Genomic DNA, 220,741 nt, shown 5'->3' with positions numbered 1-220,741 from the left:
CAAACTGCAGCTGATTTTCACAAGGTGCAACTAAAACTCACATCTTGTGCTTGGAAATGCACAATTTTATTGGTGTAACTTGTTTGAATATATATGTAAATCATCTAGAGAAGAAATGATGGTGCTGTGACTTGGAAATACTAAGCTTTGTTTTGCCTTGGAGGGATTCAGATTTTTTTGTTTTACAAGATGTAGCATATCTTCTATGAAAGTATAATCTCATATGATCTTGAGTCATGACTGAATTAGTTAGGTATTTCCAATAAAGTTGTTTTTTTATGAAAACTGCAGAAGTTATCTGTGCTGTATGTATTTAGCCCTGCATCTCTACCAGTGGGTTTAATGATAATAGGTTGCTGAATAATGCTAAGACCTTGCAGTTCATCAGCAGCTTAGTGTAAGGTATCCCTGTGTACACTCTTGAATTACAGTAATTACTCTTGAATTGTAATAAATACAGGGTAAAAGTATTTATGTGGATGCTTATCAGAGAGCAGATGAGGTGCTGTAAGTTCTCCTTTCACCTAGCAGTAACCAGTTCTTGTCCCTGAGAGTTAAATTAGTTGCAGTAAATTTTCAAGAATCAAAAATGAATGGCTGTGGACAAATCCAGGGATAAGATGGAGAAAGATGATTGCAGTGAGGAAAGTTTTATCCTGGAGCCCCAGGGCTTTTATACGAGAACTGTTGAAGAGCTGAGCAGTTAGGTAAGAGTTACATCTCTGAGGAGACAAAGTGGAGGAAACCTCAAGCAGGCCTGAAATCTGCACCACATTTACGTGAGATGATATGAGTTTGAGATTGTGCTTTCCTAATCCTTTCCTCTGCATTTGTCTGCAGGTAAGCTTATAAACATTACTTCCTGGGACGAGGATGCTCTTCTGCTGTGTGTCTCTGGTCAGCCTGCGCAGACAGATATCAGTAGTGATGACTAGGGCCATGTGGATCCAAAGAGTGAAGGGATTTGTTGGAAAAAAAAAAGGACATAGACGTTCAGTCTAGAGGGGAGTACATGTAGGAATTACTCTCTGAAATACTCAAGTGCAGGCATTTAGAATCCTTTGGATCTTCTACCTAAGGTTTTCCCCACGACTGCTATCTCATTGTGAGATCCATCAGCAGAAGCATCAGGTCTGACGCTTGAAATGATTGTCCTCATGAAGACCAGTCCTGGTGCAGTCTAGTCCTGGATGAAAATACGTAGCTAAATAGTAAACCTTTATTTTTAAATTGGATGACATTGTAACGGGGTTTTTTCCTCAGAGTTTGATCTCTTCTAGAAACCTTTTTGCTAACACATAGCAAGTCTGTTATTATCAATATTGGGCAAGGCACTCAAAGAGATTGGATTGTAATTGAGCAAGGCCATATCTGTATGTTTAATCAGAAGGATGTACAAAACAGTATCAACAAACCACAGCCATCTCCTTGCTCATAAAAGGTGCAGTTTTCCAGAATTTACAGAACTGCCAGCAATCCAATCAGAAATCACTGAAGTAAATGATGATAGCTATTTTTCCTCTTCTGTATCGTGTCCTGGGTAAAAGCAATTTGTGTTTCCCACTGTTTTAACTGGCACTCAAGTCACAAGAAACCCAGTCACAACTACACTACAGCTAGAGCCCTCTCAACTTGTAGCCACTCAAATAATGAGGCAAATGATCGAAATGGAGAAGACCTGTTCCATACTGGACAGCAACAGTCAGAACTGATGGTCATGATTGTTTTTCGCAACACAGTGGGGGTTTATTTACCTTGTTTGGGATGAGGGGAGGTTGCAAAATAATACAACTGGAAAGGCAAGAATTACTAGCTAGCCTAATTAGTAAACTAGCTGCCTTATGGAACGGCAGTAGAGACGAACCTTGAATTCTAGTTCTATGACTATAGCCATGGCTATTAACTTCTCTGTTAATGGACCAGCTACTGAACCTACTTTACTCCTACATAAGCTGCTGAGGTGCTGGCAGTGAAGAGTTCGCTTTACATCTGTAGCAAGAAATCTTGCACTGCTGAATCTGGATATAGTTGTGGAAGAAAATCAAGCAAATAGTTTAGACTGCTTCTCTCTGCTGGGCAATGTAATACTGAGGGATCTGCTGAACTTTTAGCTGGTGTTTGTTCATAAATCGGCAAAGGAGGTGCACAACCACAAAGGAGTCACTTTTAAAATTAGGTGAGTGGCAGCTGTTTCCCTTCATGATTCCTTAATGTCTGCTTTGACAGTGAACAAAATATAAATTGCAGGAATTAGAAAAAAATATAAGTTTTTTAAAGTATGGTTTCCTAGTTCTTCAACTCATTGCATACCCATCCAAGCTGCTAATGCTCTCATGCCTAAACCTCCTTCTAACGTTCCTACAAAATGACTGATTTACTACTGAATTAAGGTTGGACTCCAGCCTACCCTGTGAAAGTGAGTTTGCTTCATACAAATGACTATTTCTCAAAAACCGCTAACTTTGCCTGCCTCTTACAGTTTTTATATGATTTCCTGTATGTAGATGTCTTTTTCCAAATACCAAAACAATGATGAAATTGTCTTTTCCTTCTTGAAAGGGAAAGAAACAATATTAAACAATGTCAACTTTTTTTTATTTTAAGAGTGCTTGGCTGTGACTAGGACTTGTCATGTCTGTTTTCATAATATTTTCTGTTTTTTCAACTTTCTGTATGGCTGGCATCATCTTAACCCTGGCAGAAAGTTTGTGTCCTTATGTGTACATTTTAGAGTTCACTTCATGGGTTGGGTTTCTTGGGGGGTGGGGCAAAAAGGGGGTTCTTTTTCCACCACTCTGTGATGGAGTGAGTTTAAACTGCGTAACAGCGTTTAAGGGGGAAGAAAAAAATGAAAAAAAGATAAAAAGTTCTGGATTAGAAACAAGGAAGCATTTTATCCTAGAGAAATTTCTTGAGCTGCTAATAATGGCAGAGGACCTCCAGCCAGGTTTTGTTTGAGCAGGGATTAGAGAGGCAGAAGCAGCTAAGTGGGCTTCACTCGGGAAGGGCTATGTGTAACTTCTGTGAGTCCTACTAGGTGACTTTTGGTTTGTGAAGCCTGCCCTCAAGGGGCTGGTTTATTTGGATTTAATGACTCATGTAGGCTTGTGGATCAGCTTTATTTTCTTTAGTGAACCAAATGATGCTGTTTGATCCAGCAAAATGAAAGGGAATGCTTCAAGTATGCTTCTACGTTTTAGAAATCCAAGGATTGATTGAGTCACATAAAGAGGGACAGGAAACGTGAGTGCTTTGACTATGTTGCAAAGATAACTGTTCTGTGTGTCCTCCTGCAATGACTATAAGATGACCCTATTGATACCTGGGGGCTCACATAATGTGCTTCAGGGATGGCTGAATCCCATCATTTTCTAACAGTTCATCTTCAGGGAATCACTTTTTTTATCCCCACTTACATGTTTGCTTTTCCCAGACATTGGAAAAAAATGGTCTTGACTTCAAAACTTATGAGTAGGGGTTGAGGCAAAAGCACATGTTGCTACTGTTCTTCTCCCCTGTTGCCACTCTGCAAAGGATCTCTCTGTTCCTCTTTGTTTTCTTGCATAAACACATCTCCTCACTGCCACCACTCTTCTGCTGGCCTTCCCCTGCACTGTGCTCATTCTTACCTGATTTGATCTCTTCACATACACAGTTGATGAAAGAGTCATCTTTATCCAGCAGCTCTATAAATCATTAAGTAGGCTTAGATTTACATATAAAACAGCATGAAAGATGGTAAGTTAAGAGAATGTGATGAACTTGTTCAACACAAGTCATAAGGCTTCCTCTACGTACATAAAAATAAAGAAATTAGCAGAAGGTTTTGGCATTCCTAACTGATGGGCATTCAATGGAATCTTGCATAATCATCCTGAGGTGCTGGAAGTTAAGTGCAAGAAGAAAGATGTTGCAGAAAATAAAATGTAATGCAAAGATTTGTATTCAGCAGGGAAAATCAGAGACAGGAAAGGGAAGAGAAAGCTTTTGGGATTTGCCCTAATCTGAACTTCTTTGACTTATATGTGACATGGTTTGAGTAACTTCTATTCCTGAATTCACATTACACATATAGCAGATAAGCATCAGGTCTAGTGTGGGTGCAAACATGGACTCCATACCGGAAGATCTATGCAAAGAGGGAAGCTCTAGTATCTGCAAACTATTTCGAGAGAAATGTTCCTTAATGAGGACAGTCTCTGACAGTTTGCTTCTTATAGATGTCACTCTCTTTTCTACTATAGGTGTGGAGCTTCATTATTTTGTTTTTAATAAGATAGCAGTACAGGACAAACAAATAGTTTTCATTTAAGTGTCTTGAAGATATATGCTGCAGTTTGTCCAGGAAGAAATATTAGCCTAAGTTGGCAAGGGACTAACATGCTGCTCTTTCAACTGATGCCCACAAACTGGGAACTACATATTAAAAACTCTGGACAGAATTTGCTTGTTCTCAAGTTTCTACTGAAGGTCTAGCTGCTAGAATTGTACGAAAATTTCAGAAGTCAAGCTTTAAAAGTTCTTATCCTATACTTATTTTTTAAGTTAATCCTGGAAAGTGTGGACTGCTTATACCTGATGCAGTAATGTCTATACAAAAGGACAAGAGCATTCACAAAACAGAACCACAGCAACTAGGAGGGCAGAAAGATTACTGATCCCACCTCTGCCAACACACCAGATTAACTTGCTGCTTTGGGTTTAAATTTATGGGTGGCGAGAGAGGGGCTGGAGGTTGGACATCCCTTGCATGTATTTTTTGTAAATAAAACTGCTTCCTCTGCAAAAGATGCATGCCTCCTTGACCTGCTTTTTTCCTCTGATTTTGTAACCTGTGTTTGTTGGCAGGAAAATGATGATATTTGTAGCTCCATAATAAAATTTCAAACATAGTGTGTCACAAATACATAAATGAAGTTTTATCAGTGGTTTAGTTTCATGTTCAATAATGACAGTGCAAATCTCCACATTGTTAACACAGATCTGATATGGGTGGAGTACCGTGTGTTTGAACTGCTGCCATTGGTTTCCTGGAGACTGAGAGTGGCATTCATGTGCTAGTTACGTGCAGTGTACAACCTGAAGACTTTCTTTAATTCCATATGGACATATTTGGATATTGTTATTTTAATATTTTAAGGAAGTGGAGCTCCTGGAGAATAAGGTCCAGTCAGTTTTCAAGTACTAGGTTGTCAGCATGGTACGATCCAGCTCACTTCAAGACAGAGTTTTAAGGAAAATCAAATGCCTTTCACATAGGTAGCCCAGTACAAAAAAAAAACCCCTGGTGCTATGTCATTTAGCAAGGAGCACATAAAGGCTCATGGTAAGCATATTCAGATCATCTGAGATGTGAATCGGATTGCAGGTACCTGGATAAACATAATTTTGCTAAAATAATTGTCACAAAACTCCCACCCCAACAAAACTATACATGCCCTTCTGGTTACAGAATATGTTAGGTATTTGACTAAACAAAAACATGATGTGGGATACCACTGTCTTGTAAGTGTGCTGATTGGCCATTTTGTGTGTGTGTGAGATTTTCATCACCAGTTACAATTTCTTCTCCTGGGAGATGCTGCCAGAAAATGTCATAAGAAAAGAGGAAAAAATGTCACCTAGCAACCAAAGCTTTATGAAGAAAAGTTCCACACTGACCAGCAGAGACAGAGTGAGCTGGGGAGTTGGAAGGAGGCATGAGCAACAGTGAAAAGGCTGCTTGTCTGCTGCTCTGGCACTGATCTCAGCCCTGTTACGGTAGGTGCCCTGGGCACAAAGTTCTTCTCAAAGGAAGTTCGGAGTTCCTGTCAAACTGGCTTGCATAGAACTTGGCTTGCAAAATAGGACTTAGGGTTACTTTTTCCTGACTTTCAAATGTGGATTTGAAAACGATAAAATCTCAAATCATGATGGGGATCTACATTTTAATTTCATAACGGCAAAAAGTAAACTTGAGAGGAAAGGGCATTATCTCTCTTTCATCTATTTCATTTATCTCTTTTATCCTCTCCTACCACTAACAAATATGAGATTAGCGGATGTTTCTTCTATTATCTGGTAGAGCAGAGAGGAGCACTTATTTTTCAAGGTCTTTGAGAAATTAAGAGATTCGGAGTTAACTTGCCCCCTCTGGGTACTGTAAGGAAGCTAGGGAACAATAAGAGACAGACTTGTTTGGGGGGGGGGAACAAAACATCTTGGAAAATATTAATACACACAAATTAACACAACAGTGAACAAGATACTGTGCTTTATCAGAGCAAGGAATACAACGCTCTAAAACCAGGGTCACAGATTGTGGTTGAAAATTAGAGGATGATACTCCTGTCACTTCTGCAGCGCAGGCTTGCACATGGTCCATTTTACCTCCTGCCTGTGCTTGCATGACAGTATGGGTGGGTGTAATAGCGTGGAGAGGATGTGAGTAGGATTGATCTGGCATACTATGCATGCGAGGCACACACAACTGCTGCTGTTTTATTTCACCACTACACCAACAGAAACTGCCCTTATATAGACACTTCTGGCTAAGATTTTTACAGTCAGGGATACAATATACTTTATTATAATCGCATGCATTTCATAACCTGCAGATTTCATAACCGGTTAAGAGCGGCATAGCAGCATGGCAATTTTATTTCTTTATGGCTTCTTTTAGTTCCATGGTGGCCAGGGAAGCTGTATTTTTTGGATTTTTGCAGTCGTGTTTGAGCATTTGTCCGCCTCTTTCCCACTGCTACGTGCCTTGGTCAGTCTCTGCCTCCACACCCTCCTCCCCGAACTGACAGCAAACGCCGAGGGAGAAATCCTGAACTCCCGGGTTGCACCCCGATAACCGATCCCAGATCGCGAACTGGCAAAATGGTGCAGCATCACGGGGTGGCGCCCACCTCGCTGCGGGCTACCCACCCACCCTTCGCGGCCCCACCGACGGCGGGTCCAGCCCGGGCCGCCCGACCCCGGCCAAACCCGCAGCGGTCTCTCCAGATCGGGGTGCCGCTTCTCCCTTCGTGAAGTTGCCCCCCCCACCCCCGACCGTGGGGCTCGGTCCCGCCGCTCGCGGGGCTGCGGGCGGCTGCGCTCCCGGTGACCGCCTCTGCCGTCCAGGGCCAGCCTCCGGGCGGGCTCCCGGCCGGCGGCGAGCGCCCACTCGCCCCGGGCCAGGCGACTACCGGCCCCGCTCGGCTCGGCGGGGCTGGGGGGGAGCCGGGGGCGGTGCGACCCCCGCCCGGGGCGGCTCCCTGCGCCGCGGCGGCCGTGGCCGTGGCCGCCCCCCCCGCTCCGCCCCGCCCCGCCGCGCTCCGCCCTGCCGGCAGCTCCCGGCCCGCCCAGTCGGAGACGCCCCCACCGCCCCTCCGGGCTGGGGGAGCCCCCGCCGCAGCCGCCGCCGCTCCAGCCCGGCCCGGCCCGGCCCGGCGCGGCGGGGGGGGGGGAAGGGGGAGGGGGAGGAGAAGGAGGTAGGGGAGGGAAGGGAAGGGAAGGGAAGGAGAGAAGAGAAGAGGAGAAAAGAGGGAGGAAGGGAGGTGAGGAGCCGCTGCCGCCAGCCGCCTTGTCGCTCTGCTTTCTGCAGCCGGTGCGGAGGAGGGGGCACCCCCCGGCAGGCGTCCCGGTATGCTGAAAGTCACCATGCCCTCCTCCTCCTCCTCGTCCTCCTCTTCCTCGTCCTCCTCCGGCTCCTCGGCCGCCGGCCGCTCCGGATCTGCCGCGCCCGACTACTGGATCGACGGCTCCAACAAGGACACCCTGGCCCACTACTTCGAGCTGGAGTCCGAGCTGGGACGGTGAGGCGGCGCCGGGACGGGACGGGACGGGACGGGGTGGGGGGCGCGGCCGCCGCGGTGCCTCCCCGGCCGGGGCGGCGGGGCCGGGGCTGCCGGGGTTGGGTCTCCCCTCCCCGCCGGCACTGCGTCGCTGCGGCGAGGGCGGCAAAACTTTGGTTTGTGTGAACGGCAGCGGGAGAGCGTCCTGCTTTTCACGGCATGTAGGCTTTCGAAGGAAAATTACACCTCCCGGGAGCCACGCTGTGCAAATCCACCAAAGGAACGGTGATTCTCGGGAGAAGGCATCAACCCGTCTCGGTCAGCGCTGGTCCAGATGAGCAGCTTTACGTTTAGTCAGGTTACCTGTGTGTTTGCAGACTCCAGACCTAATACTGTATCAGCTGAATGGTAGGCATCACTTCGAAAGCACTAAAATGCCAGCTTATTCGCAGCCTCACTTCATACGAGACCTTTTATCATTATCACCGTTATCAGCACCTTTAGACCTCGCGCTGACAAAACTCCCACCCGAGACAGGAGTCTGTGAACAGGCCTCTGTCAGCAGAGTCTTTTCACTGGAGCGCAGTGCAGACAAGTGAGCTGGTACATGTTCATTCATGAATCCTGCACTACTGCCCTGATGCTTCTGCCTGGCAACTTTAAGGTCCCAAGTGTTCAGTTTTTTTAAAACTGAAGTCCAGTGTAAAACGCTGTTGCCCATATCTAATGTGCGATTTTTACTCTCTAAATACAGTTGTTGGTTTTATGTTGAATTTCTGGGTAGAAAATAACGTGTTAAAAAATAAAAAGTGGAAAATGACAGCTTTTTTAAGGGTTTACAGTAGATGACTTAAATCTGTAAGTCAGTAGGTAACAAATAACAATTGTTAATTTTGCCAATGATAGAGCATTGAAGTCCTGGATAACTGTGGGAAATTTGCAGGTAATAACATGGTTGCCTTGGTACAGTTTTTTTTCAGAAAGGGCATGCAATGAAAGTTATTGCTACAAGGCATACCTGTGCTTGCTGTACTGTAACTGATTGGGGCAGGAAAGGCTGTAGAAATACAATACAGTATCATTCTTGGCTTGCTGACTAGGTCTTAAGCATCTGCTGCTACCTCTTTACCACTATTGCTACTCATGCTAGCCAGATTTAAATAGGCATAGATTTATGTACGCTTACCACATTTATACTTGACTTCACTGTACACCTATGCAGAAACATAAAAATGTAAAGCAGGAAATATTGTTGTGTCAGTTTTGTGCCCAGAATTGACCAAAAAAAAGAAAAAAGTGTTTATTGCTGAATAACAACAGTTGATACCAACTCTGTCACCTGGATTAATACTGTTATGCATGGTCTGTCTAGAATTCTTTCGGCGTGTGTGGTACTGACTGTGGGCTTCATTTAAGAATAGTCTGCATTGGCGATACATCATGGGTTTATTGTATAGCTTGGGAAGGGGTTTTAAAAGGTGAACTCTCCTGTCTGAGGAAGAAAGAGTTGATGAAAGCTGAGGTGTAATGGGGTTTTCTACCTTGCAAGGTGAGACAGTAGGTGCTGAAACTCTTAACAAAAGGTTTGAATAAGTAAGACAGCCACACCCAACTAGTGTAGAGATGGGAGCCACTAAGTCTGCGCTGCTGTTGGGTAGAACTAGGAAATAAGATTTAAAACAAAAGCAGAAAGAAGACAGGAGATAAGAACCATCTTAATCAAAGACCATGAGGTAGGGAAGGGAGGGAGAACAACTCAGAGGGGTACATGGTCCGAGAGAAAATTGCGCTAACAGGTATGGCAGCGAGATCTCAGTCCTTAGGTCCCAAGGCTAGCTTTGAGATCCTTTCAGAGCCAGCATCTGAGTGCTGATGCTTATCTCGGACACCCTCTGACAGCCCAGGTGTATCTCAGCCAATCTATAAGGGAGATCCAACAATCGCTCTTGGTTCCTAAGTGTAATATGAAACTGTATTGTTTTCTCTTGGTAACCTTGTCTTCAACCTTTTAATTTTGGAGAAGATTTTGAGTACATCTACAAAAAAATATTCATTGCTTAGGTTAGTGATGGTGCAAGTATATCAGGCGAGGCTGAAAGATGTGGGTATGTGATCCCTTTAGATGCAGTATATCTAATATACTAAAATAACCAACAGGAGACACTATCCTAAAATACCTTTAACAAATACAGGGAGTGGAAGATGTCTTCTGTCAGACTGGAAAGACCTGCATTTGAAAGCCAGCTGTTGCCGAGTATGGGAGTTCCCATTTGGGACGAGTGCCCTTTCTGCAAAGTATGTCTGGCAAATCCCTAAGCCATTGTAGTCAGTAATTCTTGCTTGTATGACCAACTAAGGAGGCATGGGAGAAGAGGGGGAAGGTCCTGCTAGCAAGAAAAATAATAAATGCCTAAAAACTTGGGTAGGAGTAAACAGTCATCTTTCAACAGTAGAGTTCCACAGGGATCATCAGTTCAGGTGTCTGTGCTGCTCAACATGCTCATAAATGAAGGGGTTGAACAGTGATATTTGCTGGTCTTACTGAATTATTGAGGGTTTTAAAGGCAGCGCTGCCTATGAAGAACTGCAGAAAGACCTTGTTGGACTGACAGGGCATTTAAATGTTGGATGAAGTTCAGTTTAGATAAATAAAATGGGGGTGGAGGAGGAACCATTTGGTTGTTTTCTTTCTCTAGTAAATCCTATAGTGAGGTTAAGACAGAGATCTCTGGAGACATGTGTGGTGTGGATGGAACACCTGGTTAGAGGTGCTTGTTTGCTGTTCTCTTTGATGCAAGCTCTGCAGGGAATCTGACAAAGCAAGCAAGTCACAAATGAACTACAGGAGGAAAGGCCATTTCAGCGCAGTGTGTACTTAGGTGGTGGAACTCCTGGCCACTGGATACTGTGGATGATAAAAGCTTACATGGGTTTAACAGGCAACTAGGCAAGTTTACATTCAGGAAATCCATTAAGACTGATTAAACGTGAAGATACTAACTATTGAACTGTAAGTTGCTGAATGTTACGAGAATATTCTTTGAAGTGTTGATATAGTTTTGCTGTATTCTTGCATTCTTCTTGAGGCATCTGTGTTCGGCCATCATTAGAAACAGTATTCTGGGCTAAACCGGCTTTTATTCTGACTCAGGACAGCTGTTTTTATGTTCTACTGAAGGCCTGGCTAGTTTGCCTTCCTTTTAGTCCATTTCTGACAAGGGGGTTTGTGTTTACCACAGAACTGGAGTTCAGAATGCTGTAAAGATAAAATTTTGGTCTTTGTTTTATGAAAAGTATCTATATCTGTTCCTTCTCCGAAGGTTGCAACATTCGTCAGTTGTGGACATTGGAATTTTGTTCTGAGTTTTGTTCTGAGCTTGCATCTAAAAGCTTATTTTCCACACTCCCTTGGAAAAAGATTTTAATAATTTTAGGTTCTAAACTTGTATGTTCCTTAAAAACTAAAACCTTTCGTTAGCCTTATATAATCCATGCTGTATCTTTTGGTACAGAGTTTCTGAATTCACCATTAGTCTAAAAATGGTATTTGGGTTGAAAAGGAAATTAGGTAACAATTTTTTTGATACTCAGCAATATTACAAAAAAGGAATTTCTCTTTTTTGGAATTTTACTTATGGAATTTTACTTAGCATGCAATCTCTTGCCTGGCTGTGCCAAACTACATGACTATTTGAGTTGAAACCAGCTAATATTATTGTAGCCATATTGCAGATCTATTAAATGGTCAAGAGCAGCTAGAAGTATTTCCAACCAAATCCTTAGGGCTTTCTTTCAGTTTCAAAGGTTAAATAAAATAATAATTAAAAAAAACCCCAACAAACCAAACAAAAGTTACAGGCATTTTTTTGTGTGTAAGAATGATAAATCAAGATTTTCCAAGGTTGCCTTTTCCTTCATGAGCAGTCTTTCATGTCTTTCTTTGTGTGATCCTTGCTGAGGACCTAAAACTGAAAGGCACTCAGTACTTGCAACTTACCTTGAATTGACAGTGTGAGCTGAATCATAGGCGGTTTCTGTCCTTGAGCTCTTAGCACAGAGAGAGTTTAAATCTAACGTGTGGTCTGAACTCAAGATTTCAGTGTACAGAATGACGTCTTACTCTGTCAATCCTATTTATGAGTGCTGTCATAGTAGCATCTACTTTTGTAATAGCAGTAGTAGATGAAATCAGGTAAATCCTTTGTAAAAGCATAATTTTATAGAAATTAATTGCTTTTGCATTTGATGCTTTGAAGTTCAAACAGTTTTTGCTTTGAAAGTATGCCAATTATTTTCACTTCCATTCCTTCATTAAAAAAAAAAAGGGGGGGGGGCTTTTTCCTGTTCATCTCAAGAGTCATTTTTTATACAGGCTGTTTGCCATGTTTATTTTGAAAATCACTTGCTCATTTTGCTTTGGGGTGCATTTAAAGTAGGTCAGTCCCTCCTTCAGTAACACTTCTGCTTACTTGCTTGTGACTTTTAGTACTGGTCCTGAGGATTTTCCGAAGAGTTGCAGGCATGCTGCTGACAGCATGGGGTGCTAGCTGTCTGAATGTGAGCGTGGAGTGCTTAGCTGAACCAGGATGAGAATTATCTTTGAGCAGAAACTGCCTGTGTAGATTTGCCTGCTGTCCAGGTCACATCGTGCCACAAACTGCAACTTGCCTGTTGCCCTCACCTTCAGGCAAGCAGCAAGCATTTTCATGCAGTCAGTTCCTGCTGATAGGAAAGGCTGTCGAAGAGGTGGATCTGAGGCCTCATTTGGCACTGTTGTGGTGGGTACACTGGACCTTGCTTAGAGGTAGGAAGATAGGAGATATGGAGGGCATGGTGTCCTTTTGGTGCTGGCCAAGGTGGCAGGTGGATGTGGGGAATGGTTTTCATGCATTGCAACAGCCAGCATAGCCCTAGCTGAAGATTTTCACTTCCTTTTCCTCTTGAAGGGATTCTGTCCACCTCATCTTTCCCCTTGAAAAATGTCCTAAGCATTTGACCACAGGCTCTTCTATGTTTTGCTTTGCTCCTTCTACTGAAGCAGTGGTGTTGTGGAGAAGATAATCCAATGCTACATTGGCCAGAAAGAGGATGTCAGATTGTTGTTAAGCAAGACACTGCTCTATGAAGGGGGAAGTCAGTCCCTATCGAAATGCATGTTGGTCTACAGAGAGTCATAAATAAAAATTAATAGCAAGCAGCAAATGCTTTCTGTGGAAACTCTATAGCTTCTTAACCTTGTCTTCTGGATGAAATTCCTCACTTGGGTATCAGGAACCAGAACTTGCAATGTATAGCCTGGGTTTTGACAACTAAATTTCTTTACTTAGTGAAGGGAGAGTATTTTGTTCAGTTTTGTCTCGTTCAGTTCAAGAACTGGTTGATTCAGAATTAAAAACTTGGGTGTTGAAAAAGCAAGAAAAGAAAATTTCCTTTACCATTCTGTAAATAAAAAACCAATTGAGAGTAGACATATAGTTTCATTTGAGGCTCTCTAATTGTGGAGAGAAATGGGCCCTTAGGGTAGATGTCTTGAACCTTGCCATGGGAGATTGTTATTGACTCTGTTGTCCAAATGCCTATCTTAGGCACTAAGTTACTTGTCTAAACGTTACCTCTCTCCGCATGTTTTTTAGTCAGAAAAGAAGAAAGCTTTTTTGAGTATTTGTTGGCACAGTTGACATTCTATTCTTGTTAGAAAATGAGTTTTAAGTTTTACTTAAATCACTTTACAGTTGGGATTTGTGGCAAAACCATTGTTCTGCTGCAGCCAGGAGTTCTGCATTGAACTGCAAACTCAATGCCTGCTTCACTAGGTCTCAGAAAACATGATAAAATATGCATTTTTCACAATGGCTTATGTGTATATCTGCATCCTTTTAATACTGTGACTGAAGCATTGTTTCCGTCATGCCATGATGGAAGATGGGTTTGTTGATTCAATCAGACATGGACAATGTGTTTAGCTGTCAATGCTTGTGGACAGTCATGTCAGAGAAGCTAACACTATTGTAGCCTCCTTCTTTCAGGAATATGTTAATGCTTGTTTCTGTGGAAGAAACTGCCCTGCTACCTCTGTAAATAAACATATTACTTGTTTTTTAGTACAGTCAGTAATATCCAAGTCGTAACTGTATTATATAAAAAATAGTTTGAAACAAGCTTTTCTTCTTCTTCTAAATATGAACTTAAGCAGACTGCTGATAATGGCATGTATTTACATGTTTCCAATTACAAAAGCATTGAGATTTTATTTGTAATGTTGTATTGCACCATTCCTGTTTTTAAAAGGCCTTTTGTGGGTGCATCTACACTGAAGTTTTAATTTGGATTGGGAGTGACATTTGTGAAATGAATGTCCCAATTGTCCCCTCTCACTGTGCTTTGCTTTGCATCAAGGGGCGTCCTTGGAGCACACAGAGCAGACTGAATGTAGCTGAACCAGAAGCTGCAGTTCAGGAGTACTTAATCCACTCTAACCTTTTGGGAACAATAAATTCACAGGACTAGATCAGGGCTGATCTGACATAAAACTGGCAAAAAGTTTGTGTGTTGATATCAGCACATTGCCACCATCTGTAACGCTGGTGTGCTTCTACTGCACTACACTACTTGCTAATGCATGCCTAAATTATATGTCCTAGTGATACTGTATCTGAATCTATCTGTAGTTAATCTGCAAGTTGATTAATAGGATGCTGGTGATATCACGCATTCAACATAATGCATAGGTCAATGTCTGTCTGCTTGTTTTAATTAACTTGGAAGCTAAAGGGAATATATATTGTATAAATCAAAATTCAGAACTTAAAGTGGGCAGTGAAAGACCAGTTAGTTAGTCGTTGGAGAGTATTGCATTATCTCTGTACTTTTATTAGTCTGTGTACTCAATGTATTGTTCTGTCAATAAATTGAGCCGTTACCTTTTTTCAATAAAAGGAGTGCTGGAGCAGTTTTAAGTAGCTGGAATAAATAGATGATCATTATGTGTTATTTTCACAGCTTCCTTTACTTAAAAAAGAACTATTCATAATGAAAAATTATATTAGAGAATTGTTATTTCTTTATTTTCAAGTTATTTCTTCTGTCAACCGCTGTGTATTTTTGTCATTGGTTTTTATTATCTTTTTTAATTTAAAAAAAACCCTGTATTTCTAACAGGGAAAATGAATAGCTCTTGAATTAAGTAGTCTTAAGAATGCTGAAAAAGCTTTTTGCACATAGAGCTTTTAAGAGTTGAAAGTAATGGTATTTGTGTTAATACGAGAATTGTCATACTTGAAAAACATTGCAGTAATCTGCAAGGGGTTAGACATAACAAAGTCAATCTTTTAGCTTGTTACAGAGACAGTACATCTGAAATTGATGAAGTGTTTTCAAGTTCAGTTGAAACCATTTCCCTAAGCATAATTGTGTAATAAGCCTGTATGATTCTGGACAGAGGGCAGGTAAATTTACTAAAGCCATGTGGTATGAGAAGAAAATACATGTTCATTCCACTGTGTCTTTAGGTGTATGTCCAAGTGTGCATAGTGTTGTGTAAGGGATTGTAATGGACACAGTTTCATAGGCACAATTCTACCAGTAACAGACGTTTAAATGCTTGCTCACATAGTAAATACCCACATCTGAAAAGACCACCAATTAAGAATGGTGGTCACTGAAAAAATAGTGTTTGCAGTAGCATGTGCCCCATCTGTGGAAGTCCAAGTACTTGCGAGGAAGGACTAGCTGTCCTCTTCAGTCACTCAGATCAAAGAAGTTTTAACTTGCTGAATATTGTCTGAAAAGGTCAATCAGGAAATAAAATAGTCATCCCTTGCCCTAGTTTTGTTTATAGTCCAACAAGTTGAGCTGGCTTTATCAATCACAATACACCCAAATGATTCTTCTGTGGTCTTCTGCTAGCCAGAAGCTAGCTGGGCTTTGGGAAAGCGATTTTCTGACACCACACATTGTGTGGAAAAAAGTGCAAAGATTTGAATATTATTTTCATCCATGTATGTACAATGAACCATCGTCTATGTATGTACATATGAACCATTAGTAAGAGTTAAGACTGCATAAAAAGAAAGAACATGTACTCCCTTGTGCTTTCACAATGAAGCAGAATTTAAACATATAAACTTGCGTATTTGCTGTTGACTTCTTCGGTTAGGCATTCCTGCCATGCTTCCTCTCTTCACAATACGCAGACCTTTATTATCTGAACAATCACTAATTTCACAAGGGATATTCTTTTCACAGAACAGTGATGCTCATTCTGAGAAGTGACCAAATGTTCTGTGTATCTCCAAATGGTGACGCTGCTTTTTGTCCTTGGTTTTTCTATGTCTTTTTCAATATTTATGGTTTCCCTGTCTCCTCCATTTAAAAAAAAATGGGCAAGTATGACAGCTTTTACAACCCGTCATTGATACCTTGGAAATACTGTTACATTTTTTGTAAGTGATCCTTCATTTGGCCTTGCATTGTTAGTGTCCTCAGCCAGACAGTAACCACCAGAAAATGCATTTTAACTTACTGGTTACTGCTCTTAAAAACTAAACTCATCTCTAATTTATGAGGATTTTTTTTTTTCTTCCTTGTTATTTGGAGTCTGAGCTAGCAGCTCTGTGAAATCTGAGCTGGCAAATTATTAAGAATTTAATTTAGGAATTTTTGTGTTGTGGAAGCATGTTGTTTTCTTATTGTCAGCTTTGCCTTACTTTTGTGTCTCAGTGCTAAGAAAGGTCTTTCAGAGTGACTTCTCTTTTGGCAAAAGTGCACAGGTTGTGTTTCCCAGAGTCTCTCTGTGTTAGCATTTAAAAACAAGGCAAGAAAAGCATACTTCTTCCTTGTTCTCTACCAAGACTGCAGTTTGTTGCCTGTGATGCTTTCACAGCTCTTTCTGACCTAGGAAATAAGATTTCTTTTGGAAGCTAAATGCATGTTTTGTTGTGATAGGGTTAGGGAAGGTTCTGCTTGGAATGATATCTCTGTTTCCATGTGCTTCAGAGCAGCCCAAATGTGCTGTAACTGCTGAGGATTATACATCTTAAGGACAGATTGACATTTACCTTGAGTTTACCGGAGTGTGGAAGGTTGTGGTCATGCACATGGAAGCTTACTTCTTTTTTCCTGGTCAGTTGTGTTTTTTTTAAGATCTGTTAGCATGATACAATGGGAAGGATCATTGAGAATGAGCTATCCAAGTGTGGGGGTTTTGATCAACATATACATTATATGTGCTCAATTTCTTAGACTATGTAGTGTTTAAAACAGAAAGATGGAGTAGTGGTGATATAATACGGCACCAGTACACATTGCAAATGTATCTTTTGGTTATAGAATAAATGCAAAAATGGTGTGGTTACTGTCATAGGTTACTATCAGTTAAAACACACGGACTATTGGGGACCATCAATATTTGCATCTGTTGCCCCGAGAATAGATGGCTGAGGTGTTGTTGCTTTCCTTGTAAAGTAGTTCTAAGATAGGAGACTCTACAACAATATGACTTTGAAAGGGACTGTTCAATCTGTAGCAACCAAAGCTTTTGTCTCTTTGAATTTCATCTGCAGGGGATAACAGGAGAGAAATTATTTGGCATGAACCACCAAATTACATGGTTGGAACTGTATGCTAATTCTGACACAAATGAAGTAATCACCTGAACAACATAATGCTGTAGCTTATAAGTTGTCCTCCTTTCACATATGCAGTTATCTGCACTAGAACTCAAGAACCATAAAATGTAAAATAAAAGATAAGGAAAATGGGAGCCCCTTTGAGGAAAAAAAAAAATTATAAAACATGCTGCCCTTTGACAGTTCACTGTCTATTTATCATAGCTTTTTGGGGGGTGTAAAGCAGTGGTAAAAGCAAGTCCAAGATTTGTAAAGCACAGCCTCGAAAACAACAGCATTAAAATTTAAGCCCTTCAACAAATGTATAGTCTGTGCTCCGATACATACCTCGCTGTGAGCATCCATATGCCACAGACAAAATGCCAGAATTGCAACTTTACCTCAGAACTGATGTCATCTCCACAGTCCTTTTCCCCAAACTCTCCTCACTAGAAATATGTGATGCATCTCTCCTCTGGCCTCTCTCCCGGCATCATGAAAAAAAGCAGTTGCTTGGTTTTAAGGAAGGGGAATGATTGTAAACCAGGGTTTTCCCCCCCCTTTGCAATAATTTTTCCTTCTTGCAAATATTTGTATTTTCTTCTCAATTCAGATCATCATAAACACACCAATATTGTTACTTATTTTCAGTCTTTTGATCTTTAAAGCATATCCATGTCTGCCAGGTTCACTGCCTTTGGGAACTGATACTGCATCTTAAAATACTCAATTGATTGTGGTTTTATTCATGAAGATGACCCTGATTGCTCCAGACTTCGGCAGAACTGAATACTGCATGAACAAAAATGTTTTACATATGTCTTGATTTTATGTTTTCTTACGAGGCAGCATGGAATGATGTGACTGAGGGGTGGTCATTCAATCAGATCAGTCACCAGAAATTGTGAATTGGTTGTTGACGTTTGTTCATTTATTAAAAAAGATCAAACGCTGACATTCGGAGATAACAAATTCATGTAAAGAAATTGGGATTAGCTCAGAAATTAAATGCAGGAATTCCAATTTAATCTAAATAAATTACTTTCAATGAAAAAGTTTGCATTTATGAATGAATGGAAATGAAAAAGTATGCAAGATCTTAATGAATATCCATGGAATAAGAAGTCTGGTATTATCTTAAAGTACTTCTGAAATAATATTCATACTGATTATTCTTTAAATAATCCTTGTTCATGGAGGCACACTGCCAGTACCAGGGAATGTACTATGTGATTTCATTTTGTGTTTAGCTGTAAAAAAAAATACTGTGTTGAAAGGAGTGGACTTTCATACCCTTTCTGTGGAAGGCTGACCATAAATTGTGCAACTTTCAGTTGATAATGAGACCTTCTAGCTGCTTATATTCTTTGGAGATTAGTTGTTTGAATTTTATTCAAACTGGAGAAAGTACCTCTTTCAGTTTCTCCATATATGCAAGATGGTGTTTGCTGTTTCTGATTTATTAGGTGTCCTGCACCAGTCTAGCACTGTGGACCAATGAGAGTGTTTTAAGAACCTGCTGTGGGCCAGAAATTATTTCAATTCTTTTGGCATGCATTGATTTTTTTTAGTTTTGTTTTAATGTGGTGGTATTACATAGTTTTATACTTTTGCAGAGAAAATGGATGTCTTGGTAAGGCTTATAAGGCCTCAAGATAAAATCTGCCATGGATGAGTACTGATCCCCCCCCCTTGGCATGTTTTCTAGGTTAATGAACCACAATTCTGATCTGGAATACAGTGATTTACAGATATTTGTTTTCCTGATGGAAAAGATTTGCTTGTCAGCTTTCCATATTGTGCAATAATGATTTGCTAAAACTGAACTCAAAATCTGTTGAGATCTCTGACATCATAATCTAAGTTCAGAGACCTGTAAAATACATGTGCATGAATGTTTTACCTGCTAGCTTCATTGGATGCCCCCTCCCCGCCCCGCCTTGTGCTGTAGGTGCAGCAAGTGATCCATCTCTCTACATTCTTTTCAAACCCTTGTGATTTTCTGGCTGATTAGCTTAGTAAAATTAAAAGGGAAGGCCTGCAAAGTTGATTTTGTAACGGGAAGCAACACTTTATAGTGTAGATACTGATGATAATTTAGGAAATGACTAATGATTTTGTTTAGTCACTTTAGGTTTCAGGTGATCAGATGAAGAAACATAATAAAGGGGGGTGTTTTTCTCCCCCCCCCTCCTTTTTTTTTTTTTTTTTTTTTTTCTGGGATTCTGTGCAGCCTGATGGAAGCTGCAAATGCTTATGGAGTGCATTGTTCACTATGTACCACTCTGTTATCTAACTGGCAGGGGATTAACTTGAGCTGGAAGAGGAAGCCAGGTCTAGTCTTAGCAAAATACTGTTAGAACAGCAAGTAACTGGTATTATTGGAGCAACACTTCTGACACTAAAAAGGCAATAATAAATTCCTTTTGTTTGCTGCAGGGGAAAGGAAGGCTGGTAAATTTATTGCATCTGATTCTCCCTTCACAGCAATTTAATTCAAGAATATTTTAACTGCAAACAAGAACAAAATTTGGATTGGTAGGTAAAATTAATAGTCGATGAATGCTAAGTAAGATCAGTAATCAATTGCCAGATTGGGTCAATGTGTAATGGAAAATCTGCAATGAAAGAGATACCCTAAAATTCACTGGCATGTTTTCTGCTCTGACTCTCATAGAGATGAAACCCATCTCCATCTCTGTAATACCTCCATAATAAATATGCAGGTAAATTATTTTTTTAATTTAAATTCAAATCTCATCTCTATGCATAATTCATATCATAGGTGTTCAAAAGTAGGTGGAACAGGAATAAAACTGAGGAAGAAGGCAGTTTTATTCATTACTACAAAAACTTGCTGACAGAGTTGATTTGACTGGCAGTAGCATAAAGAGAATACTCTTCTATTTCCAGAGAATCATTCATTTCAAATGACAAAACAACCTTGGTCATCTCCTCCTCCACCTTCTCCTCCTCCTCTGCACAACAGTATCTTTTTGACCATTTGAATCTTCAGCTTGTCTAGTTACAAGACAATAGCCCATGTTACTGTAAAGTGATTTCAGCTGGTTTGATCTATACTAGTCTATTTTTATTGTTCTTCCACCATTTATGTATTAAAAAAAAAAAAAGAAACCAAGGTATTGTAACCTCTTCACGTTCTTTTTCTGCATGACTTTAGAAACGATGAAATGTTGTTTGTGATGGAAGCAATCATATTAGATGTATTTCCTTTGTAGATGACCGTCTAAATTGAGCTGGTGAAATTTATTCTTTAAATACGTAGCCCAACAAATCTTACTTTCTTTCCCCTGTCAGTCCCTATTTTGTGACCTGGTTATGTTTGCTATTTGTGAATGAATACAATACTTAGAGATAGCCTGTTTAAATAGTTTGCCGTGGTACTTCTTATGAACAATGTGTTTTAACTGTATTGAATATCTAGTAAGACCATTTTATTGTGTTTTTCCCTATTCACAGCTGAAACAGAATAATAATGATTAGCAAGATGCATTAGTCATCCACAACGGCATGTGGCCATTGGAAGACCATATTTCATGCTCGAGACTCATGTCTATTAAAGTTTGTTTTATCCACATATTCGTATCTTTACAATAGTGAATTGGCAGATTTGAGAAACTCCAGAATTTCCATCCCGTGATAAATTTCAGTATTTTGGCATTTGTTTTTGTTTTGAGTTAGAATGAGGAATTGAAGTATTGGCATGATGTGGATAAGGGACAGTTTCACAGCATGGAATTTTTCAACAATTTCAAATTAAAATTTACAAACACTTTCACGTTTTACGTTTTGTGTTAATTAAAGACATTCTTGACTCAAAGTAACCAGATTCCAAGAACAAACTATGTTTATCTCTTGTACCATGGTGCCGCATGAGAGTTTTGATTCAGGTCCCTCTTTTAACTGTTTTTACCTTCTGTCTTTAGTTCCTGCTTGGACTGTGTTTTGCATGTTACACCAAAAGTGGTGCAGCTTTCATATGATATATTTCCCTACTGAAACATAGGGAGATTGCAAAAGCTGTGTTTATCTGCTGACTCCAGTTAAAAAATTCTCAGACTTTTCTAATAAGAACAATAAACTTACTGAATGGGACGGGATCACATTTGCCTTTCTCACAGCTGCTGTCTTGGTAGTTTGTAGCTGTCCGGTTGGTTGTTGCCCAAACTATATCTTCAATTTTCCTTCTCTGTTTGCAATTGATGAGACTTGTGTTTTATAACAAAGTTCTTGTTATTTGTCTGTGTCCAGTCTGTAATGCATGACCTTGCAGTTAATACAGGTAAATTTTATCCCTTTTCTCTTGCTCCCGCTCCCCAGGTAGTAAGTACAGTTTTTCCTTTCTGATATTACAGCCCTCTCCTGTATTGGCAATGCCTCCCCACCTTTATCATCGGCAGACTGAATCAGTGTACTCCTAAGTTTATTCCAAAGTCAATAATTAAAATATTAAATAAAATATATAACAAACGAAAGGAATATTGCTCAAACCTGCATATCGGAAAAAAAATAGAAATGCTGAAGTAAACAGCAATGTGTTCCTGGCAAGCTTTTGATGAAGGTCAGATTGCATAGGCAAATTTCTTGAGAGGGAGAAGAAAAAAATCCTAAAAGCAAATCGTTTGTAACACTGTTCCCCTCTATACCATTATCCTACTCAAATTGAAACAAAACAAAAATCACAATTCTTGCAGCATTGCCCATACCAAGGGTGAATCTGTTCCTTTACATTCTTTTGGTGACTCCTTGCTCCTTTGGCTAAGGACGTCTAGGGCTTTTCTCACCTTCCTTCCCGCCAGCTCCTAGCACTTTCTTTAGAAAGTGCTCTCAATCGTCTTTATGCAAAGAGGAAGAAATGTTCTCCACTATATTTAATGGGTGCAAATTCAGAAGGTGCAAAACTGGGCATTCTACACTGATCTTCTTGTGATGAGTGCCAAACAGTATAATTGGTACGCTAGTCAGAAAACTGGCAGAAATCTTGATGTTTCAGGGGAATTGAGGGATTAGATTTCATTTCTACCACCATTCCATCTTCTTCCTCCCATTTTTGGAATGTGGAGTAAGTGCGGATAAATTTAATGATTCCTGAATGTAGAAGGACTCAGCTCCAGTAACTCTGTCAAACAAAAATGAAAAATAGCATGTTTCTAAATGACACTTTAAAATTATGTGGGTCTGTGAGTTATAGGACCTGATTTGTCCTCAGTTTTTATCCAGCCAGCATAATAATTGCAGTTGTGAAAAGTGACTCCAACAGTGGCATACAACGCTTGCCTTCATATGTATTATGAAAAATCCCATTTAAACTTATTTGTAAATTTTTCATTTGAAAATATATTGTGGAGGAATTAGGTTTCTTTAGTCCAACAGATGGTGCTGGGGGAAGGTGATGATAGTTCTCTAACAGCGAGCTACACCTGTGAGGTAGAATAATTCACTTAAATTTAAGGACGACTCCTGCATGCAAAGGAGGAGAGAAGTAACTTGACCATGATTACAACAAAAACTGTAATTTAGAAGAAAGTATCTAACCATCTAACCAGCCTTTTCAATATGAGCAGGAGAGACAAGAAATGTGCCTAAAATTGGTATGTGATAATTTTGTGAAAGAGACTGTACGACAGGGTTTCCCATATTACCAGGAGCTTTATTGTGTTTAAAGGAAACTTAAATTTGCCTTTCAGTAAGAATCAACTCTAATGATAACATGGATACATTTTCCATTCTGCTTGTGGAGACAACTTGTTTGGAAACATTAAGAATCTATTTTCAGAACTTTCAGCCATTTCAAAATCTCAAAAAATCATATCTGAAAAACCTGTTTTCTCTGAACTGACTAATGTAGGCATATATGTTTGCAACATAAATTTAAAATTAACAGGTCATCCTAAATTATTTGAGCCTTTATAGTGTAAGAATGTCTATGCTGGGTCAGATCAAAGGTCTGTTTAGGCCAATACCCTGTCTTCATCTGTAGTGAGAAGCACATACTTAGAAAGAAGTGTAAGAACAGGACAAACATCTATGGATACTTGCCCAGAGCAGTCCCTCAACTTTCAGAAATCTGAAGCCAAATCTGAAGCTTCAGTTCTGTTCCTCATATCAGAATAGTAATGTAGATTTGCATGCAGTGCTCAAGATGTAACACAGAATCACAGAATGGATGAAGTTGGCAGGGATCTCTTAAGATGATGTAGTTCAACCTTACTGCTTAAGCAGGGTCAGCTAGAGAAGGCTTCCCAGAACTGTGTCCAGTGGAGTTTTCAATATCTCCACAGATGGAGATATTCACACAGTGAATTTATTTAGGGGATAATGCTTAATACTTCTGCATGGTTGTTGGGGTTTGGGTTGCCTTTTTTTTTTTTTTTTTTACTAGAATTGGGCATGGAGTTGATGATTTGTGGAACTTTTGCTTAGATTTCAAGATTTCTTTGCTTGTCATAATAGGCCACTTAGTCTGTTCAATATATGAAATTAGGATTGCATTCGATATTCATAATTTTGTATTTATTCACATGGAATTTCATCTGCCGTTTAATACCTCGTCACTGAATCTCAGTAGAGTCCTCTTGCAGCTCTTCAGCTGGGCAGAAACTTACTATTTATGAAGAACTTTGATTATTAAAAAAACCCCAACCAACCATTGTCACCTCATTGCTCATCTCAGCTCCTGTACTGGCTTGCTGAGCAGCAGACACCAGCTCTGGTCCATCAATTGATGACCCCTGTGCACTGTGAAAACTAAGCACTTATTCCTTCCCTGTTTTGTATCTCTTAACCAACCACTGATTCATTGCCATCTTCTGTGGTTTCCTCAAGAACCTTTGGTGAGGGACCTCGTCAAAGAACTTTTGGAAATCCAAGTAATCTATCAAATCTCCTTTACTCAAATGCTTGCTGAATCTTCCAAAGAAGTTCTGTGGTTTTGAGACATGGCTTCCCTTTATAGAAGCCACATTGATTCTTTCCCAGGCTATCATATCCATATATCCACAGATCCTGTTCTTAGAGCTTTAAATTACTTCAGCAGTATAGAGCAAGCGTACAGTCCTCCAGTTCTCCAGATGTCTCTCATAACCATTTTTAAAAATTGTTGTCCCACTTGTTTATTTCCAGTCTAAAAAGGCTCAGTAAGTGGTGTACAAGAGGTTACATACCACCTTAATTTGAGCTATTTCATCCATGCGTTCAGGTTAACCCGTGCAGTGAGTCTTAACCGGTGCCCATAATGTGCTGTTGGTCATTTTATCTGTTTGTTCCATAATCTCTTCAGCCTCTTCTCTTGCTCTTCATTTTGGGAGGTTTGAAGACTTTTCCCCATTTATCCTCTGACTAAAGAAATGTTCTAGCATTGGAAAAACTTCAGTTTGTTCAACATCAGATTTATCACAGGCTGTTCAGTAGACACAAACTCTTTAGAGAATTAAAATTTTATAATCACAGTGCAGCCACTCTTCACTGTATTATGGCCATTCTGTGCTGCAGAATGCTGTAGAGATTGCCTTCAACACAGAGTATTTTTCATATGGTGAAAAACAGTAAGAGGTCGCTCTCCTGCCCCTCGAGGCAGATGCCTGTAAATAGTAGATCTGAGGGAAGAGTGAAGCAGAAGCAGATGACTCCTGTTCGTCTTTGTGAGATTTCATCCTACACCTTCCTTTTCCTATACTTTAGCACGGTTTGGGCAAGATGAAGGTCTTCCCATATTTTTACTGTTTTTTATGTCTGCCCACATGGTGTTAGCTACTTTAAGTCCAGCCAAGGAGAAAACTGTATGTCTGAAGATAAGCAAAAATTTTGTGAAATTATTCCACATCCTCATGCTGTGACTAATCAGTTCATTTGTCTTTTTGATGAACTGTGTGAGGGACAGAACAGTTTGGGAAGTTGAGGGATAGAAGTTGAATTCCTAGCTCAGAGGCAGATTGAGAAAATTTATTTGCTGTTATAGGCATAGTTTTTGGTATAGAAATGGTGAATGAAGATTACAAGTCTTGCATCAAATCTACTGTTTCCAGTGGTGCTGGAAATGATTCAGGCAACAGTTTGTTTGTATAGCTTGTCAGAGAAGTGCATGTGATAGAATGATTGGAAAAACTATTGTCATTATTGGACAGTGAAATTTGTGCCTGAATTACCTCCGTTTACCCTGACTAAGCTATATAAGGAGTGTTTCAGTATCTACTAATCAATAATTTGAATGCTAGCTCCTTGGCTTGTTAGTCCTTTCCATCAGCTTTCATTGTGTCAGAGTTCATCTATGACCTTACATTACAGTACCAGTTTTGCTGTAGAAAAAAATCAATGTTGTTTAACTGCTTGGAAGTAAAACAGGTGAGTGACAGAGTTGACTGAAACTAATTGTGCTTAGCACTGTCCCTAAAACAGTAAGAGTTGCTGTTGTGAACCCTGTAATTCATGTAGGTGCCTAAATGCATGCATGCGCACACACACGCAGGTGCGTGCAGGCACACCCTGGATGGATGAGAAGGTAATTTGCAAGTTTTTCACATGTAGTGACTTTTATGGTCCCTTGTGCTGTCAGATGAATGGGAACCAGCAGAGAGTGTGCACTGCTGAAAATGAAATGAATGATATGTATTTAGAAGCCTAATGTAAGGCTTATTTTTCTTTGGAAATATTTGTCCCGCCTTCTTTCAGTGATGGACAACATCGCATTCTGAATTTAGGTAAGAAGTCTCTCCAAAGAGTGTTGGAAGCTGTAGGTTGTAACAGTTCTTGAATCCCATTAGACATGGTAAATGGAGCATTTTAAGTTTTGCCTGCATAGAATCATAGAATCATTTTGGTTGGAAAAGACTCTTAAGATCATTGAGTCCAACAGTAAACCTAACACAAGACCACCACTAAACCATGTCCCTAAATGCCATGCTTACATGTCTTTTAAATACCTCCGGGGATGGTGACTCAACCACTTGCCTGGGCAGCCTGTTCCAGTTGCTTGATAATGCTTTCGGTAAAGAAAATTTTCCTAATACCCAATCTAAACCTCCTCTGGTGCAACTTGAGGCTGTTTCCTCTTGTCCTATCACTTGCTACTTGGGAGAAGAGACGGACACCCACCTCACTACAACCTCCTTTCAGGTAGTTGTAGAGAGCAATAAGGTCTCCCCTCAGCCTCCTTTTCTCCAGGCTAAACAACCCCAGTTCCCTCAGCTGCTCCTCATAACGCTTGTGCTCTACTAGACCCCCCATTAGCTTTGTTGCTCTCCTTTGGACATGCTCCAGTACCTCAGTGTCTTTCCTGTAGTGAGGGGCCCTCAACAGAAGACAGTATTCGAGATGTGGTCACACCGGGGCCGAGTACAGGGGACAATCACTTCCCTAGTCCTGCTGGTCACACTATTTCTGATACAGGCCATGGTGCTGTTGGCCTTCTTGGCCACCTGGGCACACTGCTGGCTCATATTCAGCCAGCTGTTGTCCAGCACCCCCAGGTCCTTTTCTGCCGGGCAGCTTTCCAGCCACTCTTCCCCAAGCCTGTAGCATTGCATGGGGTTGTTGTGACTGAAGCACAGGACCCGACACTTGGCCTTGTTGAACCTCATACAGTTGGCCTCGGCCCGTTGATCCAGCCTGTCCAGATCCCTCTGTAGAGCCTTCCTGCCTTCAGCCAGATCAACCCTCCCTCCCAGCTTGGTGTCGTCTGCAGACTTACTGAGGGTGCAATTGATCCCCTCGTCCAGATCACTAATAAAGATACTAAACAGAAGTGGCCCCAATACTGAGCCCTGGGGAATGCCACTTGTGACTGGCTGCCAACTGGATTTAACTCCATTCACCACCACTCTTTGGGCTTGTCCATCCAGCCAGTTTTTTATCTAGCGAAGAGTACGTCCATCCAAGCCATGAGCAGCCAGTTTTTCCAGGAGAATGCTGTGGGGAAATGGTGTCAAAGGCTTTACTAAACGGTGTCAAAGGCTTTACTAGGTAGATGACATCCGCAGCCTTTCCCTCATCCACTAAGCAGGTCATCTTGTCATAGAAGGAGATAAAGTTAGTCAACCAGGACCTACCTTTCATAAAGCCATGATGGGCCTGATCACCTGGTTGTTCCATACGTGCCACATGATGGCACTCAAGATGATCTGCTCCATAACCTTCCCCGGCACCGAGGTCAGGCTGACAGGCCTGTAGTTCCTCGGATCCTCCTTGTGACACCCACCTACAAGAAGGGCCAGATTTGCTAACCTCCAGCCAACTGGCACCTCCATGGCTAGCCAGAACTGCTGATAAATATTTGAAAGTGGCTTGGTGAGCACTTCTGCCAGCTCCCTCAGTATGCTGGGGTGGATCCCATCCGGCCCCATAGACTTGTGTGTGTCAAAAAGTGGTGTAGGAGGTTGCTAACCATTTCCCCTTGGATTATGAGAGCTTCATTCTGCTCCCTGTCCCTGTCTTGCAGCTCAGCAGGCTGGGTACCCGGAGATGACTCATCTGGTGCAAGTGCTCTTGACACTAGTCTGTGAGTGCAAGGGATGCTCAGCTTTCTTTTGTGCCTGATTAGATGAAGGATTCTGAAGGCATGTTGAGCTCCAACAGTTATGCACAGCAGCGTCTCAGGGACCGTGTGTGTTTCCCCATACCTGAGATGCTCCAGGCATCAGAAATTTCTGAGGCACTGTCAGCACCTCTGCTGGTGTTGCCTTCCTGTCCCATCTTGTACAGAGGTGCTCAGAAGAGATGCTTGGGATTGAATCCGCTCCTTCTTTCATGCCTGTGTTTTGCTGACTCCACATCTGTTCTCAGACTGTCAAACTTGAGCTAACAGCTGCAGTCCATAATTGCTAGTAAATGTCTAGTAGTAGCTACAGGTCGCTTGACAATTTCTTATCTTCCTCCAGCTAAACTCTCCTTTTGTGCATCTTCTTAGGGTCACACTTCTAATAACATGACAGAAGAAAAATCCTCCTTTTTTTCCCAGCTGCCACACTGCACTTCTGTGAGCAGTGCAGAGAGGAGAGCCACTGTGAGAATATTCTTCCTCACTTTTAAGTTTTTCAAAGAAAATGCAGAAGTCCATTATCCCTGATTTTGCCTTTTCCACAACCTTGCATTTTGTTAGAACTTTCTGCTGCTGGGAAGCAATACATTTTAATCTGATGCCTCGGTCATTCAGAAATGAACATTTTTATTCACTCCAAAAGAAGAGTTATTCATGTAAAATGAACTGACCTCAAAAATTTGAAGAGAAGACTGGAAAATGAAATGAACGTTATATAACTCAGAAACTGTTTATTGTATAGCATCAGACTTCATGGAGGGCTCTACCTTGAACTGGGAGTTGTGTCAGGATTTGCCCTGCCATGTACTTAAAGTGAGATAGTGATATGCCAGCCTGGCAATGACTTCAATTCAAACTCCACTGCAAAACACATGTTTTAAGTGTACCTTTCCTTCATATGATTCTCATGTGCCAGATGCTCTACTGAAGCTGTTTAAACTAGTCTTGAAAGACTAACATGAAGTATCAAAGTTGTTAGTTGGCCATGCAGATTTTTGCCTCTGGGTTTCATAGGACTGAACTCTGACAGGATTGGGATGACCAATATGATTGCTGTTCATTGATTTTTATTCCTCTCCCCCCAGGTATGAGCCAAATCTACCAGTGTAACAGTTATTTTCTGACTTTTAAGTCTGAAAAGCTATGAATAGGGGAGTACTCATTCATCCCCATAGAGTGCTCTTCAGGTCAGACTGTCACTACAATCATTATGAAACAAAGCTGATTTGTTTTACATTTAAAATACATTTAGCATAAAAGGTGATTTATTTTAAATGACAAAAGGGAACCTTTTATTATAAAACACATTTTTTGTTTGTATTTAAGTAATTTTGCCCATAATAGCATGTGCAAAGTTTGGTACACAGCAAAAATACCGTAAAATATGCTTTCACATAACGTAAACTTTCCTAAAATTTCCTAAAGTTCAGCTTTAAAAAGTGGCTTCAGCCTCTTCTTTTCCTTTCTCACCATCAGTCAGTGAAGTAAAGTGTTAGCTTGAAAGCTGTCTTCAATTCATTCAAATGATTGCTTGGTAGGCACAGTTGTTCTTGTTAAAAGCAGATACTTAAGTGGAATCAGAGTACTTGGAAAACAGACTTTTCTTGTCTGCCTGCTACTCTACAGTAAATTCATTGCTCACCACTTCAGCAAGTAAGAACTTTATTGCACCGTCTGCATGTTTAAATGATGATGATTCTTTCTGTGCATTGGTTCTATCATTCTCGTCCTCCTACTTAGCAGATTTCTTGTGGGGAAATGGTGGTTGTTTCTGCTACACAAAGCCATGCAAGTTATTTGGGAAGCCCAAATAATGATGATTCTGAAAACTATTTGGAGACCTGGCATGTACCCTCAGCATTTAGAAGTGCAAAGGTAGTTACAAGTGAAGATGCACAAGAAGGCTATTGTAATAATTTTAGGGAAGACAAAATGCATGTAAACTGCTGTGAAGCTCCCATTGTTTTGCCTTTGGCAAAGGGAAGGCACAGAGGTACCACCCTCCTGGAGCCTCTGAACAGCTGCATGGATACTTACCATTTACTGAAGTTCTTCCTGTTAATTTGCCACCACAATAGCTACCTTCTTAAGCTAAACTAAAGCGGTCATCGATGTGCCCATACATACGGTAGTCACGTCTTAGAGATACAAAGTTGCATGTATGAGGCCACACAAGAATTTGGTTTTGGGTTTGGGGTTTTTTTGTTTGTTTGTGTTTTGATATTTTTTTTCCAGTATGAAATATGATTTGAATGTTTGTTGCTTTTGTTTGTGGTCACAGTGGTTTTGAAGTAAAGAAATATATGATGTCATTGTATGGCACTAAGTGACATTAGATCTTCAGCTTATCTTTAGTACTGACCACTCATTGAAGGTTTTGAATGTAAAGTAAGTCAAAGGAAAAGATGCTTAGTGAAGACCCTGTAAGAAAGTATGATTTTTAAAAAAATTTTTTTTTAATATGCTAATCTGGCTTTAAGCTCTGAGAGTTGGATCAAAGTTAGGAGATCCAAAATTTTATCTAGCTAATTATCTAGTGCCTTGAGAATGTGCTTAGCTTCTCAAGCTATGTAGACCCCTACTGTTATCGCTAGGAAGAAGCGAATAGTAATTCATCCTGCCTGTGTTGCACACCTGTTTACAAATAGATGGGTCACCTTCTGAAAGTGTCCGTTAACTTTAGAGGATGCTTTGACAGCAGGATTAAACCAAATACCTTTGCACAGCTAACATTAAGAGATTCCTGTCTAAAGAAATTGCGCAGCACCTTTGCAAGAGCTGAGCTGTAAACTGCTTCCTGCTGGATGAGTTCATCTGCCTGGCTGTGGTGGGTATGTGACTGCAGTATTATGCATCCAAGAATATCAATAAAGCAAGTCAGGCCAACTCACCTGGCTTGTCACTGCAACTTAAGTAATATTATACGTAATAGGATAAAATACCTAAATTAGCTATTAGCATTGAAAATTAAGCATTGGCATCAAATCATTGAATAACACAGCATTCATAATGTTCTGGATGTAGATAGTGTGGACTATCTTGTAACCAGAGACAGATGGAGTTCTGTTTATAGAATGGCATTGTATAATTTAAATCTGACTGGAAGAGTCTTTCACTGGATCTGTTTTTAATGAGCTGTTTTGTTCTCTAATTATTTTTAATTAAATACAAGTTTTGTTGTTGTTTTTGGTTTTTTTAAATAGATCAAAAAAATTGTCTGCGGTAAGGGAAGAAGTGGGAGAGCTGCTTCAATAAAGTTAAGTGTGGGTGAAGCTGGAGATCTAAGCATTGCAGGTGATTACACTTCTGACAGAGTTTCTTAGGAACAGATTCTGAAGCCCAAATTAGAAAAATATAAAAATAGTGATGCATTAAAGAGATTGATTTTACAACAGAGAGTTTTTACCCAGTATTTTCTTAAGGCAGATCTGCAGTTAAACATATCTACTTCCAAACAGCACCCTGAAACATAATTGAAACCTGGAAATTTGACTACCTTCAGATTTGCAAAACTGTCTTTTTTACAGACTTGAATTTAAGAATGTATGTGGAATATTTCACAGCTTTGTTTATTCCAAATAGCTTGATTTGATAAGGATCAAATAGTTTCTCAGTCTTCGCGCTCATTTCTACAGACAAAAATATATTATCTTGAAAGTATCTTTCTGCTAATCGCTAACAGCAATTTCATTCCATCATTTCAAATATCTTGGGAAAGGAACTTTCAGAGAACAGTAGACCATCAGAAATATAGGCATGTATGGAATCTGTGCACACACACAAACGCACACACCTACCTTTTTTGTTGTTTTTCCATTAACTTTCAAAAAGATGAATAAATTTTCAGAGCCTTCTCAGTAAACATTTTTAAGCCTTTTGCAAAATGTATTCATTTTAGTTGTGATCAGGTGTTAGAATCTACAAGTTATTTTGTACATACAGATCCTTACAGAGATGACTCCTTATAACTGCTCTGTACAATCTCTAAAGATGTGAAAATACACAACAACCAGTGGCAAGGAGTAGGACAAGTCATTGGCTTAACTTGCAGTTAGGATGATTTAGATGAGCTATTGGGAAGGTGCAGGATAGATTTAATGAGATGGTCCAGGAATGCATTTGGCACATCTCTGTTGAGTGGTCTGTACCAATGGGGCTCTCTGTTGCTCGTCATCTCATCTTCTTCCTCTCCACTGCCTCCACACCTCTTAGCCTTTGTCTCCTTGGTCAATTCCCTAATACTTGGATTCCTCCCCATGCATGCTTCTGCTTGCCTTTATTGCTGCTCTCCTCTGTCTCTTTCCTTCAGCAAGGGGCTCAGGAGCTCTGGGGGACTGAGGAAGCTGCTTCTGCCCCTTTTTGGGTCTACTTTTTGTGACCCTGCAGCAGGGCTGGTCCCGGCGTGCAGCCAGCACTCATAACCCAAAGACAGCTGATTGGTTTGTCTTCCACTTTGAACCTCATCCAGGAGGGTGGTGTGCCTTGCCTCTTGGGAATGATTGGGCTTGATGTCTGTTTCAGGGAGATGAAATGAATAATGAGAATATACCATGAGAAATGGTATATATGCCATTGCAAATCTGGAGACCTTTTTTTTGACTCTGGAAACCACTTATGGGTTTCAATAATTTTAGTTTTCATTGAGGCTACAGTAGCTGCACAGGTGCATGGATAAACCTCTTGCAATCTGTTTTGCATAACTAAAATTTCAGTAATGTCGAGGATGAAAGGATCCTCTGCGCTGTTTAACAAGCTTCACAAGGTGGCTTTTAATGAGGTAGTCAGTGGAGGGTTTCTGTGGTCTAGGGATGTTTTGCATAGGTTGGCAAAGAGAGGTACTATCATTGCCTCTGTCAGCACCGTTCTGTGTGTCTAGCAGCTGCAGAGGCCTGAGTGCTTCACGTGCATGCATTCATTAAGATACGCTGAAGACCTTGCCTCACTTTCACCATTAACATACACCTTCTGAGAGAAAAAGGTATCTAGGCTTTTTTCTAAGGGACATGGTTTAGTGGTGGATTTGGCAGTGTTAGGTTTACAGTTGGACTCGATCTTAAGGGTCTTTTCCAATGTAAATGATTTTATGATTCTATGTATCAACTTTTTGTGTATATAATATTTGTTTAGTTTTCACAGCAAATAACTACATAGATCAGCCAAGGCTGGGACATTTTCAAGGCCCTTTAGTAAATCAGAGGCCTTAAAAGCAGTGAAAGTCCTGGTGTAGTTACTCTCATACTGACAAAAAAGCAACAGCTAGGTATAGAATGGTGGAGGCCAAATCTCTTATGCTGAAGCTGACCCTTGGAAGGTGACTTGATGAGAATCCAAGCTGTAAAACCTGGTTCTTTCAGAACTGAAAGAACTTGTTTCCCCAGAAAGCTAGTAGGAGCTCTACCAGCAAACGTGTGTCTGTCCATCTGTCTGTTCCCCCCCCCTCCTTTTTTTCTTTGAACTATTGGCTAACACTCCTAAGTATTAGGAGGACATTCTTGTCATCCAACACTGAGACATCTTCATGGCCCTCTAGCTGTGTTCCAGACCAAAAATTTAAAATTTTGCAAGGCTTTTTTTCTCACCCAACTACCAAATAAACTCTACTATGTCAAATGCAAGATATTTATGTCTCATTATGACAACCTAGAAAGTTTCCAGTCTGTTCCCTGCCTGCTTCTTAAAGTTCCATTACCAAAGACTTTTATGAGATCATCTGTGACTCTGCATTCCCAGTGTAGTTATGTGACCTGGTCTGTGTAAAATACAGTTTCTGAATGCTGTGCATTTGTCAGGAAGTGGAAGAAATCCGTTTCTGTAAGCTGTTGATCTTATCCCTTTGTCTGGTATGCTACAACAATAACTTACATGGTAAAAAAGACTGAAATAAGTTATTGATTTATTTTTGTGGTAATTACATTAGTTTGAATAATTCCTTTTGAGTGAAACTGCAACATATGGGCATGTTCTGGGGTAGAATATTGAAAGTCTGATACATCAGGAGTGCTTCATGCTACTGTACTCCTATGGCTGAAAAAGGTATTTAATTTTGTACTTCGGTGTGGTAATTCTCCCTGAAGTACTTCAGGCCTGTGAGATTGTGTGGGGTTTTTTTTTTTCCTTAGGGTAGCTTGCAGTGTGATATTTGAGACAGTGTTCATACAGGGCTTGTACTGATACCTGCAAGATTTTTGGATTTGAACGTGGCGTAACGGTCAGCAGCGTTCAGTCAGCGGCGAGGCCAGCGGAGGCGACGGTAAGTCGGCGGCTAAGCGCTAGATTGAGGCAGACAGGGAGGTTCCCGAGGCCCGGGAGCGCCGGGGAAGGGCGGAGGGACCCGGCCGGAGCCGGCGGCTTTCGCGGGAGAGGCTGACGCCGCGTGGGCGTTGCCAGGGGCAACCGCGGGAGATTTGAACGGCCCCGAGGCGCGCCGGCGACCAGGAGCGCGGCGACCAGGGCGTGGCGCGGCAGTTTGCGCGGGTAGGGCACAGCCCCCCCCTCTTCCCAGCTCGAGCAGGCTGCTCAAGTGGTGGGTGTCGGCCCGGAGGGAGACCCAGGTATGGTTGCCGCTCGGGGGAAAGCCATTGTTAGGAAAAATATGGCAACGCAGACAGAGGTCCCATGTAAACATGCAACTGTCCAGGTCTCTGGCTGCAGGGAGTGCCTGAGTCTGTCAGAAATGATGGAGGTCAGCAGGGACACCTCTTGTGTGAGGTGTGACCAGGTGAGTGATTTGCTCAGCCTGGTGGTAGAGCTGAAGGAGGAAGTGGAAAGGTTGAGGAGTATCAGGGAGTGTGAGAGAGAGGGAGATAGATTGGTGGGCCCACACCCTACCATCCGTGAGGCAGGGGCAGCAGATGGAGGCTCCGCAAGAAGCGGAGGTTCCCCTGCCCTCCTGCCACCAGGCAGGAGGGGACCTAAGAGATGGAGGGGAATGGATACAGGTCCCTGCTCGGGGAGGCAGGCGAATCCCCTCCCGGTCTCCCTCACCTTCCCAGTTGCCCCTACTCAACAGGTATGGGGCTCTGGAACTTGAGGACCAGGCCAGTGAAGATCAGGGTGAAGATGAAGCCCTATCTAGGGTGATGCCTAAGCCCAGTCGGGCAACCCCACGCATTCTCACATCCTCTGAAAAAAGAAAAAGGAGGGTAATTGTTGTAGGCGACTCCGTCTTAAGGGGGACAGAGGGCCCAATATGCAGACCTGACCCATCCCACAGGGAAGTCTGCTGCCTCCCTGGGGCCCGGGCAAAAGACATTACCAGGAAACTCCCTGGTCTGGTTCGGACCTCTGATTATTACCCATTGCTGGTTGTGCAGGTTGGCAGTGATGAGATTGCAGAGAGGAATCCAAAGGCAATCAAAAGGGAGATTTCAGGGCACTGGGACGATTAGTAGAAAGATCGGGAGCACAGGTAGTGTTTTCCTCAATCCCTTCAGTGGCAGGGAAATACACTGAAAGGAACAGGAAAACACACCTGGTCAATACGTGGCTCAGAGGCTGGTGCCATAGGTGGAATTTTGGGTTTTTTGATCATGGGGAGGCTTACACAGCACTGGGCTTGCTAGCGACAGATGGTGTCCAGCTGTCTCAAAGGGGTAAGAGAATCCTTGCTCATGAGATGGCAGGGCTCATAGAAAGGGCTTTAAACTAGGTTCGAAGGGGGCAAGGGATAAAACTAGGTGCACCAGAGATGAGCTTGGGGCAGCGTGCCGATGTTAGGGGTGGATTCGATGACCCAGCTCAAATGCATCTATACCAACGCACGCAGCATGGGCAATAAACAGGAGGAGCTGGAAGCCATTGTGCAGCAGGATAGATATGACTTAGTCGCCATCACAGAAACATGGTGGGATGACTCCCATGACTGGAGTGCTGCAATGGATGGCTACAAGCTCTTCAGAAGGGACAGGGAAGGTAGAAGAGGTAGTGGGGTGGCTCTTTATGTTAGGGAATGTTTTGACTGTTCAGAGCTACACGATTCTGATGACAAGGTGGAGTGCTTATGGGTGAGGGTGAGAGGGAAAGCCAATAAGACAGATATTGTGCTGGGAGTCTGTTATAGACCGCCCGACCAGGTTGAAGAGACGGATGAATCGTTCTACAAGCAGCTGGCAGTAGTCTCAGAATCGTGTGCCCTTGTCCTTGTGGGGGACTTTAACTTTCCAGACATCTGCTGGAAATACAACACAGCAGTGAGTAAACAATCTAGGAGGTTCCTGGAGTGTGTGGAAGATAACTTCTTGACACAGCTGGTGGGTGAGCCAACCAGGGGAGGAGCCTTGCTAGACCTGTTGTTTACGAACAGGGAAGGACTGGTGGGAGGTGTGATGGTCGGAGGCCGTCTTGGGCTTAGTGACCATGAAATGGTAGAATTTTCAATTCTTGGTGAGGCAAAGAAGGTGGTCAGCAAAACCACCACTATGGACTTCCGGAGGGCTAACTTTGGCCTCTTCAAGGCACTGGTTGAGAGAGTCCCTTGGGAGACAGTCCTGAAGGGCAAAGGGGTCCAGGAGGGATGGACATTCTTTAAAAAGCAAATCTTAATGGCTCAGGACCAGGCTATTCCCATGTGCTGCAAGTCAAACAGCCGAGGAAAATGACCGGCTTGGCTGAATGGGGAGCTTTTGCTAGGACTTAAGAAAAAAAGGAGAGTTTATAATCTCTGGAGGAAAGGGCGGGCAACTTGGGAGGAGTACAGGGATCTTGTTAGATCATACAGAGAGAAAATTAGAAAGGCGAAAGCTCAGCTAGAACTCAATCTGGCCACTATCGTAAGGGACAACAAAAAATGTTTTTACAAATATGTTAACAGTAAAAAGAATCCCAAGGAGAATATCCATCCTTTAATGGATACAGAAGGGAACGTAGCAACCAGTGATGAGGAAAAGGCCGAGGTACTTAATGCCTTCTTTGCCTCAGTCTTTAGTAGTGAGTCCAATCATCCTCAGGGTACTCCACCTCATGAGCTGGAAGGTAAGGATGAAGAGCATAACATACCCCCCTTAATCCAGGAGGAATTAGTTAGGGACCTGTTACGCCATCTGGACACTCAGAAATCTATGGGACCTGATGGGATCCATCCAAGAGTACTGAGGGAACTGGCAGAGGTCCTTGCCAAGCCACTCTCTATCATCTATCAGCGTTCCTGGTCAACAGGGGAGGTCCCAGAGGACTGGAGGCTTGCCAGTGTGACTCCCATTTATAAGAAGGGTCGGAGGGAGGATCCGGGGAACTACAGGCCTGTCAGCCTGACCTCGGTACCGGGAAAGATTATGGAACGGTTTGTCTTGAGAGCACTCACACGGCAGCTCCAGGATAAGAGGGGGATCAGGCCCAGTCAGCATGGGTTTACGAAAGGCAGGTCCTGCTTGACCAACCTGATCTCCTTCTATGACCAGGTGACCCGCCTAGTGGATGAGGGAAAGGCTGTGGATGTTGTCTACCTGGACTTCAGCAAGGCCTTTGACACTGTCTCTCATGGCGTACTCCTTGAGAAGCTGGCGTCTCATGGCCTGGATAAGTGCAGTATTCACTGGGTGAAAAACTGGCTGGATGGCCGAGCCCAGAGGGTAGTGGTGAATGGGGTGAAATCCGGTTGGCGGCGGGTCACGAGTGGCGTTCCCCAGGGCTCGGTGTTGGGGCCTGTTCTGTTTAATATCTTGATTGATGATTTGGATGAGGGGATCGAGTGCACCCTCAGCAAGTTTGCAGACGACACCAAGTTGGGAGGCAGGGTCGATCTGCTTGAGGGTAGGGAGGCTCTACAGGGAGATCTGGACAGGCTGGATCGATGGGCTGAGGCCAATCGTATGAAGTTCAACAAGGCCATGTGCCGGGTCCTGCACTTCGGTCACAGCAACCCCATGCAGCGCTACAGGCTTGGGGAAGAGTGGCTGGAAAGCTGCCTGGCAGAGAAAGGCCTGGGGGTGCTGGTTGACAGCCAGCTGATTATGAGCCAGCAGTGTGCCCAGGTGGCCAAGAAGGCCAATCGCATCCTAGCCTGTATCAGGAACAGTGTGGCCAGCAGGAACAGGGAGGTGGTTGTTCCCCTGTACTCGGCACTGGTGAGGCCGCACCTCGAGTACTGTGTTCAGTTTTGGGCCCCTCACTACAGGAAAGACATTGAGCTGCTGGAGCGTGTCCAGAGAAGGGCAACCAAGTTGGTGAGGGGCCTTGAGCACAAGTCTTATGAGGAGCGGCTGAGGGATCTGGGGTTGTTCAGTCTAGAAAAGAGGAAGCTGAGGGGAGACCTTATCGCTCTCTACAACTACCTGAAAGGGGGTTGTAGTGAGGTGGGTGTTGGTCTCTTCTGTCAGGTGTCTGGAGATAGGACAAGAGGAAATGGCCTCAAGTTGAGGCAAGGGAGATTTAGGTTAGATATTAGGAAAAATTTTTTTACTGAGAGGGTTGTCAACCATTGGAATGGGCTGCCTAGGGAAGTGGTTGAGTCACCATCCCTGGAGGTATTCAAAAAGCGAGTGGACAGGGTACTCCAGGGCATGGTTTAGGGGGCATGGTTAATGGTTGGACTTGATGATCTTGAAGGTCTTTTCCAACCGAAATGATTCTATGATTCTATGATTCTATGATTCTAAGATATTTATAGGTAGTTCTGAAATGCATAGTCCATTTCTGTCTGTTGTTTTTCATGCTATTATCTGGATTTCCTCCTAGTATTTGTGCTCCATTGTTGCAAGGAGAATATTTCCAGACGTTTCCATATGGTACTGCTTTGTATGATTGCTGTCTCTAACGTGGTGTTTGCATATACTCAGATCTTTATGACATTGTCCCTTAGCTCTTGAGCAGTCATTTTCTATGCATTGCTAACATCTGTTTATAGATACTTACAAACAAAAGCTAAAGCGATAACCAGATGGGCAACCAGGTCTGTTTGGAGGCAGGGTTTTTACAGAAGAAAAAGCATTTGGATTTTAGCAAAGAGAAATCATAATTGACTGTGTTGGAGCTACGCTATCTTACATCAATTGAGGACTATATCTTTTGCTGGCCAGTTCACTCCAGTGGGTCAAACTCTTCTGTGCTGTGGCTCCTGTGGCTCACGAGGTTGCTTATACAACAGCTGAAAGTGCGCCAGTGACCACAGCTGCGCTCTGTTCTTTAAAAACACAAACATCTGCATTCAGCTTTTCAGCTGGGCCTTACTTTAGACAGGGAGGAAAGATTTTCTTCTTAATTTTATTTCTTTAATTTCCTTTTCAGAATGAATTTCTGACACCATTAATAAACAATGTGCAGCAGTCGTCTTTGGTACCCTTACCAAATGCTTGCATAGAAAGAAGGAAAAGCATGTTGCTCTATGCCTGAAAGACTAACAAATCCAGTTTCTAAAGAATGGAGGGTAATGGAGGGCACTCCCGATGGCAGGACCAGCTCAGAGTGCACTAGCATACAGCATCAAGTGCCTCCCTGTACTAGCAGTAGTTTGCAGGAAACTGTTGAGACAGAGGTAAATTTCTCTCTAAATATGAAATAACAGAATACGTGTTCAGCTGTCTCCAGATTTGCCAGGATTCATCTCTGTATTGAAGAAGGCATGTGGGTGCAGAGAGAATGATTGTGTGACCTAGGTCCATGTAGAGAACAAAGGTTCACTTTGGCTCAGGAAGGTATTTGCATCTTTTAAAGTTTATTAGTTGGGGAGGGGTCTTCCTGACTAGTTTCTCTAGTTTATGAAGATCAGGTTTAATTCTTGTGTGCTCTCCAATGTACATTCCAGCTTTCTAGTGTCTGTGTTAAAAACCACAATATTTCTATCGTGCTAAACCACTTATGACCTGTCCATTAATGACCTCTTTTGTTCAGGTAATTCATGAAAACACTGAGCAGCATCAGACACAGGAGCGGACACAGGACTGATGACACATCTGTCCATTTGAACAAATTATAACTGTTTTTAACTCCCAAATCATTAATAACTGTTATTTCAATGTGTTTACCCAGTGTTTCACTGACCCTATACCATTTTCTCCTGGCCTGTCTCCCTGTATTATTTCTGAGAACGTCGTGCGAGACAATGTCGTAAGCTGCGTGGAAGTAAAAGTGTGTGACATCTGCTGCCTCTACCAGTAATGAGGCCTGTTACAGTGTAGGAGAAAATTTTCAGTTTGATAATGATTTGCTCTTGAAAAATAGAAGTTGGTTGCCAGTCATCTCCTCCTCATTCTCTGGTGCTGACAAATAGTTCTCCTAATTTCCCCTGCTCCTTGGTATTTCTCCAGGGTGTGAAGCTGTCTGGACTCTGTTTTCTTCTTGTATTCTTTTTTCTTTTAGAGACAGTGGCTGTTCGGCTTTCTTCTAGTCTTCTAATTCCTCGTGTATTTTCCTGAGTTATCAAATTTTACCACTTGTGGCTTTGATATTTTTTCAGATCACTCTTCTAATATTCTGGGATAAAACTTACGAAGGCCAGCAAATTCGTTAACATGTAATTTATCTAGGTACTCTTTGATATATTCTGTCCCCAGTTTTAAGCTGTTAGAAAGCTGTTACGATTCTTCTGCTCACCTGAACAGAGCTAACCCTTTAGTGGGAGAAAGGCATTAAACTTGTGCCTTGTAGAGGTTTTATGATTGGTTTTTTTTCCCTTTGGACCAAGTAGCTGACCAACACTGCTTTCAGTCTTCCTTGTATCTCCCCCTTGCCTTTGATACGACTGTCACTGTTTGCCCTTGTTTTTCAGAGATTGCTTGTGCAAGCCCTTGTTTTCTTTTGTAATCATCTTTAGTAATACGACCTATTTTATTTTGGGGGGTGTGGGGTGTGCTTGTTTGTTGTTTTGATTTTTTTTTTTTCTGTTTTGCTTTTTCTTCATTATGGTTGATGAAGAGTCCGATTTGCTACATTGGTCTTTTATAATACTTCCCCATCCCTGTGCAGCACTGGAATAGTTTACACTGCTGCTTGTAGCTGTGTTTTCTGTAAACTTTCCTAAATTCTCTTTTGCCTTACGTTTGCCTGCCTGAGATCTAACTTACTGGTTCCGAGTTTGACTTCAAAACAGCAAATCCAATATTCAGCTTGTTATCTATTATAGCCTGTACCACACAACTACATAATCATTTTCTGGTGATTTTTCAAAACAACATCATATTCAGCAGTGACCAAATGTAGGTTCTAGACAAACTGCTCTGTTTTTTAATTTTCTTTCTTTTTTAATTTTATTTATTCAGTTGCACTCCTCTTCCTTGAAGCTGCATGCTTAACCTCTTTGGTACAGCATTCATATCTGAAACATTGCATATCGTAGTATTTAAGTCAGATAGCATGTCTACATAGCAGTCAAAGTTTTTATAGTGAATGATCTGAGATATCATTCATATTTATCATTTGTATTTATCATTTGTATTTATCATTTTCAAGGGATAGTGAGGAACAGAAATAAAGCTGTTATCATGTCACGGGGAATGTCAGTGGTACAGCTGAGAATAGCCCTTGGGTTTTCAGACTTCTGGTTCTGATGTTTATTCCCAATGGGATCCTACTGCTCCACCTCTAAACACTTGAAACTATTAACACACACAAAGTTAGGCTATAGGAATTTGACTTCTTTTATTAAAATGCCATTGTTATTATTCATTGTAGTTTGCTGGTAAGGCAAAGATTCCTCGCACAGCTGAGGTATGTTGTGAATCTGTGGCTACTGCTGAAACGGCTTTTATTTAGTGATGTACCATCAGTACCTTCCCTTTGAAGCCGGAAAAACACTGATTGCTTTATAAATTTGGCCCTCCGTACAGTAGAACTCTCAACTGCAAATAGAGTAAATATTAGCTAATTGGATTAATTTAGTCAGTGGGAATGATTACTTTTGATTGAACTGTCTAGTGAAGAGTTACTATGGTTTTTTTCAGACTGAACAAATTGAAACTTTGTGGACACATTTATTCACAAATGGCAGAATATACCATTCACAAATATGGAGATTTCCCTCCATTCCTGAGCAGTGTGTCAGTAATTATGCTAGGTATCTTGTATACCTACACTCATTCAGATGAGTTTTCCAGATACGTTCAGGGAGCTAGTTTACATAAAAAGAAACTTAGATTATATAGCGACTATATATAAACATTAAAAAGTCAAACATGCTGTATCTTTTGCATAGAGTGTGCTGTTAGTTTTGTTCAATCTTAACACCCTTGTGTTTCTTTTCCACAAGATACCGGGTTCAATTGTACTCCTTGTCTGAATGAGGAGATGCATGGAGGCAGTATATTTCTGTGGGCCTGTTAAGAAAGTGATTTGTTAAGCAGTATAGACTAATAATTTACATTTCACCAAGAAGAATTCCAGGTCCTGTGAAATGTCACAAACTCCTAATAATTCACAAAACCATTTGTGTTTGATGTTTCATCTGTGACAGGTTGAAACCCAAGAGTGAAATGGTGATAGTATCTACATCCAATAGCAACCACATACTTCACAAGGAAAACCAAAACCCTGTAAAGTCTGAGTAGTCATAGCATTAGTTACATAAAATTTTTTATTTTACCAGATGCTTCTGAATACTAGATTTTTGGATCCTTATAAAACTGACAGTGCTTGTGTGTGTACTTCTGGTCTTTCTAAAAAATTATTTAACTTCTGCTCATTTAGCTAGCTCAAAATCAGTCCATTTCAAGGTTTGGGAGTCTTTTAAGTAGGCACCTCTATTCAGCTCTGTAGGAGATCTCATGTTAGAAAAGCCAAGTTCACACTTCTTAGAAGAGACACAACTATACCATTGCTGTTTTACAATAGTAAATAATGACTGTTATTATGAGTTCAAGTGCAAATTTACTGTGTCTTTCAGAATGTTCTTCAGTAATCTTGATTAAAAACTTGCTTACAGAATCACAGAATTGTTTAGGTTGGAAAAGACCTTTAACATCTTTTTTAAGGCTTTAATTTATGAATTGCTCTATTTTTTTTCCTAGATATTTGGGGGAGGGAAACAATAAAAAAAAGGTTTTAAAAAATCAGAAATTGACAAAAATACTATTCTATTGGCAATAATTTGATTATCTAGTTTGTATTTCTAGAGGTGGGGAAAATTCCAGATGGTAAAAAGGATTGCTGGTCTAAAAAGCAATATCCCTCAAAATATGATTTAATCCTTTTATGAGGGTTATGTTAGAAGCTTTTAATTTGGTTTCAGGTGGTGTTTCTGCCCTACACTGTGAATATAAGATTTAAATTTCTTGAACTTTTAATACAGCTTTTCCTGAGTCATTTTCCTGAGCCATTCTGCTTCCATGAATATAGAAACAAACTTCACTGTCTGTAATTCAGAGAAAGTTATCCTTTATTGAACTTTTTCTGCTCTAAATATTAAGTAAGAAAAAAAAAATTTTGTAAGAAATCTAGATGAGAGGAAAAATTCTTAACAAACCAGAAAAGGAGGGCTGTGTTACCTTCAGTTTTTAAAGGAAGAGACACTTCGGGGGGAACACTGTGAAACGCGTGTACAGGTGATCCTGAAGTGGTGCCGCAGCAGTGCAAGTGCTATGATATCTACAAAGTTTCCTTCCACATTCTGAAGTTGCTAATGCAGTGTTATTAGCATCTGAATGTTAAAGGACAAAGTTTTCCAATTTATACCACTGCTTTACAATAGCTATGTTTTTTTTCACAGAAAATGCTACACAAAAGAAGCACAGAGACCATGTTGACCTGTTCATTGTAGATTTATTGGTTGGCATGTTTCAGGCATTCAGGTTCCACCAAAAATTAATCCAACATAAGCTTCTGCTTATACTCACTTTTAAGAGCTGATTCTCTGTCCTGTGGATAATAGCATGTGACTGCAATATCTGTGCACATCCCGCAGTAACCTTTCTTTCTGCAAGGTGCTGCTGAACCTTTTAATTATTCAACTTTTACCTTCAGAAATATCTGGCTATAGGTGATATAAAGTGAACCCTAAGTGGTTCATAAGAGTAGGCTTCATTTTTAGTTGCATTATGGAGATCTGAGTAACTGTCTAAATCTGTTTTCAAACAGTGACCTCATATAGAGTAACCTTACTGTTTAGTTTCAGTTGCAATTTCATAAGCTAGTATCGTGTATTGTGAGGTAACTTCACTCAACCTATGTGTGTTTCTGTCCTTTACTCAAGAAATTGACTAATTTAGTTAGGAATGCAAGTAAGTAAATAATCACAGCTATGACAAGCTGTGAAAGTTGCTTTCTCCTCTTCCCCATTACCTGGTCTGTAGTGGCTGTTCCTATGGTGCAGCTGTGAGGCATGCATGGAATAAGTTCAGTGTAAAGCTAGCATCTGTTGTGGAGTCTTCTGCTGGCGTATATACAAGTAGAGGCTGTTAGTCCAACAGCAGTGTCACCTGAGATGAGAGAAAGGTATGATACGCAGTGAAAAACATTTAGGAATGTTGATAACAACACATTAGGTTTTTCATATGGTTCTGTTAAAGTATAGCATCAAGAAGATGAGATGTGCATTTTAAACATTTCAGTGTGAAGTGAAAGTGCTCATTCATTCAAATCATAAATGAATCTTGAGAGCAGTCACTGGGTGGCTGTCCAGTTTGTCAACACGAAGAGCAGACAGTTGCACAATCAAGATTACCTTGAAAGATTTATCAGGAGCACATATTCTTAAATATATAAATATTTCTATTGAACAGTGTTTGAAATAAATCTGTCACTTGAAGCTACAAAATTCTCTGCAATTACAACAGTCCTCTCAATGAGTGTCTGATTTTAACTGCAAGAAGGAGATATGTAGTCCTTTAATGTTAAAGTGCAGAAAAGGGCAAATAGAAACACTTCAGAAAGTACAGACAGCAAATAGGTAAATGAGTTAGTAAATGTCAAACGCCTACTCTCAGAATAATTTTTTTCTTTGGCCTGTTATACTGAACATATTTTTAGCAAGATTGTAAGTGTCCTCAGCTTGTACTTTCCTCATGATGTCTTGAAATGCTGACTGAGGTCCTAAAAATGCATGGAGCGGAGTAACCCCCAGATGGCAAAGGATTAATTAGGAATATGCTCTAGAGCCTAAGGCCGTTTATGTTCATGCTGTCAAAGTTGCCCAAATTTACTTTCAAAGAAATTATGAACTTAACCTGAAAAGGGATGGATCACAGGAAAGATATAGGGCTTTTTGAGGCTCTGGATGTTCCAGCAATACCAAGAAAACACTGCAGAAAATGCATCTCTTCCTTTTTTCTGATTAGTTGTATGGCTCTCATGGAACTTGTCCTAAATTAAGTGTTGGAGCAGACTCAAAACTCTTTATCTTCAAAATGGATCTTTTTTCTGCCTTTCTTTAAAACCCATTTTATTTATTAGAAGTTTATGTAAGTGTACTTATCTGCTCTAAATTTGCAACAAAAGGAAAAGCTTTCAGATTGATCATAGTTGTGAAAATTACTGGTTTGCTGTGAACCAATACTATTTACTTAAGGAAATTATGGAGATTTGGGGGATTTAAATGACAAAATAAGCTTATTTTTAAGAGTGAAAGGCTTTGCAGATAGGAGGGTAGTATAAAAATAGAGAACTGCAAGAAGAGAGAGCAAAAAGATGTGGTTCTGCTCTGAAAAGTGATACTGTGAATAGCATTGTTGAGTTTGTACAGACAGATAAAAATTCTTTTTGTATTTTGTTGGGTCCCAGATTAAATCCCCTGATTTTTATAAAAGATAATTTTTTTCTACTCCTTCTAATAGTGCTTGACCGATAATGATGATTCTTCAGTCTGAACTGAAGCCGCAACTTGTGAAGGCACTTGAGAACTGAAGTCAATGGTACTATGCTTATGATTAAAATTAAGCATGGTTTTAAAAGCTTTAATAAGTCAGGGTCATATAACACAGTGCAACTGAGGATATTCAGATAAAATAGTATGAGCTGACTCTCCCTTCTGTTCACTCTTGCATTGCAGAAGAAATGTGTCAAGATCTGCCACACTTTCTCTGAGTCCATAAAAGAAGCACGATTTCCAACGTCAGCACCTGGATATGTTGAGTAAAATGATTTTTTGCAAGATAAGTGGCCACAGCTGTCTGCTGTACATTTAATTTTTCTGTAAGGTGCTGCAATGATTTGTAGTATGTAGTGAATTAAGTCTGTCTTTCATAACAGTATACTACAGCATAGGTACTTGCATTTTACTGAGTGCAGATGCAGCTCACATGACTTTTGCACGACTCCTACAGATTACGGTGCTACTGAAGCAGCTCATAATGTAGTCATCTGATCAGATAGCGAAGTTGGTAAATTCCAGGCCTCTGCTGTGGGAAAAGGTACTTCCATGTAACTTAAAGCACACTTCATTTCAGAAGTGAGTTATTTTTAATTTCTAAGCAGCTTTGCATGGATATCATCTGGAGCTTTTCACCACAACTTGTGATTTTGCTTGAAATTTAACTGTTTGCTTCTATGCATTATTTTTTTTCCTAAGAAGAAAGACAATTTCAATGATTTATGAACTCAAATCCAAGATCTTTAAATAGGCAGGAAAATTAAAAAGTCAGAGTAACTGCAGATGTGTCTTCTGTCAGTAGCTGACAGAACAGCGGTTATTTTAGAAAGCTGCACGGAGGAGGGGTGGAGGCTGAGTAGCAGTAGAGGTCCAGAAAATGTGTGATCTGAAACACAGCAGCATTTAAATACCTGTCATTCAGAAACCTTATAACTCTACCAAATTTGGATACAGGATCAAAATAAACTGGTGAGGTTGCCTACGTTTTTCTTTTAATAAAAGGAGAGTGAGTAAGATGTGTTGATAACTGAAGTTAGGCAAAATCAGTTTTAGTGTTTTCAAAAGTAAGGCTCCCCTCCAAAAAAAGTGATGTCAGCAAATTGTATTTGAACCAAAGGGTGAGATTAGTCTTAGCTCTTTCTACAGCGTTGTGTGTTTATGTAACAGTGTAAATACATTTATGTAGCAGATCTGGAACAAATGTGTTCTGGACTCTCCAGATGCTTTTCCGAAGGGCATGGTTTTGAGCATAATGAAATTTGAGCATAAACTGGAGAAACAGAGATAGTGCATAATTATAGCTCTGTAAAACCCAGATCAGTAGTTGCTTGTCTGCAGCATCATTTTATAAACCAGTTATTGTCATTATCAGGATAAACCAGAATTGTCATTAAAATACACATTCATCACACAATCTTCACAAACTTCACTTACATCAACAAGAATTCCCCATCCAAAGTCAAAATAACACCATCACAACACCGACAAAAGTGGACAATTTACATACACTCCACCCCTTGTCCTTTCACCACAATTACAATAAAACCTGTAAAAATTATAAGCAGTTCCTGGTTGCAAACAACATTTACCCCGGAAAGATTTTTCTTACTATGTAGTGCAATGTCATTGAGTAACAACAGCTGCTTTGAAACAGCACAGCATCAGGGCACCCATATGCTATTACAAACGTGTTTGATCTACCAGCAAAGAACAGTGAGGACATAGCTAAATTATTTCCGTTTGACGTCACGGTTTCGTTAGGTCAGGCCTCCTGCCGTCGTCACCACGGCGGCGGCGGTCGGGCGGCGCTGACCAGGGTGCTGAGCGCGGCGGCACCCCCTGCCGCTGGCGGCGGGACTAACGCGAGTGGGGAGTGAAGAACGTGGGAACCTTACGCTGGAGCAGAAGAAGAGTCACAACTGTTGGTAGAGGAAAAAGAGGGAAAGGGCAGGTGTTTCCAATGGAGAAACTGAGAAAATAAAGATTGCCACATGGTTCCATTAGTTTCTTTTCCTTGTAAGTAAGGATGGCACTGCTATGCAGAAGAAGTCAGAATTAGAAAACTGTGAAAACTTTGTTAAACTTTTTTGGTAAATAACTTTAGTTACATTTAAACGGTCTTTTCATCAGGCTTATTACAGAATTGCTGTTATAATTCAACTATGACCTGCATGGCTACTTATGGCAGAAGAAGGTCGTGGGAGTTAGAGGTTGCAAACAGTCAGAGAAAAGGACGAAGAGCAAAGAATGACAGCTAGTCCGCTTCTGAAATGTGTCTAGTCTTGTGCTTGCTTTTAAGTGAGAGAACAATTTTTCCACAGTTTGCTCAAGTTAAATAGTAAAATGACATACCTGAGCACTTTTCTTCCCTGTCACTCTACAAACCTTTGAACTCTTATATGATGACCTGCTCTGTTTGTAAATCACAGGCAGTTTTCTTTATCCCTTTGCAACATCGGTGAGTGGCAAATATGTCAATGATAAACAAGTCTTTCTTGCCTTCAACAGAACAGCAATCATTTCTACCAGTGTCTTTCCCCTTCCAGCCTGAGAAAACCGGTTTTAAAATTTAAGCTTTTGTATGCTGTGCAGCATGTGGAGAAGTGCCATCTCATTGCATTCCTGAAATGCTAGATGGAAAAGACAGGTTTGAACATTTTGGAAGAACCTCCTCTAGCAATGTGTCTGCATTTGCCAAGCCTGCACTTAATTTATCCCGCATGAAAGACTTAGTAGTCAACATTATTTTTTGATATCCACCTTTGCAGCCATCCATCTGTGGTTTAAATCCTCCCCCTTTTAAGCTGCTGCAAGTTGCTGCTTTGTTTTATCCTAGAAGATGTGCATGATCGAGGCATTCTGCTCATCTTGCTTTACTGTTGGTAACGTAGCTATTAACAAATATCTCCTTTATGAAGTTAGAACACAATTTATTTCAATAAGCCGCAATGAATTACTCATTTTCTTTGGTTAAATTTTTGAGAACCAGAAGAATCTTCACGATGTTGTCAAAAGCAAAATCAGTTGCAGAAAGCTGATTGTTTCGTTAACCTTTCTACACCAGCTGGTTTTAGTTTTGGTATTGGTAGATTTAGTATGGTCTGGAGCCAGAAAGGATCCTTAGATCATCGGATGTTACCTCCCGCATAATCCAGACCATTACATGTCATGGAGGTACCCAGATTTTGAGCCCTGTGTTGAAGGCAGACCTTATTTTGTGGCAGGGGAATTCTCATATTCCCTTAAATGAACTGGCAAAACCCAGTTGATGGTATATGCTTCTATAAGATACTGACTTGTCAGAGTTCTAGTCATCACTGTTTCACCAGTTCACCAATTTCACCAGTGTTTGAAATTTGGGAATCACAGGTAGTAAGATCAAATTCTGTCCTCCTGGCTTTCGCTAAGTGATGTTGCTGAGATTAAATGCAGAGCAGGGCATTACTGGATAAGTGCAAAAGCAGCATAAGAAACTATTGTTTAATTAAAAGGTAGGTTACTGTTTTAGATGCATACTTATTTTCAATATACTATTTTGATAAAAACTCAATTTAATGTTCTATTAGAAAGATTTGCAAAATCCCACATTCTTCTTCATAAAAAAAATGATTTAACGTGCATTTGCAACAGATCATGCAAACATGCAAATTGAGTAGTTCTGCTTTTCATGGAAATAGTTGACAAAGACTTTGTAACTACCTAGAAAAGATGCTTGTGATATAATTAATGCCAGATTTTCTGGCGTTCCTTGTGTGAGTGCAAAATATAACTACTGATTTTTATATAAATCACAAATGGAACAGTCCCCATAGGAAAAAAAACAAACCAAAACAAAACAAAACCAACTTGGGCACACAAGTATCCAAGTCCGTAAATAAGATTCCTTGGATGATCAGCTTGCAGGTGAAATTATAAGGGTTTTATATACAAGCAGATGGACTGCAACGGAGTAGTATGACTTACGAATTTGTTCATCAAATGCAGAAAAGTGGCCATATGATATTCTCTGGCTTTGATACCTTGAAATAAAGTTTTGACTTGCAAAATTTTGTTTAGTCTAAAGTTTGGCTCTGAATTTGGAAAAATAAAAGTTAGGCTCAAAGCTCGGAGGTTGGAGCTTTCTTTTGTTGGGGTGAATAAGGGGGGTTTGGATGAACTTTCAGAGAAGCAGCAATGTTTGCAAAGCTCTGAGCTTCCCTGGAAGAATAGGTGGGAAGGCAGTCACTGAGCCAGAAATTGTTTATTTGCTTTTTGCTTTTCTGAAAAAGACGCACGATGCCCAAACAAGGCAGGGAGAAGAATTTCTGCATTGTTTTGCTTCTCTTCCTATAGCAGTACTGAAGCTGGAGAGAGAAGCTAGCTGGGAAATGCCTAAGCATTGCAGGAGCTACAGGACTATTGACATAAGGGTGGAAAGATGAAGAGTCAGAGCCTGAATGGGAAGAAACATTTGGAAGTGCAGAGAGTAAAATGCTGTTTTAAGGGATTTTTGTGGAACAAAGATGAGGTTTTGGGAACGTGCGAACATGCAAGACTATTGGGAAATTATACATCCTAGTAATTAATTAGTTAACAACTTTATCTGTTTTCATATATCCTGCTACACCCACTGTTAGATCCCACTGTTTAGGTGGCTGGTGCGAATGTTTTGAGAGATTTGACAAAAGCTAATCTCTGAAGCTCCAGACCCCTTGTCCTTTGGATCCAACAGCTGTTTTATTAGCAGGAAAGCAAAATAATAATCTTGGTTGGGAATAATTGTCATATAGACTTTTTAGTTTTTATTTAGGCGTACTGTCTTGTTCAATGCTGTCCTGGAGAAAAAGGAAAAAAAAAAAATCAACATTACTGCTTTGTGGAAGAATGGGTGCACCCTGTTCTACAGATAAATGTTAATCTATTAATTTAACTGGGGTCACATTTCACCCAAAATGTGCAACCAGAAGGTGATGAAAGAAATCCATTGTTTTATGAAAAGGAGAAGAGTAGCTAAGACCTGTCTAATCACACTCAGTCCAGCACAGGATCCTCCAAATCCACTCTCCATTTTTTTACAGTGGTTCCATAAGAATGGCCTTTTATCTTTTACCTTTCTCTAAAGTTTGTTTTTGAATAATCTCATCTACCGATGCAAACTCAGTTATCATTTTAGTGTTGAAAAATCAAAGATCAGACTCCTTACTCTGCATTACCTCCTGCCTCTATAGCTGACATTTCCGTATGATGCCAGGACATTGAAGCTGTTGGTCTTTTTTCTAGTTTTTATTCATTACTCCTTTCCTGATCACATCACATCATCCCCATCCCTCGGGCCTATATTCTACATAACTTTCTAACCCTTCTGAGGGTGGGTTTTTGGTTTTGGGGTTGGTTTGTTTAAGCACAGGATTTTCTATCTAGTCATACAGCTATCACTTTTATCTTAGTTATTTTAGTGTTGTTTTTTTGAACTTGACAGTGCAGTTTTGCCTTTCTTATTTCTACACAGAATGCTATTGTAATGGTTAAAGCAAAAGATCAAAAATGTGATCAAGTTACCCTTCTTTTTTGTCTGCTTTTGCTGGCTTTTTTGTCTGCTTTGTTGATCTTAGCTAGCAGGATGTCAGCTCATGCTTCTGATTGCCATGTGATGCCAGAATTCTTTGCCTGCTTGTTTGGCATCTAATCAGTAACCCTGGTGGTTTCCTATCTAAAATGAAATGATAAAAAAAATTCTAACATCTCTCTCAGTTCCTTTCTTCTGTGGTCAAATTGCTATTGCTCTGAGACTGGCCTCCAGTCATTTTATCATTCTTCCTCATGAGCTCTTCATTGCATTATGGTCTTATACACCTTCTTGTATCTCATAGTGTTTTGCATTGAGGAGGTGTCAATTCTTCTGGGATGTCGGTACGAAAGGCGTGGACACTCAAAGCTGATGAAGAATAGCAAAGATGGAAAAAGTGTTTGCTGTTTTACATCCCTTCTGATACTGGGTAGCCTGGTGTAGGCAGCATCAGGCAAGCAACTTCACATTGATTATGGTGTGCTGATCCTGTCTGTGGTGAGGTTCAACAGCTTCACTGTTCATCACATGTTTACAGCATACCAAGTAAGCTATGAGTGTTTTTATCTGTACGATACCAAACATGCTAGGTGGTACGTCAAGGTTCACTGAGAGCATTATGTTCTTACACATCTCCATGGGAACATACTCTTACAAGCAGTACATACAAGTCGCATTGCTGAAGTCAGTGCATATTAATGCCAGGGTATGTGCTAAGGTTATAGCAGTCACTTGTGCTTAACACACGGGTCTCCACAACCAAGGCTTATGGTTAAACTCTGCCTAGATTCAGTTTGAAATGACTATGTCCTCATTACAGTGTCTTCTGCAGTGGCCCACTACACATTGGCTGGGTAAATTCACCCCTTGTGGAGTAGGGACTGTCGAACTTCATATATGCAGTATGCGTTCAAAAGCTTTTAACCATGGCAGTGTAAGGCACTATGTATGTAGTAATACAAATAACAACACTCTTGTTGCTTTTAGGGTTAGAATGTATGGAAACAAATTACCTGTGTCACAACCTTTGACAAGACCCTCAGGACAGTAAGTGATGATAAAGTGAGGACAAAATCAACTACCCCTGAAGTTCATGGCACTATTGTAGCTTTTAGCGTATTTGGGGAAAGAAGTCTGAAAGAGGGGCTGCCAGCTGAGAAGGAGCATTTCAGATTGGCTTCTCAGCTGTGCAATTCTTCCTTCTAACTTCACACGCCATCTTGCATCTTAAATCTGAGGTCGGCTTGAGTGGGCTTGAGGTTAGAGACAAATTTTTCACATGTTCTTCTTAACTGTTAAGCAAAATATAGCAAGGCGTTCTTACACAAACAGTAGCAATGTGAGATGGCTTTGGAGCTCTTCTTTGTCCACTGGAGTCCTTACCTCTCTCCATTTTCACTCAGAGCTAACATTTGCAGAGCACTCACTGGAATAAAATCTACTTTCTTTCTCTAATGCTTATCTGATCGCAAACATTGCTGATGTCCAAATGTTCAGTTTCATCTGGCAGCAGCAGAGTCAATTACTGTTTCCAGATCCAATACACTGGGTACTGGAAGATTAAAAGCACCTTATCTTCAGAAATATATTTTTACACATCAAACTAAGTCCCATTTTGCCTTTTCCTAGCAGTAAAAATGGGAAAATCATCCTAGAGGTGTGAAATCCTTCAAGTACCCATAGCATCAACACTAAATGCTTCTTGCTTTTGCATATGCATATGATGCAGAGAGGAAATCTCAAAGTGTTGACAGAGAAATTTAATCTTCAAAGTTGTTTATGTCATTCTAAACCAGTTATTTACAGCACTTATGTGGCAGAAACTTTGTGATCTGAATGTCTGTGTATTGGGATCTGAACAAAAACTTTTATTGGCAAGCTAGGGCAGCAGTTGAGACAAAAAGAATTTGACTACGTTACCATCGTAGTTTGGGTTTAGTCCATGCCCCCATGAGTATTAATGTGGGACTCTGAAATTGAGGTGAGTTCTGTTTTTTCAAGTTTATTTTGCATCTGGGAGATCTCGTATGTGCTTCTCCCCTGAATGTTTATTTTATTCTTGCACACTGACAACTTGCAGTATCAGTTGCTCTACTCTTGATTAACACCTGTCTATGCATTCAAATAATTTGCATTTTTTCCATTTTAGGATACATATTGTTTCTTCTAATCTCCCTTCTGAGACTTATCAACTGCTAGGTTGACACAACTATTTCTGATGCCAGCACATTTGTATTTGCATAACCCTGAAAGAAAATCAAAGGAGTGTTACTGGTTTGTATTACAATCCAAAGTATATCTGACTTGTTTATTTCCTCAGTGTTTTTAATTATCTATTACTATCTCTGCGTGTGCAAATCTGTGATAGATGAATCAGAAATAAAACAATAAAATGTCAAGTATCTTCCTTCTCAGACAAACTCACTGGATAAAAATAGTCTTGAGGGAAAGTTAAGTTAAACCACATCCTGTTGGTGGGAAGTGTCATACCCTTGCCATTCTCATTTTTGTGACTACCTGATGATGTCATTTCCATAAAAGTTGCATTTTATGAAAATTGAAGTTGATTTTTGAGATTTTTTTTTTTGCTATGATGATTTTGCACACTGGCTGTTGTTGATTTTTTTTTTTTCTTTTTTTGTGCAGGCTGCCATGGTAGTTTGGATCCTTGCAAAATATTGCTGTTCACAGCTTTTGAAACTGTAGAACATGATAATTAACTCCATGGCTCTCTGTATTGTCTGGTTTCTGCTGCTTAAAACTATCAAGTTTTCCTGTGAATGCATCTCTTCTTTAAATACTGCATTGCAGTTTTGTGATCTGATGCAGTGCAGGTTGACACATGGTAGACTTAAATGTACAATGAGTTCATACAATCTTAATCCTGGCCAGGACCATGTTTTCTGTGCCTTGAGTGGTTGCTAAGCCAAATCTGTCTGATTACCAAAATATGTATTAACTTCCTGTTATACATTTGTTTCATGTCATCATGTGTCGTGCTTTAAGCCCAGCCGGCAACAAAGCACCATGAGGCTGTTCATGCACTCCTCGCCCCCAGGAGGAGAAAATACAACAAAAGGCTCATGGATTGAGGCAAGGACAGGGAGGGATCGCTCACCAATTGTCGTCATGGGCAAAAAACACTCTACTTGGGGGAAAAAAACCAAAATCAATTTGTTACTAATCAAATCAAAACAGGATAATGAGAAGTAAAAACAATTCTTAAAAGACTTTCCCCCACCCCTCCCTCCTTCCCGGCTCAAATCCACTCTGAATTTTCTCCACCTCTTCCCCCCAGCAGTGCAGGGGGATGGGGAATGGGGGTTGGGGTCAGTTCATCACACCTTGTCTCTACTGCTCCTTCCTCCTCAGGGGGAGGACTCCTCACTCTTCCCCTGCTCCACCGTGGGGTCCTTCCCAGGGGCTGCAGTCCTCCTCGAACTGCTCCAGCATGGGTCCTTTTCATGGGCTGCAGTCCTTCAGGCACAGGCTGCTCCAGCACGGGCTTTCCCATGGAGTCACGGCCATCTTCAGGGGCACCCACCTGCTCCGATGTGGGGTCCTCCCTGGGCTGCAGGTGGGCATCTGCTTCCCCACTCCCCTCCATGGGCTGGGGGGGGGACATAGCCTGCCGTCTCACCATAGGCTGCAGGGGCATCCCCTCCACCCCTGCTCCTCCTCCCCCTCCTTCTTCACTGACCTCGGTGTCTGCAGTGTCTCACACATTCCAATCTCCTCCCTCACTGCAGGTTTCCCTTCTTAAATCTGTTCTCCCAGAGGCACTGCCACCATTGCTGATGGGCTCGGCCTGGGCCAGAGGTGGGTCCAACTTGGAGCTGGGGAAGCTTCTAGCAGCTTCTCACAGGAGCCACCCCTGCAGCCCCCTCCTGTGCTACCAAAACCCCACCACACAAACCCAGTGCATCGTGTTAGAAGGTGTCAGCCAAAATGTATTGTCAGATCTACTCATGATTAAAAAGTATAGATAGATTTTTGAGAAAAAATAGAAAGATGTTTTGAACCTTTAAAATCCCATGGGTGATGTTAACTTGTGGAATATTGATATGCAATACACATGAAAGCATTTAGCATCTCCAAAAATCAGTTATTAATCATATTTTGTCCGTATACTATCATTAGTCACTGATAGATGTACAATCACATCTTTGTAAAACAAATATAGAGTTCTTTAAAGCTTTACAAAGTGGCTGGAAAGTAGTTGGTTTGAAGAACTGGCAATGTGGTATAAGTCTTCTAATGTTAACTTCTTAATTAAATCCTGCTGAGCTCTGGGAGTGTTTGAAAGTGCTAATCAGCTGCTGCTTTTGGTTGCATATTCTTCTGCTTTTTCAGTCTGTTGTCCCCCATGAGAGCTAAACTTCAATGGAAAACATTAAATAAATTAAAAATTAGGTTTGATGAATCAAAACTTCAGCTTAGGTGACATTACTTAACTTCATGGACTTCAATGAAGTGATAGCTGAGCCTCTGGCTTCAGAATGCCATGTTCTTACTCGTGGAGCCCTATTAAAAAAATGAACTCTTACTAAAAATTAATGTCAAAGACTACACAATCTAACCATTCCTTTTTCTCATTTGTGTTTCTTGTGATGATGCACATCAACCTGAAATTTAAGAAATCATCATTTATTGCCTACTCCCTAAATTTTAGAAAATGAAGAGAAGGATGCATCCTATCTGTCTCAGAGGCTACCCGATTTGCTCCTTGTTAAGTGTGTTGGATAGTTTTGATAAAAAACCTGACTGAAATTGATTTCTGATAATGATAGTAAGCTGGACTTGACTTTACTAGAAACTAAGTGTGAATAGGAGAGAGGCTATGAATTTGAAAGATGATCTATTTAAAAAGTAGATTCCTTCATTCAAACAGCCTCATAAAAGTTACTCCCTCCAAATCAGGAGCTCTGGTGCTATCTCACAGGAGCTGTCTAGGGAGTTTCTCTTTAAAAGTCAATTACCAGTCAAGAGCATTTTATAGCAGGTCTCCAGGCTAGAAAGTGATAAGAAAATATTGAGGAAGCAGAGGAAAGATTTTATAACATAACTCCACTTGCATCCAGAAAATATTGACTCCTTTGGACTGGAGTTTAGTGGTTCTACTGAGACAAATACAACAGACAAGAGTTTCATGAAGTTAAGAACATGCTAACAACTGTGGATCGCACAATTGCAGAGTGGCTGAAGCTGGCAGGGACCTCTGAAGATCATTAGTACTACCACTGTGCTCAAAGCAGGTGCAGCTACAGCAGGTAGCTGCTGCACCATGTCCAGATGGCTTTTGAGTATCTCCAAGGATGGAAACTCCAGTAACCTCTCTAGGCAACCTGTCCCTAGTGTTTGAGCAACTTCACAGTGATTTTTTTTTTTTTCCTTACATTTAAATGGTATTTTCTGTATTTCATGTTATATCAACTGCTTTTTGTCCTGTTACTGGGAAACACTGACAAGAGTCTGGGTCTGTCTTCTTTACTACCCTACTTCCACCCCAATCATGTATTCACATACGTTGATGAGATCCTCCTGAGCCGTCTCTTCTCCATGCTGAACAGTCCTGGCTCTCTCACCCTCTTTGAATGTCATACACTCCAATGCCTAAATCATCTTCTGGGCTGGACTAAGTCATCTTCTTTGCTGGACTCACACCAGTAAGTTCATGTCTTTGATAGGATGACAGAACTGGACCCAGCATTTCATATGTGTCTCACCAGCACTGAAAAGAGAGGATGTTCTACCTCCCTTGACCTGCTGGCAATACTCGTCCTAATACAGCCCAGGATGCCTGGACCCGCATGCCAACAGCCCTTATCCCCAAAGCCGTATTAGGCTTTGCATATCCCCCGGCAGTATTATTATCGGGGGTTTTTTTTAATTATGTTTATTTCTCACTCATATTTGAAGCAGTTCCCCTGTAGTTAAACTAATCTGCTGAACACCTGACTGAATCAGAATCCTTTACCTAGTTCTGTGTTATAGTTGGTAGTTTTCTTGGTCAAGATATATTGTCCAGGGCTGAGAGACTGTCACATTTGAGCAATTCAAGTTTGTAGAAATATGCTCTTTATGAGAATTTTAAAATTTTGTAAGATGGGAAGAAGACAAAAACATTGAAACAGCAAATTAAAACAGTCCCTATCTCTATTACGGAAAAATGAGGTCAAAGAATATTAATTTATAGTTGTTACTGATTCAGGGAATAAGTCATAACACGTTTGAGGGATACCTTATGGCGAGAGAATGCAATTGTTGCTGTTTGTTTTGCTTCAGCTGGTTGTGCCACACATATTTGTAAATTCAAGGAAATGTTTTGCCCAAACAAAAGTTGTCTGGTGTAGCCACAGCTTTTACCTAGTGGTGTAAGTGCACATGACATGTTACAGACTGAAAAACACATCTGAAATAAAGTAGGAATGCTATGTATGATTGAAACTACAATGACCACATGGAGGAATGAAGAAACTACCCGACCAATTAGCAAAACAGTAACAAGTAGGTATTAAAGCTGGTTCTGTCTTTCATTGCTTGGTGTTCTCAGTGGGAATATAGGAATGTTGCTTCCTAAGTGTCATTTAATCCAGTCTTGAATGTATCTTGCTTTCAAAATAGGGATGTGTCATGACACTACATTTCACAATGCATTTTAACAGTGACTTTAATACTGTCCTCAGTCAATAGCATTTTTTCACCCCCCAAATTAAATTTTTTTCTCTTGGCTACACAAGTTCGAAGAGCTGAACAGAATTCTGTAGGGTGTTCATGGTTTCCAATTGTAGTATTGCATATAAAATGTAGCCAGAGAGTTTAGAGGATGATATGTGCCTGTGGAACTCAGCATATCTGAACAGATTTATATTTTACATAAACATCAAGTCAGAATTTATATCTGAGCATGTCTGTATTGTATTTTGTTTGCAAGCTCTGTTAGCATCCAAGATGATTATATAAAGCTTAGGTATGTGTGAGAAATAAATGCTATGATTTCTTCTAGCAGTAAGAGAGATTCACTGTGTTTTTAAGGTCAGAAAGTGTCAATGTACTATTTGAATCTAGCCATCTGTGTAAGATAGGTCATGGAGTTTCACCAAGGCTTTCCTTTTTTTAATTCAATAACATGATGGAACTATGGAGTATCTCCTAGAAAGGTGGAAATAAAATATTCTGCAATGGAAATGGAATGGAGGAGAGGGGTTTCTTTGAAGTGGAATGAAAAATCTTACCTCAAGATAGGCTTTAGTCAAATTTCATGCTTGGATGGGAATATCTTATTTTGTCTTTCATGGGTGTAATTATTTACGTGGCTTTTACTTTACATTGATGTGTATAGCAGAAATCCAAGAACATTAACGCTGTACAAAATGGTATGTAACAAGGAAGACAGTCTCTGCTCCCCGGGAAACCCTCTGTCCACTGGAAAGACAGAACCCACAGGCACATAGATTAAGCAGGCAGAGTGTGGGTGGCTTGAGGCCATGAGCTCTGAATACAGGAAGTCAGCTGGGATCTCCCTAATGTGTTTCAGGAAAAAAAAACAACAAAGCAAACAGTTGTGGCTTGTGTAATCAATTTAAGAAGTTCTGTGTTTCTGCTGGTCAGCAATAGTCCTGCTCATATGTTTTCCTGTTGTGTTGCTGCTCTTTTTTGTTTTGGGGTTTTATAACTTGACCACCATAGACAAGGGAATCTGAAAATAATGTGTTTTGCTGCTTTTGTGAGATGGAAGACAGCATGCACAACAAAGGCCGTAGGTACTAAGGCAATAGGCATAAGGAAGTATTTTGTGAAACAAATAAATGTTAGAAGAAAGGAAGAACAGGAACAATAGTATAAAATGGATTTTATCATAAAGCCATTGCCCGTGCTCAGTTTTCACTTTCTGAGTTCTGTTTTTCCTTACTCATAGTAGTATATTATGAGCACTTCATTTCACTGAGCTCCTCTCGCCTTAGAACTGCAGGAGGAGCTGATGGAGAAAGGAGCAAAGGTGATAGACTCCAAGCCACATTTTTCATCTAACATGGTGGCTCATTTGGACAATTTAACTTAATGTTAAAATTCAGTTGCAAGGGACCTCTGACATATTATTCAGCAGCTTCAATTCTAAGTTAAAGGAAAGTCTCTTGCAACCCATTCTTATGTTCCATCTTTAAAAGAGTAAATGAGTAAATGTCACCATGGACTCTTTATTTCTAGAGCTATTAAAGTTAATAAGTGTGTGCTTACAGTTAACAGTTTGGGCTCACTTTTCCATATTCCCTCCTGAAAAGCATTTGTGTGATTGGAGATTTAGAATTGTCTCATCTTCTCCGGATCTTCCTGTAACATCAAGATAGAAGTTTTGACTTCCACAACTGAAGTGAAGCACCCAATCCTTTTTAACTTCAAATACAAGACTAATTTCCAAACCTGAATCTCAGTCTTTTGTGCATCAGCTGTCATCTGGAGCAATAAACTATATCATAAAAGAAGTGCTAAAACATTTGTTCTGGAAAACACTTCCTGTGTCTCAGTCCAATACTCTACCATTTTTTGCAGTCTCATTTTATAACCCTTTTCATATGTCAGTCCTGTTCCATTTTAAAATGGGGTCAGTTTTTTGTGCCATTTGTTTCTGTTAGAAGCTTGATCAAAACCTGATTCCTCTGGTGGTTAAATCTGCCTAATTTCTGACCTAAATGTAATTGCAGTCAGTTTATACACTTTGGATTTTGAACTAGACCCCAGATTGATCTCAGATGATTCTTTCTTACCCATGGTGTAGAAACTGAAAACTAGCCTTTGAAGATGGGTGAGTTGACATTGACTAGGTGCGAGGTGCCCACCAAGCTGCTCTATCTCTCTCCCTCCTCAACAGGATGTGGGGAAATAAAATAAGATGAAAAGCTTGTGGGTCAGGATGAGGACAGGGAGATCACTTACCAGTTACCATCACAAGCAAAAGAAACTTGACTTGGGGAAATTAATTTTATATATTGCCAATTAATAGCAGAGTATGATGGTGAACAAATCTAAAAAACACCTCCCACCAGCCCTCCCATCTTCCAAGGTTCAACTCAAAGGGTTGTGGTCAGTTCATCACATGTTGTCTCTGCTGCTTCTTCCTCCTCTCATTCTTCCCCTGCTCCAGTGTGGGTTCCTTCCCACAGGAGACAGTCCTCCACGAACTTCTCCAACACAAGCCCTTCCCATGAGCTACACTTCTTCACAAACTGCTCCAGTGTGGTTCCCTTCCGTGGGCTGAAGTCCTTCAGGCACATACTGCTCCAGCATCCAGACAGCGTCCGTGGGGTCACAAGTCCTGCCAGAAAACCTGGTCCAGCATGGGCTCCTCTCTCCACAGGGCCACAGGTCCTGCCAGGACCCTGCTCCAGCACGGGGTTCCCACGGGGTCACAGCCTCCTTCGGGAACCCACCTGCTCCAATGTGGGGTCCTCCCCGGGCTGCAGGTGGATATCTGCTCCACTGTGGACCTCCATGGGCTGCAGGGGGACAGGCTGCCTCACCATGGTCTTCCCCACGGGCTGCAGGGGAATCTCTGCTCTGGTGGCTGGAGCACCTCCTTCTTCACTGACCTTGAGCTTTGATTTCTCCTATTTTTGAAGAACCAGTCTTGCTGATGAGAATAGTTTCTGGGCAGGTGTTTCCTCCTGTAAGACAAAGTTAAAAAAAAAAAAAAGCCTTTAGCAAAACAAAAACAAACAAAAAAGAATATGACTATGTCTCAGTCACTTCTGTTTGGGTGCTGGAAAAACATAAGGTGCATGCAGAAATGTTTAGGACTTCAAAAATATAAAAACAGAGAGAGTAAGATGTGTTTAGCACATCAATAAAATATCTTGAAACTTTGTATTTGAAATGATGGATGATAAATGCCTTTTAATGACAGACATGCAATTAACACAGTATTTGTACATAAATAACTGCAGTCAAACTTTTAGGTTCTGAGAGTAAAGAGTCGCTATGGAAATACTGCAAAAATTAGTGCAAAAAAGCTATTATTGACATGACTGAAGCTAACATAATTGAAGGTATGCTTGTATTTCCAGTGAATGAGAGTTACTGTAAGGCACAGACCTTAGGCAACAGTAGAGGTCTATTTCTTCTTTGTTAGGCAGTACTATTTAAGGGAAAATAGCCTGAAAATAAATGGCAGCTTTCTACCAATGCCAAGATATTTAATTTTCTTTGTTACTGACTTAGAAAAAGCTTCCAGAATTGCAGAGTATATAGAAACAAAAGAAATATTTGACCTTCTCCTGAAGAGACAGCAGAACTCAGGCCACACCTAATGAGTTGCTGCACAGTTAGAATCAGTTGTAAGAAATGGAAGCAATCTAAATAAGGATTCACTCTACTTTTTATGAATATACTATGTTTGAAACAGAGTTAATGATTCGTATCAGTCACCAAATTAAAATATTAACTCCCTTTATTTCTTGTCTGCCTGATGGCATCAACATGAGATTGTAATAATAAATAGAGTTCAGTGAAAGATGAGAGAACCTCAAATATCTTTTGAAAAAAAAAGTTTTCTGTTGTACTGGAATGTAAATGATGCATTGGAAGGGTGGTCATTTTTATTACCCCCTTAGCATGATTAAAACATAGGTATTTATTTTGGAGTCTCAGGATCCTTGTGACTGAAGAATGATCAGAAACACATGCTTGGATTTAATTTAAAAATGCAGGGCCAAGTGCTGGATTCTCAATTTTCTTTCAATCTACACAGTGCAGAGAAAAATGGAAAATGTATGCCACATCTCCTAAATTCATTAATTTGTTGCTCACCATTTCAGAAACATTTTCCAATTATTTTGCAAATTCTTGTCTGAAGCAGATTCGTGGTGTGAGGTTGGGGAGTTCATCCATCCAAATTTTCATGGTGTTCTGCCAACCCACATAAGTCTCTGTCCCTGCTGGAATTTTCACCTAAAACCCCCGCCTGTCTGCCTGAGACACGCACAGAATTTAAAACATGGTAGATAAAAGGTTTCAGAGTCTAATCAGTCACCTAATGAGTGGTGAACAGCATTAATTAAAAAAATGCTTTCTGATGATCTGGTTCACTTCTGCTCTCAAATATAAGAGAATGGTTGTAAGAGAAACCCTTTGAAATGGCAGCTACTGTAATTCAAGTTAAATACCTTTTGTTGTCGTAATGAGAAAAACATGAATAAGACAATTGGGTACAATTGATTATCTTGTAGAACACTATTTGCTTTTAAAATGGACCCCAAAATGACAGGGAAAACAGTCTGACAGCTAACCTCTTCAGTCCTGATGATTTACTGAAGACAGAAACATGCATTTAAATGGCTAGGTGTCAAATTTGAAGAAGGCGGGAAGTATTTAGAGGATACCTGTTACAGATATAAGAAAGAAATATAACAAGGCTGCTTTCCTATATGGAAAGCAAACACAGGTATTCATATAAAAATTTCCCTAATCCATTAATTTCTTAAAAGGCTGATGTCTTGCCATCCTTTTATGTTTTATTGTCATGGTTATCATGAGGAATTTGGTAAGCAGCGAAAGTGTGCACTCTATGAAAATCTTTTCTGTAGCCTTTTTCACACATCAGTTTAATAACAAAAACTTCTTAAAAGAGTATTTGTTCCTAAGAGAAAGTGGTTTGGAAAATAGAAGGTTGGTAAAAATACAATGCTTTTTTCCTTGTAAGTAGTACGTGGAGAGAACTGAGGAGTTGACTCAAGTCTGTGAATTCACTTACAGAAAAGAATTAAGTGGCTGGCAAAATAATCCTGTGTCTATTCAGGCAACAAAGACTTACCCACAAGCAGAGTATAAAACCCCATATAAAACCCCAAATACTAGTGGTAGTATTTATTACTTGATTCATACGTACCTGATAAAGTGATGTGTGCACTGAAAGCATTTTAAAGAATTCTGGTATTTTTCTCCTTATCTAGCTTGGAGAAAAGGGTATGTTGCTCAAGTAGAAAGCTTTGTCTTGCAGCACTTCTGGGATAACTAGAGCTAAGGAAGTAAGATAGATTGTTTTTCAGAAAAAACCCACAGGTCATCTCCTTTTCCCAGAAACTGGTTACATGGAACTTAGGAGGTGTAACAAGAACATACTCCATGAATTACGCTGTATATGAATGCCTATTTTTGATCTATTGTAAATTGTAATACATGGTTGAGGAAGAGGTGGAGCAATTTTGAAGGTTTCTGTGCAACAGGTTGCAATTTCTGTTAGTATCTTAACAGACTAATTTTATACATGCAAATCTGTTCTTCTAAAACCAGATTAGGTTTATCTAGGTTTAGTTCTTGATGTTTAACAAACAATAATTTTCTGTCCTGCTTTTGAAATTGGGTATTTGTGCTCTTTATCAGCTTACTAGTATGTTGTGTTAACCTACAATGAACAAAGACTGTCAGGAATCTATTCAAATGGCTTGCTGATACAGCTTGATTTGTCCAGTAAATTTTAGCAGTTAAAGTGTTCCCAGTTAGCTGTAATCACAGGTATCTTAGAAGACATACTAGCAGTAAGGAGTTACGGCAAAATAATATGGAAGATCAAAGTGTGGTTTTGCAATTTTGTGCTTAAAGCTAAACATATGTTCTCTCTCTCTCTCTCTCTCTCTCTCTCTCTCTCTCAGTACAAGTGCTGGACACTCAGTATATTCCCCTCAGGTCATCCATTAATGAAATAACTGGAGATAGTGGATTCGTCGTGCTTTTGAGCAAGGTTATAATATCTTTGGTTTTGAAAACACAAGGGTAGGGGAAAACAATACAAACAGATAATTTTGCTATAAACATCATACTTGTCATCATGCTGCATTAATAAAGCAACTAGAAAGAGAAAATACTGGTCTTTTGTCACTTTGCAGTTGTCTATTCAGATAGTACTGGTGATGTGGTGTATGATTGTATAGGTATTTCAGATCTACTATTTCAAAATCACTTCCCATTTACTTAGGGGTTTTTTGAAGTATTTACCACATTGATTTTCTGGAATTTCTTTCCTTTTGGTTTTTTTTTCTTTCCTTTCTTCTAAAAAGTACGTTTTTTTCATGTCAGTGGTACATCACTTTACCCATTTGGTGCAGATGCTGGGTATTTAGAAATCAGCTATGATACTCTTGCTGTAGCCACTGTTCCCTTGTGTAATGAGCTTCTTGAACCAGCAGACTTTAAAAAAACCCCGTACATTTACTAGAATGTTACAATTTTTTATAACCCACAGAGTAAAAGGGGTAAGCAAGCTGGTACAGGTATCTCTTTTCAAATCCAGTGGTAGAAAAAGGTACAGTGTCCTTTACCTGTCACTGAGTTCTGGACAAGCTGTTCCTAGCACCATTCAATAAACCTTGTTAGCATGTGCAGTGTACATTTTACTGTTACAAATGGCAGAACCCTCACTAGACTTGTTGCTTACTGTGTTTCAGTCATGACACCCACAGTTGGCCTGCTAGGAAAGCGTGAAAGTACTTCCAAAAGTGCCTACCCAATTCAGTGATGAATGGACATCTTATTGCTAAACTAGTGTAATTTAATTAAACCACCCAGTGCTTTGTATATGCACTCCATAAAAACTGAGAGTTGTCATGCTTTATCCAGTTGTTTTGTAATGTCAGTGCCATTTTTCAAAATTCATGGCGATCAATAGTGAGTCTTCTATTGTAAAAATGAACTCAGTTGGTTTTTTTTCTTTAAAGTAACAAGATTTGAAGACTACATAGCTTTATTCCAGCCATTCCCTGTATAATCCCTGTTGTGCGCAGCCAGGATTTGTCTAGGACCATTAGATCCTCCTGTCCTCTCATCATGCCATGAGTAACTGATAGCTATGGTAAGATTTATTCGTTCATTACCATGGCAGAAAAGCTGTAGTTGATCAATAACAACAAAAGCAATAGTAAAAGCAGTTCCCTTGTTATTTAAATGTTAAGTGATAATGCTGCAAGTGTGCTTGAAACTAAATGATATGGATGGCATAAAAAGCTGATAATTACAGAATGACAGTAGGTAGGTAAAGACAGTGCAAGAGGGCAAAGTTTGCTTACTAAATCTACTCTTAGTAGTAGAAGATCAAGTTAAAATGGTTTATTTTATACTTACATTTATGTATGGGAGCACAATGGTTGTATAAAAGAGGATGGGCTTGAGGGGAAAGATTATAGGCAGCCTGTTAAAGGTAGATTGATATTGTTACTTTTTGCATTCTTCTTTAAAAGTTGGATTTTTTTCAGCTTACAGAATATGTTTATTTGTTTGCTTGTATATGAAGAGCAGGCAGATGTTCTTTAAGGTTGGTGATTTTTCGGGTTTGTTCAGGCATGTCTGATTTAAAGAAATTTGTTCACTTTATGTTAGCCACAGTAGTATCTGTCTGACCACGGACTGCTAGGTTGCACAACAGAGCTGTGTACAACTGGCACAGTCCTGTTTAGACCATATTTTAGTGAAGGTGTCATGAGTTATGCTCCCATGCAAGCGTGAAGTTTGATACTTTAGCTTGATGCAGGTGCCACACATGAAGTATTTTGTGTGGATTTTTTTTCCCTCGGTTGCTGAATGTGTAACATTTGAAATAGCTTTGGGTGTAACAAGCCTATAGCATTGTTTTTTCACACTTACCACTTTTGATGCTGCATTGAGCTTTAAAAAATTGGCTTCACAGTTAGTTCTGTTTTTCAAGTTTTGCATCTTCTCTAAGATATTAATGATTAAGCTAAGCTGGAAAAAAAAAAGAAAGAAGAAAGAAAGACTTAACTATTAGCTATTTTCAATTCACTTTATTCTTTCCTGTACTATTCTTCATTTTGTAAGCTTGAAAAGCAATACAGTTGTTGCCTTCAAACTTTGCTTGCCATTTTCTCTGTGGCTCTTGTTCTCTGCAGTACTTTTTTGTCATTGCATGTTCTGTTTCCCCAAACTCTAAACCCGTAAGCCTATCTACATACTATTTGCTGCTCCTTCTATTCCAAAGTCCTTTTTCTCGCTTCCATTCTTACTATCCAACTCTTCACTTGGCATGTCTCCTGGCCCACTCTGCACACTCCCAACCGCCTGCTCCTCTCACCACCTTGTCTTCGTTTGCCTGTCTTCTCTCTTCAGCATACTTCCCTTCTCGGCTTCCCTCAGCGTCACACTGCCTCTGCCTATCTTATCTCCAGATATATAGATAAATGTAGATACACATATACATGTCCTTCTCCATTTCCCCATCTGGGATGGCTTCTCTTTTTTTTCAAAGGTCTGACCTCCCTGTGTTCTTCCTTCTTCTGCTTTGAGTGGTGGTGTCCTATGGGGAGCTTCCCTGGTGCATGCCCCACCACACAAAGTAGCTGCTTTCTCAGCATGGTTTCATCACACACATTGGTCTGTGCTGGTTGGGACAGGTCATGGGGAGGCAGAGGATAGAGAGGTCCATGATTTTTTTGGTATTGGCTATGTCAAGAGAGTATCAAACACTGTTCCCTGATAGAGACGTGGAAAGCCTCTGGTTCATGAGGGAAAGGCATAATGGTGACGTTTCTGCTGCTGTTGAGAGTCTTCAGAAGAGACTGCTGTGATCTTCACTCACCAAGTCATTGATATATGGGCTGCAATACTTAGGAAGGGTGGAAGTAATTTCTCCTATATCACAGACAGTTACTATTATAGTTGCCTATATAAAGCTTCCTTGGTGATCAGAGTTTAAATAAATCACTTTCAGGGCATATTTCACCCGACCTGTTCCAAATGTCCTTAGAATGCAATGAATCATGTTCCAGAATTGCCCATTTCTCTCTGTTAACTGCACAAGGAATTTAGTTGATTATCTGGGAAGTAAATACCAACATTTGATCAGATGAGTTTTGCTCACTGGTTTTGTACAGACTCAGATGGAAAGAAGAAAATTGTATTGAGTCAGACAAGTAGTTTGATGGTTCAAAAAAGGTATTCAGATTCAGCATTTCTCTTAGCATCGCAGACTGTTACGCAAATGGGGAGATAAAACCGAGGTAGAGCAAGACTGTGCTAATGAGGCATCTGATGAGTCTGTTAATAAGGAAGAATTACTCAAAGTCCTGTGTGGTAACAAGAACTGATGTAAATATTGTGGGGAGTTAAAATTAGCCAGAGGAGTTTAATACTTAAAGTTTCAGCTCCCAGTCTTACTTTGCAATAGCACATCTTTCTGAATTCCCTTTAACTGACATTGTTTGCTTTTCACTCTTTTTTTCCTCTCTGAAGAGAACTAATTCACTGGGTGCACTTGAGAATCCTCCTCCAGGTTAGGCTGGAAGAAAATTTATCTGAAAAGAGCCCAGCTAACTTTGAGGCTATTCCGTTGACGCTTGTGAAGGTTTTAACTGGTCTGTCAGAATACATTGTGCTGATGGCTGACATCTTATGTGCCTTGGCCAAATTCTTCCCGATTGTATAACCTGTTCAATCCCTTTAACTCAATGAGAAGGTGAAGAGTCGGTTTGTTCTAAGACCAAGACGTGCTAGAGAGTAAAGGCTTTGAAAAATCAGTAGGACAGCCAATTTTGAAAGTGTTGCTGTATACTAAACTTTTTCCAGTGTTCAGTGAAAAGGTCTTTACATGGAAACCTTAGGCATTTTCATCATACCTCAGATCATGTTAACTGATGTAGTAGTTGAAGAAAGAACTAAAAGTTTGTCTGATTTTTTCAACAACAGTATATTTAATAAGAAATTACCTCTTCCTGCAAAGCTCTCCATTTTACCGTCCTGGCTAAAATAATATTACTTGTCTTACAATTACTGTATGGAATATGGTGTTCACTTTATTATATGCACATTACTTGAAATAACTATGGAGTCCTTTTTTTTTTTTTTTTTTTTTCCTTGTCTCATGCATAAATTTCTAAAATGGAACCAGAAAACCAGAAAAGCAATTTTCATTATAGTGCTGTGTAGCATTGCAGGAGTATTTGAATAAGTGGAAATAATTTCAAATTACTGCTGTGTACTGCCCATTTCCAGTACTGTGGAGTACAAAAATAACTTTGTATTCATTTGTAATAGCCCTTATAAAATTAAGTTTTTGAGGATAAATTGAAAAAAAAGCCCAACAAACCTCTAAAACAAAACTTCAAAAGCAACCCAAAGCAAAAAAAAAAAAAATTACTCCAGCCAAAAGAATGTGAGCCTGCTATAGACAACCGTGTTGTAATTAGCTGTATTTCTGCAGTTCCTGTAACTGAGGTGATTGTGCTTACAAATGGTCCATGTGACAGTGAACTTTCAGCAAGACCAAGAAGGTCCCCTTCGGAGATTGTTAATACAGCGGTAGCTGCAGGATGGGAACGTTGCCCCTCGTCATCGCTGGTGGCAGGGGCAGCATTGCAGTTCCAGTCCTTCCTTCAGCAGTAGGCTGCCTGCCATGGTCCCAGGCCTTCCCCACCCAGGCCAGCCCACTGGTACACTGCACAATCTCCTCTCCTCTTCTCTGCACTGGGAGTTGGCAGAGTGTGCTTCTGACGTAAGCTAACCCTCCTCTACAAATGCAGTCCCATAGGGCAGCTCTCCTGTCTCAGACTAATGGATGCATCTTTCTGATCATGGAGTAATGATATTACAAAGCCAGACTTCTTTTTTTAGTAATTTTCTTTCTTTTACTTTAGTAGAGGCAAGTGGCTTTCATTTATCACAGCCAGTGTTTTTCATTATTGGGCAAACTACACTGCTATAAACTATGCACCCAAACTAATTACCCATAAATCTTTGTTTATGGGTAATTACCCTTGACTCTTTGCAAACTAAATTCACGCTGATGGACAAACTATGAAGCTCTGACTTTCTACCATTACAGTTGATAGGAGCAGATTTGAAACTTAGGGGAATAATTCCACATCTCTAAATTCTAGTCAGGGAGATTAATAGAGCAAACTGGGAGAAAACAAGCTAACTCTTGATTTTTTAATGACACTGGCACTAGACCTTTCTGATAACTGTAGAAAATATATGAATGCTGTGTTCCTCCTTTAAGAACAAAATGTAATGCTCTTACAAAATTGCATAGGCCCTTGATGAGAGGAGGGGAGTGAAGGTGGAACTGGGGTGGTTAGTTGTGTGACATACTAAATGGGAAGTTTGCTGATTTGGGTTTATTTTTTCTTAATATTTACAAAGTTATGTTGATTAGTAGGTTAGCAATAGTTGTTAGTTTCAGCAGGAAGCTAAGCACATTTGTTGAGACATTGGAAATCAGAGTCTTTTCCAACGACAGTTTCCTTAAAAAATAAAATTAGAATGATGAAGTCTTTTCTGTCCTCTTTCACAATCTATGCTATTTCACAGAAATCAACAAGTGGGTCTAGAATTTCCCCATAACTGGGAATTACTTTTGCTGCCTATGTTATTGTAGTATGACTGCAATGAATGCATACATTCAAGTAAAACATGTATTAAGCCATAGTGTACTAATGTCGCGTAACTTCTGTAATTATTGTTACCAGTAACTGCATATAAAATACGTCATATGTGTGGCGAAATCATAATCTGAAGTACAAGCTTGGATCTCATTAAGGTCCTGAATAGCGTTAGCAGTGTTATCAAAGGTTGCTTACTCTGATCATTTATCTCTGTGATGGTACCTTTGAACAAGCAGCAAATACATCTGTTTTCAGATTTGAATGGTTGGGATTTCCTCTGTTTAGATTTTCATTTTTCCTGAAGCTAGGCGCAATAGCTATCTCTGTTACCTTGTAAATAGTAATGAGCATGCCATGCATTTTTCCCTCGTGCCATCCATGGCTTATTAAAACATTTGGTAGCTTGATACTGCCTGAGTATTGTCTGAATGCCTCCTAAGTTTTCTTTAAAGCTGTCTTCTGTTTGCCCAGTTTTCTTAATAGTAAAAAACTTACTTGCTAGGTTGAGTCAACTCTGAACAAGTAATCTCAAGAGCCAGTGTGGGCATGGTGTGCTTTTCACACGGAACAGCATCATGCCTGAGCGTGGGTGGGTGTTTAAGCCTCAGAGATCCTCTGTTCATCAAAGGACACATCAGCGTGGCTGTGCCATGGCCTCTGGTAGCATGATTTGCTGCCTGGTCCTGAGGGTAGCCTAGGTTTGGCAATCTGTTTCTCCTTTGAATTTCAAATACTGGGCAAATACAAGTGAAAGGTGGTGATATGATATGGCTGATAATTCTGTTTTACCTGCAAGAGAAATAATTTAACTGATTATAAACTGCATTCAGAGCAAACTCTTTTATGCATAACATATATTCTTTTACAATACTTTAATACTGTGGCATAAGGAAATTACCAGAGGTTGAGGAATTATCCATGAGGGGTTGTGAGACTGTAAGATGTTATCTGCTATGAAAAGGGACATTCCCCATCAGAAATTCATGTATGTTTACTAGGAGACAGTAGGCTGCAATAAACACCAATGTCCAGGAAGCCAAGCAGATTTCTAGAAATTATGACAATAGCAAAACACTATCACTAAACAAAGTGAAGGAAAGTTTTCTTTAGATTACCTTTTGGGGTGAATAATTCAGTATTTGAAAGTCCAAATGAAATAAGTAAAAAAAAATTGCACTTTGACTGGGAATATTGCACCTATTTCTACTTCCATAAGTAGTACTCTCCTGTTCTCTCACCCTCCTGTGGCCCACACTAGCATTTTTGTTCCCGTTGTAGTCTGGTGATGCAATGTAACATGCATTGCTTTCTCTTAAATGTAGGATGAAAGAATCTCTGGCTAAAAGTCATGCACTAGATTTTAAAGTGCTGCCTCCAGTCCTCGTGTGTTGGTGAGGTATTTTAATTTCCATGCTGCAGTGAAGAACAGGTTCGGCTCCTTGCAGTGTTCGGAGTTCACTGTTTTGTGCACTGCTCTTGACTGTACCTCTGTGAAGTGGATTCATTTGAATTCATGGACAGTGAACCATTGAGTGGAAGCTCAGCGAGTCATTAGTGGGTTCCCAAGCAGGGGCAATATGGTCTCAGACCAGTTCAACAAAGCGATAATGTCTGCCTCTGTACAAATAATACAGTTCATCTTCTCTCATGTGGCTGGCAAAAGGGATATTTGTAAATGTATGTCAGTTTTCCTGCTCATAAATGCACTGGAAATATGCTAATTCCATCTGTCCTGTTTCTTTCCTTTATTTTGAGAACAGAGGGAGGGTTTGCAATAAATAACAAGAATGTTGTTTGGAATTGCAATATACTGAACTATTTGCTGAGTGTAACTTTATAATATTTGCCCTGCACGCTTACCCCTTGAGAGCAATCCAGTGACCAAAACTAAGAGCTGTTTCATGACCCAAATGAATCAGCCAGAGAAATGTGGGTCTTCTGAGTCAGGGTGACCTTTTTAGGATTTCTTTCCCTTTCTCTCTATAGAGTTTCACCATATGGCCAGGCTATCTCAGCATCTCTGCAGCAGCAGCAGCATTTGATTTCTCTGCCTGTAGCTAGGCCCACCCTGCTGAAAGATTAGCAGATGGACTATGTCAGAAATTAGTGATTTTCACTGGAGGTGCAGTGCATGTATATTTAAATACCTTGGGTTTACCTTTCAAAAAGGCCAATATGCCACTTCTTAAGAAGTCGGTCTAACTTGACTTTCCTGAAGAACTCAAAGGAAAGAATAATACAGCACTTGGAAGTCAGTTATTCAGATAATCATGTCCCTGACACAGACTGGCCCAAAAATTGTATTTTAACAAGAAGGAGAGTTTTTGCCTTAGGGCAATAATTCAGGAAATCTACTTAATTTTCTATTATCACAGCCTGACACTGCAAAACAACCCCCACAGTAAGCTTAGGTCTTGCTGGAGCTATTTGTGAGGTCTATGATGAGGAGGTTTTTTTGACCTTTGATAAAAGCTAAGAGGTATCTGAACTACATGTCTCATTTCTTTTTCATTTCCCTCTTCTGTTTTTTTTTTTTTTTAAGGCCTTAGTAGTCTCATGTTAGAAGAGTGATGCCACTAAAGGAAGGTATCTTGCTTTTTACTTTTGGAGCAACAAAGGCATGAATTTAATACTCTAATTACTCATCTTCACAACTTTTACACTACAACACCATGTGATTAGGTCCTAATCCTACTCTGCTGCTGAAGGCAAATTTGCCCTGTAGATAAATTTTGCATTTATGCTGCTACAGAAAGGCTTACAAAAGACAAGGGCCTTCAAAAGTGCTCTAATTGGCTAAATACAGCCACAGAGGGAAATCCAGAGATGGTGGAGTAAATGTAGGATAGCAGCATGTTGTTCAGTTACCAGGCTTTTTTCCTAAGGGGACTGAGACAATGGCTTTGAGGAGTCCTATTCAGAAATAAGAATATAGATAAATGAAGCAGTTAATTTGAAATATATGACCTGAAACTCCTAAGTGAATTGCAATAGCCTGTAACTAGTTTCATGTAAGAATGTGAGTATATAACAGATAGAAACATTTCTCAGTAACTCCTGCTCTGGAGTGAATTTATTGCTTATGTATCTGAAAAATTAATAGATACAGCTGGACAGGTGTTACTTAGTTTTTCTATACCGTGGAATGCCAGTTCTGGTTGTTTAACATTAGGCTGCTTTGGGTGTGTTTTATTCTTTATCTAACTGACATATTTTTCCACATTGTGCAGCCATTGTCTACATGTACAACTGCATATCACCATGTCCCACTTCTGACCTAAACTATTTTTTCAGACCTGCATCAGATGTCCACAGTTGAAAGGCTATTGTAGAACTCAGCCAGTTTTCATTCTTTATATCCTACTTCAACTTTCTGCTGCCTTTGAAAGGAGACACAGAGGGTTTCTAACCTTCCCAAGCAGCAGCAGAATGCATTTGAGGCTGGCTGTCAACTCTGAAGAGTGCTAAACTTCTCTTTTACTGGGAAAAAGGTGTTCAAGAGTAGTGCTTGTATTGAAAACTTCTGTTTTCCTGTAATTACTAGAAAAACATCTTAGTGGTCCTTCTGATGGTTCTGTTTGCTCCTTTTAATTGCATAATATCTTTCCCCAGGAAAACAGAAAAACCTAGTTTTTTTGTCAGTGTTACTGGTTTCATTGTGGTATGGTGTTACCCAAGCTAGCTCTGAATCAGTTGTCTTCTTCCAGTATGGGTTTACTAGGGGAAGAAAGATGGGTACAGTGGGTTTAAACCCTCATTAACACCAGAGCATATATATTGTGCATGTTCCAGCGTCCCATGATAAAATCATAGCCACATGGCTGTGTGTGTAGTCCCTCCACCTCCCTCAAGTCATATTGAGGTTGTGTTCATCACTTTCTCTTGGTATGGCTAAACATTTTTAAGTACCTGAATTAGTTTGTAGATATACTCTGGTTTCCACCAGTCTGAACCACATTTTTTATATAAGCAGGGAAAGGATAGACATTTACGAGTAACCTAAAGCTGTAACATTTTTACTATGAGGCATTTTAGTTTACATTCTGGCTACCTAATTTACTAACTGACCCTAAACAGGTTTGGGAGAGTTGCTGACATAAATGGAGCACAGTCTTCCCAAAATATGGAGGTGCTTAGGTAGGAGCAATACGGATCATGGTAGTAAGTTACAGAACTGCTGATAGCTCCAGCAGGTAAATGGAAGAAGCAGAAGACTGCAGGAGGAGTGGGACAAAGCCTCCAGTGTCTTTGAGACTGTGGTCTGCATTGTGCACAATACTTTTTGCATCCTTGGGCATTTATAGAAAATATAGTATAAACTGCTCGCACTAAAGGGCGAGGGCTGCGTTTAGCCACGCTCATGAATATTTTGTCAGCCGTAACCACTTTGCTTTATTGTCAAGATAGGACATAGTCCTCCACAAATATCTGTGATCTCTGTGCTTGCAACAGTTTTTCAAGTTTGTCAGTGTATTCAGTGTTTAAAAAGCATTAGTGTTGTTTCATTAAAAATATTAGTGTCCTGACTGAATTCCCAAATTTGCCATTGCCAACAGGTTTATTATTAAGTCAGTGGGGGAAAAAAAATTGTATTTTCAAAGATTACAGATGGAGGCATAAGGAAAGAATCTATGAATGAAAACCTGGATAAACTTCTCAGCATTGTAGTGAATCTCAAAAAATTATACCTTTTTTTTTTCCAGGATGTATCAGATAATTTAAAATTATATTATACCTTGCCTTCCTTTTTGAAGCCAAAACTTTAGAGACCCTGACCTTACTGAAGTTCTTTATAGAATTGACATATGCTAAAACTTTGTGATATATCTTTTGCAAGATAAAAACATTATTAACTAGATATTTGCACTGCATATGAAAATATTGTAAATAAATAATTAAGCAATCAGTATGGATGGTCTATTGAGAACCATGAGTACTGTACATACTCTGTTGAATCTTCAGAAAAGAATTGTTGTTCAATTTTGGATGAGTTTTGGTAAATCAGACTCACAAAGTCCCAGCCCAGAAGCAGCATTTCGACATATGTAAAGCTGACTAAATTTGCAGAGTTTGACTTCAGTAGTTGGCAGCACATAAGATCTCATTAAGGGTATTTTCTCTTTAAACATCAAGAAAACAAAGCGTGGGAGGGGGTGGCAGGAGTAGTGATGCCTTTCACAGCTTGGTTCTTATTCAGAGGAAGATGCTCTGCATATGAATGCAATTCTTGATCGTCTGTCTGTGGGACTGAGTGTTGTGCAGCATGGCTGGTCAGCCCTCTGGAAGGACCTGCTTGTCTGACAACAGCTTCATGAAGATCTGTGGAGGTCTGTGTCAAAGCCTTCCTCCCTGCTTGCGCATCACAGCTCTTTTCACAGGTCTGGTGGCGTCAGGCTGTGGCTGATGCGGATGCTGAAACCTATGCCTGCAGAGGACATTTGGTGTACAGGGTGGGCACCAGGTATTTGCTTATATTGATAGCTAATTTTACGACTGTAACCCAATTAGTGCTTATATCCACATGAACCAGTGCACGGGCATAACTGACCACACTTTTTATTCCAAGCCTTTCTCTGAAAGTACATGGGGAACTTTTTTTTTAATATGTTTAAGAAATAAATCATGAATCTGTAAATCCTATACAGACTATGTTGCAAATACTGCTTAACTGTGATTCTGTTTTATATTCTAATAAAGGTTGGAAATGCCCATCTTAAGATGTGTCATTGGACTATGCTGTGCTTGAAGTTTCAGTACGATGGGGAGAACATGGAAGAATTAATTTATTTTTAAATCTGTAATACACCATTGTGCTGAATTCTTTACATACAGGAGTACAGACTGACATAGATTAGATTAGAATCATTAGTCTGGATTACAGAGCAGCTCTGACAGCTAAAAAGCCTCAGTCCTTTAAAAACTGAAATTGCAGTCGTTGAAAACTGCAGTCTTTCTCTAATACAGCCGATTAAACAGTGGCTTGGTCAGTGGCTGGTATAGGGAGCTTCAAGAAAAAATAAAAGATGTTCATGGACTAGAACATCTGGAATCTTCTCCTGGAAAACAGTAATTTCACTCTCATAACTACAGAAAAGAGCTCCCTCATCTCAAGCATTGAGTAGTGGTGACACTTTCTTGAAAATGTAATTGACTGTACATGTACTTGCTTGCATATGTGTGTCATTAGTTACTAGGATGGTCTGTGATCACCTTCCACGGGAATGGTTTCCATGACATTCTGGACATCCTGTTGAAGTTCCTGTATGTATAAATATCTGCATTGGGAGCTGTCAGATGATAGGAGGGTAAAAAATGGACTTTCACAAAAAGAAGAAACAACACGGAACAGAGGACACAGCAGTAGCTCTGGGAAGGGAGAAAGCTGAAGGTGCATCATTGATTAAATTTACCAAGAAAAAGACTTGAGAAATGTGCTGGGGGGAAGAGGAAAAAGAAGAAAAAGTTAAGGGCTTTACTTAATAGGGAAGACAAGCAAATAAAACATTGTGTAGAGACATCTGGGGTCTTTGTAAAAGGTTAACAGAATATTAAAGGCCCAGTTAGAGCGGAAGTGAGAATATTTAGGTAAGTCAGAGCGCAGATGTCAGTGGTGAGTTGATGATGTTCACCCCAGAACACTGAAGAAGCAAACTCTTGGGAGCAAAACCTGCATCTTCAGCTGTTATCCTTGAGAAGTGACTACAGGCAGGTGAGGTCCCAAAAGTCTAGAAAAAAGCAAAATACAGGTGAGTGAAAAAAGGGTGGAGGGTGATTGAGTCCATACATTGTAATTCAGTAGGGCTCACATCAATACCTGGAAAAATATTGAAACAATTTGTAAGAGCTTAGAAAGCGGTAAGAGAGACGCAGGCAACACTGGCATGGCTTGAGTCTGTGTGTGATTCAGTGAGTGCTTTTTGTTTGTTCTGGTGAGATTCCTGCAGGGTTGTTGTACTGGGTTTACATGGCAAGGTTTTGGTTAGCAGGGGGCTGCAGGGGTGGCTTCAGTGAGAAGACACCAGCAGCTCCTTCCATGTCAGACACATGGTTGCAGCTGGCTCCAAGGTGGACCCACCACTGGCCAAAGCTGAGCCCATCAGTGATGGTGGTGGTACCTCTGTGATAACATATTTCAGAAAGGGTAAAAAAACCTGCACAGCAGCAGTGTGAGAGAGAAGTGAGAACATTGTGAGAGAAACCCCTCTGCAGACCCCCAGGTCAGTGAAGAAGGGGGAGGTGGTGCTTCAGGTGTCAGAGCAGAGATTCCCCTGCAGCCCGTGGGGAAGACCATGGTGAGGCAGGCTGTCCCCCTGCAGCCCATGGAGGTCCACGGTGGAGCAGATATCCACCTGCAGCCTGTGGAGGACCCCACGCCGGAGCAGGTGGACATGCCCTGAAGGAAGATGTGACCCAGTGGAGGGTCCGCACTGGAGCAGGTGTCCTAGCAGGAGCTATGGCCCTGTGGAGAGGAGCTCACACTGGAGCAGTCCATTCCTGAACGACTGTACCCTGTGGAAAGGAACCATGCTGGAGCAGTTCATGAAGGCCTGTGTCCCCACGCTGGAGCAGGGGAAGAGTGTGAGGAGGAAGGAGCAGCAGAGACAAAGTGTAATGAACTGACTGCAACCCCCATTCTCCGTCCTCCTGCGCCACTTGGGGGGAGGAGTTAGACAAGTTGCGAATGAAGTCTGGGAAGATGGGAGCAGTGGGGGAAGGTGTTTTCAGTTTTGTTCTTATTTCTCACCATCCTACTCTGTTATTAACTGGCAATAATTAAAATTAATTTCCCCAAGTTGAGTTTGTTTTGCCCATGACAGGAATTGGTAAGAGATCTCCCTGTCCTTACCTTGACCCACGAGCTTTTCTATCATATTTTTCTTCCCCCTTGTCCTGTTGATGGAGAAGTAATAGAGCAGCTTGGTGGGCATCTGGAAGCCAGCCAAGGTCAACCCACTACAGTCGTGCATGGCAGTCTTGTAACCCTGAGAAGGAAGGTGTGGTGACCCCAGTCTCCTGCCCACTTTGTCCCTTGAGGAGGGTGGGAGGTGGTACCAAGGTGGGTGATAAGGAGTGCTCCAGGGCAGCTGCCTTCTCTTGGCAGGGATAGCTTAGGACTGATGCAGCACTGTTCTTGTGTGCATGTGGAGGAAATCCAACATTTAGGAAAGGGCTAGACCTACTTAGGTCTTTCCCAGCCACCAGAACCAAAGTCTGCCCAGCTAGAAAGGTCGGGCTTTATAGTTGTGGAAGTTCAGACCTGACTTGATAAGTCCCCCATGCTTGCAGTTTGCATTTGGTCATCAGACTTGTCAGGACTGCAAAACTTACCACTCTGACTGAAATAATGCCCCACTGACACAGCCTGCAGCGGAGTATATTGCCTTAATGCTATCTTCATTTTCTCAGGAAATCTGTTTTTCTGTTTTATGTATAGTATCAGTGTGATTCCTCCTGCAGCTTCCTCTTTCTACTGTAGCTTTTTTATTGCAATAAAATTACAACCAAGTGTAAGTCTTCAGGTTATTGTTATGATGATGGCAAATTAGTTTTTCTGACTGTTACAAAAATAGTAGAAATGACAGATTAAATGTGCTCCCTATTATGAAAAATCAGTTATTTCAGTTTATCTTTTTACTTCAAAAATATAGTATTTGTAATGGAGAATATATGTAAGTATGATCAGAATTCAGAAAACATTATAAAAAGTGTTCATTTAGGGAGCATTAGCAAAATATAATACACTCCTACAAACTCTTTTGCATTGCCTGGCTTTCAGTCTTACCTCTTATGATTAGAAATGGCTGTCTCACCTGGTTTAAAGAAGAAAATATACAAAGTAGCTAGAAAAAACCAAAGAACTTTTAAATCTGTGGTATATTTCAGTTTTGTTTGTTGTCTTGTAGTAAGAGATCCTGCGTTGGCACTGCACATAAACTTCTTGGCAAAAGCAACTTATTTCAGAGAAGCCGTTGCATAGGAATTCATAATTCGGCACAACACGAACCTCCAAGGAGAAAGCTGCGTAGCTTACCAAAATGAGGGCTATTCAGGATAAGCATGGGCACAAGAGCTTGCAGAATCCCAGGAATGACTTGGCCTAAATTAGCTGGTAAAGAATTTTGTTCAAAACTTGCTTTAGATATGCAGACACGAATAGCCATGAAATTTTCCCTTTCTGATTTAAAAAGGTTTCTTTTTTCTATACAGAGCAAGTTGCTAGTAGTCAAACTTTGTAACCCCCCTTCTACTTCCCTTCACTCCACTAGGAAAACCAAGAGTTATTATGGGATGTGTGAAGCTGTTCATACTGCTGCATGTCATTTAGTGCAAAGGCCGGTTTCCCTTCTGCACATGGAGATTGTCATTAAGAGCAGTAATCAATGATGTTGACACCTACTCAAAGTACAGACTGTTTAGAAGAACACTTCCTGATGAAGGACCGTGTCACTGGAGAAAAACAGGCAGGCAATTCTGCAATGGCCCAGGAAGGAAGGTCTTGCAACACATTTTTGAAGGTTTTTAAAAGTTTTTACTGCTCAGTGCTCTTTCTTCTCGCATGCACTCTTCATTAAGATTAAATAAACAATGTTTATTTTATATTAGTATCTCTTTAAGGGGGGGGGGGGAGTGCTGCTTATGAGATAATGGTTTAAATGGTGCTTAAAATAAAGCATGTGTATTTCCAGGGAAGCTATGTTCACTAAACTGTTTCAGTCGTCAGGCTTTGTGTGGTGCTTGGGGGGGGACGGTAACTGCGTGGCATGTCACATAGATGGAAAGCGCATGCACAGTGTCTGTGGCCGTGAGAATATGCCTGAGACTGCCAGTCCAAGGATTTGGGTCTGTGCCTTGCACAGGTAGTCTAAGCACCTGGTTTTGAAAATTTGCCCCAGTGTTTCCAAAGTTCAGTACCATGGACAAAAATCTGTATCCTGCTGGAAGCAGTAGGAGTTCACTCAGTCCACTCTTCTACCTCCTTTTCTTTACTCTCCCTATTTCATTGAGTTGCCTAAACGTGAGTAGGGTAGTACTCTCCTGTCCCTGAAAAGAGAAGAGCAATCTCAAAGGAAACTCTGTTCTAAATAAAATATTCAAAATCAGTTTCTGGATCTATTGGACTGCAAAAGCTTTGTGTCGAAAAATCAACCTGACACTACTACAAGTTCATTTTCAGCCAACTTTCAGCTGCAAGTTTTTTTCAGACTTGGTAGGAAAGAAATTGGTTTTCCTGTTAAGAACTCCCCTGCTGTTTTAGAAATACAGTTGTTCTTACATGCGGTCTAACCCAATTTTTTAAAGGGGCTAAAGGAAAAAGAAGAAAGAGTGAATGTATTTTCTATACATTTTTTCTTCTACAGTGCTGTATGAAGTGCTCTGATCTTCACCACATACCTGCATTTCAGCAGTCTTACTTGAAGCTTTGTTCAGGAACCAACTTTCTGAAAGTTGAGTTACACCAAGGAGAGCAATGTGCACACAGTAAAGCAGTAACCTCTAAAATTCAATGTAGTTCGAATTTTGCTTCCATGTTTTCAAATTAAGGTCTGAAATAATGATTCTTGCTCTTCTAGTATATCTGGGTCAGCTGTATTGTCCCATTCAACAAAAGGCAGGGGAGCCAAATTCATCAAAATGCTTTAAGATAGGCAGTGTTGGTGGTCTGTTTCTGGTCCACAATGTTTACCCACCAGCTAAACAGAAGTTTAAGAAGTAGTATTTGAGGTGGGGGAAATAATCTAATGTTAAGATGGATATTATAGAATGCACCTAATTTAACACCTAGCTGAATGCCCACTGTTTTAAAAGGCAGTAATGCCAAGTGTAATGAAGTGTTTAGACTCCTTGTAGGATAGAGGTCTTTTTCCCTAAATTTCCTGCAATACTTGAGGGAGGAGCCCCACTGGAAGCTAGTGAGAAGTACGCTGCTGCAGTCCCAGCAGGAATTACAGGAATAACACCTGAGGATAATAATAAGAAAAATTATCCAGAATACTCAACAAAGTCTGTATTGGGGGGGCCAAAAAGTTTTACACATACTTTTAAAATATTTTTAAAACATTTTTCAAATTTGTGTGGAAAACAACACACATGCAGAGATCAGTCACTGAATTTTAGTCTAATTTCACATATTAAGTTGTACTTTTAATACTTTAACTTTTTCATGCAATCTTTGGACTAGTGGCTGAGTGAGTTTATCATGTCGCTGAAGTATTTGTTTGTACTGCAGGCAAACTAGTTCTGTGCTAATACTGAGTTGCGTGTGTAGCAGCTGTGATACATTCCATGCACAGGACATCTTGAGGTTTCTCATGAGTTCGCATTGTCCTCGTTGTAGGCAGCATCACATGGAAGTGAGTGTTTTTATTATCCATTATGATAAGTCAAGATGTATACATTATTTTTAGGTTTTTTGTAAGGTCAAAACTGGATATAGAAACATATTTGTGTAGTAAAGCATACAGCATACATAATAAAGTGGTTTGGGGTTTTTTTGTTCTTTAGCATGTTCACAGTTATACATGGGTTTTTAAAAGTAAATCTTTAACAGAATCATTAAGCAGCTTTCCAGACAGAAACACATATGTCAGTAAAAGAGAATGACAACGTTTTCAACAATGTAGGAATTCTGATTTTTACTGTTCTCTAACTAACTTGGCCAACTATGTATTCCAAGAATGTGCTTTTTTTCATATTGTTCCAGCCAACTTTGAATAATTTATGTTTTGACTTCAGGCAGCTTGTTCTGGGCAAAGATGCAAAAAAGCAACAGCTGGATGCTCATTTAAGCCTAATTTTCTTTAGAAGTAAATAAGTTCACACTTACATACCCAAATATATATATTAAAATATTTCATATAAATATAAGTGTATGTATATATGCAAAGATAGATATGTATGTATGTATTCACCAACTACAAAGAGGGAGGAGCTGGCAGTTTCAATTCTAAACATGCCAACACAATATGGTGAGTAATCTTGTGGTTGGACACATCTGGAGCATGGGAGACTTAATTTCTGGTTTCTAGTCTGAACTGGGAATGGGTTGCTTGTCAATCACACACTGCAATGTACTTCTGCAAGTGATTATTGGCTGCTTGGGCTTAGGGTCATCTCAGTTTCTTCTGTTGAAACTGTTCATGCTGTAGGATTAAATATTCCCTAGCGTTGGTATCTGCTGCTTATCAAATAAGTGCCTTAACCATTGAGTAGAGGTGATCTCTCTCTATAGCACCAGTAATATTTATCATTCAGATGGAGTGGAACACCACCTGCAGAGGATGGGACATTGAGAAGCTCATGATCTGTCTATCTGGTCATAAATTTCATGCCTGTAGAAAGTGGCAGGTTGCCACAAGAATTTTTGGTTTCTGCATATTTGTGTTTTCTGACCAAATGTATCAGGGAAATGTTGGTACAAATTCAAGATGAGGTTCTGAGAGCCTGGTTGATGGCAGTCAAGGTTTGATGTTGAAAAAATTAAGGGCAAGAGGTTACAATTAGCAGCTCTCTGAGCTTTTCTGTTGCGCATGAGATTTTTGCAGATGAAGCTTCCCACTGCTTTTTGGTGATGAAAGTTTGAATCACTCCAATTATATTGGTGACCTTCCAAGTCATAGAGGCTCAGGAAAGCTGTATGTGCTGATTCAGCAGAAGGCTTGCTGAGCTGCAGCAGGAAGCCAAAATAAGCAAAGCAAAATGCAAAATAAGCAAAGTAAATCGTGCATTTACATTAAGACCCATAGGCTGCTTTCCCCGCTCATCCCCTCTCCTTTTTTTTTTTATTGGGAAGAAGCAAAGAGGTTCTGTTACCACCGAAGAGACAAGGAGTCCGGTCTGTACTAGTAATGGTTGTCTGCTAAGCTTTGCACCAGGTGTGGTGTAAGCAGGTTGCCATCCTATTCCTGAGTCCTGGTGCTTGTTTCTGGCATGGAAGAGGACGGCAGTGTTAGCTGTTTGCTCGGTGATCTCTTTCCTGGCTGGTGGGAACGTATCTGTCAGAGCCAGACATAGGCACATAAACCAAAAGAGAACCCTCTGAAAGCATTCCCAAATCTTGTGATACCTTGTCATCATTTTTTCCCCAAATTAAGACTCCAGGGATGTGCTGTCCAAAATCTTTACAACAGGAAATAATTTCTAAGCTAGCACCTCTGTGTGTTTTGAACGGTGACTAATGAGGCTGATGGCAAACTGCTCGCTGGACAAGCCTTAAACTCCTGTCTCTCCGGGCTGTCATATGTGTCTTTCGAGGATTATGCTGCCTTTCTTCTAGCTTTGGGTACAGTCAAATGAACTGTTAAAGGTGGTGCCGTGCAACCCCTGCTGGTGTAGCTGTCTGTCTCATCACTCAGCCAGTTCTGTAAAATTATCAGAGGTGTTCTAGTGGCTAGGTTTTTATTCCTGTGGAAGACTTTGCAGAGCCAGGTTACAAACTGGTAAAATAGACACTGACAATAGCATCACTAGAGACAGTGACTGCCCTCCATCACCACAGCAGCACCGAACACCTGGAGATGTGCACAGCAATGGTAATCTATTTATTTGGTTCATCAGCTGCACAGCTTATCTAATTGTGCCCTCAATCAAATAAAATAATTTCTAGGTTTGCTGCCTACCTAGTAAGAGCGTATGTAGACAAATGAGTTTAATGTTTATGTTGCACTCTGAATATGTGAAGCAGGGTACAAGAATGATTTGCAGTTTATGCAGTGACTTCCCCATTACAGTGCTGTAGTGAAATACTGGTGATATAAACTTTATCACAGCAGGTCCTTAAAATTTTATCTTTTAACATTTTTGGTTGTACTTAAAAGATGTGAGGGGTGTCTTAATGAGGTGGTGTATTTCTTTATTCTTGCTAAATAGAGCCTTTTGAGACTTGGCCAAGGAGAGGAGATCTAATTAAATTCATGTAATGATTCTGGGAGTCACTGAGGCTTGCAGTACTCCCACACATTTATCAATACACTGTTATGACAGACAAATCATTTTAGCATTTGAGACGAAGTGAAGATTACTTTATGTGTGTTTGATGCACAGAAGCCCTCAGATGATTGAGCTGCCTGACCCTTGCTGGAGGTGACCTTTCCTGATGAAGAGGTCTTTCTGAAATAAATCTTCTCAATCGAATGCCAGTTCTTGTGCTCACTCATATATCCATAAAAATATGGACATGCCTACTCAGAGCATTATCTAGCACCTGTGCCTGTGCTGAGGAGGGAGGAGTGCAGAGCATGCATAGCGATTTTGTACAGCAGTGCACCCAGAATGATAAACCTTGTATCATGGCTTTATTCATACAGTCAAACTTGGCTATAGCATTCCACTGCTTAAAAGAAATCTGCTTGTGTCATTGCAGCTTGTGGTTATCTCCTGTAGACATACTGAGATGGGTTTCTTCTGGTTCAGAGAGATCTGCAGTGCAATTTGGTGTGCAGTATATATGAAATCCTTCCACTGCAGAGTGGCTGTGTGCAGTTCTGCAATGTATGTTATTCGGGAAGTCATGTATGATAACGGGAGTCCCCGCTATAGCTTAAAAATCTGTAGCTATTCCAAAGTGCTGAGTCTTAGAGTGAGTGACAAATCTGAGGGCAGGAGGCTTCCAAAAATGCCTTAAATCCAGTGCAGACACATAGCACTTCAGTGCATCCATTTTGATGGGTGCTGGCACTGGGTTGCTCAGCAGGATCTAAAAGTAAATGTCATAGAATATAAAGGTATTTGAATTGTTTGTAACCATTATGCTTTTGCCAGAGGCTTTTCCCCTCTTTAGCTAATTCATAGAGTACAGGTCCCTTCCCTGATGGTAACAAGTAGAGCACAAGTAACCTCAGCCCCTGAGCCCATCTCTGGAGACTGTCTAGCCCAACCTCCCACTCAGAGAAGTGCCTTCCACCAGCAGAGCCATAATTTTATGTTATGAGTGCTCAGATTTAGCACATTCAAGTGAGTACGCCTTGAAGGCAACCAGAAGATGTAAGCCCAGTTCAGTTTTGCTATGAACAAGCCCCACCAGTTTCCACTGAATTAACCAAAAGTACTGCTTGTGCTATCTGGTGCCGAATTTGGCTGTTTGGGCAACTGGACAGGGAGCAGCACAATAACTGTCTCTTCTTTTCTGTCTCACTGCCCATTACTGCCATCAACAGTTAGTAAAAAGACCCAATGCAACTAACTGTTGCAAAGGTATTGCCTTAACAAAGACAAGGTATGTCATCACAGGTTTGGGGACAGATTACGTCCCTTGCTACCCAGTGGAAACCTCCAGGATGTGTCAGGAGCCAGAAAAGGTGTGACCAAGAGGCATCTAAAGCTCTTGCAAGTTCTGTTGGCTGAATAACCACCGAATTTCACTGGTTCAACAGAGAACAGTTTTTACACTGGTTTTTTTGGTTGCATCTGTAGGAAAAAAACAAGGTATTTTTGCCCAAACTGGGAGGAATAGAAAATGTAGTTTCAGCTAGGCAACTCTGTTTATTGACATATTCAAAGAGGCGTATGTACAACTATTCTTCCTTTTTTTTTTTTTTTAAATTTAGTGGGGCTACATCCATTGTCTACAGATGCAGGCAGAAAGGGACCCAGAAACCTTACGCCGTCAAAATGTTGAAGAAGACAGTAAGTCGTTCTATTTTATTTTGCTTTGGTTTGGGATATGTTTGGGATTTTCTCTGGGTTTTTTTCCATGCAGTTTCTTTGTGTGAGGGAAATGGGACCCCGCTAAGCTTGTATTTCCTGTGACTGAGCTTCTTCTTCTCCTCATCATTAAAACAGCTTTTAGAGGTAACAGTACTCTGTTAGGAATGCCTTATCCCCACAAATCTTGCTTGTACCTTCATCTGGTGTTGACTGTATAGACTTAGATTTGGGGAAAACTTTTAGACAAAAATGTCTTTTTCTTTCACTATGGGAAAGAAGCAGGTTCTGAATCATTTAAATGTTCTGTGATTTCATTTTGCTTTAATACATTGTTTTGCTCAAAAAATATCATTACATGATTTATCTTTTTCAGAAACTGATTAAAACACTGCCTCAAACTCAAGTAAAATTAAATACTTCACGGAGGTTTTTCCCCCCTATAAAATTGCAAGAGAACCAGTTGAGACATCACGTATTTTTAGAGCACCATAGATGTCACACTTCTACCACATTTATTTTTGTGTGTGTTACAAAATAGATGGTGGAAAGCATGAAGAGGGACTAGAGGAGAAATCCATTATTACTCTATCTAGTAATGGAGTGAGAGACTTCAAGCAGAAAGAGAGTGTGGGGGATAGGGTGGAGCAGTTCATGTTCCTAACAGGGGAAGAGAAATTTGAGAGGAAACAAGCAAGCTGTGAGGCATGGACATGTTTTTTATTCATGAGTGGGTTTGATTCCATTTATTCCAGTGTTAAATCATCCATTATTCCATAAAGTTCAGGAATGTTCACATGTAGCAACATAATGATGGGTGGGTAGGCGTAAACATGTCTAAATGCTGAATTAACTGGTGGTCTCTGTGCAAGACATAATGAGTGGGTTCCACATGAGTAAAGTGTTGGCATTAATTTGTCGTCTTTGAAAGTAAGGCAAAGTTTAAACTGGCACAGAAATTCAGTTGTGTGTGCTGCTTTTGAATTTGCATCTGGTGCATTGGAGGAAGCAGAGCATGTGGGGAGCTGGCATTGCTGCAGCCTACGCTCTGTCTTTCCTATGGAAATGCAGAGAACTTAATTTTTATCAGTTCTTTATGCCAACGATTCCCGTAATGTTTTAGGAGTATACCTTCTGATAATTCTAGTTCTGAAAAGCACTAGAAAGAATGTTATTGCTTAAAAGTATTTCTTTGCTCTTTTTTGGCCTTTGTGGAGATTAATTCATGTTCATAGTGGCCACATTAATACTAGCTCTATCTATTTGTATCTGAAACTATTCAATTTAGACTTTTGGCAGACATTGAAACACAGGTTTTTTTAAAAAGTGTAGGAAAAATGGCAAGCAAGTAGAATATAAGAATATGGTTATGTATGTAAATTGTTTGCACAGCAGCAATAGCTTGGCTTAATGCACTCTTGATTATATTAGCAGTGTGGTTAAGCAGTTCACGCAACTGAGTTGTTCCCAGTGTAATTAATACACTTTGGGATGTTTTGTTACGAGAACAAGTGATTCTGTTACACAACTGAGCTTATTTGTATAACTGAGAACATGGGAGGTGATACTGTAAGGATGTGCCACTGCTTGTGTCTGTGTGCCATGAGCTACTGTAGCTCTGTTCCAATTTGGAGACATAATTATTACCACAGAGACAGAACTAACTGTGTGTTACAGTGCCTCCACAGCAGGAGGCCTAATCTTTGCTCAGAGTGTCTTGGTGTAAAAATAACCAAGTGTGGGCCAAATCACATACCAAAATGTTGATTGGCTTAAGATTCCTGTTGGCTTTTTTTAAACAGTTAGAAAAAACAGATGGCAGTTCAATAGTGGAGGAGAAGTGATGGGAGAAAAAGAAGAACCTGTGACTGTTTGCTTTGATGCAAAGTCCCATTTCTTCAATTCCTTTTCTTAAGTGCACATAAGGGAGCTCTGAAGAGCACAGGAAATTAGAAGACAAAGGAAGATGGTGGAAAAGCAAATACTCCGTTTTTTCCATTCAAACTGACTGACTTTAAACACTGCACCAAACAAGAATAACTCTCTGAGGAAGAGTGTCTGTTAAAACAGGGTGAGGGTCAGGGAGGGGGTGGTCCAGCTTGTTTTGGAAGTGGTAACAAGTGATGTGTGATTAGGAGTCTGGTGACTGACTGGCAGCTCTGGATTTGTGAACGCTGATGACTACAGTACTGTAATGTGAAGTAAAGCATTAGAAGTGATTACTTTTGTCCCATGGGAACAGCCCAGATAAGAAACAAATGATCCTTTTGGATTGAAGTAGTGTGCTAGGAATAGACTGCAAGAAATATAAAATGCCTATCAGTGTTCTTTTCATTTAAATAATAAGATTAATTTTTCATTTTGCCTGACTAATGCATTCTCATTTGAGAGCAAATAAAATTTTGGGCAGGACATATCAGCCAGTGCTGAGAATACACATTTATGAAGAGATGTGAGTTCGTAGAAGATTCTTTAATTAATATTTCTTCACCATCTAGCTTAATAAAATAGTATTCTTAGATTATTTGCTTGGTTCTATTTGTTTTTTTTCTGATTGCTAGTAAGCCAACAAAGAGAAACAGGAGAAAATATGTTTATACAATCTTCTTTTGTCAAGAAAATGAAATAATTGGGGGGGGGTATTTAGAGGTTTAATCATTCTTAACCATTAATTAAAATTATACAGTTCCAAAAGGAGGAGAAAAATGCTTTTTTGATGGTTCAAAACTACTGAAACAGAATGCTTCAGTTCCCTCTTTTGTTTTGGTTTTGTCAAATTCAGCCCAAGTTTAGGAGTAGTTTTGAATCCTTTAAATTACACTTCTGGTGAATAAAATTTAGTTCAGAGAACACTTCTGGTTCTTACTCCTGAAGTGTCTGACTGTCAAAGTTAGGAAACTGACAGGCAAATTAGGACCATAACTTCCAGAGCAGCTAAAAGACAACTGTTAGAAGGGCTAAAGAAGTCCACAGAAAAATTGATGTATGTATTAGTGGGGAAAAAACTCTCACATAATGTACAAGAAATTAAATTTGGACTTGTTCTTAACAGATACAAAAAGAAATATGTTTATAAAACAACATCTATGGGACAGGTGAATAAGCATGCTAAATTATTGCCTTTGATTTGCTTATCCAACCTTTATGCTCAGTTCCTGAGCATAATTGAAATGTAGGATTGTATTATATACTCATTATTTGATTTTTGCTAGGTTTAGCAGATCTCTTAAATTCCATGCAGATAATAAATATAAAGGTTCGAATCATGTAACTGCAAATGTAAATTGCAAATGCAAACAATGTAAATGTAAATGCAATTTACAATGTAAATGTAAATGCAAACAACATATAGCATGTGGATCATATTGGAAGAACACAAGATTCCTGAAGGGAGCAAACATATTTATGTGCTGTTCGTGAAATGAAACTTCTCACCTGCAAACGTTTGCCTCCTTTTGGTGTGTTTTGAGAAAGATAGACAGCACATGAACTAGCGCCAGCCTGGAGATTGACTCAGTCTGGGCAGGTGAATGCCTTCCAAGAAATTAGATCCTCTGCCTTAAATTTCCTACCTGAGTCTGGACAAGTTGCTTTAAAAATAGTGAAGAGAACAGATGGCCTCTGTTCTGCGGTTTCTAAATTAAGGCACCAAGTGCCTGCCTACGTTATAGGTCTACCAAGTACTAACAACTGTAACTGAAGTAATTTGGGAGCTGCCATTGCAATAAAGCAACATGCTCTGTGGAAAGGAGAACAGGATGCTGAGCTGGGTTGTCTGGAGCCTAGGTCCTGGTGTATTCCCAATTCAGCCTGTGCTGCTGACTGAGGTATTTCTTTTTAGTTCAACTTTCTCATCCATAAAAATGACATAATACTTATTTGATTTGCTTCTCAGCAATGCTTTGAAGGATAGCCTGGTTAATATTCCTACATTTTAATTGATAGGCACTATCCTCTAAGAGTGATTAAGTATTATGAAATATTAGGCCCTCTGTGTCTCCATCAATGAGGCATGCAACTACAGAGACTGTTTTGGAGAATTCTCATTTTGATTTCATTTTTTTCATGTGTGGGCATCCTCCCTCACAGGGTTTGTGATGCTTAACTAATACTTCCTCAGTACTTTAATTAAAATCAGTATTTATGAAGCAGCATTCTTCTTGCAGACTGGCTGATGTTCAAAATCAGACAAACGTTCAGGCACATGAACTTTTTCTCAGATCAGAGACAGAGCAACAGTTTTCAAGCAACACATACGCTGGAAATAGTTGTGCTGGGATTCCTCTAATTGTTCTAATTGGTTAGACAATTTGAGAACAACAAATAGTTTGTCTGTGGAGCAGAGGGGAGTGTGAGCAAATGTAAAGGTAACAGGCTTCCCTCCTGGGTAAGTGGGATTGGATATCTAGAGTTAGGGCCTGAAGAAGATTATAATGTTCTATAAAGGCATATATATAAAGTCTCAGTTGCATTCATGTTTGCAGATATATGCATAGATATATATATATTTATACACACGCATGTATATTATATACACATATACACAAACATATATATACACACACTATAACATATGTATTATAAACTATATATATTTGCAACTATACAGAGAGTATAGTTGGCTGGATTTTTCATCTTGCAGTGAATTGGTGGCATTAAGTGGTAATCAAGAGGCTCATGCAGATGTTTGGTCTGTTTTCTTGGAGGGGTGCTGCTTTTGCTTGAGCCTTCCAAATTGATTGAGAAGGCAAGTGCCACGGCAGGGGGTGGGGACTGTGTATCACACTTGGAGGGAGTCAGAATTAGTAAATTGGTCTTTCATTGACTTTTGGAGAAAAAGATGTATGTTTGCAGCTATAAAATGAAAATTTCCATTTGCTGCCATGTGGCCTTACAGGATTTACAATTTGAGTGCCTCCTGCCTCCATATGCCTGTTTCTCTATAGACTTTATAATGAGACTCTCTCTCTCTCTCTCTCTCTCTCTCTCTCTCTCTCTCTCTCTCTCTCTCTCTCTCTCTCTCTCTCCTGTGGTGCAGTAATTGTCAGTACTCTTACTGGACTGACATCTGAGAGTGGTGAAGTTTAGCAGACATACCTGGTCCACAGAGAAAGCAAGAGCCTAACAATACTCCAATTTGTCTGAAGTGCTATGGCAGTATTCTTTTTTCTCCAGATGACGGATGTTTGGAATATATGTACCTATATATGTATATTTAAGGTCAATTTTTTTCTCACAAAGCTGGTATTAATTAACACATTGCATTAATGTGCAATGCAATGCTCTAATTTTTTTCAAATTTTTCAAAAAGGAAAAAGAATAGTGTCATATGTAAGTCTACATGAAAACAGTCAACTGCACATCAGTACTTACCGTTAAAAAGGTATGTCAACTAGCTCACACATTCTCTTCTGCTATTCATTCACACACACACACACATCACATATGCCATTGCTTGGTAATTGTTGGGAAATGGTAGTTTCTTAATTACCACTCCATCTGCAGTACTAGCTATTATATATGTAGATTACTTTATTTTTCCTGGTTAGCTCATTTTTGTCACCCATGTCATCATCTCATTCATGTGCATTTCACACTGTTACGTTTCTTCTGAAAGATGAAAAAAATATTTAAGTGAAAATTATTTTGAATAAAGAAATAAGGCAGTAAGGCTTTGAGTTTTCCACTGCTTATATCCAGTTTTCCCTCATACATACTGGCTGCCACAGTCTGACTCACTACCTTCCAAAAGAAAGAGCTTTTAAGTAAAAGTTAAGTCCATCAAATGCATAGTGTCTAAAGAAGAACAAGAAAGTTCAGTTTACATAAATGCCCTACAAAAGAAGAGAGAACTGAAAGATTTTTTTTTCCTGCAGTAAAATACCAATAGGTTTTTGCTTTAGATGCTATGAAATCAAACACCAGTTAGTCAAAGTGGAAATTTTACTGAAAAATAGCTTTGTAATATGCTGGTTTAGTCCTTGGAAAGCAAAAAGTGGTTTTTGTCTGTATTGATAGGACATCCTTTAGAAAAGGAAAAAATCCCATTCTGCAATTGAAAAAAGCCTGTCCTACATACATAAGGTTATTTAACATGTCATCTGCATTACAATGTATTGTATTATATCACATTGTAGGGCTGGTGATGTGTAAAAATCACTTAACATAGAACAATATTTTTTACCTGTCGCCATTTAGATTGAATTGCTGTGCTCTGCCTGAGTAAGTCATACCTTGGGTTAAGATTTTAAGAACAGAGAGTACGTATTACATTTCTTTTTTCCTTACTCTGTTTAATTTATAGGTAATTAGCTAACACTCATTTCTGGTATTCACAGCTTATTTTTCAGAAATACAAAGATGAGCTAATAAAAAGAGGAAAATATAAAGCTCAACTCATTGTTACACACTTCAAGGAAGCTCAACCTACTGTATACATTGTATTGTTGAACAAGTAGTTCTGAGAAACTAAATAATATCCCTTAGATGATTAATTCAGTAAAAAAAGAGAAACAAATGACACATGTTTAGCTTTGAATAACTTAACAGGAAGTTTCATGAAATGATCTGAGCCACACATTTTCTTCTAACAACCCATCCATGCAGATTTTTCTCCCTTCCTGCCTGCAGTGATTTGTCTTCTCCATGGCTTTAAGCAAGCCTAGAGGAGCTTTGTGTGTCGCGAGTGCACATAAATGTAGAGAGGCAAGACAGGGAATAAGAATGAAATGTGTTGCTGTGTGAGGATATATTTAATGCCTAAAGCAAAGACACAACCCTGCAAAAGGGCTGCGTGAAGGTGCAGAGGTAAATATTAGGCTATCCTGAGATTATAGTCCTTCTCTTTAGAAACCCTTCATTATTTACAGCCTGTTAAAGAAATCTGGAGACGTGCCTTTGATGGAGCTGTACTGCAGGGAAGACAGGGCTTCTCCATAGATGGGTGGTCTGTGAGGCTTGTGCTGGGGATCTCTGAAACTCTTCTCCCTCTGCACTTTAGGAAGTTGTTGTTTTTAAGAAATGTATGCTGTGATCCTGTCATCACAGTTGTGACAGTTACTCATTTGAGCGGAGAGAGATTGAGCTTATTCTATGCTGTCAAGCAAAGAATTAACAGAAAACTGTCTGCATGCAGAAAAAATGAAGAGGACAAAAGATGAGAAACCACAGTGTTTTCTCAGTAGTGGCAGTTCAGCTGTTGGAATAAAACAGGCACAATGTACAACTTAAAACATAGCATCCTGGGTTTATTTCTCTGGCCTGAAGCTGAGTTCTCTGTAGCCCCTTAGAGAGGCAAATGTGAGGTCTATAAGAGAGAGGCTTTATTTTATCAAGAACTCTGTAATCAGGATGTACTCACTTGACAGACTGGTTACCCTGGCATATTTCAAGATAAAATATATCCTCTTTGGCTGAGGTGGTCTCCTTTTGTCTTATGTCCTTTAAGAGAAAGACCAACCACATGTAGGGAGGAATGGAAAACCAAAGGTGGAAACTGACACAATAACTGTGTAAGTGGCACAGCCTTTGGGTTCCGGTTACAGAAGCTTCTTTGAGAAATCATGAAACCAGCATCACTGTCTGATGTCCATGAGATAACGTCACTGGGTCAGAGCATCTCTTAAGACTGGAACTAAGGTTCAGTACAACTTTCTAAGCTGAATATTGTGATGGCTGATGGCTGCAGGACTAGTGTGTGTGGGTGAGGATCATCCCAAATTTTTGCCAAACTAAACTTGCTCTCTGCTCGAATCACTTAGGAAGGGCTTCCTTCAGTGAAAAAAAACCCAAACCCAAAACAAAACCAAAAAAAACCCCCAAACCTGAATAAATAAAAAATAACTAAAAACATGTTTTCCTACAAATGTAAAAAAACCCACCCCACTTTCTTTGTTATTCCTCCCCCTTTGTTTTAAGCAGCCTTCAAATACTACTGTTTGTTTCCAGCAAGCTATTCCATTATACTTTGTATATATTGAATGAACAGATGTTTGAAACTCCAACTGGGCATGCTTTCAGTAGATATAGTTGAAAACAGCTGGAAACATTTCCATAAGTAATAAGAAATAGCATAAATAAGATGGTTTGATTTGTATTTCAGTCCTGTGGTATTCAAGTCACTTTCATTTACAGTTTTTTTGAGTGAATTCTGATTTCAAATTTATTTTAGAATTGCAAAGATTACATGATATATTAACTTCTGAGGACCTCTAAGCAGTACTCTCAGGAATATCAGCCTGCAGAAATTTAGATTCTGTCTGCAAGATACATAACACTCATATAGGTTTTAGCTCTTTATACACTGATAAAAGAATAGTGCTACAAGAAGAAATAGCATCATAATAATTGTAGGTTTCTAGATTGAGTAACAAATATAGTAGGTATAGGATTTGAATGTAATAATATGAGAAAATACAAAGTCAAAAGAACTCTGTGATGTGGCTTTCAAGAATTTGTGGGAAAAGTTCTAATTCCTGCAGATGAAGGCCCTAATTTCTACAACTGAGAAGCCAAAAATCTGTTAATCAGAATGCCAGGAAAATTATTCATTTCACCATTATAACTAATTTCAGTTATTCTTTTTGTGCCATTACTGTGTTACAACTGCAACACCGCAGTGAGAAAATATGTTAGCATTTCCATGTTTTATGGATGAGGGGCACATGAGGTACTAAGGCTAGGAGCTAGATCTGTAAAGTATTTGTATCCAGGCAATTAGTACCACACTTCATAACACATCAATAACTACCTCCTGCATACTTTACTTCACAGGTAAAATTTGCCTTCTCTTCTCCAGGCTAAACAGAGCCAGGTCACTCAGCCTTTCCTCATAGGAGGAACACTCCAGTCCCTTCATCATCTTGGTGGCCTTTCGTGGGATTCTCTCCAGTGTGTCCATGTCTCTCTTGTACTGGGGAGCCCAGCACTGGACACAGTACTCCAGGTGTGGCCTCACCAGCGCTGATCAGAGGGGACAGATCATTACCCTCAACTTGCTGGCAAGACTTCTTTTAAGGTAGCCCAGGATACAATTAGCCTTCTTTGCGGCAAGGACACATTACTGGTGCATGCTCAAACCTTGGTGTCCACAAGGATCCCCCTTCTGCCAAGCTGCTTTCCAGCTGGGCAGCCCCCCAGCATGTACTGGTGGCTGACGTTGTTCCTCCCCAGGTGCAGGACTTTGCACTTCTCCTTGTTGAATTTCATGAGGTTCCTGTCAGCCCATTTCTCCAACCTGTCCAGGTCCCTCTAGTGTATCAGCCCCTCCTCCCAGTTTGGTGTCATCAGCAAACTTGCTGAGAGTGCACTCTGCCCCATCATCCAGCTCCTTAATGAAGACGTTAAACAGGATTGGACCCAGTATTGACCCCTGTGGTACACCCCTCGTTACTGACCTCCAACTAGAATTCATGCCACTGATCACGACCCTCTGGGCCTGGTTTTTCAGCCACTTTACTGTCTGCTTATCCAGCCCATACTTTAACAGCTTGTCTATGGGGATCTTATGGGAGACAGTGTCAAAGACATTACTGAAGTCCAGCTAGACAATATCCACTGCTCTCCCCTCATCTATGAAGCCAGTCATTTCATCGTAGAAGTTTCTCAAGTTGGTCAAGCATGACTTGCCCTTGGTGAATACTCCTGATGCCTGACTTGTCCTTCATATGCCTGGAAATGGTTTCCAGGATTAGCTGCTCCATCACCCTCCCAGGGACTGAGGTGAGGCGGACCTGCCTGCAGTTCCCTGGGTGCTCCTTCTTGAAGACATGAGTGACATTTGCTTTCCTCCAGTCTTTGGGTACTCTTCCCAGTCACCATGATTGACCACAGATTATTGAGAGTGGCCTCACAGTGACATCTGCCAGCTCCCTCAGCACTTGTGGGTGCATCCCATCAGGGCCCATGAACTTATGTACGTTCAGTTTGATTGAGTCTTCCCTGACCTTATCTTCTTCCATGACGGGTACATCTTCCTTGCTCCAGCCTTTCCCCCTGGTCTCTGGAGCCTGGGATTCCTAAAAGCTGGTCTCCCTAGTAAAGACTGAGGTGAAGAAGGCATTCAGTATCTCAGCCTTTTCTACGTCCTCTGTCACCGGGTCCCTTGCCTCCTTCAGCAGCAGGCCCTGCCCTTCCTTTTGTCACCTGTCTACTTATAGAAGCCCTTCTTCTTGCCTTTGACATCCCTTGCCATATTCAATTCCATTTGGGCTTTAGCTTTCCTAAATTCATCCCTGGATGCTCGGACAATATTTCTGTATTCCTTCCAGGTTACCCATCCTTGCTTCCACCCTCTGTATGCTTCCTTTTTGTGTTTGAATTTGGCCAGGAGCTCCTTGTTTATCCACACAGGCCTCCTGGCATTTTTGCCTGACTTCCTACTTGCTGGGATGGTCTGCTCTTGAGATTGGAGGAGGTCATCCTTGAATATTACCAGCTTTCTAGACCCCCACTTCCTTCTAGGACCTTATCCCATGGGACTTTTCTAAGGAGATCTTTGAAGAGGCCGGAGTCTGCTCTCCAGAAGTCCAGGGTTGTCCTCTTGCTTTTCACTCTCCTCCCTGCCCTCAGGATCCTGAACTCCAGCATCTCATGGTCACTGCAACCAAGGCTGCCTTTGATCTTCACATCCCCAGTGAATCCCTCCTTGTTGGTGAGTACGAGGTCCAGCAGAGCATCTCTCCTGACTGGCTCCTCACTCACTTGGAGGATGAAGTTACTATGAATGCGCTCCAGATACCTCCTGGTTTGCTTGTGTCCTGCTCTGTTGTCCCTCCAGCACATAACAGGATGCTTGAAGTTCCCCATGAGGACCAGGTCCTGCAAATGTGATGCTGCTTCTGTCTGTAGAGTGCCCCATCCACTTGTTCTTCTTGATCAGGTGGCCTATAGCAGACACACACTATAATGTCGCCTTTTACATTGTGTGTTATGTCACCTAAGAACTTGTGTGTTATAAGCCAGGTCTTCTTCCTCCCATGTAGTGGATATGTGAAATGTGATTTAAAGAGAGACAGCTTTATTACCACTGAGCTTCATACAGAGCTTGTTCGTCCCAAAGTTTATGAAAGTATGGTCAGAGTATTGCAGTTGTAATAAGGACCTCAAAAAACTTAGGTTGAAGGTCCCAGATGATAGTTTCTTATCACTGAGTAGCTAGACCTTACCAAAAGCTGAAGTTGCCACAGATTTTACCTGCAGTAACATAAGAACCTACAGGGTCCTCAGGGGTTGCAGGTTTTTTTAAGTACAGAAAGTGCACCCCAAATCACACTTTATGCATCAGAAGTGGTTTTTAGGTCTGATTCTGTGTGATTTGCCAAATCTGCACATGAATTCAGTGGCCATAAAGGGAGACATAGATGAGTCTCCTGAAACTCAAATACTCACCTGTTCTGGTTCAAGTTTACATAGCTTACAATTGCCTCCTTTCAGCATCTCCTCCATTTACTCCTAAATTGTATGAAGCATCAGGGAACACAGGATCAAATATGGAAGGCAACCTATGGATCTTAGGTGCAGAATTCACAGGTTGGGGTGATCTGTTGGAGAGGGAAGCCACTGTATGTTCCTGCTGTTCTCAGCCTGCTCGGTCACTTGCCTTTTTTTTCCAGCACAGCTCATAGATCCTGGCAGAGGAGGCAAGTTAACGTGCTGTCATTAATGTAGTTGAGACATCCTCCATAGGGATTGGAGACATGTAGGGACAAAACCAGTCCTGTAAATTCTAATGTTATTTGTTGACACATAGTGCTAACAAGAAAGTCAGCTCACAGTTTCTAATCTATGAAGCAAGCTCTCTAAATTAGTTATAAGGCCTTGCTTTCACATGTCTGCCTACCTCTCTTAACTATCTCACCATCTCTACATGCTTCTCTATATCCTTTTCCAACTGTCCATTTTCAGTCCCTGAAGAGTTTCTGCAAGGAATTCTTTCTCTGCTTTCCTTTGAGGATCTACTGGTTTGCTGTGTTATTCAGATTATAAAGTATAGAACCTCTAAATTTTAGGCAGTTTTGGGGCATGGGGTCATTTATGTGGTTCTTCTAAGTGTAGAGTTACAGGTTCTGTGTACTATCAAGCAACACTGAAGTGACTTCAGGACCCCTCATTATCAGTGTTCGGGGCTGACCTACCAGAAAAATTGTTTAGCATCAGGAGATTACAAGTCTCCTAGTACGGGTGTCATTTAAGCAGCAGGTCAGAGATTCAGGGTGGATCATCAGAGAAAACATGCAAGACTTAATCTGCACCTGACATTGTCATGATTTCATCCCACCTGAAATATTTTGAACACAAGAGTCTAATTTGATCATTAGACTCACAGCTAGGCCTTCCCCAATCATCATCTATGTTACTGCTTACAAAATTGAATGGTACAGCATATAGTTGATTGTCGTGATTTAACCCCAGCCAGTAGCTCAGCCTTGTGCAGCTGCTCACTCACTGCCCCCAGTGAAATGGGGGAGAGAATTGGAAGGGTAACAGTGAGAAAACTTGTGGGCTGAGATAAAGACAGTTTAATAGGTAAATGCACAAGTGAAGCAAAACAAGGAATTCATTCAGCCCTTCCCATTGGCAGGCAGGTGTTCAGCCATCTCCAGGAAAGCAAGGCTCCATCACACCTAAGGGTTACTTGGGAAGACAAACACCATCACTCCGAACATCCACCCTTTCCTTCTTCCCGCGGCGTTATATGCTGAGCATGAACGTCATATGGTGTGGAATATCCCTGTGGTCAGTTGGGGTCAGCTGTCCCGGCCGTGTGCCCTCCCAACTTCTTGTGCACCCCCAGCCTGGGGCAGCATGAGAAGCAGGAAAGGCCCTGATGCTGCATAAGCACTGCTCAGCCATAGCTAAAACATCCCTGTGTTATCAACAATGTTTTCATTACAAATCCAAAACATAGCCCCCTACAAGTTACTATGAAGAAAATTAATTCTATCCCAGCCAAAACTAGGACATTGATCACATGGGATAATTTGATATCTGTGATGGAGATTACAATATTAATGGTAGCCCTGATGCATCAAACCTTCATTGGATAACAGTTGAAGGTTCACATGGATCTGTAAGTGTGAGTTGATTCAGAGAAGGACGGGTATGCTAGCTTACTATTTAAGTGCAATTTCTTAAATTGCAGCGAGCTTTGCACTTGGCTAATAAGATAAGTACACATGACGTATTCCAGATCTTTATCATGCAGCTGAGGACTCCTAAGAAATTCAAGTAGCTTTAAGACAAAATGTTGTACAGGATGATAGGAAATGTCCTATCACCTAACAGCTCTCAATTTCTAAGGGACTACTGTTACATGGCAATTTATTTATTCAGAAGGATGGTGTGAATGTGAAGCCTTTTACAGAATGCCAGATGTCTAAAACTGGTTACATCACTTAGAATAAAAGCTGAATTAATAATTTTCATTGAGAAGAGAGGAAAGTTTTGGATTTGTAACTGTATAGGTGAAAAGCAGGAATGGGCAAGTAAATGCCAAGTACAATTTTCTAAATCCTATAAATGTGACTATTTTGAACTAAAAAAAAAAAAATCTGCTTACCTTTTGATTTACACATTGTTCTTGCATCTTAAAAGCGTCCTCCTCCACCCAGCTTTGGGAACAGTGGCAATGGCACTAACACACTATAAATAGTGAATAGCTGAAAAGAGCAGTTCATGAATATCTAATAGCCTGGAATTTGTTGGCATAAACCGTTCAACAATTATCAAACATATTTACAGAAATCTGTGTATAAATGAGTCAAGAACAGAAATAACAACCAAATTAGTCAGATAGTTAGACCACAGCATATAATAAGGCCTGTTCTAATGAATGTATAACTTGTTTTGAACTCAGCCATAAAATGTATTATTGCAAATGACCAGTGCTGTGCTAGCTGTAAGTGCTTCTGGACCCATCCTTCACTGTTTGGTGATGCCACCAAGTTCATGTGGGTGAGCAATAGAACCCATTCACAAAGGCTTGTGTGTCTTTGGGGAATATTACCTACATGTGGTCAGCTTTACCACTGAAATCGTGTATTACAAGACGCAGGGCCTGTTAATCCGATATGTCAGCATGTGATTTACTGTGCTGAAGTCTATACAATCCCACACATCATCTCTATCCATCTGATGGTTTGCCTGCAAATGTACTGTGCTGTACATGTTCTGTACTATGAGATACAGAAATGTTGCTTCTCTGATGGAACAATTTACATTTAACAGATTAACAGTACTATCGTATGCAGATAGTGCATTTCTTTCATTTTTTGAAAGCATATGCTTGTACAAGCTCAGTTAATCAGTATTTGCAGCCAGCAGGTTTACATGTACAAGCAGAGTTTTGGGCACCTAACAGGACAAATGCAAGCACATTGATGTAACTTGCAGTAGTTCCATGCAAGCTTGTTCAGTCTGAAGAATATGCATCAATTGAAGGATTATAGCTGCAAACTGGAAGTGTGGACATGTGCACAGAAAACAGTTGCTCTAATAATGAATAGTTTATTTTCTTTGCATTAATAATACAAGTTTACTTATGGATGCTCAAAATAAAAATTCTCAGTAACCTACAGAGTGAAAACTCCCTGCTGAGTTTATGGAAGATACTGCAGGGCTGTGCAATTACAGCTGTGCTTTATTGTATTGTTTGATGTGTTCTTCAGGGACCTCATGTTCAGCTTGAATGGAGATAGAGCCAGAATAGTCTGCCAAGCTTAAAATACAAAAAAGATAATTTTGAACCTTTTTTTTTTTAAAAAAAAAAAAGGTAATATTAGGCCATTAGGACTACAAAGGTTACTCCCATACAAAGAGAAAGCTGCTGACCTTGCTGAGAAGGTCAAGCAATGTCCCAGTAAGAACAGCCCCTAAAACATCGGAGGAATTCTTTAATTGAGAAACTCTTAGTTTCAGTCAAAAAAAAGGTCATGCAAAGAATCAAATCACCTGAAGCAGGTGTTAAATAAATGCCCTAGCTGGAACAAATAAGTATCCTTTCCTTCAGAAGGGTCAGCTTTTTAAAATTCTCCTTTTACCTGCTGTCCACTGCCATGCTGGTTACTGAATTACACCAGAGTAACTCAGAGAGATAGACTGGGTCACATGTAAAGCATCTATTTTCATTTGTTCTGGGATTTTTCTGTCACACCACTTTTTGTATCCCCAAACATTATCACTTATGGTGAAGACTGACATCTGTATCTTGCATTGATACATAGACCGGCTCAGATGCACGATTTCAGTGGTACTACCCAGCTTTATACAGATGAAAAAGCACATTCAAAAGTCTTCTTTAGAGTGTTTTAATCTTGAAGTCTGGACTGAAAGACTTTCTAAGAAGATATTTTATGTATGAGCTGGGCAGAAACTGGAATTCCTGTTACCCAGGACATTCTGAAATTAAAACAAAACCTAAAACTGTATAGAAAATATGTACTTTGAATCTTCTTTTTGTGAAGGTTTATTTAAATTCAAGATTTAAATTCAAGATAATTTCTTTTTTCCTTGAAACGGTTCAAGAGAACCTGGGTAACCCTATGTGTAATTGTGACAATTGGGAACAGATCTTTCAGACTAACAGGGAATTGGCAGCTCTGCTTGTGGGTAGTCTATGTCTGTATAGGTTTTAATATTTCATCTTAACTGTAAGACAAAATAATGGCAAAGTTATAAATGGTAATTAGCAATTGACTCCATAAAATACAGAAATGGTTAGGCTGCAGAGCAGTTACTTTAGCTGAGACGAACATAAAAATTGTTTCTTGGAAGCACATTTCATGGGGTGTGGTTGGCAAGCCAATAATGATTTGCAGCATGCTCCTTGTAAGGGCAGAAAAATACATGCTCAAAGCCTGACCTACTGGTTCGATAAAGGATTCATTGCTCAAATTAGAGGTGTTCATATGAGTCAGTAAGTGGGATATTAACTAAGGAGCTCCGCAGGGCTGAGATGAACAGCCTCCCTGAGGTGGGCAGTGCTGTGAAGCTCCTTGAGAGCCTTTTGCATTGGCTGCTTCACACTGCTTGCTCAGGCATACTGTTGTTACCCAACCTGCATGGTGGTCACACCTGGCCAGATGTGCCCCTGCATGTCCACAGTGCCCTGGGAAAGGATGGCAGCAGAGACTGGACTTGCAGGATGAGGAATGTGCTCTGCTTCTTGCTCTCTGCTAAGTTTGAGGGGTCTGTACATCTGTTGGCCACCTGTTTTCAGGATGGCGTACCATACTGCAAGGCAGCAGCTGGATTAATCTGTTTACAGTGACAGTCCACTTTATCTTGTTTAATTTAATTCAGATAGAAGCAACACTTTTACATCTCAGGGGTTTGTAGCATCACTCCACCTCACCATCTCAGGGCGTGGAAACGTGGAAGAATCTCAGCTTTCATTAAGGATTTTTCCAGCCCCTTCCCTTGTCAAAATAGTCTGAAATTTATAAATCAGAAATAGACTGATTATAGACCTACAGCTACTTCACTGCATGACCATTATCAAATTTCAAAGACACAGTGTTTGTAGACACAAATCTATAAAATAGCTAAATGCCTAATGCTAGAGAAGTGAAATAACTGGAGAGACAAAATACTAGGAATAATGCAGGAATAATTAGCTTTTTTATGTAAATGATTTAATATAAATTAAGGGGATGGATAATTTCATTCACCCACCCTTGCAAATGCTGTTCTAACTTCCTGGGCCTTGGTTGTGTGAAATACTTTGTTAATGCTGTTAATCCTATGTCTGTCTGTCTGTAAACAGGACATATGATTGCAGTTTTGAGTGCACACAGTATGATACCATTTTTCTAGTGATCTTGGGTAACACCACAAAGCCATGCATCCGGCAGCAGTACAGATAGACATTTCAGTTCAGCACACGGCGTTCTTGGGCTGCCACTTGCTCCCAAGTTCAGATCGATGGATCTTTGCTGCTACAGGTACTTTATCTAGTTAGATTAAAGCCAGAATGCAGATGCTTACCTGTGCTACAGTCACAGCTCCTGGTTTGGTTACTAAAGTGTACTGTGGAGCACCACAAGCCACAGCACAAAGCAGGACTGTATTGCACCTACAAGCAGTTCTTGCAGATTTGCTGCGTTTATAGAGTTTCATGTGGATGTCTCCAAAGGTGAGCTGTGGAAACATATAGATGTGGGGTTTAATAATTACAGGCCATCTAGCAACTTTCTTTGATTTTTTTGGTCTATGGGCAGTGAAATCTTCATGCCAAGGGTCAGTGGTGAAGAACTGATAAATAACCATTTCAGGATTACTTGGCAAATGACTTCTCAAATTGATGCGGATGTACCACAGCAGAATGCTGCTTCATAGGCCTATCACAGCAAATGCCTCTTGATTGTTTGCAATTTAAAGTTTGCAAACAGAAAATACAGCTCAGTAAAATCGGACCGCTGTTAAAATCACCCAATCAGTCATTCGTATGACCTGGTACGGAATTAGTGTAAGTTTTTCACACAGAGAAAAGTAATCTTTTAAGTAGAAATCAGTTTATACTAATGAAAAGTTTGACCAAAAGTATACTCTAGTCCATTTAGCACAGATTAAAAGCAAAGAATAAAGGAAGCTTGTATAAGGATAATCGCTAAACTAGGGGAACCGGGAAACATCTGAAAGTTAACATTTGATTGTTTTTTCTCTTCACAAACAGACCAGTTCTACTGACCTTATTATTCTTGACTGTGATATACTCACAAAGGTCTCACTGACACTTCTTTGAGAAATGTTAATTTAAGCAAAGCTTAGATAAATTGTTACATGTTGTACTGCATATTTAAAATGCATCCAAAGAGGAGGAGACAAAAATAAACAGTTTTGCAGCCTCATTTTTGTCAGTTATTATATCTACACAAATCAGACCACTGTATTTGATCTAGCCAAACACACTTAATTTGCCCAAATATTTGTGGTAATAGGATATTTTAGTTAAATTATCTGAGTTTTAAAATTTGTTACTCTAGTAACATACACTATGGAGTGAAATGCCTGTCATCCTATCAAATAATATCTGTCAGGAATATAAGTAGTTAAATTGCTGATACTCCTGCCCAAACTAAAAATAGGCCAAGTTTGGCCCTGATATAAGTAGGTACATTTTGTTGGAAGGAGCTGAAAGAAGATAAGTGTTGATACAGCTCTATACTTAGTGTAGGGGAAGGTAAGAAAATAAAAGTGATAAAATAGGTTGTTTGTAATAAAATGCCATGACTACATATGCTGCTGCTTTTACTCTGGAACAATTTGAATCACTTATACATGCACTCTTTTGTTGTAAAATCTCTCCTGATAGCCATTTTCCAGGATGCTTATAAATATTTAACACTCCTGTGGCATATTTGCCATTGCTTGTTAGCATCTTGAATTTTTAGGTACCTTTTCCTCATACCACCACCTGAGGAAGTATTATGAAAGTCTACTGTTTTGTGTCAGGTCAGGAACTGGATCATAGAGGGACTCACCTACGGTTGCAGAGTAAACATCTAGGAAAGCAAGGACCTGAAACTGAGTCTCAGTTCACTTTTTCACTTCATTTGTTGCCACCTGCAAGAGGAGAGGAGGCCTTTATAGTTTCTCAGTTGTAACTACTCAGTGACAACAGGAAGCATCTTTAGAGTTTGTACAGCCTCTTCCATGTTTGTTGCCAGGCACACTTGATGCACAAACATTTTCAAAACTGCAGAAAACAAACTCTAGGTTGTTCAGTTTGTAGTGGTACTTTTGGATAAGGTAAATTGCTCTGTCTAAACACCTCTTCTGGGGAAATGACTGTCCATGCAATATTATACATTAATTTTTCTGATCCTGTCTGAGGTGCAAAGCGTATGAAAACAGTGCAAGTGTGTACTACTCGCTGAATCATCAACAGCCCCTTGCTACCCAGCAGTGAGCTTTCGAGCCCCTGACTGTGCATTTGTACTCACAAAAGTAACCCAGAGTTGAACAGCGGCACTGATGCCAAGGGGACATTGAAACCAAGTAAGACCACAGGCTGGTGTTCACAGCATTTTAGGAAAACTGCACAGGAGTCCATTCTTCAAACCTGCTGCTCAGTGTGTAGCAGGCAAGAGCAAAGAAACACTTGCATTCAGAGGAGAAGGCAATGAAGTTTATAAAGCCTGTGATGGTCACAGAGCTTAAAGTGTCCTGTGTTTGATCCCAGAGCAGGCATTTACCTGTGAAGATTTACTTATTGACTATGTTCTTTACCTCCAATTAGGTGTCCAGGTAATGGAATATGTCATTCCTCTTTGATTTTTTATTTCTGCTGCTTCTTGCATGCACTGAATCAGTACAAAGTAGTTTTTCCTTTCTTTCATTTTGCTTTCTGGCAGAGCCACTAAAGGAGGTTAAATGTTAATGAATTTCAAGAAGTCCCTAAGGGCTTTAGTTCTCCATTCATTTACACCACTGTCAGAGCACTGTGGCATTACTAACCTAGAATCATTCCTGATTGGCACAAGGGGAGAATCAAATTCTGCCTATCCTGTAGTTTTGAATGTGACTGATATTTAGATTTTGCTGTTGCTGGAAAAAACCAAAATATTGAGAAGTACATCTCTTCTTTCAGGTGATTAAAAAGGGGGATTGTTTTTTAAGCATGTGTCTTCCTCACTAAGAATTTGAAGGTAGTTTTATGTCCCTTTGAAAGGTTTATGTATTATGACCGTTCATTTCCCATATGATGTAAAAAAAACAAAACCAAAATGTGTTTGATGAAAAGCCTCCACTAAAATAACCCACACAAGCCCCCTCAAAATCTTCTGGTTGACGTCATTGGTGTCATCAGTTTGGAAACAGGTAGTGACTTAACCTGCTGACTCTCATTCATTTTGTAACCCCTGAGATGAAGAGTGCTGCAGAAGAAATATGTTTATAATTGTCATCAGTATAGGATTTCTCTAGGGTTTGTGAGAATATTTGCAAACCAGATGGTTTCTTCTTAAATGTATTAATTACCTTAGCAACATTAAAGCATGGATAATTTGCTTACGAGCATTTTCCTTTCTTGCTTGCTTAAGCATTCAAGTTCTGGGAGAGCTGCAGTTGTTTTTCTTGAGTGAAATACTCCCTAGGTCTGCATTTCTTGTGAGAAATGACAGGTGTCCCCCAACAGGACATAGGTTGTGCCTGGATTGTTAAAGACTGCAATTTGAGATGGGAAGGAAAGGGAAGGGCTAATCTTCTCAGAGGTTTAACCAAACAGATAAGTCTTTTGCGTTAATAGACCATTCTGTTATATATCTGAAGCAAGTTGAAGTTAAACTCTATGCCCTGTCTGTGGCTAGGGGTGTTTGATCTTTGCATCACTTTTTTGTTCTAAACAGTATGTTGCACTGCTTTGATGTGCACATCCTATGTGCAGAAACCTTTTTCCAGTACAGCTGCTGAACATCGTGTCACAAGGAAGCTATCCTGGCATAAACTGAACCAACATAAGTAGCGATAGATAAGGGCAGAACTTGAGTAAAAATAGGAATTTTAGCACCTTTTTCAGATGTCTTTCCTATATTCTACTTCTTGTGTGACTTACATGTACATTTGTAATCATTTTGCTAGATGCAGATGTTTTTCTGTTATAGTATGTCTCATGTTAAGGGAAGATTATTCCTTACAGTATATTTGACTTGTGTGTCTCACATCAACTTATTCTCCTAGGAGATCTAGAAATGCTGTTCATATATATTTTCCTGTGATGCAGCTAGAAGTTTCTATGGTGAACATAGAAATAAATTTTTCACTTTTTCCCTCCCCACTTTTAACCAGGTAGACAAGAAAATTGTCCGCACAGAAATTGGAGTTCTTCTTCGCCTTTCGCATCCAAACATTGTAAGTTTAGCCTTGTTCTTTCACTCACATTTGTTTCTTTAGTTTTTTAAAATTCTTTCTGTTCCTGAGAGATGGCTTTTGTGGTTCACCTATACAGACTTGGGAGAGTCCTGGGTTAAAGCTTTGGGTTCTTCTCATGAGCACATTAGCAGCTCGTTATGGAAGACTGTTCAACTATACTTACACTTTAAAATTAATTATTGATGTACTGACAGAGTTGAGTGAAAAACTGTGCAAAAGAAGTTCTGCAAATGAAAGGGGAAGTTGGTGTTGTCAATCCTTGGAGAGTGGGGAAGGTCTTACATTCAGTTACTCTGAAAGATTGGCAGATGGGTGTTGACAAGCACTAATGAAAGCAGCTTCTTAAACTCCTGTGTTACATAGAGGTTGCTGAGGTATAAGAAGCATGAAAATAACAAAAAAAAAAAAATAGAGAATGCAAAAGTTATAAAGCTAGCAAAAAAGTGGGGGGGAGAGAACATGCACCATAACTTGCTCAACTGCAAGGTAAATGGTGCACCAACTTCAGTTGGTACCATCCTCTGCTTTATTGACGATTGTCTGTTTCCTGCTGTTGGCCCTGTGATATGCTTAACAAGAAGACAAATAAGCAAAATTAATTCTTTTTGTTATCTTTTACCAGATAAAACTGAAGGAGATATTTGAGACCCCTACAGAAATCAGTCTTGTTCTGGAATTGGTCACAGGTGGAGAACTATTTGACAGGTAAGTTACCTGTATGCAGCTTGCTCAGTAACTTCCCCAAGGATGTTACAGTCCAAATTTCTTCTCTGCATAAAATCCTCATGTGAGTAATTACTGGAATTATTTCATCAGTATATGGTTTATTCACATGAGTAAATATCTGCAGGAATTGGCTTGAAAATGTGTTTGGAAATGTGATTGTCAAGAGGTTTTATTTGAAAGGGTGCATGAGTTGAAAATGGAGGAAATTGTCAGTAAATTCTGAAGAGCACACACTATTGAAGGAAGGTGCTCAGCAGGTGTATAGCATCAGCATGTGCTAGAGCAGACAAAAGGCAGGAAAAACTGCAAAATTGCATTGACAGGTCATCATGAAATATGGTAGGTGGCAATCAGCCTGCCAGGAGGATAGTGTTATATCAGATAAAAATTTAGTAAGCAGAGTAGCAAGAAAGAAATGGTGTTTGGTATTTATAAATGTATTTATAAAACCTCTGGTTTTGTAACAAAGGTTCTGCAAGACAACTATTGAGTTCTGAAGGTATTGCTTATAAGGCTGCACATGCTTGTGGTATAGGTCCATATGGATAAAGTGAAATAATTCTCTAATAGTGTTGGGGTGATATTTTACTGGTAGCGATTTGGTTTCTTAGAGCAAGAGAAGATACAAAAAGCATTTGATACTAGCTTGAGAATATCAATTAATTCACTGGTGTTGGTGATTTCCAACTCATGTAAGGACAGGTTATTTCATTTCATTCTTCTGTAATTAAAGTTTAGTATTTTAGAGGGCTGTTACACCAATATGCATCAAAGACTTAGTCTGAAAGTAACGTTGATTTGAGAAAAGAAAACTATACTTTTTTTTTGTGCCATGATCATAGCTACAACCTTGAGATAAACTATTTCTGAACAATAACAACAAAAGCAACTCCTCCTGTAACATCTTTAGTTCGACAGAAGAAAGGTCCATACTCTCTCAATACTCAGCCAAAGCAATCAGGAGAAATGTGCTGCAAGTTATAAAATCAGGAAGTGCCCAGTCCTGAGCTAGAAAGGATGCTGCATAAGACACCTTACCTTTCACATAGCCCTTTATATATCCCCGTGGTTTCAGATTGGGTGGTTTTCAGGAAGGCTGGATACTTTACAGAAGTCTTTGATGAGAAGAGTTTGCAAAGGGAAAACACAAATGTGCCAGCGAAATGGTTGGTTCCTGAACAGCAACCATTTGTGTAGTAGAAGAACTGAAGATAAAAGACTACATGGGATCCAGGATGGGAATTGCATTATTTGATGGAACTAGGATTTAATATTATGACATTTTGAACATTCTGTAATCTGTACTCAGCAGTGATTATGGGATTTGAGCTCTCAGACTGATCTTTCCCCAAAATTGTATGCTTAATCCAGTAGTTTGGCTAGGACAAGCTGTCTGGCATTGCCTGACAGGAAGCAAAGCCATTTACTCACTTACTAGAATCGCGGTGCCCCCTTGTGATGCTACAAATGAGCACTAACACTATGGAGGTCTGAATTCGGCATCCTCCTTTTCTCCGTATACAACAGAACTGGAAACTTTGGCAATACAGTCCTCTCTGATCTGTGATTTGGAAAAAACAACCAATGAAACAAAAACCACAGAAAGCTATTTTCAGCTGTTAAGCTAGCAGTAGGAGTATTACTTTACTCTTCAACCTTAAACCAAAAGTAATTTCATAGGAGTATGCAGCCAAGATGTTCTGCACTAGTCACTCCAATTAAGCATTAGCTGTCCCTTTCTTCTCTTTCAGCTGGGCTGAAGGATTAACACTTGCATTGTGCTGTACAATGGCTGCCCTCTGAGTTTTAGTGAGGGTAAATTTAGCTTTCTGTCTTAGGGCAGACTTTCCCTCTCATGCTTAATCTTTTCAACCCATACATCTTTTTATCATGCATGAAGGAAATGTCCTGACTTACAGAGAGGCCTTGTGCACTCTTTCCTCTGTGCTTGCATGACTCCTGTCCCAGGAGAAAGCAAAACGACCCTGGAAAATCTCCAGCTGAGCAGTGGGGTTGTGTCAGTTGTGGAGAGAGAAATGTGACCCTGTCTTGAGATCCACCCTATGGTTGTCCTCAAGACAAGACCCTGTACAGAGAGTGTGTGGGCAAGCAGGACCCCAGCGTGGTCAGGGACCACCCCAAGGGTTTGGAGGACCTTATGTGCTTGGTGCACAGCTACGTGCCTTTGTAAACGATCGTCCACACACAGGCAGCAAAGCAACTTTTGTACTCTGGAGGAGTTACTCTTATGCCTCTTTCAAATTAGCTGTCAGCAAATGATATGACTAGATCTGTTACACAAACGCTCTGCTCTCCTTACTGTAAACATCTTCATTGCTGTTACTGTTACTGCTAATTCTGGTAATATGCCAGTACTTTTTATATCAACTGTTTTATTGCTCTAGTTTTCTGCCATCCCAGATGCCTGTTCTTCTTTTGAATAGTATTTGAACTGCAGATGAGTAAGTACTGTCACATACACGTTCCCCTTATCATGATTTTATAAATACCCAAGATCCGATTAGTTTTCTAGAATCCTGTTAGCATTGTTGATGTGCTCCTGGTTTCATGCCACTCAAACATAAAAGTTCTGGGTAATAAAATTATTCACTTCACCATATTTAATATTTCTGTCAAATCATCCATGTTATTGCTAAAATGAGCTTTCATCATGACAATTTTTCAGTTGTGTTACCGAAAAGGAGATAAATTCAAACAAAAGTATCGGTTACAAATCTGAGTTAATACAGCTGAAATCAGGTTGGGTTTGGTTGTATTTTAAAAAAGAAATCTGTTTCCCAGACTCCACAAATCATTGTAGGTCATACCCTGACATATAATATTCCACCATCCCAAACACAACAAATATAACTCTACACTGAATTGGAGAGGTTTGTGTAAATTTGAGTATTTATTGCCAGTTTGCATGATGGTTTTTGCCAACTCAGTAAGTGAGCAGTGACAAAGAGCTTTTGAAGTTAAGACAGACCAATGGATGAACTGACCAAAACAAAGGGAGAACTGCAGTAGGTCTAAATTAACTGATATTCTAGTTCTTTCCAGATGCTGTGTCTCCAGCCCAGTGCTGCTGGCACATACGACTTTGACATTTGCTCGGCACTCCTCTTTCCCTCCTGCATGTTAAAACAGAAATGCATGGTTAAAGTGCATTTAAACCAGCAGCGTTTTGGCAGAGTCCCAAGGGATGACCCTCTGGTATGGCTCGTGAGTGTCCCAGCAGAGGTGTGCCCAACAGCATGCATCCGTGTTTCTCGTGCTGCCACAATACTGAGAGCAGGCTGCCGTCACACCAGTCCTCACCCAAAATCAGCACAGCTGTTCAAATCCGCAGCAGAGTGATCACTCTAACATTTGAACAGTCTTTAAAGGACTGTGTTTCCACTATACTTGTGGATAGGAAATTTCAGGACTGGGAGCAAAGTGGCAGGCAAAGGTCAGTAGGTCAGTTTTCATCCCTCTCTCGCATCTTCTTTCTCACCTTGTATTCTTATGAAGAGTGTTGCAGAACCATAGTTCAGATCATAGATGCATCTTTTTACATGAGGAGTTTCAGTGATGGAAAGACATAATGAAATTTGGCTTTATTAGGTTTTTGGATGACATCCTATTGTGCACACAGAATAAAGTAATAAAACTTATGTAGATACTTTTAAAAGGCAGATTTATAGTCAGAAAGCTTCTCTCCATTTCAGTTCTCCATTTAACAGGAGAAAGCTAGAGGCAGAGTTGGTGGAATTAACCCTCTAGATACTTTCAGATAGATGGGACTGGATTTGAGCTCAAATAAAAGGAATCAAATATTTTAATATGAATCGAAGATCACAGTGCATAAGAGTTTAAAGGCAGTGACCAGAAGGGAACGTAGAATGAATTGACACCACAAAAATTGATGTAGTTTTCCTGGAAAAAAAATAGACTCATCTCATTTATATAGGAAAGTTCTTTGTCAAACTAATTGCCTTTTTAACACATTTTTATTAATGATCAGTAAAACTTATGCTGTTCAAAGATTTGATTAGATAAGTAGCCAGTGGCCTCACTTTGTGAACCCCTTTGATTATTACCTCTTCAATTTCCTTTCTAGTTCTTCCCTTTTAGAGAAATGATGATTTTTCTTAAGATCGGTTCAGTTATATTTTTCTCTTGCCTCTTCCTTTTGTCCTCTGTTCCTTCATGGTTCTTCACTTAAATGTAATTTCTTGGTACTGTTAACTTTGATTTTCTTTTCTATCGCATGGTGTATTTCATCAGATTCTTGGTCACTTTGTTTATCTGGCTTTGCTTCTAACAATTAACCTCTATTGTTACAGGCAGTAATAGGTTTTGCAGCACAGTGAACTCTGATATGTCTTTTATGGGCTAACTTTTTTTGAAGTTGTTTTTTTCCATTCAGGTTTTATTCATATCTATTGCCTTTCAGCTGAATCACCAACGTATCACTTTTCCAAATATTAATTTCAGCAAAACCCATCAACTCTACTTTAACTTCATTTTAGTCAGAACACCTGCAGATTGATAAGAATAGATTTTGTTACTCTTCTTTCTTTTTTCAGCTTCGAATGATGATGTCAATCCATACGTTCTCCTTGTCTGTACTTTGGCATCTTTACCACAAACTTTCCTGTTTCTTCCTTCATCTTATTATTAAGTGCACCAAACATCATCTAAAAATACCCCTTATGGCTGACAGTCTCTTGACTCACTTTCATTTCAGAGTTCATATAATTTCCTCTGAAATATAGAGTCAAGCTGATACTATCTTCTTTTATGGAGTGTACATTAACAACAATATTAATTACTTGTTGTAAAGAACTTGCCTTTTTAAGAGATGTGGGAATGAATACCTCTTACGGACAAAATTTCTTGAAGCCTTCCCATGCTTCAGGCACACCTTCTTGTTTCTGCTGATGGAAATCAGTATTGCTAAGGGACATAAAAAAGAGTCAAGGAATTAATCAGTCACTAAAGTGGTGGTCTTTTATAAACTAGTGGCAGAGTAGCATCTTTTATGTGTTTCTGAGCTGGTCTCATTATGTGGTGGCACTCTGTCTTCTGAACAGGGGTCAGAGCAGTTCTTTGGACTCTATTTCACATAGGCAAGTTACAGTCCCCTCACTCAGGACTTGCAAAAAGAAAAAAAAGAGTTCTGACTTGACTACACCAACTATGCTCTATTCTCTAAAATCATCAGAAGACAACACACAAATTAGCACTGGTAAAAGGGCTCCTCAATGTCAGAATAGTTCATTTAGTGTCTCTTGATTTCAGCTGCAGTAATGATAAAACCCAGTAATTTAAGAACAAAGAAGTGTGCGTTAATGCTCATTTTTAGCTTTTCCAATGTAATTTGGTGTTTCCTTCCTGAACAGAGTTGTAATAATGCCTTTACACTTTTTTGTGGTCAGTGACTTATTTTCTGTCACTGGACAGAATTACTTTAAGCCAATATCTACCGACTACAATATTCTCTTCAAGATAGGAGATACAGATGATTTTTTGTAAATGTGCATAGGATGCTAGTTATGGTGTGGTCAATGTACGCACTTAGAATTAGGTGAAACACCAGGCACCAGAGGGAACACACTTGCAGCTTTATAAACAACTAAATGACTCAAGCAATGATGATGGTGCAATTATAATACTGGCTGGCTTCCTGCCACTCTCTAAATGTGAACTGATGTGCCATTAAAGGTTGTCTGGTTTTTAACTCCACTGTGGAAGGCTTTTTACTTAAAACATTTTAATTTAAAATGTCCTCTTGCCTTTTGTTGTCCTTGCTTGAGATAACTTTGCAGGAATTGTTAGCATGGGTATGTCCTAGTTGGGACCTGCCTGTATGTTGCTAGCTTACTCTGGGAACTGGGCAATCCTTTTGGAGGTAGGACACATCAGTGCCTGTGAAGCTCTTTAGTTTGTTAGGTATTGTTAATACTGAGACTTTTTATGATTAGAGCATCTCTGACATACTTACCCTCAGTCTTCTGCCACAGGCTGACCATGGTAATATAGACACAGATGGTGTGGATGCCAGACAAACTAGGAGAGATACACCTGTTAAATTAAATAGGAAGCTGATTGAGCCTTAGCTGATTTCCTCAATTGTTAACAAATTTAGCTTTCATACTTGTTTGAAATGTAGAGAGGTTTTAACAGCTCTGTGCAGGTGACAGACAAGTTGAGGTATTTATACCTACAGCCTATGTAGCTGTAGCCTACATATATGCACACAGGAAGCCTCTGACTGATCCAAGAGCTAATGAGGTGTCTTCTATGCCTTGATTCAACACCTTTCCTGAAATTATAAAATCACTTAGGATGTGAGTGCTTTGTACATTTTGTTTCTCATTGCTTTTTCTGTGTACATTATGACAAGAGTATAAAGGGAAGCCAAAATTTTTTAGGAAAAAACACAGTTATCCTACATATTCAGAGCACCAAAATACTTGTCCTAAGTGATAATTCAGTTGATTTTTTGATGAAAACCTAAAAAGCAAATCCTTTTCAGCTAATGTACTTCTCAGTTCAACATTGAACTTCAGCTGCTGGAGTAAGGAATGTGTTGCACATCCATGCACTGTAAGAGGTGCCAAGGCCACCAAAAGAGGACTGGAACAGGTGAAACTGAAATAATCCTGAAATGAATGATGATAATATGAATACTCTTGTGAATTGTGACATAGAGGGATATATGTTATGCAAGTAGTGCCCAGTTTCAGAATTTGATGGCCGTTTGTTTCGCTCTTATTAGGAAGTAAGCAATGTGCCAGAGTGAGCTCTGGGGCAATGTATTTAAAACGTCATGGCAGCTACAGCTGTGCTGGTTTGGCATGGAGGGCTGGAGCAAGCAGGTTGTTCCCCTGAGCTCAGGCAGTATTCTTCAACCATCCTTGGGGGTCCAGGGTTTGGGGTTTTGTTTCTTAAACACCTCTGTTATCTTCTTATGTAGGCTATTCCAGTGGCTCTCCAGCCTGGTAATTAGATTCAGTATTAGGAAAAACTTTCTGCAAATTTGGCCAAAATCGGTTTGCCTTGTCCCCAGCAGGTACAGAAAAGGTGATTACTTCCTTCTTTATAGCAAACTTTCACACAGTGGAGGACTGCAGAAGACTGTATATTCGCAGTCCCTGCAATCTTTCGTCCCCAGTTGTGTTTTCTATGACTCAATTACTGTCTGTTGAAGTTCCTCCAGATTCCCACATCTTTCTTATAATGTGGTGCCCTTAGCTAAACAAAGAAATCCAATGGAAGCCTCACCGGTTCTTGGCAGGGTGGCTTCATCAGTGCCCTCAGTGCTGCTCTTTCTCCCTCCACAGGCCACTGCCTCCTTTGCAAGCTGCCAGTGAGCCTTCTCTTTGCCCCCTCCCTGTTGCTTACCAGACAGGACCTGTGAAATGCTAAAATAATTCAGTTTGGCACACTGCCTCACACAGTCAGTTACACAGAAACTTCTGTTTGAGAGAGAAGTTTGAGCTGCTAGTCCGGGAGCACTGTGGTTTTACAACCTCTAGTATCAAAGACTATTATTTTTAAAAATGTCTACTGAAATTAAGCTCCTGAAAGATGAACCCATCTTTTTGAAAATGGTGGGCACTGAACTGTTCTTACTAATTTCACTGTAGACACCTGAGTGATTGCTACTTTTGAAGGTGTGGCCATTTATTTAGTCTTACCCAGGCTTTTAATGTATTATTCCTGATTTTCCTACAAGATTTTTCTAGTTCTGTGGGTGCTATAGAAACGCTAAGTAGAAAGTAGAAAGAGAGTTAAAGAGCAGAAAACAAACTCTAGTATAAGAAATATGCAATCTTTCTTTAAATTCTCCTGCATGCCACAGTTACCAGAAACTGCCTCTTACTTAACAGTGATGGAGGGAAAGTAGTTTTCCTGAATGACTGCAGTGCTGCGTGTCATTTCTAAACAAGGTATTGAAAAAAACATCTAGTTTGTTTGACTTGGAGTCAGATCCAAACCCAGTTCTGTATTGCCCATTATCCTTCTTCAGATCATGGGGAAACAGTTTGAGTCATTAGCAACAGTAACAGCTGGTCTGCACTGAATTATGAAAATGGTTGTAAAATAAGGGAGAAGCAGCAAACTGAATCAGAACTACTTTTCTAATATTTATTACTATTCAGTGCTGTAGTATGGAAAATACATAAATATTTAGAGAGAAACCTTACTTTTTAACTAAACAAATGCATCAAAGCAACAAGGAATTGGAATCACCTTGGTGCGGGTATGAGCCAGTAGATCTGTGAATCATTCATTGAGAAAGTGTTCCTTGTGGAAACATTTTTGCTGTTGAATAGAGTGACGGCATTTTCTTCTCCTGTTTCTGCTAATTTTCTGTCTCACTTTACCATGTAGAAATCTTTTAACTTCATTTTAATGAAATAGAAGAATTTGCATAAGAATTAAGTGAATACATTCAGAAAAAATCTCCATGACAACCAAAGAACTTTTAAGTAAATTAACATTTATTATATAGAACCAAGTATTTTAAAAACTGTTAGCACATACTGGCATTGGAACAGATCTTGCATTTATATAGGCCAGTGTCTTGCCTGCGGCTGTACATGATGTAACAGGATGCAGCCCACAGGTAAGATGTGGTACAAGACTTTTGGATAAAAGCCAGCTGGAGGCAGAATGAAAATGACCCTAAAACCAGTGATGGCTTTTTTTGATATAATGATATTTATAAAGAATGATCTAAAAAGCAAATACAGACATAGCATGAAGAAAGAAAGAGAAACAATGTTGTGAACTGATAAAGTAATAAAAAATTTTACTGTTTTGGATGGCTAAATAGATTTAGTAGGTCCTTTGCAAGCTACATGATAATGTTTCTAGATTCACATACTGAAATGCAACCGACTCCACAGTGTGGAGAAATAGTATTTATAGTAGCAATATTAAATGATGGCTAAATATTGCAAATTTTAGAGTAACTGTTTAGATTGATTAACACAAAAATAAGTACACTTACCAATCTGAGGTAAGGAAAGCAAGAAACAGATTTTACCTGCTCCGATTTCAGGCAAGGCTGGAGGATGGGGAGGGTGGCCCGTGTGGGAGTGAAGCAGGGAAGTAAAGCTAAGAATAGGAGAACTAGTCCATTTAGAGTGTGGGGGAGGAAAAAGTAAGTTTGTTAATGTGGGTAAGATTTCAAATTTTCTTGATCACAAGGAGTCACGAGAACAGCTTATGTTTAAAATTGCAGGAATAGTCGTTGCACTGGCTTCCCATACCCAAGGAAAACAAAACAGAGAGAGGGACTTCGGTTTCAGGGTCGGGGAGCTGGTAAAGTACCCATTTCTTGTACCATTTGGTTCCTCTTCCGCATTGCTTCTTCTGCCACCTGGTGCTCTCGATCACAGGTTTCAGGAGTTGTTACAGTGCAAGGCTTGGAGTGTCCCGGTGGACTGCGCTGCCCGAGGGAGGACAGACAACCCTTCCTCAGTCTTAGCTGACAGGACTCACTACCGGGGCAACAGCCAGTGCTGACTGAGAATTTAAGGTATTGGCAGTCTTGCATGAAGAGATGTGTGCCATCAGTGACTATCCCAGTCCAGCAACCTCTGGCATTGGATGAGTCCTCTGCCTGTTCAAAGCAGGTTGCTGGGTGGTTTTTGATTCCTTTTTTTACCACTGCAGCTATGCAAGCGCTGTTTTGCTGGATTTGGAAAGATCTGGCCCTCTGTTTTATTACTTATTGAAAAATCAAACCTGAAGCCTAGTCCTTGCCTTCTGTGATGGAATGTTCACTTGTTTGTTTTTGTAGGAGATTGATTGTTTCCACTTGTTGCCTAACATGCTTGTCATTAATCCCCAGACACATGTATTCCAGTCAACTGTAAAATTGTATATCAATATAATTTTAATACTGCTCTGAAAATTGATTCTAAAATGACACATTGAGATTCCTCATCTCTTTCCTCATTGATTTTCAGATCAAATGTGTTTAGTTTAGCAGGACTGCACTCTTCCTTTTATTTTTTTCCTACCAGTAATAAAGTTTCTGCAGAACAAGTGTCGCCACTGCCTACCTCCTTTTACTATGATATCCCGCTGCTTTCAGTGGCTTCATACAGATGTGATGAATTAAAGCACAGTACCAAGTTCTAAGAACATCCTGAAAAGACTAAAATCCAGCACATGGTCTTCCCAAAGTATACTGCAGGCTGCAGAAGTATGGTGAATGCCGGTAAGAATTTATGCATCTGCTGATGCAGACTCTGATGAAGATGTGCATAATAGAAACACTGTAAGGAACATAGCAAGCGTTGCACTCCTGTGGTAGAGAAAGGCTGCACTGAAAACTGTCTGCAAAGTTAAAGGATTTATATTGCCAGAAAACTTGCAGTACTCAGAGGGAACAGAAATGCTAGAAAGGCTAGATGGAAATTGGCAAGCATTAGTGCAAATTATTAAGCACTTGAAAGCATACATGTGATGATCACGTGGAAGCTGCCAAATTTCAACTACTTGCTGTGTGTAAGAGAGCATGAATCACAAGAAATACGTTATACCATTTCCAGAGGCTTGCTGGGCGGTGTGGCGCTAAGGGTGGTTTTGCTCAGTACTAAATTCTTTATAGCTCCGTTACCTGACAGGCACAAGGCTTTTCCACATCTGAGCTTCAGCAGCAGCTGGGAGGGTGTTACCGCCGCTGTGGTGGGGCGGCCATGATGGGCTCTGGGGCGGGGGGTGCAGTGGAGTGGGCTCTGGTGGGTGGCTGGACCCTGCAGGCAGGCAGGCAGGGGTGCCTCTTGGCACCATGGGGAGCGGGGCTGTTCCCAAGGGGCATCTCCATCTCCGGCCGTAGAGGGAAGGAGGAGTGAAGAGGGGCTTTTGGGAAATACTTCCCTGGTTCTCTTTATAGAAAGAGGCGGATTTGTCTCAAATATATTCACATGTTCTTAGAAAGACAAGATTAAATCAGGTGGTATTTTAGGAGACCTGTAGCTTGGTGTCCGTCAGTACAGACGCTGTTAGATGGGTGTCTCACCATGTACAAGTGTAAACAACTGAATCAGCATATTTCAATGTCTGTTCATGCAAGCATGAAAAAATGATTCTACATAAATGTGATTAGAATATGAATCTTTTATTTAATCAACATCGCATTTTTGCTTGCTCTAGAATGTCATCTTTGATTTGAAACACTGTCTTGAATTTCCTGGATGTTTGCAACATCAAATTCACTATTTTTCCAAGCTTTTTTTGCTTTGACTTTAAGCATTTCTGTATCCCTTCTTCTAGATTCCCCGCTGTCTTCCTCACAGTTTTTCTCTCCAGCGCTCTTTTGACCTACCTGGCTCTTTCATTTGCATATCAAAAAGAGTATTTAATTAGTTCCTTATTATTGCTGTTCCTATCTTTCTGTCCTCTCAACAAAGGTTTAATCTTTCTTCATCCATGCTTTTCTTAAGGAAAACTAGGTATATATAATAGTTTTTGCTTCCATAATAACAAAATAAGACATTTCTGTAGGTTTCCTCCCATTATGGAAAAAAGGGCAATGAGTCATTGTTAATCTGCAGGCTGAAATTGAAAAATCCTTGTAAAGAAGCTTCGTTGGTCTCAGGTAGGAGTGTTGTCATAATAAAGCAAACTGGCACACCTACCGTTTGTCTTATGTAAAATATCGCAGGGAGGATGCAAAAAATAGATATGTAAATGATCCCCCAGCATTCTTACAGGACCTAAACTACAGGATAATCTTCTTTTGGTACTTTTCCTTACTGCCTAATAGCCAGGTTTTAGTTTTAAAGCAGAGTGCCCTTAGAAATAAATTTTCATCTTTAGCAAGAAGTATGTCTTTTTTTATTTATTGCTGTTACAGAAGATTAGGTTTTCTACTTGCTAGATTATTATTAATTAAGAATTAGGTTTGTGTTCTCAATAAGTCTGGATTCTAGACTTCTGAAAAAATAGGAAGTTAACTATATGTGACATAAGCTGTAACTGGCTTGCCAGTGCATGTTATTCACATGTAACATCAGCAGATGAGTCATGTGCATTGCACAATAACTCAACAGTTGTTTTTTATTGCTCTCCTGAAATACAGGCCCACACTTCATTACATTTGTTTACTGTAAAGTGTAAATTCACAATGGCTTCATCTTCAGTGTCTTTGCACTTCTTCTGTTACATGTTTAATGTAAATAATGAGAGCAGTATCCTATCCTTACCAACATTTAGTTGTCTAAGTCAGGGTGAGCTGGTCTTCTACATGCTGTGGTCAAGAGGGCAGTCTTGAGCATCTCTCTGATCTCTCTAGTTTCCAGCAGTCAGGTGGTTTTCTTTCCTGCATCGGTCAGGCATTGACAGGAAGCTTTGAACTTCATCTTTTCTTTGATTTTGTTGAGTGGAAGAAAATACAAAGAAGTTGGCTGCATTTAGAGATGTCTTTTTTTTTTTTACCCCAGGCTTATCTGTTTGAAAAAGGAAGGATAGAACAAATACTGGTTTACCATACTGTAAAAGTAGAAATTTATTGGATGAAAAGAGAAATGTAAATTGAATTGTAACTGTACTGCCATGTATTTCTGATCTTAGTCACATATGTTGGAAAATCAGAGAACTCCAAATCCTGTTGAAACCTTAAAACCTTCTGCCTCAGATGTTTCTAAGGTCAGGTGCTCGAGCTCATCCTTCAGCTGTTGGACTCAAGGCATGGGCAGGGTGGCCCGTTCCTAGGGGACATAGACCTGAACGATGGTAGAATTAAACTCAGCACACTCCTGGCAGCTCAGCCTGCGTGCAGCACTTCCATAGCAGCAGCCCCACGATGACTGTCTTTTTCCTGTGGTGCATTGTGGACTATATTCCAAAATCTATGGCAGTTTGAAAGCAGAGGGTCAAACTAGCGCAGCAGACTTTTGGTTTTACTACCTTATAATCAAATTTGAAATTTTGTTACTATCTCCCACGCCCTACTAAAGATTGTAAGCTTAACAGAATGATGATGTGAATATCTTTAATACATGGAATCCTGTAAAGCAAGGACAGTGTTTTAACATGCATCCTGTGCCATGGTCAGAGGAGCAAGTTAGCATCCAAAATACCAGCAGGGAAGGGGGCAGGTGGGATGGGGGCAATGTCTGTATTCTCAGAATCTTTATGGATGCTACAGACAGGAACCTGCTGGCTGACACTAAATACTTTATTTGAATTAAAAAGGAGGAGGAAGCCTAACCAGTATATTTGGGGGAACAAAGACCCAAGCAAGAGGGTCACTGGGGCTCATGTCTCACCGTCTAATCTGCCAAAGGAGGATAATTCAGCCTGAAATAGCTAAGGAGGAATCTTAACTTTCAAGCATAATGTAGCATTTTATTGTGTAATTTATGATTTTTCTTAACCTCTTTCCTAAACTTGAGGCTAAAAGCCTAACACTTTCCCTCATTGAGTAAATTTTGCTTTGTTTTACCCTTGTGGTGGTAAGTTCAAGTAAAGCTCTCCCTGATGGTTTAAACAAATGACCAAAGCAGCAGAAGGGCTGGAGGTACAAAAATGCAAAGGAGGCAAAGCAGTGCATATGGGATGGTAGCTGAAGGGCTGCCAGAAAAAAACTTTCTAGAAATAAGGTGAAATAATTATGCAGCCAAGAAATCATGGTGAAATAGAAGAACTCCTGCTTGAGAGGGATTGCTTGCTGTTACCGATGCCACATGAATAAACTTAGTTATCTGTGAACACAATGAGTGTTAAGGTAAAACAATTGCAGCTGGTTAGCAATATCCCTGTACAGACTATTTTCTGTGGTGCCATGCTTGTTACAACTGTTTCTGGTGGATTATTACCTTTGCATTGTTTCTTATTGCATTTAATCTTCTGATGAGTATGGAGTAATGCTTTTCATGTGTACATTAGTCAACACCTTTCCTGTCAGCTTTTGTAAAGCTGTAAGAAGTTGCATTGAAGGTAGCTCAATATGAGTGTGTTACTTCAGAGAAGAGAAGTGATAAAAAGATACTGCAAAAGGGGGGAAGTGGGGAGAAAGGAGTATACCCTTCTTGCCGTAAGCAGAGTCTGTTTCTGGACTCTGCGGCAGAAGGTCTTTACAGCAACTTCTGACTTCAGAGGTTATAGGCTTCTTGCTCTCCTGCTTCGTGGCGATTTTAGGGCATTGTTTTGTAAAACTGGCTTGTGTGCTTGCAGGATATCATTTTATAAAATGTCTCATAGGCACCACAGGTTCTGTTTCTAGACAACATCTGTTTATGTTTTCTTGGGGTTTGAAAAATGAATATGGTAAAAAATCAAAACTTCAGGTCAAAGATCTGACCTTTAAGGTAACTCTCTGAGGGATGATTATTGTAGTTCACAAATACTGTGTGTAGTTAAATACAATAGTAAAAAGACTGTTGGGTGTCTTAAATGGAGCAATAGTATGTGTTAATGATAGCTCCTTCTTTTATTAATTTCTTATATGTCATTGTGCAAAGCTATATCTTTTGCTGATTCTGTTTAACTGAACTGCACATTTCTATAATGTTTCATTCTGTAATGGCAGTTATTGGAGAACATGCAATGCAAATCCTGAGTCAGCTCCGAGACACTGTATCACTGCTGGTGTTCTTCTAAGAGAGCTGCAATAGCAGAGCTGGGCTTTGTCACTTGTAGCTGGGTTGGGAGGCCAGCACAGAAATCTGCATTAACCCTTGCTGCCCTTTCTATGCAGCATGGCATACAACATGTTGAAGTATACCACTTCAGAACATTACCTTAACACAGAAAAATATTTTCTGTCTTCGTTTTTTTATCATGGTAAGGTTCCAGGGAGATTACATTATTAAAGAAGTAAGTTGAGGTTTTGTTTGTTTTTACAAGATTGAACTGATGTAAAAGAAAAGGGAGAAAGAAAACCAGATTTGCAGGATCTTCAGAATTCACAAATATTGCTGAATTCACCATAAGCTGCACATGGTCAGCACATTTACAAAATCAACCTGTTACCGTGTCATATATACAAAATAAACATAGCATACGGGCTATTTACGTTACGAAGAACAAAAAGTAGTTTTAGTTTTAATGAAACCGCGTTTCTTTGCCTAAAGAGCCCCCAGTTTTCTAGCGATGGGAGAAAAAAAGACAATTGTTCAGCCCATTATACTTGAGGGATAATTTGAAGCTAGTAAATTCTTACACCAACCCTTTCTCTTGAATAATTCAGGTCTGTGTGTGCATAGCACAGTGCTTTTGTTTAATAACTAACTAACTAACTAAGGGGGGGGGGGTGAAGCTTAAGTTAAATATAGAAGTGAAAAAGCAGTTCCTAAAGAATACCTAGTTTTATCTAAGAGTAATTCAGATTCCCTGAATTTTAGAAAATTCCAAAACTTTTCAACTGAATGTGTGTATATTATAAGCTTCTTAACTAGTTGATATTTTATCTCTAGTTTTTCATTTAACTGTGAATCAAAGGTAACCTAAATTGCAAAAGGATTGTTTTCAATTCTTTAGGGGGCACTCCAGAGTCCTCATCATATTTGAATTTGATTGTTTTCTAGCTCATTTTTGAAAAGAAGCTTTTGCCTGCACGGTTTACTTACCTTAATGCATAATCCTGAACACAATTTCTCTTGTTGCTTTTTCTGTAGGATTGTGGAAAAGGGTTACTACAGTGAACGAGATGCTGCTGATGCTGTTAAACAAATCCTGGAGGCAGTTGCTGTGAGTATTATCTAGCATCATATGCTCAGCACCTAATATTTCACCTATAATAGCTCAATAAATACTTACGTGTGAAAGAAGCAGAGTTCACTGGAGACCATCCACACAAGTTCCCTCCTATAATTAATTTTGTATTGATTTTTTTTAAGGTAGCGGCACTTTGAAGGGCAAGAAGTGACTTTGGATAGCAGTCAGCAATACATTTAATGCTCTAAGTCACCTGTTACAGTGGAGTGTGTGTTCTGTCCAGTCTCAAAACCCTGTGGAGTTCAGCACTGATCATTTTAGCCCCAAAAGTAATTTGAGATTGCTGGCACTTGTGTACTCTTTCATTCATTTTTTTGCAGAGTATGTCACAGTAATTTATTTGGAACCTTAAACAAAAAAGAGTGCATTACTTTTCCTCTCAACTTAAAAGGGTGATAGATTGGCCGAACATGTTAGCTTTGTAAAGAGTACAAGAATTTGAGTCAGAGACTTCTGCAGAATGTTGCCATGAAAATACTTAGGCTTCATTTGCAGTTGTTGCCTGAAGGTGACCAATCACAGTTTTTGCCCCTATGCAGGAGCATTTATACAAACAAGGCTCATTGCAAGGAATTGTGGACTACTGGGAAAGAGGATAGTGTGTGTTACAGCATACCTATCAAAAAATCAGTTCTCACTGCTCTTCAAATTGCATGTACATGCACAGAATGACAGGAATATTGAGAAAGATCAGAATAAAGTTTGTGCCAGCAGTTTGTGCAGTTCCTGATATACCTTCTTCCTCTATATTTTATGTGTTTTTCAAACATTCAGATTTTTGTACAAGTATTTCACATTCTATCACTTAGAGAAAGGTGTAAAGATTTTAGAAACAAGAAGATGAAGGCTTCTAGTGGCTACATACAGTATTTCTGTACGTTATGCATACTTCTCAGACACTTGTAGCTCTTCCATATGATTTCACACCAGGTATTCACTAAACCAGCAATCAGATGCTGGGAAAGTACTGAAGAAATTAATTTGTCAAATGTCTAGTCTATATGCTAGCACTGATCACTTCCAGTGCAGAAGAGAGGGGACGTGCTGGACCAGAAAAAACAGTCCAGTTGGGACACTTGGAGCGTTTCAGACAAATAGTAATATAGAGGCGATTTTACTTTGTGAAACTAAGATGTTAGCAAGGCCTAAGGAGAGATAGATGCTAAAGATTGTGCCTTCAGCTGTGCCTGGCAGTCTGACTTCAGAGTCAGCAGGAGATATTTTGGATTTTATCCAGTGGCATTGTGTGGTTGTCTGCAGCAGATGTTTGGAGTGAAGCAGCCAGGTAGCAGAAAGGCTGCAAAGATCTTGGAGCAGACATAGGTGCTCAGAGGTCTGCAGATAGTGCCTATGGGACATGACTGACTTTGGGTGTATTTCCAGACTGTCAGACTTTTCAAACAAAAAACAACTGTTGATCACATGGAAAAAAGACAGGTCAGCCTGAAGGGCTCTTTTGAAGGATGGTAGTGGTGAGGCAGGATCTGTACAGATCATCCATGGAGATGCAGTGTCAAAAGAGCAGTCCTTAGGAAAGGAATAGTGATGATGACTGACCTCTGTGGAAGGTACCTAGAGGTGAGGAACAGTTAATGTGGTTACAGCAGTAATGCAGTTATTCAGAAGGAACAGGCCAACTGGGGCATATTTACCTGAGATGGTAAGGAAATACCCCATTGCGAAAAACTCCTATAAATCATGTTTTGGTATTATTTGTAAGCCTGTTCATACTAAAGATGTGAGAACTGGTGTTTACGGCAGTAACCAGACATACATGGTTGATGGTTGGACTCGATGATCTTTAAGGTCTTTTCCAACCTAAATGATTCTATGATTCTATGATTCTATACTGCAGGACCATCATGTTCGCTTCATGCTACTTTCTGAATGATCTGATGCTTACTAAGTCATTCTCATACAAAGTAAACTAAATTATGTATTTAAGTTTAGTGCACAGCATAACGCATTTGTATAAACTTCTTAAAATTGCATCAGATTATTATTTTATGACCAATTTTTTCTTCCAATTGAAGTGCCCCAGTTAAGATGGTTCTACATTATTTATTATTCTTTTGCAAAAATAATGATTAAGTTTTGCTGAAAGATGGTTCAGAAGGTGTTTCAGCTCTTTATTTTAAAAGCCAAGAACCAGATGAAGATCTTCAGCTTCTATGAACTGTAATAGCTTGGCTGAAATCAATGGAACAGTGATGTACGAAAGCTAAAAAGCTGACCTTTTTATGAGCATGCAATAATTTGGATTTTTAGAGATCCTTGTACTAGATCCCTAGCTAGGATGGACTATGTTGACTTTTGGTTTTATAGCTGACACTGAACATCTAAGTCAAAGCTGGGAAAGCTGTGAAAGTGGCAGTTCCCAACTTGGGAGCTTTGCAGCCCAGCTGAAATACTGTGGTAGATTGGGGCTGTAAACTTGACAGAATGGCGTTCATGAGCAGAATGGGAGTTATTGTTAGAAACTGGAAAATACTGCTGCAGCAGAGTAATCTTTCCAGAATAAAAGGAAATATATCCATAGATCATTCTTAAAACCAAATAATTGTACAATCTCCTCAGTAGACCATGCCAGTGAATACCCTCCTGGCATCAGGTAGGCATTTTGACCTCTGCAATTTTTCGAAATTGCTCTTAGCAAGAGAAGCTTTCAGCCTTCCCTTTGCTGAACTCTCTTGAACTAGTCTACTTGTTTTATAAATCCCTTGTTAAGGGCTGTCACTGTAGTAATGGATCTGTCCTCACAGTGGATCATTGACTTGAGAAGGTATTATGTCTACATTTAGGAAAGGTTTTTTTGAGACACTTCTAAGGGATTTAATCAAAAGTGTGAAGTGGGATTTTAAAAGCACCTAAGCATTTTTGTTCAATTCCTTTTGAAATTGTTAAACCAAATGGACTAATACTCTAAAAAAAAAAAAAAAAAAAAAAATCCCATAAAGCTTCTAGGTATATCTGTTTCTTGTAATATCTGAATACATGTAAGCCTAGCTCTAAACTGGCTTACCAAGAATTAAGCAAGCAGTTGGAGTAGCACATAGAAAATTAATCTTAATCTTCCAGGTCACAAACCAGCATAAATATATCAGATATCTGTCCTCCCAAGAACAGAGAAAATAACAAAACCAGTATTGTTTTGAAGACCACTGCATCCATTTTTCTCTTTTCCATGATTCTTCTTTCTGATGGTTACCTGTGATCCAGTGTTCCCAGTCCATGACTGTATTTGCCCTTAGTGGGAACAAATTACCTTTTTTTCTCTCTTCCACACCTTCACCTTTTCCATTATTCTTCCATTGTTCTTCAAGCTGGGAGATAGCTTCATTCATAAGATAAAAGGCTTATACAAAACTAGGGCAAACCAGTATTCATCTTTTTAGCTCTTTTGTTGCACTGTTCGGAACAGGTAGGGAGGTTTTGTTGCTACCTGACATCTCGGAACTGGGTGAATTTCATTCCTGAGAGAGGATGTATTTGAGGGCAGTCTCTCTTGGCATATCATTGTCCTTTCTCTCCTTCTCAGAGGATCAGCTGTATACAGTGTGGTTTTCTTGTATGCTTATTCTGGTAGCAGTTTTTCTATTTTGTGTACTTAATGAATTTCCACACGCAGTTGTCCTGAGGCCAGATCTTCACTGCCTGACTTGCAGAATGAGTTATTGATGTTATGGAATTCAAATAGTCCGTGAAATATTGGTCAGAAAAAGACACACACTTTTTCTGTAAGGGGCATCTACTTTTTAGCTGGTCAAACTTAAGAAAATGACACTGGTATTTTTTTAATGTGTACTTTCAAAATCTTATATTTGTCAGTAAGAGTAAACTGTGTTCCTTTCTGCCTACTCTGCATTAGTGTCAAAGTGATAGGTTTCTGCTTGAGGGTTAAATTACTCTTTTCATTATATTTAAATTTGAAATTATTTTTAACAGTTTACTTTTTGTAATTAGGGTAGTTACTAGCATACCTTCTGTATGTAGTTTTGAACTCATCCAGCAGTCTTTAAGTTAATTTCCCATCACATTTTGTAATAGGTTATTTTCTTATGACTGGCCATTATCTTGTCTAGATAGGAACATTTTCCTGAAACCATATGTGGGAGCCCCTCTGTTTTCATTTCTAGTTTTTATTTCAATTTTCTACCACTTCAGTCTTCATTGTATGCCCGCACTTCTGTTCAGTTCCTTGTCAGCTTAAATTCACAGGGAGCACACAATTCTCAGCTGTGATTGCAAAGGCTGAGGGTGCTTAGCCACTTGCAGGTTTGAGAGGGAAAATCTGGATTAAAGGTTTCTATTCATTTCAGTGGACTTTGATCTGTCCACTAATGAGCTGTATGGTAGTAGGTAAGAACCTCCTGTGAATGTGCAGCTTGCAAGTATATTTTACAGAACCTGAGGCACTGGTATGTCTAACAATTAAAGCTTAGACCAAATGAGGTAATCAGACTTTTAAAGACTGTCTGAGACCCAAGAGAATTGATTAAAATATTTGGGGGTTTGGGCACTCAAAGAAAAGTGGACATTAGATAAAGATTAAGAAAAGGTTTCATTTTTTCTATACAATCTTTGAGTTAGTGCTTGCTGGAGATAGAGGCAACCAATGGATTTTAGTTTTAGCCACCAGCTACGAGGTGAACTTAACCAAGGTATAAACTGAATTCTGAAATTCTGAAATTTTGAATGAGGCAAATGTGTTATATTAACAATATATACTTAGCCAGACCTAAAAAGGCACACTGTTAAGAAGAATAAGTGTATTGAGACAAATAGGGAAGAAACCTGGGGCTCTATTCTGTAGAAAATAAAGTTAAATTCCACACAAGAGAATGGCAGGGATGCCTAGGTATTACAACACAGGATAAAGACCTGTGTAAAATAGTAACAAAATTGGGGAATACCGTATGTAAGAGGAGGAATCTTATGCATGATGGTAGATATTGAAGAACATTGACTTCCTCTCTTTAGAAGATTTTGCAGAAGATTTCCGTTTTAATAGAGGAGGCATTTGCACCTTCAGATCTCTCCCCATTCCCTGATGAATCCTGAGTGTTATCCATTCTCCCTCTGGCAGTAGGGAGTGGTTTTCGGAATCTGTTCCTGGCATAAGTGTTGTTCAGGGTACAGTTACGAAACAGCAGTTGTTCTGATCTAAAGCTACCAAAACCCAGCAATCTTGCTTCTCTGGTGGGGGAGGAAGAGGAAATGTAAAATTCTGTCAAATTTTCAGTATGTTTGCTCGGAAGTGGTATTTCAGTGACTTGCAGGTTTAGGCCAGATTCAGCATGTTCATTGAGTATGCGGTTGTTAGTAAAAAGACAAATGCTTGATACTGTAAGACAAGAAGGAATTTGCAGTTCCAGCTGCAGTTCTGTGCTAAAGATTATGATGTCATGTTGTGTTCCCTGACAGCATGGTCCACTTTTGCCATTCTCCTTCTAGCCCGCCAACAGGAACAGGAATGTTGGTTTTCAGATTTAACACTTGCACTCTGGCACACTCTTCATTTTGGGAAATTTGCATGGCAACGTTTTGGAAGAGGCAGATTAACACTGAGTTCAAAAGAGGCACAGCAGCTATCTGCAGTTAAAAGCACTGTTTGCAATGTAATTGGGGAAATGTATGATGAGGACGCTTGTATTTGTTCTTTTTAGAAGAAAAAAGGTTGTCAATATGCAGAAGAAATTCTGTATTACTTTTATTATAATTCATGCAGGGAAAAACACCACATAGAAAACCTAGATGCTGAATCAGTTTTCTTTCTTTGTGCTAATTCTTCAACTCTCTCCTGTCACTGAGGTGGCGTGGAGCACTGTTAGCCTTAAGTGTGCCTGGGAGGTAAGGATTGCTCACAGAAACTGAACTTGAACCTTCAGGGAGATAGGTCGGTACCTGTGTCCCTAAGCTGGGAGTAGTTCAGAGCAGTTAGTGCTGGTGGCCCAAGATGTTCAAGAGCTGTCCTGTTCATTCTGATTTTTGTAGCAAAGCGGATTTTGGGGTGTTTAGTGCCCTTTTTTAATGGATGAAACACAAACACAAAGTCCTTAGTATACCTTTTCCTTACAGGATTATCAGTTATAATGTCCTGGAAAACTGACTGTGTGGATATATTATTTTGCCTGCCAGATTTCTCCCTATATATTTGTTATTGGGTTTTGTTTGTTTTACACTTTGTCATATAATGTGTTGGGCGATTCTGCACTTCAGTCATGTCAAATGGGCTGCAGGTGGAGGACATGGAAGATGTGATTATGGAGTGCCTTATTGTCACATGAAGTATTGGCTGGGGCTGTAATGAACACCCTGTCTCCTGACCAGTATTTTGTAACGTGGTTTTCATGTTTGCGAGCTAGTTTGCTCGCAATTCAGCAACTGTGACTGTAAAACTCCTACTAACAACTTCACCCAGCAGCAGTCTTTGCTATCCGATGCCCTTCTGTCACCAAACCTTGTCCAGTGTGCTCCCTAGCTGTCCATCTAGTCTCCTAAAAGTGTGGTCTGTGAAGGAAGACCAGAAGAATAGGTACAAAACTGTACATGTTTCTGGGCTTCTTCAGAGTAGCTGTTAGTGTTAGCTGCTGGTATTTCAGATAATCCTGTTCTCAGGAAGAGGACTGGGAGACAAAAATATTTGAACTTCCCTGGACCACATGAAAAGCAGAAGAACCTGTTCCAAGTCGAGCTGTCCTCCTTTGATGTCCTGTCACCTTGAAGAGTAAGGCAAACCAAAACCAAACCAAAACACCCTTTCTACCCCTTGTGACTGGGAAATATTTTCTCTTGGCCTGTTGAGAAGGATAAAAAGGAATAAGTACTCTTCTGTGTGACCAGCCACATACTCAGCCTGGCTTTGTAGGGATGGCTTGCGGTAGCTGCAGTATTGACCCTGCCCAGTGCTCTTCATCCAAGAAGCAATAGTAATTTTGTAACACTGTTGGCTCCTGTCCTGCCCTGTTCAAGATAAACACCAGGGGAAAGGCTTTTTCAAATAGCTTTCAAAGGTTAGGACTTAAGCTTGCTTTGAAGTGTTCAGTAGTGATGTGGTGAAGAACATGGTGGCTTTTAATCCTGGTAATCACAAGTGCTGTGTAAATAACCATGTGGATTTGGACATGAGCTGTTTTCCATTTTGTGGTAGGGATGTAACTTGTGAAGAAAAAGGAGCAGATGGGTCCAGCAGTCTATAGTAGGTCCCATCATATTTTTCAGAAATGTCTTCTGAGGGGTAAGACATTGGCCTTCTATGGTCTTATTTTGGAAATCTGCATGGGGACATGTGAAGAGCTTTCTGTGTAACTTTCTATATTTTTATTAGTATTTGGTCCTTCTTGTGAGCTTGTCATAAGGCTAATGCAACTACATAGGACCCAGTGGGTCAGTGGGTTTAATGGAACTCTTAAATTTAAAAATTGCCATATCTATAGAGAGTCTTTTGGCATTTGTTCTATTTCAGGGTTTTTAGGGGCAAATTACTTTATATTAAAGATAACTGTAGCAAACTAACATAAAATGCAAATTACTGTATATTCCAGTTCTGCCGTGTTTCTTAAAAACATTTTTAAAAAGCTAACTTTTTATTAATGTTAAGACAGCTCCATTTTTAGAAAACATTAATGAATAATAAGACATTGGCATGACTGGACATATACAGAGTTTGTTGCTGTTAGCTAGATGTAAATAATATTACTCAGATGTGAAAGAGACATTGACCAGAGAATTACAAAAAAGAATTCTGGAATATTTCCACAGTACCGAACTGGCCAATAGGAAGTGAGGATAGTGGAGCCATCCCTATAAAGAAATTTAGCAACATCACTAATACCAGTTAAAAATTCTGGTTATATTTCAGAAATGTGGCCCAAAGTAACAAGGCATCCAACATTTTCCAAGTCCCCTCCTTTTATTGACATCTTTTACTGCACTTTTTACTTCGCACTTTATTTACAGGAAAAAAGAGTCCCCTTCTTAATATTCAGTCATTGACACAGAAATACAGGAGAGTACTGAATTTTTAACTGTAATAATTAGGTTAGATGCAAAATATTTTGAAGCTATTTAGATCAAGAGTTGAAAATCTATCACCTGAACATTAACTGCAGCAGTGTTTGTGCACTCATTCATCATGTTTCATTCCTTTCTGTAGCTAGTATCTTCAGCTATGATCACTCCTAGCAGCGTACTTAAAGAACTGGGTTTTTGTAAAATATTGTCTTTGCTTACAAATTGCTAATGTCAGAATTTTCATGTTAAGGACAACTGCATGGCTTGTGGCAGTAGGCCTTGCACAAATTGTGCAAATGAATGTCTGCAGAGTTGTGCAGAAATCAGATATATGCTTTTATCCATTTCCAGTTAAATGCCTAGCTGGAATTATGTTTAAGTGGATCAGAGATCTGCAGATGTACATGATATGCAAACATGCAGTACATAAATCTAAGAGCAATTTGGAAATTATACTGAGACCATTTGCTTTTTATTCAAATAAATGTACTAAAATAGATCTAAAGTTCTAATTACAAATTGGGGTCTGTATCTATTAAAGCATTGAAATTATTACTATTCTTTGATATTTTCTTTTGCTTAATTGAAAGATATTTTGTTTTCTGAAAATAAAAATTAATATAAAGCTTAAAACTTTGTACATCTCTCTGACCTAGGAAATTATAATAACCTTCACTTCACCCAAGTGGTTTCCCTATACTCAAGGACATAACTGCATAGTTGTGTAGTTATACTTTCTAGGCAAAGTACGTGAAAATCGATGTTGTGTATGTTTTTTTGTGAAGTTCTGATTATTCTAAAGGCTGTTGGAGGCAGAGGGGAAGGAGAGCAAGCAAGTTCCGCATCAGCCCTGCTGGCCAATTTTGCAACCCGTGCATCTGTCTCCGCTTCCCATCAAGGCTGTGCCCAAAAGTGGTTTCTCCAATGGACTGCCTGCTTTTTTCTCTGTCACCTGCAACTTGCCAAATTTCCTCTCTCCCCTGCATTCACACATACCAACGTATGATATTTTTCCAACTATCTCACTCAGTTAAAAAGCAACACAACAGTATTGCTTTCTTTTGTATTGCATCTTTTTTAGCTTCAAAGCAGCTTACCTACTACACAAGTCACTTTTAACTTGCATATGGCTGACTGTAGACCAAACAGATGTCCTGAAGAATATATTCTAATATGTAAACCTCCATAATGGCAGTTTTATCTACTTCTATTAAGCTAATTTTGTGTATGTGACAAATTTATGTATACTTATTATATTACACTCAACATGACAGTAGTTGTAATGATTGCTAACTATGTATACAACAGTTGTACTTAATGAGTTATAAAGAAATGCCTGACCTGAAGCGACTTTCCAAAAGTCTGAAAGCAACATTTTTTTGTTATGCAAATTAATACAAGGAATGTCACAGCAGATACACTGGTTGTACTAACTAATTTAACAAAGTTTGGATAATTGACAGGAATTCTGAATTCCCTGTGAAGTCTTGTCCTGAAGGAAGGTATGAGACAGTGACTCAGCGGGGTTATATTATAGGGATAGTTTACTGCAAAGGGTTTTACAGTGCACTTGAAGTCACAGTAAGGGAAGAAAATGTATGTAATTATAATTTTACTATTTATAACCATTTATACTTATCAAATTTTACTTTTATTTGTGTAGGCAAATCATAGCACAAGAAAAAAATATGGAGATTAGTCTCCATAATGAGAAGTATATACTGACTTGCTTGTAGCCTCTTGAAATAGCATAAACACCCACTTTAATAGTGATTGTAGTAGACTGCAGAATAAAAAGGTTCTAACTATATTTCTAAGAAGTACTTCCATAAAAAAACTTTCCTCATATGTGTAATAAACCCTATATATCAAGGCAGGGTGTCAGACAGAGAGGAGGAATGAAATAAGGGGAGAGTCTTTTTGTTTGCTTGCATATACCTTATTAAAATCACAGTCAGTGAAGGCAGGCAGGACCAATGGTTGGATTGATATCAAGGTGTGTTTTGCAGGGCAATTATATACATTCTTCCCTTGAATCTAAACTGTGAGTATTGCCATGAACATGGCATACAACTAAATGACTTGTAGGGAGAAGTAACAGTATCCACCCTAAGGCATTGTTGCTGGGTTTTTTTAACAACAAAAAAAAAAATTGCCATTTGATGTATTCCAGGCACAAAGTGTTTATTTCTTCAAAATTTTTTTGTGAGGCTTGAAGGTGAATCCTCTCAGAGAGGGTGATTTAACACATCACATACAGAGATGACTCCATGGAAGCCAGGAAATAGTCTCAGCCTTTTCTTCCATTCGGTGACAACATTTTAACAAGGGCTTTGTGAGTGTCCCAGGGAGACCTTTCTAGCACACTGCTGTCAAGAACAAATAAGCAAGTAGGTAAACTGTCAAGTTATGTAAGACACCTATTGAAGTGCTGCCACTGCGTGGGAGAGGAATGCATTTGTGTCCTAAATGTGCTATTTCTGAAGCAATATGTTAAGTAATGGTTTCAAGCATAGGATAATCTGTTTAGAGGGTGAGGGCATTTTGAATTAGTAGCTTCATCATTTTGCTAGCTTACATTCATTTGTTTTTCTTCTTTGTTGTAAAGAGATTTAAAACTAATTTTTCTTGTTGATGATGTATTTAAGTTGTTGGAAGGGAAATAGAGTGGGGTTTATTATCACACCAGCCTGATCTATCAGTACCTTGATTCAGTATTATTTTGTGAAACATTTTTGGAGACCTGTTTTAAGCTGAGTGCAAAGCTCTTTTTGCAGCACACAGAGAAAAGAAGATTTATAGTCAAAAGAGTCTGGCAATGCTGCCATCAGCAATAAGGAAATGAGGGTATTGTATTTGCTATTATCTCTAATAGAGGAAATGGAACAAGCACTAATGATCATGCTGCAGATCTACTGTATTACAGTTAATGTCCAGTGCAGCAAAAAGTCAGGGTCATATTTGCTAAGTTGTCATGATCTTAAATTATGCTTTCATCTGAGTAAGGTGTCCTCCTCTCATTTTGGAAACAAGTTACTACAGTATTGATTTTGAAAAATATTTGGAAATAGCAATGAAAGTGATTAATTAGCTCCTGTTTTAACTCACAACACACCACAAACACAGTGCCAAGTGCTGCTGTTTTCGAGCCAGTGCCTGCAGTTGATTCTTATTCCAAGAGACTGACATTTACAGGGAAGTTGTTGTCTAAGAACTGATTAAGGACTCGAGGATTCGACCTCTTCCCAGTTAATCTCAGGCAGATGGGCAATTTGCCTGTACTTTCATTTATAAGATGGGTTGTTGAAAATATTATGCGAGGAGAGTGCTGACCCAGTCCAAAGGCTGGGTCTATCTGCCTGATTAACTGATCTTTGGGGCATCATTTGGCGATGGCCTCGCCATCCCTTTTAGATGGGAAACGGCTTGGCACAGGAAACAAGTTCTGTGCCAACACTGGGCACAAGTCTGAGTCTTGGCTTTAGACAGCCACCCATTTCTTTATTGTATGTTACTGAGCACACTGTTATCCGTTAATAAAGCACAAGTAAAGTAAAAAGACTGCCTTTGCCTTGGACTTCAGCCTGCTAATAGTCCTTTTTTATTATAATTTTTATTGCATGTATTGTGCAAACTGTCATGCAGGGACATGGCATCCAAACATCTGTCCCTGTGGAACGTAAATAGTGTACAGTCTGTATCTACAAAACATACATTTCACTGTAGGAGCCTGGCAGGGCTCTGAAGGCTTCTGAGCTGGAGAAACTCCTAAAGCATCCTGAGAGCCTCACATATGGTGTAGAAACAGTAAAGAACTAGCAATTGGATACTACAGAAAGGGTCAAGAAGGATTCATAGCAGATCCAAATGGAGGCTGAGGAGGTCTTGCCTCAGAAATTGCCCTAGGGGAAATATCAAAGTAGAAAACCACCTAGCTGTGCATGAATAGATAGAGGAGAAACACTAACTGGCACTGCAGGAGTGTCACTTGTAACTACTGCTCTTCATCCAAACTGTGCAACTTTGATAAAGTGAAAGCTGTGTGGACAGGTATTACCTTACTTCTCTAAGGGCTAAAAGGCATCTAGTTAAATGTTACATTGAATTCCTTAAAACTTTCTAAGGTTTGAGGAAACCTATAGAGGTTTAATGACTTTTAGAGAATTCAGTGTAGTGAGAAGGGCCTGAATACGTCTGTGTACAAGAAGCCTCCCCCTTGTCCCCTGTGCAGACACCAGCCAGAGGACAGGAGCAGCCCTGGTCCCTGCAGTATGCTACCAGGCAGAAAATTGCTTCCCCAAGGAACTGGCACAGAGAAGCAGCACCTTTGCAGAAGTCACCACTTTATCCCTGAAAAGATTTGCTGAAGCCTAAGAAAGCCCCTTTCTTCAGCTCTCCCCATCCACAGGGCTGTGTTTTTCTGTCTCCCAACCCTGCCATGCCTGCAGATGTAAGTGAGGACAGGCTTGTCTCCCTGAGTCTTGCTGTTGCTGCCTCAGTAATCATGGTAAGGATAAAAATACATTGATTGTTCAGAAGTAAATTGCAAGTGAACCTGTGAAATGAAAGACATTTGCAGAAAAATTGCTCAATAGTACTATTATAGCCTTGTGCAATTTTTAGTCTCCAATTTCATAGTGCTGGACTGACTAGATAGCAGGCTCTCAGCAAAAAGGTTATTTGCAAAATTACATTTTTTCATTAGGTTATATGGAAGCTTACCTGAATCTCCGTGCCTGTGGTTTGAAGAAATGCTAAAAGAATTTCTGCTGTCATTGGGGGAGATTCCTGTCATGCCAAGGGGGTGGCATGAGCTAAGATTGCCTGACATTGATCACTCTTAAACAGGCTGTGTAATAATTTATCAGTCATTGTTTCAGATAAGTGGCTCCATTTCTGTGGCCCTGACAGCATGAGTGAAACAGGATTCCTTACTTATTCCCTCGAGATTCCATACTGATCCCCTGAAATGCCAGTAACTGTGGATATTTTGGAACTTGTAATGAGTCTGGTTTTCTCCTTTTTCATTTACTCTTTCCTGATGCTTTTTATGTCTCTGTATGACCATTTTTACATGATGTTCTCATACTAGTTTGCTGGCATGTGCACGTTGCTTTCTGAACTCTTTTACCTCCATTTTTAATGTTTCTTAATAACTATCAACAAAACCAGGGAGTGTCTTGGCTGCAAATTACACACATCCCTTCTTTTCAGTTGAGGTTTTCATAGACTCCTGTGTCTGAAGATCCAAAATCTAGCAGAGGTGAATATGAAGCTGATGTTTTCAGGAATCAATGCCACTCCACGCTTATCACTCCATTAGATTTGAGTGCATGATGGTGCATGTTACTTCATGAGCTAGAAATAATGAAGGATGATATATTAAGAATCAGGGTGTCTCCTTGATTCAGGTTATGGGTGATCAGGGGCTTTTTCAGGAGTGTAGGCCTTCCAGATTTATTACATGGTGCCTGAACGTAGTGTACAGCCAATGGTAGTTTGATTTCTGGGCATTGAGAAATTCAATTGTTTGGTGAACAGTGCTGGATGTGGGGCTTTTGGAGGATGTTCTGACACAAGTTCTTGTACAATAGTAACGCTGGGCAGCAGCTGGAGTGTAAACAAACAGTATATTTCATTATTGGAATGTGTTTCTTCAAATATCCTGCTCAGCTGAGTCCATCTGATAAGCAGCAATAGCAGAAAATCAGTATGTGGTCAGTTAGGAAGTAAACATACACATCTTTTATTGCTTGAGTTTTAAAATTACTTTGTTGTACCATTGTGGTTTCCCATCTAGAAAGTATTATCATACTACATAATTATTATCATAGTTTATGGTAATAAAATATGTTAATTCTGGATTTTATTTTAGTGTGCAAAATTTAGCAACTGTAGAGCTAGGTACCATAAACTATCAGGGCTGCAAGTCGGTCCTTTTTCTTGCATCTGACTGTGCCTGCTTCACTGATGTTCTTGTATCTTTCTATGTGACACATTGATGCATGTTTTCATGTTGCTATAAAAAACCCTGAAAGGCATGCAATAAAAAACTCTGTTTTAAAGCCTTAAAATTATGTCCTTCATTTAAAAATCAAGATATAATCCAAAACTCTGTTATGATGTGAAAAGATGTATTACGGAACGTTGTTGCTAACGAAAAATTCAGCATGGTTTTCTGTGCAGATACAACACCTTAGAGTAAGTTTGCACATGTGACTGTCTGGAAGGATGAATAAATGAACAAACTCACAAACTAGAAACGTAACAGCTCCATGTCTCTCATAAATAAGAGTCCTCTCTTCCTGCAAGCGCCCTTCATTGGAGTGTGTTTAGTTTGAGCACCACATGAGCATTCAGATGTATATTGAAGCTGCATCTTGTCTTGTAGTCTTTCCCTTGGTGACAGGACTAAAAAGGTCTCTTTTCCTGGCTGCTTAATTTTTTCAACCTAGGGAGAGAGATGGTTGGTAAAGCCTCAAAGGTGTTAATTTCCTGTAAAATGTAGTTGAAATTAGTCAATAGGCTGAAAAATTATTATTGGGAAGGAGCAGACAGATTCCTTACATCTCCTTCCTCAAAAAAGAAAGGCTAGAAGACAGAAATACGATGCTGCTAATGTCCTGAAGAGCAGATCTCTGGAAACAGGGTTTCCCTCCCCTATTGTCTTCATCTCAGTCCTTGTTTTTGCTTCTGAGATCCTCCCTCTGACTTAATTTCTCATTGGAAGTCCAAAGTTGGGAGGATAAACAGGCAGCCAAATGCTGGTTCGCTGCCTCAGGCAGCCAAAGCAACACAGCTCCCTGCCTGATGTGAACTGACAGTCACTTGGTGGCAAGCCACCGACATCCCCTCAGAGGGGTGCTTCCACCACTCGGCCGCTGCTTCTGCTTCGGGTTTGCAGGGGGAAACCCACTGTGCAGCCACTGTGCAGCCACTGTGCAGCAGCAGAGGGAGGTTTCTGTCCTTTCCCCCTGCCAGTGCAGATGCCGGTGCAGATGTGCACAGCTGGAGTCTGCCAACGTCTTTGCCTTCTCTGCAGGGGTTGCTGGAGGGGTGATTCCCCTCCGTGTTGCATGCGTTCCCCAAATCCTGTTCTCCAAACAATGTAGCACAGTGGTGCCATGTACTCTATACGCAGCTTTGCATTTTTGCAGAGAGTGGAGGAACAGGCAGGACGGGCTGTTGTAGCTCATGTGAGTGTTAGCTCGTACTCCAGCAGCTAAAATGATCTCTGTCATGATGAACCATCTTGTGTGTTGCAGCACAGCAGGCTGCTCTGAGTGCATCTGTAATGAATGCCACGTGTATGCCATTCAAATGCAGCAAATGATGGCAGCTGCATTCACATAAGAGAAAGAAAAAGGGCTGCAGTTCTGTCTCAAAACACAGCATAACTCTTCATGCTGCTTGTAACCCACCTGGGACAGGACATGTCAGTCGTGAGGGATTGATTTACGGTCGCTTGTTCCCTTGCTTGTAAGGATTCAGTGGCAAAACTGATGAGGGACAAATGTAAAAGAGAGGTCTGACTTCTCCAAGAGGGTTGAAATACATTTGAAAGAGTAGGCAATGATTCAGTGTCCATTCAGAAACTGAAGTCTTAGTGGTATTTATTTTGTAAATAATTATGGATTCTGCTGTTCACTTATACATTGGGTGAACATAAGCCAAGTTTTGTTGATAAGAACAGCATAGTGTTAGACAGAAGACTCTTAACAAGTAAGAGATGATCTCACTATTCTGAAGGATTTATCTGGTTTTCTGTGCAAGCATGACTCCTGCAATAATTTTGTATGTGTCGTTTTCTAGAAGGACAAACCAGTCAAAATAAATTAGTAAATCCACAAATAAAATTAAAAGCTCCAGTCCCTAGTAAGCTCTGAATTTTCTAGTTCTAGAAAACTATCTGGATAGTGCAAAGAAAAATCTGGTAAAGTGCAGAGAAGCCAACTCAAAGACAAAATCTTACATATTTTGCCTTTAAATACCCGTGTGGTCACTGAAACTTGCAGCAAGGATCAGCTCCAGGATGTCACTTCTGAATATGGAATAACCATTTCCAGCCCTACATGTTTTTGCACTTGTTTCTGAGTAAGACTGCTGCTGTGCTGTGCTGAGTCATCACAAGAGTTATCAGCGGAGGTGTTTGAGCTGCCACTTTCCTAAGCTAAATTTCAAAGTAGTGGTCTGCAAAGGATGCCCTGTTTAGCCAGAATACAGACCTGCTTCCTTTTTAGACTTGCTGCCTTTTCTCCATCTCTGCTAATGCTCTGGAGGAAGCAGCAGACTGAAGCAGGTATGTATCTGAGCAGATCCTTGAGCGTCTGTTTCAGGAACGCATGGAAGATATTTACAATTGTGTTTTAGTGATATGAAGAAATGTTGAAATAATGTAATAAAGGTACTTTTTAAATTGTCAAGTAAGGTAAGCAGAAGACTGATATAGTTGGGCTAACATTGCTGCAAGAGCATTTGTTGAGAAACGGCTATTGAAATAGCCAGTAAAGCATGTCTCCTCTGGGGATCTTTTTAAGATCTGTTGCAGGTAACCCAGTAATCTAAGTTAAGGACCAGATGTCAGGGCCGTTTTCCTGTGCCCCTGTCAAGCAGGATGGTGCTCTAAGCATGGTCTGTGGCTCACATCATACATCAGGGCTTGGAGGCAATGGGCAGCAGCATGGCTTTGGCAGGCTGGCCGCTGCATCTGGTGTTCCCAACACCACACAGATGTGCAAGACTTACCCCCTGGGCTGCACGGCTCCCTGTGCTCCAGCCTGCTGCCAGCTTCCCCATGAAACAAATGCCAGAGCCACCTGGATTTAGATAGGTTTAGAACTGTAACTCAGATAACTCTATCTTCCCCAGAAAACCTTTAATCTATGAAAGTAAAGATTCACGAAATGCTATCACCCTTCAGGTTGAAGTACTCCATATGATGTAGTTAAACTATTACACAGAATGGGCATGTGGCTTTTTAAAAGTAAGTTATTCATCTCTGTTACCTTTTCCTTACTGTTCTTCCTGGACTTCTTTATCTGTTGTGACCTTTTCTTTTTATTTTTTTCTTAGAATTGTTTTTCTGCATGAAATACAAACTGATGTATCTAAATAGTGAAAAATCATGGACTGGTTCATAGCTTTCAGTCAGTTTTCAATTTGATTGATATGTTTAAAATCATAGAGTTGATGTGTTTGATCTAGGCAAGGAAAATTCAATTCTTTAATATGTTAGGGCACAGCTGAGCAAAAGAAAAGAAGTAATTCACTGGGCTGTTGTTTTCAAACACTAACAATCTTCCTTGGAGAGTTGGGGTTTGTTTCAGAGCTGTGTCCAATATGTTGCATGCTTGGCAAGGGTCTTTGGCTGAAATCCTTTCACGCAGCTTTGGAAATGTAAAAAGAAATTATACCAGCCAAATAAGGTAGCTCTTTATGCTTCCCTGCTGGCCCTCCCATTGGCGATCATAACAACAAAAGCCTTCTTCATAGCCCTTCCCCAAAGATCAGCTAAAATCATACCTGACACAGCCACTTCCAAAAGTCTCATCTGCAGCCAGAGGTGATGAAAAGAGCCTGGTGGCCCTTCAAACGGGAGACCTCTTAAGACCCCAGAGTGCCCACAAAAGCCTACTCGTGAAAAATGGTGTGAAAAGAACTGCGTACGCAGAAGCATGCCCTTGCCAGCAGGGACTGCAGAAGTGTTTGTCACTGGTCTTCTTGACTGTGTTTCTTGTCCCCCTGCTGTAGCTTAATGCTATTCTGTTAACACTGCAGCACTTGGGGGAGTGTGCAGTTTTTTCTGATTTGAAAAAATAGTTTGTATTTTATCAATATTCTGAGCTCTGAATTGCACGTGGGGAAGGAGGTTATCTGCTGGGGCAGGGAGATATAATCCTACACTGGTGATACTTGGGGTATCAGAGACCATGTAGACCTTCTCTGTCATTCCTCCTGTAATCCTGAGGATGGGACAGCTGCATTAATGCTTTTGGTTGATCAATGAATGCAAAAAAGTGCAGGATGGGAGGCCATAAATGCTCTCCTGTTCCTAAAGGTCTGGACCTTTCCTCACACAGTCCAGCACGCCAGCAGAGGACTGCAAAGAAGCATGTGTCTAAAATGTTGGGAGATCAAAGACCCAGCTCTGAGCCCCTCTCTGGATGCAATGTTTTCTGCTGAAACAAAATTGAATCTAGCTTTATGCCTTTTGTCCTTCCCTTCCACTGCAGGTATAGGCCCTTAAAGCTATTTAGATTTGCAGTGGGAGTAACTGCATGAGATTTGAAAATAAGCTGTAGCACCTTACATAGTGTAGTTTCCTTCAGCTGCTAACCATTTTCATTTCCTCTTAATTTTATACCTCAATGTGTAAAATTTATTTGAAAGTAACAAAGAAGTATACAAGAGTGAAATATTCAAACAAGATTTATGCTTTTGAGAAGCTGTTAAGTTACTTTTCTTTCTGTGATGTTTGGCAATGCAGGCAATTGTACTTAACATTTCATGATAATTAGACTCAGGGACTGCTGTTTCAGTAATGACACAGACATATGGGACCTTATTGTCAGAATGACTGGCTAATTTTCATTGTGTGGTTTCACTAAATAGTGATTTACTAATGTACAGTGACCAGAGGATAATGTGCGATGAGATAGCTGTGCAATCCTCTATACTTTTCTTCATATCTATCCCAGGAAAATACCACTCACACCATTTGCAGCTTATGGGGAAGGTAATGTTGTTCAAAGTGAAAGGTATTATGATTTTGCATGGTTTTTGTCCAGTGTCAGGAGGTTCAATCCCTAGTTGCCTTCTAGCTCTAGTAATGTTTGCTTTGAATCAAATGCTGGTATCCCTGTTGCAGTTGTCAAGAAAGAAGTTCCAGTAAGTCAAGTATCACGCACTGAAACTCCCCTCTCTACCCTTGGCTATTATTTGGCCACAAGAAGAGGCTCTGGTTTTCCCATCCTTACTACAGAGGATCCTTTAGGTGTCAAGTTCAAATCACAGAAGCTTTAAAGAGCCTGTTTCTTTAAAGAAAATGGTAAATACGATAGACATTGCATTTAGGCAAGAACAAGTTTCTGAGCACCACTGCACTTCTATGCAGGAGTGTCACTGACTGTAGAACTGTGGCCTGAGCAGGGTGAAGATATTTTCAGGGGACCCTAAAAGCATTTTCTGCCACTGGGACCTTTCATTGGGGCAGATAGCTCTGGTGATCACTTTATGGGCAGAGTTCATCTTCCATGTAATATAGTCATGGTATTTAAAGATAACTGTTGCAGTATATTTGTGAATGAATGTACTTTAAACACGTGGAAAAGCACTTTGAACTTGGCTTGGCCACTTTTCCTTGTGATCTAGCATAGGTCTATTTTGCTGTGTTTCCCCTGCATTTTGTGTTAATTTTCTTTTTTCTAAGCAGGGGAACATTGCTAGCAAACAATACCTCAGTGTTCCTTCTAATAGGTAGTGTGTTTAGTTTAATAGGTAAATGAATTTAGCTGCGTATTTTGTTGATAATGCTAGTGGGCTTGTTCTGTTCCTTAGGCATCAACACTGACTCTGAGTGTACAGAACTTACGTTTTAATTAACTTAGAAAATTGTTTAATATGATTTAGCAATATAGCTCCATTTTGTACTTCAAATAAGTCTGTTCAGACCAAAGCATTCTGCATGTTAAATAAATGCACCCTACTGAAATACAATATTAGAAATAAGTTTATTTAAAATGTTGTTATATATGGCATTTGATTAAGCTTCCTTACCCTATTTCAACATAAAGAGGAAAAGACTGTGTTGGAAAACAGGTGTGCTGTGAGATATGACCTGGACAAACTGGAATAAACCCAGGGTAAAAAAGCTGAGGCTATGCTGGTTTACTGGAACCCTTTGTGAGGCTGGAAAGTACACCCCTCCACAAGAAGGGTGTGCACGCCAGGCACTTTGTCACAAAAATGAGGCATCACCAAGGAGCTGCTCCACAGCATCCTGCTGCCTGCTTCTGCATCCGTCTGGGGTGGATTTACCCCCTCCAGAAAGAGGGTCCAAGTATTAGGAGCAGCAGCCATGCATGCTGCCTTGCTTGGGGCAGTGAGGGTTGCTTGGAGTCTCAGTTATGCCCTGTTGGTTGATAGAAAAGAAGAAAAGTAATATTCAAACTTTCATCTTCCCAGATTTAAAATAAAAGAAAAAAAAAAAACTCTGCAAGGCTGATAATGCCCTGCCTGTTGTTAGTGGCTATAACTCTTGTTTTGGCCTTGACTGGTAGAATTAAAGGCATTTGTCGACCACAGGCTGTGGGAGCTTCTGTCTCCTCTCCATGTAGTGAAGGTCAGAGGAGGGAATATTTTAAAAGGCTGTGCAATAGAGAGCAGCACAGTAAGAGTGACTGTTAGTTTGAATTCTTCTTATGTATTTCTGCCTTCAACCACCATTGCATCAGCAATTTTTTACCCAGGATTTGCCTTGAGAAGACGGTGTTCTTAAAGCAAAGAAACTGATGCCTTCAGATATGGCTGGAAAAAATAAATACAAGAGGCCTGCAGCCATTTACAAAAAAGTAGAGCTTCTTGGCTGCTCAAGCCTCTTTTTAGTATTTGTTTTTTAGTATTTTCCTTCTGGCATTTCTCCTGAAAAGAAGTAGCTTGTCTTGAGGAAAGGACTGAAACGTTGCAGATTCACATATTCTAATGTGCACTACAGAGAAGTACATTCAGTCTTTAAGACGTAATATGTATAGCCTCAAGCATCATATACTGATAGGCTTTGGCTGAAGCAAGTAGAGTTGTCTCAAAGACTGAAGCCCTTCAGACTACAGATTTCAGGTCCTGTCCTGAATTTTAGAATACTTTGGTTTTGGCAAACATTTTCCTAAAACTACACTTTTCCCTGGGGATTTTATTAACTCATTGTGGCATAGTTAGTTCACAGTGGGTAATTGTACCTCCAGAATCAATCCCCCTTGATTTCATAAAGGATTCTGCAAAAGGAAAGAAGATGCTTTGAATAGGGAACTGCAAACCTACATGCCCTCTCACCAGCCACTGAAACCAAATAAAGCCTCAGCTGAAATCTTTGTACATCTCTTTTTCAGAATTTTTAAAAGAGGCATGCCAGCAGAGATCAGCTAAAACGTAATACTTTCCTGGCAGCCACAGCATCTGTCACTGCATGACCTCTCGCTTTGCTTTTGTAACTCTGCATAGACTAGCCATGTGGTAGGCAGCCAGCTAGTGTCCCCTTCCAGGATGGTCACAGCTTACCGAACAAGGTCTTAAAATACTGGTGGAGGATGTTGTCCCTCCACAGCAGTAGGGGCTGGTGTGCAGCACCAGGTACAGATGCACAGTTCCACGTGTGATGCACATTCTTAATTTTGCACTAATGTATAACAGGTTAAATGCATGCACTTTCTTCTAAGAAAAATGCGTCTGTTTAACTCAGTTTGTGTACTGTGTGCTGGTATATATTTATATGCATACAGTCATCCACGTAACTCGATAGTCTGTAACTTAACATTGGCTGCTCTCAGTAGGCTCTGTAGTATTTTTTTGTGTGGAAAATAATCAGCTTTTGCCCACAGTTTATAGGCATACTGTTGCAATTCTGCGATAAAAGCTTCCAAAACCTGGGATAAGATAGCTTAAACATGGTGGCAGTTAAAATAATTAAGTTTGTCAAAGATGTAACTGCAGTAAATGTCATTTTAATGGTGGAAAATGTTTGCATTTTCATGGGTGTTATATTTTTGAGCTATTCCTTCTAAATCTTACATTTGATGGTGTGCGTGATATTGTCTGTTTGCTTGTTTGGAAACAGCATTGGTTTATCTGAAACTGTTCTGTCTTTGTTTAATCATATTTGTCTAAACAGAGTTACTCTTATCACTGCAAGCTTACAGAACCTGAATGCTGACTGCATGTAACTGCCAGCTGAAGCCCCAAAATTCCTGTTCGCTGATTTAGCAGGGGAAAAAAACCATGCCTATGCTGAAACATAGGCATACATTACATAAAAGAACAGATTTTACCATGATTCGATCCCCCATCCATGTGTATCCTCAGTGCTGTGCTGAAGTCAGTGGAGCAAACACAGCCATTAAGTTTGGCCTTGCTGACTCCACAGCCTGGAAAAAAGCATCCCTGACTTTGCAGGGGTGCTCCCTTTTGGAGCCTGGGAAGGGTGCTCAAATCTGAAATTCAACCTTTTCTTTCCATCTTCTCCATAGTTCTAATTTAGACAGTTTTCTTTTGTGGTGTTGCCATCATAGATGTATCTTCTCACAGAGTGCTGAGCCATGATCATAAGACCAGTCAGATTTTTGCTCCTGAATTCCTTTTGGAAACCTGTTCTCATTCCAGTGTTAGGGAACAGCTGTGGGTTTTCATTCCTCCTTCCATCTCCTCCATTCTACATGTTTATCTGCTATCTTGAGAAACAGCAGTTGTTTCCCGTCCAAGCCTACAACTTCTGTTAAGCTAAATAAGCCCGTATGTTTAATCTCTGCTCATAAGGACACGGACTTCAGGATTAATAGATTTCTTACTGGGATATCTGAACCTGATTACAACTATTCTGGGAGAACTCCAATCCATACCATTGCAGGCACCCATGTTCAAGGTAAAATAATTCAAAATGGAACAAATTCTCCTGATCACTCAGATAGACCTTATCTTTACATGTATCCCCTTATAAATTTAAAATATTGCATCCCACTTGTTTTTTTTCCTTGCCAAAATGAGAATTTTCATGTTCTCCAAAAATCCTTGCTTGTTCTTCAGTCCAGAAAAGACTCAATATATAAGTGATAGGTGTTACAGCATATGGTAGTGCAGCCATCAGTCTGTTCTGGCATCTGGTCTAACAAGAGCCTTGTGCAGCAGCACCTCTCTCCGTGGGAATACCTCCCCTCCTGTATCCAAGGACTGCATTTTTCTGTTGCAAAAATGGCATCACACTAGGTGTTCATCTTGTACATCTAGGATGTAGTAGTAGTACACCTTGTGGTGTATAAATACACCTAAGTCTCTCTCCTCCACTTGCATTTCCATCTGATGTCTCCCCATCTGTGTGCTCGGCAACATTATATAGATGTCCAGTAACAGAAATGGTTACTACCCTTGAGAGAAGTTGATATTTTACAGACCTCAGTGGACCTGCCAATACGGAATGCTGTTCATCTCCAGCAGCCACATGAAACTGTTTATCTTTGCTGTGTGAGGAAAATAGCAGAGCTGTGTCTATTACAGGATGTGCTGTCAGGATGCTGAAAGATGCATAAAGGTGGATGGGAGCTGGTGCTTAATACAGATCTTGGTGAGAGTATCTCGGTAACAGAAGCGGTGCAAGGGGGTGTGAGAGACCTGAGCAGAAGGAGGTGGACAGGCTAAAACAAAGTCACTGTGATAGTAGAGAAGAGGGGCAGGCTGCCAAATGAGCAAGAAAATACAAATGGCTCGACTATTTAGCCCTGTGGGATGAAGAACAGGAGAGAGAAGGAAAAAAGGTACCTGGAAACCAGTTAAAAAAAAAAAAAAAAAAAGCAGCAGTAGAAGCAAAGATGGATTATAGGCAATCTCTTAGCAGAGGGCTAAATTGAAGAATGTTAATTATCCAAAATTAAAAATATAAGCATAAGAGATTTGGAGACCTTGTCATAGATGAGACCGTGCAGAAGCTCAGCCTCATAGTCTGCAGTGCTATCTTCAGTGTTTGCCAAAAGACTGAGTGAAACATATGTTTGCCAGTTTTCTCTGAGCCTCACAGATTGAAAGATGTCATTTTCAGCAGTAACCTTCCTTTTTATCCTTAAATAAAAGCTCCTTAGAGCTTCAAGATCTCTCTGCTCCATGTTCCCCCTTGAACAGGAACTAGCAGCCCCTTAAATCATTCCTCTTTGACATGTTGTTAACAGCCTTGCAGCCTGAGCTGTTCTTGCCTGACAAAAGACATTCCTCATCTGAAATGCTTCCAGTGCAGCACTGAGCAGGCAGGAAAGTCATTTCCGCTTACTTGTTTGCAGCATTTTGTGTACTGCTGCCTTGGCTGAGCAGAAACTGTCTCTCAGTAGGATGCTCACCCTGGCAAGCACTGAATTGAGATAGATACTTAAATAAGAATGCAGTTGTCATCTCCAGTTCATCAGTGGAAGAAAGTCCTCCTAGCTCATCGTTTCTCTTTTGGCCTTCCTACTTCCAGCCTGAGTGTCCTCTTCCAGCCCCACTGCATGAGTGCTTGCAGCCTGCTCTTAGCTGAGAAATAGGATTTGATGCATGGGGTGAGATTCCCCATGCATCAAATCCTATTTCTGCTAAGCAGCACAACCCACAGAAGCCACTAGAAACTGCAACTAAAAAACATTTAAAAAGCTACAGTATAAAAGGGTGTGAAAGAAGAATACCTAACACACTCTAAAAGAAGCCTTTAAATTGGAAAAATGGAAAATGATGATTTTCAGAGAAAAACTGCCGCAGCCTAACCGCTACCTTAAAGGCAAATTTCCCTCTTCAGGTAACAGAGCTGCAGCAACTTCTCAACATCCAGAGTGCAATACTCTGCTCCCATCCTTATGTACTGTTTCCCACTCCCTGGTGCCCCCATCCCTTCCCCATCTTGTTGTTGCTTTGCAGCTGCCACTAGGTGCCCAGGTAATGCCCAGAGCAGTCAGAGCAATGGGGTACAGAGCAGGCAGGCGGCCAGGCTGTTGTGGGCAGGGGACCAGAGGCACCAGGGGGAGGAGGAGAAAGAGAAGGAGGATAGGCAGCTGGGCTCAAGCAGGTCACTGCCTCCTGAGCCCCCCAAGAAGGGGTCTGGGCACCTGGCTGTCTGCTTCACTGTGGCGCTGGCAGGGAGCAGAGGTGCCTGCCCAGCACTGATCCCCTGAGATTGAATGGGAAAGTTGGGTGGTTTTCCGTGGTGAGTGCTTTGAGAGAGTTGGGTTTGACAATTCACACAAACTCTCCTGAAGGAAGATGAAGGAATTTCTCTCTGCAGGGTCACAAAGCCAGACAACACGTATCTCCTTAGCTCTCTGCTGCAGTCGCTGCCCTTACAGGAGCCATATCATGTAGTCTTCTTTATAACTGTTCTGAGCATCACCTTAGAAGCCGTTCATGGTTTGACCTCCCCACACTTCTTGGAAGGTTGCCCTGAATACTTGGTGGCTTTCACAGTGAGGAGCCTTTTTCTCATTTCCAGCATAAAGATATTCATAGCTAGTTTCTGGTTGGTTTTTTGTGCCAAGAATCCCTCAAATTAAACCCCTTCCTTCCACCCTGCCTGGTGTTTACCATGATGTAGTTATAGACAGTGGTCAAATCCTCCTTCAAACCTTTACTTTGCATTGCTGAACAAGGCACGTTTGGTACCATCTCATCACACAGCAGCCTCTCCACTCCCCCACTGATCCCTGGTTCTCCAGGAGAGGTTTCCCCACACTAAGTACTTTCCTCTACATCCTGGAAGTACTTTACCTGCTTTGCCCTTGGATTGAATTTCCTGCCCATTTTGCATTTCTCCTACTAATCTCTGTTTCCTTCAGGGCAACTGTCAGCTAAACCAGTAATTGAACTGAAGTAATATCAGATACCTTACTGAAATCCAGACATATTCATGTCTGTGATTGTTGCATGAAGTTTAGGTGATCAAAACCTCTGAAGACGAGGATTTTTTGGTCTGTAAATAGTCCATAGGCAGAGCGTTGTTTTCTCCTTCAGCATCAGTGTTTACTTTCACATGTGCTGTTGTTCCCAGTGCCGTTGTGGTTTGATGCTAAGAGTTCATCTGAGGTAGGAGTGGCACCCCATGTTCTGAAATATGTTAAAATTAATGTTGATTTATCTTCCATTAGCACTTTTTAGTCTAGCAAATCTAGTTCAACCATAACCTGCAAAGGCTAAAGGGGGATTGGGCTCCTTTTACTTGTTTATACCATACAAAACAGTGAAAGGCTTTGAATTTTTAATTGTATGTTTCTTCATCATGTTTTACATTCATAATTCAGGTCATAGCAAGCCAGAAGCCTCTATGATAAGAAATACCCATAAATGATGGCATTATAAAGAATGAGGTGGTGAAAGCTAGGGTGTTTAAGAGGAGACATAATTTTCAGTCATACTCTTTGTAGTTCTTCAGTCAGATTGTTTTCTCACTCTGATCAATAGGAATTTAGCTCTTTACTTGAATGAGACCAAAATAGCTTGTTCCTGTTAACACTGATTTAATTTTAGATTCAGAGATGTGAGATAAAAAGTGTTTCATCCCAGTTGACATTCTTGATTCTCATTACATGCTTTAATTTTATTTACTGAGATTTTGAGTAGAAGAATTTTTATAAACAAGACTTCAATACCATCATCACCTCTATTTGGAAGTTACTCTGTAACAGTAAATACATTTTATATCTCATGCTGATTGCCAGCCTAATCAATAAAGATCAAACTGTGGCTCGGACAGAGTCCTAATTATCCTGTGGCTATTTTCTAGTATGGGAATAAATTTAACCCTGTCCCTAATCTTTAAGTCTCTTGTACACAATATAAAAAGCACAATCCTAAATTAAAATAGAAAAAGAAAAATATATTGCCACCCTATCTCCATCCCCCAGAGTGCAGTGATAACATGCAACTGAGTGATGGTCATTGCATTTAATTTCACAGTTTTAAAACAGAAGGCCTCAGCTACCTTTGAGAGTTGCAGCGTTGACTGTAGGCTGATCAAGGCTACAGAGATATTTGAATTATGATGGTAGTGCGGTACAAAAACCAGAACTAGCGTGCACACTTTCATTTCTTTGAAGATAACAGACACAATTCCACTGATTTCATAGGATTCATTGCAGTTTGTCATGTGTGGCTGATGGTTTTTCTAGCTGTAATTCTTAATTGAAAATTACTGTTTACCAGCGGCCCATAAGACATACACCTGAGCTGGTTTTGCACCCCAGGGTCCTGTGCCATAAGCAGCTTTTCTGACTACAGAACCTGAGGCAGACGACAGAGGTGGCAGCATGTTTGTAGCCATGTTTTATCAGTGCTCACTGTGGAAAGTGCTCATGTTATACAAATTTGTCACAGATTATTGTCGCTCTCCTACAGAAATAGCCCTGAGGGGTGCAGTTTGGAAAAGGTTGGCTTATATGCATTGGGAATACAATCTGTCCACAAAGTAAAGTCGAAATACTAAGGTTTTCTTCTCAGTTCCATAGCTGTGAGTTTTGCTAGAATAATTTACCTAGCACAACAGTTTTGTTCCACGCAAATATTTTTACAAGGTTTTTCTGAACCCTGGGAAGAGTATGGCACAATAACTGAGACACAGAAATTTAATTTTTGTGGGTTCTTTTGGAGATCTCCATTATAATAGCAAAATTTGAAATTAAATGAAGATAGATCCATGCAGAAACTAGGAAAAATATGTGTGGAAACAGGATTCTGAAAATTTTTCACTGACAAAAATAGAATTCAAAATGAAATCTCTTACTGTGTCTTCCAGTATTAGCAGATCCTTAAAGGACAGTATTTGTAGCCTTCTGTACATTAGACACCAATAACATGGTGAGTTTTAAAAATTGGCAGTGTTGCTTAAAGTTCTGGACTAGAGCACCAAATCCACGGGGAGATTTCTTTATTAGACAGAAATTAAACATCCCATTTTGATCTGTTGCTGATCTTTCTGAAAACAGAGGAGCTGATAGCAAATTCAGGTTTACAGTTCAGCATTTCTCCGGGTGGCATGTGGTATTTCAGAATTCCAGTCGTTCAAAAAACAAGTGTCAGGTGCCTTGATAAGGTCATCACATTTCCCAGCAGAATGTGAATTGTTCTTTTGCATTCAAGAGCCTGCACAAACCATGTAATATTCCTTTCCAGAAAACTCATAATTATATTAGTATGCAATCTGAGATAGCTTTTCAGAGGAAGCAGTCACCTACATAAAAGAGATATCCACAGCCCAATCATCCTGACCTCCTCCTCCTTCTGGTAGACGAGACTTTTTTAACTCCTTCCACTTATGTTCTTGCAGGCGTAGCTCATTTTTAATGTTTCAGTTTTTTTAAATATATGATTTCTTCGCAAGTATTGCTGATACCTTGTCCTGTACAACAAAAATATTTGTTCTTAATGTCATCACCTGGAGACAAATTCAGGCTTGGAAACCTAGAATGGAACTGGATCTTACAAATTCTAGCTGTTTTGGGGATCCTAAATAACTGTCCATGAAGTTGGGGGTGGAAGGGGTTCAGATGAAGAGGACACTGAGTGACCATGGTAGAGCTACAGTAGACTTCTTTTCTGGTTTTGGGTGTAAATCTTGTGTTGCAAAAGCATGAAAGGGTGGGATAGTTGGCAGATCTAGACTGCAAGGTGTACCTCGAGCGAGGGGGTTCCTAAGGCATGGTGTTGCTGCCAGAAACGGTATATTGTTTTCCTTTCTCGCTTCAGAACAGGAGAGTGCATGTGTCACAATACTGTGAGGCTGGGATCAGTCCAAGTTTGCTGCACCACTGCTGTGGTTTAATGTAATGGCACCTGGAACACTGAGGTGGGCCTTTGTATTGCACGGGGTGGGGGCTCACCTCTAGCAGATGGATAAATGGAAACACTTCTGTGCATGTAGACCTTGAGGGCTGTGCTGTTTAGAACTATATTTTGTAAAAAGTCTGTAACAAAAGTAAAAAGAGATTTTTTTTTTTTTTAAATATATGGTCTAGGCAGTCCTTTCTTAAATGTAAGATGAATGTTAGGCTTAGCAAGTGATGCTATTACATGTAGGCCAAGCTTCACAATTCAAGGAAAGCAGTATAATTAACCCCAAACAACATCTGTGTGTTACTTATGCATAAATAGAAATTCAGATGCAGAAATATAAGTGTTCATTAGATACAATGTTGTGTTAAAAATTATACATAGTTTGGGAAGAAGGTTTCATGGATGGGCAAGAGAAGCGTCATCCTCCTTCATTGGTTTATTACCCCGAAATCTCACCTTTGAAACAACTGTCTGACCCTACCCAAAACATGCACATGAGGCTTTCTGTGCCCTGCTGTGGTCACGCGCGTCCTTGATGCAAAATTCCAGCAGTCTGGTCTTACTAGCACCCCACTACTTTCATTATGAGATCTCTGTAGATGCTAGTAAATTAGCTGAAGTCACTCTCTGTCAGCAATGCCAACTGGCTTGCAACAGCCAATGGCCCATACCATTAAATTGTGCCAGCCTTCAAAACAAAGGGGCCGGTTTCAAATTGCCTGGTGGGAATAATGTTGGGCTTGACTAACAGGGAGTTGTTTCGCTAAGTGCTAATTTACCCAGGACTGTTCTAAAAATTTAAACAGTGTAGACAATTGAGTTTCAGCACCCAGGAGCATTCCTTGGCATGGGTTAATTTACTAGTGTAACTGTACTGTACATGCAGAACAAAATCACCTTACTCTTCAAAAGCAAGTGGTATAGACTCTAACCTACCCATTTAAGAGTTACATTATTTTAAGAAATATCCCTCTTAAAAAGGGAAAGAAATTAATCAAAAGCCATGAAATGTAGTGCTTTGATTAGAATAGAAAAAGTTAAATTATTGCAAGAAAACTAAAATATGTTGGTGTAGAATGAACAGATGTGCACCTCTGGCTAATTAAGGCATTATATTATGGCCCTGTTACAGGTATACTAGAGCTATGGTTAGCAAATCTCTGTAGTTAGTGAAACTTAACACTGCCAGGAATAGCTTTCCATCAGCTAAATGGCTCTATGATGCTGGACATTATTGGGACGTGAGCTAGCACCAGGTATCATTGACAGCAGCTTTAGATCTATTCTAGATGATTGTTTTTTTCATTTTTATCTTTTTAATTTCCTAATGACAAACCCAAAGACGTTACTGGCTTGCAAAAACATTACTTGCTTTTCAGTAACCCACCTGGAATACAGAATCTACTTCTATTTTAGATTTGCTAGAATTACAGTGATGTTGCTGAAGTTTTTATTCTATACAGGGGTGGCAGATACCTGCAGCAGATTTATGCCTTTGGCTTAAAGGAAGAAGCCTGATTTTGCAAAAGTCCTCCCTTCTTCCTTTTGTGTTTGCTATAGTGGCATTAATTTACAAAGGCACATATAGTGGGTTTATGAAGTTTTTGAGGTTTTTTTTTAGCTTGGTCTTGAAATAATTTCATCTCTAATACCTTTTAAATATTTTTCATATTTTGAAGTTAATTAAAAACTCTTGGTTATTATGGGGTTTTCTTCTATTTGTTTATAACATGACTATGGTCAATAAAATAAAAAATGCTGAAGACAGGGAGTGAGTAGAACAAAGTAGTAGTGATATAATGTGCATGTAATGCTTTTTGTCTTGAGACCATGGTACAAACAATAAAACCTCAGCACACTTCAGAGGGTTGTAAGAGCTATTCTAAGTCAAGTAAGTTGAGCGGAGAGGTTCTATGAGTATTGCAAAACTACAGAGGAAATGGGTGCTGATACCATGGGCAGGACTGCTAGTTTTTGGCTTTTGTTTTAGGGATGGGGCTGTTTGTGGGGTTTTTTTAGCTCTCTTGGGGTTTTTTTTGCAACACCTCCTTGTGGAGGGGAAAAAAAATGTGTACTGCACCTCAGCAGCTCTGACAGATCAAGTCACACGTGTTAAGTAAGTTCTGCCCACTGCAATTTAATGGCATTACCCTGCATCTAATATCATGGCTCTTTTGCATTCCATCTGAAATGACTGAGTTTTCCCAAAAGAACATACATCCTTCACCTTTTCGTTTAGCAGTGGGACAGGGGGCAGGCATACAGCATGTGCCTGGTAGGTGTGGAGACTGCAACAGGAAGGTTCCCCTGCACAAGGGTTCTGGGCAATTGCAGGAAGAGAAACAAAATCTTTTGTCTTCCGCACCCCAGACATGCAGAAAAAGAAAGTTTAAGCAGAGTGGCTGTATGAGGAACATTGTTAATGTATGCTAATTCTTCACTGAATTCAGATAGTCTGCAAGTGGGTGGCTCTTCTGGATGGATTTAAGAAGCTGCCATAGCAAAGCTCTTCTACCTACTCTGATGCTGTGGCCTACTTACAGTTAAAGAGGAGAATTTCATGCTACTGCAAACAGTTAGCTCTCTGCACAAAGTGCACTTGTTTGGGATTTGTGTGGGAAGGTGTGTGCGTTATCCTCTCCTACATGTGTCTGTTTGTACAGAAATGACAGTACATGATTTGCTGTGATCACACCTGGTATAGCGTCATCATTGTTGTGGTTTAACCCCAGCCAGCAGCTGAGCACCACACAGCTGCTCACTCACTCCTCTCCAGTGGGATGGGGAAGAGATCAGAAGAGTAAAAGTGAGAAAACTCGTGGGCTGAGATAAAGACAGTTTAATAGGTAAAGCAAAAGCCACGCACGCAAGCAAGGCAAAACAAGGAATTCATTCACCACTTCCCATTAGCAGGCAGGTGTTCAGCCATCTCCAGGAAAGCAGGGCTCCATCACACGTAACCGTTACTTGGGAAGACAAACACCATCACTCTGAATGTTCCCCCCTTCCTTCTTCTTCCCCCAGCTTTATATGCTAAGCATGACGTCCTATGGTACAGGATATCCCTGTGGTCAGTTGGGGTCAGCTGTCCCAGCTGTGTCCTCTCCCAACATCTTGTGCACCCCCAGCCTGCTCGCTGGTGGGGTGGGGTGAGAAGCAGAAAAGGCCTGGACTCTGTGTAAGTACTGCTCAGCAGTAACGAAAACAGCCCTATGTTATCAACACTGTTCTCAGCACAAATCCAAAACATAGCCCATACTAGCTACTATGAAGAAAATCAACTCTGCCCCAGCCCAAACCAGCACACTTCTGCAACACTTCCCAAAACAATCTCTGCATTTCCAAAATAATTTCAATTATTGTTTTCTGTTTTGTAAAAAAAAAAAATAATTCTAGCCCTAAATAAATTGTTTAAACTGTAAGCAACCAACTCAGATAAATGCACTTTTCCATAATCAGCAGATATCGAACTATACAACTCCCAAAGCTGAAGCATACAGGATTTCAGGTCCTGTTCTGCATTCCAAGCTACACGCTGCCTGAGAGATAAATGGAAGCACAGAAATGGGCTGCTTATAGTAGCCATATTACTGTGCTTTTAAATAAAGCCTGAATCAGCTGAAGTAGTGGAATTTTACATGGACTTCAGTGGGGACAGCACAGTCTCAACAACAGATTATTATGTATTCCTATTCCTGTTTTGCACTTAGATATCTGTCACTCAGATATCTAAAACACAGCTTACATGTCACAACAGTTTCAAAGATGTGGAACCTGAGGTGCAGAGGAACTGCATCATTTGCCCTAGGCTAAGACTACAGTAGCCCCAAGTCACATATCATATCCTCCTATCAGTCTGTAATTTTTGTGCAGTTATTGGATGTATGAATTATAAATTGGCTGATACATGCAGAAGATTCTAACAGCACATGTGTGCTCAATAACAATGAAAGCCACGTGTCTTGTTTTCAGAAGTCTACACCAATGTGGAGTGACTAAGTGTACATTTTGAATGATACATATTTGTCTCTCTGTACTCTGTAAGGTCTGTGCTGAATGATTATTTTAAACAGAAATTATATGGAGACTGGCTTTGACCTTCTACATATATAAGGTGAGCTCCCTCACCTTCCTAGGAACAGAAAATAGGAATATATATTTTTTTCTTTATCCTGTTACATTATTAAAAGTTTAAATAAACTTTCTCTTAACTGCATCAGAAACTTTATCAATTAATTACATCTCTATCAAACAGTATTTAGCTGTAATCAAACTAAATTACTGTGCAGTAGCTTTCATTATGCATTAACACACTTTTGTAAGGGCTACAGAAAGAGCTTATTTACAAGTCTAGACATTCTTGAAAAGGGAAAAAAAAAACCATGCTCTTTTCAGTTTCTGAAGGATGTAGTGACTGCATTTATAGCTGAAGCTGTCCAGTACTGAATTGGTATGTATGGCTTTCGTTCTCCCTTCAGGACCTTACAGGCTTGATTTTGTAATAAATTCAACATGCAAGTCCTAAATATATTCTGCAGAGTAATAAAACTGGTAGAAATTTTCCTTCTGAAAACATGAGCGAATCTGGTATTCATGAATGTGGTAGTCATATTATAGGCGTCCTGGACAGAAATTCATATAATGAAACCAGTGTCCCAGCCACATCAGACCACAGGTTTCTGCCCACAGCTAAACCAATGCGCACAGGAAACCATCATGTTAAAGAGGAGAAAAAGGAGCACTAGGTCCTTGACCCAGAGCATTTCCACAGCAGTGGCTGTTCAGCACTAACCTGAGAGGTTAGTGTGCACAACCTTACAAAGCAGCACTGCCCAGAGGGGCAGGTGTGAGCTGGCTCTGAACAAGAGGCGCAGGTGGAGCTCCCTTCACTGTCGCTTTGGTTGTCTAATACAGCTTTACAAGTGAGCTGAGTTCATACACAGCAGGAGGGTCTGTAAGCCAGACCAAGGGCTAGTGGACAGACGAGGTTCACAAAGGAGTTGTGGCATATGCACAACAGTAATAATCGTGAGGACACTCACTGCTGCCAGAGCTGTCTCTGCTGTACAGCCTCCGTTCGTTGCAACACTGGAGATCGTGTTCAGAGTTGGGATCCAGTTGACATCAAAATCTCCTGGTTAATGAGGAGACATCATGAAACCCAAAGGCTGTGCAGCTCACAATCACTCTCACAAGTGGAAACAAAGGTATTTTAGGAGTTTTCCCTTACTTGCTGACAGAAGTGAACTTGCAGCGCTGCCAGCAGTGGCCCTGTGCCTGCCAGAGAGAGTGCAGGACCCTGGGAGCATAGCAATGTGGTCGGGGTCAGCCAGTTTCTCATCAGTCCACTTGAATGAAAGTTGGTGCTCAGCAACAGCACATCCTGGAGTTAAACACAGGCACAAAGTATACAGAAAGCAGAAAACAGGTCAGGCTGTTTAAGCCTGAGTTGGAAGAATAGCAGGAGTTTGAAGGCTAAAGTCAGAAAGGCCAGTGCAGAAAATGAAATTCATCTAGCATGAGATAAGAAGCGTAGCAAAATCAATCATCCTCATAAGAAGAAACCCAGGTGAAGGAGACCTATTGAAAGATGTCTAGGAGAAGGCAACAGTGGTTTTGTCTTTTTTTTTTTTTCACTAGTTTTTGGTAAAAGTTCAGCTATAAGTAGATGCCTAGCACACTTAACAGCAGTGACTGAGCAGTAAAGTGTGAGCCTAGAATAAGAAAAGACTAAGAAAGTATTCCAGTCATTTAGATCTTTTTTAATTGGTTGCACCCAGTGACCTTCATAGCACAATCTTTAAAGAGCAAGCTTTTTAAGTCTGAAACAGTTTTAACAGGTAACACTTGCTTCTGATGGAGGCTGGGCAGAGAAGCAGATGTATATAGTACTCACTTCAAGAGGAAGAAGGGAGGAATTATAGACCAACTGCCATAACTCCACTCCCCAGAAAAAAATCTGCAGTAAATAATGAAGCAAAGGAATATGATGCACCTGTGAGATAAGAAAGCAGGGAGGTCACCAGTGAGACAAGTTTTTGTCAAGACCAAGTCATGCCAAATCAGTCTGATTTTTTCTCAAGCAGGGTAAGAGGCATTGTTAGTAGGAGAAGAACAGAAGGTATCATACATACTTGACATGAGTAAAGCTTTTGGTACTTGTCTCACCTGACAGTCTTACAATAAATGAGGGAAACATGGTCATGATAACATGATTGGCTGGATGGAGACTGGTTGTCTGTAGTGAGAGAATGTCTATCAGTGTATCTAAATATCAGGAGTGGAGGTTCAGGAAAAATCTTTGGCCTGCTTTTCAGTGTTTTTGTTGACAACGTCAGATCATGGAATAGAGGGTATACTTATGAAAATTTTGGACAACATAAAATTGGGAAAAACTGCAAGTATGTTGGAGAGTAGGATTAGAAATAAAACAACTTTGGTAAAATTCAATGTCCTTTCTGTACTGTCAAGGACAAAATTGTACATGAATAGTCAACAGTAAAAACATGGGAGTGGGAACAAAACAGAAATGACCTGAAGGTTACACTGGATCAAAAGGCAAACAGGAGTGTGATATGTTGCAAAAAAGGCAAATAGTTTTATGAATACATCCTGTAAAATTTGTCAGGCCACAACTTGAATACATTCTTGCATTTTCAACACATTGATGCAAGTCGATACAGCCTGGAGGACAGCAACAAGAATGATCACAGGTCTAGAAAAGATGGTCTGTAAGAAAGAGTGAGGAAACTGAAGTCCTTTAGTCTTAGAGAGAAGAATGTTTGTGTACATGGTAACAAGTACTCAAAAGGCTGTTGCAAAAAAGGGGATAATCTCCTTTTTGCCTTTACGGTATATAAGAAACAAAGTCATGGGCTTCATCTGCCCCTGTCAAGATCCAGGTAAGTCACAGGGAAGTACTTTCCAAAGGTCAAGCTAGCACAGCCCTGTAATAAATTGCTTGGGGAAATTGTGGAGTCTCTAGTATCAGAGGTCTTTAAGCATAAATTGGACAAACAACTGTTGTGGATGTAATTGATGCTCCCAAGGAGCATAGAGAGGAGTAGAAGATTCAGGGTCATTTCAGCCGTACTTTTCTACAGTTCTGTGTAATAGGTACCATAAATAAAATTAAGGAAAAGGCCTAGAGTTTTAAGCAGTCTTCATTTGTCCTTTTGTCATAAAATCTTTCAAGTTAGATAGGAAACTGAATTATTAAAGGATAAAACAAAGAGCAAAAGGAACTCTCACACAGGACTTAGAAAGAAGCTTAAAAAAAAAAAAAGAAAGAGAAAAAAAAATACTTCTGCTGCAGTCACAATTAGAGTCACAGCAATTGTTCAGTCGTGAGTTGCTGTTGTGTACCACGGGAATAAAGGCCAAGATGAAGGCTGCCTTTATTTTAACCAGTAAGTCTTTCAGAAAAGGGCCTGTATGTTATTCGACCTAGTGTCATGCTACGTCTGTCCTCAATGTTTATCGAAGAAAATAAGAGTATGATACTCAATTTTGCTAGAATACCTTCCTCCCAGATTATCTGAGATGCTCTACCCTAATACCGCAGTACCCCAGGGTGTGCCTGAAGCACAGGGGATTCACCTGCCTGGCCTACTTACATCTCATTGGCCAAAGCAATTGAAAAACGAGTGCGATCACAGGATGCGCAAATACATTTTTTCACTATTTATTTTATTTCATTTGCACTTAAATTCACTGATTTATTACAGACTGCTCAGGATCTCTAGTGTTTCCATTTTACTTTTTCTTGTTCATTCTCTTTTGCTAAATGGAACAGGCATGTGTTCCTTAAAATCAGTACTGTCCCTATTTATAGAACCTGCCTTGATGTGCTGTTCAAAAAAAAGTAAAATCAGAGGAGAATGTACATGAGAAAGCATAATTTCTCTTCCTCTTGCTATTGGCCAGCTACTTGGATGAAACTGCTGTGCATGGTGAAGACTTTTTCCACAAGGTCTTCTTCTATGGGCCTTGCTGTGAGATCCTGTGGAGGCCTCTCTTCCGTCTACGTCTCATCAGGCCAGATGAAGTGCTGTCATTCCACAAGTAAATCTTACATTTTAGTACATAGAAGTTACAGGACATAACTAGAGCTAAATATATCTATGTAATGTTGCCATGGAAATATAGGATTGTGATGTAAATATAAATTTTCTGTATCCACCTTATTTCGCTAACACAAATTAGCAAAGCTCCAGTCAGAGAATGACCATGCCTTTATTTTCTTTTAGTGGCTGGTATTGTCTATTGAAAATCAGAAGAAAGTGAAAACAGGGCATTTTAGCTACTATAAGAGTATCATCTCATTTTATGTGCATGCTATTTTAAACTGTTGTACAGCACTCTACATCTAAAAACTCTTCATCCATCCAGAGAATTCAAATGATTTTCAAGTCTCACCGGTATCTTATAAATGGGGAATGTAATTCAGCAATGCCTAGATTGTGAAGTGAGTCAGTACACAGCTCTGGCTTGATACCTGGCCCCATATCTTCTCATTTAATTACATCATTTAGTCATTAAGAGACATAGCATACAAATAGTACAGCATAGGCTATCTATTTTACAATGAGAGTATGCAATGCCCAAAGCTGTACTCCAAACTGGGAGAGTCTTTGAACTTACGCTGCAGAGGCACTGCCTGCAAAGGAACATAACACTTATTAAAATCAATATGTGAGAAATAAAGTGAGGAACAATCAAAATAGACTGTATGTAAATTGAAATAAGTGTTATACAAAGTGTATTATCCTAGTTTAACTAAATCCATTTCTAAATCAAGATAGTTTAACTCGGAATACTGTTCATGTTTATACAAGACAATGTAATTACCAGGTAGTCTTCAATACCAGGAGCTATTACGCTACATGGGGAGCAGAGCTGTTGGGACTGGTGAAAATTTGCAAACAAGTCTCTGGGTATTTACCAAGTAAGGGAGCAATGCTGAAAATAGACACAGTCTTGAAAGGTCCCATTCATAGCAGGTTGTGGAGCAGGAGACGTGCTCAGTGAATGACAGGTGGCTCAGGTTGGATAACAGGAGGTCACTGCGTGTGCTGGAGACCTTTAGTAACAAGGCTGTTTGGAAGCAGGTACCTTTTACAGAAGTCCAGCCAGCAGTCTCTCCCCTCAGAGGGCTGGGGATCCACGAGGCTAGCTGGTACTTCTGTGTGGCTGAAGAATGGGATTTCTGCATCAGTGAAAACACTGGGGGGTGGGGGGTGGAGGGGTGGAGAGGGGTGTCCGTTTTGCCCTTTTGTCTGTAAGTTCACAACAAAACTATTGACCCCATTGGCCAACGTCAACAAAACTTGACAGGACACTAGGTCTTGAAGATACGAGATGCCAACAGTAGGTCTGTTAAACCCATGACCTGGCAGCTTGAGGCAGCCCCAGCCGCATGCATGGCTGGTCCAAGCACCACAGGCATCAACTTGTGCACAAATATGAAGTCAAGCAAGAGAAACGGAGAGAGAGGACAGGGCAGCAGGGACTGAGATTAGGGATTGTAGTGACTGTGACAGGTTCTATGTGGACTGCAGGGAGAGGTCAGAGGAGGTACTATGGGTGGGCAGGAATTCTGGGCTAGGATGCTGGGGAGATAAGGGAGAGGCTAGGAGTAGCTGCAGGTGTTGTGAGGAGGGGACACAAGAGAGAGAGCTCAGACTACTGCAGTGGCAGTCTTTGAAAGACATGGACTAGGTTATTGAGGCAATTCACATTTGTTGGGCACCCACATTCTGCAAGTTTTCTGCAAATGGCGGGCTGGGTAAAGGAGGAAAATTTTCCTACATGGGGTCTTATGAGTTTGTAATAAAAAAGAGTTCATGCTGCAAGTTCAATACAAATCTGTTAAAAAGTCAGTCAGTCAGTCATGAGGCGCAAGCATGGTTAGCAGATGTCGTTGGTTAGCTATGTCTGAGAAGGAGCCCTGTGAGCCAGTCTCACTTTCCAACTTAAAAGGGAGGAAAGGTTGAACAGCTTCTCCCAAAGTTATTCCCAAAATTCCCTCCCACAAAAATGCAATTCTGGGAAGAGAAGAAAATTTCTATGTTTTCAGCCTCACACCATAGAATATTTTTAAGATTATGGGCATATATAAAAAAGGACCTGCTAAAAGACTGAAGACTTGGCTGGAACATTTCTCTGCACAAATCTGGTCAAAGATTTTTGTACGAATGAATCGGAAGTGTCTGCTTTCCACCGAGTGATTGTGAAATGTCTGATCTTTCTCACTCCTACAGTCAGCTAAACCAATTTGCGGCACATGAACACAGATCAGTTCAGACATCTCTTTCTGTCCACTCCAACTTGATTGCTTTTGGTGCAGTCCCTGTGTGCTGTTATTACCTCTGCATGTCAAGCTCATCAGTGCCATGCTGTAGGAGCATCTTGGCTACAGTTAATGTCTTCAGATAAAGATGTATTTTTATCCAGGGCGGACATGATTGTGTGCAGCCATGCAGATGTGACCACATTAAATGATGTAGCAGCGTGCAGTCCATCAGTTTCCTTATATTGTTGCCTGTTTTTACATTGGATAACTGATTAGCTATCTCATTGTAGAAAACACAGCTGGGACAAGCACTTAGATTTCACTGTGAAGTAAAGTAGATGAAAGTCTTTGGCTGATCTCTACAAGCCACGTCATGACAAATACTGTGAATTTAGGGTTTTAGAAAAAGTCAGCAGAAAACATTTATTGCACTGTAAGAGACACACACTTAAAAAGCACTTAGTGTCACTAAAACAATGCCCAAGGAAAGAGTAATGTATTCTTACTTAATGTTATTTAATCACTGGCAACTTATACAAACTAAAATTCCAATGAGATACACAGTCAAGAATTCATCTCAGATGCTAACTCAAGTGCACACTGTAGCTGTGCTTTCTAGATGAATATTCAATCGTTTGTCATTTGCTGCATAACAGTGCACACACACTGGTTTTTTTAATAGTGAAAACACAGCTGAGATGGATGCTACTAAAATGTAGACCAGGAGACTTTTAAATAAGATAATGTGAATCTACCCTTAAGCATCTTTCTTCCAAGGCTTCAGAGGTTTCTGCTGAATGTTTTATCAACAAGAAATACAGAATCAGTTTCACTAGTTCATCCTTTTTTATTTACTGGTATATTATATATTTTTCCTACGTCTGTTTACAGCAGTGTAAGAGGCAGCCATATATTCCAGAAATTCTTCTTTCTGTTAGTGCAAGGCAGGAACAGCATCTTTAAAGGAATTCAGTGGTGAGTGAGTTCACATGTACTGCATGTGTTTTGGCAAGACAGATGGATTTTTGAGACTGTGCAACTGGGTGATTTTAAAACCCTTGAGAATTCTGCTCCAGGGACCCCAAGGATTTTGTAGTTGGCCCAGGACGCATACTGTATCCTTTCTACTCAAAGGTGTCTGTTTAGTAGTTTAATAGTTGTATCACCATTTTCTTATCTCTCAGAATGTTATAATGTGCAGAAACTACCTTCCTCTGAGCCAGACTTCAGTATCTCAACATCTATTAGATTACTTCCTAGAAGCTACTGCTTTATTTAAAAAGTCAATAATACTTTCTGAGATGTTTTTCTTCTCAAATGGACATGACGCTATCTTAGCCTTCCCAAATTTTAGTTTCCTCTTCAGATTACAATATGCACCCCAGGATCCTGTGCTGAGCAGGTTTGCAGAAAAAAAGCTGCTGAAAATTAGTTAAGTGGCTGTGTGTCACACACATAGCAGATTATTAATCTGCTGCTATAGATTATTAGGAAGATGTTAACTCATGCTTGACCGTAGCATCTTACTCTTATTTAAATGTGTTGACTTTCTCTTTTTCTAGTACCTGCACGCAAATGGGATTGTGCATCGTGACTTGAAGCCAGAAAATCTACTCTATGCAACGCCAGCACCGGATGCACCACTAAAAATCGGTAAGCAGCATTAAATGTATGCTTCCTTAATTCCTTTGTAGGAGTAATATGTGCTAACTGATGTTTACAGTATATACGTCTCACTACCACTTTATTGGAAGCTAATGCTTATACTCAAATGAACAGCAAGTTACTTCTTCAGCAGCACAGCTGTGCATGGTGTTTTTAAAACCAATGCAAAAGTAGATGCTTGCTTAGAGAATTCATAGCCAAAATTGTGCAGAACACGGCAGAGAATAAAGCGCTCAGGAGGAACAAGAAGGATCATGAGATCAGCATACAGTTGCGTGCACCACTCCTGTGCCCGTTTTTTTTTTGTTAAACCAGTATTTTAAGAGGAAAGATTCATTGGCATGAAAACACAAATGTGCAGATAAGTGGCAGAAAGAAAACTGAGCAAGGCTGACTTCTGTTTTGACAGCAGATTTGGGGGATAAGAAGTGATCTTCTCAAAGAGCATAGGGAAGCTATCTGAAGCACGGTCAGCACCATGGGGGGATGAGGAGGGACAAGGGGAGACCAGGCTTTCCTGAACGGGGATGTATTGTGCCAGTTCTGTTGGGGATGGCAGCTGCTTGCAAAGGGCATGGCCTCCAAAAATGCTGGGCATGTCCAGTTTTTGCTTGAGCAAAGAGGAGCTCTGTGCAATGCTCCTGAGCTGTATGTGACCATTTTGGAGATACCACCTTGTGCTCCCTTACCAGGGACCATGGGAGTGTGGGAGCATGTAAGGAGTGAGTGTTGCCACAGTGATCAGGCCAGTGTTCATCATGGGTTTCAGGAGCCAGATTTCCATGAACAAGTCTCAAGCAATTTAATATAAATTTCTAGGGAAGTCTTGCATCTCAGGATGATTGTATCTTAATTTACATTTTGTCCTAGTTCCTATCTTTCCTTGAAAGGCTCTAAACAGCTGCACCATGATAGTTTAATGCAGCACCCACTGGCCTTGGTTTGACAGCCAGAGTGGTGTAGGGTCATCTGAAGCATTTTTCTAAATGCTGTGATTATTCATCTTCTGGTTAAGATTATTGCCTTGTTTACATTGAGATCTGATTTACAATAAGTGGCAGTGTTTATAAAAGTAAAGTATATTTCTGTTTAGATAAATAATAATACAGAAATTATAACCATTTAAGGACAAGTGAACCCTAACTACACATTTCTAGAATAATATATGAACTATTTTTATCCTGATCTTGAGTCAAAATATTCGCTTTTATATTCACTGTAACAAACCAAAAATATTTCTATTTTGCATTTTTTAAGGCCAGACTGTCATCACCTAGATTGAAATTTGAAGAACCTCAGTTTATTCTCAGCAAAAGCTAAAATAGTTGTGAAGACTTCAGTTTTTATGTCTTTTAAAAAATGAGTCATGCAAGTACGACGCGTAACGTCATGAAGGCTTTTGCTGTCTGAGTAGTAATTCAGGGTGGAAACACTGCAAAAAGGATGATCAGTACTTCTCCTGGCACAACCTCCATGCCCCTAGAAGCCCTCTATCAAAATACTGCTGGGATTTTTCCTTGCAGGGATTATGTACTCTGACCCTTATCCAAGAAATCACTGATGCACAATTTTTTAACCCAGAATTGTTCTGTTAATTTTATTGGATTACTTACAGAGTGGAAGCTGAATATATACCTAAAATGCATTTTTGGATCACTGCTTGTATGCCCTTAGGCATCCCATTGTATTGGCTTTGTGCAATCTTCAGGATAAAATACAAGCTACGTTTCTGTCAAGCGAGAGCCAGGAATGCTCATTTGTATGGACAAATTTTGTGTGTGGATTGCAGTCTGGCTGGATTCTTTAAATTGATCCTCATCTCTGGAAAGGACAGGACTGTTAATTTAATGCATAAGTGTTCATTTAATTACATATACAATGTGAAAACAAAGTGATTTTACAAGGAAATAAGAACACTAATATTCCTAAACAATCTTAACAGCTGACTTTGGACTTTCCAAGATTGTGGAAGATCAGGTGACCATGAAGACAGTTTGTGGAACTCCAGGATACTGTGGTACGTTGTTTTTTTATTTACAGTATGCTGCACTTAATGTGAGGTTGTTACATTTTCTCTTTCCAAGGTGAAATGCTTCTCCCTGAAGTCAAAATTCAGAAAACCTCTAAAAAGCAGAAATAAAAAACTAAAATTCAGAACCACCACTGGGTTAAATTTTTCTAAACTCATATTCTTTAGCACTGAAGCTTAATAATCAAAACATATGTCATGGAGCAAGTTCATTACTTGCATGGAAATAAGTTCAACCATCATAAAAATGCTGAAATTACTAAAATAATACTGGAGAGGCATCAGCAGAAATTTGGACTACAAAAGGCATAATGGAAAACACTAAAAATGTGTAGAGGTCATAACAATTCTGAATTTTTGAATATCGCTTACAGTGAATTTTTCTTAATTCTTTTTAACATAGAGGAAATCAAATTATTCCTTAAGAGTAGGGTCATAAATTAATCCCCTAAACCCAAAATGTTTCAGCAAATATATGGTTTTAAATGCAGGCTTCACTCAGACCATTCTGGTCCACGCTGGAATGGTACCCAAATAACATAATTATGAGTGCAATATCAAGGAGCACTTTGTGGCAGATCTTGTCAACTGGAGTGGCTGGTGTAGATCTAGTCATCTCTTTCAGCGTTAAAAAGGCTTTGGCAGTTTCAACTAATCCTTTTTTCTCCTACACAAAATAAGAACGAAATCATAAGTTTGCTTCAGTTTTACCAAGAAAGTGAGAGTCAGCGTGAACTGCTGCTTACCAAAACGACTAATTTGCCTGTGCATTCACAATACATCAACAAGCATGAGTTTATGGATGACTTCAAAGCAAACATCTAACTCGTTAGCTTAGCACTGTATTACACAAGGATCGTAATTTTAATTCCTTTAGTAATTTAGAACTTAGGAAATTATATACTTAATGATGTTGGGGTTTTATTTTTCAGTTGATGGCCTTTAAGGACACTTTCTACTTGTTTAACTGTGGAAGATGTGTGCAACATTTAGAAACTGTGTTTTGTCTCAGTTGCTCTGTTCTTACATGTTTCTGTTTTTTCCAAAATCACAGCTAGTTCATGCTTCTCAGTCTTGTGGCTTTTAATAATATGAGACATCTAATTTGAATGCAAGAAAACCACCACTGATACTTCAAATTAAAACAAATTTCTGTAGAATCACATTTAGGTAAAAATATGTTTACTCAGTGTCATATGGGAAAGTGAGGTTTCGATAAGCAAGTGAAAAAACATAGTACTGGTAACAGTCTGTGAATAATTAGGAATGTGGGTTTTTTTCTCCATTGCTCTGGGGAGAAAATAAGCGGGGCAGAGAGTGGACACTACAATTGCCATATGCATAACGTCTGACAAACAATGCCATAGCTGTGCTATATGTCAGATACCAGTAATCCAAAGAGGATATAACTAAAACTCACCCCCCAAAAATCCAAAATCTAAAAGCAGAGTTCAAGCACATAACTTGCCACAGTAGGGAGAAAGCAAGCATAAAACTGATCTTGGAAAAAAATAATTAAAAAGATGCTGCTGAGCCCCAGCGGCCGTTCCCTCGTGGGGCCGGAGCATTGTACTCTGCCTGCGGGGCTGCAGCAGGAGCTGGTCCTGCTGCCGGTGGGGGCATGCTCAGCCTGGCCATCCCCTGCACACAGCAGACTTTTCGTGAGCAGCAGCATCCCCAGGTCGGAGGGGACGGCAGGGGCCTGCAGGATGCTCCGTCGCTGTGGAGACCCTCCAGCCTGCCTGTGGGTGGGTGGTCTGCAGAGCAGGGCAGGACCCTGGTGGGTTTTGGCTGGGTTTCCCATGGCGGTGCTGAGCTGTGCGAGGCTGAGCAGCCAGCAGCTGGACGGAGCCTCACTGACTGCCTGGCAGCTTTCAGCAGGGCATCCCATGCATGCTGTCAGGCTCCCAGAAGAGCACCCTTGTGCACAGCTTTGGTGTCAGAGCAGGGACAGTTAGCTCCTGGAGATGCACAGAAGCTTGCCTGGAGTCCCGGAACCAGAAAATGACCCAGAAATGGATCCTTCCGTGCCAGAACATGCAAAAGAACGAGCCCTTATGGCAAAAGAGGATTGCAGCCCTTCGTTGCAAGGCACTTCCATGTCAGCAAACCAGCTTATGGCCAGGGAGGCTGGTGATCTTGTTTACACCTGTGCAAGCCTGCTGGGCTTCCCATGGTGGATGCTTACCTCCAGAAACCAATGTGATTTTGTGGAGGAATCTATTTCTACCATTCTTGCTGAACTCTAGATCCTGAATGGGCTTCTACAAGAGACTGCAAGTTGCTAGCAGTGTGCTGTGTGGTAAGCATCTCAGGTAGTTTTGGACAGAGCTGAGCCATACCATGTGGAAACTAAAGACCTGGCATTTGCTTTTGTAACTGTAGAAGCAAAGGAAAGAGGACATTGGAAAAGACCAAAAGATTACTCTGTTACCTTGTAGCACAGCTGATAATGCAATTCAGGTGACATGTCTGTTACCTTGTATGGCATTCTCTGCCAAGCACATACAGGTGCCAAGTATGCTTTAGAGTAGCACTGAATTCCAGTCTGCTTAGTTCTGTAAAACTGTCCTTCACGTAATGGCTATTAACGTTCTGCTTGTCTTCTCTTGTGACATTTATACTACAAATGCCATAAAACTGTAGTTGGTATTTAGCCCTTTTTATGCCTGTCTTTGTATACCATAAAAATAGGATAAGGCTGATTCCTACAGAAGAGCTCTCAGAGTAGGGATGACTTGGTGGGGAGGGTTGAGGCTGAATGTCTGTACTGAGAAAAGAAAGGAGCTTTGTGCCTACAGACATGGACCTGAGATGCCTACAGACATGGACCTGCAATCCTTGCTTTACAACCTGAGTTAACTGACCTTGCAGAATTCCTGGTGCCTGGAAAATATTCAAGCATTACTTTCCAGCAGTGGAGGAAACCCAGGAGGAATACTGTTGAAATGCCAAATTAAACCATGAATAATTGATAGTCACAGGCTGCCGACTCCCACATCCTGCCCACCCAGCGATCAGCAGCTTCTCCAGAAAGGACACAGCAACAAAAACACATACTGGAGTCTGGATACTTTGGCATCAAGACTTACCAATCTACAGTCCCTGGGATGTGCAAAGTGATGCAGAGGACTGAAAGCAAGAAGATGGTCACAAAGAACTTAACTTGCTGATATATTCTGCTTTCAGTGAACTTAACAAGAAGGGCATAAGTGGTTTCTGACAGTAGCCATAAAAATAAGCCAGTGCAGAGCAGTGATTCATGATCAGTCTGTTACAGCCAACTTCTAAACTAACAGCAATGTATCAGTCAAATCCATTCACCAAAAGCAAACTTCCGGAAATATTAAAAAATTATATTTACAAGATGTATAACTGTGTAATCACAGTCCAGATAGCAAGGCAGACCTGTGTATACAAATCTTTGGTCTGCTTTGTAGCCATTTTACAATACTGAGGTGGAAGGAGGAGAAAAGCGAAAGGGCAGAAAGTGTCTTCTGCCCTTATCCTGAGCAAGAAGACATCCCAAGAAGCATCCTGTTCTCTAGAAGAGGAATCATATTGGCCATTAAACAGAAAAAACGTCCTATTTACTTCAGAACCCCCCACATGGCATTAACAAACATGGCAGGGAGAACGGTGGTTAACATCTCTTTTCTTGGTCCGTCTCCATCTCTTTCTCTGAGGCCATTGGCTGCTTTGCATGTAGGCTGTCCTGTTAGCTACGAATTGACCTGAGTTGAAATCAATTGGGACCTAGTGTCCCTTCTCAAAACCAGCCCCTCTCTGTTCATCTGTTTAGCAGAAGAATAAGAAGGCAGGGAAAGTCTGCACTTAGACTGGCAAGCTTTTGCCCAGCTGCCAGCTGTACAAGTGGTATGGAGCAAACCTAGTGATTAATGTCCTTTGCCTTCTATATTAATGCTTTGTGAAAATGCTTCATGTGTTCCTTGCATAGTAAATCCTTCAGGTAAGTTGAAAAAGTCTGAGACAGCTGCCTGGAGGCCATTATGGAGTTGTGCATACTCTGATTAAAATCATGCCATGTTGCAGCCCATTCCTCGGGAGAGCTAGCTGCCCCAATGGAGACCTCGCACAGGCTTGGAGCAAAGCAGGAGCGTGCCAGCAGCCTGGGTCAGTCTGGATGGGCAACCAAAGCTTCAGGCTGAGCAGGGACCTATCATACATTTTGGGAAGCCCCAACCCTTCTTGGCCCTGCTGCTCATGACTGTGAAAGTGTAATTCGAGAGGGCAAAGAGATGCAAAAGTACGTGCTGCAGCATTGATGGGCATAGATGCAGCAAGTCCACTGTGCCCTAGAAATGTGGCAGCCATCCCATGTGCATCGTAGAACCAGTGGGCTCAGGGGCTTTGCTGACATGCCATATATCTGATGGATATTAATACAGATACAATGGTTGCTGAGAAAAAGGGCTACTGATATGTGGACGTGTGGCTCAGCAGTGTCTTTTTAATTATTTTTTCCTAATTATTTGGGTACTTTTGTCTGTGGCCAAAAGGTGAGTGAAGGAAGGGTCTTGCCTCCCCCAGTATCAAGCACTTCCATTTCCTTCTCTGGAGACGTGGCATTTTCATTCTGCCACCTCAGGAGCTTTGCCCAGTCGGAGGCAAACCTTGAGGATGCGCGGAGCTACGAGGCCTGGGGGGCACAGGGTCCAGGTGTACTTGAGGTAGGCACATCACGGTTTGAGTGTGCAGCCAAGCACATTTTTAGTTACAAACAGCAGCAACAGACACCGTCTGGGGGATGTGGCAGTCTGCTCAGCTTTCCTCGAGGTGTGTCTGTCAAGCTGCTTGAGCAGAGATTAACTCCTCTTCACCATTGCAGAGCCAGAGTCCCCCAAGACTGCCTGGCCTTTCCACCTGCTCTGCAATGCACCAAAAGCAATTGCCTGAAATGGTCTTGTCTTTCCTTATAATTAAAACAGAATACCAAAAATAAAGCCTAAATAAAGTACCAAGTAAATAAGTAAAATACTGAAGCAAAAGTAGCACCTCATTTGTCACACTGCAGCCCCAGTGCTGCTGTAGCTTTCTGTGGTTGCTTTCACAAATCTAAAAAGCAATTTGAAACCAAAGTCCACTTTTCATTTTATTCTAGCTGTGCTTGGACATGATTTCTGTTACTTTATACTCAGTGAAGGGAATCATTTGCCTAATTAAGCGCTTAAAGGAACAGGCCCTAACTTTTTAAAAGACACCTACAAGTGTGCATGGAGCTTAAATTGACTTTGTGACTTTTATTTCTACATTCAACTTTCATCTTATTGACAAGTGTTTTATCATCTGCAGCACCAGAGATACTGCGGGGATGTGCCTATGGCCCTGAGGTGGACATGTGGTCTCTGGGGATTATCACCTACATCCTGTAAGTGCAGACAGTGCCCCGGAGTGGTTCATTTGTGAGTGCCTGCAGCTTTTTATGACATTATGAGCTGTGCTGTTGGAAAACACAAGATCCTGAACTTTAATTATGATATTCCTAATCTTATTTAAGTCAGTCAAATCCTAGAGGACCATGGCAAAACACTTGGGTTATATATTTGGTAAATATAACACTTCTTCCTGAACAGCAGCAAGGTCTGCACAGAATCGTGCTATTAAAGTGAATGAATAGCAGCAAAGCTGCTGAAAGCAAAAATACAAGCATACAAGTGTCAGAAAGTATCGTATGTTTTTTTCTCATTTGCATAAACTGTGAGATATACTATGATCCTAAGCAGTTTCTCAACTACAGGTGGGGCAAGGAGAAGTTAAGGCGCTTGCAGTAGTTCCACAGTGCCTGTGAATATTCCCAAATGCAGCTGCCCCATCTGTGTCAGCCACAGACATTGCTACAGCTTCAGCTGCAGCATCAGTGTTGCTGTCTCACAACATCTCAGCCAGGAGGCAGGGAACAGCCCTCGACCCTCTGTCTGCAAATCAGTCTGATGGGTTAAATGATTAATGTTGAAGTGTTCCACTTCTTACAAGATAACCAGACACTGTTGACAGAGGGCTGTGAGCGATGCTGGCCATACATATTTTAAACAGTTGAAGTTGCAACTGCAGACCAAAATTTCAAAACATTTGTGTCTAAAGGTAGGCACTTGAGTCTGCATCTTAATATGGCTAGTCCTAATTCAATTGGTAAGCACTGTAATTATTTTATTGTATCGATGGAATCTTTCAAAGAAATATTATTGAGAAGGGAAGACTGTATCTTATGTATTGACACTTCTCTTTGTGGGAGAATAACTAACTTCATTTATTCCCTTGGCAACACCAATGCTCAGCTGGCTTGTGTAGTTGTATGTGATACTTGCAGGATGCCTTTTATGGGAAGAAAATGGGATTTTACACATATACATTAAAGATATGGAGGATTTTATACATCCGGGCCATTTTCTTTCCCCTTCTAGGACTCATTAACTGTGTCCAGCAAGTACAGTGTGTAATAATACCATTACTTTCTTTGTGTCTTTTTCAAAGAAAGAATTATACTTTCCAGGGTTTATACTAAAAGTACTTGTAAGGATATATAAACACTCTGATGGGAGTATCAGAAAACATCTTTTGTTCTGTACATAAGCTTCAAATAAGTCACGGCTCTCCTTTTGGGTGCCTGTAAATAATAGGCTACAATATTCCTATTTGCCATTTTGTTACCTGCTCCTTTTAAAATGTGAATCTTTGTCTCAAGGCCTGGTTCAGTCTGTAGAAGATCACATCTCAGATACTGCCTGCCAGGTGATCTTTTCTCGTCAGTTCTAGGGGTCCACACGTGGCAGAGATGTAAAATTTGCCAGCAGGGCTGTCCCTGAAATTGGAGAGGTGCCTTTTGTCGTCCCTTTACAAAGGTATCTAGATTAAGCCATGGGCCTGCCTAGTTATTCAACGATTGAGGGATAGTTGTTGTACTTGAGATTGAGAGCCTTCCTTAAGCAGAACTTGCTTTCAAGTGTAGGCAAGCTCCAAGCGAGAACGTACAGCAAATTCCTGTTCAAATATATGGAGTGGCATTTGCTATATGCAGCCTTTGAAAACCTCCCAGCTGTTTAGGAGATGCTCCCAAGCCACTGTACTGGGAGTAAACACAAGCGTGTGAGTTTGTGCTGTGGGTGGGACACCACCGGTACAGATACTCCTCTTCTTCTTCCTCCTTCTGTTCCTCTCCTCCACTCTAGAAATCCAATTTGACCTACAGCAGCAAGTTAGGCAAAAAGGGTGCTAGTCAAATCCACTTGGCCATCTTTTCCATTTAGCTGCAACAATATTGCACATTTAAAACGCTTCTATTGAGTGTAAAGCTTTGTAGATCAATGTTTCTGATGGATTACAAGCTGAGACCGGAAAGGTACATGTACAGTAACTAATTCATTAATCCTGCAGCCTAAAGGACAGTGTTGCATGTCTCAGTCCCATAGTTTAGTAGAGGGAATGCATTTATGTACAGTCAAAAAAGTACATTGCTGTATGTACCTCCGAAATAGAGTGGATGTAAGAGTTAACTACCATGCTACAGAAGATGTGCATAAAACTGTATCTTCTCACCAATACAAAGTGGACTTACCATGTGATTGAGAAAAACTTTGACAGGTATTTTGACAGAACAATTATTCTTGAGGCAAATTATATTAAGACCTATTGATGATAACTGTCATAATTCCAGGGAAGCCATATTTCTAGTTTTAACAGCAAAGAGGACCAGTCCTTTTGTATTCCTGCAGCACATTAGAAGTTCTACTGCACATTTGAGATGCAGATAGTGGTCAACAAATACAGAGGCTTTGCCTGCAGTCAAAATTGCTTTGATTTAATCAAAGGTGTTTTTTCACTAACTTACTTCAAAAGGCACAAAACACTGGTCATTTTTAATTGATTTTGAAGCTGTTTACATTGACTTTATTTGGTATGTAATTGGCTTAAAATGAATCAGCATAATAAAATGAGTTTTCATAACAAAATGAAACCAAGAGCAGCCACGCTGGGTCTTACCCTGGTTTAATTTATCTAATTTGAAATCACACCTCTAGTTTTATTCATCTAACTTGGCATGTAGTGAAAAATCTGGCTGCTGAAATTGAAGGGTTTTTAGGTAGCAGCATATCCATAGAAATTGTTAATAAGACAACAATAGGTGATAGTAGTGAGTTGAGATGAAAATAATTTCAGGAGTAAATAGACAATCACTTAGAAGGCTTCCAATGCAGTCACAGCAAGCCTTAAGCATGGTCTCACTGTATGTCATCAGTTAGCTGGTATCCCGAAGCTAGGTTTGACTGAACCAGTTAGTGGCCCAACAACTCTGCTCAGCAAAGGTGCTCTGTGGGGATAGGGGCCAACCTGAAGCAAGCTCAGAAATGGTGGTGGGAGAGGCAGGCAAACGGGAGGGGAGCAGCAGAGGGACTGTGACCAGCTCCCACCTACTGAAGCACACGGTATTTGGAGGTTGAATGTTTTAATCCATCTCTGCCAGACTTGGAAATTAGTAATGTGCCCAGAATGTGCTTACAGTAGAGGTTTTCTCCTCTTCAGCAGTGCAAAGTGATGCAGCTGTTCCACCCACGGCTCCACACCACTCCCCAAAACACATTTTTTCCTTGAACATCTCTCTCCTTTTTCAGGACAGTAAGCACACTGATTGGGTTTAAAAATACAAAAACAAGTTAAAATGTAAGGTTAAATTTTCTCAATTTGTTTTAGCTGATGTCTTGTTCTTTATGATCTGCTGTTGTTTTCCTGACATCATCTTATTGCTTGTTGCATTTTCTGGAGGCAGAGTAGCAGACTTTCTGTTTAGCTCAGAATGCTCACTGGTTGAATAGGAAATTCACTTTAAAACATCTGATTATGTGTGCAGGCATGATTAGAGTGCAATGAAGCAGAAAAAAGGACCTTATATAAATGGTAACCACTTCTATGAGTTTGCTTTCCCCAGGGCCAGCAGTGTGGATCTGTGTTGGGATCTGTATTATTCAATATGTTCATAAATGCAGTCAGTTAGTGAGATTACAGAATTGCCTGATAATATGTAGGTTACCTAAGTAAAGATAAGGGCTGATTATTAAAACCTGCTGAAGGTTTTTATGTTTTGTGGATGGTAGGATGAAAGAACGTACAGTGATGAACATAAGCAAAAAACAGTCCCAACTGGACATATAAAAACTTCTAATTTCACAGGTAAAATGTGGTTCCTCAGCTAATTCTTGTCCCTCAGGAGAGAGTTACAGGGATTCTGATAATTGCTTTATGAACATGTTAACTCTGTGCTTGTAAACAATCAAAAAAAGCAAATCCAAGGTCAGGAGTTGTTAGCAAAGAAATGGAGATTAAAATAGAAAACATCATTATGCTAATTTGCAACTCTGTGGTGTGCTCACACTGAATGGTGTTCGCACCCACTTCAAAAAGACACATAAACTGGAGAAGACTCACAGAAGAGAGCAGGGATGAGCAAAGGTTTCAGACTGAGGAATGACTAAATAGTCCAAGGGACTTCAGTCTGAGACCAGCAGAACAAAGAGCTGCTAGAAAATGTTTACTGGCATGTAGAAGGTAAAACATATCAATTGTTGCATGACTGCTCTTATGGTAAGTCCCTATATTAATAGTTCCAATTACAGACATGCGAAAATGGAATATTTACAATTTGATCAGCCTTTCCCACTGCTTATGAATGCTTATGACCCCATTTTGCTCTGCTCTGTAGAATTAGGAGTTCATAAGTACATCCAGGTCTGGTTTCCCGAAGGGGTCTACAGGACACGAAGTAGGGAAAGATAATAACAGGAACTGTTTCTAACGACACAAGACTAATCTTTGATAAATTTCTTTCTTTTTTATCCTTGCAGACTTTGTGGCTTTGAACCATTTTATGATGAAAGGGGAGATCAGTACATGTTTAAGAGAATCCTGAACTGTGAATATGACTTTGTGTCCCCCTGGTGGGATGATGTGTCTCTGAATGCCAAGGATTTAGTAAGTTTTAAAGCAACAATGAGACTGGAGTGTCTTTGCTGACACATATTTGGCTAGTATCACTTCCACTGAAAGAGAGAGAGTCAATTTTGGGGTGGGGGCAGAATAATTGGTTAATTAATTGTTCCTATGGCTCCTTCCTTTTCTTCTTCTTATCTCTGGTATATTATGGTGCTGTTAAATATCCCGTTAGTCCAGTGCTGTAATTTTGCACTCAAAACCATGGATGTTCAGGTCCATCTGTGAGCTAACAACAGACTGTTGGCAGCTGTCACAGTGTTCAAGTATGCCTGCCTTTCATGCTAGCTCTGAGGTATTTCATTGCTCCTCTTTGCAGGGCAACCACCTTCAGGGGAATGTAGAAACAAGCCCTGTATTTTGTGCAGTTTCCAAGTCTGAACTTTGGAGGAAGACTATAAAAAAGGAGTGAAGCCCACACCCACCCCACCCTGTTTTTGCTGACAGCCTTTTCTGTCCATTTAAGTTTTTTCTCAGGAGATGAGGAAAGACTCACCATTAATAAATATGGTCCATTAGCAAAATGCAAGGGCTGCTGTGCTATCTGCACTGTGTTCTTTTATTACTGGATAAAGTAAATTGGATCCAGGAGATACTGATCTGCAAAGATAGGTATGCTTGAGTTTGATTTTTAGTCAACAATAACTTGCATAATTCAGTTCTATAATTAGCACTGAAGACGCAAATGCTCAGTTTCATATTACTTATACAAACCATGCCATAAAATACTACATAATTAGTGTTTGTAAAGTACTTCAAGATGCCTCAAAAACTACCATAGAAGTTCGAAGTACTTTGTTGTTGTTGTATTAGATGTGAAGTTTTTCTAAGGTCAAAAAAATATAATTTACTGCCTTGTGTTGTCAAAACCCAAATAAACAGCAGCCTGCAGCAAAGCTGCTCATTTATTGTATACAGAGAGCTTTGATCCAAACTGGTCCCTACCATTTTGCTACACTAAAGCTCAGAGTTTGGGGTTTGAATACTGTACAGCAAGTTGTAGATAAGGATGAAGGCTATGGCTCTCAAAACCCATGCTGTGGGCAGTTCTGGGGTGTTGACTTGAAGTGATTTGCTTAACTTGACCTCTTCTGTGGATGCACAGCAGGTATTCATCACAATGCCTGTTCTCCTGCACCCACTTCAGTGCACCATCTTTCTTTAATAGTTCTTTGTAGGGAAATTTCAGAGACCCATAAAGCGAGTCCTCCCCTCACACTTGGGCACATAGCAGTGGTGGAGCCGTGTGCCATCACTCACACTCTGCTCCAAGAGGGTGTGCAGTCAGGAGAGTTGTGCAAGTACAAGGCTGAGTACTATCAGTGTATTTCTTTACTTCATCCTCACCCTTCTGTTTTTTTAAAACACCACTTGTCCAGACATACAGCAAAACCCATGAAATGCAGCTTGCCTGGACACACTTTGTAACCAGCAGTTTGTACCACCTCCACTCCCAGGGGTATGTCTGCAGTGTCTTGTTCCCAAAAATGTCCTACTGTTGTGTTTGGAGAGCTGCAGCTTCCCTGGTCTCAATAACAGAAAGAATGGCATAAACAGAGTTATTTTCAGAGTGGGCTAAGAGAGTACTTGTACAGTACTTTTTAGCTGATGTGTACATGAGGTTTTACAGTGACAGAAAGACACATTTCATTTGTGATGTACCTTGCAGTGACTGCACGAGTTGCACAGACTAGAATTTAAACTTTCTAATACAGTTTAAACCTTGTCCAAATCCACAAGTGGGGATACTGCTAAGAGAACTGCCTGGCTGGGGGTACTTTGAGAATCTCTTAGGGTTTACATCACAATTCAGACATAAAACAGCCTATGGCGGATACAGGCCAGCTGCATTTGTACATACTCTTAGAAATGTTGGTAACTGGCTGATTCTTTTTCTCCCCTTACCCCTTACTGGCTGTCTTATTCAGATGTTATTTATGGAGGACCAAGAAATTCCAGAAACAAAATACCTGTGAAGACCTGAATGCAAATTCTTGTTGGTTTCTTAGAATGTGTTTCACTAAGATGCTTCCCAAACCAAGACCAAAGCCCCAAAATGCAAAGCTCGGTAAACGTAAATGAAGAATAAGGTTAACAGTCTTGTGTTTCTTCCTTGTGGTGAAGGTCAAAAAGTTGATTGTTTTAGACCCCAAGAAACGCCTCACCAGTCTACAGGCTTTGCAGCACCCATGGGTCACAGGGAAGGCAGCAAACTTTGCACATATGGACAACGCACAAAAGAAACTTCAAGAATTCAATGCTCGGCGTAAACTTAAGGCAAGTCTCTGGACAGAGTCTCTGTTTTGGCTATGAAAGCATGCAATTAAATTAGTAGCCTTACAGAAACCTTGCACACTTTTCAGGACAACATTCCATAGTGGTATGGAAGCTTTTTCTTTAAGATGATTGATGAAGAAGTTGAAGCTGGCTTAGCCGATGTCTGCAGCCAAACAAAAAAAAATGGGTGACGTTGATTGAAAACTCTATCTACACAGACAGAACTGCTGAGAACATACACAGCTTTTGCAAATTCCTTACCTTCCTTCCTTCCTTTCTTCCCTTCTTCCTTCCTTGCTCCTGTCTATCTGTCTGTCCTGTACTGCTGGTACATCCTTAGAGTAGTGAACAGAAAGAACAAAATTCAGAGTAGTTTCTTCATGAGCATCCATGAATCTGGAAGATATTTTATCTGCTATAGCATATTTTGATTTGTAAGCCACCCTCAGTTTCTATACCTATCAATACAAAGCAGGAGCTTAAGCCATCTTTCTGTATGATCTAGAGTCAGCATTTCAGACATGTAGGTCCATAAAATGTGTGGGTTGAAATTAACAGGCCCCAAACATGCATTTCCAAGTACCTCTGAGAGCAAATGTGCAATAGCATTCTTTATCTGGAAATTAAGCACTGCAAGGCAGGAGTGCAGGTAGGGCCTGTGCTGAAAATACCATTAGGTTTTGTGTCACCAGTATGCTCCTTTACCAACTAATCTACATACCTACCATGGTAAGAAGCAGGCAGCTGGGTATCTAACTGACATAACATCAGGAAACTTTCTTCTCGCCTAATCCCTTCAGTTGTTAAAGATTTGTGTCTCCTTAGGAGAGACTACCAGGGTTACTTCAGCACAGAAATTATTACCAACAGCTACAGCGAAGCTGCCATTGTAGCCCTGGGGAATAAGAGTAAAAAGCATATACTCTGAGAGCTTTACAACCCCCATGCAAAACCAAATTCACAAACAATGACCCTTAACTTTGTTTTTGCTCGGTTTTTTTCAGTATTAGTAGGAAACTGTGACAGAGAATCTCTACAGGACAAAGAAAAAAGTTTTGTCATTTACAAAGGTCTCAGACACTGTAGATACAATTCACAGTGATGCTTTGCCTGTGCAGAACTGACTAAACGTGTCTATTAACATTGTTCTCTTCAGAAGGATTTCTGTACCCTTACAGCAAGATACTTGCATATTCACTGAAGACGCCGTGCAACGTTGTTATATCACAATGATTTCAGAGCATGAGCAGAGTCATGAATTTCATTATTTCTGAATGAGCTGTTACATTCCCTGCCCAGGAGGTGACAAAGAAATGTGTGCCCCTTTTGCATGTTTTGATTTTCATGCTCTTCATATTTTTACACCTTTGATCACCAATAAGATTTTGAAGCCGTTTATTTAGATCCCTATAGTCAACCAACTTATACTTCTATGTTTAAAAACTGTTGCTTTTTATAAGTTTATTTCTTCATTACTTCTCTATTAAAGATTAAATGACCAAATCTCCAATTATTAAGAGAATTAACTGGAGTTAGCAGTTATTGTAGAGTTAATAGTTTTACACATATATATGCATAAAATGAACCATGAATTTTTAGACAATTAATTCCTGTCCAAAAAAAAAGAGCAAAGCAGAAAACCAGGTAGTGAATACATGCTTTAATTGTTATTTTGTTAGTAAGAATAATATAAAATTATCCTCTCTTTTCCAACAGACAAGTCCAGCAGCAGGCTTTCTTTACTTAAAGACCTATTTTTATAGAATAACTCTTAAGCTGTCAGTCAGGATTTGGCTTTTCATAGATTGTGTTGAATTTGCTTCATAAACAACCACATGACTAGTGAGAGTAAATTACATTAGAAGTATCTTTATACATTGTAATATCATTGAGTGGCCTGTTCTGTTTGTAATCTGTTGTCCAAAGTCCTCTCAACACTCATGTGGATGTTTGTGATTTTTCCTTTAAGAGGCCTAGACTCACTTCCTAAATTATTGACGCTTTCATTGGCTTATGCCTTGCACTTTGACTTCATATTCTATATTAGCTGAGTCTTCTTTCTTGCCAATGTTTATACAGTCTGTTTTTTCATTAGCATCTTATTTTTCTTTTATTTTCCTTTTTTTTTTTGCACAGTTACGTCTCCAAACCATCCACAAAACTTGCTATACTCCTCATCCCTTCCTGCAGACCCGCTTGTTCTGTGATGCCTAAGCAGAAAGCTAGCCAAGTCAAAAATAGCTAGATTTGTTGTACACAGAGATTAGTATTTCTTTTCCTCACCTCTGTATGTTTGTTTTTTCAGGCAATAAAAGTCTTCATGGCAAGGGCTAATGTAACTGTCTTAATGCACGTCTTCATTTTGTGACATTTTATGTGACATGAGAGCCTATCCCCAATGTGTATTTATATATATACATAGCAAGTTGCCTGTAGGCTCTGCAACATTGTGCTTGGCATATGCAATAGTGCAATAGTGATAAATATTGTTTCCCTTTGTGAACTTTTCGTGGAATAATCAGTGACAATACTGTTATTATTATGACGGAAGATAACTTTCTTTTTGCCATCTAACTTCAGCACAGGAGATCTGAAGTAGTTTCTAAAAATAAATGCAGCATGTGCAGCTGAAAAAAAATTTGATTCATGTTGGCCAACTTGTAACCTTGTGAAAGCAGTGATTTTAAACCTCAGTCCAGTATTTCAGGTGGCCTTCTAAATCTGCCCAGGCCCAGGCGGGTATCCGAATGTGACATTACCATGAAGACTAAATGTGGTTACGTTCCCTAACGGGACAATGCTATGGCTGCAGTGCTGACAGACTGTGTCCTTTAAGGAATGTTTGCTTGATCCTCTCTTTCTCAGGCTGCAGTAAAAGCTGTGGTGGCATCAACTCGCCTTGGCAGCGCCAGCAGTCACAGCGCGCACGAAAGCAACAAGCCCAGCTGTAACCCGTCTCCCATCCATGATGGCAAACCCGAAGAGAAACCCACTCAGGAAGCAGAAGCAGCTCCAGAAGAAATGTCTTAGGTCAATGTGTGCTTCCTTGTTTCAGCTGAGATCTGTCATTTCATACACCAGCTAACTTGTCATTCAGCAAGAGATTCGTAAGCTTGGCCTCTCTGGTTCTGCTTTGGGGTGCCAAATGCACTGGCTGGTGATCCTACCTTCAATGCATGTGGCTGCTTATGAAAATAGTAAACTGTTCCATAAGGCATGTCATGGAAACAGTGTTATTTGCAGTAATACCGGCAGGTAAAAACATGGGGATGAATTAACTACCTACCATAATGCATATACTTCATATACATCTATCCAGTGTTTCTAGATGGCATTTGAAACAAAATACTATTTAATTTGGTTTTATGGAAGTAGGTGTCTTCTATATGTTGTGAGTTTCTTTGAACTGCTTCCTTCCAGATTCATAGTCCTGCCGCAGACAAAATGGAAGGAAATACCAAGCCAATGCTTTTAAAACTGATGTATGAAATAATGCTTTTTATCTGTAAAATTCAAAAAGTATTTGGGGATTTATATGTAAAAAACATTCCACTACTTCTGGGAAGAAATTGAAATGTTAGTTCCACTGGGCATGAAAATGTACATTCCTCAAGCTTGTGCTGAGATTGCCTTATTCTGACTTTTCCTGTTTATATACAGTATTTTAATGACAACCAAAATTACTCAAGATTTCTGCTATTTCATTCTCTAGTAAAAGTGTTAGCAAAACAAAATGATAGACTAAAAGAGGATTAGAGTAGATGCAAATTTTTTAAATACCATTATATTTACTCATTAATTTCTAAACTGTGCAGCTAGAAGATGTTTTTATAGGGCCTAAGGGAATAATCTGCAATTATACAAGTTGTAAATGCTTGAAGGAAGCTATTCCACAACTTAATGATTTTGCTCTGGGGAAACACTCTTCTGGTCTGGGAGCAAGTAGTATAATCTAGTTGCTTCCCAGATAATTTAACCTCATAAGCAACCAGTTTCCACTTGTCAGCATAATTAGTCCATATTTTCCTAACAAAGGACCCCTCCTGTAAAGTGATCCACCAGCACAGATCTTGCATCCACCCAGAGCTCCTGTGTCCTAAGTTAAAAGCTGTGTGCATGGATCACCCTGCAAAATTAGTGTCAGGCTCTTCAGCTATCTTGATTTTTTTGTTGAACGTAATTGATAGGAATTGAAAAGCTAACATGCATCAGTATGTATGACCGTATATATTTGTTTGTTATCACTTTAATAGCATGTGAATTTCATAATGTTATTGAATGTACAACAATGTCATTTGTGTTTGTTAAACTTTTTAATACTGGTAGTTACCTAAGACCCTAATACACTCAACATTCCTCTTTTGCTTTAATTGTTTTCATGTTGTTAGGCCTTGCACAACTTGCCTTGAAAAAATATATCAGCTACTGAAAAAACAAGTCATTAATAAAACATTCAGTAGCTGCATTTCCTGGTGAAATTAAAGGATAATACAATGTTATAAATAAAGTGTAATCTAGATTAATATAAAAAGGAAGATTAAAGATACTGTCTTTACTAGTTGAGAATGCATGCTGATGAATGTATTGTACTTGAGATTTTTTATCCATTTCTTACAACTCTTTGAACTTGTACAAAAAGGTTTGCTAATTAAGCACAGTTGAACTTTGAAGTACGTGCATCCATCCTTTTCCCAGGTGACACATTTTGAGGTCAGCTGAAACAGCTGGTGGGGGCATGGCAGCTGTGACCAAGCCAACAAGACACTTTTGCATTATTTTTCCCTGAAAACAAGTACAGTAAGACTAATCACTTTGGAGAAGGTGATTGGTACATCCACATGTCTCACTTTTTACTATCTTTCTTATCTCCTGTGAGGTGACTGCAGGATGAATGCATTTCTCAGCTACAGGTCTCCTCCCCCAGTTACAGTGGTGAAGCCATCCGAGTTCGGTCGGTGGGGAGGTTTGATGGGAGAGGTTGGGATTTCTGTAATGTTTCCTCTTTCATTTGGGATAGCTGCTTCTAATCTGCAGAAGTGGGGCCAGCTGCACAGTCGTTGTTCATCTATGAGTGCTTGAGCAGAAATATATTCATCCGAAACATGGTTTGTTGAGCTGAAAAGTAGTCCCAGCTGATTCTTAAAGTTATTCTTTGCTAAATTATACCATAGCATATCATAAATATGAACTGATGCCATGCAACTGGAGACCTCTCTGTGACAGCATGATCTCAGAGGCAGCTCAGTCTTGTGCATAAAGGCTCTGGGGCTTCAGTTGGTTTTGCTTAGTTTTCTTTTATTATGCTCAATATGAAGTAATCAGGATGTCTGTGCTGAGTGAATTACCAATATGTGACTCAGTAAAGTACTATGCCTGGCTTATGTGTGACAGCATTATACAGAAGGAAGAGCAGCACTAGGGTGTATGCATGTAACTGAAGAAAGCAGTGTTACATGCATTGGTTTTGTCTGAAAAATCGCATCCTGTTGGCATCTGCCATAATTCAGACTTGGGAGGGCAACACCAGTGTCTTACTGTGGCTGAAGAATATGAACACACCCAAAAACTACTGGGGTGGACCGGTTCCACATCTGTGGTTATAAATTAGGTAGAAAATTACTGATGCTCTTTTCTGTTGAAATCCTAAGCTTTAAGTTTTTAAAATGTTTAACACATTAGCAAAGTCCTTCAAGTACAACAGGGGGAACTTGCCATCTTTTTCAAGTATTTGAACTTAGCAAAACTTTTCCTTTAGAGGCAGATTGTGGTATTAGCCAATTAAAGTCTAATATTTGAGACCTAGGCTGAGGATCTGATGGCTGTTAAATGGCTAATGATGTCCTGCCTTTGCACAACAACAGGGTTTTTTACAAGTTCAGAAAGATTTCCTCCAAAATAGTACAGATTTCCTGTCATTTCAAACACTTTTGCTTGCTATTTTGCAGATGACACAGTAGCTTGCACTGCATGAGCCTGGTGCTGGTTTGTTAGGTGAAGTTTGTACTTCACGTTGTGCAAGCATGCTGTAAAGATGCAGACACACCATAATCAAACTTTTGAATGCTAAAGAGCATCAAGGCAAAAATTTGTTATACAGCACGTGCTTCAGAAGAAGAGTACCAAGGGCTCTGTACCCACGAGAGAGCAGACTGTCAGGCATGTGGAGAGGAGTGACAAAAACTGCCCAGCATCCCCTTTGCAAGGACCCCATGCCTTCGTCAATAAAGCAACATGCTCTAAAAAGCTGTGTGGTACTAGAGCAGAATAAAAGCAGCAACCAAAAAGTTTTTGGAAGGGGCTCAGATCAGCAGGGAGTCCCAGGCTGGAGGAGGCTGTGGCTCACTGGTGGCTGGGCCTCAGCACTTACCAAATAAAGGTCCTTCTCCTACAACTCATGTTGTGAGCAAAACACAGACGCAGCTGGCAGCTGTTGGGGAATTGAGGACAACACTGCATTTTCTGCAGCCCAGCAGCAGGGAAAGGGAAGAAGATGCTGGAAGTTGTCAGTGTCCAGCTTAGCAGATGGATAGCAGCATCTGCTAAGCAGCAAATGCAGGACTCTGGAGAATAAACACCCATTTCCAAATAATGACTGGCAGCTGTCCCTCACCTCCCACACACATTCTGGGGCATGCTGTAACGCAGAGCCCTGCAGTGCACCTCTTGGGGTTTTTTTTAAGAGGGGCATATGAAGGTGTAGGGTGGAGGACTCCCAGCAGATCCTTGGACAGTGTCCTGCATATTGCCTGCTTACAGAGTGACGGACACTCGTGAGTCTCAGTACAGTGTCTCGATCCCTGGCTTGTGCAAATGCTGTGTATTTCTCCTGGTGGAGAGCTCAGTTTTTTGTGGCTGAGTCTACCTTGTTGCTGCTCAGGTTATGAGTGTACAGCTTATGTAGTCATGGCATTCATGTAACAAAAAGTACCTTCTTATATGGGAGAAAAGCAGGAATGAGGCTGACCAAGCAAGATGCACAATTAGACCTAGAGCACAACAGCAGGGATACAAGCAAGTCCTGAAGATACCAAACGTAAACAAAGAGACAGCTCAGAACATCCTTAAAGTTACTTTACAAAACAATAATAGCTCAAAGAATGTCCTTTCCTCCCTTTCAGAGTAATTTCAGTTAGAACATACAACTACAGTAATGAGAGTTAATTCTGCTTTTGTATAAAGAAATTTAACTTCCCTGATAAGCCCCTGCACAATACCATGTTGCATTGAACAAAAACCATCAGCTGCATTGCAAAATAAAAATAAAATAAAATTATAAGGAACGAAGAGGAGGAAAATAGGAATAAAATAATTACCTAGTCTGGTTGTATCTGGAATGTGAAGATCTTAGTTCCAGATCGTGTATAAACTTTTACTGACAAGTCTCTAGATTCTTCATATAAGCAAAATTTTGCTTTCTGTCTGGGAGGTAAAACTTCTGGCCAGTGTAATTCAGTGAAGATTGATGGAGGGTCAGTATGGAGAGCATCCCTTGGAGTGTGAATCCTCTAACTTACATAAGGATGGAATGATGTGCATGAATATAACTAAAAATCCAGCAAAAGCAAAAAAAAAAACCCCTGCATTGCATGCTCTTCTATCCTTCCAGGGGGGAACAAAGAACATGAACGCAGTCATGAACTTAGTCATTATTGGAAGGCATTAAGATACTGTGGGGATAGGCGTAGTACAGAAGCAGGAAAAGAATAGAATAGTCAAAGTGGCCCAATTCTGAACTTATCAATAAAATTATAGATATATATTATTAAAATATATATATATGTACATGCATACACAAATAGATACATTTATCAAAAGAGAGGCAGAGACTGCTGAACAGTCTCTATGAGCCATGTCTGTATTAAGAGTTGCAGTAACCTTTTAAGCCGTCTTTTGCCCTTTGCCAGCATTACTCAGCTGGAACTGAAACAATAGTGTTTAAGATTCTTGTACACATAGATCATCGCTGGATGAAATTCAGTGTAATGGATATCAAGGTATGAAACATTAATAAATACCATGGTACAGAGTTTTCCCCACCTCTGGCTCCTTCATACCAAGACACATGGAGAAAAGTGTTTCAGTGCCCTTGTCCTTTCACATGCTCAGGACATGGGCTGAAGTGGGGTGACAACACAAGCACAGCATTTTGTGATGGGTTACAGCTGCCCTAAACTGCGCCAGAGGCCCCTGCAAGGTGATGCTCCATCCACAGCACATGTGACCAAGAACTGACAATCTATCCCTCAACTTGCATATTGAGAAGTTGTTTACTGGCCAAGGTATATTAAACAGCATGAGTTTGCTCCTATTAAGTAGTATAGAGCTCGTCCCATAGTATCAGCTACTTTAAGCTTCATCTTTTTTCCTGGCCCTGGACCCCATGGGGGACCCAGGAAGAGCTGTCAGCTGCCAGTCAGAGGGAGAAGAGCCATCTGATGCTTGGCACGTTTCACCTGTGCTGCCCTAACAAATCTGCTGTTGCCCGTGGGTCCATCACATGGTTTCACTCCTGCTCTTTTGAGTTTCTAGTGCTCCCAAAAGAGTGTGGGTTTTACTGGTTAAGTATAAATAGATTCCTCTGTGAGCCACCCTTGGTGTGATTTGTCATTGTCAGTTAGTACCCAGGGAGAGGTGTTTCTCCTTTCCCTCCCCATTTCCTAGACTCACGCTGTTTTCTGGCACCTTCTGTTTCCTTTCTCAAAAGCCTATACCTGGCTGAGAGAAATAGCCCAGTCCTGTGCAAAAAATGCCAGACAGAACCAGTAAAGAATACCGCTCCTTGAGTTAGTTTCCCAACAGAAAATAAAGGCATCTGGGCTGCTGTAGATGCTTTGGCTGTACGAACTGCTAACACTTGGTTTGAGGGGTTCAGAGAAAAGTGGCACAAGAACAGCACCGTGCCAGGTTCTGGTCCTCAGCACCAGGAAGCTCCTTTGTCAACAGCGTTTTTTTCATTCTGTGGAGAAGATGTGGTTTAGGTCATTCCAAAGAAGTACATCAGGCTTAGGAGCTCTGAAAAATATCATGTGTACTATGACCAATGATATTCTTAATATCATTTACTTAATACCGGTTGATATACTTAGTATCATATTTTATGCAGCATTGCCATTTAGAGTGTTGGCAGAATGTTGGGTGGATCTGGGATAGCTCTCCTAATTGAAATTACTGTGTCATAGACTTTAGACAGTTATTCTGGTAACTCAAAAGCTGAGGCAAGCCATTGGGTGTGATTTACAGCTGCGAATGGCGTGTGATTTATCCCAGAGACAATATGCTCTAGTAGCCACTGCGTCATATTTATTCATCCGCAGAACGGTGCACAGGGGTCTGCTTTATCATATCAGCCCTCAGTATCATCTGCCATACCCTTTGGAACGACTCCTTCCAAAATAAAGCTTTTTCATTAATTCAGGAAACTTAAATTAATTGTCCACAAAGTCAATAGTTGTTTGTCCATGTCTCCTTTGACACTGCAGCCCCAAGGCAGGCCCTCTTCCAACCTCTGTCAAAGCAATAGTGTTGGGCAGCACTTTAGTTGTGATGAGGTAATATTATTTTAATCCTGCCCAAGGAATTCTCTCTCTCCCCTCTGGAGAAGCCAGAGGAGCTGTAGGTTTTGCAGATGTCCAGTGATCAAATTACCATACTTAACTAACCAAACAGGGTGTATGAAGAGTAAAGTGCAAAGACCCGTGGCTGTTTAAGGGCCATATATCTGAGACATGGCTGTTAAGCTCCATCTTACACTTCTGCTTGAAGGTAATCAAAATGACTAGGCCCATTTAAATCACTTGGCCTAGTCACAGCAATAAAGGCACTTGTGTGAGAATATCTTTGCAGATTAAGGCACAGTTTTTACAGACATTAACCACAAAACCCTCCACATGTTAGCTCCAAATAGCTGCGTTGCACTGTGAGAAATTACAGCTACCATACCCACAAGAACCTGGGTATCTAGGAAAAAACAAATCCCAAGGCATGATTGCATTACTTACAGATGCTAACTTTACATGAACGAGCACAACCACTACCACAAATCCCTAAGTACTGCCAAACAATAAACACCCACAGCAAAAACACCAGTGAATTTTGCTATGGAGCATGCCAAAGAGAGCTCTTTCTTAGCTTTGCCTGGACAAGGAATAAGGTGAAAAGCTTCTACAAGTATTTCCTCCAAGCTCTCAGGTCCCCTGATTTCTATTATTTTCCAGACATCACCATCAGCCATGTTTATGAAAGTAGCACAAATGTATCCGGCACCAGCCTCCTCTAGAGGGAAAAACCTCACCATTGACACTGCTTTTCATTTGTAAGACATCAAGGCTGTTTTGTTTGTACTATTAATATGGCTCCCAGTCTCTTCCTCAGCTTGCTGGAGTAGTCTTTAATAACAAACAGGAGTTTGTGAAGAAACATTTCATGAAATTAAGCAAATGGACTGTATGCATATGTAGAAAAAAAAATGTTTGAAGGATTTTCTAAATCCTGTTGCAGCAGTGTTCTCCCTGAGAAGTATCTTCCTTGGGAATGACAGTGATCCATGGGATGCTGCAGAGGGTCCCAGGCTGGTGCCACCACCAACCTACTGCCCTCAGTGTAGTGGTGCGTACCTTGTTTGCTCTGCTCAAATCTTTACCATCTTGGCTGCAGGGAAACAGTAATTACAAACTAAGAGATTTTTTTACCGAAAGTAATTAGAAACAAGAACAGTTAAAATACTAGCTGCTGAGAGCTAAATCCAGCTGTGTCTTCATACTACTATGCACAAGAGGAACCACTTCCCTGTTCACACCACATGCTCATAAGAAGTCATGCTAATGCTTCTGATTAAATAGCAGAAATTTCATTTAATGTTCCATAAGGGACATTGTTCTGGGGTTTGGTTGTTCTCCCCCCCCCCCCCAAGAATGCACGGTGCTGAGAGGCCTATACTTGTGATCTGAATTGATCAGGTGATCTGGGAGAAGGAAAGATGGAGAGGTGGAGGGTGAACCCTAGTCCCTAAGAATAAGATAAATGGGGTGATCTTTCAGAACAGCAAGGGTGGGTGATCCAGCTTCCAAGGGGGTGGGAGGAGAGGGGAAGAGTCATGGAGTCTGTCTCACCTGGGGGAAGCAGTTTGTTAGTCCCAAGCAGCTATACCACCATGCCCTGGCAAGACTGGGAGGTACCAAGTAGAGTCTGGCTGGCTGCTCCAGACCCCCAGTAAGGAGCTCATCAGCTTAAGCTGGTTTTAACCTGAAGAAATGTGATACTTCAAGGGCTTGTGTCTAGCTTGACCTTGGTTTGCAGGTTCCTGGTGGCTCTTGCCTTTGAGGCTGTATGAGGACAAAACCGTAAGCAGGTTTTGTGCTTCTGTTAATTCAAGAGGAGTATATGCTGCATGGTTCAGGTATGTGCTGATGCTGCCAAGACAGACAAATGGGGCTATTGACGTGTAACACAAAGTATTTTATAAGCCTCTTACAGAAGTTCGTTGATCTCAGAGCAATGGTGGCTGGGCTCTTAATAATAACAATGAAAAATATCATACATCTATTAGACTTTTTCAAATTAGCTCCATGTCCTGTGTATCTGACTCCTTCTTTTACTGTTTAATGTGTAAGAAATCCTGTACTGTCAACACTGTTTGCTTGTACTAGCAAAGATGTTAGCGACTAAATGTAAGTTTATGGACTGCTTGTTTAACTGTACACTTTTACTTCAGACTAAGCCTGTTTGTGTAGTAACTTTTCTGATGCTGTGCAAATGAACCAGAGAGAAATTGGAACCAGAAAAAACTGACAGTTTTGTTGTTTCAGTGTATTGTACTTGGGACCAATGTACCTGCTTGTGTGCTTGCATGGAAATGCTGATAAGCCATGAGAATATGCTTTGATGGTGGGAAGTCTATTTTTCATAAGTGGCTTGCATGACTGATCTGATGCTAAATAAACTAGTAAATCTGGAAATGCTTACATCTATTATTTGCTGACAGGTAAAGCTCAGCGTAGGGTAAGGAACAATAGTAATCATTATAGGGAGATGTAATGATAACTGTTACCTGTTTATATAGCACAGTCTTGAATTAATTCCAACTTGGCATAGCATTTCCCCTTCTCTTCCCTCAAAACCTTAGCAGCTGGATAATAAACTAAATCTGTTTTTAGTGGTGGAGTACAGAACTGGAAGGCTGGAAAGACCTTTGTAAGGTTGTCCAGGCTATCCCTGTGCCCTGGGGAGGGTTATGCAAGGTAAGATGCTTGTCTCACTTGTTCTTAAAGACCTACAGCAGTGAAGGCACTGCCACTTCCTTGTGCAATCTACCAAATAATTTTGCTACTCTTATGACTGGAAAGTATTTTATAAAGTTCTGGGTCTTTTTGTTGCAGTTAAGTTTGTCTATCATGGTGATCTGTTTTCTGCAACCATTTCTTATGATTCCAAAGGTTATTAAACCCTCCTTTGTTCAGCATCCTCCTCTCTCAGCAGCACAAACCAAGTCCTTTCCCACAGGTCACACACCCTAGGTCTTTCACTACTCTTCTTGCTTGCATATGGATTTTCTGCCTGTAATTGACTACTCTCTGTCTTGAACTATGCAGCCAAAAGCTATGTAGCCCAAAGCTGCATGTGGTACCTGAGTGGAGGCCTTGGCAAGACTGGGGTGTTGGAAGGATTATTTTTTGTTTCTCTGCTCTGTTTCCATATCAATCATTTAGCACCCTTAGTGGTGTTCCCTACTGCTCAGTTTGCCATGGGTCACAACTGCCACATGTCTGCCGAACAGCTGCTTGGCCAGTTGGCCACTGTCTTGTACTGCTGCAGGTTGTTATTCCTGCCACCTATAGCTCCTTAGGCGTGCAAACTGCTTGAATGCAGAGTCCGTTCACACCCCTTTGTGGGAGATGATTTTTCAAAACCCCTGAGGGATGTAAAAAATAAATTATGATAAGCTTTGCAAGACATTCTGCATGGTAACAGTGCTCCAGAAAAACTAATCTGGCACTTCCATGGATGCTGCTTAATCTTTTCCCAAGCTGAGGCAAGATACAGGTTCTACAGTTTCATCTTCTTCCCATCTCCATAACAGATTGGAAAAGGGCAGTGGAAAGTCAAAGGGAGAGAAGAGAGCATGTATAGGAGTTGGGTCTTACAGACTTTGAGTTCGCCCTGGAGCTCAAGATTTTTGTGCTTTGGACCAACTTCTTAAAAATAGCACATCAAATAGCGGTGTGGAAGCTTGTGTTACACTGTAACTTTACACTGGTTTTACGGTGAGCTTGACACAAACAAGAAAATGGGGCATAAGAAAGAGCTAACAAATCTCTAACCTGACAGAACTACTCAGAGGTACTGCCTGTAAGTTAGGATAGCTGGGGAGTTAAACAAAACCATCCTGCCTCATAACTAACAAAAATCTGCATTTCTGCTGGTGCCTGGTGCAGTCTGGTTCTTTATAAAGCCCTGGGGTTTTGTAGTTCTGGTGTCCTTCTGAGCAGTTAAAACACCTTCCTCCTTCAACACGTTGTACATGTACAAGTAACTTTTTGTGTAAAACATGCAAGGATGCAGATGTTTTGGGAAATGATTCGATATTTTTACATGCATTGTGAATTCTCTATACTTTTATTTGACATTTTAAAAAAATAATGCACAAAAGGCATCTTCCCTCTTCCTTACTTCTTTTTTTTAATCATACTTCTATTTCTTTAGGCAAGAGGTGTGTAGCAGGTAGAAGATGTGATGGCCATCAGGTTTCCTCAACTTCTTTTCCTCAAAAGTTCGGTTTCCCTGGTACAGGCTGGGAGGCAGACAGGCAGAACAGAAAGATGTTTTGCCCATTTGCCAATAAAATACAATACTTGATTCTTCATCTTACCTGCTGTTTTGCACCAGGAAGTGTTTGTTCTTTATGATCTCAGTAAAAAGGCAATCAGACTCTGTAAAGTATCCTTTGAAGTGCTATTTATGAGAGCTAACACAATAAAGAAAGACAGGGTAGTATAGACAATTTTGCATCCCTTCCAATGCTGGGAACCCTGACTTGTGAAGCATCAAACAGGCCTCTGGCACAGCATGCTGTGCAGATCCTGCCCACGGAAGGGTTACCCCATTTTTTGTTATTTGAGCTATTACAGGATTTTCTTAAAACAATTCATCATTTCATTCATCAAACTACTTATCATTTCCACTGTCAAGCAGGAAGGATGTCTACACAAGAATTTCTCACTGCACCTTTAGATACAGGCAAGGCCAGGCAGGAGGTGTAATTGCTGGCACCCAGTGAGAGCTGCCTGCAGGCTCCTCTGCTATCATTAACTGGGTAAGTTCATCCTGCAGCCAGGGAACATGCACAGTGCAGCACAGGCCTGGCCCAGCTCAGCTTAACAGCTGTGTGGGTCACTAACTCCTTGATGTACAACGGTCTTCTGGTGAAGGTTACTACACCTGCTGGTCTTGGGAAACTTTCAGCATCTCAACTCTAATGGGCTGTGTTTCTGTACAGATGTTCATGTTTTAACTGTATCTTTTAAATTAGCCTGATTGGTTGAGACAGGGAGACCGCATGAAATTCATCAGAGATGGCTGTGCACATAGGGGCTCCGTGCTTAATCCTGTATGCATGACAGATGCTGGTTTGTGGGCACATTCCTCATGCTCCAGTGAGCAAGCATGCTGCAATTTCTTTCCTTCTTCCTCCAAATTGTCAGGAGCTCAAAATCCTGTTAGGCTTACAGACAAGGAGGGGTCATCTGGTACCCAAATAACAAAGTACTCATGTTTGCAACTGCTCAGATGCAACCCCTTGAGCCCTGCCCTGCATCCCCAGTGAGCCTTGGAGCTTGAATTAGTAACACCAACATGCTAGCCATAGTGCTGTCTAACTGGAACCCACATTAAAGGCAGCACTCAGATTGACACCCTGAGAAAGTCAGGGAATCTTACTTGGGACAGTAATTTGCTCTCCAGGGTCATAACCTGCCTCAGAGCTGGGTCTGTGCTGGCCAGCAGGTCAGCAGGACCAGGTACAGAGGTCAGCAAATGCTGTCTATTAGGCATCCCAGGGCACAGCCAGACTGGTCCACAGAAGGCCTGAGCAAGGTCAGTTTCTGATTACACTTTGGGCAGTAACTGATCTTCTTATAGCTGCATCTATGTTGCCTGTATCAAATAAGTGTTTTCGAGGATTGTTAGGTAGCCATAATGACTTGACTTACTAAAAGAGAAATTTTAAAGAAAATCACTTTGGAAGAGACAGTTCTGGATAACGTGTTGGGATTTGGGGCACCTTAACCCAGATATGACATCTCTTGTTGTGTCGTCAGCTGTGAAACGTGCACAGATATCTCTGTCATGTGCTGTTATCATCTGTGCCTGTTTTCATAGAATCATAGAATCATAGAATCATTTCGGTTGGAAAAGACCTTCAAGATCATCGAGTCCAACCATTAACCATGCCCCCTAAACCATGCCCTGGAGTACCCTGTCCACTCGCTTTTTGAATATCTCCAGGGATGGTGACTCAACCACTTCCCTGGGCAGCCCATTCCAATGGTTGACAACCCTCTCAGTAAAAAAATTTTTCCTAATATCTAACCTAAATCTCCCTTGCCTCAACTTGAGGCCATTTCCTCTTGTCCTATCTCCAGACACCTGACAGAAGAGACCAGCACCCACCTCACTACAACCTCCTTTCAGGTAGTTGTAGAGAGCAATAAGGTCTCCCCTCAGCCTCCTCTTTTCTAGACTGAACAACCCCAGATCCCTCAGCCGCTCCTCATAAGACTTGTGCTCCAGGCCCCTCACCAACTTGGTTGCTCTCCTCTGGACACGGTCTAGCAGCTCAATGTCTTTCCTGTAGTGAGGGGCCCAAAACTGAACACAGTACTCGAGGTGCGGCCTCACCAGTGCCGAGTACAGGGGAACAATCACCTCCCTGCTCCTGCTGGCCACACCATTTCTGATGGAGGCCAGGATGCCGTTGACCTTCTTGGCCACCTGGGCACACTGCTGGCTCATATTCAGCTGGCTGTCAACAAGCACCCCCAGGTCTTTCTCTGCCGGGCAGCTTTCCAGCCACTCTTCCCCAAGCCTGTAGCGCTGCATGGGGTTGCTGTGACCGAAGTGCAGGACCCGGCACTTGGCCTTGTTGAACTTCATACGATTGGCCTCAGCCCATCGATCCAGCCTGTCCAGATCTCTCTGTAGAGTCTTCCTACCCTCAAGCAGATCGACCCTGCCTCCCAACTTGGTGTTGTCTGCAAACTTGCTGAGGGTGCACTCAATCCCCTCATCCAAATCATCAATAAAGATATTAAACAGAACAGGCCCCAACACCGAGCCCTGGGGAACGCCACTCGTGACCCACCGCCAACCGGATTTCACCCCATTCACCACTACCCTCTGGGCTCGGCCATCCAGCCAGTTTTTCAGCCAGTGAATACTGCACTTATCCAGGCCACGAGACGCCAGCTTCTCAAGGAGTACGCCATGAGAGACAGTGTCAAAGGCCTTGCTGAAGTCTAGGAAAATAACATCAACAGCCTTTCCCTCATCCACTAGGCGGGTCACCTGGTCATAGAAGGAGATCAGGTTGGTCAAGCAGGACCTGCCTTTCGTAAACCCATGCTGGCTGGGCCTGATCCCCCTCTTATCCTGGAGTTGCCATGTGAGCGCTTTCAAGACAAACCGTTCCATAATCTTCCCCGGTACCGAGGTCAGGCTGACAGGCCTGTAGTTCCCCGGATCCTCCCTCCGACCCTTCTTATAAATGGGAGTCACACTGGCAAGCCTCCAGTCCTCTGGGACCTCCCCTGTTGACCAGGAACGCTGATAGATGATAGAGAGTGGCTTGGCAAGGACCTCTGCCAGTTCCCTCAGTACTCTTGGATGGATCCCATCAGGTCCCATAGATTTCTGAGTGTCCAGATGGCGTAACAGGTCCCTAACTAATTCCTCCTGGATTAAGGGGGGTATGTTATGCTCCTCATCCTTACCTTCCAGCTCATGGGGTAGAGTACGCTGAGGATGACTGGACTCACTACTAAAGACTGAGGCAAAGAAGGCATTAAGTACCTCGGCCTTTTCCTCATCACTGGTTGCTACGTTCCCTTCTGTATCCATTAAAGGAAAGATATTCTCCTTGGGATTCTTTTTACTGTTAACATATTTGTAAAAACATTTTTTGTTGTCCCTTACAATAGCGGCCAGAATTAGTTCTAGCTGAGCTTTCACCTTTCTAATTTTCTCTCTGTATGATCTAACAAGATCCCTGTACTCCTCCCAAGTTGCCCGCCCTTTCCTCCAGAGATTATAAACTCTCCTTTTTTTCTTAAGTCCTAGCAAAAGCTCCCCATTCAGCCAAGCCGGTCATTTTCCTCGGCAGTTTGACTTGCGGCACATGGGAATAGCCTGGTCCTGAGCCATTAAGATTTCCTTTTTAAAGAATGTCCATCCCTCCTGGACCCCTTTGCCCTTCAGGACTGTCTCCCAAGGGACTCTCTCAACCAGTGCCTTGAAGAGGCCAAAGTTAGCCCTCCAGAAGTCCATAGTGGTGGTTCTGCCGACCACCTTCCTTGCCTCACCAAGAACTGAAAATTCTATCATTTCATGGTCACTAAGCCCAAGACGGCCTCCGACCATCACACCTCCCACCAATCCTTCCCTGTTCATAAGCAACAGATCTAGCAAGGCTCCTCCCCTGGTTGGCTCACCCACCAGCTGTGTCAAGAAGTTATCTTCCACACACTCCAGGAACCTCCTAGATTGTTTACTCACTGCTGTGTTGTATTTCCAGCAGATGTCTGGAAAGTTAAAGTCCCCCACAAGGACAAGGGCACACGATTCTGAGACTACTGCCAGCTGCTTGTAGAACGATTCATCCGTCTCTTCAACCTGGTCGGGCGGTCTATAACAGACTCCCAGCACAATATCTGCCTTATTGGCTTTCCCTCTCATCCTCACCCATAAGCACTCCACCTTGTCATCAGAATCGTGTAGCTCTGTACAGTCAAAACATTCCCTAACATAGAAAGCCACCCCACCACCTCCAGTCATGGGAGTCGTCCCACCATGTTTTCGTGATGGCGACTAAGACATATCTATCCTGCTGCACAATGGCTTCCAGCTCCTCCTGTTTATTGCCCATGCTTCGTGTGTTGGCATAGATGCATTTGAGCTGGGTCATCGAATCCACCCCTAACATCGGCACGCTGGCCCCAAGCTCATCTCTGGTGCACGTAGTTTTATCCCTTACCCCCTTCGAACCTAGTTTAAAGCCCTTTCTATGAGCCCCACCAACTCATGAGCGAGAATCTTTTTTCCCCTTTGAGATAGCTGGACACCATCTGTCGCTAGCAAGCCTGGTGCTGTGTAAGCCTCCCTATGATCAAAAAAGCCAAAATTCCACCTATGGCACCAGCCTCTGAGCCACGTATTGACCAGGTGTGTTTTCCTGTTCCTTTCAGTGTATTTCCCTGCCACTGAAGGGATTGAGGAAAACACTACCTGTGCTCCCGATCTTTCTACTAATCGTCCCAGTGCCCTGAAATCCCTTTTGATTGCCTTTGGATTTCTCTCTGCAATCTCATCACTGCCAACCTGCACAACCAGCAATGGGTAATAATCAGAGGTCCGAACCAGACCAGGGAGTTTCCTGGTAATGTCTTTTGCCCGGGCCCCAGGGAGGCAGCAGACTTCCCTGTGGGATGGGTCAGGTCTGCATATTGGGCCCTCTGTCCCCCTTAAGACGGAGTCGCCTACAACAATTACCCTCCTTTTTCTTTTTTCAGAGGATGTGAGAATGCGTGGGGTTGCCCGACTGGGCTTAGGCATCACCCTAGATAGGGCTTCATCTTCACCCTGATCTTCACTGGCCTGGTCCTCAAGTTCCAGAGCCCCATACCTGTTGAGTAGGGGCAACTGGGAAGGTGAGGGAGACCGGGAGCGGATTTGCCTGCCTCCCCGAGCAGGGACCTGTATCCATTCCCCTCCATCTCTTAGGTCCCCTCCTGCCTGGTGGCAGGAGGGCAGGGGAACCTCCGCTTCTTGCGGAGCCTCCATCTGCTGCCCCTGCCTCACGGATGGTAGGGTGTGGGCCCACCAATCTATCTCCCTCTCTCTCACACTCCCTGATACTCCTCAACCTTTCCACTTCCTCCTTCAGCTCTACCACCAGGCTAAGCAAATCACTCACCTGGTCACACCTCACACAAGAGGTGTCCCCACTGACCTCCATCATTTCTGATTGATAGACTAGGCACTCCCTGCAGCCAGAGACCTGGACAGTTGCATGTTTACATGGGACCTCTGTCTGCGTTGCCATATTTTTCCTAACAATGGCTTTCCCCCGAGCGGCAACCATACCTGGGTCTCCCTCTGGGCCGACACCCACCACTTGAGCAGCCTGCTCGAGCTGGGAAGAGGGGGGGGCTGCGCCCTACCTGCACGCCCTGCCTGCGCAAACTGCCGCGGCGCTCCTGGTCGCCGGCGCGCCTCGGGGCCGTTCAAATCTCCCGCGGTTGCCCCTGGCAACGCCCACGCGGCGTCAGCCTCTCCCGCGAGAGCCGCCGGCTCCGGCCGGGTCCCTCCGCCCTTCCCCGGCGCTCCCGGGCCTCGGGAACCTCCCTGTCCGCCTCAGTCTAGCGCTTAGCCGCCGACTTACCGTCGCCTCTGCTGGCCTCGCCGCTGACTGAACGCTGCTGACCGTTACGCCGCGTTCAAATCTCCCGCTAGTGGCAAAATCACAAGGAAGGTTAACCCCACAATAATCAGTTCCTATCTGTACTGTAAAACTGAGTCACCAGCACAGCTCAGTGAGGACTGGAAAAGGCAGAATGTATTACAAAGTTTAAATTGTGGCCTGGGACTTCAGGATATATTCTTTCCTAGAGAAAATTTAATATTTAGCATAGATTTATTATTGTCTCTCCCATCGTCATATTCTCTTTCACCAGGAAATAGGTTTAAACATCACTATTTTTTTAATAATTCTAATTAATATCCTTAATAATTTTCCAAAGATCCAAAGAGGCCTCTGTACCTATTCCTACCCTGCTTTGCAGAAGGCGACATGATGCAAGCCCTATGAGAGAGTGCTGTATCTCAGAGGTCACAGTTCCTTTTCTCAGCAACAGAAGAGCACTGCAGCTCTTTGCTCTGAAGTCAAATGCTACAGAACTCTCCTGCCTTTATGCAGGTTTAGTAAGAGAAACAAGGGAACGTTCTACGTAAGATACATTTCTGTAGGTGCTAATTAAATACATGTCAAAATACACGTTACAGTGTGCTTTATAACCTTAATGTACATCTATATGCCTTTCGCAAGGTGCTACATGCTCATGTGTTTTGGATTAACTTAATTTTTATGGTTAATAAACCATTTCTTAAACATGCCAAAAGGTAAGTAATATTAAGACACAATAAGAAAGTTCTTCCACAGCAATCATGGGGTCATTACAAAAAACTATATATATTTTTAGAATTCAAGCTGTGAGAAAATCCTGTTTGTACAGTTTTCAAGAGATTTCCATTTAGCAGAAATCTGAGTTGTGCATCTGCCTCGGCCTAAATCAAGTTTGTAAGTAAAGAGAGGCTTTTGGGCTTTCAAATTCAAGGATACAAATTGATAGCATTAGAGATCACCACACAGCTGAAGATGAACTACATCATCAGATGTAACGCCCCAAAAAGTAACTGAACACCACATCTGCCTGCGCAAGTATTGAAAAAGTTACATCATGAGTCTGTTGGAATCCATGTTTTAATTTATTCTGCAATTGCATTCAAAATAGAAATACAATCTCTTAAGTGCTGAACACAGTCAGCTGAAAACACTGTTAAGATAGACTGACTTTGACTTTCTGAATGTAGGCACAACTTGACTGGTTTCACTAGAATTATGCCTTTTACAGCAGTGAACTTCCTACGTTGAATCACCAGCTCACACCATCAAAACAGTTCTGGTTATTTATGATTACTGGAGGAATTATATGCTGTTTTCATGTTTTATAAATTCATCATGTTTCATGTTTATAAATTCATCAAATTTGAGATCAGGGCTTGTACCATTCCCAGAGCATTTATCTGAAGTACTGGTCCACCTCCGAGCAGGCTGTAGTAGAGTACCCTGAATTGCTCCCAAGTTGAACTTAGCCCAGTCTCTACCTTCTGCATATTTAAAATAAAAAGCACAATACAGGCAAGGTTTAATGCTGGAGGTTTTAAATGAGGAACAGAAGCCAATCATGAAAATGGTCTTATCTTTAGCCACCTTTCCCATCCACACACAGAGCACCCAGTTAAGTGCCAAAGATTAGACTGTCATATTGCCTAAACCCCTGAAAAACTAAGTTTTTTTTAAAAATACTGGTCATATAAAAATAATTTTGATGTGCCTATATACATGCCATTCCCCTAGCAAAAACTGGTCACTGCTACTCTTGGGCACCTCGTTCAGAAGTTGTTTTCAGATAACTATATTCCAATTTAACTGAAACACTCTCAAGTACTGGCAAACCTCACAAACTTGCAGAAATTCTGCTGCTGTGAAGATGACAGAAATCTATACTAGGTAATTTACTTTGTCTCCTGCTGCCTCCTAATAAGCAAAACATGGGCTCCTGCACTTTGTCACTTCAACTGCTTTCCTGTTTTTACTGTCTTGGCTCCATCTAGATTGTCCAATAACTTAGGAGGAAAACAATGCCATGGTGGGAAAAGAGGTTCTGATCAGGTAAGTGCTTGATTTTGTGGCTTTCTTGGTTCTGAATGTACTCTCATTAAAGAACAGCTCTGCTTCAAGACCTAACACTCCTCTCAATCCTTAGCTATATAAAAAGAAAGTAAGTTTTGGTTTCAAATAAATACAACACACTATGAAACTGGACACCTTTCTTCCAGTTCTGTATCACTCTGTAGCTGAACTGCTTGGAATAATGACTGTAGGGATATCAGCTATGCATTGCTTCAGCAGCATAATCAGCATACATTGTCAATCACTGCACTCCTAAATCAGAAAAAATTTTAGAAGTGTGAGATTCCCCAAAATAAATCCTTAAAATCTGTTAGCACCTTCCACGATTTTTGCTCATCTGAAAACTGGAGAATTGTACTATGCTCTTCTATTGATTAAAAAAACAACAAAAAAATCTGTCTCTGTTCTCTGTCTCCAGTAGTCTCTACTCTGTTATTCACCTGAGTGTTCAGAATCATTGGCAGAAGCAATAGACTATGTTAAAACACACAAAGCCAGTTTAATCAGTGTTTAAGGAATTAATTACTATAATGCAAAATAGAAGGCCTACTTTGCTTTCAGAAACTTTACTCTCATTCACAAAATCTTTCCATTTCTAGGCCTGTTACTGAAAACAACCCTGTTGATAAAAAGGAAACCTGCACGGAGAAATTTTTATTAAAAACATCATCATACTTAAAATACGCTAGCAATTTTCTTCCATTTAAACACAAGTTCTTCTTTCTTCAGCTGCTCTGTGCTTCACCAGCCTATCTTCACTGAAACCATAAAAAAACATTTCACTGAACACTGAATAAGGATAGATACTCTAGAGGTGTTACAGCTCTTATAATGGGTGTTTGGAACAGGGACCTCTTAATCTTTCTGCAGCACCTAGTGTTGTACAAACATCACCCCATGTCTTGTGCTCCTTTTGACTGATTTCTCGAGCACTGAAGTGCCTCTGTGTAGATTTAAATGGGGCTTTTTACAGAGCAATGGAATATTTGTCTCTATATACATCTGTATCACAACCCCTCAATTAGTCAGTCCCAGCAGTTTTAAAAAAAGAAGACATGAATATGCAGATTCACTATACATGTAGTCTTTATAACTGGGAAGAATAAATATGGTACACTTCACACAGCTTCCTCTATAATCATGTCAGCATTCATCCCACAGAGCAGGATTGCTAGGGCTTTCACACTTGCCTCTGTACCAGTACTAGAAACGAGTGAACCCTAGCATTTAGGAACAAGCGCGTCTGCTGACACCGATTCCTTAAGTGTCCTTGGTGGTGAAGGATCACCTTGTGAACTTCCAGTACTGCAGGGCAAACAAGGAAGATAGAAGAGATGGGAAGAGTAACCAAGGAGTTTAAAAGGAACTGCAGAATACACAAAACCCAACATGGAGTTGACATTTTCTGCCTATGAAGACACCAAAGGCTGTTTGATGCCACTGTTTTTAACTGTCTTTAACAGTACTAAATGCCTTAATACATGAAGCACGTTAGAAGAGCCCTCACTGTATTTGGTGTCATGTTTTTTCTGCCTCTGCTTGAGCAATGAGAAAGAAAAGCCCTCACTGTTCAGAGTTCAGCTACAGTGGCTAGAGTCAAAAGAGCCAATATTGCAGTGGAACAACTTTCATCTGAATTTTTTTTTTTCTGAGAGTTCATTACCAGTCCTTGGATTGTATGTATACAACTGGCCCCAAAATATTAGGGCTCCAAGGTACTTTCCCTAACTACTACACAGCTAAACTTGCCTCTACTACCACTGGTAAAGCATAGGGATATTACAACCCCACCTGAGCAAATCACACATACCAACATTAAAAGCTTAATGTCAGGTTTTAAAGTGAATTCAGGATCCTAGCAGCACAGACAGTAATCTTTTGAAAGCCCCTGCTATGCACCTGTCAGCATCGTTAGGTGGCTAAATATCCTTAAAAATTTGACCCTCCATCCTCCAGCAGATCCAAGCAATTCTGCAGCTTGAGCTTTGGCCTTCAGTTGCTCATGTTTTAAGATGCTAACTCCATTTATTGCAAAGATCAGTCTAGGGGTATTACCACTGAACACTGCAGTGCGCTGTACCAGCATGCTGGCAGTCTGTGCGGTTATGGCTACACCAGTGCCTACATCTGAAGCAAATTAGTGGTCCTTTCTGTTGCTTTAGTAATTCCAGGATTTTAAGTTAAGGAAGACAACCAACCCCCCCCCCCCAATTACATGCAAATTTAAGTAAAAATTCTTTAGAAGTGCAGAGTATCACAGAAGGTCCACTGGAGGTTTGCTATTTTGACAACTGTATGATTAAAAGCCCACTAAAAACTACGGAAAGACACCTGACAACTTAAATGAGCTTTGGATCAGCTGTAAGGGCATTTCTTTATCTATGCAGTGAGACTGTTATATACAACAGTTAAGTTACAGTAAGAACATTGAAGAAATGCCAATAATGAATACTTATTTTTGCTAACAAGAGTGAATAGCTTTCTTATGAATAGTATCATTTAACAACTTAGCTATGTAATATCCCTATGATAAATCAAAGGAATTTTTTAAAAACAAATTACAGATGCACCTGTACAAACTAAATAAATCAAAAAATTGAAGTAAATATAAAAATATATATATATCAAATTACATTTTCAATGAGATGCTGCCTGTACAGCGACCTGCACCAGCAAAATCCTGAGCACTCCACTCTCAATACTGTTGGTGAGAGCTGAGTTCATGCTGCATTCTTCAAGCCCACAGACACATCTTGCGTCTTCTACCTAGGAAGTCAGGGGTTTATAGATTCAGACTACTCCTCACACAGCTGCAGAGTACTGAGCAGGAAACAGAATCTCTCACTGTGAAATTAGGAATGTATGCTAAGTATCACATCAAAAAGCACTTGGTAAAGTTTGGATCCCTCAACTTAAAGGTTCAGGTATCATTCAGGAACAATGTTACTCACCTCTTAACTCAGCAGCTAACCTATGCTACGCTAAACAATATAATTTGATTGCAAGAAACGCATGGGCTTTCAAGTCACTGTTTGTCTATGTTTTCAGTGCCTTTTTGAGGTCTGAGTAGAAATTGGCCAGGGTACTAGACATGGCAGTGTCTACTGCAGATTGTGGTAGCATCCCTCGCAGTTCGGTCTGAATATAGCCTGTCAAAAGACTGTGGCTAGGATAGTCCTTAAGAGGGACGCAGAACCAACCGCAAGGGTGATTGAATCCACGGACAAAGTTAGGTCTCACCTCTCCATAGTCTAGGCTTATACCTATCAAGGAAAACAAACAAAAAAAGGGAAATTAATTTGAGACAGATAGAAAAATAAAGGTACGGTAAATCTAAAATGTACAAGTTTCTGCTTGGGGAATTTAGTACAAGTGGCAGACACATGTTATATTCTGGGTACTTTCATGCATATAAGTTGTCTGCTCTTCATCCAAACTCCACAACAGACAAGCATAGCTTGATAAGCAGAAATTCTGACATAAAAAGACATTCCTCCCATTTACTAGCAAGTTGAGCAAGTTGTTACTCCACCCAGTTTGCCTTAGAGCTGAGTCAGAGCACTCAACTTGTCTCTATGACTCCTGTCCCACAGTTGGCATAAGTGAAACTTGGCATACAGCGATGGCTCATGGGTAAACCAGTAACTTGTATACTTCTTTAAATCTGTAAAGTGTTAAAACACCTTTGAAATACTTGTTGGAGACCATCTTACACCACTTTTGAATGCTTACTGCAGAACTAAACTTAATTTGAATCAAATCTTAAGTCAAGCAGCTGTTGCAAAATAAGAATTAAGCAGAGAGGTAAGTGGTGCCTTACCACATGTTAGAAGCCCATCTTCATAGCTTGTAGTGTAAGAGAAATCAACAAACTCCCTTGGTGCTATGATGTTCCAGAGCTGGCCAGCAGTGGTGTAGCGCATCACACAGCAGTTCTTGTTGAGTGACAGAATAAGGAGGGTAAGAAAACAAAAATATCTTAGTATAATGAATACGGGGAAATTTATGCTTGTAGGCAACTAGCCTTTTCCACAAAGGTCACAGGCTCTGTCAGCTATGCTGTGCAAACAACTTCAGTGAGGTCTGAATGGCTGTGTCGTTTTCAGCCTAAATCCTTAAAGTTTGTAACTAGAGAACGGTGTCATGCCTGGGAACTGAAAGTCATGTGGCTTAATCATTACTTAGGAAGTCTGAAAGGACCATGAATAAATTGCAAGAGGCCTCTCTCGGTACTAAGATTCTCTGTCAAGTACTTTTAAGCCACCAAGTGAAAAATAAAACAGAATGCAAACAATTCTTCAAAAAAGGCTTTTTTTGTAAGACAATAGAGTTTGCATACATTTTAGGGAATAATTAGCAAAAATAACTTGCCATATAAATCTTCCTTAAGAGCCAGAGCAAAACACATTCCATGTTCAAGCCAGATGTCCACAGGGTTTTGAAGTCATACTGAATGTCACCAGTAACCAAAGGAAGGCTACCAGCAATTCTGTAATCAACTTCAAACCTACCTTTCTTTAGCGCTAAAGTCCTGCCCCTCAGTATGAACTATTTTGGCTCCCAGCACAAAGCCTTGCCACACGGTGAAGTCAGCTTTTCAGGAAGAGGGAGAGGTTGCAGCTTCTGTATGTGTGGATTATTAATACCCACAATTTTGTTTGTTGTGGAATAGAAGAAAGCAAGCTCTATGAAAAGGCTTTGGCATATAAAATATCACACTGTAACACTCTATATGTGAATTTTCTCAGAGGCTACCAGAGCTCCCAGGTCCAAGAGAATTGTGGCCAACCAAGTTTTACTCCTTTATTTTTAGCATTGATGGAAAGCTGAACTTCAAGCTTCAGAATAGGAACTGTGCAGCCAGAAAGCCTCATCTGAGGTCACCCACCACATGTATGCACAATATCCCATGTGCATGCAGAAAACGGGCAGAAAAATATCAGTAATTGTTGGAATGACTGCTCTGCTGTACTGTTAAATTCATGTATGCATCTATACACATAGTCCTTAAGAATCTAAACAAGTCTTCACCTCTTCAAACGTTTCCATGATGTCCATTGTAGTCATTAAGCTGTCCCAGTCTAGCCTGTAAGGTCCAGGGCGAATATGATCCACTATTCTGTTAGTAACATCTTCCACCACTCCTTGAGCTTTGTAGCTAGAGAAACATATGTCTACATTTAAACGTGAGAAATTCTTTATAAATATTCCAATAATTTGCAGCAGCACACTTACTATAATACCTTGGTACCTGGAGTTATGGTCAGTGGACGATTGTATGAGAAAAACTGTACAGAAGAAGACCTACAGCTGCATCTATTCTTCTCTGCAACAAATGTTATTCTGAGAAACTTTGTCCTTATGCTGCAATTAGTATTTGGTAAATGGCAAACTCCTTCCTCAGATAAAAATCATCATGTTTATCTCTCTAACAACTTGTTATTTTGCTCTTCTTGCTGGGTGAGCAAGGGAGTCCACCAGGGACAAGTAAAGCTAAAAGCAGAAAGAAAGGAGAGCAGGAATACAATGGGAAAAACATTTTTCATAAAGTAGAAGTAACAGTAGTAGGACCAAGCTAATGAGAAACTATGTTATGCTCTGGTGGCATATAAGAGTACCAAATAAAATAATTTGGTATAAGACATCACAGAACATTCATTTATTATCAGATGTTTTTAGTAGACACCAGAGATTTTGTTTACTTGAGTTACTAGGCCTCCAGCTCCTGAAGGGGAAGAATCCATCAGGACCATTATTTTCAAAATACTTCTTATTCATTAAGCTGTTCTGATTAATAGTAGGTAAGAAGTCAAGCAACAGATTCATCTCTTCACTTGTGCAGTTCACCCATATTCACTCATAATTACCTGTCTGGAGCCAATCTCAGCTGTACACTCAGAACTGGAGGACCACGTAAACATGCCAATGGCTTCTAGGTAGGTGTTTGCAAAGTTCTTCAAGGTGTCCTTTATTTCACCAAGTGTATGCACAACCCTGGAGTCTTCATCGGCACATAGCAGTCACTGACCTCTTGGCAGCGGTTCAAGTTACACAACCTGTTGATATCAGTGTGCCTGTGGCCCTGCACAGAGTCAGCAGACTCTTGGTGTCTGGGGTCATCAGCTCTTGCAGATTTAACAGGACTTAAATTCCACAGAGCGTATCAGTCTGAGACACTTTCAAACACTACCTTTTCACACGCCTTTTTGTTTCTTCAGAATGCTGTTTTCTAGTAACTATTTATCTACCTAAACCTACAGATACCAGCAGAAGCCCATGACAGAAACTCACACAGGAAGGGCCTTTACATCACACATCTTTCCCACAATTACATTTGGTATTTTACTCTATTGCAGTTGTATAGTAACTGTAACCGTCCAAGTACTGACTGGGTTGTTACCCAGTAACACTTCGGACCTACTGAAGCTGGACTTAATTCTGTGGTTTGCAGACCATCTTTCTAAAAGGTCTGGGCATATGTTGTTGTCCACTTCAGCCAATGGGAGTTTTGTGCTGTGTTCCACAGTTTTCATTGTTCGTTGTTCTAGACACCATGCAATGCCAAACATCAAAGTATAACACTAAAAAGAAATGGTATAGGCACACTAGGTGATCCACCTAGCTTTTTCTCTGGACAATTTGTGTAGCTGAGGGATACGGAATCCACAACCTTCATTTGTAAATTCTACAAAACACATCCGTGGAACCTTAAAAATGCGTCTGCTCTGCAGGGAAACTTACAGGTATCCATTGAATTCCTCTGACGGTTTACGCCACACAGTTGCATCTTTCTGAAAGAAAATGGAAGATATGATGTTAATTGTCACTTACACAAAATTATAAGATGTCCAGAAAATGCTTCAATTTTTCTGAAGAAAAGCAAATGAATTTACCATTAACTGATTCACCCCAAAGTGCTCATTGACCTGGGCACTTTTGTACACTGTTCTTAAGAACAGAAGGACATGTTTCAGACATCTTTTACCTGTAATCTTCCATTCTTTCAAAAAAAATCAGTCAATTGCCTTTCTCAGTGTCAAATGCTAGAAGTCTGCACAGAAAAAGGAGTTGGCAGGCCAAGCCAGTTTACTGTGAAAACATAGAGAATAACAGAACCACATTACTAGCTAAAGCCCTTCAATTAAAAGGCAACTGGAAAGCCATTACCTGGACAGTATTCAGACAGGAAGACCACACAACTTCTGTTTGCACTCCTGTAACACATGACCAAGCAGATGTGTGCAGGAGGTGCTGACGGTGGCAGACAAGGAAGCTTAAGTTACCCTTCTCTCCTAGATGCCTGACTAGAAGTGCCTTGCAAGCAGTAGTCTGTTCATTTTAAAGTTAGCCATAGAAAATACAGAAAACAGTACCTTCTGATTTTGGTCTAACTATGAAATGGAACCTCTGTACAAAATCTCTGAATTTTGGTGTTAGAGTACCATATGGCACCTTTTTATTCGGAATCATTACTTAAGCACAAAGGACCAAATGTCCTAAAGAACAGTAGCGTAAGTACTGCATCCAGAAGTGTTCAAGATATTTAGGGGCAAAACACATCTCCTTTGCAGGTAGCTAAAGCTCTGAATTTCTTTTACATGGCACAGTACCAAAACACAAGGAAGGAAGGAAGGGAGGAAGGATGGGAGGGAGGGAGGAAGCGAGGAAATCCAACTGGAAATTTTATAGGGGTAAAATCTGGTGAGTAATGTGATCTGAAACAGTGAGATTCAGGTAACTTCCTAAAGGAAAACAATGATGAAGGTATAAGACTTAGCATTTAGCAGAGCAGAGATGCTATAGGTGTTTGGCAAGAGTGAAAAGCTTGGATACGCTGTTCCTCCCTTTCAAGACAGTGAATTTGTTAATTTTGTAAATAATCAAGTTACATTTGGAACACCTGACCCTCTCTTATCAATGTCTGCTCACAAAGGAAATAAAAAATACGAGACCCATCCAAACCATTGTAGCAAAAGGGCAAAGACAGAAATTTACCACACCAGTCCTACCACGTTGCTACACTGAGATACCAAAATCCATTTCCACCTCCTATGCAGTACAGGACTAAAAAGTATTCACCCAGCCCAGAACTGATGCACCAGCAAAGTCTGCTTAGCTTGATGAAGCAGGACTTAGAAAAGCCAAGCAGCTCAGAAGAAGGTATGGCAAACTCCTTGGAGAAAGCACAAACTGCATTCCCTTTCATAGAAGGAAACTTATGACAATGTGGGGGCTCTGATGGCAATGGAAACATGAAGCAATATGAGAGAAAGAATTGAGAATGATCTCACTTTTTAAGAGGAAGACGTTTGGAAGCTGAAGTATGATGGGCTCAAGCATTATAGACAAAAGAGATTCCAGAGGCCAGCAAAGCCCACCTGCAGGCTGTGGCTGGTTAGTTGAAAGCACCAGTGAGCATCTTGCAACACTGCTAGTGCTAACAGTATTTCGCATTTTGCTTTAAGAAAAGCCTGTAGTCCTACACAGGTAGGATTCTTCTGTGAGATACTTCCCTGAAAACAGTTAGAATGACAGAGTATGTCTGGAGACGGGAAAAACGCAGTCTGTCATCTAAAGATGTATGATCCTAGAAGGGCGATTTCACAGGGCCTCTCACATGAAAGTCCTGCAAGAATTTGCCTCATGTTTCACACCCGTGTTATACGGCATAATAAGCTGTAACACACCGCCCCCCCCCCGACCCTCGCCAACAAGTGACCTACAGCTCCTTGAGGGAACACACCGGGCCGCACGCACGCAGCCGCCCAGACCACCACTCACCGTTCTCTTCGCCACTCGCCACTCGCTCTCTCCGATGCCGTGGTACCGAATCAGGGTGTTTTGCAGTTTCGTGGCCAGGGGTGCGGAATTCGGCAGGAGATCCATTTGCTTGCCTCCTGCGTCAAGGTACCCATTACACGGGCGCACCCATCGGGACAGGACACCGCGTTAGGGACGTCAACAACAACACGACTCATTTAAACCCACGCGCTTTGAACAGCGAAAGCAGACACCCCCCCCCGCCCAGGCGCGCCTCCCCCCCGCCGGCTGCGGGTGAGGGCGGGCGGCGGGCGCAGGCCGTCAGCCAACGGCCGGCCCCACGGCGCCAGGCCACGCCCGCAGCTCCGCGGCCGTTAGGCGCGCGTGACGGGCGCGAGCCCCCCGCTGCCGCGGCCGCTGCCAGGCCCGGTCCCTCACCTGCGGCCGCGGCCCTCCGCCTCCCCCGCCTCCCGCGCTGGCGGCACTGCCGGCCGGCCCGGCAGCCCAACGGCCGACGCCGGCAGCCAATGAGGGCGCAGCCGGCGTCCCGGCGCGGCCAATGGCGGCGCGATCCGCCGAGGGGGGCTCGCCTGCTTCTCGCACCACGCGAGCTCTCGGCATGTCACCGGCGTGTCGTCACGAGCCGGAGGAAGGCGGGCGCCCTCCTGTTCGCTGCGGCGGAGGAGCGCGGCGCCCTGATTGGGTGGAGGGAGTGGAGTGATGGGAGGGGGGCGGGGATAAGCGACGGCGGCTCGAGGCGGGCGGGCTTTGGGGGGGGCCCGCTGCTGTCCTGGTAGCACCGGGCTGTCCCCCATCGGCTGCGGGGACAGCACGTCAGTTACCACGGCATCGCTGTGTCTGCGTGGAAGCAGGCCGAGCCTCAGTCAGCAGGCTAGGTGTGCTCCAGGGCTTGTCTTCTCACGTGTGGCTCGTTGCTGTCACCTTGTAAAGGCTTTTTTTACCGTGACTTCATAAAGGTTTGCGCGGGGTTGCAGCCTTCCAGTTGAAGTGTCCCGTGGATGGGCTGTTCAGCTGAGGCCTGTCCTGCAAGCGCAGATGCGGTGGTATGGCGCAGTGAAGAGCGCCTTCCCTGGGTTGATGCTGCCGGGTTGTTGTTAGCTATGACTTGTCACAGCACCTGAAACTGAAAACAAAATGCTTGCCCAGCCATGAGGGCTTAAGATGGTGCAGAGCACAGCAAGTGACACAGTGATTGCAGGGAGAAAGCTTGGGATACTCTTGCTTTCAGTCAGCAGTGCTTGCCATGTAATTGAGTAGGCTTTTGAGGAAGTATTGAAGTTTTGGGTTGCTCTGGAAAGTGGCAAGCAGACCAGATGCTTCTTCGGCATAAGGCAGCACCTGCGGTCAGCCCACAGCTGAAGCAAACTTCAAAGTATGTGTAACTGCTTGTTTTCTGCAGAGTTGTGCTGTTCGCTGGACTTCACCCAACTCAGTCCAACAGAATCATATTGGGCAACATCCATGTAAAAAGACCAAACTCTTGGAAGGGCAGAAAAAGAAATGGGGCAAGAAGTAAGCGGTTAGAAAGAGTGGGGGGACAACAGACCTTCTTCGCGTGATAGTACCTTGTTCATTTTGGCCAGTGCTGGCTCCCAAAATGAACGCTTTGAACATGGTTGTGTTCTCAATACATGGCTTTACACCAGACTTTTTTAAGTGCCCCTAGCTCCCCTGGCAGTTTGCAGGTCTTGGTCATTTTTCTTTAAAGGAAAATGGGTCTCTAAACAAAGATTGTACTTTTAAGGACATCCTAAACAAAAAGTGAAGGTGTCTTACATGCAACCCTTGAAAGTTTACAATACAGAATCAAAAGAGTAGTTTTGAGCTGAAAACGTAGCAACATTATAGGAATGTATTCACCCATCTTCCTTCAGACTCCTGTCTTTTATCTTCCTGTGGGTGAAAAAGTGTACATCTGACCAGCCCTGGCTGCTTTCTCCATTCTTACCTGCCCTGTTGCACTTCTTGATGTCCAGTGTTTTCTTGCCTTTCAGTATGACTTCCCTTCCCCATGAGCTGTTACCTAGTTTAAACCACCGATGTAAACCTGTTCGGTTTTTTATAGGGAAACTTCTGTTTCTTGAAGGAGGGAATTACAAGTTTTTGTTGGAAAATTATGATTTTTGAATAAAATCTTAGTTGTAGAAATGTGTCATGTTTCCACAGGCTGGATGGATTTTAATGGAAGGCTGCCTGGCCTCTTGAAAGCTGCTCTGGCAGCTCATCAAGCAAGTTTCTTAGTCTTAGGAGGTCTATAAGTCTTCTGTAAAGCCTCTGGAAACATATATTCTGATATTAAATGTTAATTTGGTGATTTGGGCCAACTGGGTGCTTTCAGCACGGTAAGACAGGTACTTCCGCATCTTTTAGGCTTCCCCACTGTACAGTGCGAAGTGTCAGTGAAGCATCTGAGATAACTGATGTGCAAGTGAAGCTGTATATGTTTCCTGGGTTATGTTCCTTCACTAGCTACAGCAATACCTACAGTGCCAACAGCCCAAACTTGTGCCTATGCGAGGAAAGTGCTATGAGGAGGCAAATGTTAAATGTTGCTAACTATGCCATAGCTGAACCTTTGCTGCTCCTTCCTCCTGACCTCTGTGGCACATCTCTGCAGGAGTAACTCCTAAACCACTTCCAAATTACACCATGAGCCATGTTCACTCCTGAGGTATGCCGTATTGCTGTAGAAGAACATCTGTTCCTCTTGTCATGTAACACCTTGCACAGGGGAATTTTGATTATCGTAATGGGTGGGATCCATGAACACTGTCAAAAGCCCAAATATATCTGTCCCCCAACTTGAAAGTAACTTGAAAAAATTAAATTTATTCTGAAAACTGCTGCATTCACCTCTATGAAGATGAACCGTTGTCTTAGAATGCCTGATACTTCATCCTAGAAATACTGTTGTATGGAGAAGTGTGAGACTAACTACTGGCATTTCATTTTAGTTAACCTGTGCCTAAACATGGGTTTGATTGCTGAAGGTGTTCCTCTGTAGAATGCATAACAAATAGTAAGGGGGACACTTTGGGTGGTTTTCAAATACAAGGAACTGTACACATCTAACCCTAATGTCTTGCAAGTGTGTTAAAGGTAACAAAAAGTGTGCAGTTTACCAAACATACTGGGCCAAGTTCTGCTTTTGTAGCAAAGGACATAGAACCATTAATACATAACTTGCTCACTCCTACATGACACTCAGCAGGCTGGTTGCAATCCAAAACAGTACTGAAGTATTCTACTGGATCAAAACTGAACTCCAACTGTTGGAAGAAGAAGAACAAATGGCACATGGTTGCCTCATGAAATTTATTCTGACCAATATATTTCTCTTAAATTTAAATGTCTCTAGTGCCCTTTCCAGATAGAAAGCTGATCCTTGAGGTCCTGTCCAACCTGGTATTCTATGATTCTAAAGCTAACAAGCTGCCCTTAATAATGTATTTGATAGTCTCAAACTTAAATATAATTTGAACTTGTGTCACACAGAGAACTCTAAAAAAGTTATTGACAAAGCTTGTTCTGTCTTTACACCACATTCTGTCCTCCCAAGGCTGCTCCTTGCCTGTTGAGCTGGCATGATCATATGGAGATACAATATCTCCCTTTAGAATTAAATTAATACAGCTCTTCAGAATCAAATCTGAATTTTGGAAATAGAAAGGTCAGTCCGAGATCAGTGTTATCAGGCTTCCTGTTTTCTAACTGCTTTTTACCAGCTAATCAATAGCTACAGACAAGTTGAAAAGCTGGGTTTTTCCTAATTTTCTGCTTCATTAGGAGCTTTCTGCTTTGTATAAGTGTTGACTAAGGCTTGTGCAATTAGAGGCATCAGAGAATTCCCATGCAGAGGTCTGGAGATAATGGGGCCTGTCATCCTTTATTCTTTTGGGCATCTGCGTTCCTTTTGACTGATGGGTTGGCAAGAGCCATTATACAACTTTTTGAGAAGGAAAATGTACCTAAATAACAGTATTGCCTAACACTTTTGAGGAAAAAGCAGCATTTTCTTGCTGGATTTTTAAACTATTTATTTTCTGGTGAATAGACTACAGTGTATCAGTGTAGGGTGATTACCAAGGTAGTCCAACATACTTATTCTGAGCTATTATCATAAATATTTTAGCAGTTATGCAATTATGAAAAGTAGCTGCAATGTCTGTGCCAATACATGTTCTGTAGTACAATTCTACCTGAGATGTCACTAATAAATTTGGGGGTTTTTTTCAAATTAGTAATTTCTGTAGGATATTGAAGAGTGCTGTGATTGGTTGATTGATCAATTGATCTGTTCCTAGGCCAGTGTTCAATTTAGTCATGAACATTGTGTTTTCCATTATTCTCTTCTGACCGCTCAGTTTTCCTGAGATGGTTATTGTGCTCAGAGTTACCAGGACATTAGACTTGAACCGTCTCGAACCTGTCCACTGGTGCAAGAGATCTCATTAATTCCAAGCAGTGGAAGTACTTAACAACTGTGAATACAGGTCAAAACGTTGTTGGGTTTTTTCAGATATGCTTCTTTTAACTGTGAAAGGTGGAAAACACTCCACATGTGTCAGAGTTCTGCAGGTTTACGGCCTTTGCACAGGCACGAAGTTTCCTGGTAAGATTCAGACTTTCTAGACCCAGGCCTTCTGTGTTGCACAAAACACATGGGCTTTATAGCCCTTTAAAACTATTCTTCACTGTAGATACATAGAATCACAAAATGAATGGCTGAGGGTGGCAGGGACTTCTGGATGTCATCTGGTCAAACCCCACTGCTCAAGCAGGGCCACCTACAGCTGGATGCCCAGGACCACGTCCAAATGCTTTTTTAATTTCTCCAAGGAGAGAGACTCCACCACCACCCTGGGCAACCTGTGCCAGTGCTCAGTCACCCTCATAGGGAAAAAGTGTTTCTGATGTTCAGAGGGAACCTCCTGTGTTTCAGTCTGTGCCCATTGCCTCTGGTCCTGTCACTGGGCATGACCGAAAGGAACCTGGCTCCATCCTCTTTGCACTGTCCCTGCAGGTACTTTTATATATTGATGAGATCCCCCCTGAGCCTTCTCTTCTCCAGGCTGAACAGTCCCAGCTCTCTCAGCCTTTCCTCCTGGGAGAGATGCTTCAGTCCCTTCATCATCTTGGTGGCCCTTTGCTGGACTCTCTCCAGTATGTCCATGCCTCTCTTGTACTGGGTGGCTCAGAACTGGACTTAGTACTCCAGGTGTGGCCTCACCAGTGCTGAGTAGAGGAGATGTTGCTGGCTCGTGTTAAACTTGGTGTCCACCAGGACCCCCAGGTCCTGTTCTGCCAAGCTGCTTTCCAGCTGGGTGGCCCCCAGCATGTACTGGTGCCTGGGGTTGTTCCTCCCCAGGTGCAGGACTTTGCGCTTCCCCTTGTTGAACTGCGTGAGGTTCCTGTTGGCCCATTTCTCCATCCTGTCCAGGTCCCTCTGGACAGCAGCGGGACTCTCTGGTGTATCGGCTCCTCCTCCCAGTTTGTTGTCATCAGCAAACTTGCTGAGGGTGCACTCCGCCCCATCATCCAGCTCATTAATGAAGATGTTAAACAGGACTGGACCCCTTATTGACCCCTAGGGCACACTGCTCCAACCAGACTTCATGCCACTGACCACCACCCTCTGGGCCCAGTTGTTCAGCCATTTTTCAGTCCACCTCACTGTCTGCTCATCCAGCCAGTACTTAACAGCTTCTTTATGAGGATCTTGTGAGAAATCCTCCAGTTACTTTTCACCTGCAGTTGACTCCTAGATTTTTTTTTCTCCTCTTGTGGTGGTGCAGCCCCCACCCTGGGCCATGTTGCGATGTCAGGACCAGCCAACGTTGTGTTCTTGTGCAGTGAGTTGGGACAACCTGGTACTTTGTTATCCTGGCTATAGTACAGTGAGTTAGGATGATTAGGCACTCCCTAACCGTACCTGAATCTCCTGTTGCCTGGAGCCATAGCTGAAACTCCTACTGCTTAGATCATGGCCTGCCTTGGAGGGTGCCAGAATTACCTGACAAGAATTATGGCCAGAATGGAAATGCATTGACCAAAGTCAGTCATCACGCAATCCTATAAATAGTGATCCTAAGTGAGACCCTTTGAGCTCTCCAGGATTGCAGCAGGCTGTGATCCAGTATCTCCCCCGAGTTGGGATGCCTCTCAGAGTAGATTTTGCAAGGATTTTAAGTAGTTGTTGTGAGGATTTTAAAGACTGGATTTTGCAAGGATTTCCAAGATCATCTGCTGATAGATGCTGACGAAGAAGAAAGGACCAAAGATTGTCTGCTGACAAATGCTGATGAAGGAGAACAGTGAGTAATTCACTACAGTTCAATTTTGTGAGGTTTTTAAAGATCATTTGGTACCAATAATTTACTATCATTGGCCAAGAGAGAAAAATCTCTATTACAGGTTAACATCTATATCTGTGTGTGTGTGTGTGTTTGTGTGTGTGTGCACGTTGATTTAGGAAACTTTGTAGTGCTGATAGAAAACTTCATTAAATCACTCTGATAATTGGCTGATAATTAAGTATTGTTAAAAATCATATAACCTAATGTTGTGATTTATTGTAACAGTGTTAATAAATCGTAAATTGCTGCTACCTCAGAGTTATATAGGATCCATAATCACTCATTCCCCAACAAATTGGTATAGTAATTTAACGGGAGATTTTCCTTACCCTTTGTATCCCTTCTGTTAGGCATAAACTGTTGTCCAAGTCTGAGACTAAGTTTGGATCCAACCGCACCTAGACTCGTCTCTGAGATGGATTTTAGAAACCAAGGGGGTCCATTCTCAACCTTGTGACTCAACAGGAGGTTTTCCTTACCGTTGTATTAATTCCATTAGACATAAATTGTTGACAAAGTCTGGGACTGAGATTGGATCTAGCTACACCTAAGCTCCATCAGAGTTTAGAAAGCAAGGGGGTCCATTCTGAACCTCGTGACTCAACAGCAGGGTCTCCCTTAACCTTTTGCATCTCTGGTCTCTGTGTGAATCATCCTAAATCGATTCTAACTCAATTTTCCTTTGTATGTTTCTCCCATGTAGTAAGTAATAGACTGAACCTTGCCATTGAACTTGCTAAGTTGCACTTTTACAAAGTCACATTAAAATTACCTTTTGTTAATATCTTTGACAGTGATTCTTTAAGTGATCTAAATCTGCTCCATTCGTGACACCTCTCTAACCACCTGATTCATGTTGTCTGTCAGGGAAATAAAATAATGAGTATCCAGGATTGTAACTCAGCTGTAAGTAGAACAGCTGAAAGTTGAACTTCCAGAAGAAGCTGCTTTGGAAAACCACTGTCATGAAATGTCCTGGACAGAGCATTCTGCAAGTTGCACAGCAGGCCTGATATTTAACTAAAACCATTTTTTTCTTGAAACTTTCTACCGACCCATCTGCAATGATATTGCCCAGAATATTTCTCACTAAATAATAGACCAGCAGAAGTGTTCTGACCTTAACCACTGCTGGTCTTTCCAGTCAGACTAGCATAGCATTTCAACTTGCAGGAAAACTGCTGGAGAAGTCTGACTCTTCTGGAACATCAGCCAGTGAAATCTTGACTCAAGAGTTTATTTCTTGCTAAAAACACGCACAAATATTATTCACCCACTGTCACAAGAGCCACTAAATCCAACTGACTATACATCTGTTGTAAGAGGCTCTTTCTAATCCAGCATGGGCAAAATGCTTTTTTCCTAGAAATATGTCACAGGTATGAAGAAAACAGAGAACTTTTTGTTTTGCTGTTGGGCAGTTCAGTCAATGAGGCCATTCTAGATAGTGAGCTAGCTAGTCATTCTTGCATTTTTGTTAAAAAATAAGCCACAGCAAAAACCTCTGTAGAAAACCTCTGATATTCTTCATGTCTGATCTTCAACCAGTTATTTAATTTCTTTGGCTGGGTTTGAATAAGCGTACAATGTGCTGCTTTTCCATCGGAGGGTCATGGAAAGCAAGTCTTTATTTTGTGCTGATTGGCCCACATATAGCCGCGGAAATGGCATTAGGATTTCATGTTTGTTTGCCTAATATGAGCTATATTAAATCAGCTGTGTTAAATCAGCTGTCTTGACCATTCCCTGTAAATGTGAAATAAACCCGAAAGGCTGCAGCTGGATTCTTAGCACTCGTACATATTCCCAAATGCAACTTTCCAGATGGTGAGAAGTGTAGCTAAAAATCTTGCATGTTTCACTGGTATAACACTGGTAGCATTTGTCTCTGCTAATGAGTGAGCCAGGCTAGAATTCAGCTCACTTCTCACATAATCGCTTTCAAACTAATATATTTAAATCAGAAATGTGAATGCAGTAAGACAGTCCCTGCCTTAGCCAGACCTGGGTCAAGTGAACAGTCTGTGGAAGACAGAATGGCCCATTGCCTCCCTGGTGAGGTCTGGGCTAGTCGACACAATTTCTCTCTGTGGGATCAAGTTGTTGGATAAACTCGTTGGACTGGAGATCCATGCTGTTGCAAGCTGCAGTGTTGTTTAGGGAGGAGGGCTGGTGGTCTGGAGCACAGTTTACACCAAACAGTATTTAAAAAGCAATTTCTTCACAAACCGGCAATTTTACCTCTTTTTTTAAGTGCATTTTGCGGTTAAGCCACAAGATGGCAGGAAAGCAAAATAAATATTTTTTGCTAAGGCAGCTGCACTTGAAAGTACCGTCTAAAACCAAATACGCTAGAGAAGGGGGTTAATTTTTCTTATTAAAGTGTTGCTAAAGCCTTATAAAGTTCTGAAATCTGTTAGATATTCCTTTAATTAACGTGATCTAACTGTGACTTCTGTTAAACCGTAGTACTGTATCTTTTTCTTATCTGCTGTTTGTGGGTCAGGACAAATATTGCCAATTCTTTTGCTATAGACAGAAAGTGAAAAAGCTAGCCCTAATTATTTCCTTTTTGGATCCCACTGGAATATGGTGTGTAGGAAAATTAAATGGAGAATAAAGTCTCTTTGTACCTGGAAGAAGAATGATGATTTTCCTGAATGATGATTAATCCTTGGTTTCTATATTTTATTAGTACACCTTCTAACTCTGCCCTTGCAAAAAATCTACCTTCACAGTATTCCCAAAGCTGACTGCAAAACCAGTTAGAAGATTCAAATGCTGCCTTGGTTCTTCTTGATTTGAAGAATAAAAGGCAGAGGTGTCTTAAAAATCTCCTTTGTGCTTTATCTGCCTGTATCATCTGATATTAAGAAACTGCAATAATCTTTTCTACGAGATAATATCAGATGAATTAATTCTGTTCCTTTCCTGGCTAGTCCCTTCAGTGTAATCTTAATAGACTGGGTTTTAAAGCATCCCATCTCCTTTTTCAAAAGCAATGGTCACAATTGCATCATTAGTATGGTGTAAATAGCAATAGTGTACAGTAGCAGTGCATAACAATAGTATCAGTAATAGTAGTGTACATGGAGTCTTACTATCAGTTCTCAATTGCTGGGATAGTCTTGTCCCAGAAACCCTCTTAAATGCCCTACAGTACTGACTGTAACCCAGAGAAGACATTGACTACCACAGCAGTTAATAATGTTTAGGGGGTCTTAAGTTTTCTTCCAAGTGTAGCAAGCTGAGTAAAACACCCATATCCAATGACATATGTGGTTTTAACCTCTCACCTTATCTGGTTTCTTTGATATAGTCATTTATGTCCTCCCTCCATCTTATTGTGGTAATGGGTCTTCAGATTTTGTACACATTCTAAAGTGCCAGAGAGCTTTCTGCATCTGATAAAAATACTTCCCCCACCCCCTGCAGACAACTCAATCATCTTGTCCTAGTGAACCAGGAAGCCCCTCACCAAAAAAAGTCTTTATAAGTCTTATTTCTTATCTCCAAGAAGTTGTTGAACATGTTTTGGCCAGGCTTCAATGACACACTCAAGGGCTTTCTTCAGTTTTCTCTGTTTGGGAATTGATTGCCTCTTCTTTCTATCCCTAATCTCCTCATTTGCTGCTACCTTTTCAGCTGTTTGCCTTCTAACAGGGACACCTTTTACTTCTAGGGCAGGCAGCCTTGGTGATGTGCCAATGGCAAAGAAACTTCTTTACTGAGGCAGTCAAGTGCACCATTCTGCAGGTGCAATAGCCGTGTCTTGGCCAAGGATCAAAAGAACAGATCATGGACAATGAGGCAGCGTACAGCAGAACTTCACTGCACACAGGAAATGAGTGGTAGTTCGTGGCTTTGCAGCCTAGTTAAATAACCATGGTCAGTCTGTGCATACTTTGTTGCCCTGGTAATAAAAGGAGAAAAGTATAGCTGGGAAAAAAAGAATCTTCGCCATATTGGTAACTCCTGATTTTTACGTACAACACACTTGTTTGTGAGAACTACTGATCCGATATTTTCTGCTATTGAAATGTTGTTGCATGGTAAATTAACCATGCCTGTACTAAAGCAGTGTTGATTCCTTCCAGACTCAGGCAGCTACTGTAAAGCAGCCTCTTCATTTAAAGCTGTCACTTCATCATCTTTTCTGTGAATTATCCGTGCTTATAGTGATGTGTGGGAGTAATATCAGCAAGGCATAACTGCTGGATATCTGCCTGTTCTAACTCATTATCTTGGTCATGTTGAGGAATTCCTAATCTAGTGTAGATAGAAGCTTGTTAATGAATAACAAAAATTACTTCTTTGTGTTAACTGTAAGATCCATCAGGACTGATGCAAGTGTTCCTTGGAAAGAAAGACATATTTCTCAGGTCACAGCCAGAAGATAAGATTAAGATTTAGAAAAACAAATCTTTTACCACAGCAATAAGAAAACAAAAATAGAAAGCTGATTACAGTTCTTTGAAAGGCAGATGTTGGACCAAAGCAAGGACTCTGTACTACTTATTAAGATGCCATGGTGTTAGACTGTGCCTGGGAGAACTTGCAGCAATAATTAGCATTCTTTGTTTAGAAGGCTAATTTTTTTTTCTAGAAACGTGCTGTACCGAAAGCTTCTTATCAACTATCCATAGATTTCTAACTTTGGGATTATTGTGGGAACACAGTGTGTTGTGATTTCTGCAGTTACAGTCTTAAAATCTTAGGCTCTGGCATGTTTCCTTCTTTCTCCCTCCACCCAAAGACAGACAACAGGTTTAAGGGAGCCAGTCGCTGCAGCCACACAGAGCTGAAGATGCATGTACTCCTTGTGATCCTCTCAGCGGTCTTACACCAGTAGCAGAGCTGTGCCATGTTCACTCTCTGCCCACTCAAGCTGCCCACGACTTCAGCTGCTGTGGGTTTAAGGAAGCCATGGGCCAGGCAAAAAAGAGAAACAGTAATGAGTAAATATCAGATTCACTTTCAGTAATGAGTAAATATGAGATCTGTGGGTTTCTCTTTTAATTATTTAATTTACCATGCCCCTTGGCAGCACTGTAGGCTTTTGTGCTATTTTCGCATAAACATGTCCTGAAAACCCCTGTGGCCACACTCTGCTCTGCTTTGGTATGGTCCTGACATTAGCAGAACTGGAAACTGTTCCTGCTACATTTGCTTCTACAATGTTTGTATTCTTTTACAAGTCAATTTTAATGTGCAAAATTTGCAGTAACTGACCATTTTAACTGTGTTGATGTACAGGGCTGCCATCATCATCAAGATTAATTTTTTGTACCACAGTCATGGTTACTGTCAAGAAAAACAAAGAGTTCTTTTGACCTTAACAGTTTCCAGGCTAGACTGAAATGCTTAGGTTAGTAATTTCTTTCTGTACAGTATATGCCCTGAAATACTTAACTCTCTAACATTTGCTTCCCAGAAATTGATTTGTAGCTGCATTCTTTTTCCCTGGAGTTTTTTAGTGATGATTTGTCTGTGTGATGACAGAACAGTATGGCACACAGTCCTTTGTCTAGCTCTCAGTCTGTCATTTTTTTCTTTAAGCAAGCATACTCCCTACATGTTATTTTTTTCTTAGAAAAGTAGCCACCTTATCTTTGTTATACAATGGAAACTACTTAGAGTACTTCCAGGGTAAGAACCTAAGAGCTCTGAGATCTTAAAGCATGTTTGGCAACTTTTCAGTTAAGTAAGATACATTTATCTTGCATGTCTGAGGTATTTCCTTTGAGAAAATAGCACTAGCAGTTGAAAATAAGTAAACCTTTTTGACTAATGAATTGAACATGATGTAATTGTTTTAACATACATTCTGTCTTAATCACCTAATGATATGGACATAATAAATGCCTCAGTTTTCTCAGCCAGTCCAAAACAGACTTGACATCATGGATTTTATCTTCATCCTGGTTATAAATCACATATGTAATATTGGGAGTATTAGGTAAGTAAACTAACAGAGCAACATAGTTCTGGTTCAGGCTTCCAGGTGGAGGCAAGAAACCTAAACTATTTTTCAGTGGTGACAATGGCAGAAGACTGAACCTGATTATCTTAAAAGCCTTCTTCAGCCCTATGACCTGTTGTTTTCTTAGCTTCAGTGCAAAATTGTCATATACTCTAAATAAATAGTTCTTTCTCTGTACCATGGAGGCACGTCTTGTCTTCTCAGATGATTATTATTAAAACATACCTCAGGGTTTGATATGTGAGGATAATAACATCATGGGCAAAGAAATTCAGAACATAGCCTGAAACTTATTACAGACAATTATTGTTTCTTTAAATATGGGGAGATTCTTGAGGCAGCCTCAGATGAGACAAAGACAACTAGTAGAACATTTTTAGGGAAGAATTAATTTCCATGAGGAAGAACACCTTTGTCCTAGGATGGGATCCTGAAAGATCAAGGGGAAAGAAAAAAAAACCAAAAGCCCATCCAGTGGCTAGGGCACTCTGCTAAGATAGAGGAGAGAATTTATGAGGAAAGTCTGTGC

General features: G+C 40.7%; 2 protein-coding genes and 1 long non-coding RNA gene across 4 annotated transcripts; 1 reads left to right on the top strand and 2 right to left on the bottom strand.

Moving 5' to 3' along the window:
* Positions 1 to 7,523: 7,523 nt before the first annotated feature.
* CAMK4 (calcium/calmodulin dependent protein kinase IV) lies at positions 7,524 to 181,933 on the top strand. Its single transcript, XM_052777728.1, has 11 exons — positions 7,524 to 7,784; positions 85,116 to 85,194; positions 105,997 to 106,059; positions 106,703 to 106,785; positions 122,439 to 122,511; positions 162,946 to 163,036; positions 164,991 to 165,065; positions 170,391 to 170,466; positions 174,932 to 175,058; positions 177,201 to 177,353; positions 180,219 to 181,933. Exons 1-11 carry the CDS (start codon positions 7,615 to 7,617, stop codon positions 180,381 to 180,383), a joined length of 1,155 nt encoding a protein of 384 aa, XP_052633688.1. The 5' UTR covers positions 7,524 to 7,614; the 3' UTR covers positions 180,384 to 181,933.
* LOC128137086 (uncharacterized) lies at positions 102,222 to 108,009 on the bottom strand. Its single transcript, XR_008233550.1, has 3 exons — positions 107,845 to 108,009; positions 103,692 to 103,773; positions 102,222 to 102,348 (listed from the first exon to the last, which is right to left on the bottom strand). It is a non-coding gene; the product is annotated as an uncharacterized LOC128137086 (long non-coding RNA).
* Positions 181,934 to 198,081: 16,148 nt separating the features above from the next.
* STARD4 (StAR related lipid transfer domain containing 4) lies at positions 198,082 to 208,433 on the bottom strand. Of its 2 annotated transcripts, XM_052778056.1 has the most exons (6): positions 208,291 to 208,433; positions 207,874 to 207,989; positions 205,834 to 205,883; positions 204,124 to 204,250; positions 202,913 to 203,027; positions 198,082 to 202,355 (listed from the first exon to the last, which is right to left on the bottom strand). In XM_052778056.1, exons 2-6 carry the CDS (start codon positions 207,976 to 207,978, stop codon positions 202,129 to 202,131), a joined length of 624 nt encoding a protein of 207 aa, XP_052634016.1. In that variant the 5' UTR covers positions 207,979 to 207,989; positions 208,291 to 208,433; the 3' UTR covers positions 198,082 to 202,128. The 2 variants fall into 2 exon arrangements, with proteins under 2 accessions (XP_052634016.1, XP_052634015.1); XM_052778055.1 differs by lacking the exons at positions 204,124 to 204,250; positions 208,291 to 208,433 and having other exon boundaries at positions 207,874 to 207,933.
* Positions 208,434 to 220,741: the final 12,308 nt, after the last annotated feature.

Source organism: Harpia harpyja, chromosome Z (genome assembly GCF_026419915.1).
Source record: "Harpia harpyja isolate bHarHar1 chromosome Z, bHarHar1 primary haplotype, whole genome shotgun sequence".
Lineage (NCBI taxonomy): Eukaryota > Metazoa > Chordata > Aves > Accipitriformes > Accipitridae > Harpia > Harpia harpyja.
Note: the sequence above shows the minus strand (reverse complement) of the source record. Positions and strands in the feature narration are given on the sequence as shown.

What these genes read in the sequence shown, in the direction of transcription:
- CAMK4 (XM_052777728.1), top strand. Translation starts at nt 7,615, where the DNA reads ATGCTGAAAGTCACCATGCCCTCCTCCTCCTCCTCGTCCTCCTCTTCC. An exon ending in GGTGGAGAACTATTTGACAG is followed by an intron (nt 106,786 to 122,438) that starts GTAAGTTACCTG and finishes CTTTTTCTGTAG; the next exon opens with GATTGTGGAAAAGGGTTACT. An exon ending in CTCTGAATGCCAAGGATTTA is followed by an intron (nt 175,059 to 177,200) that starts GTAAGTTTTAAA and finishes CTTGTGGTGAAG; the next exon opens with GTCAAAAAGTTGATTGTTTT.
- STARD4 (XM_052778056.1), bottom strand. Translation starts at nt 207,978, where the DNA reads ATGGATCTCCTGCCGAATTCCGCACCCCTGGCCACGAAACTGCAAAAC. An exon ending in GAGGAATTCAATGGATACCT is followed by an intron (nt 204,251 to 205,833) that starts GTAAGTTTCCCT and finishes ATGTTTCTCTAG; the next exon opens with CTACAAAGCTCAAGGAGTGG. An exon ending in TCATGGAAACGTTTGAAGAG is followed by an intron (nt 203,028 to 204,123) that starts GTGAAGACTTGT and finishes TCACTCAACAAG; the next exon opens with AACTGCTGTGTGATGCGCTA.